This window comes from Neolamprologus brichardi, chromosome 19 (genome assembly GCF_056152115.1).
Source record: "Neolamprologus brichardi isolate AB-2024 chromosome 19, ASM5615211v1, whole genome shotgun sequence".
In the NCBI taxonomy this organism is placed as follows: Eukaryota; Metazoa; Chordata; class Actinopteri; order Cichliformes; family Cichlidae; genus Neolamprologus; species Neolamprologus brichardi.
In genome coordinates, this window is record NC_142122.1 from 14,500,296 (window position 1) to 14,785,072 (window position 284,777).

General features: G+C 40.6%; 17 protein-coding genes across 40 annotated transcripts; 10 read left to right on the top strand and 7 right to left on the bottom strand.

Annotated features, from left to right (window-relative positions):
- The first annotated feature begins 28,250 nt into the window (after window positions 1-28,250).
- On the top strand, window positions 28,251-30,818 carry LOC102798057 (uncharacterized). The gene is made up of 3 exons (XM_006798460.3): window positions 28,251-29,010; window positions 29,170-29,237; window positions 29,605-30,818. Exons 1-3 carry the CDS (start codon window positions 28,501-28,503, stop codon window positions 29,705-29,707), a joined length of 681 nt encoding a protein of 226 aa, XP_006798523.1. The 5' UTR covers window positions 28,251-28,500; the 3' UTR covers window positions 29,708-30,818.
- Window positions 30,681-39,226, bottom strand: LOC102798359 (kelch domain-containing protein 1). Of its 4 annotated transcripts, none has more exons than XM_006798463.3 (14): window positions 39,113-39,226; window positions 38,700-38,816; window positions 38,242-38,312; window positions 37,887-38,004; window positions 37,113-37,225; window positions 36,370-36,457; window positions 36,170-36,253; window positions 34,448-34,528; window positions 34,299-34,357; window positions 34,074-34,183; window positions 33,896-33,968; window positions 33,711-33,795; window positions 31,557-31,609; window positions 30,681-30,963 (listed from the first exon to the last, which is right to left on the bottom strand). In XM_006798463.3, exons 2-14 carry the CDS (start codon window positions 38,805-38,807, stop codon window positions 30,819-30,821), a joined length of 1,188 nt encoding a protein of 395 aa, XP_006798526.1. In that variant the 5' UTR covers window positions 38,808-38,816; window positions 39,113-39,226; the 3' UTR covers window positions 30,681-30,818. The 4 variants fall into 4 exon arrangements, with proteins under 4 accessions (XP_006798526.1, XP_035766918.2, XP_087689064.1 ...); XM_035911025.2 differs by lacking the exon at window positions 30,681-30,963 and adding an exon at window positions 30,972-31,469 and having other exon boundaries at window positions 38,700-38,813; XM_087832938.1 differs by lacking the exon at window positions 30,681-30,963 and adding an exon at window positions 30,972-31,469.
- A 1,351-nt stretch (window positions 39,227-40,577) lies between these two features.
- On the top strand, window positions 40,578-46,443 carry pole2 (polymerase (DNA directed), epsilon 2). The gene is made up of 19 exons (XM_006798465.3): window positions 40,578-40,701; window positions 41,022-41,122; window positions 41,212-41,287; window positions 41,553-41,630; window positions 41,785-41,878; window positions 41,973-42,047; window positions 42,172-42,255; window positions 42,407-42,463; window positions 42,549-42,597; window positions 42,693-42,765; window positions 43,349-43,521; window positions 43,603-43,692; window positions 45,034-45,088; window positions 45,177-45,236; window positions 45,327-45,404; window positions 45,554-45,662; window positions 45,829-46,005; window positions 46,104-46,171; window positions 46,292-46,443. Exons 1-19 carry the CDS (start codon window positions 40,631-40,633, stop codon window positions 46,308-46,310), a joined length of 1,587 nt encoding a protein of 528 aa, XP_006798528.1. The 5' UTR covers window positions 40,578-40,630; the 3' UTR covers window positions 46,311-46,443.
- A 558-nt stretch (window positions 46,444-47,001) lies between these two features.
- Window positions 47,002-53,110, top strand: klhdc2 (kelch domain containing 2). 2 transcript variants are annotated; one of them, XM_006798472.3, is made up of 15 exons: window positions 47,002-47,250; window positions 47,863-48,144; window positions 48,239-48,318; window positions 48,418-48,535; window positions 48,677-48,789; window positions 49,920-50,004; window positions 50,195-50,278; window positions 50,438-50,518; window positions 50,669-50,727; window positions 50,949-51,058; window positions 51,148-51,220; window positions 51,314-51,401; window positions 51,488-51,540; window positions 51,619-51,715; window positions 52,791-53,110. In XM_006798472.3, the coding sequence occupies exons 2-15, from the start codon at window positions 47,881-47,883 to the stop codon at window positions 52,812-52,814; spliced, it is 1,329 nt and encodes a 442-aa protein (XP_006798535.1). In that variant the 5' UTR covers window positions 47,002-47,250; window positions 47,863-47,880; the 3' UTR covers window positions 52,815-53,110. The 2 variants fall into 2 exon arrangements, with proteins under 2 accessions (XP_006798535.1, XP_006798534.1); XM_006798471.3 differs by lacking the exon at window positions 52,791-53,110 and having other exon boundaries at window positions 47,003-47,250; window positions 51,619-52,654.
- nemf (nuclear export mediator factor) lies at window positions 52,215-63,041 on the bottom strand. Its single transcript, XM_006798470.3, has 32 exons — window positions 62,274-63,041; window positions 62,094-62,162; window positions 61,004-61,106; window positions 60,572-60,697; window positions 60,306-60,454; window positions 60,120-60,187; window positions 59,935-60,024; window positions 59,774-59,847; window positions 59,632-59,702; window positions 59,463-59,538; window positions 59,228-59,368; window positions 58,904-59,112; window positions 58,637-58,810; window positions 58,494-58,557; window positions 57,488-57,576; window positions 57,299-57,402; window positions 57,156-57,218; window positions 56,932-57,044; window positions 55,975-56,032; window positions 55,830-55,888; window positions 55,624-55,744; window positions 55,290-55,542; window positions 55,157-55,199; window positions 55,020-55,069; window positions 54,766-54,913; window positions 54,509-54,586; window positions 54,177-54,398; window positions 53,908-53,943; window positions 53,674-53,780; window positions 53,554-53,597; window positions 53,389-53,468; window positions 52,215-52,969 (listed from the first exon to the last, which is right to left on the bottom strand). Exons 1-32 carry the CDS (start codon window positions 62,330-62,332, stop codon window positions 52,892-52,894), a joined length of 3,219 nt encoding a protein of 1,072 aa, XP_006798533.2. The 5' UTR covers window positions 62,333-63,041; the 3' UTR covers window positions 52,215-52,891.
- mok (MOK protein kinase) lies at window positions 62,512-67,643 on the top strand. 4 transcript variants are annotated; one of them, XM_006798466.3, is made up of 12 exons: window positions 62,512-62,849; window positions 64,567-64,681; window positions 65,031-65,120; window positions 65,195-65,265; window positions 65,354-65,432; window positions 65,517-65,565; window positions 65,663-65,841; window positions 66,071-66,172; window positions 66,563-66,736; window positions 66,885-67,044; window positions 67,117-67,314; window positions 67,508-67,643. In XM_006798466.3, exons 1-12 carry the CDS (start codon window positions 62,666-62,668, stop codon window positions 67,583-67,585), a joined length of 1,479 nt encoding a protein of 492 aa, XP_006798529.1. In that variant the 5' UTR covers window positions 62,512-62,665; the 3' UTR covers window positions 67,586-67,643. The 4 variants fall into 4 exon arrangements, with proteins under 4 accessions (XP_006798529.1, XP_087689222.1, XP_006798531.1 ...); XM_006798468.3 differs by lacking the exon at window positions 62,512-62,849 and adding an exon at window positions 63,022-63,290; XM_006798467.3 differs by lacking the exon at window positions 62,512-62,849 and adding an exon at window positions 63,022-63,252.
- Window positions 67,644-68,557: 914 nt separating this feature from the next.
- On the bottom strand, window positions 68,558-75,503 carry wdr20a (WD repeat domain 20a). The gene is made up of 4 exons (XM_006798473.2): window positions 75,178-75,503; window positions 73,033-73,215; window positions 71,260-72,603; window positions 68,558-69,684 (listed from the first exon to the last, which is right to left on the bottom strand). The coding sequence occupies exons 1-4, from the start codon at window positions 75,439-75,441 to the stop codon at window positions 69,631-69,633; spliced, it is 1,845 nt and encodes a 614-aa protein (XP_006798536.2). The 5' UTR covers window positions 75,442-75,503; the 3' UTR covers window positions 68,558-69,630.
- A 47-nt stretch (window positions 75,504-75,550) lies between these two features.
- LOC102777193 (uncharacterized) lies at window positions 75,551-79,007 on the top strand. 6 transcript variants are annotated; one of them, XM_035910982.2, is made up of 6 exons: window positions 75,551-76,317; window positions 76,521-76,576; window positions 76,674-76,748; window positions 76,963-77,055; window positions 77,145-77,232; window positions 77,317-79,007. In XM_035910982.2, the coding sequence occupies exons 1-6, from the start codon at window positions 76,278-76,280 to the stop codon at window positions 77,784-77,786; spliced, it is 822 nt and encodes a 273-aa protein (XP_035766875.1). In that variant the 5' UTR covers window positions 75,551-76,277; the 3' UTR covers window positions 77,787-79,007. The 6 variants fall into 6 exon arrangements, with proteins under 6 accessions (XP_035766875.1, XP_006798539.1, XP_035766872.1 ...); XM_006798476.3 differs by having other exon boundaries at window positions 75,551-75,652; window positions 76,180-76,317; window positions 77,145-79,007; XM_035910979.2 differs by having other exon boundaries at window positions 77,145-79,007.
- On the bottom strand, window positions 78,961-105,314 carry dync1h1 (dynein, cytoplasmic 1, heavy chain 1). Of its 2 annotated transcripts, none has more exons than XM_035910978.2 (78): window positions 104,930-105,314; window positions 103,755-103,842; window positions 103,480-103,653; window positions 103,105-103,360; window positions 102,768-102,954; window positions 102,386-102,657; window positions 102,004-102,231; window positions 101,262-101,915; window positions 100,710-101,132; window positions 100,422-100,601; window positions 100,132-100,281; window positions 99,853-99,999; window positions 99,534-99,674; window positions 99,190-99,366; window positions 98,914-99,024; window positions 98,696-98,815; window positions 98,367-98,606; window positions 98,037-98,192; window positions 97,764-97,877; window positions 97,548-97,658; window positions 97,244-97,453; window positions 96,993-97,139; window positions 96,703-96,869; window positions 96,292-96,465; window positions 95,791-96,145; window positions 95,495-95,689; window positions 95,109-95,391; window positions 94,919-95,019; window positions 94,643-94,802; window positions 94,170-94,410; window positions 93,907-94,090; window positions 93,572-93,784; window positions 93,224-93,462; window positions 92,963-93,119; window positions 92,630-92,854; window positions 92,311-92,541; window positions 92,054-92,194; window positions 91,726-91,959; window positions 91,376-91,582; window positions 91,149-91,270; window positions 90,879-91,044; window positions 90,619-90,782; window positions 90,378-90,507; window positions 90,112-90,245; window positions 89,886-90,000; window positions 89,645-89,806; window positions 89,266-89,480; window positions 88,966-89,170; window positions 88,658-88,831; window positions 88,429-88,548; window positions 88,185-88,305; window positions 87,396-87,591; window positions 86,942-87,059; window positions 86,639-86,854; window positions 86,316-86,528; window positions 86,030-86,157; window positions 85,788-85,941; window positions 85,460-85,606; window positions 85,181-85,331; window positions 84,817-85,070; window positions 84,548-84,682; window positions 84,364-84,458; window positions 84,095-84,269; window positions 83,934-84,009; window positions 83,657-83,817; window positions 83,454-83,565; window positions 83,285-83,345; window positions 83,077-83,200; window positions 82,862-82,975; window positions 82,598-82,768; window positions 82,229-82,446; window positions 82,042-82,145; window positions 80,860-81,068; window positions 80,444-80,597; window positions 80,210-80,352; window positions 79,915-80,083; window positions 79,503-79,627; window positions 78,961-79,393 (listed from the first exon to the last, which is right to left on the bottom strand). In XM_035910978.2, exons 1-78 carry the CDS (start codon window positions 105,177-105,179, stop codon window positions 79,265-79,267), a joined length of 13,923 nt encoding a protein of 4,640 aa, XP_035766871.1. In that variant the 5' UTR covers window positions 105,180-105,314; the 3' UTR covers window positions 78,961-79,264. The 2 variants fall into 2 exon arrangements, with proteins under 2 accessions (XP_035766871.1, XP_006798538.1); XM_006798475.3 differs by lacking the exon at window positions 87,396-87,591 and adding an exon at window positions 87,768-87,963.
- A 2,159-nt stretch (window positions 105,315-107,473) lies between these two features.
- Window positions 107,474-111,919, bottom strand: tmem30b (transmembrane protein 30B). Its single transcript, XM_035911019.2, has 8 exons — window positions 111,810-111,919; window positions 111,223-111,421; window positions 109,913-110,020; window positions 109,684-109,791; window positions 109,436-109,526; window positions 109,217-109,354; window positions 108,895-109,104; window positions 107,474-108,278 (listed from the first exon to the last, which is right to left on the bottom strand). Exons 2-8 carry the CDS (start codon window positions 111,409-111,411, stop codon window positions 108,100-108,102), a joined length of 1,023 nt encoding a protein of 340 aa, XP_035766912.1. The 5' UTR covers window positions 111,412-111,421; window positions 111,810-111,919; the 3' UTR covers window positions 107,474-108,099.
- A 701-nt stretch (window positions 111,920-112,620) lies between these two features.
- kdm1a (lysine (K)-specific demethylase 1a) lies at window positions 112,621-126,235 on the top strand. Of its 6 annotated transcripts, XM_035911009.2 has the most exons (23): window positions 112,644-112,697; window positions 113,204-113,275; window positions 113,375-113,426; window positions 113,997-114,281; window positions 114,609-114,777; window positions 114,945-115,078; window positions 115,156-115,234; window positions 115,328-115,420; window positions 115,540-115,646; window positions 115,788-115,869; window positions 116,175-116,269; window positions 117,839-117,856; window positions 118,694-118,836; window positions 118,918-119,008; window positions 119,100-119,234; window positions 120,645-120,718; window positions 121,655-121,766; window positions 121,941-122,073; window positions 122,177-122,364; window positions 123,331-123,445; window positions 123,622-123,749; window positions 124,172-124,318; window positions 124,706-126,235. In XM_035911009.2, exons 3-23 carry the CDS (start codon window positions 113,382-113,384, stop codon window positions 124,904-124,906), a joined length of 2,574 nt encoding a protein of 857 aa, XP_035766902.1. In that variant the 5' UTR covers window positions 112,644-112,697; window positions 113,204-113,275; window positions 113,375-113,381; the 3' UTR covers window positions 124,907-126,235. The 6 variants fall into 6 exon arrangements, with proteins under 6 accessions (XP_006798547.1, XP_087689057.1, XP_006798548.1 ...); XM_006798484.3 differs by lacking the exon at window positions 113,204-113,275 and having other exon boundaries at window positions 112,621-112,697; window positions 113,375-113,411; XM_087832931.1 differs by lacking the exon at window positions 113,204-113,275 and having other exon boundaries at window positions 112,621-112,697; window positions 113,375-113,411; window positions 114,612-114,777.
- A 2,929-nt stretch (window positions 126,236-129,164) lies between these two features.
- Window positions 129,165-179,910, bottom strand: luzp1 (leucine zipper protein 1). 3 transcript variants are annotated; one of them, XM_006798487.3, is made up of 8 exons: window positions 179,582-179,910; window positions 160,884-160,940; window positions 145,114-145,468; window positions 142,770-144,996; window positions 141,413-142,002; window positions 141,202-141,321; window positions 135,594-135,865; window positions 129,165-134,948 (listed from the first exon to the last, which is right to left on the bottom strand). In XM_006798487.3, exons 3-7 carry the CDS (start codon window positions 145,243-145,245, stop codon window positions 135,629-135,631), a joined length of 3,306 nt encoding a protein of 1,101 aa, XP_006798550.1. In that variant the 5' UTR covers window positions 145,246-145,468; window positions 160,884-160,940; window positions 179,582-179,910; the 3' UTR covers window positions 129,165-134,948; window positions 135,594-135,628. The 3 variants fall into 3 exon arrangements, with proteins under 3 accessions (XP_006798550.1, XP_087688931.1, XP_006798549.1); XM_087832805.1 differs by lacking the exon at window positions 179,582-179,910 and adding an exon at window positions 173,308-173,370; XM_006798486.3 differs by lacking the exon at window positions 160,884-160,940.
- Window positions 179,911-191,752: 11,842 nt separating this feature from the next.
- Window positions 191,753-192,943, top strand: LOC102799436 (platelet-activating factor receptor-like). Its single transcript, XM_087833108.1, has one exon. The coding sequence runs from the start codon at window positions 191,753-191,755 to the stop codon at window positions 192,941-192,943; it is 1,191 nt and encodes a 396-aa protein (XP_087689234.1).
- A 6,640-nt stretch (window positions 192,944-199,583) lies between these two features.
- LOC102780045 (platelet-activating factor receptor-like) lies at window positions 199,584-200,705 on the top strand. The gene has a single exon (XM_035910973.2). The coding sequence runs from the start codon at window positions 199,584-199,586 to the stop codon at window positions 200,703-200,705; it is 1,122 nt and encodes a 373-aa protein (XP_035766866.2).
- Window positions 200,706-207,160: 6,455 nt separating this feature from the next.
- On the top strand, window positions 207,161-218,598 carry LOC102799715 (platelet-activating factor receptor-like). Of its 4 annotated transcripts, XM_035910959.2 has the most exons (3): window positions 207,170-207,253; window positions 208,764-208,810; window positions 216,527-218,598. In XM_035910959.2, the coding sequence occupies exon 3, from the start codon at window positions 216,533-216,535 to the stop codon at window positions 217,757-217,759; it is 1,227 nt and encodes a 408-aa protein (XP_035766852.2). In that variant the 5' UTR covers window positions 207,170-207,253; window positions 208,764-208,810; window positions 216,527-216,532; the 3' UTR covers window positions 217,760-218,598. The 4 variants fall into 4 exon arrangements, with proteins under 4 accessions (XP_035766853.2, XP_035766852.2, XP_035766851.2 ...); XM_035910960.2 differs by lacking the exon at window positions 208,764-208,810 and having other exon boundaries at window positions 207,161-207,253; XM_035910958.2 differs by lacking the exons at window positions 207,170-207,253; window positions 208,764-208,810 and adding an exon at window positions 208,966-209,493.
- A 5,841-nt stretch (window positions 218,599-224,439) lies between these two features.
- On the top strand, window positions 224,440-228,136 carry LOC118454760 (platelet-activating factor receptor-like). Its single transcript, XM_035911017.2, has 2 exons — window positions 224,440-224,536; window positions 226,121-228,136. The coding sequence occupies exon 2, from the start codon at window positions 226,127-226,129 to the stop codon at window positions 227,249-227,251; it is 1,125 nt and encodes a 374-aa protein (XP_035766910.1). The 5' UTR covers window positions 224,440-224,536; window positions 226,121-226,126; the 3' UTR covers window positions 227,252-228,136.
- A 163-nt stretch (window positions 228,137-228,299) lies between these two features.
- LOC102780328 (uncharacterized) lies at window positions 228,300-230,379 on the bottom strand. The gene is made up of 6 exons (XM_087833072.1): window positions 230,334-230,379; window positions 230,182-230,229; window positions 229,268-229,540; window positions 228,689-228,829; window positions 228,548-228,575; window positions 228,300-228,455 (listed from the first exon to the last, which is right to left on the bottom strand). The coding sequence occupies exons 1-6, from the start codon at window positions 230,377-230,379 to the stop codon at window positions 228,341-228,343; spliced, it is 651 nt and encodes a 216-aa protein (XP_087689198.1). The 3' UTR covers window positions 228,300-228,340.
- Window positions 230,380-284,777: the final 54,398 nt, after the last annotated feature.

Consider the following 284,777-nt stretch of genomic DNA (forward strand, 5'->3'; position numbering starts at 1 on the left):
CATCAACTCATCTGGATAGACCGAGAACAACACAGTTCATTCAGCAACGTCAGTGCTGTATGTTTACTCGGGATGCATCTGTTTACTTATAAATGGATGCACCACAGCAGTAACTCAAAACAGAAGGGATCAAGATGGATAAACATGTTGTGTTTGGGGATTTTCAAGGTTTAACAAACAAGTATTTATTTATTTATGTGCTTATTTATGATGCACCTATGACTCGAGCACATAGACCAGAGATGTCAAAGTCATTGTACATTGTAGACCACATACTGTACACTTTGATCTTAAGTGGGCTAGACCCTAACCCTTTATGTCAGTGTAAAGAAGCTTAACTACACATTTAATCTCTTAAAAGTGTTAATGTGAGGAAAAGAGATGTAATTTCTACAGTCAGTCTCAGTTTTTCAACATGAAATATTCATGTTTTGTTGGGTGAGGATCGACCGTGATGACTTGTAGTGACTCATAAGCCTCTTTTCCATTATTACCTCCTCGGTTCGACTCGCCACGACTCGACTCGGATCGACTGGTTTTCCATTAATTCAATTCAATTCAATTCAATTCAATTCAATTTTATTTATATAGCGCCAAATCACAACAAATGTCGCCTCAAGGCGCTTCATTACAATTTAGTACCTCCTAATGTGCGTGGTTGTTGTCATAGCAACACGTCCGAGCTTCCCAGGTGGACGTCGAGGCAAAAATATACCTGCTGCTCGGTCTGTGGCTTTTTGTCAGACTCAGGAACCACAACGTCATTTTTTGTAGCCATTTCCCTCAATGCCGGGTTTCAAAAAGGGCGGTTTTGATTTTCGTGAATGAAACACTCTCATGACTCATCGAGACTGACCAGCCAATAGGTGGCATGCAGTCTGATGACGTCATATTTTAGTACCTGTTCTGATCATTTTGAACCCTGGCCGACCAGGTACTAAAAAAGTACCTGGTACCAGTTACTGTGACATAATGGTCAAAGTAAACTGTAGCACGATTTGAATGGTTTACATCATTTCTCTTTGAAGAAGTCTCCACTAGTTTGAAAGCTGCCCAGCTATCATCGTGGACTTTAAAACTTAAATCTGTTTGATGTTTTGTTTTTGTTGTTTCAGTGTTCTTTCATTATGCAGAGGTTGAATGCGTTCCCTTAAAAATGTACAACAGTCAGTTGAAAGACATCAGAAGCCTGAAACAAAAGACAGAAACTATCTAATCAGCTAAATGGCAAATTACCAACTAAAACAGGTAATTTCAATAAATATCTGATGGAGGATTTGCCCATTAGGCCCTTTAACTGTTACAGACAGCACCCATCTACTTCTGACTTGTTCATTTCTGACATGGAAGAGGTGGAGCGTGACATTGCAATTAGATACAGTGCGAAAGACTTCAAAGACACTAACAGTTTTCACTCAATTTTCACAGCATCCCTGCTCAGTGTCATCAAAACTGAGATTGGCATCAAACCATAAAGAAAATGAAAAGTCTTCAGTATCGAGTTTTTCAGGTATACAACTGATCAGTCACTATCAACACATGTTGAGCTGTTTGTCAGTCAGATATCGGTTTCCAAAGAAAACTAGGTTGCTGACAAGTGATTTTTAAGAAGACATTAACGGCATACTGGAGACAGTTGCTGTTACATTTTAATCATTCTCGCTTCAAACCTTCTACTAACATCAAAGATAGCGTGTGAGGCAGAAGTCAGACGGATATCCACAGATTAGAAGAGCGCTGGAGCTGATTTACAGGAGCAATATTCCTGCCGAATGGTAATTTGCTGTCTCATTTCTATATTGGCGGTGACCTCCTGCCTCTTGTGCTTTTGAAATGTTCATCTGAAAGCGAAGGTGATGCTCAAAGAAGGAAATATAGACTGCGAGTTCTCCAAACACATATAGGATTATACATGCTTCCTGTTTCATCAGCAAATGAGTGGGCCTGCGGTATAGCGTGGTCTCCAGTGGTTTTGTTTTCGGCTTTGTGTTTTTTTTAGCACATCTCTTTAAGCAATTTAGTTCAGACTGTGCAGTTTTCTCAGTTTCACGCTGGTCATCGGCATCAGCTCCTTCTCATCTTGCTTTATCACGTTGTTTACTTAAAAGAAAATGTTTGCAACATTTTTAAAAAATTCAGACTTTGAGGAATTTGTAATAAAGTACACTGCTGAGTATGCAAACATCAGTTACATTAACACACTTCACCGGACAAATCTAAACAAAGCAAACATCAGCGGCTGTCCTTGGGCTTGGTTCAGGCTGGGCAGAGGGGTAACCTAAAGACTCAGAAAGTGTGTAATGAGGATTTTACTGCTCGTGGGGACTAGAGGAAAACAGTAGCCTGCTGCCCTGGTGGCTTGTGCCGGGGATCAATGGTCATTAATCTTTCTAAAGAGACTCTGGCTGCACTTTTTAGGGGGTAGAAGGATTGCTGACCCAAGTACAGGACGTCTTTCTGGGTCCAACAAGCAAGGTTTTCTCTGTTTGGATGCCACAGCACTTCTCACCTGTTTTGCCTAGCTCAAAGCAGAGCTTAAGGTGGAGACAAAGAATTAAAGCCAGGACACAACGTGAAGTTATTGACACTTTCTCTTTTTTTCATTCAAATATTTTTCTGCAATTAATCAGGTCGTAGAGCAGTTTACTGTCACTGCCATTCCTTTTTTGTTTTCAGCTATTTTAGAGGTTAAATAATATAATAAAACCTTCTTGCCCACATGATAATATAATTTCCCCTTTCTCAGAAGATCAGTAGCTATAAGGTTGCCTACCATGGGTTATGGGTGATAGTATGTTTGGACCAAAAAGCACTAGTATCACTATTATACTCACCCTTAGGAAAGGTTTTTAGAGTGCTGCAAAAAGCAATAACCTGGCAACTCATGCAAGGTTACTAGAACTAGGTGTCTTGGTTTCTATCTTCTTATCACACCATTTTAGGTTTAGGCAGCACAATTATCAGTCTGTCCTTTATATATGTGTCCTTTATGTCTACATCACCAGAGAGGCCTCTGTAGCATCAACATAACACAGCAGTCTACTGCAGCTCAATTGGTGCAGAGCTGGATGCCTGCGGCTCCTTATGGAATAGGTCATTGCAACTCCCTAGGTACCCACAGTCCGCCTCAAGCTGGGCAATCCATAGCCAACAGTGTGCTGCCTTGCCACAATCCAGGAACTGACAGCATGTTGCCTCTCCAGCTCTACTCATCAACAGGACTAAATGTCTTAATCGGTCCTCATGAAATTCTGACTTCCTCTACAGAAGTGGAGCACAATCACAAGACCAAAGTTAAGTGGTGATCAACACCTGGTCAAAATGTTGGGATGATTTTGGCTTTGGGAGAATTAAGATGACTGGGAAACTGCTGGTGGAGCTTTCGCTGTGGTCACTGGAAACACTCTGGATTCAACCACTAGCACTAGCATTAAGTAATTGTTAAAAGGAGCTCCAGGATACTAATTATCAAGCTCACAGTAAGCTAACAGACTGCTGAATTTGACACAAATCACTTCTCAGAATGCAATAAGCCAGAACACGCTTACTACATAAGTGTCCTCCAGACCCATCCAAATATGGGATTACTTTAGGTATGTGCTTCCATGTCTACCTTTAGCAAGAAGATTCAGCCAACAGAAGTGACCTCAATTAGGAGAAGAGAAAAACTCTGTCTGCATAATATGCTTGCACTAATGACTAACCCTGCATGGCATCCTAAGTAAACTTCAGCGGCATGCCAGGCGATGCACCACTGGCTATTAGTTCAGGCTCTGCCCCCAGATACAGATCGCAGCTGACATAGGCATCACCAGTGGATGTATCATGGAGTCAAGTAGGCAGTGGGTCTGTCACAGAGGAATACTGATCCTTTCAATTTTGCTTTAGGAAATTATTGCACTACTCCAAGTGAGGAGTACACGAACATGGTCATTGAACATGTCTTCAGTGACAGTAACTGCCTGCCTATGTTCCAAGAGCTGACTAGAGACCCGACATTTGTTTAAGCTTAGTAACATCCCAGGCTTTTTTTCTTGGGAAAATCACATGGGAAAGCCAGGAGCCCTTATTAAGACCCTTCACAGGATCAGATGTCTACTAGACAACTTAACACCATCAAGTCCATTAATGACAACATGTCTAAACTGACATGTGTGTGCAAAATTGCAAGCTGGCATACCCCAGTTTACATTGTTAGCAGCACTGAGTCCCAAACTCCACAAAGACAAATACCAAATGTTTTTTGCAAGCACTGCCTCTAAAGCAGGGGTGTCGAACTCCAGGCCTCGAGGGCCGGTGTCCTGCAGGTTTCAGATCTCACCCTGGGTCAACACACCTGAATCACATCATGAGTTCATTATCAGGCCTCTGGAGAACTTCAAGACATGCTGAGGAGGTCATTTAGCCATTTAAATCAGCTGTGTTGGATCAAGGACACACATAAAACCTGCAAGACACCGGCCCTCGAGGCCTGGAGTTCGACACCTGTGCTCTAAAGCAACCATAATCACCACATACCTTTGCATTGCAAAAATGCTAAACATCACCATACTGGAGAGAACTGGTACATGCAAGTAAAACAGAGATGGGGAATTCTGACTTTTTCTCTGAATTCTGACTTTTTTTCTCAGGAATCTGACTTTAATCACAGAATCCTGAAAAAAAGGCATCCCCAATTTTTTTTTCTGCATATGTCCAAACTATCTCCGCCTTGCCAGTCTGTCTCCAATTGCCTCAACCTGGACTGTCTCTCTTATGTACTCATTTTCCTATTTTCGATCTCATCCATCTTGGTCACTTCCAATGAGAACCTAAACATCTTCAACTCTGTCAGCCTCAGCTCCAGGTCTCACTAACTTTTCCACACTGAAGAACAACTCGAAGACAAACCCCAAATTACTTAAAACATATGAGTAAGAAATAGTTGAAGGTTTTGAGTGCTGTCCTGAACTCCAGGGCTGAAGCTGTAGCCAGAAATGTATCAGTTTTAAGATGAATAAAACTCACACCGATAGACGGCAAGGATGAGTCTAGAAGGGCGGCATGGGGTGCACACCCGCTGACAATGCAAGTGTGACACTGTTTTCTGCATATTTCAAAACGTGTCCCTTTTTCAAACAGCAGAGTCACAACTCAACTGCAGATCACATGTTTCTTTTTGGCATACAAAGTTAGTTAATAAAGTTCTAAAGATGTGAAATCAATTTTTTTTTCCTTGTTGCAAAGTAATATGCATAAAACTACTTTCACATTCACAATGGCTTCCAAAGCTATGTGACCTAATACTGATTTTAAAACTTGTGGCTGTACCTTTGCTGTATGTGATGGGCTTGCTTCATTTTTGATTTATAGCCTCCTAACTGTTATTAGGTTAAATCTGTCTGTTTTTATGTAAAGCTCATGGTTTCAAAAATCAAAGTAACTGGATTTCAAAATCTATACATTAAAGCAGAGAACAACATCAAGTGAAGAGCACAGACTTCAGTGTTTGTTACAATTATATACTGTTAAATTAATGACCCCACCCCCCAGCACAAACACCGTCTCATCTCAGCTTCACATGTGCTGTAGTTTTTAATAAAATGTTAAGTACTATAATTCCTCTGGTCTTTAGCAATATAACTACAGTATAATAGCGGAGCAGAAACACTCACAGGCGATCACGTAATGCATAAAATTACTGATAAACACTTGGGAGGGGAACAAAACAGACCTCCCCACCGCTGTGAAATATATTTGAAGAGTACTTTTCACTCTCGAGTTTAATGACATGAAAGTAGTGTTTAATAGTTTAATGAACTTGCTCATACAATATAATGCCTGTGTGATTTAGCCACCCACACACGACTTTCACAGAGCAGCTAATGTGACATTATAAAGAATTATAAGCAGTCGTGTGTAAAATAGAGCCGTCATCACAGAAAGACATAGTAACTATATTTTACACACTCTCTTGCCAATATTACTGTAATACAGCACTGGGTATTATACTGCATATGACATTGTACCATTAATGTAACCATGCAGACTATTTCAGTTCACATTCTGTTGAATATTCTACCATAGTCTGCTCAGTAAGTACAAAAATGTACAATATTATAAGGAGTTGTTTTGCAGATAAGCAAGGGACTCGCTGACCTCAGATGAATAACTAAACATCTGTCAAATTAGTTTTTTATTTGATCTTTTCAGTACTGTACAAAGCTGCATTTTAGAGAGGGAGACTGTAAATACAACCCAGACATCGCCAACAGGCGCGGCACTGTTTGACTGGAGTCAAGGGCACTTAGTAACATGATACTAATAGGGGTTGGCACTGAAACATAAAAAATACAAACACATTTAGTTAAGAGGGCTTCAAGGATCTCATAGGGCAAAGCTATAACTCTTTAGGCTACAACCAAATAATAGCACCGTTGCTTTTGTGGAATGATAAATATAAGGTTTTATCTTATAAGCCAACATAAAAAATGAGAGATTTCTCTAAATGATGCAAGCTTTCCACCAAATGATGGAAAGAGACATGCAGTAGTTCCCTGGTTCCATTAATTGCATGTAGTATGAACTACATAGTAGTTTTTCATAACATAAGGTTAAATACAAATACAAAATCATCACATAGTTATGATTACTTATTGTCAAACTGAATATTAATGAAACACTTCAACTTCTACTAAACATTACATTACATAACTCTCTCAAACTGACCATATTTAATATGCATTTTATCTGCATTATTGCATCATCTTCCCAATATTATTATAATACTGCATGGAGTATTTTATTCTGTATATTATACTGACTATGTTAGAACACGTGTTTTTGTTATAAAAGGGTGTGACTTACGTAATTGCAATCATTTATGAGAGATTTCACCGCCTATATTCCCAGTAATTGATAACTTTTATCCTCTGGTTACAGTGAATGTCGGTTTAAATTTGTATCCATCGAACAGTGAGGTATTTCAGTGAGGCCTAATGTGCTGGAACTAAAGATTTAATTAAAAATCAGTGCATGACTAAAGTTGTATTTTTAGACATTTTGTCTTGCATCATGTTCATATGTTTATGCGTCTTTTTCTACTTTTATTGAAATGACATTAAATCCGATGCAGATCACGGTGAACAGCTTCTTTGATTTTATTTATGCACAGTGGCAGATGGCATCCCTAGTCAAAGAGCAAAGCGGGCTTTATTGAGACATGTTATAGGCAGACGTAGGAGCAGGCAAAAGCCCATAATTTAGACGAAATGCTGGGTTTATATAAGCCTTCAACTTTTTTGCTGGCTTCCTCACGACACTCTACTTTTTTTTTTTTCCTTTGGTCAGTATCACAATGGCACCAAGGAAATATTTTATACATTCAGCTCATTATTCACTATGTCTAATTAATGCTACACTAGAAATAAGGAAAGTGCAATTTAGCATCTCTTGCTTGTCCCTGCAGGGGAATCCATTTAGGTGCAATGTAAAATCCTCTTTGATGTAGAAATCTATTTTCATTGGTATCCAGAACGGTTGATGCACAGCACAACAGCAAACTTTCTATTTTATATCCCGGAAGGAATTTATTTTGCCGCACCCCCTGTAGCTATTTATACTTTAATTTCAAGTTCATAATATTTTTCTGAGGTTTAATTGAGTGTATTCGCCTCCGTTCTGTCCTGCATTCACTGCCTCTTGTACTTGTCATCCATGTTGAAGGAATAAAGACTGGAGGAACGTTACAAGCATACTGAGCTATAAGTTGCTGAAAATCAAACTTTCAATATTAATCTGTTTTTTTAATTAAACTGTTTGATGAACAATAAAGCTATTATTACAAGTAGCTTCCTCTTCTTGTTCTTCCTTATTTTTTAACCTTCCTAGTTATTCCTTTTCTTTTCCCCCAGTTTTAGACATTTTTTTTACCCTCTTTTTCCCGCTTTCTGGTTTAAAAAACACACTTTTTCATTCAGACGAAAAATTGTGCTAAACAGCTTTGGTACTACTGTGTAGTTTTTGCTATTTTAAATGGAATATTCTTATTTATTATCATTTTATAGGTTTCCACATAGGGTCCACAGATGTAGACCAGTCACTTATTAAACAATTACTAAACATTAATAAGCATTATTTATATATTTTTTTCTTTCCATTGCTAGTATAGTTTCCATCAAACAACACATGAAGTGGTTTTTTTAAAGTGCCCCCTGTCATTGTCTATGTCGTTGTAGATTAAGAGTTACAATAGTTGTCTTCTGGAAATAAAGCTGAATAAAGTGTAAAGTAAGTAAGAATGTGCACTTTTACCTCAAAGTAGCACTTGATTAAATGTATTCAGTTTCTCTGACACGTCATTGTTGCAAGCGTGAAGGATGACTGACAGACTCAGTTCATTCAGTGTCCGCCTTTGTCTCGATGAGTTTGATCAAAAAATAATAGTAATAACAGAAAAAAATGAGGCTCCCCACTGAAAGATGAGGGTACGTAAAAAGGCTTTTTGTTACTGCATGAACTGAGTTTTGCCCTGCAGCATGCTGCGGTGGTTTAATATTTAATTTTGTTCTCCAACTCCAACAGCAAACCTTGGCTAACTCAACCTGTAAATAACCCCCAAATATACCATATTTATCAATGTAACGTCAATTGAAGACAGACTTTTAAAACAGCGTCTCATACGGGAAGTACGTCTGGCAAGGTCGACAGCTGTTTCACTTTCAAATTACAAATAGTGGGTCTGTTTGAGTTTGAGGTCTGTTTCTTGGCCCTCGGCCATTCGGTAAAAGGTCCAGATGACCTGGATCAGCTGAGTTGAGCAGAAAGCATAGAATCGCTGTGGATCTCATCTGGTCTTCGATGTGGACACATGAAGGACCGCAGCTGGATCTGAGTTTGCCACAGCATGCAATCACAGTAGAGCCAAATATGCTAATTAGTTACATAAAGAGTTGCTTTCCCAAAGTAGGTATCAACCATTATATAAAGCACTGTTAACCCTTTTTAAATGATTGCTGGATCACTGTGACGGCTAATAGCCCGCGCATTTTCTGTGGTTGTGCATGAAGCAGAAGACACAGGGAAATGTGTGTCTGTCTATATGCAAATTTGGTTGCATGTAAATGGTGTTTGTGTGTGTTAGTCTTTGAGACTGTGTATATACATCAGAGTGAATTAGCATGTCTTAGGCTTTACAGTCGCCTATAAAATAGAGCTGATTTGTTGTCAGAATAAATATGTTACATCTGCATTTTCTTGTATAAACTGTCATTTTAAAAAGCTGAGAATCCTATTAAATCTCTCTCGCCGTTCTTTATGTTAATCTTTGCTCCATACTGCAGGTCCTGCCCTAAATTCCTGACAGGCACTATTCCCAGTAATTAGGCTGACGCCAGCTCCCGGTAATGCTCCAGCTTCGAGATTCCCTGTGACAGAACCGCGAGAAAGTGTCAGGTATAAATTATATTTACAATAAACTCAGCCAGTGGGCCGTATTCCTAAAGCAAGCCAGACCTTCAAATGACATCATTTAGTCTTTTCTGTCACACAGGCTAGCATTAGCAAGGAAACAGATTTTTATTAGGTGGTTTTTGGCCCACATATCTCGACTTGAGCTTGAGCTGGACATTTATCGAATTATACTGTCTGTACCTCTACCTCATTTTGCTTTATGTATTATACGGACACTTCCATTCTTGTCTTTTGATCCTGCGTCTGTTTTTGTTTAAATTAATCCATCACTGGTACTTTGCAAAGTGAACAAAAGGAAAGTCCTTTTGTAGGAATCTATCATTATTTTTGGACTGATAAACACTATACAAGTGAAACAATAACCTTCCTGCTTCGTGTTGCCTCTGGATGAATTCAGCATTGTCACAAAAAGTAAAAAGAAATTGTGTTATGTGGACTGAGGCCAGAGAGAGCGGTTGTCTTTCAAAACATTTGTCATCCGAGGTAATCAAGTAGAGGCAGCTACATTCATTAACTCGCCTCAGTTCATGCTCACTTGTCTGCAGACTTCAAGCTCCATTATTGTTATGGGGTAGCTCGGTGACATTTTGCTACTGCTCTGAATATTCATAATACTCAGAGTGCGCCGTGAATGATCAGCAGTCCTGACATGCCGAATGTACAAACACTATAGTGACTGTGCTCAGAATTTGTGAATGAATTCCAGTGAATGAATGAATCATATGGGATCTGCTCTTTGAAGCTGTTTACAGTGATGACTACTTCCCTTAAGTCATGTTTTGTTCGGTTTTTTTAGTGGACAGTTTGCCCCCAAATTACATCTGCATACAGTACTGTCTAAGTCTTGAGCCATCCCTTGTTTCTTTATATTTTCCTTCCTGACTTTGTTCTTTAGAGTTGTCTTTAGCAATAGTTCTCCAGGTCTTTCAAAGTCTTGTTTTGTTTTTTGTTTGCTTCAAAGTTACTTAACACTGAGCTATAAATTATTAAATTGTAAAAATAGATGAACCAGTGTTGTGTCTACACATAAGAGACAACTTAGCAAAGGACCAACTTCAAATTGTATCTTCAGGCACCTCTGAAATAGACAACTGGAAGGAGATGGATGGATGGATGGATGGATGGATGGATGGATGGATGGATGGATGGATCTACAATGTTACTGGCCTTGCAGATCAGTTTATCATTATTGTTTATGTTCCCATGGGTGGTCTAGTACCATCTCTGTGTTTTGTCTTCTGTGCATCTCGTCTGTCTACAAGTCTGTGTTTAGTAACTTCCTGTTTTATTTTATTAGTCTTTGTCCTGTGTGCGCCATATTTAATTTTGCTTCCTTTGTCTTGTCTGCCTTGATTATCATCAGCTGTGATCCCGCCTGTTTCCATCCTCTCTTTATTAAGTGAGTATTTACTCTTTGCATCACCCTGTTTATTGTCACGACAGGTGTTCTCTACTAATGGGGGGTGGGGGGGTTTGCTCTATTCTGCTTCACAGTCCTGGGTTCTGCATTTGTGTCCGCAACCTGCCTGTTACACAGCACTGCATAACACATATCTGGATAGAAAAACACACAGTGGAAGACACAGTCATGAATTGGCCCCCCAAAGTCTGGACCACAATATTATTGAAGCACAGTGAGATCATCTTGACAGAGGATGAAACAAATGGCAGCCAAGATCTAAAGAAAAGGTTTTAATGTCCTTCAAGAAGCCTGAAGAACTATTCCTGAAGATTGTTTAAAGAACTACAAGAAAACTAAAAAGGGAGCTCAGGCTGTGTTGAAGAAAAAAGTGATCATAAGACTTTCAAGCTTGTTAGAAGTCTACAAATTCTGTTTTTGCCTTATTTACCATATTTCCATGTATGTTCGCACATGTTTCAACAAATCATCGCACCTATTTCCCATTTTTTTGGTGTACTGGAAAAGAAATGAAGGGTGGTTTTAAAACTTTGGCACAGTACTGTATTTTTCTCTGACTCCTGCTATTTATGCACCTATATGGTTTTGTTGTGAGTTTCCCAGTTTTTTTTTCAGATATTGGCTGTAGAAACGTCGGCCTCCCTCTTGAATTTAATGGAACTAAATGGACTTGTGGTGCTCCAAGCACCGAAAACAAAAAAAAAGAAAAACATTTTTAAAGCTCAGTAGCAATCACTCTCTCCAGAAATAATGACCCAGTTACTGAAAGAAAAGAATTCACAAACTTTGTTGTGAGTAGTTTCATTTAGGGGTTATATTTCTTCGAAACGACATCTGCCAACTGCAGAAGGAAACCTGCGTCTACCTGTGATGAGAACTTGTTACACTGCCACAGGATGTAAACATTAATGGCATCCCTCTCAGCTGAAGTCTAATGTTAGCTAGCTAGCTTCACATTTCTTTGAGTTAGCCGGTGTAGCTCATTAGAAGGACCGAAGACGCAATACTTTAATTAAGTGTGAAATTGTACTTTTAAGCGCTTGGAAAACTAATCATATTATCAAATTTTATTTTATTTTGCCTTCATTGATGTTATTTGTTCTCCAAGCCCCCATCTTGAACAGCATCCCGCTGCGTAGTTTAGGGATTTAGCAGGAGACGTAAACTTAAAGCTAAAACCTGGCTTGTGAGCGTTTTTTGCCATGAGTAAAATGAAAAGATTACATCTTTACATCATAGAATCATGACCTTAATGTCAGCTTATTTAATGCCAATGCTGATTTTTATCCACACACGTTCAAATGCATGACTTTTTGGTGCAATCAGGGCATAAAGCTGTAGCTCCCATTTTCCAAAAACAAAAGTAGAGAGGAGGTGCTTGTCAGTCCAGACGTCTCTCAGCGGAGGACCTGCTAAACACAGCAGAAATTCAGAGGTGGGTGGGATGCTGGTAAACAACAAGTCTCCTTCTCCTCTTGTAGTGAAGATGAAAGTAAGTGTCTCTGTCAAAATAAGGGAAGACAGTCTTACGATTTTCTTAGTAATGATAACTGCAGGCAAGATGTAAAAGATTAATGAGTAGATCCTGTCAGGAGCGAATCAGTCAAGTAAAGCTCATCACAGGCACAATCAGTCTCTTGCCTTCTTTCTTTCCTGCTTTTTTAAAAAACATGCTAACTTGTCTTTCTTTCAGTCTGTCATTAATAGACTCAACACTGAAGGTGAACTGTGTGGCTAACATAAAGATACGGAAGCGTAGAGCTGCCACCCAGGCAAAAGAAAAATACAAGTGTATCACGTTATAACGTGAAAAGTTTATTGTTCTAACAAGATACTTTTCCTGTTTGTACAATATACTATCATGTTTGTACAATATACTTTTCACGTTTGAACAACATAATATCACGTTATTACAATATACATAATTATCACGTTCGTACAATATAATTATCACGTTCGTACAATATAATTATCACGTTCGTACAATATAAATATCACGTTCGTACAATATAATTATCACGTTCGTACAATATAATTATCACGTTCGTACAATATAAATATTACGTTCGTACAATATAATTATCACGTTCGTACAATATAATTATCACGTTCGTACAATATAAATATATTGTACGAACGTGATAATTATGTATATTGTAATAACGTGATATTATGTTGTTCAAACGTGAAAAGTATATTGTATAAACATGATAGTATATTGTACAAACAGGAAAAGTATCTTGTTAGAACAATAAACTTTTCACGTTATAACGTGATACACTTGTATTTTTCTTTTGCCTGGGTGGCAGCTCTACGCTTCCGTATAAAGAAGCTACTTTTTGCTGCTCCTTTATTTACAAGGGGTCACCACAGCAGATAGCTTAGCATGTTTGATTTGGCGGATTTTTTACACAGGATCCCCTTCCTGATGCAACCTCAAAGAGGTTTGGTGTCTCCTCCTGAGACCAAACCAGGGAACCTTTATTTGTGATGTAAATATGTAAACCACTACACCATGGATACCATGCAAAATATAGCCAAGGTTTCATTATGTAACCTTACATGCAATCGGAGTGATTGGTGTTATCCTGCAAAGTGACAGACAGTGAAAGGTCAAGCACAAAAAGTCCTAGACAGCATGTGGTAGTAAAAAGCTGCCATGACCTTCAGAATTCTGGGAAGAGGAGCGCAGCGTTATGATGTGGAGGTAATTGAAACATGGGGCCATGATTAGTGGAAGTATTTATTCCTGGCTTCATGGCAGTGAAAGGTCGCCAAAAAAGCCAGGGTTATTCATTTAGATCTTAGGCCTTGCAAGGCTACAATGTAATGTATAACCTGTATCACAGGTAGATAAGACTGCAAAAAGTGAAAGATTTTAAGATTTAGATTTTAGAAATTAAAGATATAGTTGAATTAAAGTGTTAAACATCCCGTAACTTGTCCTGGGAAATTGTTTTTGACCTTATATGGAACTAAAGTTTATATGATCAATAGTTCACAGCTTGCTTCTTATCAAGAGATAGTCAAATGCCTGAATTGCCTGGGCTCCTAATGTTTTTTAATGTATTCACTCCTCCGGAGGCATAGCCTTAAGTCAGGGTTAAGTAAGGTTATTCTACAGTGAGTCTATTTTTTTAGCTGGGATAAAAAACTTTTCTCACGTCTGAGAAGGGCAAACATAAAACCATGAAAAACTAAATTATTTAAACTTTTTATTTTTATTTTTTACATATTAATGTTGTGTTTTCTTATACATTTATTTATTTTAATTATGTTTAATGTTGGAGTTTTTTGTTTTTTCTTCCCATGAAGAATAGAAATTTGTGCAAACAGCTCGCCCCTTTTTGCACATGCTAGCAAAGTACATATACAAAAAAAAGAAGAAATGTATATTTTTTGGTATGATGCTGAAAAAGCAGTAGATACAGCTAAATTGTTCATTTTTTAGCCTAAAAATACAACAAAAATTATTTTATTTTATGTTCAACAAGAGAAATCTATGTACAAATCAAAGACTAGATGAGCTGAACTACAACAGAAGGCTGTTGCTTGCTCTATTGCTGCTGACACCGGGGTAATTGCCCTGCTCCACTGCTGAAATGTCATGGCTGCTTTTATCCCAGGTGGGCTATTCCATCAACCAATAAATGCCAATGCCCCTCTCTCAGCACCAAAGCACCATAACATACTCTGACACAACAAATCAGTGAATGACACACACCTCAGAGGAGATGTAATTACTTATCAAGCACTTAGCACTTAAAAAAAGCTCTAATTTACTGACTGCTAATATGGGGACTAAGTTGAAAGTGACTGGTCTTTCAGTGGGATTGACAGTTTACCAGCGTTAATGTTGCCATTTAATGGTTAATATTTTAGAATAGAAACATATTTATGTAAATATTCTGACAAGATGCTTTACGTAGTACAGTAGATTTCTATATGTTTCAACAAATAGCTGCAGAATAAAGAGCGGTAATCTAGGAGTCACTTTACTGTAAAGCATCACGATTTCCTCCCATGCAGACAAACTGTCTCCACAGCCGGTCATTTCGCTTTAATTTCAGCCGGCAATTACCACAGACCTTATCTCATTTATATGGTAATAACACCTTTTGATGTGAGCTCTGGCAGCACAGATCAGAGCTAAGCAGGGCTGGCCTTTTGCGGCTGGGGCTCGTTCACTTCATTCCCCCAGCTGGCTGCACTGACCGGCAAAGAGGGGTCAGTGTCTGAGGGGGCTCAAGCAGCAGCTCCGGCCTTCGTGGATCGGAAATTTAATTTAGTGTGACATATTGTTGGTTGCACTTGAAGAGGTAACATGTCGTCCTTTGTTTTGAGACGTGAGCACAAGGGGTAGTTTGACCTTCAGCTGTGTTTATTAGCAGCAGAGGTGTTGCTGTTCATTATGCCGTCAACCTGCATTGGCAATTGCAGAATAACAATACACATGAATGGCATTAGCAAAACATGCTAGTTGCAATGCCAGCCAACTAATCAGTCCTCTCCTAAAATGTTGTTCTTCTTTAATTCTCAATTTAAACTGTGTGTCAAGCCATGCGTTTGTGCACTTACATTATAAATTTTGTCTACATATACTTTAATGGTTTTGTTTTGGAAAGCACATTGGGTTGAGTCTTGTTGGTCTTATATAAATAAACATACATCACTAGAGTAAAACTAATGGGCCTCATGACAGTCTAAACCCAGGTCACTCACATTCCCTTTTAGTGGGTGAACAATCTAACTGTCATGGTCCCGGTGAGTGTTGGCTTGGCACAGCACCAGTGATTTCCACCTCTGGGCGTAGTCGCCGCATCATCACTGACAGGCTGCACCTGGAAGTAATTTGGCTGCCGGCTTTTAAGACCAGCGCTCACAATCATTCTTCACCAGAGTGTCTGCTAACCTCAGTTAGTTTAGGCCATCATCGCTCATGTTTAAGACTCCTTTGTGTAGTTTAAGTTACACTATTGCTCAATCACTAATTGTAAATAAAGTGTTGCTTTCACCCATTCTCCATGCTTCCGTGTGCTGTCTGCATTTGAGTCCATACTCCTGGTGGCCATTGGGCCGTAACACTAATGCTTGGTGAATTCTGCTTCACAGCAAGAGGTGACATCAAAAACTGGGTTTGCTAGTCGATTATCCTTGTGATAACTTTTCTGACACCTCCTACTTAAAGCTAGGTTAGCCCTGAGAGGTCAAACACACTGCAACTTAAGAAAACACCAATGAATCAAAAATGCTGCAAAAGCACACAAAGCTTGAATAAAAGTAGTAGAATAAAAACAAAATTATTTTTGGGGCAACAATAACGTAACAGAACAGCTGGGACACCCTTTAAAGAAGCCGATGATTCATCGGTGTTGTGAGGCCCAAAAAGATGCAGGAACTGTGTGTTTCAATCACATCATTAATGTTAGCTTGTTACTGTTAACCTGTCACTTCTGCAGTTGTTCCATCACATTATTGTGTCACCAAAACACTTCTGTTTTGTGAATTGTTGTGTTTTTAGTTTTTTTTCCATTCTGTTTTATTGAACTTCTGTTGTGTTTTTGTTCTGTTGTGTTTTTGTGCAGCTTTTTTCTATTTGCTAGCGTCTTCTTACGTTACAGTAGGTTTGACTTCTCAGGGAAAAACCCCAGAAGTCAGAAGGCTCACGAGGCCCTACTTTATAAAGCTAGTATAAAAGGTAACATTTGGTTATGTGAATCTAATCAACACCATCATCTTAACATTTGGTTGTCTGCTAGCTTTGATGTAACCTAATACTGACTGTGAATACCACATCCTGTCCAAAAGCCTGTGCAGTACAGGAAACGTAATCACAATACGGGAAACTAACCAGTTAAGCCTTCACCAAACTGTACAAGCTGCCTAGCTCATTTTAATAAAACCTTTGACTAACACAAAATTAATATCCTTCAGTTTGGTTCTAAGAAGGCGTTTTACAAAAGCATAATTCAGCAACATTATGTAGATATAATATCTAAATTAAAATCTCTAAAATAAATCAGGACATTACGTGTATGATTTAAATTTACATTTATAAAACTTTACTTGGTGAACATCCCTTATCTTTGAAAATTATCTTTCATATAAACTCTCTGAAACAGTAACCCTGATGAGGATCACACTGTGCCATCCCCACAGTACAAGGTCATAGTTTTCCTAGCTTCCTGCTATCCCTTTTATCATTATTTCTATTTCTTTTTCATTAATATTGTCATTTATCTTCATTTATTTATTTTATTTTCTGTTCTTCTGGTTATTAAGAAGTAGTAATAGTAGCTGTGGTGGTGGTATTATTACTAATGATATTATTAGTAATAACAACAATAATATGTTGTTGAATAGTGTCTAATCTATAATATCTGTATACTTACATAATAACATTTGTGTGTTTTTATGTAGTTATTGTTATTTGTGTGTGTGTGTGTGTGTGTGTGTGCGTGTGTGTGTGTGTGTGTGGGTGTGTGTGTGTGTGTGTGTGTGTGTGTGTGTGTGTGTGTGTGTGTGTGTGTGTGTTTTGGCAAATAGTGGGAAAGACTTCATTTTTGCCCAGAATAGATTAGCAGACACTTGGCAGGATAGACCGCTTCACCACATTCAAGATGTGATTTGAATATTAACCTGAAGTGTGATATCAGTGTCACACTGTGAGAGCTGCTGGTAACGGGAGGTCAGCCAGAGGTTAAAAGAAAGTGTGAGCCATGCCATGAAATATGGGATGTGAGAGTAATGACGTTTCCAAATGTCTCCAAAAACTAAACATAGTTTGTGGAAAGTCTGAAGTTAAAGGAGCGCATTAAATGGAGAAAATATAAATTATGTCCCCAACTGCTGTTTTTGTAACAACAGACCTTTTTTTTTTCCCTTTCCTGGCCTGAAGTGGCTGCCAGGTGTTCTGGTACAAACTGGCTGCACTGGGTTTGAGCTTTTTCCTTCAGTGAATCTGACCCGCCTTGTACACAGCAGTATGAGGACAATAATGAGAAGCACAGTATTGATTTTCTATGAAAACACTACACTACTTTGTTGCATTTCCTTAACCTTGGCTTCCCTGAACTCAGAGCTGCCCAATTCAATTTTACTCTGTTGCATTCTCATGTCTCTCTCTCTCGCTCTCTCTCTCTCTAGGGAAAATTTCATTAACTCTTTTTTTTTTTTTCCAGTGGTTGGCATCTGCGGTCCTGCCCGCAGTTTAGTTAGGGGCAAAAAAGAAAACACGGCTAAAGTCAACATCGTTTTCCCAAACGGCACTCTGTCAGTACTCAGAGGGATGTGAGAAGGTTAAATTTACATGTGCAGTTCTGACAACTTCCAAAATATGACTTTTTACGTGACAGATCTGCACTGTCACTTCTCAAACACTCATGAATCCAGAGCTCGCGGAGAGCAGCCTCCCGCTCGCAGACGAGCGTCGACAGCCTGTGTTTCACGCTGCGTTTTAAGCTCATTTGGGCTCAACAGTCTTGGCAGGTCAAAGCAGAGCTGTAAGCACCATCAGACTTGTCACTGAGCAGAGCTTTTGGGATGTTGGTGGTCTGTTTAACAGGCGTAACATGTATCCTCTGTCAGCCTGGCAGGTGGTTGAACCAACACTGTGCCTCTGGATGGAGCTCAAAGTCAAGTCCTGCAACCTATTTGCCTTTTGTCACCATGAGCGCTATTGTTATATCAACTATGATGGATACGTTTAGGAATCTTCAGTGTTCCACGGATATGACACGTTCAATAAAATTGAATTCTACATTCTAGCTGAAAAAAGGCTGACAGAAGAGAGCGGTGAATGCAGGAGTTTCTTCCTTATAGTCCAGACTACAGAGCTGCAAGTGTTCAGCCCCCTGCCCAGTGTGTAAACTCCTGATGTAAACTAGGTCGGTGCAGAGAGAGAGCGCGAGCGAGAGAGATGCTGCTGGGAGCGTTGAATAATTCAGCCAAGTCCACTGAGCTCTGATAACACGAGCAGAACAACAGCAGTGTACGGGCTCTGTGCAGCCGGAGAAGTGAATCGCTTCATATGGACAATGCATTGCACCCTGTGTGCAGTCAGTTAGCTTCACTTGTGTTTTCAAATCAAAAAAATGTGTGTGCAAAGGCTCAAAGTGAGCAAAAATAAAGACAATACTTAGATCTGTATGTTACAGCCTGATTAGAGTGGTATTAAAATCCTTCCTCCTAATTTTTAAAAGAGCAAAGGGCAAAAAAAAAGCTTAAATGTCCTCCTCGTCTACACCCCACCGTAAGGCTTTGATCAGCATAACCTGCCATATGTCAGAGTATGTTTACTGCACTCCTATTATATGCAGAGGTTGTTAACTTTTACAACCTCTTTTGAATGATGGGGGAAGTGCACACGTCTTCACAAAAAACTGTTGAGGAAATCTCCTTTTTTTTTCCTTCATTGCTGACTTTCTGCCGTGTCTGCCAGATCCAAGTGAATTAGATGTGGATGCAGACGTGCTCATAAATCTTACAAACACTGAGGTAACGTGTTTCAGACTTGCTTACCAGGTGTAATTTGTCAAGAATGGGTAACTCTATTCTACACAGAGCGTGCACCCTTCCACCTCAGTGGCGTGCTACAGCCGATAGGGCTCAATGTTCAGTGTGGCATCACTACATCAGGCCATGGTAGAGATGTCATCGAGACCAAGACAAGACAGTCCAGGCTTTTCTTCTGTATTTTCAGCTGTGATAAGTTGTTGTTGTTGTTTTTTTTTTGTTTGTTCGGTGTGGTTTTTTGTATTTTAACAATTCAGTTTTGCAGATAATATTTACTTGAGTAGCATTTTGCAGATTTCTGTATGTTAAAATGTGGCATTGCAACACGTGCAAGACAGTCTATGATAACTTCCTGCGCTGCTGCCCTCCAAAGGACTGCAAATACCAAGATTCAAATAAAAGGCTGATAATATGCGTAACTGTGTGTGAATTGTCAAGTATTCTTTGCAGAATGAGCCAATCAGGGAGTCAGTCAGGAGGTAAATCATCCCTATTATCTTCACAAAACACTAACTGTAGGGAAAACATCTTCAGGGCTTAGGGATGCTGCAGTGACAGTAAGGTCTTATCACTGACTTTAACTGCATGCTAATTAAGGGAAACTTTCAGCCAACAATGCTGCTCTAATCTTAAGTAGATTCCCTTCAAGGAGTCTGATCTGTAAGCACAACACAGCTGAGGGAGCAGAGAAGACTGTCACTCTGATAAACAAGGAATTACCTCGACATATCTGCACGCTGCTACCTGATGGTGACGATTTACTGTATGTATGATGATGTCAGAAAACATTGCAGAGAAATGACTTTCTCTTTTACTTTCTTTGCAGAGAAATGACCATAAGGTAAAATGATGAGGTTCTAGCTTGAATCACAGATCAGATTTGCCAAGTTTACCTTTCTTCTTCTCCTCCTTCTTCTTCTTCTTCTTCTTCTTTTTTCTTTTTGTATCTTACATCTCTGCTCCTGTGTTTTTTGTACTTTGAGAAAGGCTGAAATGGCAATACACATACACAATTCACTGTCCAGTTTGCGTTTTGGAAAGTTCAATGTCAGTATTACTAGCTGAAAATTCAGTAACTGTCTGAATTGCTTTATTCAGATGTGATTAATGCCTGAAGTGGCCTAGGCACACAACGCAGCTGCAGGACCATGGTTCAGCTGATGCTAAACTCTGACAGGTGGAGGAAGTTTCACAAGGTTTAGGCATAATAAAAAACGCTTTACTTGTTTAATCAAGAGGGGGGGGGGGACTTCTTCATTAGTTGTAGACGTAGATGAAACTAAGAGAAAAAGAAGCTGAATGAGAAAATTTGCTTTTTGGGGGCTTTAAAAGCAAAGATTGTAATATTTCATTTTCTTCTTCCTTTAATTTGTGAAACTTTTCTTAGATGTTCAAATTTAATTGAATTCCTCTCTCAATATCTGTGAGAGTAGTATTAGTTTTTAATACGCTTTATTGGAATAATACCTTTAAGGACTATAAAATTAAACTGCACAAGGCTGTTTATGCAGCGTAGTGTTGCAATAGATGAATCACAGTTTGAAGAAATTTGCTGCAGATGGGTGAAAGTTTCTTTGCAGGTGGCCCTTGCAGGGATATCTGAAGTGTGCATGATAATGGAGCTGAGTTACCTCCGCCGCCTCCACACCTCCACCGCTACTCTCTCTGTGGCTCTCTGCTCAACACACTCCCACACGCTACCTCCCGCTCCCTTTATACTCAAGTCTGAATCTTTTCTCCTCGCTCGTCCTCTCTGTCACATCGGCTCTGGACTGTCACAGAAACGGCTTGTGATCCAAACCCTTCTCCTGTTCTCTTCACTTACATAAATGCCACATACTGTTGGAACCCTGAACCATATTTTTAGACTGGCATAGACAGGGCCGATAATGATGCCAGCCATCAACAGTCCTATTATGTAACATGGACAGGGAGAGGCGGTTGCACATGCGTGACACTTTTTTTCCCCCAAAACCACACTATATTTTTTCTATATCTGGCAGGTTTGTTTGAGGACAAGTACAAGCCTTCACATGCACAGTAAACACTGAGCTGTGTGTTTGTGTACTGCGTCCACACTACAGTGCTAAAAGCGATCTTTCAGCAACCCACCGCATGTTGTCTGGCAACTCTGCAGCAAAGCCCAACATGGATGTTACTTTAGTGTTCAGTCACCTGTGAATGTTTTTTTTATGCCATATCAGTTAAAAACCAAGAGTTTGTTTCATAAAAACTTTCAAAAGGCAAGACGATCTGTCAAATATACAATGCACATACATTTTAAAGGATTTAGGGATCCAGGAAGGTCTGTGAAGAAGGCCTGTGGGCTTTTCCTAAGGCATGAAAGATGTGACATACGTAGCTGTCTGGGTTTTTATCAATTAAAGGGTACTTTCAGGACCATGGACAGCATCAAATTGGTGTTGCTTCCTCTACTGGGCATTCTGTACTTTTTCTGTACCTTCAAAAAGTTCTTGGAAGTGAAATACCTGGGGATGGAATCAGATCAACTTTCACATTCTCTCTGTTGTTTTGTCAGAGAGTAAAAGAGAAAAGGCAGGAAATCACTGACAGAAACGTTTCAGGGTCCTGTTCAGCAGGGTGGAAACAGTATCACAGCAACAGAGGCTCTTTCTGTATTGAAAATGTAGTTACATTTACCATTTAAAGAATTATTTAAAGCATTGATGAAGCAGGCAAATGCTGATGAAACACACAGGAGATAAGCAAAATATGAAGCAAAACTGAAATGTTTAAGAATCTGTCATTATTCCGCTGTTATCTGTAGTTCACCGAAAGCTGGATGAATTAAGTACCAGTTCAATGAATAGAACTATTTGAGAAAATTAAACTTGAATAAAAGTCTACATGATCAAGGACCTTCAAGACTTTATTTCTCCACAGCTATGTGGAGAAATGTGTAGTAACACATTTGGAGTAACCAAAGGCTGATTTGATTTTGTCAACCTATAAATAATAACTTCAGCATTTATAATTACATGTATAAATATTACATTAATATTACAAGACAGTATAAAACATGCCCATGGCTTTGCTCAGGACCAAGTACCCGATCTGTATGAAATAGAATCATAGCAAGAAAAGGTAAATGGACTGGCACTTGTGTACTTGTGCTTTTCTCTCAACTGGAGCCTTCCAGCTAACATTCTGACACTTTTGCCCTAATGAATGCATCTGGGACAACTTTAGGTGTCCAAGGATACTTCAACATGCAGACTGGAGGAGCTCGGGATCAAACCTCTGACTTTCCGATTAGTAGGGGTGGGTGTGGCTCAGTGGTTCGGTTCCCCATCTGCTCATACACATGCATACCTCAAATTGCTCCAAACTGCTCTTCAGCAAGTTATGAATGTGTGAGAATGTTAGTTGGTTTATACCATTTTTATCATTCATAGCTTAGCATATTAGCATAGCATATCACTAAAATGTCTTGATGCATGTTCAAAAATCCAGGTACGTCCAGATGAACAGAATCAACTTTTTGGGAATTCCCTAAAATCACTGTAGTCTTTATGCCCAGCTGCGAAGAAGCCCCAGGATATATCCAAAACCCAATGGAGAGATTATATTTCTTATCTGGTCTGGTCTGGGAACACCTCACCCAGCAGGAAGTGGAAAGTCTGGCTGATGAGAAATTTGTCTGGAATATCTTGATTAGTTTGCTGTCACTGCAACATGACCTTGGATAAGTGGAAGAGGATGGATGCTGTGTCTTTCCACGAAAGATGTCTGCAGTTAAGTTATTAGCAGTCCATAAAAGATTGCAAAGATTTTTTTAAGAATTTACCTCCTAATTCCCACCATTATGGGCTTGATTTTTAGCCTTGACTGTTTCCAGCATGCTAGAACATGACGACAGTGAGGCAGTGGTGAGGTGTGTGGTATGAGTTACAGATAGGCTCAAGGTGGGCATACGGTTACATTAGGGATCATCTCTGAGCTCAGGGATGAATTTCCATGGAAATTTCCACGCAGATGAAATTGCGAATCTGTAGTGAGAGTAATGAGCAGGTGGAAGAGAACCTGGAGAGGTGGAGGTATGCTCTGGAGAGAAGAAGAATGAAAGTCAGTAGGAGCAAGACAGAACACATGTGTGAATAATAGAAAGAAAGGTGTAACAGTGAAGCTGCAAGGAGTAGATGTAGTGAAGTTAGATGCGTTTAAATACCTGGGGTCAACCATATAAAGCAACAGTCAGTGCACAAGAGAGGTGAGGAAAAGAGTGCAGGCAAAGTAGAGCAGGTGGAGACAAGTGTCAGGGGTGATTTGTGACAGAAGGATAGTAGCAAGAGTGAAAGGGGAGATTTATAAGATGCTGATAAGACCTGCTATGATGTATTCTTTGGAGATGGTGTCACTAACAAAACAACAGGAGGTCGAGTTGAAGATGCTAAGATCTTCACTGGGAGTGACCAGAATGTACAAGATTAGAAACGAGTAAATCAGAGTGAAGTCTGGCTGAGATGAATAAATAGTGGAGACAAAGGAAGTTGACACAGAAAATGCTCATGGATGTAGTGAAGGAGGACATAGAGAGGGTTGGTGTGACAGAAGAGGACGATAGGGTGAGATGAAGGAAGACGACCCACTGTGGGGAGTCCTAAAAGGAACAGTGGAAAGAAGAAGAAGACTGTTTTCAGCATACTTTCAAATGCACAAAGACATGCAATGGGACCATTAAAAACAAGAGTGGGTGTTCAGGGTGACACATTCTTTCCACAAAATAGGCAATCTTTTGTAGAAAGTAGAAATTTAGAGAAGACAGAGGGAAAAAAGCACTAAACAAAGGATACACTTTTAAAACCCATGCTCCAGGGGGAAAAGGTTAGCACTAGCCTGGGAGCAAAAGAGTGAGTCAAAGGAGGGGACCGTAATATAAACATGAACAAGAGGCACATTTAAAAGGTAATTAACAGCAATAAATACAAGATCCAATAAACAGAATGTAGGTCAAGCAGAAGTTAATCAAACAAAACTGAAATGAACAGAGGTTTCAGCGTGACACTTCAGGATGCTGACAAACAAACCAAGTTTAATGCAGGGATTGATTGCCGTGTGTTTCTCTCCAAATGAAGCTTCTTACCGAGCAGGTAATTAGGAAGTGAGCAGATGCTAGTATTGAGCGCTCCGAGCGCCTGAGAGAGAGGCAGTAATTGTTTTCTGTTGATTACATGGCCTTTTGACAGAAAAATGGGTCACTGCAGCGGTGACCACTGGCTTGCCTGAGAAGACCTTCCAGGACACAGTTATAACAGTTAATAGTGGGGAAGTGAGAGGATCTCCAAAGCTGATTTCACATCCACATGTAGAACACGTGGCTGTATAAAGTGCCAACATGCTTTGCTTTTAACATGAAGTAGCATTTATGCAACTTATATACTTTTTCATATTTATTAAAGTCATGCTTTTTGCTGTTATTTGCTCTCATATGACCAATAGTTTGGTATTTATAATAATCTGACAGGTTACTTGTGTCACTGTTACACTCACATACTTTCACTTTAAACTATAGAGTTCTTTTTTTGTCCTTTCCTTTCTTTTTTGTCTATTTCCTTGTGTCGGCTTCAGCATTTCAGTGGTAAAATTTGGTTTTTTGTTTAAAATAGTGTGAAATGCATTGTTTTTCTTAAATAACTACTATTACTAAAGGTATCATTTTATGAAATCCCATAGAAGGAGCTCTAAGCTTTTCTTTTTGTTATTTTTAAAAAAAAATGCATTTAGCTCATGAAGAGTAACAACTTGTCCTGTGCATGGATCGGCATGGAAGACACCCTAATTTGCTTTTGTTGAATACTAGCTCCATCTGCTGGTTACAGTTTCACCACTTCTAGATATCAGCAGGCAGTCCTCCCTTACAGCGACCTGCCAGACTCTTATGTTAAGTAGAATTCGTTAACTTTAAAGGTTTGCAGGCTTGTCTGTGACGTACTTTTACCGCCATCACAAAAGCAAACACTTTAATTTATGCTTGGTAATGTAGCAGATTAAGAGCTCAAAGATAAATACAGACGCTCCTTGTTCTTTTACTGCACTTCAACTCCTCTTGGTTGCACTGACTGTTGCCCTGACAACCTTATGTCACCATGTGAAAGTTACAATATCCCTCTGTTTCAGCTCCGCTCATCTGCTCAGCTGATTACGTCTACAGTATGTGACCCTGAACGGCCCTTTTATCTGACTGTAAAGGATCCAACTTGGCTTCCTTTCCCTGTAGAAAATCTGTAATTTATCCATGACTTCAGAGGCATTATATGGCCTTGAATTCATTTCCTGCAGACTTACTCTAATCTAGGGAACTACTACATCCCTAACCTTAACCTTAAGGCATGCCTTCACCTTTAAATTTAAGGATTTATGTTATAGCGACTTGTTTATGTTCATGAAAGGAAGCCATGTGCCCAGAATGTAACAATGTAAACAAAATGAGGTCCCCACAACATGAGTAAGACCTGCTCACCACACACATACACACACATTTTCTTGTCTATCTTTGTGAGAACATTCAGCAGTGTGATATATTTTCTAGCCCCTTAACCAAGTCTTCGGCATCCAACTAAGAAGTGTGTTTGGTTCACTTGTTTAGGCTATACTTTAAACCTATTAAATTTACTTCTAAAACAGTAAAAGCATAACAGTGCCTCTCAGTATTTTGCTTATGTTGGAAATGTTGGCATAAGATCCCATATACACATGTGGATTTTTCTGTTACTGAAGGAAGTCTGGATCTGATTATTGTCAGGCAAAATCTGAAGTTATATAAAAAAGAGGATTTTTTTTTTTATATCGTGATGATGAATCAATTTATATGACGTGGTCTTGCCAAAGACGGGTGTGGTCTTTTGTGAGGCTGTAGGGAAATATTTATATAGTCATATTTTTTCTATTAAAGAAAAGGGTCTGATTCAATGTGGTCCCCATTAAGAGATCATTTAGGCTATGAAAAAATAAGAAGGAATAAATTGCTTTACAATGTTGTGGTGTGTAGATCCTGTTGACCCTGTCCTATTAATGCTTGTCTACTGAGGAAAGAGGTCCAGGCAGTTTTACTGGAATGCCTATCAGCGGGCAGCTGGCTTGTTAAATACTCTCCAGAGATTTGGTTTTGGGGTTGTTGTTTTTTTTACAAACATATGGCAGTTTCTTTCCCTTTTTACTCAAACACAACAACAATGCTTTTATTTGTTGTCCTCCAAATGGAGCAGCTGAGTCATAATAATTAACATTTTTCACATATGCTGTTCTGTTGTTGGGAGGGAACAAAGGACGTTTGTATCCACAGCACTGCAAAAACAACTCACATGTCTGCTGATTCAGAGTTTGCATAGGATATGATGTACAAAGCTAAACCAAATCCAAGGTCAGCGTTTCATAAATGCTTTTCCCAGTCTTTCAAACTTCATCCATACTGGAGGAATATTCTTGAATCTGGAAGAAGTAAGAAAAACCACAGTTATGTAGCGAGCTGGGCCGTGGCTTCTATTTTGTGGCAGATCCTCCCCCTCGTCTGGAAGCTGTTGAATTTTTCTCCAGATGTGGCGGCACGATCACTTTAATGATACACCAGAGTGCAGTGCAGGCGGAGAGTTAACAGAAGTAGAGGTTGAAAATAACATAAACGAGACTGCTCGAGAAGCAGGGCTGGAAAGTAAGCTTGTTGTATAAGTTTTATGTTTGACTACTGTCGAAAAACGAGACTTATTTTCATTTAAGGAGATTTAATTTACATTTGGGAGAGAGAGGCAACATCTGCAGTATACATGCAATTTATTCCACAATCGGGAAGATGTCTCAGTTTTCCAGCTTAGCTCTGAATCTCCATTTTTCCCCTAAAAGGCAATCTCTGAGATTATCCAATCTTTGGACAGCATCACTGAAATGGAGAGAGTCAGTAGTAGGAGGTTTTCATACTAAATGTGATCAGGATGCCACACAGGCTCTTCCGTCATGATGAGATGTAGCTAACTGCAGCTCAGAGTGTATGGAAGAAGAGCTATTTTTATATTTCAGTATCATTTTACTTTTAAAAGTTTGCAGGTTAAGTAAGATTTGCCGACATGCTGCGTGTGTTCTCTAATAATCAATCATTTCGTCAATGAGACATTTGAGACCTGCAGGCCGACTTGCTTTTTTTCTACTCTCACATTGCCAATTTCCTAAACGACAGGTGTCTTTGACTTGGTCAGCCTCCAGAGAGAACAGGTTGCACAGCTGTCTGGCACACACTTGCATGCGCACACACACAAGTAAGAAAAGAGAGAGAGAAAATGAGGCACTTAATGAAAGATGGCAAACAAGTTTTTTTTCTTTGCTTTGGTGCACTCTGGGTTTTTGTTGGACGGCTTTGGCACTGAGGTGCTTCTGTCATGTCTTTTGTATGTGCAAGTGGACCAAACAAAAGCTTATTGAGGAATCTCTGGGAAGCCTGAGCTGTTGGAAAGGAATGCCCTCTCTCATGGTCCAGCACTTTAATCTTAATCATTCACTGGAGGAGGGGGGCTCCTGCATCAGGGTGACAGGAATTCACTCACTGTTGGCCCCAATAAAATCTATTAGGTGAAGAAGGAAAATAGGCTGGTCATGTTTCTGATACAGACCAATTGGACTAATTGTTCCTGTTAGCCTTTCAAAATGACTCCCTATCATTAAAGGGAACACGTAAATATTTACGTATATATCCCTTTTTTGGGGATTGGTTGCTTAAATCCATGGGAATACACAGGCAGATGTTTTTTTTTTTAGCAGTAGACACAATGGAGGATGTGTGTTTCCCCCTATAAGAAGGCGGAGTTTCCTCCCTGGGGTCCTGAGCCAAACTTGGTTATGTAAGGGATACACAGTTTCTCATCTTGATTTGGAGTTACTCGAAAGTTTACTGCCGTTTATTTTAACAACCTGTCTGTAGAAACATTTCAAAGAAAAGCTTAGTTTTTTTGCCAAAGAACTGCCTTCCTATCGTAAAACTAATTGAAGACTGACCTTACCCACTGCCAAGGACCACGCTTTTGTTGGTTAATATTCAACTGCAAAAGCGCTTGGCGTGCCTCAGGAGCAATTTGGAAATGAGACTACACTAGCAGCCCAGACACACGGACATGGGCTCGGGTACAAGCCGAGGAAAAAGAGTCGCACCTGCTTGTGTCAGCGAGGTAAACGTGACCAAAACGGGGACCGATGTCGCTTCACCTCAAAAGGACAGCCGTCTGTTCAAGCCTCTTAAAATTCATTCAGTTTTGCGCAATGTGCGTAACCGTGCGCAACCTGACTGCCACAGCGAAGGGCAGGATTCGGACTTTTCTGGGAATGAGGAGGATATTGATGGAGAACTGGACACAGTTATGGCAGATTACACAGAAAGAGAGAACACTTCGGTAAAGAAGCCCCCTCCGAAGAAGACGTTCATCAGATCCAAAACATACGGACTGTGTCATTTCAGCCAGGAGGACGCTGAAGACGACTTCAGCTCTGCTCCGAGGCTCCGAGCGTCAGGAAGAGACCAAGAGCCACGTGTCGCACACAGTGTGTCAAGAGATGTAAACAAGAAGGGCAACTCTGCCTTCGCACACGTTAAAAAGCACACATCTGGGTGTCCCACCGAGCACAATGTAAGGACTTTTAAGTTTCTACTTTTAAGTACTTTTGCCAGACTGTAATCCAGTTTATCAGAGCAAGAGAACAAAAGTATGCTTTTAAAGTCCAATAACCGCGAGTTATTATTGAATGAAGCACATAATCTCCATCCTTCCCTCTCTGATTTATGTCAGTCCTCCTCACAGGGCTGTTTGACAACAGAGGCTTTGTCAGAAGACGTTCCCACATCAGAACAACAACCGTAAGTAGGCAACTTAAATAAATTATTAATTCCTGAGCTCAGTGGAGGAAAAATGCGCAGAGCCAGATCAAATTCACCTTAAAGGGATCGAAATACCAAATCCATTATTATCAGAGCATATCAGATACGCCAGATGTTTGCAAGCCGGGGAGAAACAGACGAGTGTCTATTGTTGAAGAATGCCAAAAAGAAAAACATTCATATTTCCAACTTTATTCCAACTTTCTCACAGCGCCATTTTTGTTTTGTTAGTTTTGTTTTGTTTGGGCCTCTACACGCTGAGCGTTGGGTTAACTGTTTAAATATGTGTCACACATTTTCTGTTTGTAATCTTCACCTTCCTGATGTGGGTCTCTACATTTCCCAGGACGTTTGATAGCTGCCATGGCTCTTCTCTCACCACGCCAGTCATCCTGTACGATGGATCCGAAGAGGAGCTGATGGATACCATTGAAAGAGAGTTTAGTTGACCCTCCGAGCTAAGAAAGCTCTTTTAGCAAGCTCTCATGACAGGAAACCGTTTGTATTCAAAGAAAGGGAACCAGGGTTTATTCTGACAAATTTCCTGCTTGCAGGAAAGGCTGCACAATCTGTATTTATGCAGGGTTGCCAGGAAAAAAATAATGAACACAGTTTGTGTTGAACTTAAAACAGCATCACTCCCAGTCTGTGCATTTAGCCAAGTCGTATTTAACAAGATGAAGCAGTAATTGCAGAGTTAAAACACCAGCTTGAATAGGTGCCAGAAAGCTCTCCTCACACTCACAAGGGTTGGGTTTCTGAAGCAGGTAGGGTGTTACTGTCCAGCTCGACTCCTACTGAGCACTCATTTGCTACCTATTACTAACATGGTTTAACATGTCTGTTTAATGAGACAACACAGACCCTTTCTGCCAGTTCTGTAAATGTCAGCAGGAGAGGTACACGCTTTTGATCTTTTAGCAGTAAAGATAGACTTTCCACCAGCAGTTTTGTGGGAGCATAAAGTGTTCAGGGCTTTAGTTTCTCATGTAGCAAACCCTGCCAAGGTATGAGCAGAGAATGTTTACCTAACATTTCCTTCCTGACCACAGCTCCTGCACTTTCTCCACCCTGCGAGAATGTGGCTACAGAGAGACTTTTAGTTGGGCAAAGTCTCTGTTTCTGCTGACACAATTCAGCCATTGAAACACTTCAAAATAAAAGCCTGCTGCCACTTAGTGGCAGAATGCAGAAGTTGTGTGCATGAATACAAACGTGAAATTTTATCAAACTTTTTAGAGGAAATTTCCAATATGAAAATTTGGAAGCAGAGTTTTAAATTTTTTGTGTGTGTTTGAAATAAAAAAGGAGAAAATGTGGAGTTGTTGGTCATGTGACTACTCTGGGAGAAACATGTCTGTAGCTGCTCTGTTCTGCTGACTGAGAGTTATCTGTGTATTGTAATAATCTGCATCAGGCAAATCAAAGTGTCAATCTGTCATTTATTCAGCACAGTCATCGCAGGGACTGTAGGCAGACTGTACAAAATAAAATATTAATTTGTAAAACAATAAAGGAGAAATATAGCACTTTAAACATACATTGGCATTCAAGGTCTTTTTAGCTAGTCATTTGCTTCTTCGAAGGCCTGTAGAAAGAGATCCTTCTCTGTAAGAGCTTCAGTAGCTTGCGAGGCAGGAGAGGAAGTTGATTTCGGAGCACCTCGTTGTTCCTCACATTCTTTGCAATGTAATCCTCACAAATCCTGCCAGGACGAAAAAAAAAGCCTGTCAATTCTCATTTCTATTTTGGGAGACGAATGCATATTTAAAGTAACGTGCCCTACAAAGCAGCAGATACTTAGGACAGCAGATATTTTTACTTGTCTCTAACGGAGCTGCTGCAGGACAAACTTGTTTGTAGCAATAAAGTGAGAATAACGGTAGGTCAGGCAAGGCTGATGGCGCCTGTGAAAACCCGCCTCCATCCCACTTTACATCCTATTCATTTTGCATCGGACTTAATAAGTGCTGCAATGCTCTGTGCCGTACAAGGGATCTCGCTTTTACTTTTCTTGCCTTAGCTTTTTCATGCAAGTTCCCAAAATTGGGCCATGCTCCCCCTTCTTCTTCAGTTGCTGCATGTCCCCCTTCACTACATCCATCAAACATATGGGTCAAACTCAAATTACTGCAGATGGAAACAAACATCCTTTGACCTCGGTGGTCCTTCCTGAAGTCATTTATTTCACTTTTCTTCAAGTCAGAATATCTGCAGTGCAAAATTGTTAGTATTTACTTTTTTTGTAAATAAAATGACATCTTGCTGGTAAAGGTATCACATAGAATTTTTTTTTACCTAAACAGGGGATACGGTTGCGTCTGAAAAACAAGTGCATCATTGCAGTGACCCTGAAAAGAAATGCACAAGGTTTACATAGGTTCACATCCATAGACATATTCGCAAAACTATGTTCATTAGATCAGTTCCTTTAGCAAACATTCTCTGTAGGTTTTTTAATGCTTCATTGTCAGGTGTAGACTGGTCTGTAGAGAGAAGGAGACCTGATGCCTTACAAAGTAAGATTAAGGGCTTAGACAGTTAACTTCATGGTTAACGCTGGGTTTTCAGTGTTAGAAAGGCAGTTCACTTCATGTTAGGGTACACTGCCACGGTAACTTGTACTTCAGACCTAAGGGGAGTACTACAAATCAGGATTAATGGGTTAATTTGCTAAGTCTCGAAATGGACTGACTTTTTTAGTAATCTATGTTGAAAACACCCAGACAGGAACACGTTCGGTTTGAAATCATCACAAAGTTCCATTTTTTTCCCTATTCTATTAATTCAGTTTGCTTCAGTTTTATTTATATAAAGTACTTAGTGTACTAGAAACAATCCCACAACACTCTATGAGCAAGTACGTGGCGACAGTCGGAAAGAAAAACTCCCTTTTAAGAAGAAGAAATCTCAGACAGACACCAGGCGTAGGGAGGGGTGACCCTTCCACCATGACCAGTAGGGGGAGAGGGGAAATTTAGAAGGGAGCCAATATAGGGCAGCTCATAAGGGAGAAATATGGTCTCTCTTTCAAGTCCCTGTCAGTACACTGTCTGCACCACTTTGGATCAATTGGCTTTTCAGGGAGCTTTTGGGGTGACCTGATAATAATGAATTAAAATACACGAGCCTCAAAGTAATAAAGCATTAAATGAAATGTAAATTCTAGTGATTCTGAAATTTTACAAATATTTTATACTCGATTTTAATCAGTTGCTAATACTCGTTTACACATCTGGAATTGCAGCTACGAGAACACAGATCAGAAACTGTTCAGGCTTTTTATAACCAGGAACACTTATTCAATCAATAAAACCTGCTTCACTTTGATCTGCAGACAAACTAACGTGATTTTCATGATTGTCCTTTATTTGGCTATGGGACATTAACCCTTAATGTTTAAATATGTCCAGTTTAAAGATTCCAAGCTGTAATGTGCAACTATCACCAAGAAAGCACTTCGAAATGTTTAATTCAGCATTAATTTCTTGTCTTACTTGCAGTGTTGTATTGTATTGTGCTGTTATGTATTTTTTAAGTTCTTTATAGTTTTTTATCACCATTATATCGTCATCATTTGTCTCTGATTGGAGTAGGTACACTCACAGGGATCATTTTGTGCAGAAGGAAGGTCATGTGATGCGTGAGACACCCCATTTTATGTGAAAGCACACGCTGCCTGAGGCAGAAACTGCTTCTCAACAGAGGTGGATAACCACAAACCCATTACCTCTGATATAGCTGTGTTGAACTTGCTTCCTCATATAGCACTCTGACCTGCTCTGCAGGTTATGTTTCAGTTAAGAGATAAACAGTACAAAAATACCACCTGATCACAAATCAATTCTCTGGAAAACAGTGTCACCATTCCTGGAAGAGCCCATGTAAAGGCAGATCTATAGTTTAAAAAGACTGTTTAAAGTCTATGTTTTTTGTTATAAGCATTAATAAAAAACATAGATCGTCAAAAACAAGCTCTAATTTGCATTGGCTGCAGACATTCAAACCAACTTACACAGTGCTGCTTCGGCTGCATTTGTGTCACCGATATTATATGTTCAGATTTTTCATATTTTCCTAATATGAAGAAAAAGTTTACCCTTTCTTTCTGAAATATGCAACTGTTCTACCAGCAGACTTGTCCATGTCTACGATTGTTGTCTTTCATGTCATAGCTTGGAAGCGCAGGGTTGACTTAGTTAATTACCACCTTTGTTTGTGTCAGTGGAAGTGAAGCCAGATAAGCAAACGATAACTGTGCACGTTGAACTTGCTTTGAAGTACAACCCCCTGCAGTATAGAGTAAACCCTGTTTAAATTTTACATAACATACATGTAAACAAAAACATAGTTTTCATGTTGCACCTGTGTCATGATTTCCAAAGACGTGGAAAATTAAACTAACTTCACCTTTGTTTTTAGCTTCTACATGCGTCTCCCTCTGATACTTACAGTGTCGACAAGCAAGATGTAGTCACAACTTCCACCAAACACAATCACATCAGCATCTTTGCCTGGATTAGCTGTGTGCCACAACCTTAAACAGGAGAAGGTACCACTTAAAATCTGATCACAGTTTATAACGTTTGTTATAACGTTTGTTCAGAGTAATAAATATTACATTCATAAGTTGTTACCTTGGCTTATTCTTAAAGGGATGCTCTAACTCTTTCCACTTCTTTGTTTCGACATCAAGCAACCACCCATCACCTAATCGAGCAAGGTTTGTTTTACTAAGAAGAAAACAACTAGAGGACATAAAAGGACCAAAGCAGCAAAGGAAATAAACTTGAACAAGAGGATGCATTTTCTTACTCATTGGTTTGCAGTCAACACTGAGACCTCCAAACAGGAACAAGGTGTTGTCTGATACTGCTGTGAGTGTGTGCCATGATCTCCCCACCGGAGTTGGGGACAACGGGATTCTGGAAAACCGATTTGGCATGATCCACACAGTTAACTTAAAAACTCATTGTGAGCTCAGGTTCTGCATACACCACGTGAAAAGGTACAGTATAGCAATGACACATGGCTACATACATTTCTGACCATGTCCATGATTCAAGGTTTAAGCAATGGATGTCATTTGTCCTGGTTTCCTGCATTTAAAAAACAGCGCAAGTAACTTTCTCTGATCAACACAACATGCATCCATAAACACTACACTGAAAACCAACTGGGACTCTTACCATAACTCTACCTCCACAAATGTATCCTCTGCATCCGAGCGCAGCACTGCCATGGGCTGCCCTTGGAGCAGGAGCTCGGCCCTGCAAGCAAAAACAGTGTATAGTACTGTGCAAAAGTCTCAAGCTACCCCAACATTTCTTTATTTTTTTGCTTCCAGGGACCCAGATGTTCTTGGAATTGTTTTTAAAGTTCTTGATGAGGAGTTCTCCAGACTTTCTGAAAGTCAAAGTTACATTTTCTGTACAACATTGAGTGTCTAAGAGCATTTCAACCAATGGTGTTTTCAAATAGATAGCATTATGAACACAGAAATGTACCACCAGATTTTGTTTCATTTACTTATTTTTTAGCCATTCAGAGATAAACTTTCTAATGTGATCATTGTCCCTGCTGCATAACCCAAGTATGCTTGAGCTTCGGTGCACAAAACTGATGATCTGACATTTTCTACTCAATCTGCTCTCCATTAATTTCGGTAAGTCATCCCAGTCCCCAGACCATCACACTACCACCACCATTTTTGACTGTTGGTATGTTCTTTATTGAAATGCTGTGTTCGTTTTATGCCAGATGTGAAGGAATTCAAACCTTCCAAAAAGTTAAACTTTTGTCTCATCAGTCCACAGAATATTTTACCAAACATCTTTGAGCTCATCAAGTTTCTCCTTGGTGGTCTCCCATGAATGCTGTTTTTGCCCAGTTTCTTTCTTATTGTTGAATTATGAACTCCTAACTGAGGCTAGTGAGGCTGGCCTCTCTCTCTAGATCTCTAGATGTTTTTGTGGCTTCTGTTCTAACCTCCTGGATGAGTCATCAATGAGCTCCTAGAGTAACTTTGGTCAGCCGCCCACTTCTGGGAAGGTTCACCACTGTTCCGAGTTTTCTCCGTTTGTGTATAATGGCTCTCATCGTGGGTCACTGGATTCCCAAAGCCTTATAAATGGCTTTTCAACCCTTTCTAGACTGACATATGTCAATAATTTGATTTTTCAGTTGTTTCTGTAGCTTTTTGAGATCTTTTAGCCTACTTCACTTTGTTAGACAGACTCTATTTCAGTGATTTCTTGAGCCAACAGGTCTAAAGGTAATCAGTCTTGGGGTTGGATAGTGAAATTGAACTCAGATTGTGGTTTATCACAGTTAATTCCTTTTTAAAAAGGGGAAAATTCTGTTTTTCAGGTAGGTTTGGATAGCTTTTTTCCCTTAATAAATGGAATCATAATTTAAAAACTGCCATTTGCGTTTACATTGGTTATCTTTGTTTTGATGATCTGTAATGACGATCATGTAATATGAAACTAAATCAAATATGCAAAAAAATCAGCAAAAGGGCAAACCCTTTTTCACACTGTACATGGTAGCATTTCTTACAGATTGCACTGGATAAGAACAACACACATAGGTGATGATGAAATATTGCATCAGCTGTTTCTGTTCAGCTGTGTAAGCATGCCCTGCAGGAGCTGCAGTCAAAGATGTTCCACATTTCTTATACACTGTCTCATCAAAGTGTTGTATAAAGATTGCATGTGCTCGATTTTGGAACATTTTGTGAGCAACAGTCAAACAAGCCTAGCCTTAGGTCTTAATAATAATCTTTTATTTATATTTCCACTTGTGAAGTTACTAATTAAAGTTTTATAGCATCAGGGGAAAAATCCCACACATGAAATTCCTGACTTCAGTCAATACCAGCATGAATTAATCTCAAACTGACTCACGTGGGTCCGCGGTTCACTCCAGCTGGACTGCATGGGGTCAAATATGTGAACTTCATTGTTCCATCCCCAAAAGACATCTCCCACCTGGCAATAACAAAAGAGCTAAGCAGGTGTAAAGAAGCTAACTTTTCTAACAAAAACCTTTTAAAAAATCTCACAGAGACAGCTAAAAGACTTGTAGTGAGTAACAAAAAAACTACCCATGAAGTTTCATCCACAATAAAGCTTCCACTCCTCCGGTCGAGATCACTCAGTAGTTTGTGACCATAACCACCAAAGTAGGCGAGCCTGGAAAAATATCACACAAAAAGATAATTCCCAATTAACATAAAATTATACATCCAATCAAGAACAGACGTAACGCTGAATAGTTTTCAAAACTCAACACAGGTTGTGTTTTTGTTCGGATGATGACTTTAAGATAAAGAATGCTAAAAAGATGTTGAAAGCCTGACAAAACCTGGATTTAACGTCAAATCCAAAAACAGTAAAACCAAGATTACAAGATTAACTTATAAGCTTATAATTATCGGGGGATAAAAAGAGAGTAACCGCAAAACATTGGATATAAAGTTAAAGACAAAAAATGTTGATTGTGTGGACATCCAAATCTGCTCGGAAATTGGTGCAGGAAACAAAGACACATGGATAGCCTCTTCACTTCATGTATCAAAGTAAGATCAAACACCCAGCATTCAATTAAAAAAATGAAAAGGACATGGAAACCTAATTTATCTATTTATCTGTCCATTTTCTTTCACTTTTCCAAACCAGCGTCATGCGGGGAAAATTCAGTATCTAGTCCTCAAAATTTCTTTAGTACCAGTTTTTGACAAGTAATATTAAAAATAGATTTTAGTTTACAACTACTGATTGCCTGTAGTGATTTATGTGGTAACAAAATGCTGAAAATTAAACTTGATTAAAATTTCACTGTGCTCACCGTCCGTTATAAACCCAGCAGGACAATTTGTCTCGGGGAGAGGGGGCTGAGCCAAACTCATGCATTATCCTCTTCCATGTATATTTCCCATCTTCCAGGTTGACGCCGTACATCTGTAGGATGAGAAACACTGATCAAATCTTCATTCCTTTATCTCTGTGCTGCATTTATTTATCAACATTTAACATTTGGACAGTCTCGGTCGTTGTGTCCTTGGGCAAGACACTTCACCCGTTGCCTACTGGTGGTGGTCAGAGGGCCCGGTGGCGCCAGTGTCCGGCAGCCTCGCCTCTGTCAGTGTGCCCCAGGGTGGCTGTGGCTACAATGTAGCTTGCCATCACCAGTGTGTGAATGGGTGGATGACTGGATATGTAAAGCACTTTGGGGTCCTTAGGGACTAGTAAAGCGCTATATAAATACAGGCCATTTACCATTTACCATTTTCTTTCAGCGTCTTTCCGGTCTTTCCACCTTAAGTTCAGGCCCATAGATACTTCTGTTTCGCACAACATTAAAAGGTTTATGTGGAGTTTTTGACCACAAGAGGCACTACAGAGTAATCTTTAAATGATCAAGACTTCCAGCTACTGATCATGGACACAGCAAACATAAAATGTACATTATTTTTAAAACACTATCTCTGCAAATGTTACATAAGGAAAGAAAGCATCGGGAGTGCTTGCTAAACCTTAAGCATTCACACAATGTAAACATAACTACGTTTACAAAAAAACACGTGTCATTAACGGTCACTTCCTCAAATATCAGTCAAACCTGATTGGTCTGTCCATTGTCATCACAACCTCCAAATATGTACATGTGTCCATTCATGTAGCAGCTGCAGGTCCCAGACATGGGGGGAGGGACGTCCCCATCCATGTGAAACACCTTCCTTCAGAAAAATGGAAAAAGAAAAGAAAAATGCAGAAAAACTGCTTATATTCACTCACAACTCAGAAGTCAAACAGCCCCAGGAGAGTGCTTGTAAGTCCAAACATAGCTGAAATGTCATATGACTCCAACACAATTTCCTCGAGTTGAAAAACAGAGTAAAAGTCAGGGCTTAACGGGCATTGGTATTTTTTGTTTTGCAAACAGAAGCAAGCAGGAATTTGTTCAGTCTTCTTACCAAATACCTGCATCTAGTTCATACACCCAGATTTCATCATTAGGTAAGAAGACTTCTTCCTCAGCAACAGACTGGAAAGAACAAAATAATTAAATAAATTAAGCACTTTAGCATAACGTCTCATTTCATTTTTATATTTTCATCTGTCTCCAGAGAAGTGTCAGGTGTTTGAGTCAGAAATGAAAAACAAAACGAGGTGCAGGTGCAGGCGGTGGAGTTAGGTCATGTGGTTTGGGAAATGAAAGCAAAAAAAAAAAAGCAAGAACCTGTTACATATAATAATGCACAGCAGTCCTCTTTTATTTATGAATGTATTTTTATTTTTAATTTTATTAGGTATAAATTGGCATATACAGTTAATGCCACCATTTAAATATCATATGTTTAATACAGTACTGGAGAAATCTCCCTTCTCTTCCTTGTCATTTGTGTCTTTTATGTTTCAGTGTTTTCCTCACCATATAGCCTCCCCACACATACAGGAGATTGTCATGCAACACAGCAGTATGTCCGCTTCGTTCCCGGGCGACCAGCTCCGAGCAGTGCCTCTCAAAGGCGGAATCCATAACTGACTGCTATTTAAACACAGAGACGTAAAGGCATGCACTTGAACCTAAAAATCACACAAAAAAGAAAAAAATTCGTCTAAATATCTCACCTATGCTCAACTATATGTATTTACGAGAACAAAGGCCACAGCTAACTGTGAGCAGAAACTCGAACCATCCTACTGTCTTCGGTTTATGCTAAATATTATTTGGGTATGCGAAAAGAAAAAAAAAGGTAGTCTACTAATTCAACCGACAAAAGCTCGGAACAGGTTAATACATAACCACAGTACAAAAACACTGAAAACTTAGTGCATACTCACGGGACGCAGCACGCTGTTAGCTGTCGGATATTATTTCTTCATGTTTTTAAACCTACATATTTTGGACAAGAATGCCTCGGTGCTAAATACTGTAAACAAAGCTACAAAATAAAATACTACTTCCGGTGAACCTCTTCCAGCATAAAATTTCTATTTGTTTTTTTTTTTTTATCTCACAATTTCAACGTTATAACACAATTAAGACTATCTCAAATGTTTGATGTACCACATTACCTAACTCGGAATTTTGAAGTTATTGAGTCAAAATTTCGAGATATTAAGCAAAGAATTTTACTCTCGGACAGCATTTTGTCTTGTTATTTATTTATTTATTTATTTATTTATTTATTTATTTATTTTTGTATAGATTTTTGTTTAGTTTTGTTTGTTTTAGAAAGCTTCCATAGGGTAAAGTTTGCTGTTGTATAATTATATTTAAATATTTATCTCCCTTTTACATAATCTAACACTGGATCTCCAAATGGGAGACTGGAATTGGTGAAAATCACTTGAGAAATAATCCCAAAAAATATAGATATATTATATATAGAAGTTATAATTGTTAAAGGGAAATTAGTGCATAATTACAGGGACCCTGAAAAAAGCAAGCGAAAACATGTGTGGAGGTTTTCAGGACTCAAAGCCAAAAATCTCCCACTATTAACAGGAGAGTGCAAAGTATGCCAGCTTTGATTTAAACACACATCTGTCAGTCAGGAACATCCCAAAAAAGTAGACCCAGAAAGGCACAGTTGTTCACCTTGTACAACATGGACAGTTTCTCTGTCCATCCATTCATAAGCACTAATAACCAGTACTTATGACTAATTACCCTATATATTCAGTAATATATTCAAAATGATTTTTTTTATAAACTTGAATTAAGGCCAAACAAACAAATATTTTCCAAAATCAATTTCGAAATCAAAAAATACCATGAGACAAATCTACAGTTTTGGAGCAGAATCGTTTGTGTCATCGATACAGTTAATTTGTGGCAATAAACAATTACTAACGTATGGTTCACTATGGTAGCTTACTGAGAAATAATGAAACTACTATGTTTTATATAATTATCACAGTCTATAAATGGCAGTAAAATATAAGGTGACACGTGATAGAGTAAATGTATTCTGTTTTGTCAAATCACTATTAACATGCTAAGAAATATACAATATAAACAATGTAACACCTTTTGCGCTTCGTTTTGATAACTTCTGTTACTATTGCTATTATTTTTGTTCTTCTTAAATAATTTATCCTTAAAAAGCTAGGTGATGTTTTATGCATCTTTAGCCTGTATTAAAAAACACAAGAATGGAAATTAGAATACACTTAAAAGAGAAACTCACAGTCAAAAAAAACATAATTTTGTGAAAATGATTCGGCAGATTTGTTTTCAAGCTCGCTTTTTTTTAATGAAATAGAGGCGGCCCCTAAGACGGAAGTGACGACACTTGCGGAAGTTTGTGGAAGTTGACATTTAGCGCCAAAGCTTGAGTCGGAGCAGAAATAATCATGGATGTTGCACGCAGAATAAAGACGAAAGTGTCTTCTGGCTTCAAGATGAGAGGACTTATACTGCGCCCGTATGTATTATTGTGTAGATAAAAATGTTTTTTTTTCTGCTTTGAAAACTTTCGAAAACACAACGACGTCTTTTGTTTCATCTTGAAGTTACGAACAGGCAGCTCGCTGTGCAAGCCTTCTGTATTTTGCCTTATTAAATACAGAAAAAATGTTTTTAAAAACGAACAAAGAAAGATTTTTACACTTTTGTTAGATTTCATTTTTATTGGATGTGCACATATAATTAGATGTAGTTGGACCGTGTTTAGTCATGTAGTTGTTATCTTATTGTTGTTATTTGTTATTTATTTGTTGATTGGTTTCTTGTTCTGCGCTCCAGTGAGGCCAGCAGGTACCTTGTAGAGGTGCTGGAGTCCGTCAGTCATTCTGAACTTGATGATGTTATTGAAAGGGTCTTGGATGCAGTGGAAAAACAGCCATGTGAGTGCAGTACAGCTTGTTGTGTGCTCCTATGTTTGTGCTCCCATGTGAGTTTTTTCAGACTGTGACTGTACTGTTTTTTCGCGCAGTGTCCTCCAGCATGATCGAGCTGTCCGTGGTGGAAAGTGCCGTGCAGGATTGCACTCAAACTTGTGACGAAACAATGTAAGTTTTAAAAAAAATAGCATTGTTCTAATATTTTTTGAAGGACTCGGGGTGTCCTTTGTACATCGACTGAAATGAAATATCCACTGGACTTATTACTCATGTGGAAGCTGACACAGTATGCTTAATTAATTGATCATAAAGCATTTTAATATAATGAATGCCGGTAAAAACTAAATGCTGGGACAGAAGTCATTCAGTTGCAGGTTTTTTGTAGAGTAAGGTTGGGATTAACTTGTTTACTTATATGAGCTGTCCCTTCCAGAGATAATGTTTTCAACATAATTGGAGCCTTTGATGTGCCCAGATACATTTACAGTGTGGAGAGGAAGAAATTTGTACCGTGAGTAAAACAACTGTATGGTTGTTTTTTTCTCTTTTCTTTTAAAGTTAATGTAAATTATTGTTTAAATAAAAACGTTTCTGCTGTTTTGCAGACCGCAGTGTGTTTGGCAAAGATTGTAAAGCTTTTATTTTGACTTTTGACTTCCATCCAGCATCAGTATGACCAGTCATCCAGCCCCCAGTCTGTGTGGCCTGGCCAGAGAAAAAGCTGAACTCTTCAGGGAGCGCTATACAATCCTTCAGCAAGTCAGTAAAATCTGTCTCATGATTCCAGGCTGACCTGCTGTCTTTGCTGCCATTTTTAATACGTATAGTGTGCATGTCCTATTCATTTCTGCAGCGAACACATCGTCATGAACTCTTCACCCCGCCAGCGATAGGAGCTGCTGTTGAAGAGGGTCAAAACAAATTTCAGGTATCACATCTAAGCTACTGTAATGGACACTGTGTTAAACGTGTATTACCTCATGTCAGCTATTTAAAAAATAAATAAATAAAAATTTTAACTAACCATTTTTAGCATTATTTGTGTTTCCTAGCTCAAGACGGTTGAAGCATTGCTTGGTAGCACAGCTAAACTGGGAGAGGTGATTGTACTTGGTATGATCACACAACTGAAAGAGGTTAGTGATCCAGATAAATATAAGAGATTATGTTTTGTTTTGTTTTCCATTTCACTGAATGCGATGAAAATTGTGACTTTCTGTTCAGTTTGAGGATTTTGTTGTTGTTGTTTAATCTGGTTCGTTTAACATTTGAAACCATTCTTTCCAGGGTAAATTTTACCTGGAGGACCCAAGTGGAACAATACAGCTGGACTTGTCCAAAGCAATATCCTTTGATGTTAATAAAAGTCTTTCATATTATGCAAAATCACGTGGAATATAAAAGATAAATTCCTTAGCTCCGCTCTCACCAGTTTCATAATGGCCTCTACACAGAATCCTGCTTTGTACTGGCAGAAGGTAAGATAATTACTCTAGTAAAAATGGCAAAATGTGGATTTTATACACACATCCAAGCCTATTTGTGAATTTGCAACTCACGGTTTGTCTTCTAGGTTGGTACGAGGACTCTGTGTTCCATGTCAATGGTTTTGGGTTCCCACCAACAGAGCCTTCATCAGCCACAAGGTCAGAGGAAGAGTAGTTGTACTGCAAAATATACATTTTGACATTACATTCTAGTATAAAGTATGAGTTTCTGTGTGTGTGAGATCATGTTCAGACTAAAAGTTAAGGAGCTTCCAGTGAAGTGAAGTCAGTTTAACTTGTCTTCCTTGTTAATTAGTGAAAATGTCACTGAATTAATATGAAGGCAAATACTCTTTAAGTTAGAGATCATCGTCATTATAAGCTACACAGACATGCCAAGATCACACTTCTCAACAGCAGACTATAAAGACTGAATACAGTCACAGTATGTTACAGGAGTGCTTAGTTCCCCAGCCTTATTGTAGTCAGAATGCAGGACTTAAAAATGTTTTTTTTAGGAAACTTTTAAAGTGTATAATTTTAATTCAGTTACCATTAGAGGATTGTTAAGAAACAGCATCTTATGAGAACACGATGAGCAATTGTGGATTTGGGCTGTCCTGCTTGGGTCCACAGTATTATTTCATGTTTTACTTGAATTCCTTGATAACTATGGCTCTATTATATGAGGTCCCCAGAAAATGATTCTGATTCCTTGGTGTAATTGTTATATTATTTCCAGAGCATACTACGGAAACATTAACTTTTTTGGAGGTCCATCTGCCACTTCAGTGAAAACGTCCGCAAAGTTGAAGCAGCTGGAAGAGGAGAATGAAGACGCCATGTTTGTTATCGTCTCCGATGTCTGGCTGGACAGTGTGGAAGTGATGGAAAAGCTCAACATCATGTTCTCAGGTCTGATAGTGAACTTTACAAGTCAACAGTACACTTCTGCGTGACACCAGTAACATTTTTGATGTCATTTCTAAATTGCAGGATATGCCGCCATGCCCCCCACCTGCTTCATTTTCTGTGGAAACTTCTCTTCTGCCCCGTATGGGAAGACACAGCTCAAATCACTCAAAGGTAAAGTCTCATAACACACTGAACATCTTGAAATCTCTGCTTGTGAGTTTTGACAGATGCTCTAAAATTTTATTGACATAGTTTTTTGTGTAAACACTGTACGGATCAATTGACTGACCGTGATATGGAGCTCACGCTGAACATAAGCACAGAGATTTCCTGTCACGTATGTCCTGTGACAATTCCAGGAATGTTTATTTAAACAAGACAGCTGTGAAACGACGTGTCCTCTGCTGTCCGCTATTATTTTGGTGTCTGAATCCTGTTGTGCGTCCTCAAAAAATTCCTCCGTGGAATGAAAACATTAGTGCCCCTGACATACTGCATACTCTGACCATCTCATACTTCAGTGCACGTTATCTATGGAGCAAATATGGCTGCTGTGCAAGTCATTAACTGTTATAGGAAACAGAGAGTGAATGAAGAGCCACAAGCCAGTGTTATTTGTTTAAAAAGATAAGAAGAATAACAAGCTGCTGGAAACACTCCTCAGAGATTCTGGTCCATATTGACATGATAATATCACACACTTGCTGTAGATTTGTTGACTGGACATCCATAATGTGGATCTCCCATTCAACCACATCCCAAAGGTGCTCTATTGAATTGAGGCTTGGTGACTGTGGAGGTCATGTGAGTACAGTAAACTCACTTTCATAGTCATATCTTGTTGGAAGCGGTCATCAGAATATGGATACCCTGTGGACATGATCAGCAATGATATTCAGGTAGGCTGTGGCATTTAAAGTTGATGCCACAGCAGAAATCGAGACTCAACAGACCAGGCAACATTTTTCTAATCTTCTGTTATACAATTTTAATGAGCTGGTTCCATTGTAGCCTCAGTTCACTGTTTTTAGGTGACAGGAGTAGCAATCAGAGAGATCTTCTGCTGCTGTAGCCTGTCTGCTTTAAGGTTTGACATGTTGTGCATTCAGAGATGCTCTTAAGGATACAGGGTTGTAACAAGTGGTTATTTGAGTTACTGTTGACTGCCCATCAGGAAACAAGCCAGTTTTGTCCAGAGTTGGTTATGTGGGAAAATCCCAGTGGATCAGCAGTTTCTGACCAGCTTTTTTGGCACCAACAATCACATCTGCTTAAATCACCTTTCTTCCCTATTCTGTTGTATGGTTTAAGTCTTAACTGCTTCCACATGCATAAACGCATTCAGTTGCTATCATGTGATTGGCTGATTAGATGGATATTTTGAATAGCTATACATATAATCGGTCAATGCTAAAATCTGTAGAAAATCTGAACAATTTAATAAAGGGACAAAGGTTTTCAGAGGTTTTACTCAGTTTTTTATTATTATTAATTTTGTTTATTGTTTTTTAGAGTCACTGAAAGCCCTTGCTGATGCTATATGCTCATACCCCAGCATTCATAGCAGGTAAGCTCTAATAGATTTTTCACTCTGTTCTGCTATTGTTTTGTTTTCTACTTACTCATGTTTCAGTGTGTTCATCTTAAACCCGCAGTAGTCGCTTTGTGTTTGTTCCCGGTCCTGAAGACCCTGGTCCAGGCACCATCCTGCCACGGTAAACCTTAATAGACACTTAGATTTAAACTTTATTCTGTGAGATTTTGATTCAAGTGGTTTGAACAAATGTGGGTAAACTATGTTTCAGACCTCCCCTGGCAGACCACATCACAGAGGAGTTCAGACAGAGAGTGCCATTTTCTGTGTTCACAACTAATCCATGCAGGTGAAACAAACATGTGGCTCTTATTTGATGCACAAGTATCTGCTAGTGTGTTTAATTAAGCTTGGAGTACAGGTTTTAGATATGATTTTGAATAGTTTTAGTTAAAACCATGCAGACACATAATGTAATGATGCATATTTCTCTGACAGGATTCAGTACTGCAGCCAGGAGATTATCATTATCAGAGAGGACCTGGTCAACAAGATGTGTAGAAATTGTGTCCGATTGCCCAATAACAATCTTGACATTCCAAACCATGTGAGTTTCAACTTTTCTTAACAAACCTGTTCATACAGGAAGAATCATCACTTCAGCATTCATCATGTTGTCAGAGGTTTATAAGCCTTTGTTAATCAATATTCTTAAAGCAAAAAGTAGCTTTTAGTAGTGATAGTAGTATTTTTCTTTTTCTTTCTCTTCTCAGTTTGTTAGGACAATCCTATCCCAGGGTCACTTGACTCCACTGCCTCTGTATGTCAGTCCTGTATTCTGGGCCTATGACTTTTCCCTGCGAGTCTACCCGGTACCTGACGTCATAGTCTTCGCAGACAAATACGACCCCTTCAGCATCACTAACACAGACTGCCTCTGTGTCAACCCGGTATGAATGAATGACAGATTCTTTGTCAGAAAATCGTAGAGGATGCTTTCTTCTAATATAAGTAAGCAATATCTTTTTTAACCTGTTTACTTTGTCAGGGTTCCTTCCCAAAAAGTGGATTCAGTTTCAAGGTGTACTATCCATCCAACAGAACAGTTGAGGACAGGTGGGGTGTAGTCTTAAATTTTTTTCTCTCTCTTTGTTTTTGATGTATTTAACAGTGACAATGGTGGTTTTAATGGTGATTGTGCTCAAACTAAACAGTTTTCTTATTTCTTCTTCACAGCAAACTTCAAGGGCTGTGAAGAAAATCCCGGATTTACAATTTGACTGTACATTACTTTTGTATGATATTAGATGTTGAAAATTGACTGGTAATCAAATAATTTTATGGTCTTTGAGTCTTTGTTCTATGAGGAATAATAAAGTTTTTATGCTTTGTACTGAACTTTATGACCTTTTTGTGTCTATGCATTGAATTGCAACTTGAACCATCCTGTGTAGTCAGTAGCATTAAGTTAATAACATTATCAACTCCTATCTGTTTTACCCTCTAGAGTCACTATATTGTAGCTTTGTGAAATATGTTTTTCTAAAATTGTTTCAAAAGGACTGAAACATTTTTATATGTGCAACCAATTTTACTCAACTAATGTGCAAGGTAAATACTAAAGAGTGGCTCTTGTGATAGATGCATCCTGTCCCTGATACAGGCATATATGCTGTTGGATTCAGCACAGTCAGAGCTTTGAGTTCTGCTGTAGCCTCTCCCATTCAGCTTGGCAATTATTTTTTATAATTTTATCTTTATATAACGTCCATTTCATATGAAACTTTAACGAAACGAAAAGCGTTGTTGCGCTTTGTTTTGCGTTTGGTAGTCTTAAATTTTGGCGGTACTTTTCCACCCTACTATTAATGAGAACAATTAAATGTGGAGACTTTTATTTTGAAAAGAAAAACGTCTCTCCATTTGATTTTGACCTAATTGTGCGTACCTGTTTCTTATATGAGAGTTGTCCTGTAGCAGTAGTGACTTCTTCGTAGTAGTAATTATAACAATAATAATATAAATAATAAAACCTTTATACGACGTGGGACGGCCTAGCCCGTTAATTCCGACCTTATAAAGATGGTGGATTTAAAAAGTGTCATTTCCGGTCGTGCCCCCCAGAAGATTGTGATGACCTTACATAAATGGCGCATTGCTACTGAAATTTGCAAGGAACCCTAGTATCTGATAAGGTAAAGCGATGACAGGACTGGCTAGATTTTGTGTAGGATATTTGAATTCTGGTTAGTTTAGACATAAACGAGGTAGATATATCTGAGCGGTATTTAGCGCACAGTTTTCGGTGTGTTTTTCTTCTGCAGAGGGAAATAACTGTTTGGTGCTTGCTAGCACGAATTACAGCAAAGCAATTAAGAGGATTTTAGACAAATATATGAATTAACAGCATTTTGTTAAGCTGTTATTCGTTATAAGTGTTCCATGTAATATTAGAAATACGCTTAAATGCCAGCGTTGGGCTAGTAGCCTAAATAGTTAAGGTAGAAAAGTAGGTCAGCATTTGTCGTGCTACTTGCTAACATGATACAATCCGCTGCCATGGTAAATGATGATGTGACTTTGGCCTAGAAACAAGCAAATCTCTACTTGACACAGAGAGAGCATGTTCTATTTTTATGGCTAATTTTGCTCACCTCCACTGTTTTAAATGTGGGTCATTTCCTTGATTGTTTATGTTTTTGCTTGTTTTAAAGATTATTTTTGGCCCGGGATTAATGCGTTAATAGAATAATCCTATTGGCAATAACCTAGTCGATTTCTCAGTACCTTACTTCTTGCTTTGATAGGAAACAAAAGAGGCTGGCATGGCAGAGGGAAGGGCAGAGATGGAAGAAGACAGGGGAGATCTGCCCAACGGAGAGGATGACAACGACTCGGATAGAGATGAAGATAACAGATTAGTTGGTTGGATATTACATGAAGATATGGATGAGGACGAGGAAGATGAGGAAGTGGACGATGAGCAGTTATTAGACGCTGAAGCAGTTGAGCAGGATGCCCCAGCTGAGCGCAGTGGTCATATAGCAGTGGTTGACAGAAACATCATGTATGTGTGGGGTGGATACAAGGTATGCTCCTAAACTGCATTGCCATTATGTTTCTGTATCTTTCTGCCGTCTCCATAATTGTCTAAATTTCACTGTGTTCATCCTCCTGAACAAGAATGCTGAAAACCATGGATTCTTCGACTTGTATCTGCCGAGAAACGAGATCTGGACCTACAACATGGAGTCAGGAGTCTGGTGAGGACATCTTACTTGCAAGCCAATCATACCTCTACTTTGTAATTGTGTACAAAAATAAATATAAACATATATATATTTATTTTTTCCTATTTACAGGACAAAGCATATAGCTGGAGGTAGCCTCCACACATCGATGTCAGGCAGCTGTGGGGTGTGTGTTGATGGAGTTCTCTACCTTTTCGGGGGGCATCACGCCCGGGGAAACACAAACAAGGTAGGGTGTGACTAGGGTTAGACTAAATTTCCTATCTGCTTCTGGTGTTTTCTAAATAGGTGCTTGCATCACATTACCTTAAAAACATATCAGCCAGCTGTGCGAGCGGACAGTCTTTACAAAACGCCTTTGCTCGTATAGATTTACCGCCTGCCCTTGAGAACTCCCAGCCTTGTGTGGGAGGAAATGAGGGATCTTAAAGGACTTCCGCCATCATCCAAGGACAAGCTGGGCTGCTGGGTTCAGAAAAACCGGTAACAGGATAAGGGTTTTTGTTTGTATGTTTGTTTTGGAGGTTTTTCTTAATGTAGTTACACATTGTGCTTGAGAAAATAAGGCTCAGTTTCACCAGTCCTTCATTTCTTTTGACAAACATGTTTTTAGATCAACTGTGAAATGTTTTTTTTCCTATAAAAAGAGTAAAAACAATAGATTGATCTTGAGTTTCCTTGAAAGTAAAATGGCATTAATTTTGACACAATGATGGTCGTTGTTTTAGAAGTTTTATTACTGTATAGTTTACATACTCTAATTGTAGAAATGAATGTTGTGGTAATTTTTGGCTTTTAATGATTTCTTTTTCCAGGATGGAATGATTGTACGGTAGACATCGTTAATGACTGAGTGCACAAGTTTGAATTTATTTTGGATTTCCTCTAATCCAAACAGGATCAAATACATACATACACCCCCGCTTAAAATTTGATAAACTCTCCCTTGACTAGATGCTGTTTCTAGCCATCAATACTTGCTTCATTGTGGACGGTGACACTAGCTCTCCAGCAGTTTCCAGTTCATGGCAGGCTTGAGCCTCGGTGGTTCCTGGGTTGTTCGTAAACATCCTAACCAATTTCCTCTTATCTGAAGGTGACAGTTTGGTTCTTCCTCTAGACACTGGACAAAGTGGTGACACATCTGAATGTGTGTGAATCTAAAATTTTCCTTCTTATATCTTCTTGATGTCCTTGAAGTTTCACATTGTTCTGAGTATTGGTCAATCCAATGACTGCTGTCAGGCAAATCCTTTTCAATGCTGCACATAGAAACTACCCGTTGTAGTCAATCACGATCACTAATGAGGCCTTTGCCTTCAGAGCCACTTATTAAAAGATTTAAGTGAGTTTATATATATGTTTGAGCTTGTATGGATACTTTTGACACTGTGTGGATTAGAGATGTGTTTGTTTTTTTAAGTCATTAAAGACACATGTACAATCCTTCCACGCTGGAAAAACAGTCCAAAGAAATCATTAAAAGTCCAGAGTTCATGCTCATGATGAATGTGTGGTCATTTCTGATCACAACACAATGAGAAATGCATAAGAGAGATAATTTCTGTAAGATTTTAAATATGTATGTAAGTAATTTGTCTGAATGATTGCAGAATTATCTACTTTGGGGGCTATGGCTACGCTGCACAGGGCACTCATCGTGGGACTTTTGAATATGATGAATCGTCTTCTCTTGTGGTCTGTAAAAACAAATCTTACGACAAATGATGCATTTAAACAAAACTACTATAACATTATGTCTTGAAATCCATTAGATGCTGTTTTTGCTAATTAAATGTACTTTTAACAGCTGGAGCTTCTTGGATAATTATGGCTTAATATCTAAATGTATCAATCTGCCTTGTCCTCTTTGTTTTCACCGCTACAGTGGGACAGCCCTGGGCGAGGCTGGAACAACCACATCCATATCCTGGATCTGGAGACGTCAACGTGGAGTCAGCCAATTACCACGGTAAAAACACAAATGCGTGTATCACATTGCCCTGCAGTAAAACTTGGAAACATCCTCTGTAATCAAACAGCCTCTCCCTTTTTCTTCTAATTAAAAAAAAAGAGATCTTAGTGATCTTTAAACCGTATTTTCAATTTGTCTTGGTTTGGCCTGATGCAGGGGGACACCCCTTCACCCAGAGCAGCTCATGCCTGCGCAACAGTTGGCAACAGAGGCTATGTGTTTGGTGGCCGATACAAGGTAAGCATGGGCAAAAAGTAAGATTTCAAATCAAAGCATCACTTTTCTTCTTTTTTTCCACTCCTAAATTATGTGCATAAGTGTGTGCGCTCATTTAAAGATAAAGAAAAGTTTTCAAAATAAACAAATGTACTTTTGTTTTGTTCACAGAACTACAGATTAAATGACCTGTACTATCTTGACCTGGACACGTGGGAGTGGCATGAAATGTAAGTGCTTCTTAATGTGCTGTGGTATGTAATCCACACTATAAAAGTTTTTATTAATCAGATCATACATATTATACGGATTATAGCAAGGTTTTGAATTGAATTTTTTTTTTTTTATAATATGACATTTCTAATTGCAAGACTATCTGATCGTGTGCACCGAGTTATCCACCTTTGCACTGCACGGTTATTCCCCTGTGACCCATTCTGCCTTGCTCTAGGAGCGTTCCCCAGCAGGGTCCAGTGGGCCGTTCCTGGCACTCCTTCACTCCTGTGTCACCAGACCACATCTTCCTATTTGGAGGTTTCACCACAGACAGGGAGACGTTGAGTGAGTCAGACACTCGACCTCAAGGAGCAAATAATCAGAGGTCTTAAAATAATACCTGATCTCAAAGAGATTATTTTTCTGTCTTTTAGGTGATGCTTGGCTGTACAGTGTGAGCAAAAATGAATGGAAGCCTTTCAAACACAGTCACACAGAGAGCCCCAGGTGACCATCTCACGTTACTGTGAACAGCTGGCAGTGCGCTGGCAGTTTTTCCTGAGCTAAAATGTGGACAATGTTTGACTTTGTGATTTTTAGGCTGTGGCACACAGCGTGCGCTGGTCCAGATGGCGAAGTGTTTGCGTTTGGAGGGTGTGCCAACAACCTGCTGTCGCACCACAGAGCTGTAAGATGGTCATCATATCTCAATTTAACCTGCAGTTAATGCAAATTTTCACTTGGTGAATTAGATTTTTTTCCTCCACTTCACAGGCACACAGCAATGACCTACTGGTTTTCAACGTTCAGCCCAAATCATTAGTTCGGTGAGTGCATACAGATTTGAAATCCATTTCGATTTATTTTGCCATCACGTCGTGTTCATCTAACTCTCCAATTTCCAGGTTCTGCATGGAGACCATCCTTCAGCACAGGGAGCGTTTGTCTAGCTACTGGGACTGTTTGCCTAAACACCTCCTGCACAGCCTCAAACAGAGAATGGCACGTGTCAACACACTGGGCTCTTAGTTTAAGAGGACAATTAGAGGACAATATGTATGCGTGGAAGGGATACATGCTTTCTGAAAGCAGGTAGTCCTTTTCATGTCAGTGGATACTTTCATACATAAAAACCTCTCCAGGGAATGCTGAACGGCTTCGGATTTGTTAGAAATGCGTCCCGCCTGACGCATGATGGTTCACAGGCCATCCTCAAAACTGTTAATCACCTTATAGATGTTGCCGGGACAACCATCATTGTTGAGTGGGGGTGATGCGATAGCACATAGGAGGAGAAACCTCTCACTACTTTTGGGATTAGCTTCTTTTTTTTTTCTCTAAACGTTCTTTGCCCATCTTAATTTTGATGAGTCGTTTCGACAGTGGTGATGAAAAGCTTAAATGACGGCGTCGTTTTCTGTCCAGATTAGATGCGTCTTATGACGACAAACGTGAACTAAAAACAAAACTTAAATTCATTAAGACAGTGATCAAACAACAAATTAAAAATAAGTTTGCTGTAATTATTACTATAATTTTTGAGAATATCTTGAATACAGTGTTTACTGATGTTGAATGATTTTCCTAAGTTCTCACAGACCTAAAACTCGTGCTTTATGCTACACATGACTATCTACTTTAAGGCACAGAAATGCTAACTTTAAGTTTTTATGTGTGTATATATGATTATTTATATAATTGTGAGGATGTGTGTGTGTGTGTGATTCTGTACTTTCAAAGAGGCTTTTAAAGCCTGAAATTGGAGAAAATTGTTGAAAGTGGCTACTGTAGCATACAAACTTAATTTAATCAATAACTCACTGCAAGTTTATTGGGGCCGCAGCTTTGTTTGGAATTGCCTGGTTTGCACAAAATTCCCTTGATTGATTTAGTTTTTTTTCTTTTTAAGTGTGGGATTAAAAAGACATATTATTACTACAATGCATAATTTGTACTCAGAAAATAAACACATGACATATTCAGCTTTGTTACATGTTGTGGTTCACCAAATACAATCTCAAGAATTCTGAAAAAAGGGCACACCACTGACAAATAACCACCCATGTCTGAAATATAGGTGAAGTCGGCAGAGTCTCAGTGACCCAGACTGAAGTGCAGTTCCGTGCTGAAGAAATGCTGTGAATTTCAAAAGTCTCTCCGGCTCGTGTCTTCTATCCTTCATTTTTTCTTGGCAGCCAGCAGGTTTGGAGCAGACACCTTGACTTTTCCCGGCATGTTTCTGGATAGGTCAGAATCCTGCAGCACAGCGTCGTGAGAAAAGGGACAGTTTGAATTGTAACACAAGGGAAAACTGCAACCATGCCATAACAGTTTCAGTTATAGAAAAGATTATTCTATTTTTACAGTTTGTTCGGTGGAAAATGTGAAGTAAAAAAAAAAAACAAACAAACCCTGAAACATCTGTTTGACCCTAAATGTAATCCAATAAAGATTCAGCAGCAGGTGAGATGACAGTGTGCTGAAGTTCATTCATTTTAATCTCATGAAATGGCTACAAGTGAGGTGACTTTATTAAAATGCTTATTTTGTGTAGCATTCCTTGATAAATGACTGGATTGTAGTTATTTACTAACTATATAAATTTAGCAATACAAATTAACAGAAAGCACTCTTTTTAAAGGCAAGAATAGTCTGGGGGTGGGGGGGTTTTGTACCTTGACGCTGCGGAACAGGTCTTTTTCTCTTGGTGACACCTCTTTGGCTTTCATGAAGCTGAACACTGCAGTGCGTGCGGCTGGTAGGAGCACAAACAAGAATTTACCATCAGCTTGAAAGAAACTATCTTTACAGTAATGTCAGTCAAAAGCTTTCTGAATTACCTTTGCCTTTTTTCTGAGAACCTGGTGTCAGTTTCACTTTGTGTCTGCAGAAGACAAACAAGCAGTTAGGCTTTGGTCTCTTCAATTTGACTAATACAAGGAAAAGCTGATAACACTCACTTGTAGTTGGAAAGAGCAGTGTACGGAGCGCAGACTGGCACTGCAAACAGCAACACATCCTCCGGATGCGGCTGGCCTGTTAAAGAGGTGAGCAGATTCTCTGCTTCCTAAAGTAACAGACAAAAAAAATCCTTTAAAATAAAGCTATTCTTTTTAGTAGTATTTTTAAAGGGCATACAGATTTCTTTTTTAGGATTAATAATCCATATTTAAATATTTATACTGCAAATTTACCTCTGCTCCAGGATTGTCCTGGTCCGCCTCATCTTCCTGAAAGAGAAGAAAGCATCGTTGAACCTTTCCAGCTACCAGTCTGTGGCCATGAGTCACCAAACAGCCACAGATAGGTTTATTCTAAATTCAGTATTGTGTAAAAGTCTTGAGCTACTCTTAATGTATTTATATGTTTCTCTAAGGAGGCAGACTTTGATTATTTTTTTATGCAGATAACTTTGTAAACATAATGAGATATTATACATACACTTACTGAATCCTTTCATTACCTTATCCTCCTGTTCTGCAGCACCTCCCTCCTCTCCGGGCTGCCTCTTCTCCTCTTCCTCCTCCTCCCCTCCACCCTGCTCTGCTTTCTTCCCAGCAGTCTCCACATTACGAGCTTTCTGATGTTGTTTCTGAGTGGCCGGTTTCCTGACGGGCTCCTCTTTCCCCTTCCCTTTCTTTCCTTTCTTCCCTTTATCTTTCTCCTCCTTCGTGGAACCAGCTGACTAAGGAAGCAAAGCAGCTGAAATGTTATTTACTGCGACACCATCGAGAACCACGTGCACTGCAAGTACTAGTGCCAGCTGCATGTAAGGGTTTTTCTATTCATTCTCACCCCAAGCAGCTGCATCATCAGCTCTCTGTCCTCTTCATCCTGATCTTTATACTTTTCTTTGATCTTCTTCAGTTTGTTCTGTAATGACAAAAGAGTGTGGCTGGTACCTTTAGCCCATTTTTTAAACTAAATGTAATCTTATAATCTTCTCATTTAGTAAAACTTCAGTTCTCAATTAAAAAAAAAATACTAAAAGGTTTTAAAACCTCTGATGCTTGCACAGCACAAAAAATGCTGACTTCATCCGTCCGTCTCACCTTTTGACCTCTCTTTAACGGCTGCTGAGAGGGTCCACTGCCACTTTTGGACCCCTGATCCCCCACCGGTCCACCAGATGACTTGTCAGGCTTCTCCTCAGTCTCACAGCCCTCCTGTTTCTGCTGCTGCTTCTTCTTCTTCTCTTCTCTAAGGGAGGAGGCAAAAACACAGCAACTGGTCACCTTTCTCTGCTCATGCTGTCATCATCCGCTTGTAATATAAAACTGGATTTTCATTTGGGTTATACGCTCACCTTCTCTGCTTGGCAGTCATGTGTTTTTTCCCCTGTGAATCGACGTCATCCTGAAAGTTAATGAATAAAAAATTGCTATTTATTGTACTTTAAATGAGATGGAAAAAACTTAAATGTCCAAAGATGGTAATATTTGCCTGAGCAGTTGTTTCTTTTTTGAAGCCGGCATTCTGGGAGCTCCTAGAAATAAGGAGAAATGTTATTAAAGTACTTTTAATTCTGCAAATACACATCTGTTTGGCTTTTCTTTTGCTTGGTTAGTGGTACTACCTGCTGGGTTGTAAATGAGAGAGGGTGATGGTCGTATCTGGAAAGCTGAATTCTTCACTCTCTTCTTTCTCTTTTTCCATACCACTGTCACTCCGCTCTGACACCTTCTCTCCTGCATCTGCTGCAGAGTCTACTTCTCCACTCGCGCCATCATCCTCCTCCTCTGTGTCGTCGTCCTTTTTCACCTCCACCTCCTTGGTCTCTCCATCGTCTGCTCTTTCTTCACCCTGATCTTCATTACTGCTGTCATCCCCTAGAAAGGCAGCAGAAATGGCTCAACAAATGCATATAGATAGATATAGACAGAATTACATCATTGATGGCTTCTTCCTACCTATGAGCTCCTCTCCCTCATCTAATAGCTCGGCAGTTCTGGATGTGGCCTCCTCCATGTCTTCCTCTACGGTTCTCACCTTCCTCTCCCCTTGGTGCCGAAACACACTCTGATCATCCACCTGTAAAAAGCAGAAGAAACATTAGTGAATTCTTTAAAAATGATAAAGGCTTGAAAATACACTCACAGCTAGTGATGGTACTCACCTTGAAGAGGAACCCAAAGCCCATAATTAAGTAAGAAGGTGGCAGAAAATTTTTCTTTCCTAAGGCAAAAAAAATTACAAAAATGAGTCCCATCTGATCTCTATGTAGTCTGTCTTTTGTGCATTCGAATTCTGCTTTTTGATACCTCTGATCATGAAGCTTCCAGTTGTCAAGTACTCGCCAGTGGGAGCGGTTTTAGACACCTAAGGGAGAAAAAACACATAATACCACTTATCAATAATAATAAACAATTATACTATAAAAAACACCACATGCCTGTAAGTTCAAAGGTCCCAGAGAGTGTTTAGACTTTAGTATGGAGCAATTTTGTACGTGTATCCCTGATTTAATTACTGCAGCCACAGGATGGCTGCTTTAAAACTAACATATCTGTGAGTAGCTTCTCATTTCTTAAACAGCCATGTCCAAAGACATATCAAAATATATCAAAAGACGTAATTATTGGCCTGCTTCAAGCAAAGGAAACAAGTAAGGAAACTACAGAAACTACAACAACCTGGAGAGATAGTGGTTAACCATCTCTTAGGAAGAGGGATTGTAATCAGTGATCGCATATCAAATCAGAAAAATACAACAGAAGAGCTCACAGATTTGATTAATAGTGAAAGTAAGAACATTTCCATGCGGACAATGCAAAAACAACTCGAGAGTAAAGAATTAAATTAGGAAAACCACTTATCAGTGTGGCTAATAGGGAAAGGAGGCTTCAGAGTGCTAGGGAACATAAAGATTGGACTCTGGAGTAATGAGGAAAAGGTCATGTGGTCTGATAAGGCCTGTCCTGAAGTGACGGGTGCGTCAGGGTAAGAAGCAAGGCGGATGAGGTGATCCACTCATCGTGCCCAGTACCACAGAAGCTTGTGGGAAAATGTTATGATCTGAGGCTGTTTCAGTTGGTCAGGTCTAGATTCACCAATGAGGCCAGCTGACTATCTAAATGCACTGAATCACCAGGTTTTTCCTTCTCTGATAGCGCCTGTATATTCCAAAATGATAACGTCATGATTCATTGGGATGAATCGTATCACTCTCCTCAATGATAATACATACATAAAAAACATGAAGAGTTTTCTAGACTCACCTGATGATGATGAACCCACCAAGCACTGGTGACAATCTTGGCATCCCAAGCAGCACTGTAGCACACAGCCATGGTGCCAGCTTCTGTCAGAGTACGGGGAGGGATGGGATTCCCTGGAGCAAGACATAAGCAAGTGGAGGGTGTAAGGAGAAACTAGTTTAACTCAGAGAAACCTAAACTAGTTTAGTGGGGAAAATGCATTGAAAGCTGCATTTTAAGTTTACCTGAGGGGTTTTTGATGACACAACTAGTTGCTCCATGGAGGTCAGCATGAACATAGATGTCACCTGAGAAAGTATAGAACAAGTGATAAACCAGATTTTGACGGTATTTATTTTCCAAGAGAAGTGTGTAGAAGCTTCCTTACCAGCCCGGAGGTACCGCTTAACGATCATCTCGTTCTGCTGCTGGTCCCTTCCTGCGATGACGAGATAGTTCTCGGAGCTGATGAACCACAAGAACTTTTCAAACCTGCCAAACGGGAACAGACAGTTAAAGCAGACTCAACAGATCAAGCACATTATAAAGTTTCCACACATACGCATCCATGTCTTACCAGTAGACTTTCCTGGCCTTCTGAATGGTGGTCACTGTCTGGACTTCTTTCAGGGTCTGCTGTGTTTTTTTCTCAGCTGATTTCATGGCCTTTAGTGACATTAAGTTAGAAAAATTATCAGTAAAATCGAAATTTAAGTATAAGAGTATAAAGTATGTTATTCTGTTATTTCACATTAACAGATGTAGCCTCAAGGCATTTTATTGTAGCGTAAAGACCCGGCAGTAGTAGAAAGAAACTCATACAATCAGTTGACCCCTTGTGAGCAAGCGCTGTTCACAGTGGGAAGGAAAAACTCCCTTTTAACAGGAAGAAACCGCCAACATAACCAGGTACAGGGAGGAGCAGCCATCTGTCGTGACTGGTTGGGGGTACGGGGGAAAAATAAAAAGAGCAAACAGAAAAAGGACAAGAGAGAAATTGTGAGAGAGAGCCCCAGAGTTTAGTGATAACTTGTGATTAAATACAGCAGTGGTGTACAAACACGTGGGAAGCAAAAAGAGATGAGTGAAAAAGAGATGAGTGAAGAAGAGCTGAAGGTGACGGCTAGTCGGCTTGAGTACATTCATTTCTCCACTGCAATTAGTTCCAGGTCATATGTCAGACAATGGTAGCATTTTATTCAGTGGTGGTCGCTTCAGTCGCCCCGTCTCAGAAGAGAGAAAAATGTATCTCACGCCTACCTCCCATCACCAGTGGTATCATGCACTTTGTACAGTCAGTGGTCGCTTCCAGTGTGGACAAAGCTTAGTTGATGGTTCAGGGTAACCTGATCCAGCCCTAACTATAAGCTTTACTAAAACAGGAAAGTTTTAAGTCTAATCTTAAAAACAGAGAAAGTGTCTCGGCTCCCCCGCATAAAAAAAACTGGGAGTTGGTTCCACAGGAGAGTTTTTTAATGCATAAGAAAACAACGTTCCTTAGAAGAACAGATCCGGATCTTGCTTCCTGCTGATCGTACAATCACATCATGGCATATGGAAAAATGAAAAGACAGTTTTCTTACTTTATCTGCTGCTTCAATGGTTTTCTGTTCCTTTTTTTCAGCGCTGCGTTTGGAGTCGTAGTACCTAAAAAAAACACAATAATAAAGTCTATCAACTTTCCCCACATAATACATTATTGTGTGCACATCACACATCAACCTACTTTTTGGCATTGGCATAAGCAGACAGCCCAAGATCGACATCCACCAACATGGGTTTGTTCCTCTGCAGCTTCTTGTTCTGTCCTTTGTCTTTATTTTTGTTTTTCTTCCCTTTCGTTTCCACAATTTCTTTCTTTTCTTCCTCTTCCTGATCATCCTCAGAAATATACGGATTCCTGGATGTGACACAACACAATGCCGCGTATATCAATCTGACTTCACATAAAAATTACGACATTTAAGTTCATTGCTTTTTGGGGTGATCTCACTTTAAAAGCATGGTGATGTGGTTGGTCTGCAGCTTGAGCTCTTTGATGGCACAGGCCACGGGGTCTCCAGCAGCTTGTGCTTCTTTAACAAGAACACCGATCTCAGTCCAGTCCACCTGATTGGCCAGTGCGCTGCGCACCACCTGCAGTGCCCTCTCCACCACAGGCAGGTTCATCTCCACTAGTTCACCCTTTATTCTGTCCACCTCCTGCAGCACACAAAACGAGATTTCAGCAAAGTCACGATCAGCTGAGTGGTTATTGTCCTCAACATCTCCTTGTGCGTACAAGCAAGAATTATTATGTAAAGCCTTTGCTGCTAACCTGTGCTTGGTGCAGGGCCTCCAACCTCTGCTCATGGTCCTTCTTAACATTTTCCAGCTTTTTCAGAGCCTGTTTCTCCTGCTGCAAGGCCTTCAAGTCAATTTTTTGACTCTCCATCTTGGAAAAAAACTCATCTACCGCCTGTGTCAGATTATTGTGGTGGATTAGTCTTTATTTTTCTTGAAAAAATAACTTAATTATTATCCCCCAGGTATGTAGCTGCGCTAACATGTACCTTGTCAAAGGTATCAAACTCCAAATAGGGGCTTTTTGCATGCTGGGCAAAAAGGAATGGATGGAATTCATCGTATCTGCAAGTAGACATCATACACATGAGCTAAACAATCCTTCACTTCACAACCAGATGAAAAAAGGTACTCCTTGATGTAAAAACAGAGTCATACGTAAGAAGCTCTTCACTGGGTTTGCCAGGAGTTAAACTTGGTTTCTTCTCAGTCTTTTGAATGATGTAACCCTTGTTATAATAAAGAGGAGTTAGTGAATTCAATCAGACTACTACACAATCTTAATCTAAAAACTGCTTACTTTGCCACTGAAGTTCTCAGTTTTTTCCATGTAAGTTTCTGCAATCTGCAGAGCCTCCAGGATTTTAGGAGCAACTGAAGAGAAAAGCAGGCAGACCAAATTTAGTTGGAGATTTATAGAAAAATATAACTTATATAGCTTTATATAAAATATAACTATACCTTGGGCAGAATCAACTTGACTGTCAATTTTGATAGAGCCCGACAGTCCTGCTTCTATCAAACTGTGCTCTATCAGAGTGGCTCCGTATGCTGTGGATGCGTTAGGAAAGGAAAAAAAGATTCATAGTCTTTCTACATGTTGAAACAAAAGAATAAACTCGTGTATCTTTTGCCTGGATACTTACGAAGGTGAGGATTCAGGACCCTTTTCACTTGCTCCCCATTTGGTGCTTTGCTAAGGATTTCAGTCAGCCTAAATAAAAAAACAACAATAAATCACTGATATAAGGTTCTGAGTTTTGTTTTGTTTTTTTTTAACTGAATTTTGAACCATGTTCAGTTTATCCAGAAACTAGTAAAGAGGTCCTTGCCGCTCCAAACTGATGAGAGGTTCGGGGGGTCTGGCGCTTTCCACAGGGTAGCGCTCTCTCACAGCAATCTTAACGTCTTCTGCCTCTGCTGTCCGAAACCGCAGCAGATTCAGGATGGTGTACTCATGATCTGCAAGGATGATGTTACCCTGAAAATGGAGATGAACACCCCGACAAACAGGCATAAACAGATATGCAGTTGCACGTAAGTAACAGGTTTTGAATATGAACATGAAATGTAAAAAGCATCTGAAATGTTTTCTGACCCTGTCATATAGTTCGATAATCAAGTGGTAGGCAGCTTCATCTGAGCCAAACTGGATGTCGACAATCCGGTCAATCCCAAGCTGCTTAATCTGGGTCAGTCGGCGTGTCTTCAGGTGTTTTCGACACTGAAAAAAACCTCTTTAACATCAGTTTCATCACAACAAGTGATCCAAAAACAAACAAACACAAATGTAGTATGTAAATAAATCACAACAACCACAAGTCATTGTAATGACATTTACATTTACTGTACAGATCCATCTATTAGGGACAGGCAAATCAATACAGTCACTGAATTTGTGCAAGTAAGGACACTAATTAAATTATTTATCCACAGTGAAGCCAATGGGACAATAAACTCATTACATCACAATAATTATCCTAAAATATCAACACAATTATATTATTTTATGTTTTTTAAATAGTCTTACTTTCATCGCAAACCCTGAAGGCATCATGTTCTTGGGCCATTCAAAGTCTGTGGAATGAATACGAGTCCCAGACTCGATCAGGAGAACAGCTTTGCTGTCAGGCCTGCGGATGCAACACTCTGTTATTCTCACTGATTCAAAGTGCTGGAAACAATCCAGTAAATTTACTGTTTAACTTTAAAGTACTTTACTTGAGTACTTCCATTTCCTGCTCTGGTAGGAAGGAAAATATCAGTAGTGTGCAAAAGTATTGAGCCATCCCTAATTTCTATATACTTTTCCAAGTATATCAGGCTTTACTGACTGACCTAAGGCTTTCTGGAGCTCTTTCAAAGTTTTCCTTGGAGAATGGTTGCCTTGTTATTTATTTTCAGTTCAGTCCCTGTACCTGACCATTTTCACAAGAATGTTGGTTTTTGTTGTTCTTTTTTTAGGCACTTGACACTGACCTAACAGGCCAACACATAACTCAAAGGATAAATGAGTGATGTGTCTAAAATCAATTTTAAATTGTATTTTTAACTCTGTTACTAGCAACCTGCCACAAAAGCACACATTTGTTCCCATTTCTGTAGCTGAAGCTATGCAAAATACAGACATCACAGTTTGACGGGCATAAAATTGTGTTTTTCCACTAACAAGGTGATTACTAAGGAACTATTATTAAAAGAAGAATTGACAAATCTAAAAAAAAAAAGCTATCTACAGCAGATGAACAGCAACTGAAAGAAATGAGGGCTGGCTCAGTACTTATGCACAGTACTGTAGATCTCGGCATGATTTCAGAGGGAAAACATGAGATAAGTCTTTTGACTTCGAAACATTTATCTGACAGCAGAAGATACTAAAAAGACTCAGACACATCTGTTGAAACAAACGTAGATTAGAATACTGAAGTTTACAAATATATCTTATGATTCACTGAAATGTGGCTACTTGTGTATGAATGCATCAACTGTCATTAGCATAAATTAAATGCAAAACCTAACAGTGTCATTCTGCTGCATAACTAGTTTTGTGATATTTCTGTTGTATTTACTAGCTTTATTCATTATAAAAGAGAAAAACTTTCAGAGGACAGTTTTCTTACTTTTGCAAACGGATGAGATACGTCTTGTTGTCGATGTCATACACATTATAGACTCTCATGCCAATGTAGCTGCGGAAGAAATAGGTAAAACTTCATGAATAACCAAAAGTGTGTGAATATGCAGTGGACAGCCAGTCAGACGAGAGTTAATTTTAGCTTAGCTTAACAACAAGCACCTACTTGGCATTGATCTCGGCAATAACGGCCCTGATATCCACAGTAGTAAATCGTGTTTTCATCGTGATTTTAATTCAGGGTACGGCAACAACAAAAAAAGAACTGTTTAAAGTAATAGGGAAAATATTCACATTTCTACAGCTAAATCGGCAAAGGAAACATGCAGGTAATTCCTGAACATGCGCACATATGGCAGTTTTACGGAAACTGGTAAGGCACAAAAATGATCAGGTCCACGCCTTTTGCGCACAGTGGTCGTGAGTGAATAGGACTCTTAACTGGTAACGTTATTCTTGTTATATGAATGTAGGTGAAGCGGCTGCTTTGCTCCAACGGGACCTGTTTCTGTATGCTTTTAAGCTAATGGTCTGGATTTTACCAATAAATGTGCACCAATGATGCACTACTCAAACTGGCTCATTGACGTGAAAAACAGGGCAAGCCTTCGAAATGAGTACAAATCACCACCTAACACCGACTGGATTAAGAGGGGGAATATTGCGGACATGCAGAACAACAACCCGCATCTTAACGAAAAAGCATCCGAACTAGCAGCTGCTATTCATCTCTTGAAAAAAGGTAAGAAATCGATTTGCAGCTATATATCTGGGCCTGCTGCGAATAATTCAGCTCGAGTGGCACTTTTCATACGTGGCAGGCCATATTTTGTTGTTTCTTTTAATTCAAACCATGTTCGGACTGATGTGAGGGAAGCAGCTAGAGTTTCCAGTTTCCTCCTTCAGGTCAAAGTGGAGGGCGAAGGCGTGCTTCGTTACCAGGGCGACGGTCAGCTAACAGGACTCACGCTAACGGCGCTAGGCTAGCACCCTCAATGCGACTTCAATGTCCTTTTGACGCAACAGTACGCTAAAAAATATAGACATATATATTTTTAAAACTTATGAGCGAAATGAAGCATCCACATATGCATGTTGTGGATAGTCGACGCATAAGTGGTGTCTAAAACTCAAAGGGATGCATCGTAAGTAACTAGTTAGGAGCTGAGCGGAGTGATGACAGGTCTGTCTGGGTTACACATCGATTACGTTTCTTTACAAATGTCTTTTATGTATTTGCTAACTATGAGCTGGTTTAACTGTAACTGACTAAGTAAATGTTATTGTTAGTTATATGTTTTTTTCCCCATACATTAAACCAGCATTATACCGATAATTGGTAACGTTAGAGTTGACCTACACGCCCGCCCGTATTTGCCATTTCTATTGCCAGACATATACAGCGAGACAGAAAGAGAGACTATAAACAGTAGTCAGTAATTAAAAGAAAAAAATAAAATAGACAGCCTATATATTAAAAAATACTTTTCTTATTAATTTAGGATAGTTAAGACATAAAAAAAAAAAGCTTTCTTAGCAAGAAAGAGCATTAAAAAGGATGTTATCTGGTTTGAATTTAGCTATACAGATTGTCAAAGCTGCAGTCACACAAAAGTAAATCTCCTTTATAGACGACACGAAATGATTTTGCTCTTGTGGGTTCTTTGTGTTCTTTCTTCGTGTATCTATTATGTGGGTGAATTAGAAAAAGACAGATACAAAAGGCGAGACTTCCACTTTTGACATTTCCATACTACAGACGTTACAGCTTTTGTTATACAAAATGAGTTGGTACAAAAGATGAGGATGCAAGGAGTAGAGGTAGTGAAGATAGATGAGTTGGGGTCAAGCGTTTAGGCAAGGAGCAGTGACCAAGAGGTGACCAAGAAAGTTCAGGCAGGGTGGAGTGGGTGGAGAGAAGTGATAGAAGGAGTAAAATAGTTATTATAAGTTAGTTAAAATCATTAAAATTAAAGCTACATTTATGAGTAACAAATTCTGAAAGACCCTAGTTTCTATATGAGTAATAGGTTGACCTCTGCATTCTTTGACTGTACACTGACTATCTTTGGGTTTTTGACTGTTGCATGTATGAAAAAAATGATTTTATGCCAACTTACATGTTTGATAAATTAATAGTCTTCATTGTTTTCTCACAGTTTGAAGACAAAATGTCTTCAATTGGATGTTGAGGGCTATTATTAGCCCTCAACATCCAACATTAGAGAATGACAGCTCCCTGTCTCCCACCAAAATTATCATGGGCTTTATTGTCCAATGGGGCGTGTTCTAGTTTTTACTGTCTGTGGAGCACAGGATTCCCCTCTAGATTAGGCAGACTTGTTTTTTTCCTGTGCAATTACACACACAGTTTAAATTGTTCATAATATTAATATGAGAAATAATGTATTCTTGTTTTTTGACAACCTTTTATATGTCTATTTTATGAATTGTTGCAGGCTACAAAATAATCAAGAAAATTGGGGAAGGCACATTTTCAGAGGTCCTGAAAACTCAGAGCTTAAAAGATGGGAAGTTTTATGCATGTAAAGCCATGAAGCAGACAATAAACAGGTATGTACTCTGGAACTAACTGTCAGTTAGTAATGTGCAGTTCCCCCATACTCTGCTTTGTAAGGGCAACTGATACATAAGTCAGCAGTTGAGTATTCTGTTCACAATAATGCACCAATTATGGCCATTAAATCTGGTAAGCCTGGTGTAGCTCACTGAATTAAGAAAGCAACCCATATATGTAGGGGTATCGCCCCAAGGCCATTTGCTGAGTGTCTTCCTCTGCACTCCCTCCCAGAGTTCCTGTATTATCGGAATAAAAGCTAAAAAAAAAAAAAAAAAAAGAAAAGAAAAAAAAAGTACATCCTCTGTCATATTAAATGTGCTAATGGTTTACTCTGTTGTTAAGTCTGGAGCAGGCCAACAATCTGCGGGAAGTCCAGGCAATGAAGAGACTGAGCCCTCATGCAAATATTGTCCAGCTACATGAACTGATTTTGTAAGTGTTGCCTGTCACGTAGTTAAACCTCTGCATGATATGGTACGTCATGTTAATTTAACAAAATGTTTCAGTGACAAGGAAACTGGAAGGGTATCTTTGATATGTGAGCTGATGGAAATGAATATCTATGAGTATATACAAGGTAAGTTTAAATCTGGCAGGGAGTCACTTTAACTTTTAGGCTCACTTTGTAGCTGTTTAAGAATCAAAACTGTTTTTATTCCTTGCAGGAAGAAAAACACCTCTGCCTGAACATACAGTAAAGCACTACATGTACCAGCTCTGCAAGTCGCTTGAACACATGCACAGGTAAAAAGGAAACACTCAAGTTCACATGAAATGATTAAATAAAGGCATTATTTGGGTATCCTGAGGCTGTGTTCTCTTTTATAGCTGTGGGATCTTTCACAGAGATGTAAAACCAGAAAACATTCTTATAAAGGTGAGATGCATCATTGCAGTAATCAGACTTACAAGAATGTAATAGTCGAACTTTTATTTTCAGTGTCATTTTTAACATTTATTTGTGCAACTCGCAGCAAAACATTTTGAAGCTTGGCGATTTTGGCTCGTGTCGGAGCGTGTACTCGAAGCCCCCACACACAGAGTACATCTCCACACGCTGGTACAGAGCCCCAGAGTGCCTGCTCACTGACGGGTATTACAGCCTCAAGATGGACATTTGGAGCGCCGGTTGTGTCTTCTTTGAAATCATGAGGTATCCTGTGCAGCACAGAATTCCACCTGTAATACTTGAAGTTTGGCTAGAAGGCATCGCATTTCAGTTAAACTTCATTCTTTGTACAACAGCATTGCCTTTGCCCTTCTTTGCATTCTCAGCTTTCTGTGTAATTCGACCTCCTGTCTTCCCACCCCCAGCATAAACAAATGTGAAATGAAACCTGTGTAAATGGCTTTGCTGTGTCAATAATACCTGTGTGTTTCAGCTTGAATCCTCTCTTCCCTGGAACTAACGAGTTGGACCAGATTGCCAAGATTCATGATATTTTGGGAACACCAGATCAAAGTCTGCTCCAAAAGTTCAAGCAGTAGGTGGTCATTATGTTAATTACAGTTCATTATGGTAATTACATGTGACCGAAAGCGGCACAAATAAATTGTGAATACAGGTCCTTCCATTAATACTTGAACTGTATAAATATTTTAGATTCAGCTTATTTTTTTTGTACAACTTTAAGAAATGTAATGAAGTACTCCAAGTACACTAGGGTGGGATCTAGGGCTGAAAATACATTTAAACTCTGTTACAAACTTCATCCAAATTACACACACAAATTTATACCCACTCCAATTATCACAAAATTCTGCATGGCTTCATTAAATATGCTAAGGTTATTACACAAAACAAAATCAGCTAATCAGCACAGAAGTTTAATGTGCTCAGCTATGCTTGTCCCGGTGTTGTAATGTCTGTGCAGGTCTAGAGCGATGCATTTCAACTTCCCTCCAAAAAAAGGCACTGGCATCTCACGGTTAATCCCCAGATGCCCAGCTCCAGCTCTGTCTCTCCTCTATCAGATGCTTGCCTATGACCCCGATGAACGAATCACTGCTGAAACAGCCCTAAGGCACACATACTTTAGGGAAATAAGGTGAAGTGCTTAATTGTATTTAAGTATCTTAACTGATAACTAATATTTTCCAGAAGTTAAATTATAGCCTTCCTTAGTATCAAAGTCACAGTTTGAGTGTATTGCTTAAGGGCTTTAAATCAATATGCTCTTGTGTTTCTTCTCCTAGGATGGCAGATAAGAAGGCCGAGAGTCTTCACAGAGTTTCTGGGACTATGGATGTAATCGGAAGTTGTGTGACACAAAACTCAGTTGACCATATCTGTCGACCAGCTCGAGTTGGGAAACAACTGAGAGGGAGACACACAAGACAAACACCTTTAATGAGTGTAAGCTCAAGCTCTAAAAGTTGGCTCCAATAAAATCCACCAAATTACATCTGATACTTTCTCTATTTCCAGCACAACATGAAGCATGTAGCAGACACCCTCATCCGACGGAACATCCCTCATTATCCAGCAGAGCTGCCCAAGCTCAACGTGGTTGTACCGGGACCGCAGATCTCCTTCCCAGTCTCCACTATGCCCGCATTTACCGTCACTCACAGAGGCACACTGCCAACTATCACATCCAAAAAGTGCCAGTCACAGTTGGCCAAGGTAAACACCAGTATGACACAGGGAATAACATCTACCAAGAGCATTACACAAATGCAGTAAAATAAAAAACAAAAGGCATATTAATGGTCACTAGAAAAAAAATGTGAAGAATCAAATTAATACCACTAACCAAGTGCCCCGATGATGCTTTTTGATATGGCCTTTCATTTGGCTGCATCTACTCTCTTCACAGCCCCGGGATGACTTACACCATGCAGCTTTCAAGACCTACTATATGCCACCTCTGGATAGAAAACATGGAGGCTGCTGAGAGCCAAAAAACAGGAAGTATTACATTAAGAAGAAAAAAAAAAAAAAGCCTTTTAATACTGGCTCCAGTTGGAGTGTGCACTACCTTACCTGGAAATCTTCACATTCCACACAGTAGCTTTGATTAATCTGCTGGGATTCAAAGTTGTAAAAAGTAATAAATGTGAAAAAATTCAGAGGTGGCGTTAATTTTTTTTTTTAGATTTCTAGAGATGTGATGGAAGTCCTTGAAATAAACAATTTTTTTAAAAAGCCCAGTCTTCCTGTACAAATGTCAAGAACAAGAACTTAAAACAGTCCTCAGCATCAGTGTTGTGTTTGGAAACAGATTTTGCACAGTTATGCTTAAAAACTGACTGCAGATTAGGTTTAAAAAGGATATTTGAATGTTTGTGGATGCAAAAATGTAGCTTGGCCAGTACCTCCATACCCCTTCGCTCGAGGGACTGTTGCTTTTCATTTCTCTCAGAGCTGTGAGCTCTTTAAATCAGACTGTGACTCAGTCTGCACATCATTGTGAAACATTACTGGAGTAAAAAGAAAAACTCATCAAGCACCATTTGTATAATGTTGTATTAACCTCTGCTCAAAGCTGGCATATTATCGACAAACTCCTGATGTGCTGACAGAATAAACTGATGAGAAAGTGGGTAATTTAAGCTCCATCAGCTTTCCATCTAATGCAGGGGTCACTTATGGCATTATTATCAGTGCATTAAAAATGCATAACTGTCAAATGGGAACGCCTCCTCCTTTGTTGTGTTTGTCTGTTTTTTGTCTTTCATTGGTTAAAATTTCAATCTGGAGAAAAATAATTAAATAAATTAAAAACAGCAGTTCTGAAGTTGAGCAGCATTAAGATTCAAGTATCTGCCAGACTTTCACTGGAAATTCCATACAACAGACATTACAGCTTTTTGTTATACCAAATGAATTAGGCGTGAGTGCAGGAATGAATGAAAACGGCAAACAGTGTATTCAAGATTATTTTAATATTATTAATATGTATACTTTAGGCTTTAGAAATATAACTATCAATGACAAAACTTCCACTGGAGTAATGGTAGTTTGCTTAGGCCCCCATCAAATCAATTAATTACAATATACACATTATGATACAGAGCAGATTTAAATCTGAAATAATATTAAAATAAATGCTCAATAGATAAAGGTTTTAATTGTATTTTTTATCATTTTCTTGACCTACTGTTAGCCATCTGTGAGTTCTGAGCACACCCAAAAAATGTAAAGCCATATTCTTCTATAAACTAATTTAAGTGCAAACCTTTTTTTTTTCTTTAAAAAGACTATGATTGCAGCATCCAGCTATATAGATTCAGAATTCAAGACTGAGGATGGTAAAGCCAAGTGGAACCAGGCAATCCTCAACTCTCTTTTTTTGTTCCATTAGAGAAGTTATAAAACAAAAAAAACGACAAAGTAGCTAACAAAAATCAGTGCAAAGTCATCAACGGGGAGATTCTATTCAAGAAAAGAGAAGTGGTGGGTGAATGTGGATGGATGCAAAAATTTCAGATGCTTACGCACTTGGTCATAAAAGGATAGTTCTTCTAAAGTTCATATTTTAGTCAGTAACCCTGAGTTGGGTTAAATGACAACATTAAAATAAAAAAAGATGATTATGAAAATTAAATGAACTATCCCTTTAGTCTCAAGCCACAGTTGTCTGGTTTGCATCTAACAAAGCCAAGCATTAATTCTAGAAAAGCCTAATGAGATTTGACACGCGCGCACACGCACGCAAACACACACGCACAAACAAACAAAAAAAGATTTTAAAAAAATTCTAAAATGTATTAAAACTCGAGAACAAAAGCACAATAGTCCACAATTGCACCACACCTTTTCCTGTTCCATTCCTTCTCTAGGTCAAGTGAGTGATAAAACAAAAAACAACAGAAAAGCCATTAACAAAACTGGGAGAGGGAGGGGTAGAAAAGAAAAGGAAAACTTGCAATGCTTGCAGGGTGAAGAGCAGCATCAGACTCTGGGTTGCAGGGTTCTTTAGCAGCAGAAATATTGTGGCTATACTACTGTTCCACTGGGAGAGCTGGCTTGGTTTTGGGATGACAATAAACCCTGAAAAAAGGAAAACAAGGAGATTTGCATTGGGAAAGTCCACATACTGAAGCAAAGAAAGGAAAAAAAAAAAAAAAAATCAAACAACAAACAGCTCATTAGAAAATGCGTCCCATCTTTCCATATTCCAACCGATGCAAGAAATGAAGAGCCTGTGCACAGCGGTTTAAATAAATGCTTGGTGTAATAACATCCGCGATCAAGGCACTTCACTTTATAACTAGCCTTATGACCCTCCTGATGGGACCTTTATGAACATTTGACATTTTATTACATTTCTAATGCACCTGGATCCTTAACACAGCACACTTCTCTGTAGCCATGGGTTTTGTATTAAAAAAATAACTTTTCCACAGCCTCAGCATTAAAGCATTTTTTAACCATATGTCTTTTCAATACAAAGTAGACTTTTAGTTATGCTGCATATTCCAGACTATATGTGCAATTCTGGATATGCAAGTGTGCACAAACATATTTTGCTGTAAGCGTGTGACGAAGTGCAGAGAGCCTGGGCAAATACAGAGCCATTAGCATAAAGGGTGAAATATGAGCAGGGTTGGGATTCAATAGCAGTTTATCAAATCCAAACAGTTTCAGTTTAGGTCTGCGATCAGCTGGCCTAAACTGGTCGCAGCTTTAATGAAGACTAACAATGATTAAGCCAACCTGTTCACAACCTGCCTCTCAAACCTGAAAATAAGATCTAATGTTGATAACTGATATCACAGCTCAAACATACCGACACCACAAAATTCACTTGCTCAAAATGTTAATTTGATAGATAATTGTCTTCTGGGCAACAAAAATCAACATAAATAGTGGTTGCAGAGTGATAATGTCTTCATCACAAAAAAGTCAGTGGACTGAAGAAAGCACATTAACCAAGAGACCACTTAAATGGAGCCTTTACAGAATTAACAATGTAAGTGTCACTAATGGCAGAAAATTAAGTCATTTTAACTGGAGAAATCAACAGTCAGCACTAGCTATAACTGAGAAGCTGCTTATATCACCTGCATGATTTGATCATTGCTTTGCTAATGGGAAATAAAAACTAAGAGATAAAAACAAAAACAAGTGTGCACGAGATTTGAGTGTCCGAGCTTGATGAAATTTGACCATCTTGTTGAACGGGAAATGCATCTGATGACAAGAACCCAACCATAACCCTCTGAATGTGACCACATATGCAAATGACTTGTTGGCTATGCATTGCGAGATCATTATGGCGAACCAATGAATACATCTTATGTCTTCCTTCATCTGACAGGTCCACAGAAAATTCTATCTTATTGGATTATATAACCACAAACTGTATTGTCATAGCATAGGATGTTTTTTTTTTTCTCCCCCTGAAACTTGGGCATTGGAAAGCAGGTGTACATTAAACCAAATCTTATAACTTATGTTTATTACTTCAGTGGCAATTTGACTATAAAAGCTATAAATCGTATTCCAAATATCCACAGTTTAACGTATGCGTTCAAAATAAGTTTAGTTTCTTAACTGCTTTATCGACTCATAAGCGCCATCATTTCAAATTTCCTCCCATTTCCTACATTAAAAAGAACTTACCACTTTGCCTGGCCTCGCCCATGTGCAAATAAATCCCTCCTGACAAGCAGTCACTAAACAGTCCTCTAAAAATATGAGTACAGTCAGTCTCTCGTGTGCTATTTTTTTACAGATGAGGGGCTCGAGGAGGGGCACGTCCTCCATGCGCGGGCACAGCAGAGTGCCCAGAGTCTTGGCAGGGTCTGTTTTGGTTTTTGTCAGCAGGTTGAGCTTGTCGCTACTCTTGCTGCTGATGTGACCCATGCTGTGGTTGCGTTTGTGGTCCTTCTCGTGGTGGCGCTCCTTCCGATCATGGAGTGACAGTGTAGCAAACTTACTCACACCTGTAGCGATGGCGCTGTCCATAATACCACTACTGATTCCACCGCCACTGCTGGCTTTGTTGGTATTGTTTGCCGTTGTTGTTGTGGTGCCAGCAGAATGGGGAAGGCTGTTGGAACGTGGTAAAGTAGTAGCGATGGAGTTAATGCCAGGAGTATTGGCACCACTGTTGTTTCCATTAGTAGTGTTACTAGAGGTGTTAGTGATTATTGTAGCACCTGCAGGAGGGCTGGTAGCATTCATCACATTAGTATGTGTCCGTGTCCGTGAGAGGGGAAGATGCGGGAAAAGGATGTCCTCAGTGAGGTCCCATAGGCACAGCTGAGTGTCCTGCCCCACTGAGCCAAACCGGTATGTAACACTAACAGGCCGGCTGTCTGTGGAGTTACGCTTAGAAAGTCGAGACTGTGTACTGTTGGCCCGGTCTCGTCCAAAGTGGATCATCTGATCCTGGAAGTCCTCATCGCTGCCACTGAACTCCATCGGGTCGCTCTCCTCCACACTTGTGGTGTAATGGTCAAAAGCCACCACACTCACCCACGACTTGTGGCCGTGACCTCGAGCAATGACCCTGCAGTCCAAGAACGACCACACAGTCACTAGATCGTCCTCCCCACCCGCAACTATATATTTTCCATCAGGGCTCCAGCACACACACAACAAACCACCAAAATAGCTCTTCATGGTGCCGTGAAGCTCAACAGCATCAAAGTTGAACACCCGTAGGAAGCCGTCTTGGCTTACACAGGCGAGGAACTTCCCATCTGGAGAGAAGGCAAACTCATTCAGAGCTCCCTCTCCTACAGTCCATTTAAGGAGAGGGTTCCTCGTGGATTTACTCTTGCAAGTGTGCACAGAGTAATTCTCTCCCTGTTTGAGTAGCTGGTAGTGTGGCGCTGTGGTGCCGCAGGTATGCTCCACATTGTACAGGTACATATTCCCACTGGCATGAGACACTAGAAACAGACTCTCTGAGCCTGGCACCCATTTCACACATGTTACTCTGGACTTGTCTATTAATCTCTGTCAGGAGAAAAATTAGGTTGAGGTTTGAGAGGCAGGAGAGAGCAGAAGAGAAGGGGAAGACAAAAAATAATAATTTTAATACAGTAAAATTGACATTGGTATGCTCAACAAGCTTTAAGTTTTTAATACAACAAGCTTTGGGCCATTTGGTAATGTCAAGTAAAAATTACTAATAATTTTTTTTTCATTAAGATGCATTAAATACATAAGAATATCAATGCATTCAACACAAAAAATCTTATCAGTTGTAAATTAATTGTGGAGTAGAAGATAATCAATTCTGTGGGATTGGATGACATGCAAGCACCATATTGTCACTTCCTGGTTCCTAAAGAAAATATGTACGGTGACGGTAAGGTGCAACCTTAAACAGTACTACAAAAATAGTACATAGATGTTATTCCAACCTGTGTCTTTTAGACTTACCTCCTCATTGAAGAGCTTGCTTGTCTCCTTCTTGATAGGGTCAATGAGCTGTACCTGTCCTGCTGAGAAACCCACCAGCAAGGACACGCTCTCTGCTGTAGCTGTGAGGTGGTTGAAGTCATGACACGTGGGCTGCGTTCCCTTGTAAATGCGCTTGTCTATGGGCTTGCTCAAGTCAGCGGCCTGAAAACAGAGACCGAGATTGCAAGGGGGGAATGAATGCATACAGATTGCAGCAACCTTCAAATATCTAAAATGCCCAACTACTCTACTGCATGGCAAAGTCTATACTTAGTCACACTACCAGTAATAAACCATAGCAGCTGCTAGTGCCGTGTTTTATATCAAACTGAAAAAAGCCAATCACCTCTGCCTTTAAGACTGAGCCAGTGCGTTTTAAATCAAGCATCTTGAACCAAGCGTATAAGACAAGTGACTGGAAGCAAAATACTAAACATTGAAAAACACACAGAAGAGCATAAAGAGCATGAAGAGCAAGGGCATGCCTTTTCTCTATAGAGAAACTGATCAAAAAGCAGTTGTTTTAGCCATTTTAAGGAAACAGCATTATACTACTGTGAAGAAGCTGCAGTACATACATTGCAGACAGTTAATATAACACAACAGTTAAATTTGTTAATGATTAACAGTTTGAACAACTGGTAGAATGGAAAATTCTTTTCAGGGTAAGGTGATGACTCAGGGGTTCCTCCATTTCCATGACATGCGCCTTTGACTGTTTTTGTCTTGCCTCAAAGAGCAAACGTGTCAATGGAGGTCTTGATCAAGAGTCCACTAAAAAGTACAAAATCACAAGACTTCTGCCTCACAATGGCAGAAACAAAGGCTGAAAGAAAACTTTATCATGTTACAATACAACTAAACATACCTGCTGTATTACACATTGGCTTGAGGGCTGAAATGCAGATGTTTTCCAAAAACCAGTATGTGCCAACAGTGATGGAAGTAAGACTTTACAACTCTAGCTACTGTACATTTCTAGTTTGTTTGTGTTTTTTTTTGTTTTCAAAAGTATGTCTGCTACACTGTATCAGAATACATTTCTTACTTACCAATCCTTCCAAAATATATGACTTGAAGTAATTGCCAACTGTGTAGTAACCTGGCATTTAACATTTTCTAACTATGTTAACTTGCACATATTAAAAACCCTGAGGTCACACGAGTTTTTTCCTTTTCCCAGTTGCTTCAAACAGCTCAAATATATGCCAGACCTTCAACCAGGATACAACTATTTCCCTCTGAAAAAAAATGGCTACACATGACATGTTTGTGTGTAAATTTGGAAAATGCTTTTATACGCAGGTTCAATTGAACAAAGAGCTCATTCAATCTGTGATGTCAAATCAGGTATCCGTTAATAACCACATTAAGGTGCGACAACATGTTTTTTATCAACAGTAACGTGGACAGTTAATTTTGATACTGAATGACAGCGGAGACCTGTATTCATATTAATTGCTATGTGATTTCCACATTATGCTCAACTATGGGGTAGCAGATCACAATAACAGTATGTGCCCATTGATTGTTATTAAATACCAAAAATATACCAAATCAGCTCAGTTTGATTAGCTCAGACTCTCAATGAGAATTCTTAAGCCAAAATCAGAGTGCCATTACGGCAGCAGTTAGCCACATGAATGCGCATCACCGTGATTGTCGATATCTGTCAGTCAAAAGGTCTTCTACAGGTGTCAAGGGTGGCAACGTAAATCTGCCAATGCTGACACTGACAGTTTTATCACAAACCAAGCCCGTTATAAACGCAATTTAAGCTCTGTCAACTTGAACCGTTACAGTAGGTCAACTTCACCAACATGATATTAGCAAAACTACAAAAACCTGCCATCAAGTGTAAACAGAGTGACGGATAGGAGACGGGAGTTTTAGCCCCTGGCCTCGGGGTAGCTACTGGCTTGCTAACGTTAGCCAGTTACGCTGGCTAGCTAACTAATAGGCTAGCTTTGAGCTAAGTAGCTAGCTGCCAGCTAATTTCAAAGTCAAGCACCTGTCAGAGTGACTTGACACGCCTAAACTCCTGCAACACCTCACACAGCAGTGTGGCATTTTAACTTGCAGCATAGCGAATTTCCTCAGGCATAAGCCACATTAGCATGCTACCTTTCTAACGCCTTTGTAGATGTAGAAGTAGAGTTCACGGCCCACATTGAAACAGATCCTGTCGCCGTTGCCTGACTGGTCGTTGACGTTCACGAAAGACACCTTGACGGGGTTGGAGCCTTGTGAATTGAAAGGCACCCTATTAGGACGGCTGTATTCGGAGTGAGTGAGGAGTTTGTAGACGCCTTCCCGAGTGGTGAACTGAGTTTTAATTTCGTTCATCTCCTTCCCTCCTCCCTCCGCCGCCATCTTTGAAATTAACATTCATCCCTTTCCCCCAGGCCGGATCTTACGCACGGATGTGAGCGGCCGTTCCGACTCTCCCGTTCCCCCCAACGGCTCACGGTGGAACTAGTGGAAGGGATGCGACTGGTTTCAACAAGTTGTGACAGCTTTATCTAAGACCTCGCATTATCAACTTAACACAGAAGTTTGATTCAGCCACAGATTTTAATTTTGATTTTATTTTTCGCCCGTGAGTGAACATTTACATATCTCGAAATTTCAAATACTCAGGAATAAGTTTATTTATTTATGTTATTTATTTATTTTTGTTGTTTTTAGTTTTTTCAGAGACGGAAACAAGCTCACATAAACTAGGCTTGATTGTATTTAAATAAATAAATAAATACATTTTGAAAAATAAAAAATACAAGTTTTAGATATTTGCACTGCTTATATATAAATATATAGTAAGTTACTACTCAATCAACCCCACGTTTAAGCTTATTATCAAGTTGCTGTTTTTGTTTTCTTAAAGTACAGTTTACAATATATATTTCATACAAAAAAATATATGTTTACATTTTAGTTAGAATAAGCTTTAAAACTTAAAAAAACGCAGGACCGGTACACGTTTTATTTTGAAAAAGCAACTACCGGACGTATTATTTTGTCACAATCTTGAAATTAGCCAAGTCTGTGGTGTTTAAAACTTGTGACAGTGCAGTTGTGTAGACTGCTCACCTGACTTTCGCCACACTTGGCTGTTTCTTATTCAAGGCACCTGCTCTTTAATTAAGCTGCCAGCATTCCTGACCATCTTATCTCGACATATTTGCGTTATTTCCAAAGAAAATTTCTTTCACGCGCCAAATGTCATGGCACACAGAAGAAGAAGAAGACAACGTCCACTTCCAGGTATCAGTGATTACTATTTAATTTTTTTCCTCCTTGGACGTGGTATTTTCCTAGTTAATTCATTTTCATTTGTGGTGTCAACGTAACATGTGCACAATCTTTTCCAATAAAAAGAAATAAATAAATCACCCGTTTATGTTATTGTCTGTCTTTTGATTTAATCATTATTGCATTGTAACCTACATATAGTTTTCTACATTCAGACAGCACTGATAGACAAGCACCCAGCAGTATGGACCAGCTTACTTTAAATTACATGGTAAGAATACTTACCCAATGCCCATCTGCAGGTGCTCTGCATTCTTCTTAGACCACTTGCATACTTTTGGACTGGTATGACCTTTGTTTTTTGTTAGGAGATGTGCAACATGGAGTCCAGCACAGATTCTGACTCTGAAATCAGTCCAAGATGGTCCGACACCAGTACCATGGTGCTGCTTGAATTCATCAATTGGGCAATACATGCACACAGACACTGACATAATAAGCACATTTGGAAGTATATAGTATAGTTTAAGCATTTTTCAAATAGTAGGGGAAAAAACAGTTTCAGTGATCATTTAACATATAAAGCCAGACATGCACCAATCTTTGTAAAAATAACTGCCAACTTGTTGATGTTGAACCTCTGGTGGTTGTGTTTAGGGATGTGTGAGCAGTGCACCAGAGAGTGGTGCCTCAAGGAGGGCGTTGCCATTAACGCTTAAGCCTGCAGAAAGGCATGGCTGTTATTCTTTGGTATGCACTCTCCTCTCATTCATCCATTTGTGTTGAAAAAGCACATTGCTGATCATGAATTAAAATGTGTGCGCTTGTTATGATTGTAGGATTTGGACCCGTACGATGGGAGCTCTGAGGATTCTGACGAGTCAAATGTCAATGTCTCCAGCAGGCAATCGAGGCAGCAGGCAAAAGGTGGTGGACAAGGAGGATGTCGACTCTCGGGCCGAAGCAAGCGATATATCTTTAATCACTCTGCTTCTGTTGCCCTCAGAGAAGGAGCGAAAAATGACAAGAGAGACTGTCTGAGAGAACAGTCGAATCTTCTGGATGTCCAGATGAAATGTGGAAGTGACTCTGACCGGTTGGTCTGCGAACTGGACACTCTTCCCTCTAACAGTGACAGGGATGCTTGTAAAAATCTTCCAGAAGAAAGGGTAACTGATTCAATTACACACAGACAAACCTCGGATATGGAATTGCAGCTTGATGATTCAGGCTTGCGTATTACAAGATCCTCCACACTTCACCCACCTAAACCTCAAAGCTCAGTGGAGGGGAGTTCATCTCACATGCTGGGTTGCTCCTCTGAGAGATCTCCCTGCTTGTGTAACCTTGGATCTCTGTACAAGAGAAAGCTGAGTCTCCCTGGAACAGACATGATTGAGTTGGGACACAGGAAGAAGCAGTGTGTCTTCAACATGGACGATGAACAAGAAGGAAACGATTCTGCATCTGAACCATGTTAGAGTTCTTTAACAGTTGAGATTTAAGGTGGACTGAAATACTGTAAATAGTTATTTGGAATTGCACTCTGTTTATTCATGAATAGTTAACTTTGAGCACCTTCTGATTGTTAAGATGGCATTTGGTTACCACTTGCTTAAAATTTAGTCACAGGTGACTCATCAAAACCTAATTTTTGTTCAAATGAGCTGCTCAAATCCAAATGAATGAATAAAGTAAAATATTTAAGTCTCCAGTGGTTCATGGAGGTTCATGTGTTAATTTTCCCCATATGTCTGCAGACTGCAGGTTTATTTTGTGCAGCCTATTCAGAAACTGGAAAGTCTTTTTGGAAATGAGTGTCTGCAGTTAGGTCAGTAAGCATTTGAACAATGTAATGTTACCTCAAACAGTTAATGTGATTTTAAGTGCAAACCTTTAGCTTTACTTAAAGGGTTTTAGCAAAACATGGCCTTTTGGTGTTGTGCTGGTCTGTGCATTCCTTCCTATTAACCAGATGGTTCTGTTGATTTGGCCACTCCTTAGGTTTTTGAGTAACAGGGAAACTAGGCTCACCTGGCCTTGTCAGTCTATTGTCTTCTACTTTGGACCTTCTAGAAGTGAGTGAGTGTATAAAAATGGTTGTGCCAAACAGTTATTTCTGTAACAGATATTTTATGCATATTGTCATGAAACTCTACGGCTCATTCTCTTTTGTGTTTAGTATATTTGGTAATATACTTACCCCTCCAACCAGCAGGTGGCAGTAATGGACAATTATATAGTTTTGCCTGGCAGCTCAGTGAAGGTTTCATTAACATTTTGGATCATTAAAAAAAAAAAAAAAAAGTAACTAAGAGGACTGTGACAGAGGGCAAAAAATAAGTTTACATTTGTTATTTCTTGGTGAACTTTGCTTTTGTGTCATGTTCACAGTCCAGATGTCTTTACGTAATTTGGAAAAAATCATTCAGGAAAAAACTGTCTAAAGTTACAATGCTGATATTCCATTTGGGACAATCTATATCAACTTCACAAGAAAGAACATTATGTCACTGATGTTTCCTTTGGCATGTGCGTGATTCACTTAAACATTTCCTTTAGAATACTTCCCAGTCTGAACAGGCTCCTAAGAAGAAAAGCGCTCCATAGCAACAACCATGTACGACATTAATTAAAAACACAAAGACCAAGCAGTTCATTCCAATGAGCTTTATTCCATCTAAATACAACAACGTGCTGGTTCTTCCATTAAAACATCTTTTTTCCCAACTTTCCTTTCCAAATTTCATTTTCTTTTCATTAACTATCAGACAACGTCTCCTCAACCTTCCAAAACACTTTCTAAGAACACTAAGAACTGTTACATGTTCACTGCAGTTCCACAAACATCTCTAACCAGGTTTCATATTGGAATGCAACAGACTACAACTACTATTATGGGGTAATGAATGTAAGTGATTAAATGTGGTTTGATTATAATCAAGACGTCTCGTTTCAATTACTCTGTGCACAGGATGGCAACTCCACGCTCGTAGAAGCTGTGAGGATCTTCCTTGGTGGCGATGTCGAAGTCGACGGTGAAGATTAGGTCAGACCGGGTGAAGTTCAGGTACACGGGTAGAGTGACCTGCAGTGAAAGAAAAACACAAAAGGTGAAAAGGACAACTCCATAGCTATATTTCAAAATCTAGCTTTTTAGATCCCAATGGGGCTGTTTTTTGGCGGGGGTTTTTTACCATGTGTCTCTTCTCAGCATTACTCTGCTTGATCCAGCGGAGCTGAGTGAGAGGCAGCTCAGTGGAGATGGAGGTGGACAGAGACAGCTTGTTGTTGGCACAAGTAGCTCCCTGAAGCTTCAGACCTGAGGGTGCAGCAAGCAAGATTGGAATGAGAAAAAGAAATTCATGTCTTTACAACTCACTACATTAGACCACAAATACAGTTAGTAGCATGTTTTAGAGTCCTGCGAACACTTTTTTAGGTTAGATTTCAGTCCATATTAAACAAACAAATAAAAAAAACATGTTAAATTCATATGGATATGATTTAATTACAACACTGTCTGTTCAGTCTAAAGGCCACATTGTTATCTGATTTGTGCAGTGCTTTTGCCGCCAACTAGATCAGATGATATGTCTTAAGTCTAACCTTTGATGCCGAAGCTGCAGGCATCCAGTGAGGCGCCCTGAGCAGTGGTGACGTTAACCTCGAGACACAGCTCTTCCAGGGACCAGCTGTTTGCCTGTGCCACATACTGGCGGGTGGCGGTAATGTAGGCCTCTGGCACAAACAGGCTGCCCAAGCACACATGGATGTTCTGGAAATGATGAGAGGAAGAGACAAGGAAGTAGAAATAAAAAGAAAATGAAAACACATTTTGTTTTCATTTTTAACCAAACTATTTAAGAACCAAAGCTTGTTTGAATGTGTGCACAAACAGTACCTTCAGTTCCTTTGCACCCCCGCTGGCAGCTGCCTGGGAGATCTGCTGCAGCTGTTTGATACGCTCACTGAAGTCTGACACCCACTGGATTACAGTCATGGAAACGGGGACTGTGTACCGACACCAGCTGCGAGGGAGGATTCCTGAACAGACCGGTGTATACCACAGGTATATAAAGTATTCAAACAAATAAACAAATTCATTAAAGTACATCAAAAAGTCTGAGTGAAGAACCTTTGACAAGGTCACTGATGAGTGTTCGCAGGTAGTTGGTCTGCTTCTTCTTGCCCTCGCACACTTGCACCACATCGGACAGATCCTGACGGACCTCCTGAAGCATCTTACCTCCCATTTTCACTTCACGCTCAAAGAACCTGAACAGGGGGTCCTGGTATTTGGACAAAGATAATATTAATGCCAAAACAAAACCATAAAATAGAAGCCAGACAGATGTGCTTTGGTGAAACTGAAAAAGAAAAATGTTCATTTACTGAAAATCAAACTTTTTAAAGTCAGTTATACCCGATTACCTCACATTTCAGGCACAAAGATTTAAAATCACCCGACAGTAAAACAATACCTTGGTTATAAATGAAAGAAGATATTGTCAGCACAAGCCTGCTTGCCAGCCCTCTATTCTCTGTCATTACCTTGATGTTCTCCACTGTGCGTTTGAGAGGATTAACCGTTTGCGGCATGAGCTGCAGCCAGTTGCAGGCGGTGGTGTGGAGGGTCCTCATCCAGGCTGGCTGGGTGTCAGATGTGGATGAAGTGCGCTCCTTCTTCTCAGTCTCGTAGGCAAGGTCATCCTCATCCTCCAACATCTGCATTTTCAGCATCTTACCCATCATGTCAGTGCCTGCGCAGCCCGGCAGAGGGAGTGATTGGGCAAGGAGGGAGGTGGAAGACAAGGCCATGGTGGGATGTAGGAAGGGGAGAAGAAATTAATCACAGAAAAGAAACAAACACCTTACCTCAAGGATGGGTTAATAAAGGGTTTGTTTTATCAAAAATAAAAAAATAAAAATAGAACTACACTGGGTCAGACAAAATACACAAGGCTTCAGGCAATAATTCCAACACATGTAACCTTAAACGAAATTGCCAAGTGGATAACGATCCACATTTCTGAATGACTGGATCTGTAAAAGAAATCAGCAAAACCCCAAAAAAAGAAATACAAAAATAAAAGGGGGCGGGTTTTAAGGGAGAAAGTTTGGGGTGGAGTGGGGATGAAGGAAGGGGAGACTGGACCATGTGCTCAAGGGATGGATGCTTTGGCAGCCATGACCGTGGAGGTCAGACAGGAGGAGTGAAAGGATGAGAAGCAGGGACGGTAGGATGTTTGAAGTCCTAATCAGCAGGTGGGACAAGATAACATCTAAGCAAAGCAACATGATGGCTGTGAAATACAGCTGCTGAAGGGTGAGGAGACCCACACCCATCCTTTGGGAAGAAATCTTTTTAAAGTAAAATGGCTATGACTACAGCTATGCTGCACATTATAGCTATGCTACAGAAGGCTGCTTCTGAAAACTAACTGGTAAAGAGGGGAGAGAACTAAGGATGAGAGATGAGGAAAAGGAATGTTTTTAACATGTTTTTTGACACCCGGCACACAGTGTTCTGTCAAAAGTAGACGCAAAAAACAACAAAATCTAAGATTTTGACCTCTCACTGCACGACGACAGCCTGCCAAAGTACGAGTTATGACACTAGAATAGAGAGAGAGTTGGTTAATGAGCTACCCAGTGAGAATCTCAACTGGTTAAGTATAATTGGAACACAGATGAAAAACAAGCTGTCGTTCAGTAACAGCAACAGCAGCATACCCTGAGTGGTAAGCAGGACCTTCTCTGCATTGCTCGGTAATCCGAGCCAAGATGGCGTCTGAGTGTCAGGAAGCATCTCTACCCAGTGCATGAACTCTTCACGTCTGTAACAAATCAAAATGATCAGACGCTTAACAGAGAATGTTTTTCAGAGAACAACAAAAGCTAAAACTTATCAGATACTGACCGAATGCCGTCGGGCATCTTGATGTCCTTGTGTCCGTCAACTTTAAGAGCCAGTTTGAACTCGCTGTCAAAGCTTCCCTTGGTGAAGATGCGGTCCAGGAAGGTGTTGAGCAGCCGCTGGTCAAACTCGTTGTCGATCCGACCTCCATAGATTGACTGGGCCATCAAGGTTTTCAGAGCTGCCCAGGGGATCTTGTCTGGAGCGATGTTCTGACGACCCTGTGTGTGCGCATGAGTGTAACAATTGGAGTGGAGCAAGGTCATATTATTTAAAACTGACCATTATCTAATAGTTTTAGGCAACAGCTACAAGGAGGAAAGGATTAGTCATACAAAAACTAGAAAACATTTAAAGTGTTAATTCTCCAACCTTAGCAGTGTCATCCAGCCAGGTGTCAACCGTGTCACAAGCAGAACGGAGGTCAGACTCTCCAAACTCGTATTTCTTGGACCAGCCCAGTGGTGCGTAACGCAGGCGCTCCTGGATGACTGCATGGAACCAAGCAAGCAGGAAGTAGAGACGCGCACGTTCGTTGGGGGCCTGCGTGGATATGGGAAAACATGATTTACATGGAGAATGTTTGGACAGCACTGATCGTTTATTCTTCACATTTGTGTGTGTCCATTATGTTACCTTGCACATGCGAGCCACTGGGATGCTGCTGAAAGTTCTCAGCATGTTAGCCTTGACGCCGGGAGGAGGCTCAAACACAAAGATACGGCCAGCACGAAGCAGATTCACTGGCACCTGGTGGTAAAACACAGCGGCATGAAAAACAGGAACTAGTGAAAACTGACAATGAATGAATCCAAGTCTAAATGACAAATCTAATGAATGATGTGATATACCTTGGGGTTGATCTCCATTGTGAGGAACAGCCTGAAGCTGGAATGAGGCTGCATAGAGTGAAGCTTTTTCTCCAGCTGCATCAGCCACCCAGGGGCCAGATGGACGTTCTCCAGCATCACCCACCTGCAGGACAAGGAACAGTCAGGACATCAGTACAAGAACACAAACTGTACAGCCTCACAAACACAAGGAAACCACATTAGTCACCTGCCAGACTTGACAGCAGTATTGATGTCTCTGTCAGCCTTATTGAAACCTTCAGCAGAACCTGTGGAAAACATCAGTAAGCAGTTATTTACAATATCCTCAAAATTTCTCATTAAGCACTTGATCTACATTATTGGTAAACCAAAAGTTACGTTTATTTCCTTCTTACCGATAGAAATTGAGGTGATTTGTTTGTTCTGCTCAGCAGCCAGATCTCTGACAAGCCCACTGGCATCATAACCTGGCACAGAACACATCAGCACTGGAGTGCTGGGCTTCACCTACAGACACAAAAAAATAAGAATTATCAGCAAAATGTGCAAGAGTGACAATGAGAAGGTCGTTGATCTGAAATAAATAAGTGATCATTACCTCACTGTCGATGATATTAGCTAGATCAAGAGGCTGCTCAATGATGCTCATGAATGTGTCTCCCAGCACCTTTGATACAAAAATGTGTGACATGGCCAGGAGACGGTCGGGACGGAAGGCCTGAATCAGCAGGAGCTGGTGCAGAGCTTGGCCAATGGTAGCTGAACATACAATGGACAGTTCAGGGCAGATATGATTTATACAAAAATATACACTGTAGTTTGTTTGTTTTGGTTTTTTCTTGGCCTTAATGTTTGTACACAATGTATATACTCACTCGACTGCTTCTCTTCTGACCACAGGTATGGAACAGCCAGCTCTGGAGTGTTGCTCTCAATCCACATGAAGAATTGCTGAAGTAACAAGCAAAACAAATGATTACTAATAGAGTTTCTAAGAGTCAAACTACAAACTACCCATCGGCCTACCATTACTCACCTCGTCAGCCTCGACTTTTTCAACCAAGTCTTTGAAAGCTGGCAGGCGGCTGAGTCGAACCATGGCCTCACTCTGCTCAGCGGTCAGACCCTTCACCTTGGGAAGTAGTGTGCCTGTCAGTACGATCTCCTTACCACGTAAGAAGTGCTGGAACTCTGGATCATATGGCAGCTCACTGGAAAAAAGGAGAAAATAAATAAGTAACGGTGCTTCATGCAGTATGCCATGACTGCTTGTGCTCCATTAGTGTAACTCAGGTGTTCTCTTACCTGGTCATGCCCTTTATGCTGATCTTAGCCAGCAGCATGGCAAATGTAATGTGGTCCTGGTGCAGCATACCTCTGGCAACCCTGTTGAACGCCACCTAATGCCACACAAATCACATATAAAGTGCATGACTCTTACATTCACCCCCCCAAAACAACCCTTATCCACAGGAGTTATGTTATAAACCTGGAAAAGATCCTTGGTGATGACAGCAAGCCTCTGTGAATGATCACTAATGTTCTTGAGGTTGGCGTTCTCATACAGCACTGTGTGATACGTGTCCAAGAAGAAGTGAAGAGAGTACTGGTAGAGGAAGTGCATCTGAAGGGAGAACATTTGCTCAGTTTAATTCTGAGTTCCTATCTCTGTGTGCATTGAGGTGACAGCAATTTTGAGAAAAGAAGACAATACTACCAACAGTACTAGTTTAAAGAGCAAATGAGATGTGCCCAGACCTGGTTCAGAGCCTCCATAGTGAAGTAGATGCTGCTGCAGGCAGAGGACAGAGACAGGTACTGCTGTGACACGGCCTCCACCTCAGCCATGATGATATCAGTCTCCTCCACCTTCCTAGTCACCTCAGCTGCCTCCTTCTTCAGATTCTCCAGTGTGGTGATGATGGTGTCATCGTCAAGGATGCGACCCTTAACCTCATTGAGGGCCTGCAGCAGAGATTTCTCCAGCTGGCGCAGACGCAGCTGGAACTCGCCTGAAAGACAGTCATAATATAAGAGTTGAGTCATTAAAATTTCACCAATCTCTTTTCCCACCACCTGTGTCTTATCATTTTATCACAGAATCTTAATGTTTCTGTCTCACCCTGTAGTTTAAGGAGGTCTGAGCGTTTCTCATCCACGTCAGGTCTCTCAGCCTTTAGGACCTCGTTGAGACACTGGCTCTGAAGGCTGCTGCGTGTCACAGTGAAGTTGACAAAGGTAACACGAGAGCACAAGTCTGGTGGGAACTCAACCTGCAGACACAAGAGACCATAACAATGCAGATAAACTCTTTTGTATAACTGTTTTGTTTTGTACTTTTTAAACAAAGCAAATAACAATGTTAGTTGATCAATACTGATACAATAAACAGTGCCCTTACCGTTGGGTCTCGGGTGGAGAGGAAGATGACAAACGAAGGTGACAGATCAATGTCCTGGTCTCCAAGGGTGATGAGAACACGCCCTCCAGTCCTGCGGACCTCTCTGTTCAGCACTGGGTTTAGGATGGGGTCGTAGCTTTCTACGTCCTTTGGAAATAAATATTTCAAATTTAATCTCCCTTGAGATTAAAATCTATTTTCCAAGTTGTTTTTTATTACACCCCCCAACTCTAAACAAACTAGTCCTTTGATTATGGCAGCTTTTAGAAAATTATCAAGCAGCAAGCACACAAGGAAAACACTGGCAGTTGGAGAAGGTAGCTCTTACCTGAACCAGCAGTGGGTTTCCAAAACGCAGAGCACTCTCCAAGTTCTTCCTAAAGGCATCATCCAGGAAGCTGGTTCTTGTGATCTTGCGGTCTTTGTACTCATTCATGATGAACTCTGTGGCTTGGCCTGATGGATCGATTATTAGTGGGTACCTAATAAGAGATAAAGAAAGATCAAAGATGTTTAGAAGTAAGTTCAACTGAACACACAGCCTAAAGGAGATAGGTGAGGTTTGCGGACCTGTTGAACCGTTTGAGCATGATGGCATTTTCAGTACAGAGGTCATCAGCTGGGAGAGAGTTTGCTTGCCAGCGGAGCCTCTCATCTGCATTGGACAGGTACTCAGTTCTAGCAATATCTGTGCGGAACTGTGGGAGAAAATCAAGTCGGTGAGCACCTTGAAATTTGATCTATTGACAGCACTCTTGCTGGTGACTATGGTTTATATTAGTAATCACAATGAGGCTGACATTTGGAGACGTGTTGATCAAAAATGACTGGACATGTGGATTGGAGTAGGAAATACCTGAATGTTGGCCTGCTGCAGGTGATGAGACCATGTAGTGAACAGGTTCTGCCTCATCTGTTGTTCAAAGTAGCCGGCATACGTGATGAATGCTGCAGAAAGCAGACAGTCACCTGCGATGGTGGACATCTGGTTCTTGAACGTCTCACTGGTTTTCTCCCACCGGTCTCTCTCTGCTGACAGACTCTTCAGCAGGGCTGTGCTGCGGTTCACCTTGGAGTAAAGAACATAATAAATGAGATTTTTTTTTTCCTCCAAGAAACTTCAGTTTAGTCCTGAACAGATGATCTGAACAGAGCCAGGCATGTTTTATGGACAATTACCTTTGCCTCGACTGCTGCCAGATCAGCCTTGATGGCCTGGGCCTCAGAGATGAGGACAGCGTATTCCTCCTTGTACCGAGCAATGCTGGCCTCCAAGTCTCTGATCATCTGCTCCACCTCTTCTGCCTTCGTCTTATTGTCCGTGGCATCATCCTCAAGCTTCTGCAGCTCATTACGCAGAGGCTCCACTCGCTTCAGCATGTCAGCATAATTAAGCTAGAGGAGTGGTAGAAGTGTACATTAGACGAAAACCCTCATTACCCAGTTATAGTCCTTATTTTCATATTGTTCAGGCTTCTCTACCTGAGCAATCGCCCATTTCACCATGGGTCCACAGGCCAATGATGCCCTATTCACTTGGTCATAGTTGTAGCTTGGGTTGGAGAGATAGTTCTTCTTCATCTTCTCACGGATGGAGTCGCTGGAAATAGTTGAAATAGTCCAAGGAGTTACAATACAGCAGCACTCTGTGCAGTCAATAATCATTGAGAAAATCAAACTTGTGGAACAGTGTGGAGGATTATTTTGAATTGGGTTTGGAGTTGGGGATGGGAACAATTTCTACCAATTTCTGGCTGCAAGAAATCACAAGCACAGTAGTTTTTACCATCAGCTTATTCTTAGATTTAAAACCAGCCAATTACACTTTGTTCCAGTAGATTAACACTGATTGCTAATCACAGGTGCCACTTGTACTGATTAAATGGCATTTGTGCTTCCATTAGAAAACAAAAACAAAACACACTGACACATATACCTCATTTCCTCAGAGGAAAAGTTGACTATGCTGCTGATGAAATTATCCCTGATAATAACTTGTCTGATTTTTTTCCAGTCATTGGTCTCCTCGCCCAGCATAAGGCAGATAGACTCCAGGGCCAGTTTGACTGCAGCTGGGGGGTTGGTCATAGCCCGTACTTCTACTAGGTGCTGCCGCTTAATAGAACTCACGGCTAGTTAAGTGAAAGGAGGAATGTGTTTGCAAGATACAAATAGTAGTGTTTGGGGGGAAGAATTTGGAAAGAGGTTCAGGGGGGCATAGACAGAAAAACATGAAGGAGGGGGAGAGAGGGAGACAGAAGGGGAAATTTTTAGTAAACAATTACAAACAAAGATTCTCTCATGTCACCTGATCTCTTCAGCAGAGAAGTTAACAATGGTGGGGATGAAGTTCTCCCTCATGATGATGGAACGGATCTGCTTCCAGTCCGTTGTGCTCTCTCCCAGGAGCAAACAAATAGACTCCAGAGCAAGCTTCACCGCTGCGGGTGGATTGGCCATGGAACGCACCTCCACCAGGTGCTGCTTCTTAATGGACTTAACAGCTATCAACATCAGGTGAGCAAGGATGAGATTTTATGATGAGGGAAGGGGGCATGATGATGGGAGGATGTAAGCAGAAGATGTTAACAAAGTCTAGATAACAATCCAAGTGCTGCTGCACTGGCTCTGCTGGTTTTATGACATCAAATGACTGAAAGAATAATCTTAAATTTAATTTTTTTTTAAAAGACACTGATGAATAAATGAACAAGAATCACTGTACCATTCTGAGCCTCAATAACAGCTGGCTCCACTTGGTCCAAATCCTGTTTGACACTCAGCTGTTTGTCCTTAATCACCTCCTGCTGCTTGTACACAGCTTCCTGAATCTCCTGGCTCATCACCTTGAATCACAATGACAGAGTAAATAAATTAAAATCTTAAACACTTAAAGACGTAATTGCAGGCCTAAGCAACAATGTCTAAAGCCTTTAAAAACTAGTCATTTCAAAGTTCAGCCTTCCTACCTTTTTCTTCTCGGCCTCCTGCTGGTCTTTCACCATCTTCTTCAGCTTGTCATTGGCAGCAGCATTCTTTGCCTCCAACTCCTGGCTCTTAATTCTCAGGTCACGACGAAGTTCCTCCACCTGTGAAAGGAGACAAACACAAGCACTTCTAACAAGCTGACAAAATTTTCATTGGGGAAACTAATCTGATGGCTTTTTAAGATTTCATGAAACGAAAAGGCTACTTCACCTGATCCACAGTCTCCTTGATCTTGCGGAGACCAACGTTGAGGTGCATCTGCTGCTCCTCCAACTCGCTGCGTTTCTCATTAAACAGGTTGGCATACTGATTGATGAAGTCAAGGTAGTGACGAGGAGTAATGGCCATTGTGTGACCGCCACGCTTGGCCAGACGGTTGTTTGCCTGAAAGAAGTTAAAAGTATTATTTATGTACGTCTCAGAAAATTTTACAATCATTTGTATCTAAGAACATTTGCAAATTTGCAACTGCTGTTGAAATAACAATAAAGTAGCTCATTTGCTGGAAACAGCTCTACCTGATGAAGAGTCTGATGTACAAACACACAGCCATTGACGATAGCTTCTCGGTGAGATGGTGGCTGGGGCAGTTTGTCGTAGACGATGGGCATGTAGTCTGGCACTTTGTAGTTGGGCTTCTCCAGATCCATCTTACTGGTGAACTCCTTACCCACCTGATATAGGGCCTCTGTGGACCAGTCTCCAAACCAGTTCAACACACACCTGACGCAGAAGAATGTTTTCAGTGAACACGGAAACTCAGTGCAGTTTTCTTTTTCCTCACATTTATTACAATCATCCACTCTAAGTGTCTGTACCTGTTGAACAGGGCAGGAGATGTGGCAGCTCTGTCCTTCAGGCCCTCTGATGAGGGGTTCATGGTGAAAACCACGTGAAGGTTTCTGATAACCTGGCTGGTGAACCACTTGTACAGCTCCTCATGTGTGTCAAGCATCAGACCCTCTTTCTGGGCTCCTTCCTTACACTGAGTCATCAAGGTGGCATACTCATCTCCCTCAAACAGCCCAGGAACCTATTAAAAAAAAAAAAGAAGAAGGAAAAAAGAAGGGTAACATTAACACAATAAAAGCCAGAAAACAATGGACATACATTAACCTCAGAAAACTAGGGGCGGTGTTGTCTTTTTTACACTCAAATGAGCAAAGCACCACAAATAGGAAACTAGCTACAAGTTACCTCTCCATTGGCCAGAAGTGTGTTCATTCTCTCAAGGAAACCAGAATCCAGCACATTGGACTCATCCATGATGAAGGCGATCTTCTCGTTCTTACAACCTGAGCGACGCAGCACAGTACGCAGGTCTTCATCAAAGTCCTCCCCAGTGTATTTCCTGTGTACCTGAAAACACAAAAACACGCTCAACAATCCATGTAAAAGGCAGGGAAATGTTCTATGACTACAAATCACTTGTATCTACCTTAATCTGGTAGACGCTCAATCCGTTCATCCAGGCTACAAAGCGGGACAACGTGGTCTTTCCTGCTCCACTCACACCAATTAACAGTAGATGTCCCTGAGGCTGACGGAAGATTCTAACAAAGGATAAAGATTTTAAAAATGTAATCCAAAATTAATATTTATTTTTGTCATTTTTTATAATTAAAGTAACACTGAGATGACAACGCTCAGAAGCCTTTACTCACCGGTCAATTCTGAGGACGTGGTCCAGAACCTCATTAAAGAGCACCAGAGGAACATCCAGCTCCTCCTCATAGAAGACCTTCAGACGGGCCTTCACGTAGTCTCTCAGTTCCTCCTGTTCCACTGGGATGTAATCCTACATACACAAAAACACAAACAACTCAGTAAAATTCTTACTAGAGCCATTAATGATGAAGTCAATTCTTACAACTCTTTAGTAATTTAACAGCAGCAGGATCAGAGTTTGGCCATCATATTTCTAATGTACCTTGGAGAGCCAGTTACTGTAGAGGATAGGCCTGTTGAGAGCCTTCTCCTTATCAATGTTGGGGAAGTGTTTGAGAGCGACCGTGTCAATGTTTTCATCTGTCCACCTTCTCTCTTCATCACCTACAAGCCTGAATGACACAATCAGATATGATCACATTTTAAATGTTACTATCAAAAATGTTACACTTTATAGCTGATGCAGAGCAAGCACAATTAGCCTCACATCAGGGAGCACCCACCTATCCTGGAAGAGACGAAGGGCTTCGTGGGCCCAGATGCGGATGAGCCCTTCTACAGGAAGAGTCTCAAGTGGCCGCAGGGCCTCGAAGATACCCCTTACCCAGCGGGTCATCTCTCTGGGAGAGTAGATGTAGTGGGGTTGTGTGTCCTGGGTGAAGCGCTCCTGAAGTGGAAAAAAGAATAATATTCAATATTTTATTTATATGAAAAAAAGTCTCCAATAAAACATGCATATTAAGAGAAATGTAATTATCTTTACCTGAGACATGGTGTAGAACTCAACCATAGCGGCTGTAAGAGGTTCAGCGTAGGTTCGCAGAGAGGGGATAAGGCGCAGCATGGCACGGTTAAAGGTTCCATAAATCTGGGTAAGGGAGGCTGGGCCTGGATAGTCCACATACACCACAGGGACATGGCGCAGGAACCTAGAAAGATTATGTGGTAATATGACCACTGTTAGAGCCTGCCTTTTGCATTAAACATTAATTATACTACAGTTCTAATCAGATGTTCGGTCTGAGTGCTGTACCTGTGTGTGAGAGGCTTTCTGCCAGGGTCAGTGGGAGGATTACAGGCTCCAACAAATTGAATCCTCTCCAGTTTGACCCAAGTCTGGTCTGAGGTGCGGTAGAAGCCTCCATGTTCCACCATCTACACAGACATAGGATCCCAATTTGATGCAGCAATGACTTAAATAAAGTGCTTAGACATACTTAAAAATACTAAGGGCTTAACACAGAATTCATTTTGTCATACCTGTCTGATGAAAGAGATAACTCTCTGTGTGCCGTACTTGTCCATGTCTGGCAGATTGATCTCGTCGCAGAACAACACCAGCCACTTCCCCAGCTGGACAGGGGCGAGGACCACACCATTTGGAGTCCGCCGGTACTCGCAGTAGTGGTCAAACGTCTTCAGCAGCAGTTCTGGGGTGGTGGCACTGGAGAAGTTCAAACCAACAACCTGGTAGAAAGCAGCAGTAGACATTTTGGCTATTAGAGGGGAACAGCGTAGTTACAACAATAATGCCAATATCTGATTAGAACTGATTGTGAATATTTCAAAGATCAGGCAATTAATGTGAAAATGATTTCACAGCCCAGTACCTCCATATCAGGCAAAGCCCTGAGGGCACTGAACAGGGTCATGGTCTTTCCAGAGCCAGGTGGTCCACACAGCACCAGTGGTTTGTGCTCGGCCAGCCATGTGTAAAGCAAAGCTTCATGACGAACAGTGTCCAGGGTAGGAACAACAACATCTGGGGATGCCACCTTGTGGGTTTCCACTTCAATCTGGGGCACTTTGCCCTGCCAGGATTGCCACTCCCCTGAGATGCACACCTAAACACAAATAAAAACATAATAATTAATCTTTTAAAAAGTGGATATAGGGAATTAATAGCAGCAGCAACTCTTTGACAAAGAAAGGATGTACCTCATAATCAATGATGGGAACATTGGGTGCAGTGGGTAGTGGCACAGTAGTGATGCGACGGATATACTCCCCAAGCTCTGCCCTCATCTTCAACCTTCCATCACCAGAGAAGGACCAGAGCACAGCGTAGATCAAATACCTCTGCAAAGAAATTCCATGAAAACAATTAGTTTTAGGAAAGCACAGTAATCATGTTGATGCAACACCTCAGCATTTATACTTCTTTCATTACAGAGCAAGAAAAAGGAGAACATTACCTGCATGTACTTCTCCAGCTGATCAATGGGCATGGGGAAGTCAGGGTGGTTGTTGTTGTACAGAGCCACATTACGGCAGGCCTGGTGCAACATTGAGAACAGTGAGCCCAAACATCGCATGCGAGTGAAATCCATGATGTGTTCCATCTTCGAGGCATGCTCCAAGGCCTTGATCACGAGGCCAGTGGAGGTAAAGTACGGCTGAAGGACCGATGCAGCATCTCTCTGGATCTAGTTTAAAGCAGAAAGTGGGGACAGCATTAGAGTGTTTTTTATTTGTTTGTTTTTAAATACAGCATATGTTCTTCTCTAGATTTACCTGCAGCATTGGTGAAGCAGCCTCGTCCTCATCCTCTGTGCCTATCCTCTTCCGCTGAGCTTCATCCTCTCCCTCGTCCAATGGGATGCTGCGAATGCGAGCCAGGAAGTTGTTGAAGATCATGTCAGTGCTGAGAACATCCTCACTGAACCAGACCATACCACACCGGGACACAGTGGCTAGGGTGGCATACTTCAGATCCTGCACTTCGAACATCACACGCACCTGGACAGAAAAAGAATAATTTGGGTTGAATACTTAATGAAGTCTCCAGGACAGACTTCATTAAGAAAAGAGAAAAAGACATTTGTGTATAAACTGCCATGCTCTTACATTTGGTGGCAAGCTGAGACGCTCTCCATTGGGCAGGGTGAGCAGCTTGTTGTCATCCAGAACAGAGTTCAGATTTTCAACCCACTCTGGGTCAACGTCGCCATCAAAGATGATCCACTGACGCTTCTGTAGTTCACCTCGGACATTGTCAATGATCCTGAAATTGAAAGAAATCGTTCATTTAAAGATTAAAAAGAAATTAATTACAACAATTAGACTAGCTTGGAAGATGTGTAATTACTCTATTATTACAGAACTCACTTCCTGAGGATGTGTGTGAACAAGCCATCAGTCCATTCACGAGTGTTGGGGTCCAGGGTTCCGTACAGGTGGTCTTTGCTGATGGCCTTGGGATCGATAATGTGGGCCACGCCCTCCACACCCTCCAACCTTTCCAGGGCCTTGAGCAGCACCCTCCATGCCATGGTCTTCCCACTTCCTGAAGGTCCCACCATCATCAACCCGTGGTTGATCTGTGTGATCTGGTACAGCTGGAGCACCTGGAAAAGATTGAACGACAAGTTAAATATCAGTATATGTGAATCTTATAACAGGAAAATGTTTAAAGCCCATTGAACTAAAGTATATCAGTTCCATTCAGCTTCATACCTTCTCTACCCACATGCTGCCTACATCGTCCCCATCTCCATAAGTGAGGTACATCTCTCCGCAGACCTTCTTCAGCTCCTCCCTCAGAGCAGTCATCTCTCCCCTATGGTACTGAACTCCAGGGAAGACGTCCGACAGCAGGCTGAACAGCAGAGGGATGTCTTCTGCCACCAGCTTGGGAACCATGGTCTCACACACACTCTGGATCAGGATCTAAAAAAAATGAGAGACAGACTGAGTAAAACAACTCATTTTCTAAAATAAGTTTGTTATACTTGCAAAAACTCTGCCCTGAATATACGTGACCTCCATGTCCAAGAGTCTACTTTACATACCTCCTGTTCTGGAAGGTTCTCTGCAATTTCATTCTCATCAACATCCTCTCCACGCTCAAGCTTCTCTCGCTTGATTTTCTGGATTCGCTCACGCTTGACATTGCCAGCACTGATCAGCACGCTCTTGAGTGCTCGGAGACCGAAGTCGTAATGGCTCTGGGAGGAGAGCTGCTCGTCGCACAGTCTTTAAAGAAGCAAAAGATTAAGTTGTCATACCTCTGACTTAAAGTCCTGTCAAAGTTACTAACTAAAACAATACATACTTGAAGAAGGGCACAATCTTTTTGGCAAGGGTCTCAGCTGTTCGGAAACCTTGAGAGTAGAGCATGACCTGTGCAATGAGCTGGCGGTCAGGCTTGGTCATGGCCAAGCTACGGAAGAGCTTCTTCAGATTGTCAGGCAGGTTGGAACGGCCAGCATAGCCAGGGTTCATGGTGATGAAGATGGCCATGTCTGGGCTCACCTTGACCTGCTTGTTCAGGAGCTCTGTAGTGACAGGTACGCCTAGGAAAGTGACCAAAAGGAAAAAAGAAGGAAAAAAGACTTACTTATAATACACTCCCCTGGAAAAACCTAATCACTGGTGATGAATATAGTGGCATATTCTGGTGATTTTTTCCTCAGCAGCATGAAGTGTTGAAGAATATTTGTTTTGCTGTGTTTTATTCTCACAAATGTCTAAGTCTGGATATTTCTCATTAAAAGGACAGCCATCTTTCACAAATATTATGCATACTTCTGTCTCTGTTGGGGTTGCTGTGCTCCCTCAAGGCGACCTGGATGTACTGGACCTGCTGGGAGACGGCCGACAGCATTCTCTCTTCCAGACGGTTGAACTCGTCGAAGCAGCCCCAGGCTCCTACCTGGCACAGACCCACGAAGATACGGCCCATGGCCTGAAGAAGAAAACGAAAAATGATCACTGAATTAATAAGCAATAACAGAGCACAGTGTTTAATCTCTGACGGTATGCTGGTGTCTTGTCATAAAATTGCTAAAATGATAAATTTACCTGGAAGTCAAAAGTCTCGTCACAGTTGAAGACCAGGACAAAGCGTCCAAGCTGGTGACCGAGGGCTTTCACTGATTCAGTCTTCCCAGTGCCAGCAGGACCTAGATAAAGGACAAATTCAGTTAAGGTTGGGGGGTCGTTTCCCTCTTTGCCATGTTGTAAAACAAAAAGTTAAATAGTAGTTCCATACCAAATGGAGATCCACCAAGGCGAGCCTCCAGGGCCTGGGTCATGGTGAGATAGCAACGGTCAGTCAGTGGGGTCTGAACAAGTTTGTCCTGGACACCCAGGTACTCAAAGCCATAGTTGAACTTGGCATTAGCCATCTGAATGGACAGCTGCTGCAGGACATCTGTCTGCTTGGGATCAAAGTAGAAGCGCATCTGGCTGAGCCACTCAAAGGACTTGGGGTTGTCGATCTTGTTCTTGATCAGAGTCCTGGTCACATCACGCTGGTGCACCAGCTCTGTGATCTAAGAATGGAGAGTGAAATGGATTTTAGACAATTTTTATCCAACAACAATTTTTCACAAATATCTAAAAAAAAAAAAAAAAAAAAAAAATGTCCAAACTCACCAGGTGCTCCAGTTTCCTCCTGCGGATTGGAGGCTGCTCCATCAGCACAGTGTCAGCCAACACGTTGAGTGTAGCTTCCACATTTGACAGAACTCCCTGCAGTGGCGTCATGTCCCCTCCACCAGAGATGGTGGTCAAGGCAGACTCGATGTTCTCAGACCAGGCAATCTGGGCGGACAGGACCACCAGCTGGGCCTGTGAAACGAGAATAAAGATAAGGCAACATTAACACAGTTCCAGATTTCAAGAGTGTTTCGAAATTAAAACAGTATGGAATTAATTATTTAAATCCAAACCTGGTAGCGATCAATCCAGTTGATGTATTGGCTCAGGTCAATGGCTGTGCCCTTGTTAAAAGTAGTGACCTCTGTGACAGACTCTGCCAGCAGTTTGGCCAAGGTCACCCTCATCTCCTTCTCCACCAGTGTCAGCCACTCATTTATCTTCGGGTGCTCTGTGATGGAGACTGGTGTCTTGTAGATAATCTCTTCACCCTCACGTGATGAGATTCCCAGCACCTCAGTGTTGTCCTCATTGAGGAGGATGCTAGAGACACCAGCAAACATCTTTTTGAAGTGCTTCTGGAGTTTGGCCACGTTCTTGCTGTTGCCAATTATCTCAAGCAGGTCCTCGTCTCCCACAAAGTAGAACCTGCCAACAACAAAGTAATTGATCAAATCATTGTATTAATAAATGCATTCAAAATATCCGATACACTCTTTCACTTTTAAAATGCATTTGAAGACATGTTACACATTCCTCCTTCTGTTTGCTCAGCTTTAGTATGCCCTTCATACCTGGGGAATGAGGATCTTTCTCTCTCCAGGTATTCGCCAAGGGCTTTCTGGATTTTTCCAAGAAGATCAGCCAGTCGCTCCAGGGACCTCTGCACTCCCTGTATGTTCAGGACATCCATCACCAGAGGAGACTTTGTCACCTTCTTCATCAGTGCCAAGAACTCAGTGCTGATACTGGAAAAAGACAGACAGATTACACAGGAAGTTAGTAGAAAATATTTTTATGGAAGGAAATGGGGACTAAACATGAGTGCGCCAAATAAATCAGGTTATGATTCTTAAAGCATATATATATATATATATATATATATATATATATATATATATATATATATATATATATATATATATATATATATATAAATATTTTTAAAATGCTGACACGATTTGGCAGCATTTAGAAAGACTTACCTCTGGAATCTCTGAGTTTCTACAGGCAGAAGATGTTTGATGTCAGCACTGCCTGTAAAGATACCTTCCAGATAGACCCAGCGTCGCTGCACATCAATCCAGACATCAAACAGAGCCATGATTCGATTCAGCTTGTCTTCCCAGCTCAGGGCATCTTCTTCAAACACCTGGGAGAAAACGGAAAGAAAAACATGGTACTGATGTATGCCATCCTGACTGGCTGAAATATAAAGGAAAAAAAAAAAAGCTCAACTGCCACCTTAATAAACTAAACGTATAGTTCTGTTTACCTTGTAGTAAGGAGACAACTTCATGGCGGACACACTGTTGATATGTTCTTTGACCTTGTTGAAGAGGTCATCCCAACCTCTAATCAGACGGCACTTGTTCTGGTAGTTCACCAGGTCAAGCTCGTAGGAGTTCCACACTTCACGGATCTGAAAACCAAAAGAAGCATAAGTACAATTATAGCATAACAAACCACAGAGCTATTTCTAATGATGTAGGCTATAACTGCCCATCTCTCGCAAATCTTCTTTACCTGTTTCAGGAACTCCTCCAAAGCCATTTCTCCCTGGGCTACCAGAAGAACATCCTTCACCACCATCTCATTCTTCTGCAAATCCACATCCCAAATCTGTCCAAGAGTCAGCTCTGACAGGACCCAGTTCACATGCAAGCGCTTCATCAGCTGCTTCCAGTGGCGGTCCTTCAGAGCCTCTGATTTAAGCTCAATCACCAACATGTTGACCTGGAGTGAAAAGGAAACCACAGGAAATGTAAAATGCAAATTTGTCGTGTAAGTTAGAACTTTTGATTAGTTTGAGTGAAACTAGTTTACTGACCTTCAAGTAACCTTTAAGCATCCTCTGTACGTACTCGTATGAAGCATACTGCCTCAGCCTTGCTTGGAAGTTCTTCAGCTGGTTCAGAAGTGCATCAAGACTCTGACGGAGCTACATGTACAAATAAATAAACTAATGTTATATTCTGTGAAGAATTTAAGGATCATACAGAATGGCACAGGGATTTAATCTAAATGTTTGCTCTGCTTTTGGTACCTTGCGTGGTTGTACAGAAACCCATGGCTGCTCTTTCATTTGGTCAATCTGCTCCCAGATCTTCGACAGTTCAGACCACACCTCTTTCAGGTCATGCAGCTCCTCCAGCGCCACCTACAGGTCACCACAAAGACAGAAATGGTTCAAAATGTTCAGTTAATGGTTTAATTTTTAGTTTATGGATAATGAAATACAGCCAGAAAACAGAATGAATGAATTTTACATTTATCATTTTGTAATTTAACCATTTATGTAAATGTGCGCTGGCATTACCTGCACTCTCTCCTCACTGCCACTGAGCAGACCAGTATCAGTAAGCTCCAGGGCCTCTTTGGCACGGGCACACTTCTCCCTTTCAACCTTCAGACGACCAAAGTTGCCTTCATAGATGGTCAGAGACTGAAGGGCCTCTTCAGGACGCAGGTTACCCTAAGGGAACAGATCAGACATTTAAAAAAAAAAAATAAAAATTAAGTCAGATTTATCTGCCATTTCTTTATAACTAAGGTATCATTAAGTTATGCATCTAAAAATATTAACCACATCTAGCATTAAATGTGCTATAAATAGAAAACTAAATTTATTAAGATAAATATTTCTTACAGCAACTGGTTTGGTCTTCTCCCAGTCATTAAGCAAGTCAGTGGTGCGGTTTTCCACAGCTTTGTCCTCTTGGACAATCTTCATCTGCAGGTTGGCCACTTGCTGCTGGATAGCGGTGTCCTTGCGCTTCATTATGTCACTGAACGCACCCCATTCGCCTTCAATGTTGTCAATGTAGAGCCAAGAAGGAGGGAACTGAAATCTCTGCTTCTCCAGCAAACGCTGTCCGTTACGGAATAACTACGGGTAAAAAGGAGGGAGATTGTGATTAGAAAATGATTTTATTTTAACTGATTTTAAAAACAAAAAACATAGTTTGGAGTACTTACATCCACATTTTTCTCAAACTGTTTGATCTTTCGCTTCAGAGTCTGGACATATGTTATGAAGTTGACAGCATCTGAAGTACTAGCCGTGTCCACAGAATGTTGTTCGAGATCTTGACGGGACTGATGAGGAACAGCAAAGCATGAGTCATCTGTCCTGAATAACTATTACCCTGTGTGTAAGTGATCCATGCAACTATGTTGGTAAAACCATACGTTACCTTGGAGATCTGAGCATGGAAGTCCTGCATGTTCTGTCCCAGCATCTGACCAAACTTGCTGAGAACCTCCTTGTGCCAGGAGTCATACTTCAAGTTCACCTTAGACTGGACCTGTTATCAGATAGAAATATGAAAATTTAATGTATACCAACACATGGGGGTTCTGGATTGTCAAAAATACAACTGCACGAAACAAATAAGGAAAGTTTTAATGTGGAAATGTATTTCTCCTCCTCCTACTTGAACACAACACCACGAACCATCAGTCATTACTACCTTGCCATAGTCGATGACCACTGGTCCAAACTCTTTTCGAGTCTCAGCATTGTCAAAGGTTCCCCTAGCTTTGCGGATCTGGACCAGCAGGGCTTGCCACTTTGTGAGGTCTTCACCAAGACGGTTGTAAATGTTTTCAGCTTGCATGTCCCACAAGCACTGGTACTGCAGCCAAACCTGAACAGCAGTAACAAAAATAAAGCATATGAACAGTCAAATAACCACAAATGTATATCCTGTATGTCCAAAGAGTCATAAAAGCTAAAGACAAACAATAAAAAATAAATAATCAATAGCTATCAATTTGTAAGGTAATGTTTTATTTTAAAATAGGTGCCCCTTACCTTAACATACTGCTCCACCTCATTGACGATGTCTTCCACAGCATTGTAGGCCTCCTCTAAGGCCGCAGGTCCATCAGGCATCCGTGTGAGGGCATTACGGTAGAACTTTTCCTCCTCTGAAAGCTCGTAGTGAACACCCACCTAACAAGGAGGGACAGAGTGGCTTAAAAACAGTACAAAGTACAATAGGCCAAACCATCAAATATCATTCCTGCCTGAGTAAAATAAAGACATTTTGTCTAAAAAGTGGTTTTACACTACGTGATCACCTACACCAGATATTCACCAGTGCAAACAACAACTGTTTTAAGATGGCTACCTGGTATCTCTGACTCTGGATCCTGGGCAGATAAAGTATAACCATCTTCCAAGCAAACATCTCCTGGTAGAGCTTGTAGCGACAGTCTTCAATTGGTGGGTTCAAGTAGATCACCTGGTTAGTGATCCTCAGCTCATGGACCACATTCTAAGAATAAAGAAATAATAATAAAACAGCAAGCTGTGCTTAGATATTCATGGTTTTCCAAGATGTTAAAAGAAGTGTATCAACATTTGAAAAGCGTGACAAAGCAACACAGTACCACTTCACAACTCTCACCTTGATTTTGGGCTCCCCTCCTGGTTTGTGGCTGACTTGTGGAGCCTCTGTGTCCATGTCCACATCAGCTTTGTCTTCTACCTGGCCACGGAGGACCTGAGTCCAAGCCTTAAGACCAGCCTGAAGACGCACTCCCAGGATACGCTCAATCTAAAAGAACATCCATTTTAATAACATAGCAACAAGCACCCTATAAAACAAAACAAAGGTTCAACTATACACCAAAACATTCCAAGTATTTCTATTACTTTATATTAGTTACAGAACAATATGTAACTTTCAGTACAGACCTCAATGTCAAGTTTGTTGACCCAGATGGGCAAATTGGAATAAGAATGGAGGTTAAGGTCATCCACGGCTTTCTGCACACGGTTCAGGATGTCGGAGAAGGTCTTGTTGTCAAACATGCAGGTCTCCAGAGAACGAACCTCCAAGTCAATCTTCTCTTCAATCAGTAAGAGGTCGTCCACCTGAAAAACAATAGGACAAAATTGTTTAATACAACTTGTCATTTAAAAGTTAAATGACATTTTGGAGTCTGTGTTCGTGCATATCTGTAACATCTACTTCACACAGACCTTCTCCTGGAAGTTGAAGACCGTCTCAGCTAGTCTCTGAACATAGGGATCTAGCTTGTAAGACTCCCAGACGAGAGTAATGCCCTCAGTTATGAGAACCTGAACCTCTTTCTTAAGCCCAGCAACCAGCAGGGAGATGGAGGACCGCTCCTCTACTTTCTCACAAGTACGCTCGTAGGTGCGAACGCTCTCGATCAAAGAGATGGCAAATGGGTACAGCTGATTAGCTTGGTGGGCCTTGTTGACAATGGCCAAAGGAACACGGAAACTCAGCCACTTGAGGTTGCGGACCTCTTTGGAGAGGGTGATGATCTCAGGAAGAAAGTTGACTTTAAGCTTAAGCATGTTTCCTCCCCTTCCACGGGCCCGGGTACTTTCAATGGTGAAGATCCGACCAGACACACCAAGGTTACGCTGCTGAACCTGATTTAGAAAAGAAAGGGATAACAAATATTTTGAATTTGCAATTAGCCCAAAACAAAGGAAGCAATATGTAAGAATTACAATCTATAATATTCTTCCAAATGTCTGAACCGGTGTTGAATAAAATACCTTCCGGGCCCAGTCATCAAATATCTCTTGAGTGTTGAGTTTAGCCCGGAAACTATCTCCATCCTGCTTCAGCTTCAGCCCTTCCACATGGTTCTCCCAGCCTTTTCCCAGAACATCCTCAACCCTCTTCATGTACGCAGTCAGCTGACGGTCTATCTGCTTGGCCCAGATGATGGAGCCAGACACCGGAGGCAGGTCCCGGACATGACTCATCTTACAGGCCTGGCTCTGAGGATACTGCACTTTGAACTTGTCGTGCAGTGATTCGATGTCATCTTTCACACGCTGGATGAGCTGTGTCTGATACTCCCGGATGGCACCACGGATGTGGGGGCGCACGAAGAGAGCATTGAAGCGGGAGAAGATGCGGAACATCTCATTGGCATTCTTGGCAGTACCCAGCTGATCACGCAGGCGGGCCGTGATACGGGTCTCCACACGGTCAATGCGCTCATCATAACGTTTCATGGCGGCTTCCCAGGCCTCCGTGCCCTCCTTGGACACATCCAGGCCATCAACCTCTTTCACATTCTCATATGCCAGGTTGACCTCCTCAATAGCATTGGCATCAGCAGCATCGAAGAGAACTCCAGCCACCTTCATATCTTGAGGCTCAACTGTCTCTCCAGGGGCATGCTGAGGCACTGCAGATACCTTAAAAAACAACAACAGAAGAATAACATTAAATCTCTTAGTCAATATATGATTTAAAACAAAAACAAAACACCATTTAAAGGTTTACCTGAGGCCTTAGCACACGGACGATGACAGCCCTCAGCTGCTCATGCTGCCTTCTGAAACGCCTCATGTGGTCCAGTCGGGACTGAAGTTTCCTATGAGCAGGGCTCAAACGCCACACCATCTTCAGGTTCTCCTCTCTCTTCCTCTTCACAATGTCCCTCAGAAGCACCTGCAGTTTCTCATACTCATCCTCCCAAGTCTGGAACACCTCGAAGCAAGCCACCATCACCTGCACAGACGAGCATAAGGGCATTCAGGAAAATGTATAATACTGTGAGTGGCTAAGGTGTGTGTGTTTGTGTGTAATTGTGGGTGTTATTTTATGCTGGAGACGACAAAAAAAAAAAAAAAAAAAAAAAAAAAAAAAACAAACACACACCAACCTTTTCAAATTCCTCATAGGCTACATGCATGAGCTTCCTGGTACCCAACACCTTGAGCAGCTGGGAGCTCAGGTCCCTGGAGATGGCCTCTACTAGGCGTAGTGCTCTCTGGATGGGATACTTTGTGTTCCTGATCTTTTTCAGGTGAGTAAATATGGCCATTAGAGCCTGGCGGATCTTATCAAGCTCTGAGGCAGAAAGCAGGTCATTAAGAGGGAAGTCTTTCATCAGAGGATTGTAGTCATTGACGGTTTCCACTGCCTGTTTCAAACCTGCAGGAAGAAGTAGAGGAGAAGTGAACATTTACTCGCGCTTCTCTAAATGCAAACATGTGTTGAGCCAGCCAAGTAAAAACAGCAAAGTTATAACTTGTGTCACTTACCGGTGTCTGTATCAAAACTGACAGTAGCATGGAAACGTTTCCCATGTTTCAGGATGTCCAGAGTGAGAAGAACCTCTGGGCTCTCTCTCTTCTCTTGGATCCTGTTAAGGGCTCTCTCCAGATTCAGCCAGAAACTAATTTCCTGCAAGGCTGTGCCCGAGGCCGGGTCACGATCGAGCTTAGTCACCTAGAAGGGCGCGAGCAATGATGATAGCAACCATAAATCAAGTGTTTTTTATTAGAGAGGTTTTGTTTTTTCCAAAGACTGGTTTTGCTTTGTTATATACTTCCATCGTGGACTTTTAAATTGGGACAAATATATAGAAATTCCTCTTACCTTTTGGATCTCCCTGATCCAGCGGTTAACTCCAGATTGCAGCTGGTTCAGGAAAGTAGGATCTTCCACCTTGTCACCAAAGTCAGTGACTTTGGGCTTCTCCCCACGCTCATAGCACTGCTTGGCAATATTTGTGATGATGGGGTGGATGAGCAGGCTGATTTCAGGAATCTCAATATTTTGCTGCAGGTGGAGAAGGCCCATCTCCAGCTCAGCAATCTTCTTCTCAACAGAGGGAGCCATTTTATCCCCATCTCTAGAAAGTTGTAACAGATAACAGTGTTACAATGTTTTTTTTCCTTCCATTACATTTGTAATTCAATGCCAAGTTCAGGATTTAGTTTATTTAAGGAAGGCTTTGCAAAGTAACATTACCTGTCGGCTTTCCCAGACTCACGAATGTAGGACTTGAAGAAAGGCGCGACAGCATTGCTGATGAAAGAGTGAAGCGTCTCGTAGGGAGAATCCTCGCTCAAAGTCAGCACTCGCACCTGGGTTGATATCGGTTTGTCTGCATCAATGACGCCCGTCCTCTTGATCAAAGCCAAGCTACAGGGTAAAGAAAAGGTGAATGTATTCATCTAGAATAGCCAGAATTTAAATAACTGAAGGATCATATGCAGTATTACTTTTTCTAGTGCATTATTTACCTGTTGGACTTGATCCCATAGTGGATGTCAATGCTAACATTATAAGTGATGCACTCTTTCTCCTCCTCACTTTCATCTCCGACCTCCTCTGTGAGGAAACAAATACATATATTAATTTAATAACTAAACAGATGACCCATCATTGAATGTGTGCATCAGGTTCTTCATACTAGGTGTTAAACAAGGTCAAAGTAGCACATTAATACCTTGTCAATGTCAATATGAGGACACCACAGTGCAAATAGTCTTGCTTTATTACATTTCCATTTGCCTCATGTACAATAAGGTAGGGCATGTGACTGCTTTTATTTTTAAATTATTTCAAACTATTTAAAGACATGCATGATTGACTCCTTAAGGCCAGTGAAGTTGCAATGCAGCTAAAAAAGAATTAAACTATTTGGACTCTAGATAGATGTGCACAATGAGAAATGCTGCAGCAGATGATAGTGCAGCTATTCATGTCCACACCCTCCCTTACAAGTGATGAGTGGGCTGCATTGCAGTATCAGTATTATTAATGCAAAACCGCGAATAGGCCGGGGAAGTGACTCTTTGGGCTGGGAATCCAAAACCTCCAGGCTAAGACTGGTCATGTGTGGTATCAAAGGATCAAGATTCAGCACAGATATAGTAGGAAAGCAGCTCAGAAGCTGAGGATTAATTTGCCTAGGGAAACTTAAGATAGTGTTTATTGACACAATCTGGTTCACATGATAAAATGACTTGCAGCTATGACAAAGGAGCCATTCTCTTTGAATTCCTATAAATATGCTTCATGTTTTTATTATGACTGTGTATCTGTCTCGTTATTTGTGCACCAGGCCTCAACGTGATATGCATATATAATAGCATTATATAAATGCAGAAGGAACACAAAAATAACGGAGTTACGTCAACATACAGCTCCATTTTTTTATTGTTGTAATAGATTGTTTTATCGTCCCCACCCAGTGTGGCGCAGTTATCTTAGTAAGTAGATGGACAGCTTTAGCGACATCGGTTAATATCGTTGTAAAAGCAGCAGTTAACGATGAGTTTCCAAACGATTTGGCAGGTGGTTAACAAGAAAAGCTAATTTGCAAAGACGCCGACTTTATTCTAAAGTAACTGGGTGAACAAACAGTGTTGCTATTAAAATCATATTTATGAGCTAGTCGAGTTCTCTGACGTACCTTTCAGAGCGCTTCTCTCGACCAGGATGGTGTGAATCTGGGGATCGGCCAGGAATTTTCTCATCTGCTCCACGGAGCTTTTCTCTTCCAGGGCGGTTTCCAGCGAGGCCGGGGCCTCTCCGCCATCTTCCAAGAGCAGCGGTACCAGCTTCCGAATGTGCTTCTGCAGCACCGAGGTATCAGCCACCGTCTGAACGGCCGACACCTCCATAGTGCCGGAGTTTTCCTCCGTCCCCCCGCCGTCGGACATCCTTCTAAGAGCGTCAACGACGACTAGTTGTTGTGTGAAAGTGAACAAAGAAAAAAGGATGACGGTAACAAGCTGACTGCAGCTTCTACCAGCGGGTCATAGGTTGACTGACTGCCGCTGTCAAAACGTCGCAACCGACGCAATCTGTTTTATATGCGCAAATGATTCTGGTATTTGTCGTTCCTTATATGGGGAGTTCACCGAGCTGTGGTCGTCAAAGACTACAATACCCATAATGCAGTTGAATTAATCAGTTTTTTTCTGTCCTTTTGTTAGTACCATGTGCGACAAATAGGGGGAGCAAGGGAGTTGTCTAGAATGATGCAGCTGAAATAGCTTTTAAAATACAAACTTTGATTTGTGCTATTGTTAATTTAATAATAATGTAATTTTAAGAAATCAAAGGCATTAAGCATGTTGAGGCCCATGTGCTATTGGGGACTACGAGTACCAAAATAAATTTGATAAATAGATAATTAATGAATTAAATGTACCATTAATAAATTATAATTGGAAAAAAAAATAAATAAACAAAATAAATAAATTTATCGAATGTTTTAAAGAAATTAATTGACATTAATTCATTATTTACTCATTTAGTTGATTAACTATTTCCTATTTTAATTACACACTTTAATATTAATTTAATTATGCATTTATTTAATTCCCTTTGGCACTCTGGAAGGCCAAAGCAAATTTGTTCCTTGAGATCATAACACAGACGAACAAAAATATTAAACAGACCTATAAAAGGACCTATTAACTCTTGGGAAAAGAGAACTGAAAAGTGTACCCATAAATGGGACAATACAAAATGTTATAAATGTAAAAAAGTATATATAACCTCATATTAATTTGTTTTTAGAGCTTAGTGCTAGTCCTCCAGAAATGCAGTCCCAGATTGGTTTTAACTAGCACAAATATTTTGACTTTTAAGCACACAGATGATGTGAAAATGAATCAGATTCTCTCAACGCTATCAAACTCAAAAGCGAGAAAAATATATTCCCTGGCACATGAAAGTTGTTGTGGTAATTCCATAAATAAGGTGACAGACAGGAAATCTGAATGCAATGAATCTTTCTTACTCTCATTTCTGCATGTCATGCTGCTCACAGGTGAATAAGACTAACTTAAAGTTCATCAGATCACTTTACAAACACATTCTAACTACTATTGTATTCAGATATACATCTGAATACAATACGAGATTTATCCAGCCTGTTCTGGGCAAATGAGTAGAGCAACAAGGTCCGCCATGTAGGCGTGCCTAAGCAATGCATCATTTTTGCGCAGTCAGCTCTCTCCTAATAAGCAATTAATGACTGGAATATATTTCCCCAAAATTTGAAAACTTGTATAGATTTTGATCTTTAGTCATGATATATATTTAAAAAATGATTTTGAGGTCTTGTGAGCATTAATTTCATTATGACTGCTTAATTTTTTATGTAATTCTGTATATATGTGATTAAAATTGTGTGTGTGTGTGTGTGTGTATGTGTGCCCCTGTTGATAGATTATAACTTTATATACTTTTTTAACTGCAGATACAAGTTGGCTAAACTTTCTTTCCTTTTGTGTGTAGATTTGTATCTAAAGTTCTGTAAAATAATAACTAAAGCTTTAAAATAAATGTTATGGAGTACAAGGTACAGCATGTGCATTCAAAATGGAGCAGAAAAAGAAAGTAGCCTAGCATATTTTTAACTATATGAAAAGTGTGTTTGAGTAAAGTACCCTTTCCATCCCATTGTTAGACAGTAATAGTGGCATGGTGGGAATGGGGCCTCTGGACATGTGCTCTATCGGCACTCCATGGGATCGCATTTAAATCAAGTGTCATGAGTGGGCCCCACCCCGGCAGGACAATGTGAGAAGTATCGCCCCAAAAAGTTTTCAGAAACTGCTGGAAGAACAGGACAAAGAGCCGGAACAAGTCGCTTCTACAGAGACCCCACCCACAAACCCACAGGACAAAAAAAAGATCACATCTCAATCTCCCTTTGCCAGGATATTATTAGAAATCATCTGTCAATGCCCCAGTGGATCAGAGCTGCTTTGTATACATTCAGCATGAATTTTTCAAATAGTACTTATTACTTACATTTTAAAAAAAGTACATATAGCCAAAGGTTGATCAATAAAAGTGTTAATGGATGTTGCATTTCATCAAGAAGGCAGACCCACCAGCACTCGATATTACACATTTGATAATAAAATAAAATGTGATGTACTAAATTGAGCTTTTTGAGTATGATTATATATGCAGAATAAGAAGTAGGACACAATCGTTCTGGTCATGTTTATTTAAATAAATACCAACATAAAGTAAAGCATCAGTTTCAAAGAGTAAACAGTTCAAACTGGAACAAGTTAAGAGAAAATATAATTAGGGGCTTAGCCTATACACCGCATCCCTGAGTAACAGCAACATTTGCAACTTCTATTACACACCCCACAGAGTAAATAGCTTTTCAATGATTTATGGCTTTAATATTGTTACTGAGTTAAAGTGAGAATGCAGCTCAGTTTTTGATGAGAAAAGCATGTTTTTAAGAGGTCTGCTCGCAATGACTATTTGTTGGCTAGACAAGTAAAGGATTAGTTTACAGATGTGCCGGTGGACAACTACATATACCAACATTTAAAAAAAATAAAATAAATTATGCTAGCTCACTAGTTGCATGGAATCAATACAGTAATATCAGCATCAAGTCCTTTGAAAGTTAAAAACAGACTTTGTCTGCACCTCCGGAGATAAATCTTCATACCCAGGATAAAATACGTAATTTGAGCATTTCACATGAGGACTAAACCGCACCTTGATCACCTCATCGAATGAAGGCCAAAAAGACAGAAAAGATAATTGGAAGCGTCGATCGAGTCGATACATCCGCTGAAGTCCATGACAGGATGCTCATTCCTCATCGGGGAACTTGAATTTAGCATAGACGATGAGCATAACCACGGACATCACGACACACAGGGAACCAATCACGAGGTAGGCAATGCCGAGGAATTCATTCCTTCCACCCATCCAGGACACATTGCTGAACACAATCTTCTTCACCCCATTAAAAGCCCGAACAGGATAGTCTGGGGCACAAGTGTTAAGGAGATACACTGAGAATAGATACAAATGAATACCAGTTGTGGAAAACAATAACACTAAAGCAGAAAAGAAGGTTATATCAAAAAGTACATTTTTCATTTTTCATTCCATAAAAATCTGTCTTGCTTGCATTGCAAACAAACAAATATATTTAAATGTTGTATTGAAAGTATTCAAACTTACAGCCCTTTTTTCTAAAGTGGGTGATATGGAGAGCTTTACATAAGTCCTGCCTTGGTACACGACAATCAAAAGCTATTTGCCTAGCTTGTTTACCTATGTCAGAAAATTTGCCTGTTTTTTGGTCACCTTAAAGAACTCCTGAGTCATTGTGCTCAAGCCAGTGCTCTGGTGAACAGAGACACACCCAACCTGTTGAACAGGTTACGAATACACTGCTGTGGCTGTAACACGACACTGGAGCCTCGTAAATCTTTAAATCTGTGGATTTTTTTTTTTTTTTTTAAACATCAGGCTATTTTGTAAGTGTTAAATATCATTGGTTTCATAGCATCATTTATACATGTGTATAAATACATATATTATAAATATGCATCAACCTTTAAATCATTGTATATTGTGTAATGAGTACAAGGATACTGTAGGTGATGTCAACCGTGTAGTTTCCAGCTGGGAGACCGTTTTTATAATCCCCGCTTGCATCGATTCGTCGATACAGCTTTCTGAAATTTGGCAGTGCTGCCCTCCTCATCCACACCAGGAAATCTTGATTCACAAACCCGTTGTTACTAGGGTCTGATGCATCCAACTCATAAGCAGGCTTGGCCCAATTTATGGGTTTCACAGTACCTGCAAGTCAAAGAAGGCCAACATTTACCAAAGTATGTTAAGTTCCTGGAATGTGCACTTTATTACCCTCTATTAAACACAACTTAAGATAAAATTAGACTAAAGGTACTACCATTGAAGGCATTCTTCAGAGGTGTAACGTTTGGATTTCTGTATTTGACGTTGTAGTCTGTCCACCATGCTATTCCTTTTCCATCCAAGGACACGTTATTTGTTTTCCCATTGACGGTCCAAGTCAGCGTGAAAGTGTCTTTAAAAGAAAAAAAAAATTAACACTTCCTTTTATAGAAGATACTTTAATCTCCACAATTACTAGAGATCCCATACAAACCATTGAACATGCTGTTTGCTATTGATCCGCATGGCACAATTGGTTTTTTGCTGCTGTCGTAGTCATAGGGGGAACAGGAACTACTGGGGCTCTTCAAAAGATACAGACATTTTTTTTAATTCATGGTCTGTAAGATTTACATGAATTACAGAACTGTAAAAGTAAATTCAGCACAGCTTTAGAAACTGCACATTTTTACACATCCAAGTCTGTGCATGTCTGTGAAATACTGTGTGTTCTTAACTCACTGTAAAGTAACTCAGGTCTCCATATAGCTGGTTATCGTCTTTGGATGCCCCATATCTTCTGTAGTTTTGGAAGTAGTTTGACAATCCGTAATAAAAGAACACAGGGCCCTGGATTAAGGAAAACAAAACCCACATAAAAAAAGGCAATAACCAAAAAACCCCACTGGATTGAGATGCAGGAGTACAGTTATGCTGGCATAAATTATATAAAATAAGGATCCATCCCAACCTGAAGCAGAGTAGTGAGGGTGAAGTTCAGTGAACACTTGCAGTTTGCTACAACTGACTGGGCGCAGCTAGAACATGGTGATTCGTTGCTATACCCAGTGTAGTCAAACTGTGTGGGAAAGAACATCAAAGTATGAATTCTTACTTCTAAAAAAAACACCTATTTTCATTCTTGTATTCAAGTCTGTAAGCAGACAGCATGGTCAGTAACTGTTTATAAGAATGATCCCATATATAAATTTTAATGTTTAAAGACTGTTTAATAACAGGGGCGGTACTAAAGAAATTTTCTTAGGGTGGAATGAGGGTGGCAGAGAAATCAAATGGGGTGGCAAAATCAAAGCCTTTTTTTTCAAACACATATGCAGGTGATGACATATGGTTAAAATGATTCAAATGCAGTAAATATACATGCTTTTCATGTAAATATTGTCTAACTTAATTATTTTCTGTAGCCCACATAATTAAACATGTTAGTTTCACAGAAAATCCACATAAAACACGTGAATTTTGATTCTATGTACTCTAGAGCCAGTTTAATAAATAAATATATAGCACAATATGTATAAAATTCAGAAAGCTACACAACATGGAGCGGTGTTGTTCGAAATGTGCTCTGGCACAATCATAGGCATGGCTTGCTGCTGAAAACAAGAAAAAAGCTGGTCCTGCTATGGGCTGGACCATTTGTTAATGGTGTAGGGCAGCGGTCCCCAACCCCCGGGCATCGGACCGGTACCGGTCCGTGAGTCGTTTGGTACCGGGCCGCGAGAGTTGAGGCTCAGGTGTGAAATGTATGGTTTTCAGGGTTTTTATGGGTTTTCAGCGTTATTTTGTTATCGTTTTTTAACGTTAACTCAGTTTTCCTGGGTCTTTTCACGTGTGTTATCTTCTTTTTTTCTGTACCGGTACTAGTTTTATTTTGTTGTATTTATCCGCGACACCTTAAAGGCCGGTCCGTGAAAATATTGTTGGGCATAAACCGGTCCGTGGTGCAAAAAAGGTTGGGGACCGCTGGTGTAGGGGGCTAACACTATACAATAAATTCATTTGTAGAATTTATATTCATTGTTAACCATAACTGCACTCAAAGTTAATGGTATCTTATTTTAATAAACAACACTGTCATATGCAAAACTAGGGTGACACTTGGGGTGGCAAGAGATCATTTTAGGGTGGCACATGCCACCATTCTAGATCCGCCCCTGTTTAATAATTATAATTATTTAAAAAAAAAAAAAAATACTGGCTGCATGCAGTTGTCATTTGATTGTTCATCCTAGGCATATGCTTTCAGTGTGGAGGTCATACCTCTAACTCCTGGATGCTCTTGGAAGTGACAAAGAGAGCGACTCCAATGCCGATGAAGGCCAGCCCAATGAGGACAAATCCTGGGATTACAATTCCAGCAGAAAGTATAGGCTGCCATGCCGGAAGCCTTTGCTGGGTGAAGGCGGTGTTGTCTGGCCGGTTGGCTGACTCTGACTCTTGTTTCACCATTTTCTCGCTTCTATTGGATTGAATCATTATAGGTTTACAAGTATGATCCAGTTTATAGCATTGCAAATGTGTCTATCACATCCACGGCAATGTATGAACCCCCTACTAAAAGTATACTAGTTTATTTGTTCACCAAAGATTTATACAGGTGTGTTGACAACTGGCGTCACAAAACACTGTAGCACAGCTCGACATAAAACACAGCGAAAACCTTTGTAATACTGTACACACGAAATCTAAAACCCCGACCCCAGCGGTACACAGATTGTTAAAAGTACACCACTGAGTTTTCGCTCACTTTTAAATGGGTTTGTTCAGATACATAGTTTACCCCAAACAAAATGCTTTATCATTATATTCACGCCTAACACTTGGGTATTATATGTTTAGCCACTTACGTGCAATCAGCTCTAAAACGAAGACACAAAAGCCTCAAAAACAGAACATCGATATGCTTCCCTGAGTCGTGAGCCCGACGGAGCGGAACACCTTTACCTGCTTACTGCTTACCCCGCCTACTCTGCCACACCTGCTCTTTTCTTTTCTTGGGATGACGTCAGTTGTTTGCAGGGTCGGGGTTTTGCGGACAGAAAGTAGGACGGAAACGCGGAACATGCAGGCTTGTTTCGGCCACTAAAAAAATAAATAAAAAGCCGTGATACTGGGTTGAACTGTGTCACCTAGGCCTATTCAAATTTGAAACTCCAAGGGTATCATATTTGAGATTTGTGATTTTATAACCCCCCCCCCCCCAATAAACTCCACAAAAAATGCCGGAAGTAACAAAAATTATGCAAATTAAAACCGAAATGGGCAAACTGATATTAATTTACTTTTATTCAACAAATATATTTTTTTGAATCAGGCTTTACAAGGCAAACTTAATTAAAAAAATTTGATAAACTGACTTGTAATTTTGACTCAGTATAACATATGCTGTAATTTAGTAATAAATTATTATTTTTCTTTAAAACGCTCTTTCCGTGCTGGATTCAGAAGCTGTTCCAGAGCACCATATCTAGTGTTCATATCTAAAGGTAAATAATATTTCATCCATTGCAGTAGTTATGAGCCATTTAACCACGAAAAGCGCCCTCGAGTAATGGCAGTAACAGTAGGAGCTATTCAAAGGCTCGGCATTGTTTTAGATTGGCAGTTATCTCAACCATTAACTACACAGGGCGGCAATTGCGTAACGTTTTCCATTCACCAATCACAGAGAAGTTCGTTGTGCAAGGTCTAATAGTGTGGAGTCTTTGTGTTGACATCTTCTGGGGGATTGAGAGGTATTATTAATATTTCCAGTATTTTATAATTTCCGGTTACCTTAAAACAGTAGCAGTGTAGTGCAGAGTAGTGTGAGAACGTTTGCAAACGATTTCGCGAACAGTGTATCAATACGCATTAATTTCCAAACAAACCGGCGTACGTGTTCTTATGCTACCATTGGTGCTAGCCGGAGCTTATTGTTAGCATTGGCTAACCTAGCATGGTCGCCAATGAGAAATTAGAAAGGAATATATTCAATTCAGTTAAATCTATATTGCTGCAGTACATTGCGTGTTGAGCAGTCGCGTTAAATGGTTACGATATGAAATTCATGTGGTGCATTTAAGGCTCTAGACAGAAGAAAACCTGCTGTTGGCAAATGATTGCTAAGCTAGTTTTGTCGTTAGCTTGCTAGCTGAAACAATTCAGAGAAAGACGGTTCCTGACTAACGGGATTGGGCATATTTAATCAGAAAGTAGGATACAGACGGGCAAACGGCAAGCCATTTCCTGTTTTCTTCAGGAGATATCTCGACTTGATCGACAGACATTGTGAAAGACCTTCGTCCCACGCAGGGTCTCAGTATTTTACGAAGTAATTTAGCTAGTTAAAATCCATTCAAAATTGCACAAAAGGCCGATATCAAACAGTCCTGTTCGTAACCATATTTCTGGTTCTGTCTTTATTTCTTAGTGTTTGAATGGATATTACCAGGTGCACGGAGAAATGGGTAAAACAAGACAAGGTTACTGTACCTTGGTGCCCTCATTTCATAAAGTCATGACATCCATGCACACGCAACATTGTTTAAATCATCCAGTTATAGAGATTTAAAAACGAATTAATGTCTTTATTTTGGGATGATGTATTTTCAAACACCAGGCAGTATTTTGCAGTTCTTGCTTCAAATGGCAGGAGGATGTTCAAATGTTTATGATGAAAAGTAATTGTTAACCAAACCTTCAATTACTGAGAATTACACTTACAAGGGCTTTTGGACTGACAGTGCAAAGGCTTGCAGGCCCTTCTGCATTGTTTCTTATCCCTATGGATTTTGTACTTTTTATATGTTGCTGTAAAGTAAATCTTTAATTTTCATATATTTTGCACCTTAAAGTGCAGTAATGTGTGCACACAGTTATTTACCCAGTGCTCAAAACCACATCATCATGTTCATCCAATATTTTTTTTTAATTATTATTATTATTATTGGTTACACTATTGCGAACATCTAAATTTCAACCATTTCACTTTTTGTTGTTGTAAGCATCATCATTAAGGAGTACATCTCATTCCTGTTCCCTTTTTTGTTTAGGAGAGGCCTCCAACATCCTCCATAATGCTGTCTAGCAAGAAATCAGATGCGGGTTCCTCCTCCTCTTCTTCGTCTTCTGCAGCGGGAGGTGATAGGGCCCCGGGTTCTGACATCCAGACGGGATCTGCAGCCTCAGTGGCTGGAGCTATGGATTCAAAGAAAAAGGACAGGTCTTCCCCTAGTGGGGAACATGGAGGAGCCTCTTTGTCACACCAGTCAGGCCCCGGAGGGGCAGATCAGGACTCTGCTGAAGTCCGTAGGACGAGTCGACGCAAGCGAGCAAAAGTAAATATTTAAGGTTTATAGATGCTCACGAGGGAAGGAAAGGAAATAAGTTTATTGTGGCATCATGAAAATTGATTATATTCTGTGCTTCAGGAGCATTCATTATCTGAGGAGTGTTCATTATCCCAAGATACAGGTATTTTTCTGCGTCTGCACCTCCGTGAAAAGTTAGAAGTGGCAGTTGTTTCCCAGTGTTTACAGTGTGATATTTCTGGCAGTTGTTGGTTATGCCTGAGAAATGTTTCAGCACTTCTAAGAGAAGTGGGAGTAAATGAACGATTTACGCGAACGCCGGTTTTAATGATGCTTTTATTGTGCCTACTGTTGCAGGTGGAGTACCGCGAGATGGACGAAAGCCTGGCTAATCTTTCGGAGGATGAATACTACTCAGAGGAGGAGAGGAATGCCAAAGCAGAGAAAGAAAGGAAGCAGGTCATCCCTCCTCCACCCCCACCAGTGGAGGAAGAGAATGACAGTGAACCAGATGAACCGTCTGGTGTGTGAAACACTTGCATGTTAGAGCAGTAAAAGAAGACATGTTCTTATTGAACATTGTGTATAATCATTTACCTGCTAATTGGTTGCAATTCTTAACTCAGTGGCGTGTTAAACTGATCTTAGACTTCATTTCAACAGAAAAGAAATATGCGTGTTTATTTTTAGGTTTGGAAGGTGCTGCTTTCCAGAGCCGTCTTCCTCATGACCGTATGACATCCCAGGAAGCAGCCTGCTTCCCTGACATCATCAGCGGTCCCCAACAGACTCAGAAGGTCTTTCTGTACATTCGCAACCGCACGGTATGTATTCATATAAATGGATTAATTTGAGTTTCTAGATAAAGGGCAGTACTGTAATTCATGTTATTCTCATCCAGCTCCAACTGTGGCTAGACAACCCTAAAATACAGCTGACCTTTGAGGCCACAGCGCAGCAGCTTGAAGCTCCATATAACAGTGAGGAATTAAATAAAAAATTTTTTCCCCATTATTTTTATTTTTGTCCTCATACAGAAAGAGAAATTTGATGTCCATTTGTTCTCTTTGTAGGTGATGCTGTGTTGGTCCACAGGATACACAGTTACTTGGAAAGGCATGGTCTCATTAACTTTGGTATTTACAAGAGGGTCAAGCCTTTACCCAGTAAGTTCATCCAGTTATTCTACTGCTGAAATAGCACTAGCAATTAACCTAATTTTGGTACATTTTATGTTTTCTACATGACTTTGAGTTGAAAAACAAAATACTGCCTTGTCCTGCAGCAAAGAAGACTGGAAAGGTTATAGTCATTGGTGGAGGTGTGTCTGGCCTGGCCGCAGCCCGGCAGCTGCAGAGCTTTGGGATGGATGTTACTGTGCTGGAAGCCAGGGTACATTACTAACAGTATTTCTGTTAATCAGATGTTGGTATAAGTCATTTGAGATTGTAAAATGCTCACTATAATAAGCCTCTAAATTCTATTCATGTATACTTTTAAATTGCTTTTTGAAATGTTAATCTTTCCATGCAGGACCGTGTTGGAGGCAGAGTGGCCACATTCAGGAAGGGCAACTATGTTGCAGATCTTGGAGCCATGGTAGTGACGGGGCTGGGTAAGAATCAGATTGTTTTTGTTGAGATGCTGAAGTTAATCATTTTTACCATTTAGTAAGTTTTTTGTGCTATAGAGGTGCATATATTTTAGTATACAATTCCTAATACTCCAAAACTCAGAAGCGTCATGTGTTCAAGATGCAAATAATTTTTAGTGTCACATGATCTGAGATCACAGTGTTAAGAGAGCTAATTTTTAATTATAGTTTTATATTGGTTTAGTTTTACTTTGATTAACCTGTAGAGGGTGATAACAGCCTGTGTAATGTCATTGTATTTTGGGTCTGTGTGTGCACTTGTTCAGGAGGAAATCCTATGGCAGTTGTCAGTAAGCAGGTTAACATGGAGCTAGCCAAGATCAAACAGAAGTGTCCACTATATGAAGCCAATGGACAGGCTGTAAGTACAATGAATGATCTTAATAATACTGAGGTGCCTCTTGTCTATTATCCTGTTGCAGCAAAACTCAATGGGGCTCCTAAGATATTTGTAAATATATATTTGATTTAATTTTAATAACAAACTTTTTGTGTGTGTTTGTTGTTTTTTTTTTTTTTTGTAAAAATCCAAATTTTGTTACAAAACGATGATGTGGCAATAGGCTAACAGCAATAGAGGCATGCATGCTGATGTGTGAAAAATGTCTGCTTGCTTCAACCATGCTGCTGTTCATACTGACACACACATTAAACATTCCCAGTGATGGTAACAGAACTATGTGAACCATTTGATTTAATAACGCATATAACCTCCATGCACAACTTATGTTTGCCCTAGCTCCAGACCAGACCCACACAATGTTCAGTAGACATGTTAAAGTCTGTGTTTTCTGCTTCACCTCATCTGTCTTGTGAAGATGTTTCCAATGAATGCCTTTCTTGGGGTCATTTCACATGATTTCTGTTGGGTTACCTAACTCTTAAGAGATGATTTTGTAATCGTTTGCAGCTTTAATCATTTAGTAATTGATGTGGAAATGTGGTTAAAGTTGGCAAATGTATCTCGTGAAAACAAACACGTGGGAAGCCATCATTTTTATCAGTTACTAACATAAGGGTTCAAATCACAAAGTAGCTTCACCGTACATCACAGGGTCAATTTATTATGTTTTTTTCTCACCTGGCTGTTCCCCATCATCCCCCACAGTTTGATAACCACTGCTCAAAACCCACCTCCATGCTGGTTTATTTATTTGATTTCTGTTCCTGATTGTGGGTCTGGTGGTTCACATGGTTTCTCTGTCACTCTGAATGTTTGAATGAGTCTTTTTATTATGTCCAACAACAAGTCAGTGGTTTCTGAGTTTGTTGAAATTGATTGTGTGTTTGCACTTGTAACTTAAACGAGGGTATGGCCATGCTTTTAGACACATTCATGCATAAATGTCGGAAGCGCCACAGAGTCTGCTTTTAACATGTACAGATGTGTAAACCACAACATTCTGTTAGGATTTTCTTTTCTTTTCTTTTTTTGATGCTTGCAGAAAAGATGAACTCTTGGCATTAAAGTGCTGTGTTTGCGTTCCTAGCTGGTACTTGTCCTTTTTATGGCTTTCAAAGATTCACCGAAACATGGTGGTAGAGTTCTTAACTACATACTGTTGCGTCTGATCAACAACAGCTCTAGTTCCTCTAGGAACTGAACAGCCTAGAAACGGATATAGCCTAATGTCATTAAATTGTTTTTTTCCCCCTTTAGTTTGTGTTCTGCCCATTAAACTGCAGCAACATTAGTAGGATGTTTAGGATCCTTTTCAAGGCTCTATTTTGAAATCTTTTGAAGCAGCCACATTAGGTGTAACTAATTCACCCCCCTGCAGGAAAAGGCAAATTAAGTGTACATGATTTACTTTTGTGCAAAACTGTTTGACTTTGAAAATGTTTACTTAATATGTTGTCTCTCTCTTCCCCTCTCCCCTTTTGTCTTTTCAACCCCTGCCATGTTCATCTTTTTGGTGAACTACTAAAGGGTGAACGGTGCACAAGTGTATGTATCTGTTTATTTGCATACTATTTCTCTTACTTCCTTTTTAACCAGTTTTAGAACTAAATATTGCTGCTCATCCATTTGAACTTCATATCATGTAACCTTTTTAAATCCCTGTAGTAGTTAAAGAGAACAGCAAATAAGCAAAGTGTCATTAACGTTTGTGTTTGAATAAAAAATGACAAAACACTATATTTAGCTTTTTTTTAAAGTAGTGAGTTGATAAGAAATCAGTTTAAATGTTTCTGGTTTCAATTTGTGAAAAAGTAACTTTGGTTAAAGCAAAAAACGCATTACAAACACAATATTTTAGCTCATTTTAATAGCAATGCTATGCAGAAAATCTAGTTATATCATTGGCTATATTTCTACTAAATTGCAGTAGACGAGGCTGGCTGTGAAAAATATTCAATGATAAATAAAAATAAAGAAAGCTCCATTCTTTGATAAATGTACAGCATCCTCATGTGTTTCACCCCAATCATAATGCGTAATGTGTTCTACTAATGCTTAGCCATAGAGCTAACTCTTTTCTTGCATTGTCTGTGTTCTGTGATTTTGAAACACGTCATAAATCTCTTTCTGCATGTTTATCAAGGCATCAAATACTGTAATATTTCTAAGTATTTTTTAAGGAGACATGAATAACTTTTATTAGTGAATCAAAGTTTTTTTTTTTTGTCAGTATTGATTCCATTATCCCTAAACATCAAAAGAGTTAAGTGTAGTTTTGTTTATTTGACTAGTGCCATGTCTCATGTGCCTGTAGTTTTATTATGCTGTCTTTTAAATGCCACCAATGAGAAATTTTCCTCATGCGATTGCTTGGGTGTCCAGGTACCAAAAGAAAAAGATGAGATGGTGGAGCAAGAGTTCAACCGACTGCTGGAGGCCACCTCTTACCTCAGCCACCAGCTGGACTTTAACTTTCTCAATAACAAACCAGTGTCTCTGGGTCAGGCTTTGGAGGTGGTCATACAGTGAGTAAAAGAATCTGGTATCAGTATCAAAGATGCTTATTGGTACTTGAATACACCTCTAATGTGTCTGTATGTGTGTAGGCTGCAGGAGAAGCATGTAAAAGATGAGCAGATAGAACACTGGAAGAAGATTGTGAAGACTCAGGAAGAGCTCAGGGATCTTCTTAATAAGGTGAGCATAAATTACTTTATGAATTTTCTTAGCTGCCACTTTCTTCCCCTCGCTCTGCTTACCTACCTCAACTCTTTTCTCCACCTTTCAGATGGTATCCACTAAGGAACGTGTTAAGGAGCTCCATCAGCAGTATAAAGAAGCAAGTGAAGTAAAACCCCCCAGAGATATCACAGCTGAATTCCTGGTGAAGAGCAAGCACAGAGACCTCACCGCACTCTGCAAAGTAAGTTTGATGTATTTTTTGAGAAATGGAAAATAGACACTGGACAGATCGCCAGTCTAACACTAATTCAGATCAAAAGCAAATGTATTTCACATGGGATAAGGGGAAGAGGATGGACAGTTGGATATGATCCAAAAATCACTAATCAGTGTCATAGAAGAGCATTATAGCTACAACTCCTTACACTATCCTACACTTTTGTTAGTGTCACATAGTGTCTGTGTTTTGTTTTTATTTGCTGTAGGTTGAGCTACTATGAGGCAGTATTAGACATTCTAGGTTTATTATAAGGTTCATTCATTGGTCGGGAAGTTGACCCACCACAGTGTGTAGGAAAGAACTTTCAATATTTAACAAGTGATTTTAAGAGTATTATAGTGCTAAAGAAGTACTATCATCTGAAGGGGATATTTTATGGACCACTAGTTCAGGGTGGATGCCTCGCAGAATTTTAATGCTGTGCTGTCTAAGTAAACCAGACAGGCTGTGTTTAAGTGGTTTAATGCCTCAGTTGGACGTAATATTAGAGTGAGTGCCGCTGTTTTATTTTTGGTGAGGATAAATCACCTCCACTACTGCTGTGTGTGTATTTAAGGGGGAAGATTTAGTTTAAACACAGCTGGTATCTGAACTGGATTTGTCTGCGACCCATCCGCTGTCTGAGAGACCACTTCAAGGGTTTGAATCACTGTCTTACAGTCTTTCTGTCTGCACATGTGTATACATACACTTTTAGCAAGACAGACTTGGCTTTTAAGAGTGTGTGTGTGTGTGTGTGTGTGTTTATGCACATTATATTATTTTATGACTGCACTGTAGAACAAGATTTTAAAGCCAGTGAAATTCTTTTTGTTGAGAGATTCTGTGGTAGTCTTGCCACTTTTTGTGTTTCCTCAGGTCAGCTAGTTTATAGGCGAGGGATCCTTAAGACTTAATGTAGCTTTGCCTGGAGCTTCGACTGCTACGTGGTAATACCAGACTTTGCACTGTCCTAGTTTTTACTCTTGTGGTGAACTGAACAGGTTAAGTCAGCTCTTTCTGTCAAAGCTGCGTGTCCTTTCTGCATGACCTGAAACCCTCAGGGTGTGTACCGTGTACACACATGTACATGCATGTGAAACTCAATCTCCAAAAGTCTGTTGTTTGACATAAGTACTGGTGTATTGCTAATTTTGGGTCCTGAAGTGCATACTAAATGCAAGCTGAAGTAAAAAATTATTAAGATAGTGAACGAGGCCAGACTATAAAAACACTTTTAAAAATCATGTATTTGTGATAATATTCCCAGTATCTGGAAGCATAAGAAGTTTCCTACACTGTGATTGTGATCCCTTGTGACACTGCTAAACGTCTAGGCTGTATGTACACTGAATGAAATCTACATTACATGACTGTGCTGTTTGTTTGTAGGAGTATGATGAGTTGGTGGAGATGCAAGTCAAACTTGAAGAGAAACTCCAAGAGCTGGAAGCAAATCCACCCAGGTAAGACCCCACCCTCCATCCCAAAGAACCCCAACAGGATTTGGGTTTTTTGGGGGGTTATAAAAACAATTCTAAAGAAATCTTATTTTTTCATTGAGATGTTGTTTTTACATTTGAGTTCTGAGCTAGAACAAATACCCAGAGTTGGCTGTACTTTGTACCACTTTGGTGTTTAGTGGCAAAGTAAATCCTGTTTCCAGGTTTACAGTGGTGATTTATTATTAAGGAATTGTTTTTTGGTCCTTTAATGAAAGTCACAGTTGGGTTTGCAACACTAACCTGCGATGTCATTACTGATGTAAATCTTCAGGGGCTTTCACAGGTAAAAATACTGGACTGATTATGTTGAAGCATCATTTGCTAAATATAGATTGAGTGAAATTTGTTGGTTAAATAAACAACACTGACTGTTTTTAAAGAAAAAAATTTAAAATACAAACCCAGTCACGAAAAAAAAGTATGAGATGCTTTCCAAGACATAAATAAAAAGTGGTTACACTGATTTGCATTTTATGAAGCAGTATTTATAAGAGAAAGGGCAACAAAAGGTGGGAAAAGTAAGTGTTACTAAAAAGAAAACGAATTGGGTTACCTGGCGACAGGTCAGTAACATGACTGGGTATAAAAAGAGCTTTTTAAAGAGGCAGAGTTAGAAAAGTAAAAATGAGCACCTCAAGGTTCAGCAGTTTCCAAAACTTCTTTGCACGCATGGGACAAGCCCAAAAATCAATGGACACGGTGGTAGAAAGGGCTCTATCTGTTATCAGTTTATCAGATAACGGGTTTGTGTTTTTAGTTATATTTTTGTGTGTTTAGTTGTATTTTAAACAGCATCCCAACTCTTTCAGAATTTCATTTGAAAGAGCAGCCTGAGTTGAGTTAGCGTGAGCTGTCAGTGTACCTCACTTCTCGTTGCCTCCCCCTTCTTTCCCACAGTGATGTTTACCTGTCATCCAGGGATCGGCAGATCCTAGACTGGCACTTTGCCAACTTGGAGTTTGCCAACGCTACACCCCTCTCCACCCTTTCTCTCAAGCACTGGGATCAGGTATGTACACGAACACATTTTGAAAAGACTTAACTGTGCAATGCAAGACTGCGGTTGGTTTTAATGAAGACAGTCGAGGTTCTTGGCTTTTTCATATGCTCAATAAGCTATTGTTGCTTTGAAATACTTTTGGGTATTGTGCTGAGATAAAATGTTAAATTAATGTTTCCACAGGATGATGATTTTGAGTTCACTGGCAGCCACTTAACAGTAAGAAATGGTTACTCGTGTGTTCCTGTGGCCTTGGCTGAGGGCCTGGACATCAAACTAAACACAGCGGTGCGGCAGGTCCGATATACAGCATCTGGTATGTGTCTTATGTCATTTGGCAAAAGTGGAACTGAAGTCATTCAGTATTGCAGTTCATATAAATGCAGAATGTTTAAGGAGCACTCTTGTTGATTCTGCAGGCTGTGAGGTTATAGCTGTGAACACTCGCTCCACGACTCAGACATTCATCTACAAGTGTGACGCTGTGCTGTGCACGCTACCCCTCGGGGTGCTGAAGCAGCAGCCCCCTGCAGTCCAATTTGTTCCCCCACTGCCAGAGTGGAAGACATCAGCTATACAGAGGATGGGTTTCGGCAACCTCAACAAGGTTGGATTTAAATATATGGATAAGCATTTTTTTTAAGTGAAAAGGATACACTCTGCATTGTTTAGGTTCTACTCATAAAAACAGAGTCGCATTTTTATACTGGTTTTAAACTCATTCACAGCGGGGTAACACATGGAAGTGATGTGCCCAACTTTTGCCTGACTCCTAACACATGTTGTCATGTTCAGCTTCAGCGCTCAAGCTATTTTAAATCATGTAGCGTGTTTTCAGCAGGACTGAGGAGCTTGTTTCTCAGGAAGATGACCCTCTGTTTTTGCTGCAGCATAATTATGCTGAGAACCTGACCTTCAGCTGCTGGAGGGATATTGCATTTAAAGCAAAATCATTATTCAGGATTTATTGATTGTAGTCCTGAGGGGTTTGCTATTCTGCGCTCAAATTGCTAAGCTTGCACTTCTGCTGTATTGAGCTGATTTCTTTAGTGTATTTTTTATTTATTTTTTTATTTCATAAATCAGTGTAGGATTCCAATTTTCTCTATATATGTCTATGCTATTGTTGTTCTATTCCTCATGTTAGTTTGGAAGATGATGAGTGGTGACTAGAGGAGAGCCATGTATGTGTAGGTGGAACAAAGCTGGATGGCGTGCACACCAAAGATGCTTTTTGCCCCGTGTTAGTAATCCGATCAGTGCTCATTCTGCGTCACTCCTGACCCCCACCAGCTCCTCTACTCTGTTGTCGTGCATCATCCGCAGCAGAGTACTTTATTTTCTAATTCTGCTGCATCACAGAGGAGAGTACTGCATTATTATGCAATCTGAGCTGCTACTAGCGTGGTTACTCCAGCAGGAGGAGCTCTATCATTCACATGGCCCTACCTATTTTGAGCTGTCAATGTTCTGAGCATTAGATGTACTTCACAAATTATTGAGTTTTGTCTTAAATAAGCTGCCTGATTGTTAGGTGACTGTTCTTAATTTATCACCCTCCCTGTTTCTGAAGGTGGTGCTGTGTTTTGACCGCGTGTTCTGGGATCCAAGCGTTAACCTGTTCGGTCACGTCGGCTCCACCACTGCAAGTCGGGGCGAACTATTCCTTTTCTGGAACCTCTACAAAGGTGGTGTACACATCACATATTTCTAGCCGTTGATGCTATTACTGCTTCAGTACTTTCTTAAGGGCTTTTACTTTTACTTAAGAGCTGACATATGAGTAATTTGTTTCTTTAAAAACAAACCAAAAAACCCCAACCATATTTTGGTCTAAATAACAAATTGTGACTCTTTCTTTTAGCCCCGATCCTGCTCGCTCTGATGGCTGGCGAGGCTGCTGGCATTATGGAGAACATCAGTGATGACGTTATAGTTGGACGTTGCCTGGCCATCCTTAAAGGAATATTTGGAAGTAGCGCTGTGCCACAGGTAGAGCCTTTTGTGTGTCGTCTTGTGTTCTGTCCCCTAGTTTTGATCAGACACATCTTAATATTATGTTTGAAGCCTCCAGTGAAGTAGTGGTTGGGGCTATTTTCAAGCTCAAACATTGGGGTTTTCTCAGTTTTCCAATACTTTAAGTGGAATGTCAAATTCATTCCTGAATTGACCCCCATAACCAGCAAAACTTAACAGAGCGAGCATATGTGAAAGCGCCCGCAATGGGGGGGAGTCGCATCCAAACCACCCTTCATTATAAATCATTTGCTTATGGTTTCAAATGGGATAAAATCACATGCATGCATGCCAGCGTTGGAGCTGTGCACCATCCAGCTGTTTACAGGTCCCTCTAATATCATCATGGAAAATTCTTACAAAGCGTGTGTTGTTTTTGTTGTGTGTTGTCATGGCAGCCGAAGGAAACTGTGGTCACCCGCTGGCGTGCCGACCCCTGGGCGAGAGGATCCTACTCGTATGTAGCAGCAGGTTCTTCAGGCAATGACTATGACCTGATGGCGCAGCCCATCACGCCTGGCCCAGCAATACCAGGAGCCTCCCAGGTAAGTGCTCAGCAGACGGCTGCTTATTATTCAGGAGTGTGTGTGTGTGTGTGTGTGTGTGTGTGTGTGTGTGTGTGTGTGTGTGTGTGTGTGTGTGTGTGTGTGTGTGTGTGTGTGTGTGTGAGTGAGAGCGAGAAAGTAATGAGGAAAAGTTGCCCACAATATTCAACCAAACCAAAGCGGAGCGGTTCATTCCCAGCACAGATGTTTTTGGGCTGTTTTGATGTTGGCGTGCTGATTTGATGTGAACAAGTTGCATGTATGTGTTGACTGATGAGCCACAACAATTTACTACCACCCCCACCCTCCCAGTCCCGTCTACTTTTAACCGACTCTAACGGTGGAACATTTTAAAGCTTATCTCAAAGCGTTTTTTTTCTTTTGCAGCCTGTCCCTCGTCTCTTCTTCGCTGGTGAGCACACCATCAGAAACTATCCTGCTACAGTTCACGGGGCACTCCTCAGTGGTCTTCGAGAGGCCGGCCGCATCGCAGATCAGTTCCTCGGTGCCATGTACACACTTCCCAGACAAGCCACTCCCACTGGCACCAGCAACCCTCAGCAAACTCCGCCCACCGCCACCGTTTGAAAAACTTCTCTTGAGCTCCTCCCTACTCAGGACTGGATCTACTAAGACAATTGGTGATTAAAACGTAAAAACAAAACAAGGTTTAACCCATAAACTGGTGACATTTCTGGATTGGTCTTTTTACACACAAACTCTGGACAGCATCTAGTCACACACAGCAGGGACGGATGCATTCTCACTACAGGAAATGTTGTTTTTGGTGAGGGGTGGTGTCTGGGTAGAGCATCCAGCAGGCAGGACAGGTGACACCCACCTGCTGTGAATTCTCCCTTCACACTCTAGATAAATCTCTTGGTCAAAGCTCTGTAAGGTCTAAAGTCCCATTTAGACATGGATTGATAAATAACGATGGCATTCAAACTTAGGGCAAACCTTAATGTTCCTCACAGCTTCATTCAGGCAAAACCTACCAGGGTGATAGTGATTTGTGTCTGTGCCTGTCCACACAGACAGAAATGTCTTTTCTGTATTTGGAAATTGTGAAATTCCTTCAATTGCATTAGAAACAGCGTTAGGTACATGGTCATTATGTACATGCTATTTCTTTGTGGGATAGTCTCCACTGAGCTGATAAAATCACAAAGATGCAGGAGACACTTTCCCAGTAAGGATCTATCATAATAATCTTTCAGACTTAGTGAGATAGATGTCTATGACAGAGTTTTACAGAAAAGTGACCAGACATGTGCAGATGCCATCAGATTGATAGAAAGTAGTGGATAAAATAAAAGGGGGCTCATGAAAAACAATTAAATCCCCCAATAATTTTTGCTATTAGAATAAAATAATGAGACTTCTAGAGTTTTCTGGACATGCGTTTAATTAAGATTTTTTTGCCTTAGAGCATTTCTTCAGACATAGTTTGGCTCTTAAGAGGTCCCAGAAAAATGTGAAAATATGCAGATAGTACAACTACAAACTACTACCAGAATAGGACATGACCTACTACATAGACTGGGTTGCTAGGGAACCGTGAGGGAATTTTTTGTTGTTGTTGTTGTTTTAGATTTGCCGGCATGGAATTACTTTCGGTACTTGGAGTGATTCGATGTGGAACTATCAGAGCCGAATGTCTTATTTATGTGTTCTTTTGTTCCTCCAGAAGACTTTTGTTTTTGTCTTGTCGTCTTAAAGCTTAACATGTTACTATATACTGTAACTGTGTGCCTGTTAAATTTCATTTGTTTAGGCTGGAAAGTGTATTGAAAAAGACTTGTATTACAAGTTAAAGAGAGCTATTCAAAGAATTAACTTTTTTGTTTATTGTGATCAACACTTTTTTTGTATTGTCAGTTTCTTTTATTAAAAGAAGAAAAGACGTATATTAAAGTCTTTTTTTTTTTTTGGAAAATCTGAAATTTAAATGTGTAAATTGTCAGATTTCAGGATTCATCCCCCCTTTTCTTGAGCTGCAACTACCTGCAACTGTCGTGATTGCGCTTTTACATTCATTTGCATATAACATGGCTGCATCTGCTTTGACCCTTCGGTGACCCTCCTCCATTGCAGGTCTGGCTGCCTCCCAGGGTCTGTGGTACTGTTTGTGTTTTTGAGAGAGAGATGAGGGTCCCTGGCAGCAGCTCCACATAGTGGGGGATCTGATGAATGAAGGGGGAGATTAAAATGGTCAGCCTTGAGCTATGAGGTTTTTTTCTGAAGTTTCAGGGCTCGGTGCCCCTCTGTTTCCATGCACTCTTGAGCGTCATGGGCCTTTTTTTTCCCCCTCCTCAGAGCTGTGGTTATTATTATCGTGACCAAAGGAGATGTTTGATGTAACGACAGTAATTTGAGCTGGGGTTTTGGACTGCTGCACTCAGATATTTTCACCTCCCTGGTAAACCATAGACTCAGAGCAGTGTGTAACTGTTGACTGGTGAGGTTATTTTTTATAATAGCCTGTAGCCCACATCAACTGATTGGTTTATAGAGAGGCAGAAAGTATTATAAAAGTCTGCAAGTAACTACAGCTCCATAGCCGCTGGGTGGAATGTGTGCTAATGCAGGTACAAAACCTCCCACGTGTTGTTCATCACATCTCTCCTTTAGTCTACTTTTATGACTAAATACCAATACAACAAATTATCTTCCCATCACTCATGGTTGTCTAAATTAAGTACAAAAGATAAATAAATAAAAATCACTCTAGTGCCACTTCTAAAACTTATATAATTCTGCACAATTGACCTCTGACCCTTTGCATGTTCACTCAGTAAACATCCCACTCGGTTTTCTTTTCACACCTGCTGTAATGTGTGATCTCTATCCTGCTTCACTCCTCCGCTCGCCTGAAGAGCCACTGAGTCATTTCTACGGCTGACTTCACAGCACTAATTCAGGTCAGCCATCAGAGCTGAGGCTCAGAAGTACCAGGGTCCAAACAGGCACCGCGGTGCTGCAGCACCTCCCATCCATCTGAATGTGGGGCAGATTAAAACCACAACAGCAGGTTAACCCATGACAACGAGTTTGATTCCTGCGGGTTTGCTAGATGTGAAACAGCTATTTGTCTCTTTATTCACATTGCAGAAGCAAAACCACAGGTGTGACTGACAATAGCAGTGACTCTATAACACTAGGACTATGAAACTGAATGGAAATAAGCAACTGTTACTATATTTTTTCAACTGTGACATGTCAAACATTTTAAAATATCTTCACGATTAACACCTACTCATTGGACACGTAAGGTACATCTCACCAGTACTTAACTGGTCCCCCTTTTTGATTTACTGGATGCACAGTCACCACATCCCAAAGGTGCATCTGAGTACAGTGAACTCATCAACACCTTCATGGTACATTATCCTGTTGGAAGCAGTCATCAGAAGATGTGTGCACTCTGGTCAGAGCTGGTAGGGCAGATTCCGATCCTATCATCTGTTTTTCCATGTAAACTGTAACCTCAGTTTTTTATTGTTAGCTGACAGGAATAGTAACCAGTGTGGTCCTCTGCATGCCCTTGTTGTAACGAGTAGCTGTAGAGTTACTGTTGCTTTCCCATCAGCTCAAAGATGTTTAACAACCCTCCTGTGTCATGTGATGCTACCATGTCAGCTGATGTTTGCATTACTAAGCAACTAAACCCAATGATGTGGCTGACAGAACAATTGAACCTTAAAGCAATATTACATAATCACCATCTATACAAATTGATGGGGTGTCAAACATAAGGCCAGGGTGCCAGAAATGGCCCCGCACACTCGATGGCTTTGGAAAATGTGAAGGAGGGCATAAATTTGGAACTTAACTGCACTTTCATAAACGTTCACAGCTTTTCCTCCCAATTAAAGGGATGCCCCATACACATTCATACTACACTAATGAGCATAATGAATAAATAAGCAATTATAAGAGAGAAAAAGTCCAGTTTTCACTATCTACTATAAAAGTGTATTTTTTTAAATTGAATTATATTATTATATATATATTATATTAATTCTTTAATACGGCAGCATATCATTGTCAGGTAGAAAAACTGAGATAATTGTTGAAATCACACTTTTTCTTCTTTTGCTAACATATTCTTATGCAGGGATTAAATGTGTAGTCACTTCTTTACATTGACAGAAATGGGACTTTCATTTATCTGAAGTGGGCTGTATGTGTACTGTGACGTAAAAGGAGTTTGATATCCCTGGTCTATGGTACATTATATGAGACATCTTTAGTTCAGTCCTGCACCTGAAAGCCTGGCAGCTCGACTGAACGTGTTGAGGCTTGTACTCTGGAGGTGCACAAAACTGGCACCATGCAGCTCAAGCTGGAAAAGGAATAGGAATTACAACTCCTCTGGGATTCAGCCAGTGTTACCCATGATTTCCAAAATAACTGAGACTCGGTCTTTTTATGGTAATCATCATAAAAAGAGTGACTTACTGAGTAAGACGGGGCTATTTCAAAGTAACCTACAGCTGCAGGAAAAGAAATGCTGGCTTTCACAAAGCAAGGCGTAGCTGTTTAAGAGAAAGATGTGTGTGCTGACTTTGCATTCCACAGCAGCCTGCGGTTTTCCCCCCTTTGTACCTGACCAATTTTGCCTCATTTGTCTCCCTGCTTATTTTGCATACCATCAGCTGCTGTTCTCTCCACTCCGTCTAAACCAAGATTCTCTCTTGCACACACACACACACCACGCACGCACAAAATAGGTGTACCGCTATGAAATCAAAACTTGCTGAGCTTGTTGGACAAAGAACATAAAACGAAATTAACATACACGTTTGCATTTTTACACAGGTTCCAACACGGAGACGCTTTACAAACAGGTCGGTTTTTATTTTTATTGGAATACATATGGTCTGCTGTACAGCTTCAAGAGACCTACATGCAGAGTGCGCCAGCCACAGAAAGGTTAAAACATGCACAATGTATTAAGTTTAAATCGAAAAGAAAAAAAAAAAAAAAAAGCCTCCCCACACAGTACGCCTGGCATTGCTGACACAGAGAAGCAGTAATCAATCATAAAACAATTTTGATCTGATTTTAATTACATATACACGTCTGTGTTTGACACCTCTGTCTGTCAGTCTCCTTGTTCTGCACACACATTTATATACACTCATCTATTAATAAAACCCAAATAAACAAACAAATAAACGCCTCATTTGTACAGTTCAGAAATTCTTAGATGTGGATGAATCAGCGTTAAGAGAGTGAGAACATCCAGTTAAACAAATGTATTCTTTTAATTTGTTATCCGATTGTTCCTGTTAAGATTGTGTGTTTTCAATATATACACATGTCTGGGGACCTGCACCCTTCTTTCTTTGGCAGCACTTTCAAACATACAGCACAGAAGATGTACAAACCCTGAATTTATGAGCGAGAGGCTGGAGCAGTGAATGGTCCCCGATTTAAAAAGAAAACACGAAACAAAAAAAGAGAAAAGGGGTCGACACGTGTTGAACCGCTCAACACCGGAGACCTGCTCAGCTCTGATAAAACGCACGTGACTCTCACTCTTCAAAGACCATCGCTCGACGCTGGCTTCTCGCTTTCTCTTTTTCCTCATCCACGGTGCGTCATCATGTCTCCAAGTTGTGAGAAACGTCTTGCATTAAAACTACCAAGCACAAAATACATGAAGAAGAACTCTCCAGGAGTGTGACAGAGAAAAAGGAGATACATTACCTCGAAAAACAAAAAAGTCTTTAAATCAAGATGGACAAATACTTTATATATTTCAGTAATAAGGCCCACTTTACAAAATTAGTTTTTCCTTAAATAAAATCTATCCAATATAGATTCCAAAATAAGACATCTTTTGTTTAACAAAGAGAAAAAAAAATACATAAGAAGAGAGATGACAGAGAAAAGACAAACCTCACTTATATTTCCCCTTTATTTCAGAACCTTAAGAGACACCGTGTCCTCCTGGCGAAACTCTTGCACCATCTCTGTAAACTGTAAATACTGTGGAATGATTTTGGCACATTGTTAAAAGGCTGAGACGCAAACATGAGTTTTCACTGAGTGCATGCCAATTTCCTTTACCTGCTGAGATGATTCTTGAAAAGAAACAAATAATAAACCCTACATAACCAGCTGTGGTACATTCAGCAAACAGCTACGGACAATTTTGGGGGCACAGAAGAGAAAACGTCTTAACAATGGGGGACTTGAAGGGGGCATTAGTTGTTTAAGTGCTGGTTAAGTGCAGATTACAACCTGTGACACCCCAATGACACCATAACCCTGGCTTCACAATTGAGGCATTTGAGGACAAGGGCCTGCTAACATTCCTCAGATCTCCACTAAGTACGTTCTAGTCTACTTTTAAAAAAGGAAAAACAAAATAACGGATGTTTATAGATATACCAACACATCTAAAGAGGATTTCTATTAACTCCTTAGCTGGTATCCTAGCAGGAAAGCAGAAGCAGCCTCTTTTTGTTTTTAAACAGCAGCTATTACACCATTGCTGTAATTCAGTCCACATTCAACCATCAATCACAAATCAGAGGAGACATCAGGAAAAGAAAACAGCCCCGGAATCCTTAAAACCTGTGAAATTATCACTGCAGCTCCCCCAAAAACCAATTAGTACATTCCACCATATTAACACTGCACCAACTTTCATCGAAGCATTGAGTAAGACCTGTCGCCTGTGAGCAGTTGCATTTTGCACAATCACATAAGCGCACACAGATGCCACAGGTGGTCTTCATGCTGGCACAGAGTCCAGCTGAGTCTCACTGGATGGAGTGGATGTTCGATCGGGTTTAGCAGTAGCGTTTGGGAACATTGGGGCCTTAGAAGGAAGAAAGGTGGATCGCAGAGTTTCAACTTTGGCCTTTACCCAGCCCGGCTTGCTTTGAACCCGACCTTGAGGAGGGGAAACCTGCCATGCATCGTAAAACCTACAGTTTCTGACAGCTGGGACACCCCCACCCCAAACTCAAACACTCTTTAGGGAAAGAAAGGACGAGAAAGATTCAAAAGAAACAACTCACAGGTAGAGAAATGCTTCACAGTGGTGCTGCTTAGGGATCGGTGGTGGAGTATCACGTTGGATTGGAGGAAAACAGTAACAAGAACTTTATGGGCCATGAGGCAGGATAATGGGCAGTGGCTCAGGTGCTTGCATCACCATCCTGACCCACAAACGCCCTCCAGCCAACTCAGGGCTCTGCAGATGCCACTTGAGCTTTAAATGAGAACCCTCGCTGACATATCAACAACAGCAACAAACACACTAAGAGAAGAGCACGTGTATATCTGGGAGAAACGGACACTCGATACCCCCCCTGGATGTTTTAATCATCATCAAGTGCACGTCACTGCCAAGCTGGCCATTTTTGATGCTCCTGTATTTAGAAGCGCTGAATCAAGATGTAGAGACAGGATTAGACCCAGACCTGACCTTTCACCTTTCAGCTACTCAGGGAACTGCCCATCATTTTCTGGTGACAGGCCTTAAATAAAACGAGCCTTTGCACAAGTAGCACACATCACTGCTGTTTAGGGCAAAGGTTTTCCTTTTAGGAAGTGAGAATCTAAGGAAAATACAGAGAAACAGAGGGAGGAGGAAGGGACACTTGATTTTTAGCAAAATCTTAAAAGGAAAGTTAAAATTGGTCGAAAAGATGAGAGACTGGGGACGAGAGGGCATTCTCTCTTGGTAAATGAGAAGTAGAACAATAACAGAGGGAGCACAGGAGGACTACATGATCATCATGTCTTGGCTTGTGCACTGAGAGCTCTAAATAGTGCATCTGGTCCGTTTTTGCGCCATCATAAAGCCGGCGGAGGCGGCTAGCCACAAAGCAAGCCTTTCAGGGGCAGAGCTGCACCCTGTGACTCTGACAGTCAAATCCACACAGCGGCGTGGCTCGTGTCCTTTAACAGGGTGCTTTGGAGGTGGGTTAGAAAAGAAGTTTTGGCGTTTTGTGCGGGAATCTTATTTCATCTTCGTTCAGGGAGGATTTCCCCTAAAAATAATTTTACAATGTCAACCAAAACTATTCTCAAATAAAAGAAAAATGCAATTAAATGCAAACGGAACAAATCAAAACCTTACATGTTTGTATTGCATGTTATTTATGTTTACTGCAAGTGTAAGGAAATGGTGCGTAGATGTGATTGCTGTAGATATTACTGCAAGAAGGTAAACATAATGGAAAGACAGACTGGTGAAAATGTGCATTCCTAAAGGTAAACTTTTAGTTTTAACCTAGCAAACTTCTCACTTACACAGTCATCACCTCTTTTTGTACATGTCTGAAATGGTTACAGATATTGCAGTGGGGGTGGGGGGGACAGTTTAATTGCATATAATCTCCTGCTTGCATAAACTGTAAAGTGACAAAGTGGCAACAGACAGAGGTCCTGCCATTAGGCAGATCTTTTCACAATAAAAGAATCTGCACATATGTGGAGACTAATAAATATTACAGCTTGATGGCGGCTGGTAGAATACAGGAGACCAAAAAACAAACAAACAAAAAAAATAAGTGAACCAGATCATCCCCAGCAGGGTCCGACAACACAGCATTAAAATCCACAACAGCAGAGGAGCCAGATGGAGAGCAGGCTTTTAAAAAGTCCCAAGTTCTTTCACAGATCCAGAACTTGGTCCAGAGTTGTCACAGTTATGGTTCTGTTTTTCTCTCTTTTTCCCCCCTCGTCTACAGTTTAACAGATGCGAGAGACAAAGAATGCAGTCGTGTTGGATCGGAGCATTAAGCCATCGAGCAATTGGTCATTCTCAGCTGCATTCCTCCTGAGCAACATTCATAAATTTTGTTCTAGGATTAAAAGTTTACATAGCCTGTCATTCTGCAGTCAATCTTCTGCAACAGTCTCAAGAACCTGCCGATGCCTGTTGATAGACTTTATGGAGAAACTTGAATACGTCAGCAGGGTTTCTGATGACCTCAGCAAAAAACCAAAAAAAAAAAAAAACCCACCTCATTTTATTACTGGCCGGTGGCTAAATTGAATTCTACTGCACAGTCTCCGCCGTAGTGGCCCCTGCCAATGAGTGATTGCTCCAACATACCAACCCACCAGGTGTTGTTTATCGTCGTAACAAAATAATACACCTCTATAGAAATAAGAAAGAGAGACACTAGCACGATTCGCACGGCGAACCAAGTCACGTACAAGCAGGACTGTCACTTCCTGGTTAGAAGGCCAACGCCCTTGGGTCGTTCCTATGACTGGTGTGTACACAGTACTTATGGCAGCACTAAAAAAAAAAAAAAAAGTCCACCCTGCCAGGCCACAGTTGCTGGTAATCGAAAGTCCAAAGTTCAGTTCAAACAGAAACTCCATTTTTGCTATGGCTCTTTCAAAACACATGGATGAGGACAGTTGCAACAGCTGTAAAATACTGAACCATAGAAACTGTGTCATGGTTTGAGGTTATAAACAATGCCACCCCCCCATCCTCTTGTTTTTTATTTATTTATTTTTTCTTCTTGCATGTGCATTCCATTTCATTGCGTGCAGTCCACTTTCTTTTTTCAAATGACACGGTTGAGAAGAAAGCGAAAGGATGATGCAGAACAGGAAGCGAATTACAAAAGAATCAAAATAACAGAAAAACATAAACAAGGTCCTGGCCTGTGAAGACAAAAGAAAAAAGAAAAATGTGTCTGTGTGTACGTCTGTATTTGTATTTGTGTGTGTGTGCGTGCACCAAAAATCCAGCCAACCGGCAACCCTTTAAGCATGCTGAGTCACAATCTTTCAAGTGTTCTTCATTTATTACTTAGAAACATGCAAATCTTCATTCAGCATCTAAGACCTCAAATTAAATCCAGTTTGAGGTTACCGCGTGCTGGAAAGTCGGGATATGAGCTGAAATTAAACCGAAAGTTAAAAATGTGGATGTGTTTGCTTCTTGTTTTGTGGATACGTTTGCATGGCTTGTGTTTGGTGAAGGGGGGAAGGGATGGGATTGGATGAAGGTTTTCAGAAGGAAAAATGAGTCTGAAACAAGACCGAGGGTAATTCGCTTCCTGTTTTTGGTCACATTTAAAGTAGCGATTGTTTCGTTTTTATAGAGAATCCTACGGGAAAATCCAGCCCTGTGAGAGAGAAAGATGCACTGCTGTTGACTGAGGATTGGGTTTGTCTTTTCAGTGATGAAGAAAAGTTGAAATTCTGAAGCACAAGTGACATTTCCAGCTACTCTGAGGTTACTGTAACAAACTCTCTTGAGTCTATTTTCCTCCAACTCTGGCGCACAGGAAAATCTCCAGCCCTGCGCAGCGTGCCAGCCTCTCCCTTGTCAAGTTTCAGGATTACACTATAATACATCCAACACAAGAAGCAGAAGATAATACACTGGCCGGTGAGGAAACCTCCAAAAACACTGTACAGGCGCTGACCTTCCATGCACGGCTTTTTCTGGAACAGTTTTGAATAGGAAGAAGCGTCCATGTCTCAGCATACACTCATCATCAGGTCGGTGGTTTGTTGTTCAGTGTGGTTGCAAAACTGTTGTCTGCTGGAGGTGGTGGTGATCTATGTAGCCATGATTTGATGGGAAACTAGCGCTTGGCCCTTATTTTGCAGTTGAGAGCTTAATGGAGTGCTGTTATGGGAGGGGGAAAAAATGAATAGAAAAGAGACATTTAATCCTTCATTTTTAACAAATGTTATCGTAACTATTCATCTTTGTTAGAAACATGACTGGTCTGTAATTTCCTTATAATTTTGTGGAAAGTTTGCCAGAAAGAACAAGATAATTTGCAAGCAATTATTGGGGAAAAATATTGAGACCGAGCTCATTGGTACACTTCCAATTTAAATCACAATTTTTAATTTCCAGTCTTTTAGTCTTTTACGGCAAATCAACTGTACATGTAAAATGTGAATATCATTAGTATGATGGAAGAATGAGGTCTCCAATCCTAAATGAAGTTACTGTATGCTTATCCGGGTTCAAAGTGAGCTTTTCTCTCATTTTCCATAATTTATCCCTAATTATGCAAGTCTTTCCAGAGGAAGTCACCAAAAAAAGCATATTTAAACTTGACTGCTTGAGAATTTTGCTGCAGCACAGTTTGTAAACTGCCTTGTGCAAAGATTTCATCACTGTCGCTATGACGATAATATATAAATAGGAGGAGAAAGCCCCTTTAGAGATGAGACGCTGTTCCAAAAGGGGTAATTAATAATTGTATATTTTAATTAACTATCAGGAGTTAAAAGAAAAGAAAATCCAGCCACCTCCTACCTGCCCACTTGCTTCAATCCTCCTCCTCACTTGGTCTAATGTTGCTCTGACTGACGCTGGCTCCACGGTCTGCCTCCCGCTCCGCTCCTCCCCTCAGCTCTGGCCCCTAAGCCTTGCCCCCGACTGGACCAGGGCTCCCCTCCTCTAGAGGAGGCTCCGGGTGTCCTGCTTATCCGATCGTAAGAGGTCCCCAGATCACTACTGGGTATCTGTCGTCTCCAAGAGGCTGGACTGTGACTTGGGTTTGGACTGGGGTCCAAGTTATCAGAAGCCTGGAAGAAAGAAATTACATTTAAAAACTGGCTGTTGTATTAACTGGCATCTGAAATAAGCGCTTTTCCAAGTTTAAGAGGAATAATTTGGATTTCTTTGCTGAAATTTAATGCCAAACTCTGGAGTTTGTCTATAGGAGCTCTGGGCATTTTGTGGGGCCTTGTTCGGACCTTTGTCTTATGCGGGCATTGACTACATGCCGTTAATGTTAACTGGTGTGTGACAAGTAAAGTCTGCCATGTGGATTTCTGCCAGGGGAAAAATCCCCAACCAAAAACCCCAAACATACCCCAAGCTGAGAGATTTATAATTTGGCGGGCTCACTAGAAAACAAACCCCAAGTTTCTAGTTTGTGGTGGATACAATGGCACGTCCCCTCTCATAACCTCAGTAACCCTTCTCTAAGAAAGCGAGAGTTGGATGACGATGCAGTTCTTAAAACACACAGAAACAGCACCCCACTCCTGTAATTTCAGTTTTTAAAAAAGCACCATAATTAGTGACATTTGGTGGGCTGGAGTTGGCTTCTGGTGCAGTTTTAGAAAGCATTCTTGCTAATTGGCTTTAATGGAGCCCTGCTGGTCTGCCTTTCACAGTCTCCTGGGGGAGACAGGAAATCAGTCACCAGTGAAGGCTGCCAAAGTGGGTGTGCTCAGTGTGGTCACTTCCTGCTACAGTCACTGTGGGAGGAAACCGTCAAGTGGCATATTCTCCTTCTATGGTAAGTTAATGCTCCAAGACTGGGAGTTTTCACGAACTTTCCTCGAAATGGATGTAGAGTTCCTCCTACACCCAACAGGAGGTTTGTACCGTACAACATATGGCAGTGGAATTAAAATAATGCTCGGTTAAATAAAACCCCCAACAAAACCCCCCAAATACACACACATTGCACAAAAGTGCTGCTCTTTAACCAGCTTTTATATGTCAAATGAACAAGCCACATACTCTAAGATATTAAGAAAATTAGTTTGGCTTTTGGGAAATAGTCTAATGTTTCACATATCTATGAAAAATATGAAGCCAGACTAAAAAAAAATAATGTTGAAACAGGTTTTTCTGGAGTCTTTGTCCACATCAAATTACACTTTTTGTACAGACTAAACCAGGAAATGTTGCAGTATTTTTGTGAGTTTTACGTTCCCAGGATTATTTATTTATTTCACCTTTTTCCACCCAGTAAATCCATCGAGATTTAATCAAAATTTCAAGGGAGAACTGGCCAGGAATGTCCTCATAACAAAGCCAGCATAGCTGTTTAACCTGCTTCAGCTTTTATCTGGGGCACTGACATGAGAATGGCTTCTCTCCCCGCTTCCAATTGAAGGAGCATCTTGGCCAAAATACTGAAATATGACTAATTGTGTCTGACTTTATAAATCCCTATGCAGCTCATCCATGTTGGAATTTCAAGAGAAAACAAGGAGGAAGAATTTTGCTCTTTGATGAACTTATGGCCAACAGATTTGTGAAATAAATACAATAGTGCATTCGAGTTCTTCCAGATCAGCTTTTTCTATTTGTGGGTGCTTGTTTGCTGATGATTTGTTTCACAAGAGGTGGAACTTCTGACAATCTCACTGGTAATGATTTTAAAAATCAGGAGGACAGTTAACAGTGGATCAACTCTTGACTCCACACTTTACTGCCAGTAGAATATGTTCTGGTACCTTGCTCCTTGGCCAAACGTAAATTCACAGCTCATTCGAGTGCAGGCTGAAGTTTCCTACTGCTACAATGGGGTGGAAGTACTACAAAGACATTCTGTTCTTGCAGTCTAAGGTGTGGAGTGACTGCCACAGAAAACAAGCAACCCCTATTTAAATGCCGGCCTATTAGGCAATTCAAATCAAGTGTGCTTGGAATGCAATGCAAGTGGCTGTGTATGTGTGAACGTGTGTGGTGGAGCTGTGGCACACACACAGCTTTCCCTGCTAGCATGCTTATTGTTAGCAGCAATGCTAACCATCAAGCCATCTGCTCATACTTGTAGAACAAAGGGTAACTGATGCCACTGCACAAATTTGAACATTATAGAAGCTCTAAAAGGATAAAAGATTGAATGAGTCTCGATAAATGCCATAACTACAAGCCAAAGCAGTTGATAGTTTAGCCACGTTGCTAAAGTGTTGGTTCAGATAAACTAGATATGACCATGACCTTTCACTGGAGGAAAAGATGTCCGTCTGTCTCTATTATAAATAACCTCTAGATAATTTATACATGAGGTTCAAAAGTGAAAGCTAATCAATAAGCTATCAGTCTGCCCAGGGTGCTAAGGGTACTTATAGGAATTGGGAGTGTTTTCTCCTCCTTAATGCCTATTGATCAATATGTCCTCACTGGTCCACAGAAAGCTGATTTTCAGTCTGCTCTCCTTCCATCACTGGGGCATGAAAGATAGTCACAAAAATCTGATGTTTAAATCTCTAGAAGAAAAACAAGATTTTTTTAAATGTTCTTCATTCATCATTTTAAGGTTCAAAGACAATTTTACAAGGAGCAAACATGTCAAACAAAAACAAACGCAGACTTTGATGAATCAAGAGGAACACAGATGCCCACCCAGCTGAATAACAACTGATGGGGTGTCAGTTAATGATGTTGAGAGCGGCTCCGTCTGCAACCTTGTAATAACACAACCCTCTTTTATCAACCTCTGACACTGCAAACACAGACTAATCCCAACCTTCCACTGTCCTAAGTACAGCTGTATTTATCCAAGCCTCTTGGGAACGGACACAGTTCAGACCGCTGAAATATTCTACAAATCCAAACCAAAGACGATCGGCTTTGCTCCAAGACACACTTCAAAGCCCAGTTTTGTTTTTGAACAAACTTATTTTTTATTGCACTGGGGTAATTTCTGCACATAATTGCTATCCAAATCGAGTGACCAGTTCATGCATGAAATGTCATGATGAACAAGGTTCTACCGCAGAGTCGAATGAGTGGATTCGGGAAATACCCACAATAAAATTAAAAAGTGCACGAGTGCCAAAAAAATGAACAGGGGGACGGTGGTTTAACAGTTCACAGCTGATCTTAAACAACGAAGACGGGACTTGTTCGATGGTTCCGGGTTCCCGGACCACAAAGCATCAGTGATGTGGGACAGGAGGCTTATCTTAAGTAGTTGTGGTTGTGAAATTGCAGAGCTAAGGTCGAGGCCGAGTGGCACTGAGTGGGCACTGCCTGATCGGAGCATTAAAAAATATAAAACTCAAGGTTATTTTGTTAATGCCAGGGTTTTATGATAAAGAAAGAGAGCAAGGCCCTTCACACTTTTTCTACCGGTCTGCTAAATATCACTGATAAAAGGGGGCATTTGAGGGTTGGAGCTCAGTGTTGGGTAGATTTCATTAAGCCCATTGATGATAATGACTGGGGAGGAGTCCTGCAGGCAATTATAGCTCCAAGGCCATGCTAGCTGTATTGTTTTTATACCACGCTTGATTCAGAGGAGAGACTCCAGCTTAATGTTCCAGTGTCTGAGCCTGCTTTCCCTGCTTTGAATAAAGTTAACCTATATACTATAGTATGTGTATGTAGTAGTGCGGATATGTAAGTAAAGACTAAGATTCGAGCCACTGCAGGCTCATTTTCCTACAAAAGAAATTAAGACATGTTGATAAACAATCAGCTGTTTGAGATCTAAAACTGCAAAAATGCTTGGATAAGACAGGGAATGCCATGTCCCAGAGAATGTTACCCATGCTACACTCTGAGAAGACAAGGCTCAGGTCAGACTCTATCAAACGAGCACCAAAATCAAGGGATTTGTGGAGACGTGCCGAAGTTGTGCCTAGCGACCTAGTTGTGACGCAATTTGGGCGATCGTGGCTCAAGAGTTGGGCGTTCGCCTTGTAATCGGAAGGTTGCCGGTTCGAGCCCCGGCTTGGACAGTCTCGGTCGTTGTGTCCTTGGGCAAGACACTTCACCCGTTGCCTACTGGTGGTGGTCAGAGGGCCCGGTGGCGCCAGTGTCCGGCAGCCTCGCCTCTGTCAGTGCGCCCCAGGGTGGCTGTGGCTACAATGTAGCTTGCCATCACCAGTGTGTGAATGTGTGTGTGAATGGGTGGATGACTGGATATGTAAAGCGCTTTGGGGTCCTTAGGGACTAGTAAAGCGCTATATAAATACAGGCCATTTACCATTTACCAATTACAGCGGTCTGTCTCTCTACTGAGCACTGACAAGGATAGGAGTGAATTGAATGACAAAGGAGGGAGAAATACGCTGTATCCACAGAAAAAGCCACTAGAAGAGGAGTTGAAGAGGGGAGATCCTTGGCTTGCTCCAGGGATTCATGCTGATCAACCCCAGCTAGATGGTTATGATGCTAAAAGACCCAAAACCCCAGATTTCCCCTGACACGTTACTGAAAATGAATGACAGCGATCCATGACGATGTATTTATAAATCGCAGCATCACTACATACAAAATACACATGTTAACACTGTGACCCAGTGATAGGTTTTTACGTCATTCTTCGATGTGTGAAATATTCACACTCCATTTTTTATGATCTCACATACATGATATCACAATATAATCACAATGGCCCACATATCAAAATGTAATATGTGAGGCTAACAGTGGAAAAGTTTGCCACACCTAAATTTTTTTTTAAATTAAGCTCTTATAAACAGTGACAACATACTATGTACAAAATAAAGTCATAAAATAACGTCGCAGACCTTAACAGACACCTTTGCTTATTACATGGTGTCTTCCAGAATAGCAAACCGAGTCTCTCACTGATGTGGTAGCACATTCACATAGGAGAAAGCTATTTTCTTCTCCTTGAGGTTTTTCTAACCTACTTTTCCCCCTGTTGAGGTCTTTTTCATTTCCATCCTCACTACTTTCTGTCCCACCCTTTTCTCTTTGTGCTTACTGGGGCAGCAGGAGTGGGGCCTGCAGAACTGCTGTGCTAAGCTTGAAGTCACGGAGCCTGGCGTCAGGGAAAAATACCAGCTGAGCTCTAATGCAAAGTTGACACACCAGGAGCTAAGGCCTGCAGCTGCACTTTGTGTGGAGTCTTTATCTTCATGCTAAAACTATTTGCAGAGAACAATACTCTAAGCGCAATACCAACTTTATTAATCGAGTATCACCAATTCATTTTTTTAAAATTTGCAAATGCTTGAGAAATGTACCAAGAAAACAGACTCAAGGAACATTAAGCATATTTCAAAGCAGAACAAAAATGAAAATAAAGTTGCATCCAATAGCCACGTGTGTTTTATATCATATCTGATAAAAACAAAAGCCTATAAAAACTGAATCTACTACAGGAAAGTGTTAACAACCTGAAGTCAGTTTCCCTTACCGGTGGCTGCTGTGAATATGATCGGCTCCAGGACTGAGAGGTAACGGGTGCATGGGGTATGGCCCTTCCCAACCCTCCTGTTTCCATAGGGGGAGACTGAGAGATCTTACGCATGTACACCTGGGACAAAGAGAAAATTCCCTCTATTATTTTTTTCCTTTTCTGTTTTGTGTGTGAAATTACTTTGATATACACTTATTACTTCCCCCACCTCAGCAGGGGACGGCTTGGCTCCCTTCTGTGCTGCAGCATTTCCGCCGCCTCCGTTTCCACTGTTTACAGAGTCCTCTGTGTCAAAGGTGGTTGCCCTGTAAGCCCTCCACGTTGTTGCAGTTTCGGTTTCATCTTCAGACCCGCCATCTGTCATTGCTCTTGTACTCCTTCCTCGACTTCCCTCGTCCACAGACATGGCGCTTTTGTTCCTCCAGGGGCTTCTCACGGTCACATTCTTCATATCTGGCAAACTGTCTTCGTGTGACGGTTGGCTTTGCCGTTGGCTTCTCCAGCTGGTGACGGTGGTCGTGCTGCTGCTGCTGCTGCTCTCAAATCCTGATTCTGTGTCGTTGAAGTCTGAAGAAGTGACGTCCGGGGACTGGAGGCTAAAGTTGCTGCGCTGGCAGCACAGGTGGCTGGTGGTGGTCTCCACCCTGGAAGAGTTGTGGAGTTTAGACCTTGATGATGAACCACTGTGGCTGTGTGGCCCACAGTCCTGGTCCTGGCATGGCCGCAAAGTGATCTCACTCTTAGGTATGGAGATCTCATATGGGACGGAAATACTGCCATGATGGTCAGTGTTTGGGCCTGGCAATATAAATACAATGATACATTTATACAGATGCAACAAGTTGACAGTAATGCAATGTGCTTTAAAATATCAGTTTTTGAGGGGGTGCAAAATTAATCTCGGTTTGGCTCAGGACAAAAACAAATGACATCCTATCAGCTTAAGTTTGTGTTTAATGCTTGTTAGCAAATATTAAATGGTAAACGGTAAATATTACCCTGTCACTAGGCTCTCTTTTCTTTCCCCTCATCTGTAACCAGTCAAGGCAGGTGGCTGCCTATTCCTGAGCCTTGTGGCTCAGGGGGTGGGGGGGATTGTTGGGATTTTCTGAGTTGAACTGAATAAAGATGATCATCTCAGGGAACACAATTTCATTCTGCGGAGAGACAGATGGTTCTGCCGCCAACACGACTAGGGGTTAATTACATTAAAACACCCAACCTTACAGAAGACAAAAGCACATTTACAGACTGCTACAAAAAAACCCTTTACTGAGGTTTAATGTTGGGGAAGCAGATGCTGATGACTGATAGGTGTTCACCATGCACCACTTTCTGGACATATAATAATGGGGCTTGTAGCATGTTTAATTACCCTAACAGCCTGTCCAAAAAGTGTGCTACAGTTTTGTGAGTGCTGCAAGTTGTGAGCACTAATTAGAAGGTTTCTAGTGACAACAAATAAAATGTTGTCTCTACTGTACTATTTAGAATTAGTATCTAGATCCTGTCCTGAAAAATGCAGTATAAGTTTAACTAGATCGTTCTAAATTGTTGACACGTACCTATAACGATGTTACTGGTAGATGTGTGGCGTTCTTTAATAGGCGCAGGTTCACTGGACACACTGCTGCTGCGACTGCTGGTTCTGGAAGAGCTTGGATCATTTGGGTAGATGGTTATACTACTGGTGATTTTATTGGTAGTAGTCACTATTGGTTTGGTCGAGATCTTGGGTTTCCCATTTGTAGGCAAGGGTTCTGAAATCATTACTTCCTTTCTGTCAATTTCCACAATAGCAGGCTTGATCACAGCTCTTGACCTCAGTGCCTCTCTAGGACTGCATACTCGTTGGATTTCAATCCCTGCTGGAGTATGCATGGATCCCTGGTGACCTCCCTCAGCTCCCTGTGACCGGCTGTGCAGCTCCTCATCAAAAGAGCTCCTGGAGGAGGAACCCTCTGAATGCGAGTCTTGGACTTGAGGGTATCTAGAATACCTGGAGGTTACAGTCCTACTGCTTACAGCTGTGCTAGTTGCCTCAGCTGCTTCAGCTGTAGGGTCCAGCTCAGATGGCCTTGATCCAGTAGATTCTGTTTCTGAGGCAGAAGAATGACCCTCTGACCCCTGGTCATTGGGCAGCAAGGGATTGATGTGAGATCTGTAGGCTGTGTATGAGCCATTGGCTTTGGATATAGTAGAAATAGAAGAAGATACAGATTCCTGAATCTGGTCTGTTGATTCCTGATCGGAGACAGGCACCGTTTCCTTCTCTAGAGCAGAGATGCTGTTCATGGTACTGGAGGTACTGTCAGGCACGACATCAGAGCTGTTAGATTCACTGTCACTACCTACGTACAGTTTTGAGAACTTTTCTCTGCTCTTCTTGATGTCATCTGTATGCTTGTGAGCTGTCCTTAGTGGCTTCTGGTCATTAGCTGCTGGAGGGTATCGACTAAGGACGGACACCTTCTTGGTATCACTAGAAGTTGTATTCACAGAGCTGTATGTGGCTCCTCTTGGCTTTTCCTCAGCTCCTCGCACTGTATCTCGTATTCCATTATCAGATGAATTTGTGGTAGCTGTAGTTCTGGGTGTCCTTCTCTTTTGGGCAGGACTCAGGGCTCTTCTCATTGACTTGGGAGAACCCTTCTCAGAGTTGCTGAAATCTTTGTTCCAAGATTTATGCTGAGGAGATAAATCTTTGTTCCTATGTTTTGGGGAACTTGGCTCTGGGACAGTTGCTGCACTTCTATATTTAGGCTTTTCTTGTCTAAACCCTCCCTTCAGGATAGTCTCTTCATTTTCAACTTTGCCATTTTCAATGACCTTAGCAGTGCTGCTTCCATTGCCGTGTTTATCCAAGTTACCAATTCCATTTCCTCCGATTCCGCCTTTTCCACACAATTGCATCCTGAGGTGTTCCACCTGCTCATTTAACTTTCGAACTCGGTCCCTTTCTATCTGGAACTTTTCGTGAAGCTCACCATTTTTGGACTCAGAGTTCTTCAAATCCTCTTCCACAATCTCCAACTGCTTAAGGCGGTTCTTCAGTCGTTCTACCTCCTGTGTCAACTCCTTTACTTTGTTGTCCTCCTGCGAGCCTTCAAGACCGCTGTTTTTCTCATTCTCAGACAACTTTGAGTAGTCAAGGCTCTTCTTCCGTCCAGCCAGCTTACTTGTTAAGAGCGCTGTGGATGTTAGCTCATCTTCAATTCTTGAGCTCATGAAATCTGCTCTGCCAGAATCCGTTGACAGGCCAAAGCGATTCTTCTGGTGCGCCAGCTTTTCTTCCAACTTCAGAATGGTCTTCTCATCCTCTCTTTGTTTCTCTAGCAGCCTCTTACGCTCATTCACAAAGGTTTGGGTGAATCCCTTGAGCTTTTCAAGCTCCATAGCCAAGGCCTGCTCCGTTCTCTCCAGCTTTGTCTCAGACCCCTCCACCTCTTTCAAACGGGCTTTTAGTGTCTCCAACTCAGATGAGAGCTTCTTGGTTAAGTTCTTCTCCTCATTGAGGCTAAGGCAGAGCTGGCTGCAGTCAGACTTGCTTTTCCCAAAAGCTTCTTCCAGTTTCTCGAGTTCAGCCATCCGTCGCTGAAGACGTTCTATTTCTGCCTTTAGCTCTTTCGTAAGGTTTTCCTCCTCTTCCAGTTTCTCTCTGACTGTGCGGCAAAGATCCTCAGCTTTACGTACCTCCTCATCTTTCCCCTGAATCTTCAAGAGACGTTTTCTCAGGGCTTCCACATCACCAAGCAGGGACGAGTTACTTCCCTCTGCCTGGATAATTTTGTCCTGCAGAGGAGAGAGTACAACAGTTCTTTTCATGTACTGCGTTTCTTTTTCACTTCAGTCATTCTTTTGAGATGCACAAACACACACAACCCTCCCCACACTGTCACAACAACTTACCTGTAGGTCAAGAAGCTCATCCTCAGACTTCTGTAGCTTGTTTGTTGCTTCTTCCAGTTCATCAAGTCTTCGGCCAAGACTCTGCAGCTTGTGCTTCAGGTGGCGATGGGTCATGTCTTTATGATCTGACATGGTTCCAGATTTCTTTCTATTGTATCGACCAAGTTTCTATGTTGTCCAGATTATCTGATGAAAATCTGTTGGGGAGTCCACATCTGTGCCGTTGTGCTACCAAGTTCTTTAGGCTGTCAAGGAAAAGCTCCTTTTTCTTGTTAGGCTGTTCTGATTCGTTTTGCCACCGTCTCTTTAAGACTTCAAAATTCCCTCAGTGGTTTTCAGCAGACAAATCTGTCATCTGTAGGAGGCACAGAGAGAACACTTAGTCATCTATAATTTCACAATGACAACCATTTGTATTCTCAAAAGTAACACAGTAAGTACAGGAAGTAAGTCAGAGAACATAGAAATTAGCTCACTGAACCATGTGCCACACGCACACGGAGACCATATAAGGACAGGCCACACACAAGTCATGTATCACACACACACACACACACACACACACACACACACACACACACACACACACACACACACACACACACACACACACACACACACACACACACACACACACACACACACACACACACACACACACACAGTTTTTTTCTGAAAAACCATACAGTCAGCTGATCTTTTCATATTTGAAAAAAATGTGTCAAAAATACACTTCCTTACTTTGATAATCAAACATAATCCATAACTATGCCTCCCTTCCCTTTTGCCACTAAACTGCCATACAGTTCATCTTGCCCATAATTTAAATAATGCGAGTGGATGACAAGGTTTTCAGTACATCTCCACATGCTCCCACATCCACACAAACAATGCTGAGTCCCTGCTCTTGATCCTATATCGATTCTTGCCTGCTTGCTTTTGCTGACAGTGGCATATCTCAATAACACCAGCGTCCTCCACTACATTACCGGTCTGTCTCAACACTACACCATTCATAGTCCATTCAGACAGTAACGATTAAAAAGAGAACACTGTGACAAGGAGGTTTTAATTATCTCCAACATAAGTGCAGATTAGACAATTAAGAATTACTGTAATTCTTGCCAATAGGGATATTTACGTCACTGTGTCTTTCTGTTGCTAGTACAAAGATGTAAAAATAGAGTGGGAGTCCTAACTGCAAGCTCAGCATGGCTCAGTGCGATGAGAACACAGAATATTAGCACATTACAGTCTGACTGTAGGCAGAGTCTTGGTTAATCTAACTGTCAACACACTTAAGTCAATCATGACACAAGCAGTGAGTTCTCCTGCTTGTGCTTCTAGACCCTATTACGTCCCTTCCCCCCAATGATTCTGACCAGGGCAAAAAGAAAAAAGAAAATCGACCTAAGGGCAGGGCACAACATCATCATTTATTAATCCCCTGACAATCAGCAGTCTCTCTTCCTTACCCCGGATTCAGCTCAGGCAGCCCGTCTGAAGCTACACACCACTACATAAAAAGACTACTGCAGTTTGCTTTTGAAGCAGATAACTTTTACTGCTGCAAAACATCAACCGGTGCAGTAAATTCACCAAACACATTTCACCTCTTTGAACCATGTATGTGGATGGTATACAGTATGGTAAAACATGTCGTAGTGGTTTGCGCCAAGACAGAATAATATATTTTCTATAGTTTCAGATGGTGTAAAAAACCCAAACCGCTCAGCCCGCAGTTCATAAAATGTCTTGTTGAACATAAACTAAAGCAGTAAGCTTTGAAAGTCAGTATAGCAAAAATTACTTAATGACAAAGCACAATGTGGACTCAAAGGCTTTGGCTGTAGGGTTTTAATTATTTTTCACTTTCATCAGGTCTAGTGGTTTGGTAATCTTCTCTCTGGAGTGTAAGACACTGAGGACATAAAGAACATGGGCTTAGTATGAAGGAAGACAAATGGAAGAATTTGGAGCGAAAACTGCTTGCCTAGCTGTCTATTTGAATGCCAAAACACCTTACTCTATAAGTCACTTTTGATGCGCTGCCATTGCTCAGCTGTGGCTTGTTAAGTGAGCTGTAGACCAATTTATCTCTCTTGTCTAGAGCTAGTCGCTCTATTCCAAAGCTGTGCTGACTGATCCCCTTCCAGCAGAGTAAAATTACAGAGAAATTCCCATCGATCTATTAAAAACAAAGAGCAGACACTCTGACAAAAATATTTGGGTTCAAGACAACTCTGTAGACTTCAGCACAAAGCAGGAAAGATAAACCTAGCTAAAAACAAAAAGTCCAGTAAATGACAATTTCTGTGCCTCAGGCTCTAGACAGCAAAACTAGGTAGAAATATGACCAGTTTGGTGAAGCTATGATCTTGACCAACAATCCAACACATTTATTTATTTATTTATTTTAAATGATTTTATCTTTAACTTTATCTTTAACATAATCCCAAATCCTGACTTAGTGTCCAAATCTGGTCCCGAAAAGCAGCTCCAGTTAAGCCCTGTCCTGCTTAATAAACGTGTTTTGCTAGATCCAGACACTCCTGTCTTGGCAGGCTGCCTAGCTCTCCTCTCATTCACTCTTTATTTGGTTGCCAGTTCTCTACCTCCCTCTCTCCCTCATGTCTCCCCTTCATCTCTCTCTAACACGCACACCAGCACGGCCAACAGAACGCTTTCAAGGGGTGGCAGTGCGTGCAAAGTGACTCTGGCAAGGGCCTGCTTCTGCCAAACCAATCAACATACATGATTCACTTATGGCAGGCCTGGGGCCTCATTATCCATGTTCAGGACAAGACAAGAGGGAAAGAAAAGGCTAGTGGGTGAAAGGCGGAGAGCAGAAACAAGATGAGGAAGAGAGGGGAAGCCAAAAATGAGCACTAAAGAAATTACTGTATGAATGAATGAAAAAGAAGAATCCAAGCAGTATTTAGTTAAAGACCATGCATTCCTTCTTTTGCAATCCAAGATCCAGATCAGATAAGCACTTTTAAAACTCCGTTTATGTCTCTATATTCCTTTGTTTTTCCAGAACTGGCTACTCATAAGTCAGTGGGATATTCTGTACAGCCAAGAACATGAAAACATGCTAAAGGGAGGATAAAGAGGGAAGGAAGTAGGGCAGGAGTGGGGCTGCTGAGGTATTCTGAACTCAGCTCCAAGTTTCATTCCCCTGTTCTGTGCTTTGTTTGACAATTATGGAAAACCTAGATGGGGGCAGGAGCTTTGAGGCAGGGAAACTGACCCGTTTCATGTAGACGCATTCCTAATGATGGACTAACCAGGGCACTGGCGGTCCCTCATGCTACCTTGTCTGCTCCTATCCGGGACACTGACAAGCTGTCCTTGGCCAGTTCTCTCTTTTCGCAGAAGTGTATTCCTAAGTTGAACACGGTTTATAAATTACGGCCCAGCCACAGAGAGTATATTTAAAAGCCCGTCTGCTCAGATGATCAGGTCAATCGGAACAATTGGTAACCAGATATTTCAGTCATTGGTTTCTGAACACATTCCTCCCATTCATTTCCTTTCGCAATGGTGGCATTGTTCTGACTACGTGACAAACCTGGGTAACTCCTGCAACTATCTGACCCAATTCTGATACAGGACTGTATATGAGGAGAGCGCTCAACCCGTCGCTATATGATGCCGGCCTCTTCCACTTCCCTGAAACGTGGACAGGATGTCCACTACTTGACCTTCATGCTCTATTTTGCTGTTGTTACAAAAATGAGGGCACGGAAACTGTTGATTGCAACACGAGTTCAGCGAGTACCGTAAACGCCATCTGAATAAGTCACTGAGGTTCTTTAGAAATAAAGGGAAGTCAGAGAGTTAGTGTTAAAATGGACAAGAATGAATGGAAGGTGGTTCCAGTGAAATGGGGATAGCTGTTGAAAAGCAAGGAATAATAAACCAGGAACATGTGAAGGTAAAAACCCAAGGTCACAGTGTTACTGATACCAAGGCATGACTGAATTACCAATCAGTTCAAGCAGGCAGTTACCTTCAGCCCTCAGGGTATATGGGATTCAAGTGAAACACCGTACTCCAGTTAGTTTTGTAATTAAAATAAAAATGATAAAGAGAATTTAAACATTTTAAGGATTTTAATGAATTTATTATGCCCTGTGATTTTAGCAGGTAACATTCAGTAATCAAGAACAAATTCCACTTAAAGCCTAGTTAAAACTGTCCAATGCACTGCAAACATAGGCCTACAAGCTGATCAATTCCCTTTCTTAATGCCAGCATGTTTTCTGACAGCTCTGAAGCTACACAGGACATTTTTTTTCATTCTGAAAACTGGTCAGGTTTTAACAACGTAAACTGACAAAGAATTTGACAAGGAAGTGAAATGGTCAAGGCATTGTTATCAATACACATGAATTAACAACACGTAATGCACGCACAACTGTAGCAGAGACCAGTCTTTTTTAAAGCCATTGCAGGCTTTAAACCTGTGCCTTCAATGGGCAAGAAAGGTCATAACTGTAAGTTGCAGAATTAAATGTGCCAATTTCTGCAATCAAATGGCAAGAAGTTGAACAGCTTCTTTTATCCTAACAATTCAGCCACCTGCAGGGAATACAGCTAAAAAAAAAAAAAAAAGCATAATTTTTATATTACACAAGGGGAACAAAGAGAAAAATTGGTCAATTGTAAAAATTATTAGTAACTATTTATTTCCTCGCCTAGGTTCGCACCAGCGTATTAGTAACCCAGCAGCCCAGCAGGCCTAAGCTGCATCTGCATCTGATGATGATCAATTTCTGAGCAACAAGGAAGAGAAAATAAGAATCAGTCCAGTTCAACAGACGAATGAAGATGCAATGGAAGGGCCGAACAGTGACGTACGAGAGAAGAGGGTGAGAAAAAGAAGAGGTGAAAGCAGAGGGGCCTCCCAGGACTACTGTTGTTCTGAGGAGTCACAGAACAGCAGAAGGATACAGAAGTAAAGCTTTGTAGAAGAGGTCCACACACACACACACACACACACACACACACACACACACACACACACACACACACACACACACACACACACACACACACACACACACACACACACACACACACACACACACCAAGGTTACAATCATACACCATATCATTAAGGCTTTAGCCACTCTCTTCCTGCCTGCCTGCTGCCTTCAGTACATTCTGTTCTCTCCATGAAAAAGAGAAGGAAGGAAAGAAAGAAAAAAAAAAAATCACCTCTCTGTTGCACTTGACATTGGGTTGGAACTTATGGGCCTGAAGCTTCTCTGCCTCATACACGGTAGTTAAAGAAGGGCTCCAGTCCAATCAAAATGCCTCAACCACATCTTCATGTAGGGGGGTTGTTGCCAGTTTGAATATTTAAATGTGTGACATGTATCGTGTATTTTGTGTGTCCAGTGAGTGAGTGAAAGGACAACTGCAGTGGAAGGATGCTGGCGCAGGAGTGGAAGCCACAAGATGGTGGAGAGACCTGATGCTTGGCCTGCATTTTTCCGTTTTTCCAAGAAAGAGAAAACCGGCATCCCATAATGTTTGGTTTCCTGTGCTGTCATGTTGCTTTTTCTCCATTTCTTTCACCCTTTCAGTGTTGCACCACTTCTGGAAAAATGGTAAAGAAGTGAAAGGCAGTGTTGCTCTTCAGCAGAAAAACGGATAAGGAGCTAAGGTCGGTGTAGCTTGTTCAATAGAAAAAGCTGAAGTGGGATGGGAATAGCAAGTTGGATTTTTCCTTAAGCGCCAGAGTGAAATGGCAATTCACAGTATAAGTACTGAAATGTGGTGAAATAGTGGGTAAAGAGAACGTCGTCTCTAGTAGAAAAATAGATATGTTTATGTAAGGGGACATGGCAGTTAACCACAACCATAAAAACAAAGCAGATGCTGTCTGTGTGTCAGGAGAACATCACTCAATGTTAAAACACATCTTAGTGATGATTTTGTGTCCCCTTAAAACAAGGTAAGGTGATACGTCAGGTTTTTTTTTTTAATTCTTCCAAAGATTGGTAGGTGATGGAATTACTCAGCAACTGTATAAATGTATTTTTTCTTAAGATGTAAAATTAACTTCAACTTCAAGTTGCACAGACTTTGGATAGTGTGAAAAACCAACATTTGTTAGTTAGATGGAGAGCAACAAAAAAGGAAAAGACAGAAGAAGAAAAATGCATAATCTGTCATCTGTCACACTATAAAAAGGTTATAGCGATATCGCCAGAACAGATACTTATGTTACCTTTTGATACCAAAATTCATAAAATGGGATGGTATTACTTTTGTCCCCCAGTAGTACAGGTACGATAGACTGCATGTGTACAGAGTAGGATAATTAGAAAAATTAATTGTCTGATACTAATTAATAATAATAATAAAAAATGCTATCAGACTAGAAGCATCTTTAAGACTCACACCCTGGCATTTATAAGGCCTTTCGAGAGGTCAGTAAAGCTCCCATTTCAACAAGACTGAAATATTAAACTGTTGTCATAACTGTTAATGTGGCCAGCAAACAGATTAATGCTAGCCATGTAATGATTAGCAATTACCCACAATAAATCTATTAGGTCATCATCAGTGGCTTTGGCTGGTAATAAAACAATGTTAATATTGAAGCTAAACAGAAAATGCTATCAGTCACAACAGATTGTTATTTTAACAGAATAACACAATCATTTGTTTGTAAAAAGTGTTATGTTTCAGTTAAAGCGCCAGATTGAAGCTGAGGAAAGTTTACTGGCAACTAGACAGAAACAGGAAATAAACAACACTGTAGCAGCTATAACATTTGTATGGACAATTGTTGTTCAAATCTTTGTTTAATCAACCCCCCACCCCCATTACTTAATTTTATCCCCCTTGGTATCAAAAATTGCATCGAGTATTTTTCTGAGTATCAGTATCAGGTCTGTCCAGCTGAAAGGTGGTCAAAGGTTATGCTTAAGGTAAGTAAAAGTTCTGCTTGTGACCAGTCTATGGTTGTGACCCACATTTCTCAGTCCGTCAGTTTTAGCTTGAAAGCTTTGGTGAAAATTAACCATCCTCTTCCCTGTGAGCCTAGTAACCCATACCCATTTCTAGGTCTCTTATCCCCTCCCCTCCCCTGTCTGTCTACATCAAGGGCCTTGTTGCTGGGGCTTAAACCACCACTACACTTGTGAGGATGGGCATGATAAGTAGATGAGAGGGAGGGGAAAGAGGGAGGATGTGGATGAGAAAGCCCACAAGAGGTGGAAGAGAGGGTAAGACAGATGTGGCAGGGTGAGTGAAAAAAAGCAAGAGGAGTTGTCAGATTTGTTGGAAGAGTATTGCTGTTCCAAACATGTACTACATTTTTGGCTTCTCTGGTTATGACCTGATTGAAGATGTGCCTTTGAATTCAACTCAAAGCTCCCAGAGCTTTTTTTCTTTCGGCTCTGCTCCTAATCTTTATGGCCAAACAGTTAATTGTAGCATGTTTTCCAACAGAAATCAGGATTACATCCACAAGTCACTGTTGCTGCAACACAGAAGGAGAGAAGCAGGGGAAGCAGGGGAAGTATATTTGATGCTCTATTTAAAACTCAGCACCCGAAAATACTAGCCAGTCAGTAGCTAACTTGTCCTCGGGCAGATCTGCAGCCAAGGAGATCTGGAGCAACTTAAATCTAGTCAGTTCAACAGAAACACAAAATATCTCAAAAATGCATGGATTCTTTGATCCCCAAGAGCACACAGATATTAAAAACACAGAGCTGTCTCTTTACTTGCTATAAATCAGTGTCAGTGCTGACAAATTAGAAGAATCAGGCCTACTCTGATCAGGCAGCTTCTAATAAAAAAAAGGCCACAATGATACATCTGCCAACTGGCTGACTGGCTTCTCCAAAACTACTGGTCAGTTTATACTTCAATTCTGGGATGTGGTTTCAGTTCATACCTCGGTTTTTCTTTAGAGGGGAAGAATAAAAACAGGGAAAAAAAATCTCTTTACCGCAGACCTGATAAATTGATCATAATCAGATTAAAACAAAAAATATATTTTCCGTTCACTCGTTACGTGAATGATCTTCAGGAGGCACTTTTTGTAAATAATAGTTTTTATAAAAAAAAAGTCTGTAACCTTCTTAACTCAAGCTAACCACTAGTATGACTTTATGTCCACTGTGTAATGTACTGTAAGGATATCAACTGAAGCTGAACTAGAATCGGGCGGTGCTTTCATTTCAATACCACACTATGCCACAAGACAATCAATGTAACCTTTATTTAACCGGACAAGCCATTATTTTCGATGGTGACCTGCTAAAAAGGCAGAGGTCGGTGGGGAAATTGAGGTACAGTTATAAAAGAAGTATCAAAAGTTACATTTCAAAACGCCCATTGGCAAAACGCTACCCCAACTGATGAATGTTGTCATTATAAACTAAAGAAGGTAACTGCGATAGATAGCTTTGAACATTACAGCTTTTACCATGCTAGCCTGCTTTAGCCAGGCACATGCAGGTCCACATGGGTATTAAGATCCAGGAAAGCTAAACTGAGGATGTTTGGATCCCATTTCTGTCTCAGATTCAGTATGTTGAAGAATTGCTCAAAGTATTTAGTCCTTCACAAAAAGCATTCAGAAAATGAGCATTAAAGTTAACTGCTTTGTGTGCATCAACTCATATCCATAACCTGCCTATTCGTCAATGAGCTTAATATCCTTAAGATCCTTATCAACTCTATAAACTTTGCTCATGTGGTACATTCTTATCATGAAGAAAAAATAAAGTGTGGCATACTTGTTCCCAGTCCAACTTTTTGATTTGTAAAGTCCTTTGATACTAAAGACTAACTTTCAGACACTCCGGTAGACATCTGTATAACCCAACATATTTCTTTGTCTTGCTCAATCATCCAGGTAAGTAAATCCCAAAAAGTTCATCTGGACGTAGCATTTTCAGTGGGAGATACGTTAGCTGAAACTAGCCCACTGAACGAACAATGGGCAGTGAGGTCAGTTCCTTGATCATTAATATGCAAATTGTCATGACCACTGATCAACAACCACTGATCAATACCCATGAGCACTATTAAACACAATGCCAGCTGAAGAGAACATATACTTAATGTTTTCCAAAGTTAGAAAGTGCCTTAAATCACTGACATATGTAAATAGCTGTGTGTATGGACACTTGTATTTAAGACAAAGGCAAGCTTAGAAAAACCTTCATTTTGATGTTCTGGTTAAAGTTTTGTCCAATTTGAGTTGCCACATAGTTCCAGAGAAATATTTTCCTACTTCTAATGAATCATGCCCTTAGCATGTTAGCCTCCATGCTTGGGTTCAGAGGTCACCAACCCTTCCAAATAGCACTGCTATGTGATCCAGTGTCTTTTATGGAGTAGGCATTGTTATGAAGAGAGTGGATTCTGCTGCTGCTGATTTGTCTGTGATATTACACATTAAACACGACATAAATAAAAATAAGTAAAGAAGAGATGGCAGAAACACCCTTCAGCCATGTTATGAGCATTGACGTTACATAGTTTGTCCACCAGAGGGCATTTGACAATGTCACTGTTGGAAACACAAACATCTAGAACACCACAAACACAACTACTAGTTGATGTGAGCAGTGTTGGGGAGAATGTAAATAAATAACAACGCATAACAAATCTTAAGAAATGCATTTACATCTCGTGTGTCTTAAAGAAACAAATCAGCAGATAAATCTGTTTTCAAAATAATGATAATAAAAAATAAAAATAAAAAAAAAACTGGTGACAATATCTGTCCCACAAATCCTATATAGGTCGGACTCCAAACTAAACTGCCGACGACGTAGAAAATCAAAGTCTACGTTAGTTGACAAACAGTGCGGTTGTTGTGGAGCTAACAAATTACAATAAGGAAGCATAATAAAATCCAATTACAAAACAGTGACTCAGACACATGGAAACGGAGCTGTGCACACCTGAGTCATAAAATGTGTTTAAATCCAGTTATAATACACCATTCAAGTTAATTCAGTGCTATTAAACCACTATAATGTAGTTTAAATGGTGAATATCAAATACTCAACATATCCATTCTCTCTCTCTCTCACAAAGGCCACCAGTCTGAAACGTTAGCATGTTGTCGACTTTTTCCTGAAGTTTTGTGTAACACATTTAACAGCTTTTAATTAAGATAATAACAGCATGTTTTAATTCTGAAATCCATAATAGGAATCCACATGCTCAGAAATGAATTGAGGAATAGCACCGATGACTGCTTTATATCAGTTAAATCGATTAATAGCCATCCCCAAGCAACATGAGTAATGATTAAGAGTCAAGTGTCCATAAAAGGCAAGTTCAAATCTTAGTAAAGCATTCACTATGTGGTAATGAAAAAAAAGAGGAATACAAAATATTTGTCATGCTCATGAACTTTGACCTGAAGCATTTTTAGATTTTATGGGTCAGTCTGTATTGGTGTGTGGGTGTGCCGCTCGTAGGAAAATGAAACCTCAGAAAGTCCCACTTGTAAAGTGACGGGAAGACTTTTGCCACTGTGAAACCATACCATGAAATTAGTATAAGCTGTGATTAGATGATTAGAGAACAGAAAGAGACAGAGAAAGAAAGAGGAGCTTTCTCAATAAGCTTGCATAGCATGAATAGACATCTAATAGGCAAACCTATTCATGGGCTTTTTTGAAACCAGTTCCGATTCTCAAGTCGCTTTAGTTTCACAACTTTCTCTCGGTGTTTGTTCAGTCTTTAAATTGCAACGGGTCATCCACACAGTTGGTTGATAGCATACATGACCTGAGAGCAAGGGGGCTAAAGGTCATAGCAGCATTAAAGCATCAGCCTCGAGTATAATGAGCTGAACTGCAGTTTTGTGGTAGAATAACAGCTGTTCAAACAATTTCAGCACGCACAGGTGAAATCCTCATGTTGCAATGAGCGTGTGCGAATACGCAAAGATGTGTGTGACGATGAACTGCTGCTAAAGGAATGCGTTTGTGTCAGCGTTTAACACTGATAAGAGAACGTGAAAACATCACAACATGATGACACTTGTTAAGAGACAACACTATGTGAACAAGTGTGAGCAATGCAGAAAAGGAATGAGGTGAGGCAGACAGAAGTTAGGCGAGAGCTAGAGTCATGAATACCATTTCTTCTTTCCATATTTAGACTTTTTGAAGTTTTAAGTATTTTCTCCCTCATCTGCTGATACAGAACTGAATCCATCTGCTTACTGAACATTTGGAGAATCGAGCAGTGTTATTTGGTGTATGCTCTGTATTACTCTGTTTTCGTCTGCCTCATATATGAGCCATTATATATGCAGACCAGCAATGAGCATATATATCGATCAGGCTCTATTTCACATAGAGAAGAAGAAGAAGGATACAATCTCAACTAACTGCATGACTTAAAAGATCAACATCAAGATTGAAATTAAGGTTGAGTAACTTTAAAATCTAAAATACTATCCTTGTGTGGTGTTATTCTGAAATACACATTACCACTGTGTTTGGAGACAGCTGGGCTGACTTCTTGAGTATCAGCTGACAAGTTTCCCTAACCTTAAAAACAGAACAATTGCATAATGACTGAAACTAGCACCATTTCCTAACAATGACCCACAAGCTCAGTTTCAACATCATTGAGATGCAAATTGTCATCAGTATTTACCAATGGCCATCAGTACTTTTCACAGAAAAATGGGGAATGACTGGAATCACAGCATTGTAAGTAGGTAAAGATGTACTCCTAGGCTTCGCTCCTGGGTTCAAGTGGTCGTTCCATTTCTCACATAAATTGCCTATGAACTGCAAACCTGCAATCCTTCATGCCCAGCATGTACAAATCCTCATCAGTTGAAAGAATGGCCACTGGCCTGTAGGTGTAAATAGACTGAGGAGTCCAGTCTGACAATGTAGCTCATCCGTTTAGCCAGTGATTGTTTAATTTCCCAGATGTATAATTCCCTGCAATTCTATTGGCACTTAAATTCATTTACTGTATTGCTCTGTTTGTACCAAGGGACCCATTCCTTGGGGTTGGTAAGCCACTGAGATGCATGTCTTGGTTGTTCTGACCCTCCGATCAGCTCACTTTTCACTATTGGACCATCGCGTGATTGCAGCCTATCCCCAATTCTCTGAAAACAGCACTCGTGGCCGCTGATTAAGGGTCAAAACAATTTGCATATCAATGATTATGAAACTCCAAAAGTTGATTCTGTTCATCTGGATGTAGCGTATTCTGGGAGAAACGTTTCGTCACTCATCCAAGTGACTTCTTCAGTCTCAGCTGACTGCAGGAAGGAAATGATTATGAAACTGATCTCGTGGCTCAGTGTTATACAGTGCTGCTGGTTTTGATTGTTATGCAGCTGTACTGTTCATAAGGCTGAGGAAACCTGAAGTCTGCTGTGACTGAAGGAATCAGAATGGTGATGAAACGTTTCTCCCACTGAAAACGTTGCGTCCAGATGAACAGAAATCAACCTTACTAATTCATTTCTGAGGATGTCTCAACACAGTCTGTGTCCTATCAGCAAAACATATTGTTAACATTTTAAATGCCAGTAATTGATGTTTATGCTGAAGTACAAGAGATAATTATTCAACCATATTAACTCTTACTGGTTTCGGCACAGACTGGTCTCGTGCCCTCCCTAGCTCACACACTTAAATATTTACATAGCAATTAATGCTCTGCAGTGTCTCTGGGAGGAAAGTGTCTTTAGACAAACTGAGCAACGCGTAACTCTGCACCACGTGTTACAGGGAGGGGCACAAAAATGCATTTCCATTTAAGATTTGTGGTGTAAACACTCACATAAAGGAATAACACAATAAAGAAATCATGTATTCATCTCAAAGTGATTGACAATTACTAATGAAACTAATGAAGAATTATATGAATAGAACTAATCTACAGAGGCAGCAATTGTCCTTTCTCCAAAAAGGCCAAGGACATCAATAATAATTGATTACTATACATTATTTTCTTTCATCACCCCAGCTATTGTTCTCCTTTGTCATCAGTCTCTGCCACCATCATCTGCTTTCATGTGACCTCTAAATGTCCCACCCCAGCCGCCCATTTCTGTCACTGCTTTCCTTCAATTTCCTTCCCTTCACCTTCACTGTATTACTCCTGCTTTCCTGCTGCACTTCTGTTTCCTTCCCCTTGCACGGATAAGAGGAGGAAATGACAGCTGATCCTCAAAGTCTCCTGCGATTATGAATTGGAAATTTTCTGAGCGTAAGCCTCGCGGTAGCTAATAGACAACCACGGTCAATTCATTCAGACACATCAATAGCTCTTAACATACAGCCGTTCCACCTTCTGCCTGGCTGCTCCGCATCCTGTTCATTCACCGTTTTCCCATCCTAACACAGGCCGCGCACACACAGAGTTTGCTTGGCAGAGCTTGGCAGTGCTTCATCAGCCTGAGCCTTGGCATTAGAAGCCCGCTGCGGCTGAATGGAGACCTCAGTGGCTCTGTGATGAGAAGGGGGAGAAAGAAGAAAAAGAAAGATACAGGGAGAAGAGACACAGCAGAGGAGCTCAGACGAAATAAATGTGCAGAGTGAAACGTGTGCAATAATGGAAGAGAAGCAATGACAGAGCGACAGAGAAAAAGCAGATTAAGACGAGAGAGAGGGAGAGAAACAAGGGGAGTGACTGTATAGAATGCAGAGCAGGTAGATGACAGAGTGGATTACTGCAGCAGGAATGCAGCAGTGGCTGCAGGAAGAGGGGAGAGAAAGAGGGAGAAGAGGAGATGTAGCAGAAGGTAAAATGATGACGTGTTTCAGAGGAGATGTGTGTCCCCGTGGAATGATGCGGTACTTACAGAACGTCTCGCTCTAACTAAGAGCAGCGTGTAACTGCAGATTGCAAAAGTACATCAAGGAAAAAACAAAAACAAATGATAAACTAAACTGAGTGTAAAAGCATAAATCATTCATAAATTAAAAGAATCATGCTCCTGTAAGTGAGAGATGTAAATAGGATGGGGAAGTGCCTTCAGAGTTTCCTGTTTTAATGTTGGTTTTAATGGTCAGTTTTAGGATTACCATTCAGAATAATAAACATGTTTAATGGCAGCTCGGTTTAGACACACAGAACACGCCCTGGCCACATATTGACCTTACACACTTGTGGGAGCAGACAGGAGAGGAGATGTGATAAGACAGTGATACACACTGTCTGCTGACTAATCTGACGTAAGAACGCAGACACCCACACACGCCCACTGAGCACTGAATGAAGTTTGAAGATAAAGTTTGCGAATCCTTTGGGCTGTCTGCTATGACTCATAATAAAATGTGACCTGATCTTCATTGAAGTTATTGAGTTACTCACACAGCCTCCTTTATATATTTTCTGCAGCTTCTTATGAGAATTGCACAACAGCGAGGAGGAACTCTGGAACATCCTTCCTTACGAGGCCGTTTCAGTTCAGCAGGATTTCTGGGATGCCTTGAGGTCACAACAAACGTACATTTCCAACTAAACTGTGGACAGACCTCTCAACCACTTCAGGAAAAAGGACTGCTGCCTTGAAGTTGTCCTCTAAAAAATATTTAAAACAAATTTGAGTTTAGGTCCAGGCTCTGAGTCAGCAGAGCAGCCCCAAACTTTGATGTCCCCTTCAGCATTCTTCATCTTGTTTTGGTGCTCATACAGGTCCCGCTTCCTGTGAGCATTGCATTGTGCACTGTGTTTGATCTTTTTAATTTCAAACTTGACTCACAGTAGCTTTTGAAGATTTAGAGGTTCACTTACGTTGAGTGATCCCTCTGTGTGCTTGTGTGTTATTAGTCACACCATTTGTCCTTTCCTCTGCCCTCAGTGAATATCAAACCGTATTTTACTGGAAATTGCATTTTTTTTTTTTGCAACTGTACATGTATGTACCACTCCTGTGTTACTTTAGGCTATAGGGAAGGAAATGCGGCGCCGGCATTTGTGCCCAACAGGAAACAGACTCACAAAAGAGTAGAGGAGGGGTTGAGGAGGCGAGGAGGCAAAGAGGAGGGGGAAAGGAAGGGAAGAAAAGTAGGCAAGACTGGAGGATGAGGAGAAGAAGTGAAGGGAAAGATGTGAGTGTTTAACCAGACTAGCCTGAAACTGAGAAGCTGTCTAACACGGTTAGTGACCTAATGCATTTAAATACCAACTGCAATACTCTGGTAGGTTTTGACTCAACTTCAAACTTAACTAATAAACTAAGCTTCTGTCCCCGGAGCTGCTGAGAACGCGAGAAAACAGCAAGCCTGACAATCTCAGAAGAGGTTGATTTGGCACAACTCAATGTTGCACTCAACTAATGGTGCTATCCATCCACTATAATGTCAGTTGGTAATTATGTGTCAAAGAAGAAGTGCTGCCGTATGAGCTGTAAACTGGAAAGGGCTGAAGAGAAACACCAAATAGTTTATTTTCCACTTTAGACATGAAAAGGAATGAACTAGAGGACGAGAAGGCGAGCACGAAATCACAGTTGACTTTATTCACACAAGTGGAGACGTATCAGCCTTACAGATAAAACTGTATGGGGTCATAACATCTGCCTGGTCACTCAATGCTTATTTGTGTAAAATAGTTAACAAGAACAGTGGGTTAAGAGGCTATATTAGACAACTTCCTGATTGCAGATTATGTCTTTAAAAAAAAATCGGCTTAGATTGGCAGGAGTGTAAGTGCAGGCCTGCTGGGCTGCAGGGCTTGTACACACTGGCAGAAATCCTAAAAATCACAAAGAACTTCCCACAACTTACTTAATTTAAGATGCATCCTTTCCTCTAAAGCAAATCAAGCTCCACAGACTCTCCATCCTGTGGTTAAAACACACAGAGAGGGCGTGAGGTTAGTAAAAATGGAAGCACTGGTCATCATTATATCAACACACACACTCATGCCATCTTTCGCCATTGTTATCTTTGGCACTTGACAAAGCCCGGGGCCGGCGGCCGGGCTGACAAAGCAGTCACTGTAAGGGAGATCGTTCACAGTCAAGCTAAGAGGCTAAGAATGAGCTAACTGCTCAGATATGGGGCACATTCTGAGGCTTTGCAATAGACTCATGCATGAGCAGACAAGCAATGTTTGGCCACGACAACAGAAGGCCCTATTCAGTTCTCTGGGGAGGCACTGGTAAACACACACACACACACACACGCACCATTATCATAATCATCATCATCCTAGAAGCTCTCATCTGCTTCAAAACATGTGCAAACACACACACACACTCACACAGAAACAACCCAGACTTGAAGCATTCCACTACAGTAGCATTCCATATGTTTGGTTAAGCGCAGAGAATCCAGATTTAAGACCCGAGTCTGGACTGAATTTAAAGGATGAGAAGGAAAGGCTGAGAAATGAAGTAGAGGTCTGGGCCGAAAGAGAAAGGGAACACTGCTGGAAACTGTAAGCAGCAGCAGGACGCTCACTTTTGTAACTGTACATCAGAGAGGGAACATTATTTACGACATAACAAGGTTGAGTTTTGAGACATGGAAAATGAAGAACAATGTAAAGTCTGAGAATCTAATTCACAAATGCCATCCTGATGAAGACAGAGCAGGCTCATAAACAAGAAAGCAAGCTCTGATTTGTAACTGTTTTGCCCACAAAAAGGGAAATGGAAAATACTTGTGGAGTTGACACTAGTTTTTATGAATGATTAAAAAGAACAACACAAATCCTCTAAAATCTGTGGTTCTCAGACTTTGTTAAGCATGAACCACCCCAGAAGCACAAAAATAAGTTTACACCCGCTCAATATTTCTTTTCATTTCCTGGATGTCTGTTCTAGCAAGCAAATGATCCCACACTTCAAAAAAAAAAATCTACCCTCTGTTGTCTAATGGATCAAAGAAAATGAGCTACAACATGCTGATGTGGGAGCTTCAAGGCCATGGCTGAGCGAGGTTCATTTTTTTTAATATATATATTTTAGCAACTGGTGTATCTGCGATATCATCAGTATCCTTACATGACAAAGGTTCAAAAGCATCACAATATCAATGATACAGACACAATACTTTTATGCTTGTTAGCATGTACTACAACAACAACAACAAGACAAGGCCAGGCATGTCTGAGACCGAGAGCCACGTGTCAGCTTCTGATGATGCTGATGAGCACCTGAAAAAAAGAGCTACTTCAACAACCAGCAGAGTAGTTGGCAAAATATGCAAAAAAAAAAACTGTTTCTGGAATGGTGGAAACAAACTTGTTTCACCACTTTAAGGGGAAACACGCCAATGTGTGCAACAGGGGTAAGAAGGTATGTAAAGAGGAGATACGAGCAGCTGCCGACACGCGACCCAAATGTAAACAAGTGACTCAGAGCACTCCGTATGACAGGAAGAGCAAACGGTGGATGGAAATTACTGATGCAGGTACATGGCGGAAAGGCAGCTGGTTAAGATAAAGTATGATAAACTATCCAAGGCAGGAAAAAGTTTTCGGTTTTGATTTAACTATCAAAGTGCGACAGGTGCCATCATTGGAAAAAAACAAAATCAAAAAAGACTACTTCTCCTACCACTTTATATAAGAGACTGTAAAGCAGTTTCCCTTTATTTAACCTAGGCTGAACTAAGGAAGGGTGGCAAGTGATGTACTCAAATACTGTTTGATCATGTAAGCACCTTCTGACAGACACAGAGCACTTGCCTTTTACTTGATCCTGCCACTCTCAACCCCTTTCCATGAGTCTATTTGTTCTTTCACATCTTTACTCCGGAGGAAGGAGATAACCCAGCAGCTCTGCGCTCAGCCATGTCATGTTCGACTGATGAAAGCAGCCGTATAACACGGGTTTTGCTGAATCATCTGACATTCTCACGATTCATGACATTACAGCACTGCCGTAAACCAAATGTGTAATTCTGCTGAGCATAACAAAACGAGAGTGTGTGATTAATGAAATTGATTATAATTGAAACGTATGACTTCACTGATCAGATTTGACACATTTTTTATGGTCCCAAAGAAATTATAAACCCATGTTTGTCTGCTTTTGTGTTTGCTGTTGAGTTGCGTATTTGTGTGCGTGTGTGTGAAGGAAGTTCAGATGGTTAGCCAGCCCATAACCAAGGAAAACTAAAAACAGCTGTCTCCTGCTCATCCCTCACACCCACTTGCTTCCCTTTATACACACAGGTTGTGGAGAATTCATCATTCTACTCAGCAGAATTAAGTGAAATAGTGTGAGGTGGAGCTTCCTTCAGAATGCGTGTTGGCGACTTACCCATCAGACACCTGAGGGCTCTACTACAAAGAAGTTTTAGGGGTTTAGCAAGGTAACGCCGGGGTTTTTAGTGTCAGTTCACCCTAAAATAGTGAATTCATTCCTTCGATGGCCCATGGACCTCACTGTGCATGTAGTAATAGGGTCTAGATGTCTTTTTTGGCTTTCGCTGAGGAGCATTAATCAAGAAATACATTTTTAGGAGCCATCTATGTGATTTTTCTTCCCTCCATTTGGAGCAAGTAATCGTAAAACAAGTGCCTATATTGTTCTATAAGCAGTAATATAGTGTTATCATCTGTAAACAGTTATCCAGATAAGTAAAGCCAGATAAGGAAAAGATATCCTTGGTATACTAAACTTGGTTCCTAATACAAACCCCAGTTCAGTTTTTTTTCTTTCCCTTACATCAAGTTTAATTTGCATTAAAAGAAACATTTTAGGAGCATCTTTACTCCTTGATTTTTGAATTGTTTGCTGCAAATAATGTTAAAACAACTTCTTATATTGTTCTTTAAGCTGTAATATATTGTTATGATCTTAAACAGTGGGATTATTAACATTATCTGGAGTAAAGCCAGATAGGGAAAAGATATTCTTTGTGTACTGAACTTGCTTCCTAATACAGTTTTCCCCCTTCCTTACATCATGTGTCATTTACACAAGTTTAAACTGACTTTTTACTTTTTATGTATCAGGAAAATGTCTTATAAATGTCTGACTTGTATTTAAAAAAAAAAAAAGTACACCTAGCTCTACTGCAATGCAGTAAATGCAGTCTACTGCAAAAATCCCTGCAATAAACTCAGCTTTCGTGCAGCCACTGAAATTTATGGCATTATGGAAACTTGCTTTTATGGGATGGACAAAATATTAGAAAAATCTCTCAGTTAAACAAGACACGATTCAGCGGCACCGTAAGCATGAGCCTCTAAAATGACTAATGTTGAGCACACAGAAACACCACTGAACAAGAAAGAATGCCTCTAAAGACTAAAGTGGAAAGTGAGGATACATTTGTATTAAATTAGCTTTAATGTTACCTTATCTGCTTTTTCAGACCAAGTTTATTTATTTTCCCCCATATTATAATAGTAAAAGCATGTATTTAGTTTTCATTACATGCACAGTGTGTTAACACAGCATTAACTATGTGAAACAGGGCAGAAATCCCTGTTAAGGGGTTTTCCTCCAATAAATTCCTCATAAACACACAATGTGTCATTTACTGTGCCTTTATCATCCTTTTATGATTTATGCAGTATCTCTTAATGTTTTTTTCAGAACTTCGGCTTTCACTTTCACATGCAGTATGCCAAAGTTTATTTTTCAACACCCGAACTTACGACACGTTGTTGTTGTTTCACTCCAATGTTAACGTCATGGACGACATGACCAACACACAGATAAACTGAATAAAATAAATGAAACAAGGCAGAACCAAAGAAGGACAAAGAGAACTCAGGTTCTGTTTCTTCCACGAGAGAACATTTCAAGTGCTCAAACGCCATCCTGGGTTCCAGGCGCTCCTTGTTTGCACGGGAGCCCATTTCCTGTGTGTGATTAGAAAAAGGGTGTGTGTGTGTAGACGTCTATGTATATGTGTGTGCACACTGGGGCTTGCAGTTCAGTTAGGTCCGAGGTTGTTTTGTCTGCTAAGGGGGAAAGGAATGCCCAAATCAAACATGGTGAATAAGATGCCTAGAAAGAGACACAAAGAGAAAAGAACCAGGAGTGAGGAGAAAGATGGAGAACGGTAGGGAAACAGCAAAGCAGCAGACAGAAGGAGCGAGCAAGAGAAAGGAGGAGGGAACAGCAGTGAAGAGCAGAAAAAGAGGCTGTTTTTCCATTTGCTGCCAACAGCGTTCCTGCTGCTATTATAGTGGAGCAGGAAGGTGGAGCAAGAATTTTGTTAACAGGCTGATGAGCTGTCATATGGAAAATCATCCACCTCTTTAACTTCGCCGTGAACCTGCAGAACCTGCCCTAATATCTAATGACTTACAGCCTTGCAGCCCTCCCTGCTCCGCAAATAACAGCTGAGGCATTCACAGCTACTTCTCACTAGAAGGGCAGATTATTTTGTACCATTAATCATTATCCAACAACAGTAATATGACAGCTAGCAATGTCACAGAACGACTTTACTGGCTTCACGCCACCACTCAAGAGGACAGGAACTTCCTGACATGATAACTTGGCAAAATATGGGGAGGTCATTAAAGGTCAAATTGACTGGTTAGAATAAACTCCTGCTATAGGAATCAGAAAAATTATACTGCAGGGAATTAATTTTATGAACCGATTCAGTGTACTCATCCTTTTAATTACTTTAAACCATCACACTTTTAAACAACAGCCACTTAAACCTCAAAATTTATTTAACAAATGTTAGTCGGAACAAAGGAATCCCTGACATCCTTGTTTTTACGGTTACTTTCATTCTCAGCTCAGTCATACATGACAAATTATAGCTTGTATCAATGCAAAATATTAATAATAAAATAAATTATTAAACTTAACAATTTCTCCCAAACTGCAGTGAAAATAAAGTGTAATGCTGATAAAAAAGGACTAATAATTAGGTGTACATACATTCTTATATATATTAAAATATATCAATATAATAATATTATATTATAGGTATTAAAAAACAAATTTAATGAACTTATATCATTTACTGTACTGTTTATAATCATATAACAGAAAATCAAACCTTTTCTCTTTTTCGCTTGTCTCAAGAATTTTCCATGTAGCTGCTTGGATCCTTTGATTGCTCATACCGAGGCTCTTAACGAAATAAAATATCTATGTTCAGGTAGGTGAAGGTGATTTTTGGCACAGATTTTAATATGAAGATGCAAACTGAAATTTTATCTAAACATTATCTGTTCAGGCACACAAGCACTGTCACTTTCATTTAAAATCTAAATTTTGCTTTTTAAAATAGCAAACTCATTTCGGACCAACTCAAAATCCTGGTATTAGAAGATTCCCATTTGCAGTCTGGGTAATGCCGAGCGGTTGTTTTTGAGCAGGTTTTGATTGTATGCAGGTAAACAGTGTGCATGAAGAGTAAAAGAGAAATGTGCTTGCTGAAAGGCGATTGTCTGGTAATGACGTAGCATTCAATTGCATTTTACTGTACATTTTATCTGCATTCATGGGCTGTAAGCAATGAACAGAACAGGAAGCCTGCATCAGGATATGTGCTGGAAGCCCCGAAACACTGACTGCTGCCCTGAGAGATTACAACACAAACAACAAAGCAAACAAACTAAAAAAAAAAATTTGTGACATGATGTGAGTAAGCATTTTGGATTCACCATAACAGGTTGTGAACAAAGGTAAGCCTCCGACAAAAACATTACTAGCTACGTGGGTGGAGTTAGTCATAGTAAACTAATTCTGTAGTCCTAGTCAAACGTTATATTTTCAACAAGCACACACTGAGAACGCTAAACAAGAAAGACTTATACACTCACTTTATAAACTAAAAGGAAAACTCTTTGCTGAGTGCACTGTGACTCTCCTACTTCCCAGTTCCAAAGTTCAGTTTCCAAACACTTCCTTGTGTTGCGCACACGAGGTGGACCCTGCCTTTGCACGAATGAGCCACTGCTTGACTGGCAGAGCAGAATTGATAGGCTGCTATTGTTTCCTTTTAAGGTCAATTGTGTCTCAAATGCTTGGCATGTCTGAGAGTACAGCTGGCTGGCAGGAGAGATAAAATACTAATTTTACTACATTCTTCTGCGCAGTCCACACCTAGGGAGAAAGGGGGAGGCAGAGACAGAGAGAGTATTTAAAACAAGTAGGGATATGAAAGATTTGAGCTGGTTTGGAAAGAGAAAAGAAGAAAAAAAAAAAGTATAGTTATGGTTAAAGAATGAAAACAAGGTGAAGACTACAGGTTTGGCCAAGTGGGTGAGCACTTTGACAGGGGCATCAAGCTTTGCTGTGCCCTTATTTGACTGGGCAGTCAAAACACGTCACCACAGTGGGTAAACACGCACATATATACATGGATGCCTACCCACACAGAGAACTAAACATCTCCCAGGATGACAGACCAAATCGCATTTCATTGCCTCAGATTCGCATGTTTGACTCCTTAGCTTAAAATGCAGCGTTTAAATATTCTGCTCCAGAGTGATGGAGACTGTGAGGTGGGGTGGGGGTGGGGACAGCCAAACCAGCTTAGTATTGCAAATAAACCAGACGCTGTGAGAAAGCGTGGCAGCCGGCTGAAGGTTGGATCATAAATTATGCCTGGTATTCCACAATGTTCCACAGTGCACAAATGATCCACTCAGGGACTCGGGAATGATATTATGGGATTCCTGTGTGGCTTCAGTGTCTGAACGTGTCCACATGTACACACACACGGCACACACAAAAACCTCAGCCAAGGACGAGCCACATGCTCAAGTCTAAAAGTGTATCGTGCAACAATGAGCGTATGCTGACAAATAAAACAACCAAAATTAAATCAGAACAAACAGGTTACTTGTGTTTTTTGATAGTTCTGATAGTAATCCAAATGTTGACTTAGAGGGAAGGGACCACCGGAGAAGAGCTGATGACTCGGGCATGGCCAGACTGGCTGTGCGTGTCTGCTTTAGTTAAGCAGATGGGCGAGTATGTGTGTAATGACCGTATTATCTGAAACACGTTGAACTGGTCTGAGAATGTCCCACTGAACTCGACACAGCCGTAGTCCTTAAGTGATTTGCACATTAAGGCCTCAGTCACACAGACCAGTCAGCGACCCACTGGAAACCTCTGTTCATTAGGGAAAAACGCATATTCCTTGAATGCTTGGCAAGTGGTTGCTGGCTGTTGCTAAGTGACAATGGTCAATGAATGCTTGGATTGCTAACAGAATCCCACAGTCACCCGTAATGTGCATGGAGGACACCAACGTGTCTGCAAATACTTGCCATTTATTCGAGCTCTAAATTGAAAAAGTGTGACTGTAAATGAAGAATGTAAAAGTTGTTCCTCTTAAAATGTGCTTGTTACAGTGAAAAGGCACCTCTTTTACTTTGATGCAACTTTACTTTTCACAGTTTCACTGCCACTTGGCGAGTAGTTTTTGAGTCTCTGCAGACAAGTCAGCATCTTCGACGTAAACTGCTTATGACCGCGGCAACCTGGTAAGGAGGTTTTTGGTGCATCCTTCTTTGCAACTGCCGGGAAACTCCCATAATCACTTGCAAACAAGTCAGGGGAAACACTGGTGGTTACCAGGGAGTCACTGAATGGTCTCTAGGCCCGTGTGAATCAATTGCACCAACTACTCATGTCCACTTAGGGAATACACATTTTTGCACCAGTGGTTGCTAGAAGGTCACTGACTGGCACCCAATTAAATTATCAGAGAATTTCTTGACTGGTTTGTTGATTTGATGGCATCATCATCGGCTTTTATGTTGGCATTTTTCAACTAATCATCCATTTAATCATGTAAAATAACCTTTAAATGGGACTTATTATGCTTTCATTTCAAGTCTATGAATTTGTTAGAGTAGCTCTGCACAATTTACAGTTCAAATCCTTAATCTTACACTGGAGCCACGGTGCAACTCATTTCATCCATCGTCTGCAATACTGACAATGCCGATATACGATTCAAACAGCGGGTCGTTGGGGCTGTTGTGTGCCTGAGACAACCATGTTAGCAAATCTGCTCTCACTAACATCATAGAGAGCCAAATGCAGAAGCGCTATCACTTTACATCATTTTACAAGTATAATTCAATTAGATATAGCTAAAAGCAAGCAGATAAAGTCTGTTCTGGTTCTGGTTAAGAGACCATAAGGGTATATTGCTTACTGTTTTGAATTTGTACAAACCCTCAGACATGAAAGGAAATGGAGACAGTCATACATTACTGGTGTAACTCCAGAACACAAGCTGGTGTTTAAGTGACAGTGGTGCAAGCACTAACCTTGGAAATGTTCACATCCTTCAAAACAAATATCCAAATTACTTCCAACAGTCTCCCAGCCTGACTTGGTTGCATGTCACACACTCCTCTTGTTTCCTGTCTAGATCGACTGTTCTAATGGGGGAATAAACACCCCAAAATAAGTTTTAGTTGTAGCTCTCCTTGGCCAAAATTCTTCTTTTTCCTACTCCCACTTACTACATAAAACTGACATAAAAGCATTTCATGGCTCTTGAAGTAAAAGCTGCACTTTAGCAAGTCTATTTTTATGGCTTCACCATAGCAGCATTGTGCTGCTTCACTTCCCCTGGTCAGGGCAGCTAGCATGAGAAGGAGCTCCAAAAGCAACGTTGGCATGGAGGAGAAAACCAGCAAACCCGGCCCTCAGCGGCCCTTAACAAAAGGCAGCAGTGTAGAGATCCCCTCAAAAGTAAAAGCCAACCAGGGAAGAAGAGGGGAAAGGGCAGAAAGGAGGGGGAAAAGGCTGAAAATAGTCCAGCAGTCTGAGTCTGCATGCATCAATGCCACAATGACGAAAGCTCCAAAAAGAAGCAGACTTGTTAATAGATGGATGGCTGGAAGAATATGAGGAGGGATGCCTTGAGGGGAAGAAACACATCTTAGCAGTTTTAAATATTGTGGGTGAAAGCAAAAGAACAAACTCAGGAGGAACGTCATGTCAAGCAAGGGAAGCAAAGGTCATACACATCAAATTGTGACAACTTAATTACCTTTTCCATTCAGCAACTTATTTCAGAACTTTCTAAAGGCACAAAAAAGTATCTAAACATCTAAAAACAAGACAAAATAGCAAAGGATAGGAGAGGGTAGGAGACACAGAAGAGGGGATAAGTATGTAACAACCCGCCTGTCTGTCTGAACATTCCTCTCTCGGAGAACATGTATATTTTCTGATCACAAGAAAAATAATCCGCAAGAGGAATTTTATTTTGAGAGCCGCCCCGTAGATCCAAGGCCTACAGCAGGCCAGGGAGTAGTGTGTGAAAGCGAGTGTGATGGCGAGACTGTACATGTTCCCCTCACACGCTCAGTCACGATTTAAGTGTTAAATAGTGAAAACACCACATGTATCACCGGGCAGATCGCTTGCAAAGGAAGAACATTTGAGGATCCACACTGCTCAAGTCACACATGATCAAATGAACAAAACTTCACAACCTCCCCCGACACACATACACACAAGATATATGAGGTTACACTTCAGCCAAAATTGATTTCTGAGTTCTTCTTTTGAAGACGTTGATACCGCTATCACGCATCCAAAGTCCATTTGTTTTAACCGCAGTCATCTCATGTGCGACTGTAAGGAATCTGACACTAAAATATAGTTGGCAAGCAAAAGCAGGCAGCTACATAGTTTAAACTAGACTGCGAAGCATTTAAGTAGTTTTACATTTTAATAATTACGCAATTTTGCACTTTAGCTAAAAAAAAGTAGATCGATACCAATCTAATGTATCTTTAAGCCTACAGCTGCTAGCCAATCAGAGCTGGGGTAGCACAAAGGCTGGAAACAGGAGGAAACAGCTGACCTGGCTTTGCCCAAATGTGACAAAATTACTAATTAACAAGTGATATCTTGTTTGTTCAATCTGTAGTGAAACAAAAAGGTAGAGAGCGAGATACAGGGAGTGGTTCCATTTCAAACTGTTAGGTCCAAATTAGAGAAAAGGGGATATTGTAAGCAGCAAAGTGCAGTATTATAGGCAATCATCTGTGAATACCCCAGAGTAAAGTAAAAGTAAAAGCATAACTGATGAAGTCTGATTATGATGCAGAGCAACCAATGAACCTTGGTACAGATTCTTCAGCTTGCTGGGACTCTAAAGCTGGAAGGATGTTAACACCTTTCCTCTCAAGAACATTTTCCCCACATTTGTGTTAGCACACATTCGACTGGGTTCATATCTAACAATAAAAACAACAAATTTCGCATTTTTCACACTGAAAACGAACACTTTGTTCTGAACGTTTATTCGTGTTTTTCCTTCATCACATTTCTGCCGTGGAGGTTCCCAATTCCAGATTTAACGACTGAGATCAAAACAAAAGACACCCGGCACATCAAAGACAAACGACAAGACGGCACACGCATTCGTTAGTGTCTCTCAGGGCCTCGCCCTAATGTGGCGGCACCTGTATGAGGACAAATAATTACTGGATATTACAAGTTATTCACTCTCTTGTGAGTTTAATCCACAGTCCTTAGCTTGTGTGAAGAGGAGTTATTATGAACTGAGAAAAAGATTTAATCATCTAAAAGTATTACCAAGTGGACATTTTGGCAACCGCAAATTAAATTCAATAAAAGCTGCAGGTTAAGAATAAAGCTGTACACTCTTGACTCGTGACCTCACCATGAACTGGACCGGTATCGCCATAGCAAAAGCCTACCAACCACTGTCACGTCAGTCAGCGGCCATTGACTGCAAATAACAGACTAAAATATTATGATTTCTGTAACTATAAGGCCACAGACAAGAGGTTGAAAGAGACATATTGCAGCTTTAAGCACATAAACACTTATTAAATTGTAGAGATGGTACCCAAAGCATACAAACCATACTGCTGGGTGAAGGACTTTGGTTCAACATTTAGCCTTTTATGGACATTGAGGTTACAGCGATGCTGGTTACTTAGACATCTGTGTTTGGTGTGTAGGTGGCATGAGGTGGTGTTTGCCCATCTTTTTTTACCACCTGCGTTGGTGGCTTTTAACCTTTAACTTGATCATTGCAAGGCAGTGTGCACCATCTTCCACCAGAAGCATCACGAGACTGAAACAGAGCATGATGTTCACCTTTCTTCTGTCCAGAGCTCTAGGAAGAAGAACATGTCTCGAATCCAGACTGCAATGGCTCCTGAAATATGCCAAATATGCCCCTGAACACCCCCCCCCCCCCCCTTTTCCTGAGGACGTAAGCCTGTTTCATAGTCCACCCTCCTTCCCTGCTCGGCCCCCAACCCACAGCATTCCTGCGTTTTACAGAGCTCCGAACGCACACATTCTTATAATCACAGATGACCCACTCGCATAAAAAATGTTAAGGACATTAATAACACAAGTTTCCACCCAGCTGACCCAGACATGCCTTTTAAGGGTAAGCGGTTCAGATTTCTCTTTTCATTAACTTCCAAAAATACTCCTGGACCAGGCAGGGCAAGAAGGGGTAGGGGGGGAATGAGAGGGAAAAAAATAGGTAAGTAGGGGGTTCTCTCCCCTCTTCAGGAAAAGGAGAAGGAGAGAGTGAGACAAGATAACAATCAGAAGGAAAGTCAAAATATTGGCCAGTTAACGAGGAGAACAACTGAAAAAAATAAAAGTGCGTCTGAGGAATTTACTAGTTATGTCTTAACTTTAGCTCTCCCCTGTTAAAACGCCTCAGTCCCTTCCTCCAACTCCCTCCCTCCGCTTTGCTGTGCTTCCTACACGCTTTTGAAGTCTGTTTCCTTTGCACTTCTTCCCTCTTTTCTTCCAGCACTGACAGGATAGCCATTTTTTTGAGGAGCCTGTACAGTGCAGGAACAGAACAGGCTCACAGGGGACTTTCTGTAAAAGAGCTTGTTGGAGGCAGAAACTGGAACGTAATCCCACGCAGGAACCAGTAGGAAAAAGTAAAAATTACCCAGAGGCAAACCTCTTCCCTGTCAGGTCAACCTGAAAGCATGTAAAAGGCAAAAACAGCAGCAGCACCACCACCACCACAGTGACCCACATTATCAGTGAATGTGGTCCAAACTCCAAGCCATGTGGGGCAGCCGGCTGATTAAACATTAGAGGACTTATCAAAAGGCAGATATCAAGATACATGAAATGCCACCGCTCCTCTTCATGAACTAAAATGCCATCATCCATGCATCTGCTAATCTTTCTCTGTCCTTTCGATGGTTGCAGGGGTGGAGTCTACTCCCAAAATGCAGATATAGAACCACCCTTGCTCGCACACACTTACACCCATTTACCTAAAGATGCCTTCGGATGCTGGAGTAAGCCGGAGTATGCAGAGATAACTCGTGCAGACACAGCACAGAATGAAAACATGCCCGATCCATAGCTGGAGCAACACGCCAGGTCCCAAAATCTTCTTGCTGTGAGGCAACTGTGCTCACCAATACGTCAAAAAAAAAAAAAAAAAAAAAAAAAAAAAAAAATAGCCATTACAACACAACTTATCTTCAGTGTACCTGTGATAAGCAGCAACAAGATTTATTGGTATTGTTTGCAAAAGATAGACAAGGAGCGAGATAGGAGACTTTAAAAAGCTGGCTTGCATTAGAAACCCGGCTCTGTTAAATCTGAAGACTAAACAAACTGCAGATTACCAAACGACTGTGGCCCTGGGAACAAAGGCCAAATGTAAAAATTTGTGAATCAGCATGAAGTTAACCACAAATAGATTACATTCCAGTTTGCAGTTATGGACTGGATGCTACATGCATCTTCTCATTTGGCGGACGGTTGAGAATCTTAAATGAGGACCAGATGAGGATTTGTGTTTCCCCTCCGTGGTTGCATGTGAAGAACGCTCACATGGTCAACATCAGGGCCGCTACTTGGTTTTGGGGATGAGCGTGAATGAATTAGGACACCTGAAATATGGCAGTGCGATTTAAAACTTGCGGATAATTCTTAAGAAAAAGTCTTTGAGTTTGTCAGAATAATGCATTTGTTATTGAGATTATACTGATCACAACCACACCTTTTTGGTTGGTTAATATCCCAGTTAGCATAGCAAGTTTTACTAAGGTGACTCTAGAAACTAGGTCAAAAAGGACTTACAAGCATTATGGTGCAGCTCTCCAATAAGAGTGGAAAACAAGGAAATAGAAACGTGCCCTGCAAACTCAGACTTCGGGTTCAGCAAATGTTTGAAAAACTCCCCTTTTCCCCTCAAACTCGACAAATCACAGTTCTCTGGCAGCACTCACTGATGCATACATTTTATCTGGTTTAGCATTACACCTGCTCAATCTGGCACATTTTCCCTTTCTTAACCCCCTGTTGTTGGAAAAACTTTCATAACCACCAAGTAATGCAACACAATCTTTTACAGGTCACTAAATACTTGATATGCTCCTTTGACCAATGGGTTAAATGAGTGGCAGAGCTAGATAATATTTGCTACAATGGATGGGAATCCCATAGCAGCTCCAAATTTTCCAGCTCTTTGGAACTGTATGTCTTGAAGCTTATCACTTCTATCTATAAATGCTTGCATGCTTCTTTGACATTTGCACGACCATACAGCTTCTGCACACCCGATTCACATCCAAGCCTTTGTCTACTGTTTCTACACTGTGGTCCGACGCGGTGATAAAAAAAAAAAATGTTTGTGCTGAGTCTGAATACCTGTACGGGCCTACTACTCATAATTCTGTTAAATAAAACGAGTTATGAGTAAAGAAATGGCCAAAAGTTGTTGTTTTCAGTTGTGATCAGACAAAGGATGGATAAATCCAAAGCATGAAAATAAAAGTAAAGCAGTTTTATTTTGAAATTAAAAATTCCGAACCAATTTCGACATTCCACAAACAAATTCGTGCAAGATTGGTGGAGATTTTAATGTAAATCGTGACAAAATACAATCAAGATTTTAACCTTTAAATCGTGCATTAGCATGAAATTGTACTGCAGATGCTCCACAGTCACATACGCCTACAGCTACAAACAAATGAGATAAGTGCAATATTGAAACCTCCGTAAGTGGCCATTCAACTACACGATAAAAAAGCCCTCGAGAGGAGTTGCGAGGCTGTTTGGCACACTATGAAAGACTAACAATGGAGATTCGTTTACACTTACACACACACTAGAAGGGATATCAGCAGAATCCATTCTTGTCTTGACATTCTTACAGAGTGAGAGCATGTATTAGTGTGTCAGCGTATGAGTTATTATCAAGTTGTGTGAACACTCAGGGCTAAAATGTACCTCTGGCTACTGCTCGCTGAGTGACTGACACTCTCAGCCTCTAGGATCTGATGACAGCACTAAGCAAAAGTACCTTCAAATGCAGAAATACCTGCGTAGGCTCACATAAAATGAGCCCATGAATAAACAGAGAGTTCAAAAAGTTTGAACTCCAGCTGGAATCACAGAGCTCTGCCCTGTTTCAGGCCCGTCACTGCTGATCAAAATCAACTGAAAATCAAAAAAAGCAAACCAAGACCAAAATAATTCAGCACCTGGAAAAAGACAAGTTATGTTTGGTTTATAACTTCTGCTTTTAGTTCATTGTTTTCATTTTTCCAATTTCTCCCCCTATTCATTCACTGTTCAAACAGTTAAAGACAGAACTGCACACAGAAACGTGTGTAAACACCTGCGGTATCAGCATCTTGTTTTTTTATTTTTATAAGTAAATAATAATTTAAGACTGAAACCTTTCAGTTAATGAATTCTTAATGTGCACTCTGATGTTTATGATCATAAAAGGGGAATAAACAACACAGGTTTTCCACAAAGGAAATCCTGGAAGCTGAGCGTGTTTTATCATTTATGCTTTAAAAATAAATGACACCGTCAACTGTCAGATTAGCTTCATGTTGATGTTCTCAGATGACTAACTAACTGATTGATTCACTACTCCTTTCAGCTCTTTCTACTTTAAACACATAAACACGCGACATGTACAATACGTCCAGTCAAAGCCTCACGCTCCCGTCATCGTGGCACTAAGCCATCTTCCTACAAGTCTGCTTATACACAGACAGCAGCTCCAGCTGGCTTGCATGTTATCAGCAGCAGCCCTTGTCCCGGATCCGGAGTCATTTATTGCATTATCACAAAACACACACATTCATAAAATGTTATGCGCTCACAGGATGAGTGTGGGCTTCAACAGAAGGCGCTCAGAGATCATGATTCATTTCCACTACTTCAATTAGGCCCCTGGTAGGTTCGTAACAACATCACTTTGCATCCTGCGCTGCTCTATTCCTGGGTGAGAGGGTTACTGAGGGTGAAAGAGAGAGTCTACCTCTAAGAATAACCAACACCATCCGGCCCCAATTCTAGACGAGCTATCTATTACAGCATATTAGGATGTATAGGTTATGCTGCTCGTGTGGGTGCTGACTCTCCCATTTATACCTTTGAGGACTCCTAGAAATGCACCGCTTTCCATTAATCTGATCATATCAGGTTCACACAACTTTGCAAAGCTTCAGACCGCAATCTGACCAGGTCAGACTAATGTAGCTGCACGTGTCCGACCTGCAAGTAATCTGTGGCTCCCTCTGTGTCTGAATGAAGCCACGAGGAACATTAATGTTAAAAAGCGACCTACTCAATTAATGCAGTGCTATAATCTGCTATAATGCTAATTGTGACACACAGAGATGGGCGAGAGTCTGGGTGATGAGAGAGAGACCACAGAGCAGAGAATGATCTAACCTACGATAATATGCAGTTACTGAATAGAAATTATGATTCTATAGGTTTTAGAGCTGTTTCTTATGTGTATAACAGGGAATAGCAACAAGAGGTGTTTTTGTCCCCTCCATTTTTTGATATCATAGGAAAAGGACTGACAGCTATAGTACGGTAGTTCCTTCAATCAATCACAGCAATGACAATATGCGTTCTTATTTCTTTGCACTTGCAACGCATGACGTCAGTGCCAATGTCGTGTAATTCCACACTGATGTGTGATCGCGCAACACTCACAGGAGGGAGTGTGTATAAACCCTGATGTCCGGAGTGGCAGTAATATTACCGTCGACAGGCTTGGGTTTGACATTCCCGGTGGTTTGATTTTCCCAGGCAGAAAACCTCAATATTTTAATTTAATCCCCAGAGCATTTATTTAGCCACTCCGTAATCCACAGGTCCAGTGCTTAGTCTGATAATTACCCTTATTGGACACCCATAATGATTAGTTTTTGGTTTCACCCAAAGCAGTGCAGGCAGTTTCATAGGGCGGTCGCAGCGCTTTGCGGAGTGGAAAACCAATCATGCGTGCTATAGCTCAGGTCATAAAAGAGGAGAAAGAGGTATGATTATTACTGCGAATGGCAGGCGACAACCCCCGGAGGGGAAAAAAAAAAAAGTGCTGCAAACTCTTTGTGCAACTTTCACTTCTTGGCATTCATTGTAAAGATCGCAGAACAGGTGCTAGTAGTGCTGACACTTCTGCTGTGTCAACATTAACAACTATCATTGTGTTGAGCAGTGGTGTCAAAGAAAGAAGGTCAAAGAGGGCATCTGCTGTGAAATATCCCCCCCCCCCCCCGCAAGAGCCAACTGAACCAAACCAAACTTTGAGCGCATTTTCCGGGGAATGGACGCGCCAGAGATCAGACATTAATCAGGGGAAATTTAGACATCTTACTCCTCACTTCGCTGTTACTCTCATTTGATTTTCCCCTTTACATTTCCACCCCAACATTTCCAAACTGACAGCATAAACTGCCAACATTCCCTCCACATGCGGTTTAATAATCCCACCCAGAAATACCAAAATAAGCCCTTTTTGCGCATCTACCACTGTGACAAGCTTCCCTGCAAGTGCCTGTCCGAGCTGGTAGCTCAGCTGGTATGTTCTACAGCTGGCTGGGAGGACGAGCCTTACTGGAAATTCATCAGGGATTTTTTTTTTGTCTCCTTCATGTCTCAAACAGGTCAAGGCAGGTCCCCTCCATCTCCTCCCTTCCCCTCGGTGCTCTTTATGAGCCCCACCTGGCAGATTAGTATTCCACCACCACAAGTACCTTTTCTGCTGTTTACACATGCGCACACATTCATCTGTCACCATTCTGGTGAAGGAATACAGGACACACACTGTTCAGACTACGCCCCTACCACCACCAGCACCACATTGTTTTCACACGTGTAGGCCGATACTCAAACAGAATAAGGATGTATTGTCATGTTAGTACCTTTAACAAAACATCCAAGGGCAGCAGGACATTGCAGTTGTTTTAGTTGTCCTTTAACGTGGCAATTTCAGTTATATTAGTTGATGGAAATGCCTGATTTTGTATTTGCATTCCAGTCTAAGAATGGCCCAGACAATTGGGTAAAAACTATTATCAGTCAGTATTGGTCTTGTTGAGTAATACTAGATAGTTTTGCCAAAAAACAGGCATGTATATATTCATATTTTTATGTTTCCCTGAGACAAAAAGAGAAAAGACACTCAGATTGGACCAGAATTTCAAGCAAATGTCTATAATTTAAATAGGTTATATGTTTCTTATAGGCTAGATTGTCCACTGTTTAAACAGCTGTGAAATGGATCAATTAACTCTATTCTAACAAGGGAGTTCAAACTTTCCTTACCAACTTGAAAATAAGCTCATTCAGTAGGTGGTCTGTGTGCACCATAGGCTGGTCTGTATGTATGTGGCCCAAGGATGGCTTTGAGCCCAGTTTGTGGTTTTTTTAGTATGTAGCTTACAACTGAGCGTAGGCAATATATATATTGTTTGCGTGGCACTCTACAATCACATATCATCATATTGTTCAGTATAAAAACCTTCCGATATGGCAGCAGAGTCCAGACCATCGTATATTCACAGCACTGTGTAGCAGAGTACTCACAGCTGAGCAGACTGCCATGCAAAGTTAAGACATGTTTTCGGCTATGTATTTCACAACTAGTTTGTGTAATGCATTGTTTCAAAGATAATAAACAATGACCACATCACATCCCCTTGTCAACACAACTCCAACACGGGGCAGTGTTTATATCACAATTATTTACTCCCTACACTCTGAAAAGTCTAAGTACATGCAACACACACACACACACACACACACACACACACACACACACACACACACACACACACACACACACAACAAATGTCAAGAACACGTCCAAGCAGCCTCCACACTTCTACTCCATGTTCCTACAGCCCGGGCAGTCAGTCTGAAAGGACTGACGTTACTATGTGCGTAAAGCAGTAAAAAAAAAACGTATCGAGTGCAGAAGCAGATAAACGCAACCTCATAACAAAAATGCCAAGTGTTACCAAAAGAAGATATGAACGGTTTATGTGCGGCAACATTTTAACCACCTGAGGTTTCCCTGCAGAGCTGGATGCTTCAATTTGGCTTAAGAACGACGACGAGAAGGAGGAGGAGGAGGAGGAGGAGGGCTGAAAAACTTGCCGCAGTTCAGACTTCTGCAGTCCGGACTCCTCGAGTCTCAACAAGCCGCTGTGTGAATCCCCAAATATACACTCCGCTTCTTCCTCCAACCCCAAACACAGAATAAAGACTCAAATTTACCTCAGCAGTTCCACCGCCGGGTCCGGAAAACGCAACGGTAAATCCACAACTTCACGCGGGTTGAGCTCGTGCGGACGGTAGGGCTCGCTGCAGCCGACACGGCCGGGACAAGTTCATCCACATATTCTCAGTCAAGACCAGAGAGTTGGAGGCGATAGGGGGGAACCGCTTTCTGCTTTCCCCCTTTCCCTCAGTCGCTTTCGCTGGTCCTTTCCTCTCGGATATTCCCCTCCCTGGTCCTTTTGAGATCAAACCATCACATTCCACCGCGTCCTTAACAATGAAAAAAGGTGGGTTTTCCTTTTCTGTTGCCGGAGGACCCACCCCTCGGGATGACTCTGCCCGGTCTGACCGCAAAGAGAACGCCCTTCCCGGCGTCAAGGTCCCGCCTCTCTCTTTCTCCCACAGAACATACACAAGCCAGGCCGGTGAGGAGGAATGAATCCGAGCTGGATCCTGCATAGATGCAGGCTACTGCCTGTCTCTGAGCAAACGTATCATAAAAACCAGTTGTCTGTGAACGCTGCATGAACTATTGTTTTATGGCATTTATACCATTTGCTGGGCTCAGCAGCACCTGTAGCATCCCACAACACGTTCAAAGATCATATCCATATTATTAGGATCCCCCCAAGAAAGTACTGATTACCACAAAAAATATTGGGGCTATAATATAGATGAAATGTCCAAACACTATAAGCTTGTTGGGTTCTATCAAATGTCTCTAAATATGTATGGACTAACCATTATACAAAACCAGTGAAGACCACAGTCTTCCCTTACGGGAATAATTAGTATGAGTTCACCTCTCTATTCCCTCTCTTTAAGCTCTCAAAATGTGGTTGTTTAATACGCTGGTGCCACTTGAATGAATACTATAGCATTGTTGTTTGTTGTGCTTTCTTTTTCCCCATGTGTAACTGTTTGCCAATAGTAATGACTTGTCACAGCCGTCTAGACAAATACACACAAACTAGTCCTGGTTTTCCCCAGAAAGTTTTGGAACAGAGGTGTATTGTTCGCTCTGTTTCTGCAGCACGGCCACGAATTCTCCACTGGGTGTTTATTCTGTTTTAGTTGCATGACACTGGAAGTCTGCAAGATGATAAAATATGAATAAAATGTGATAGGCAGCCAGCCAATTAGGTGACGTCATGCCCACACAAACACTCACTCACATTAAGTTTTTGTGTTCCTTAAACAGTTTTGCATAATTCCCAAGAAGCGTAGCTTTATTTGACAGCACGTGATAACACTATTAAAACAAAACCCACACTTCTTTCGTTGGTTGTGCTGTTTCCCACTCGTTTAACATACCTCTGTCTCAGAAGTCATTCTAGTCATGTAACTTGACACAATGGGCTAAGAGAGATATAAATAATGTTTTCACTCTTGGCTGGTGGGGAAAGATACCAGAGATACCAAGGAATCAAAGAGAAATTAAATCCTTTCAGGTGATGCTGAAATCCAGAAGCATAGCTGGGCATGCCTGAATGCCACTGCATGAGAAGCCAACCACAGGTGTACCTGAATATGCATGAGCGCCTATGCATTTTTTATACACTTGATAGGTGTTTGCATATATATATATATATATATATATATATATATATATATATATACTTGTCTTCTTCAAAGACAAATAACACAGTATGATAAAAACCTGTAGGATATGGTTTTATTTCTGACTTTCAAGAGCTACTGCTCTGCTGTGCGCATTAAAATAACCATTGATCTTTAAAAAAAATCCATCAAGGCAATAGAAACTGAGATGACATGTAAGTAAATGGAAAACGGCTTGTTTTATAAGCATGAGTATCGGTCATGTTTCATCCATCTTGAGAGGGTTGGCTCATGCACAGACAAGCTTCTGTCATTTTGGGAATTTGCCTTAATATATCAAGTGATATAAATGTGAATGCATTGCACAGACTGCGATCTAATGCATAAGGACAGGGTTACAGGGGAATGTAATCCCCTACACCGCATGACTCTAGCACGCAGACACAAGCTGATTCAGGAAGAGCAGGTTTCTAGCCAACATCCTTCCTAAACACAAACACCCTTCAACAGCCAGAAACTTTTTTGTTCCAGTAAGAAGTTGTGGGTGAACAGCAAAATTTGAAATCGAGTCAAGTAAAGAAAACAAAAAACTAAAGAAAAAGGTTCCCAAGCAGACGCCGGCATTGTTTTGCTGTTTGTGATTTCCATGTTAGGCATTTTATCTTAACTAGAGTAGCTTGCAGCAGTTGCAACAGCAGATAATCTCTGATAATCCCATGTAGCACACTAAAAATTGCAAGCAACCAGTAGCAAGGAGTGTGAGGGTTAGGCCAATAGTCGACCCATGATATGCATTTGACTACAAAACAAGCATGAAAGAAATTAAATGAGAGCAAAGTGGAATCTCCTGCCTAAGCAAATATGGCTTATGGTGGAGCTTTCCTGCTTTATATCCTTTTTATAGTGAGGATAAGGATTAATGTGCTTAATTCACTGTCCTCTCAGGGTGGGTTATAGCCAGTATAAACAGATGTAACCCTGATGGATCAAAATGTGGGGCAGCTTGTCATGTAGAAAAACACTTATCGACTGCCATCAAGCAACCGTTGTGTTTGAAGGGGCCATATTCAAGACGGCATTCCCTCATTGTAATAATAATAATAATAATAATAATAATAATAATAATAATAATAATAATAATAATAATAATGTGTGGCTTGCAGTTGCTTAAACAGTCTTTTCCACTTAAAGCAATAAGAGTTAACATCTAACGGCTCTTATTAAGTTCTGATATTTGAAGTCTTAATTTGGAAATACTCAGAATGTCTCATGGGAGAGGAGCGAGAGGGCGAGCGCTCCAAATCCTTTGATACTTAAAAAAAATCATGTCCTACTGTCAGGTCTTATATCATCTGGAAGTACAGATGCCTCAGTCTGTCTTGTTCACCCTCCCATGGCCCTCTCTTTCTCACTGCAGGGGGACATTCCTCAATCCTCAGCCTCTGGCATGCAGTAAATCTGCCTGAGAGAGACCTACTCTCTCAAGCCTGCCAAAAACAATCTGCTAGGAAAGACATGCGGCTATTTATCAAAACCCAACCTCATGTTTGCCTTTTGTTCTCCTGATGAGCACGCAGAGCCATCGGGAATAAAATATCTTGTGTAAAATAGAAGTCTTTCTTGTCTGCCAGAGGAGAACTACCTCAAGGTTGAGCTGTGGTGACGGAGCCACTGTGAAAAAAGGTGTTAATGGGACAAGAGGAGCCTCACACAGGCTGCGCCCTCCTTTATTTAAAACCGACTTTTGAGTGCATAGATCTTACAGGTGGAAAGTAGCCGTAGCTGGCAGCGTTGTCTTTGCACACCTGGATCTTGGGATGAAGGATTCCTTAGACTGACCTGTGCAGTAGTGCAGAACATCAGGGGTCACCTGCATGAATCTGTGTTGGACTCTTTTTGATTTTTCCTGGCTGTTTAAAGGCCGTGCAGAGAACGCTATATGAGAAAAGGAATCAGGGCCTGGAGGTAACGGACAGTGTAAAGTCTGTGAAATAATTTGTGAACTTTTGTAGGACATGGGCATGAACCATGCCACACCCAGCATTTACCTCCTAAGCTAGTGTGCACATGCAATGTACAGTATATTCATGAATTAGGAAACACAAAAGCCAAATACAGTAAAAACAAAGAAAGGCAACATGGAACAGTGCACGCACTACTGTGTACTGAAGTGCCATAAAACAAGAGGCAGCAGATTATTCATGAAAGTTTGAGTTTAAAATGATCCAAAACGGGGTTCCGGGTTCATTTGTGTAAGTAAGGAATTCCACATGTCGACGCTCCGAACAGAAATTACGATTTCCACAATGGCACCCGTAGATGCTGCACATGTTACTGAGATTTATACAAAAAGCTTTAAGAGGAAGCTCACTGCACACCCGGGGAGCCAAATTGTGCAAACATTTATATTATATTTTTATGCTACTAAATATAATAAAATGACCAAAACTAAACACTGTCGTTGTGTGACCTTACTGACTTATTGTCCATAATTCTAATTGCCCATCTTTATAAGGGGCCCGATTTTTGCGGATGCTGCTTCCGACCAAGAAATAAAACAATAACTGAGAAGAAATGCAGTTAGCACCATTGTCTCACAGCAAGAAGCTTGGGGGCTAGTTCAAAGACATCCACATTTCAGCAATATTTGGCTCTAAATTGGCAACAGGTGTGAATGCTAGCGTGGATGGCTGCCTCTCTGTGTTAGCTCTGTGAAAGCCTGGCGACCTGTCCAGGGTGTACTCCGCCTCTCACCCTATAACAGCTGGGATCCAACTTAACCACAACCCTAAATTGGATGGATGGATGGATGGATGGATGGATGGCGAAATCATATTATCATCTAGTTTGCCTTTGCAACCTTACTCAGCTTTTCGACTTGTTTCTCAAATCTTAAGATGGGAATCTAAAATAATAAATGGATATTAAACCTCTGAATTCTGTTCCATCCATTGTCCATTAATCTTTAGATCTGACTTACTGGCTTAGTTTGAGAACTGAGCTCTGGAAGAAAAACAAACTAACACCATTTTCTTATTGTTGAGCATGTTTTCATACCATGCGCTGCCATGGACTGTAAATGATGGAGACATCTTTTATGTATTTTACTGGACTCCATTGTCCCAGTGCACTGTTACTGACAATAGTGTACTGTGACTGTGGAGTCGATCTCTGCAGGACAAAGCCTTCAATATCACATTCACATAAATGCAACTCAGAGCTGCCACTTAACCCAGCCTGCATCATGTGTTTGGACTCTGGGAAGAAATCAGAGAACTCAAAGCAAATCAACACAGGCAAGGGGACAGGATGAAATTCAACACACTGAAAGGACCTCACTGGCTATTGTTTAAAATATATTCAAGAACATCACTTATGCAGGACCACACTTTGAACCAAACCACATCTCATATAAGCTGCTCTCCGTTTCATGACCGATACAAATCTCAGTGACTTACTGTGGAATCTTTTTGAATCCACACCCAAACCATGAGCAACAAGTTGCATGTGAAAAGATTTTTACAGTTTCTATCCTGCAATGGCACAGCATGTCTGGCAGTCATGAAGGGCACAACCACCAAAAAGCTCTGCTGTCTTGTTCCACTGCCAAGCCATAATTACAGCAATAAGGTTGGAGAGGCTCGTTAACCTTAATCTAGGAATTATACTGTGGCACCAGGGAAAGGAGGACGTGTTGTGTTGTGTGCTTGTACATAGGACCTGGAATTAGACATTTACCACAGAGGGGGGCTGGTGCTGCTTTGAACTACACCGAGTGAGAGTTGTGGTTCATGCAGTTCACAGAGCGCCGTATAGATCCTGCTTGAAACTCTTACCTACTGTGCACTGTTTGAAATGGAGGGAAAGTCCTTTTTTTAGTCTCTACCTCCATCGTGTGGTTTAAATGTAGCATTGCTCACTTATCTTATATACAATGTTTTGTTCATTACGCCCCACTGACCTATGAATATCTCAAGGATAAAAATGGCAGCTAGCTGAAGGGAAGAACAAGTGTTGTTTCTACACATAATAGACAACTTAGCAAAAAACAATTTTAGCAGCCAGTCGCAAAGACATAAATTGTTACCATTTCTTTTGTTGAATATATGCACCAACAAGGTGATTCCCACAGAGATGTTAGCTGAAAACTTTCAGCAGGCAGTCCTTGGAAAATTGGAGAAAACTAGACAAGTGGGGAACAAAAACAAAGAAGAAGAAGAAGAAGAAGAAGAAGAAGGAGCTAAAACAAAGCAATTTACAGCAGCTGAATTAGAGCGTGGGCCTGAACATTATCGAAGCAGTGTGGGATTATTATCTCATCTTAACAGAGAAAAGAACAAAAGGCCTCATTTCTCCAGGTCCAAGAGTTCCTTTCTATGAGGCCTCAGTGCTTTACAATACCAGATGATGTGATGGAGAAATTAGGTTGTGTCCCTTTTCACTCACTCTTAACTTTTTGTTTTCACTTTCTCTAACTGATTTGTTTATGCACTAAAACTACTGTAATAGTTTTAGAAAAAAGATGTTTTTTTTAGGGTTCAATTTTGACAATAATTATAATAAATATTTCAGGAAGCATATTTTATGGCACAAACTTCAATAACAGACATAAACATTACATCATTAGTACTATTCTAAGTGTTGTTAACCACACCTTAGTTGATCATCATTAAAAAAAAGCTATTTTGCAAAGGTTAACTGACTATCATTTGACCATTTATTACTTGTAGTTGTTCTAAAGCTAAGGATTAAAGGCATGGATGGAGAGGTTGGTGTTGAAAATTGAGAAGTTTATCTTTTGTGCTTTCCAACTTTTAACATGATTCTGAGATGATTCAGCACAATTATCAGTTTGCACGACAATCCGAATATTCTAAAGAAATACACACAAGGAAAACTAACTTTGGCTTCTCCCTTCTTCACAACAAATAGGCATTTTTGAGTTGGCACCAAAACGTAATAACTTTGATTTTGCTCATACACAATAAAATATGTGACATATCATTTCATGTGTCATATCAGCATATCTCAGTCAAATGTTTACATACAGAAGAAGATTAAATAACAGAAGCAGTTCCCTCTCGTATTACATGACATCGAGAGGCTATTACAACAGGCCAATTTACTGCTAATTCTATGAATTGCCAAAAAGTTAGTAAAATGTTGCAGCAAAGTAGACGTTTCTCTTCATGTTATTCTCAGGTGCATGAAACTGTGTAGGCAAATGTTACGTATCTTACAGGTCTTTCCTAAGAAGACCAAAATTTGCTTCCTTAGAACTGTTTGTGGTACAATTGCTGATCTAATCAAAGCCATTCATTGCCTGCTCAAGACTGCAAATATGTTGCAAACCTCTTGCAAACTGCAGAAGGCTATTTGGTCATCGCTTGTTCAGAAGAGACCATTAAACAGGTTCAAACGTGTCTTAGCTGTCACAGTCAGGTCAGCACTGAAATATATAAACAGATCTGTGTAAGACAGACACATGTTTCTACAAACCTTGAAGGACATGAAAGAAAAATATATGGCACATACCTAGAAAAAAATGTCATTAGTTACATCTTTTCACACAGGTTGATTTCACAAACTGGGATTGTTTAGCAGCACTAATGCGTCAGGTAAATAAACAACTTCTCAAAACTCATTTACTATAAGACTTAGATTTCTTTATTGTAAGTGGAAGGTATGTTTGTTTACCATAGTGCAGTAGTTAACACATTCGCCCAAACAAGGAGAAGACTGTGTAACTGCACAGGCAGATTCTGCTTAAGTGTCTGTAGGTGTTTAGAGTTTGCACCAACATTCGGTAGCAGGTTGTTTAAAGCAGGTTATAGTCTAAGAACCGCATGTCTCTTAAACCACTTGCATACTTTTTAGTTCAATTGTTTTAATGAATTCAGGTCAAGTGATAAAGATCAGTATCAGTACCTACACAACTTTGGTTTCAACTTTTGAACTTATCTTTCGCAACCATTTTATCTTCAGTAGCAACCTTAACAGTCACAAAGCCCACCCCAGTCAGTCTCTCTTGGTCTGTGACTGACTGTGACTTCTTTTTTGTATTTGCTTCTGAGAATTAGATTAGAAAATTGGTAATAGGAAGGCTATGGCAGACACCAGAGTCCTAGTGCGCCTTTTATACAGAAAAACACTAAAAAATACTACAAAAATACAACGAGATCGAAAGATCAGTGACGGACATTTTAGATCAACTGTTAAACTGACACGCAGTTGTTCGCACTAAAGGAAAACACCACATCGCCGCAAGCTGCAAGGCTGGAGCTGAACAACAACAAATTCTCTCCCTGATAACAGGACTGTGTTTATCTCCCATCTCCAACACCTGGTCTGCTATCTTCCAAGGCCGATGTTTAGACGGCGGGTCCAGCTCAGCGCCCTCCGATGGCAGCAGATGCGGATAGCTGTGTCTACATAGGCCTACTTCTCGCCCCTTACCCACCCCTGTTGCTTGTCATGTGCTTCATAGTGTTGTAATGTGATAATTTCTGCGCTCTCCTCAGAGTCCAGCAGGAATAGAGGTCTCTTTTTTTCCTCCTCCACTTGCCCATTGTACTGTACTTTCTGTGTTTTTCCATAATACTACCGGTATTTCACCGGAGGGTAACCTTTGTGTGACAAATAAAGGTTTTCTGAACATACTAAGAACTAAAATTAAACTGAAACAACAAAATCCAATTCTCCAGGACAAAGAAGTCAGATCCATGGAGGCCCCACCTTACAACTTACAGGACTTCAAAGATCTGTTACTGTCTTGGTGCCAGATACACACCTCCAGAAGTCTAGTGGACTCCATGCCTGGATGGTTCAGGGCTGTTTTAAAAGCAAAAGGGGGAGGAACACAACATTAGGCAGGTGGCATAATGTTATGCATAATCGGTGTTTACATTAATACATCTGAAATTAATTAAATGGCTCAAAAGGTGTTAAAAGTGACACAATATTTGGCTGGTCGTACAAACAAAAACTGATAGACAACTTGGTCCTTGGAATAGGAACAATTTTATTAAACCTATTGTAGTCATTTACTGTTGTTTTATTTATTACTTTTATTTATCTTACCTACCTTCAATGGAAGGACAACAAAAAGTTATTCTCAAAGGCTTTTCCCTCCATTGTACGCTACCTTTGTCATCTGCATCAAAACTCTGCTCATCTGTCATAGGACACTGTATTGATGATAATGTATTTTGTTTCCCACAGACAAAGATGACACAATCAGTTACTATGACAACAATGAGTAGTGCGGAGCCCACAAGCATTAATTCCACTGAAAGCCTAGGGAGATTGCCCAATTCTTGCCATTGCAATAGACGTCACCACTGCAATAAGAAAACCAAGTAACTGTTGCACTCCTTCTGTAGGTTTATGCTTATGTATGTGATGCAGAAAGGATGGCACAGCGACACATGGCCTGCACCTACTCTGGTTTCCGTTTTATTTTAGGGTGATTAAAATCATTGGTAGCACATTTTGCTGCATTTTTAGAAAATTAAATTCAACTTAAATCTGTGAATAGTGGCAGTGACTTTTCATACACAGACTAACAATTATAACTCCCCAATTTTATGTCTCATATCAGCATGTCCCAGTCTGTCTCCTTTTCAGGACTAGTTTTCCTGGGTAAGCAGCTAATTTCTTTACTTGGTAACATCATTTGTCACGGTGGTGTTTTGAAAACAATTCGATGAATCGCTAAAAAGTTAGTAAAATGTTGCAGCAAAGTAGACGTTTCTCTTCATGTTATTCTCAGGTGCATGAAATTGTGTAGGCGAATCTTCCGTGTCTTGGACCTTTCAGGTTTTTCCTATGAAGACTGAAGCGACACCTCCTCTGTCTAGACCTGAGAGAGCACTCCCACTCACACAGTCAGACACATAAATGTCCTCTCTGTCAGAGAAGTCGTGCTGCTGCTGAACTGAAGCTGTGAATTCATTCAAAGTGTTATTACATACAGAAGACGATTAAACAACAGAAGGAGCAGTCGGGTAAGTGTACGGTGTACAGTAACGCTGTCATTTGTTTTTTTTATATGACAAATAGAGGTTATTAAGAGATGCAGATAAGAGTCTAATGTAAAGTGTGAAGCTGTATGTAGTGGCTGCAGTGTCTTACACTCACTAATAATAATTAGAATAATTACTTAGTGTCAGGACTGACATTAGACAATGACCCACCTCCCCCTTCAAAAATATTTTTAAAATAAATAAATAAAATCAACAAATCCTTTATTTCAAATTAACAACACTAAATAAAATTACCAAAGCAAGTAACAAAACATGTTACTCAGTAGGTTAGTAGAGTGAAATGTGATGTGGTGAGTGAAATGTTGACAATTTATGGTTTAAGCGCTTCCTTTATCAATTTCTTAGTATGATATTTGTATAAGATTAATATTTTGGGGAAGGTAATGTCTTTCTCATAATGTTATAATTTTAACTCCAAATTATTATTATTAATTATAGCATAACATGCATCATTAACAGGATTAGTACATTTTGACTAACCTGTAATAAAGCGATTACATTTGATATTATCAGTAGTTGAAATCAAAATTGTAAAATCTCTAACTTGGTTTCTTAGGACTGTTTGTGGTGTAGCTGCTGATCTAATTAAAACCATTCATTGCATGCTCAAAACTGGAAACATGTTGCAAACCTCTTGCAAACTGCAGCAGGCTGTTTGGTCATTGCTCGTTCAAAAAAGTCCATTTGCACCAACATTCGGTAGCAGGTTGTTTATAGCAGGTTATAGTCTAAGAACCACATGCTGGTTAAACCACTTGCATACTTTTGTAGTTCAATCTTTTTGATGAATTCAGGTCATATGCTAAAGATCACTATCAGTACTTAACCAACTTTAGTTTCAATAACGTCTCTTACGTAACCATTTTGTCTTCAGTGGCAACTGATTGTGTGTACCAATAGCTAAGGTTCGACTGCCAGAGCAAAGTGGATGACTAATGACACGCTCAGACAACTTGGTTTGATAAACTTGTATTCACAAATGAATAATCACATATATATACAATGAAAAAATAGCATTGTAGAGCGGAAGTTGTATTTACCTCTCCAGCACTTATTGAGCACTAAGGGCATTTCTTATCACTGCTATGCAGATGATATTCAGTTATATATCTCCTTTAAGCCTCAAGATGTTTCCAAGCTACAGATTTTGCATAGATGCATAGACTCCATTGGAGGTTGGATGGCTACCGTATTCAATTCAAAATCCTGCTGCTCACCTTTAGAACTATTAACAATTAAGCGCCAAGTTACCTCATTGAACTACTTAGATTATACACCCCTGCTAGAGTACTAAGATCATCTTCCCAGTCACTTTTGGTACAGCCGTGATCCCGGCTGAAGACTAGAGGTGACCGCGTGTTTGCCTTGGCTGCACCCGATCTGTGGAATAACCTCCCCATTGCTATCCGTGAGTCTGATTCCATTCAATCCTTCAAATCGCAGTTAAAAACCTGTTCATTCAGCCTCGCCTTCTCTACCAGTCAATGCTTGTTTGTTAAGTTAGTTTAATGCTTGGTGCAATTATCGTTCTATTCTTAACTATTTTAAACTTTTTCTTGACTCCTTTATCTTTTACACATATTGTTCTATTATGCTTTTATATGTATTTCTTTTGTTTCTGTGTTTTTAATGCCATTAACCTGCTAGCATGTTTGGTACTTTGCCATGGCTTTCATCTTTCTCTATTACTTACTTCTGACACTTTTGTATGTTAAGCACTATTATACCACTGGTTTTTACAAGGACAATCAACAACATATATCAGTGAATTTTTACATCCATACATTCCCAGCAGGTCCCTGAGGTCATCTGATCAGGGCTTGCTAGTTGTCCAACACACGAGGCTGAAAACAAAAGGTGACAGAGCTTTGTAACTGTGGCCCCTAGACTGTGGAACTCTCTCCCTTTGAGCCTGAGATCTGTGGACTCAGTGGTCACTTTTAAAAAACAGCTAAAAACTGATCTTTTTAAACTTGCTTTTGGTTGATTTTTATCTTTGTTTCAGCTTCTGTGAAGCACTTTGTGATTTTTATCTTAAAAGGTGCTATATAAATAAAATTTTACTTTACTTTTACTTACATGAAAGAAAAATGGGGCTCAAATCATGAAAAATAATAAACAAAACACGCCCTGTGGGAATTTGACTCAGTCTCTCTCGTGTCAGCCCACACCCTTAAGTGTGAGTCCAATAAGGGTTCTCTTTGCAGGATGTGCAAAGGAGCAATGAGGTTCAATTCTGTTCTACCACTTAAGTAGAATTTGAACAGTTCAAGGCTCGTCCAAAGAATTTAACTTTCTTCTCAGAACAATCATATCAAGGACTCCTGGACGGGTAGCTCGCCATCTTTCGACTGGATCGTCAATGAACCGTACACCCTGACCTGTATAATACAGTCAGAGTAACATTCAAAAATATACATTTAGTCATTCATACATATATTCTTTCCCTTTCTTTCTTTTCAATCCATTGTACACTAACTTTGTCATCTGCATCAAAACGGAGTAAAACTCTGTCACAGGACATTGTACTGATGATAATATATTTTGTCTCCCACAGACAAAGATGACTCAATCAGTTACTATGACAACAATGAGTAGTATGGTGTCCACAACCATTAATCCGTTCCTGGACTCTCAGTTTCGTTATGTGCTCATCCCGGTTTTCTACATCGTCTTCTTCATCCTGGGCTTCATCTCTAACCTCTACGTGCTGTTTGTCCTGCGCTGTCTTTGTCAAGCCAAGGCCATGGGAGAAATTCACATCTACATGACCAACTTGACCATCGCTGATCTTCTGTTTGTGTGTGCTCTTCCCTTTTGGATTGACTACTATATGCGTGAGGGAGACTGGGTTTATGGAGACGTCATGTGCCGGCTGACAGGCACCTTCTTTTTCATCAACACCTATGGCACCATCCTCTTCCTTTCAGCCATCAGCATCAACAGATACTGGGCGGTGACCCGGCCTCTGGACGCAGCCTCGTCAAACCGCAGAATTCGTGGAATCATTGTTTGTATTTGTATCTGGGTGTTTGTTCTGACGATGTCTCTTCCTTTTCTGGTGAGTCCAGGGATCAACGTGCACTCTAAAAACAACACCGACATACGTCGCTGTTTTGAGGGATACCAGGGAGGAACTAATGACAAGAAGAAAAAAGTGGCTGTCACTCATTTTCTAATAATTGGATCGTTTTTTGTTGTCTTTTTACTCATTGTGATGTGCAATTTCCTTATTGCTCAAAGTTTAATTTCTAAAAATTCTCCTCAGTCGGAAAGTCAGTCTTCAGGAACACAGTCTAAAAAGCCCACTGTGACATTCATATTTAAACGGCCGACAGGGGTAAAACGGAGGGCTCTCCAGATGTTGCTGGCAGTGGTGGGAGTGTTTGTCCTGTGTTTCCTGCCACACCACATAGTTCAAGGCCCTTGGGTTTTGGCAGTGCTGGAGATCGAAGACGGCTTTGGCCACGTGAAATACAGCGAGACCACTCGTCAGTTGCTGAACGACGCTCATCAGATCACCCTGGTTCTTATGGGCCTCAACTGCATTTTGGATCCTGTAGTTTATTATTTTGCCACCGGGAAGTTTAGAGGAGAAATCAAGGCCCACATTAAAAAATTAATCCCATGCACCCAAACTCGGAGCTACCACTGGACTCTGGGAGGAAATCAGAGGCCTCATAGGAAACCCACAAAAGCTGGGGGGCAGGATCAAACTTATTACACTGAAAGGAGCTCTGTGGTTATTTTATAAAGTATTTTCAAAAATCTAACTTATCCAGCATTTTTAACCAAACCACATCTCAGATAAGATTCTCTCCATTTTATGACTGTGGAATAATTCTGAATCCTCAATTACATTATTAAAGAGGACATGAAACACTACACATTTGAAGGCTAATTAGCACAGTGGAGCCCTGTTGTAAAAAAACAAACAAACAAACTGTAATTGAGGTAATATGGATTTAGGAAATAATTGTTTTAGGTTAAAGTTTTTAGAGCAAGTCTATGGTTTGGTTGGTTTCTGCTGATGGACTTACATTAGGTTATGTTAGTTAACTAGTGACAGAACCAACAACTCAGGGGAAAACAAAGAGACTAAAATTAAAAAGCAGCCTAAGGGAATCACATTTGTACTGCCCCTGGCTGCAGCAGTGAGTTTGATGATAATAAACCAAGGAGGTACTGTCTACTTTCACTCTGTCAATTTAGCAGTAAGTCATATTTTTCTTCAAAATATAAGGAAATGAGGGGTAGCTCAAGACTTCCACAGTGTTGTACCTTTGGCCTATACCTCTAACTGGTTTTAATATAAATACAAGAGATTTGTGATTTATGACACATCACCTTGTGGAAGTTAATCTCTGTTTTTGTTATCTTGTGACATTATTACAACATTCTCTTAGACATGATGGATTGTTTAATGGAAGTTGATTCATGGAAGATAAATTGTTAAACAATATGCAAAACCCAATTTGTATGTACTGAAAACTCTTTCTCTGTCATTCTTCTTTACCATCTTTTCCCCTCTCACCTACCTCACATGTTTTTATTCTTATTTCCTCATCAGTGAGGATCTCATTGTTATGGTAACCCACTGGTCAAACCTTTTTTTTTAAATGAAAGGACTTTTCTCACCTTTTTACATTCGCAGGGTTCCCTCTGAAATGTATATGCGTTTTTGTAAATAAAAACATGAAATCAAATTTGATCAGAGGATCTCTGCCTTTATTAATTCCTTGCATTCTGATTGAATGCCTACAATGATAGCACATGATGACAACTGAGGGCCAGTTAAGTAAGTATAGCAATTTTAAATATGATGATGTCAACTGTGGTGGCAGTAGCAATACAAAGATACTCTTCTAAAAATCAGGTGCAGGAGTGTTACAGATGTGCCACTCTGCCACACATGCCTGTGTAGATCTTTGATGTGTTTTTTTAGGAGCAATGAAAGGGTTAACCCAATAATGTTACATCAGAGGACACCAAAATCATTTTAGCTTATATCTCACAAGTGTATAACATAACAGCTAGCATTACCAACATGAACCAACCACATAGTGAACAGATTAATAAACATTACACTTCTACATAAGTGGATTCTCTAAATGTATTTCTTTCACATTTTATTCGACAGTGCTCAGTTACATTTATAAAAACAGGTCATCATTTCAGATGAAACATTATAAACTCTCATTCTCGTGAAAAACTACAGATGTTGTTGGACGGAGAGAAGCTCAATGTTTGGCAGACACACCTGTTCACGGTAAAGTTTTTTACACCATTTCTGATAAATATACTGCAACAAGAAAGCCAAGTGACTGTTGCACTCCTTTCGGTTTGTGCTATGTATATGATGCAGAGAGGATGGCACAGTGTCACAGGACTTGCATTTACTCTGGTTCCCGTTTTATTTTAGGATAATTAACCCCCAAATTTTATGTCTCATATCAGCATGTCCCAGTCATTCTCCTTTTAAGGAACAGTTTTCCTGTGTAAGCAGTTCTTTCTTTACTTCATAACATCATTTCTTTGTTGTAGTTTTTGGAGTTTCATGTTATTATCAGGTGCATGAAATCGTGGAGGTCAACACGTATTTTGGACCATTCGGGGCTTTCCTAAGAAGACTGAAGCAACACCTCCTCCGTCTAGACCTGGGAGAACACTCCCACTCACACAGACACGTAAATTCCCTCTCTGTCAGAGAAGTCACTCTGTTGCTGAACTGAAGCTGTGAGCTGAGCTCACTAGAACTGAAGAAGCTTCTCGGATGAGAGGTGAAACGTCTTCAAGCAACTTGAAGTCCAGACACTTTTCTTTCCAAGCTCCTTAGACTACAGAGAGGTGGTGGTACAGGGTGAATTTGTGTATTTTGCTATATCATTTTTATGTTTTGTCAACATTAAATGAAAGAAAAGAAACAAAAACTGTCCCACAAAATGCCTGTGGACATCAATGACGTGTTATATTAGGAGTGATGAAAATATGCTAATGAAATCAAACAAAACATCAATCAGATCTTTATTTAAACCATCATTCTGACCAATACCTCCAATTATGACTCACTGATGAGACAGAAACTTGTTAAATTAGATAGCTGGCAGCTTGTAAATTAATCACAGACATTAATGAAATGCATGCGACACAAGATTTAAAAAAAAAAAAAAACAGAAAAAAAAACAACTTCTCAGAAACTTCAAGCGACTCTGGTTTTAATTTGGGGCAAATTAAAAATGTTCTTGTGACCTGCTTTATCCTGGAAGAAAGTAAGAGACTTAGTAAGAGACAGTATATCCGGTTTCTCAACATAAAAGTCAGAGCCAGTACAGACTGCTTGTTAGTTTTAGTCCCCTTTCCACTGAGTTATCGGTTCTGTTACTAGTTAGCAAACATTAAATTCTAAAAAGTCCATTAATCTCAACCAAACCAACTAAACCAGTGACATCACCTTCACTTGGTGTGTGATGTTCTGTACTAGTCCAAGATGGCGCTAAACATGTTCTAAAAATGTTAATTTTAAGCACTTATTTCTTAAATCCGGCCTCACAGACAGTGTTGGATCTATATTTATGTAAAATGTGGCAACTATAAGATTGGTTGCAGTGGCTCAGCATGGGGGAAAGAATCACAATATGTTTGTTATATTGTATAAGTATATAACGAAAACACTTGAGACCATTTGTTCCAGAACAGAGATTTATATAAATAAGAGCATTTTTTTTTCATTTTCCCACTATTACATCATAACAACGTGATTGGTCAGTTGCAGTGTTGATCATGGAGCAACAGTATTTTGATGATGCAACTAAAACATCAACACGGAGATATCTGATAAATCACCTCTGACCATGGATGTGTAACGAGCTAACCTGTTTATCCTTCACAACACTGCCTTGTATTTTCATGCAACCAATGAATAACACAAATTTAGTGTACTTCCATTTGTTTTACAGGACCTTTCACAATACAAAATATAGTATAGAAAAACACAACTTTAAAGCTTTAAATTTCCAGTTTATCATAATAATCTAAAATGATTGCCAGATATTGAAAGCTGAGGTTATTCTGAAAAAAGGGCAAGGGCATTCACTTACAGTATGATCTCTGACCCTTTTACAGCCAAAATTACCAAATGAGTTCAGGAGGTATGATGCTTGGTAAATAAAGGGACACTTTCCTGTGATTATTTTCATGTTGGCTTGAAACAAAATATCAAAACTTTGCCTCTCTAAAATGTGAAATAGACACGGTGAACTGGCTTGATTTCACGATTTGACGTGATATTAGGTTGGATAAACCCCAGTGATTGAGGCTACATCAGTAACATTGCCATTTATGCATTCTTATTCCCTCAATTTAGGCCCAAATCGATTTGATGTTTGAAGGCACACAGTGCTGGGAAATAAAAACTTTCCTCAAATGTGTTAAACTTAAAGTAATGAGTCTATTTTGAAGATGTAAGGAGTAGAAAATACAGATATTTGTGGTTAAATGTAACAAGTAAATATAAAAAATTGTCAGAAAAATAAATACTCAGGTACAATATAGATATCTGAAACTTCTACTTAAACACTGTAACAAAGTATTTGGACCTTGATACTTCCAGCTCTGAGCACAATAAAGGGTGTCCGTGGAGAGCTGTACAGAGTGCATCTTGAGTGTGCATCACAATACAAAACAGTCGCAATCAATAGTGTGTAACATTCTTTGCCCTTGTACAGCAAAGTAAAGCTGTGAATGTGAGAACTATTAGATTCTCTTTTCTAAAGAAATTCATGAAAGAAACAATGCCAAATAAAGAAGAGGGCTGCATATTTGTCAAACACTACCAAATAAAGTCATGCAGAACTGCAGATTTGCAGGGTTTGCAGTGGAATAACTATTGTTAGTAAACATTAGTAAACATTTGGAGCACTCAGGCTGTGTCTTCTTCTTCCACTCAATATTTCATTGTTTCACTAGCATCAAAACAACTAGACAGTTCTGTTTGTGCTGTGGTATTCACACACAACAATGCTGAAGGACATCTCGTGTCCATCTTTGGGGAAGCCAGTGATTTTGAGATAGATAAAAGCAACTGCAAGACACAAGACGCACAAACTCCCTCTCTCTCAGAGAAGTCGCGCTGTTGCTGAACCGAAACTGCAAATCCATTCGAAGTGTTTACGCGCATCAGGAGATTGAAAACAGAAGAAGCAGTTGTGTAAGTGTACAGTTCTCCTCGTTATTTCTTGTTTTATGTATTAAGACAGGCAGTCTTAATATCCTCACTCACTAATAATCATCAGTCTAATAATGTGTTTTAGTCAAGAAGAGAAGACAGTAAAGCTAAAAGCATCCTTATTTTCACAAATATTTCAGTTATTTTGCTGTAAACTGTGAGTTTATTATTTAATCAAATTGCATTTTTCTGTTTCTGCTGTGCCTCCTTTATTCATTTCTTAGCTTCATATCTGTGTAAAATTAAGATTTTACAGGAGGCAGTGTTTTGCTCAAAATGTTTAACTTAACTATTAATTACAGCACATCATCCGATATTAACTGGATCAGTAAATATTGACTAGCCATTATAGTGCAATTAACTAACTTGATGACGTCAGTAATTGAAAAAAAAAAATAATTGTAATCTCTGAAACAGAGTACCTTACAGCTGTTTGTAATTTAACTGCTGCTCTACTCAAATCTATTAATGGATTTTTTTTTTGTCCACAGTCTTTACAATGCTGTGATTAATTTAATCAATATTTAACAGATCTGCATAAGACAGATCCAAACAGGTTATAAAATAAACCCCTGTGGCAATTATTCAGAAAAAAGGGCAGAAAAAATGGTACTCAGTTAAACTTGTTCACAAGCTGATATTATTTAGCAGCATCAGTTATTTCCCAGTAACAGGGGTGTGTCAGTTTATCAAACAGCTTCACAGCTCATTTACTGTTGGACTACTGTTCTTTATTGTAAGTGGGTGTCAAGCTTGTTGTCTGTAATTTGTAATTTCACCTCCGAGAGCCTGCATTTGGGTCCTATCCTGCCTGCTCCACATGACACATTGTTCACTGACAGATTCTCCTCGAACATCTTTAGGTGTTTAGAGTTTTCACCGTTTCAGTGTCAGCTCCTTTACAGTAGTTTATAGTCAGAGAACAACAGCTTGGTTAAACCTTTGACTTTTTTGCACTACTTTCTGTTTTAATTGTGGTGCTAGTTTACTTCTAGAAGGGAGATGCGTCCTGCAAGACACGTCGCCGCGGATCTCATGATGGTGGTGTGCCCCTAACAGTTTTATTACAGAAGGTCTCTCATTCTAGTCTAAACAACAGTGTCTCAGTAACTTTGCACTAGAGATGGTCCCCTCTTATCTACATTTTCCCCAGGCAAGCGTGAGTGAGAGTCTGCAGCTTTCTACTCCCGAAGGACACATGGTCTCATGCCTTTATTTTTCAGGGCTGTGTCCACTTAATACTACACTATATAACTTTATAACACTTATTAATAAAAAGCATAGCATTATTGAGCCACTGCAAATTATTCAATCCCAACAGTAGCTTCAAGTTCTATAACCATTTTAGTCTTAGTGGCAAAACCGAAGATAAAATGAACATAAAACAGTCACAAATCCAACCTCAGTCTGTCCACTCACTCTGCAACTGAGTTTTCAGTTACTGCAAGATGCAGATTAATGAGTCTAGCTATAAAGTATTTGACTGAGAGTTAGATCTTAGATGAGTAATAAGAAGTCTATGGCAGATAAAGTCCTAACAGGCCCTTTTATACAGAGTGTTGAGATATTTGTTTGGAGACAGATTATATTACTATGATAAAACTACAGCTGTGCAAAACACGGCCACAAAACTTCACATGAAGCGTATGTTCAAATATGGGTGCGGTCCAGCAACTCAGTGATTTCATGCTTCCGTTGTTTCTCTTGGAAGATGGTCTCCAGTTTAAAACTTATCATACTTCTGTGCCATTACATCAATTTGGAACATATGATTCATAGTACAAAGAAATGTTAAGACTTCTCAGACTGTTAAGAATTATCTGACAATTTTAGAAGATGTGCTCAGATAACCACAAGAAATTAATTAATACAATAAATGTATGGAATGGCTAATAATTTATCTGGTAAATACATTTGTGCCAATAAAAGTTGATAGATAACTTAGTCCTTGCAGGAGAAAAATGTCCTCTTTCTTTATTTTAAATCTTTCTCATTTACTTTTTTTGTTTTTTCTCTATTTATTTTACCTGAAATTAAAATATTACAAAAAAAAAAAGTTGTTCTCAAAGATTCCACTTTCTAATATACCCTACCTTTGTCATCTGCATCACAAGTCTGAGTAAACCATTGTACTGATGATAATATATTTTGTCTCCCACAGACAAACATAATGGAAATCACTCAATCAGTTACTATGACAACAATGAGTAGTGTGGAGTCCACAACCATTAATCCGTTCCTGGACTCTCAGTTTCGTTATGTGCTCATCCCGGTTTTCTACATCGTCTTCTTCATCCTGGGCTTCATCTCTAATCTCTATGTGCTGTTTGTCCTGTGCTGCCTTCATCAAGCCAAGGCCATGGGAGAAATTCACATCTACATGACCAACTTGACCATCGCTGATCTTCTGTTTGTGTGTGCTCTTCCCTTTTGGATTGACTACTATATGCGTGAGGGAGACTGGGTTTATGGAGACTTCATGTGCCAGGTGACAGGCACCTTCTTTTTCATCAACACTTACGGCACCATCCTCTTCCTTTCAGCCATCAGCATCAACAGATGCTGGGCGGTGACTCGGCCTCTGGACGCAGCCTTGTCCGACAGCAGACTTCGTGGAATTATTGTTTGTTTTTTTAACTGGGTGTTTGTTCTGGCAATGTCTGTTCCTGTTTTGGTGGGTGAAGTGCACCAGAAAAATGAAAATGGACGAAAAAATGTCACACGCTGTTTTGAGGGATACCAGGGTGGAACTAACAAGAAAAAGCAAATATTGGCTGTCACTCATTTTTTAATAATCGGATTGTTTTTTGTTGTCTTCTCACTCATTGTGATATGCAATATCCTTATCGCTCGAGTCTTAATTTATAAAAACTCTTCTCAGTCGAAAATTCAGTCTTCAGAAACACAGTCTAAAACGCCCAATGTAATGTCCACATTTAAACAGCTGACAGGGGTAAAACGGAGGGCTCTCCAGATGTTGCCGGCAGTGGTGGGAGTGTTTGTTTTGTGTTTCCTGCCACACCACATAGTTCAAGGCCCCTGGACTCTGGCAGTGCTGGAGATCGAAGACGGCTTTGGCCACGTGAAATACAGCGAGACCACTCGTCAGTTGCTGAACGACACTCATCAGATCACCCTGGTTCTTATGGGCCTCAACTGCATTTTAGATCCTGTAGTTTATTATTTTGCCACAGGGAAGTTTAGAGGACTCATCAAGGCCCACATTAAAAAATTAATCACATTCACCCAAACTCAGAACTACCACTTAAACCAGCCTGCATCACCTGTTTGAACTCGAGGAGTAAATCAGAGGCCTCATAGGAAAGGCCGGGGGGCAGGATGAAACTCAACACATCGAAAGGAGCTCAGTGGTCATTGTATAAAGTATTTTCAGAAATCTCACTTATCCAGCATTTTGAAACAAACCCCATCTCAGATAAGATTCTCTCTATTTTATGACTTAGATGAATCTCAGTGACTAACTGTGGAATAATTTTGAATGCTCAGTTACATTATTAAGGTGGCCATGAAACACCACATGTATTACAGTTTTTCTCAATTGCTTAAACATTATAAACAATCTTTTGAGCTAAAATTTCAAAACCATAATACTATTTTTCAAAAAGCACACCCATTTCCCTGAACTATAAACACTATTCCCCTGCGTTAACACATGAGTGAGATTTGGCGAACTGTTACTGCAAAACTCTGCACACAAGTCCCTACATTTTTCACTGCTTACTCCATGTGGTAAAGCACTAGCATTCAATAATGTTAACTTAAGTCAGCACAGCTTTAGCTCAGTTAGTACACAATTAACCAAGTGGAAACACTAGGAGTCAAAATGTATCACACACCAATCAGAAACTTTAATGGATAGATAAAAGGGCAAATGTCAGCTCATTCAGGTTTGAAACAATGGATCCAAACACATGCAAAGGAAGAGGTTGAGGAGGAGGAGGAACATAATTGGCCATCGGGCTATTGTAAATGTCCTTGGTCAGCGTGGAAGGAATGTCACTATGTGCACAGCCATCAGCCAACGAGGGGTACTCCACCGCCATGCCAATCTAGGACCGTATAACACTATGGTTCTCCTTGCTTTTCTTGATGGTCTAAGACAACATATGTTCCAGGCGGACTACAGGGAACCAGCACAGCCAGAGCAGCCTCACTATGTTGTTGTTTGGGACAACATCAGCTTCCATCGCGCTGCTCTGGTTCATGACTGGTTTACCAATAACCCAAGGTTTTCTAACCTTGGGTTTCTGCCTGCATACTCTCCCTTTCTAAACCCGATAAAGGAGTTATTTTCAGCGTGGTGGTGGAAAGTGTACAACAGGGAACCTTATGTCTGTGTTCACCTCCTCCAGGCCACTGAAGAAGCCTTCCTGGACATATCAGTAGATGCATGCCAGGGTTGGATCAGGCATGCAAGAGGATTTTACACCCTGCTGCCTGGCTAGGGCCAATATAGCCTCTGATGTGGATGAGATTTCCTGGCCTGACCCAGACCAAAGACAGGATGCTGAGGTGGAATAATGTTTTTGGCGTGTGTTGTACTGCATGGCACATGAATAAAAATTGTGCTACCGTATGTACATTGATCGCATCTTGTGTTCATCATGTGAAAAGGTATTTGAGGGGACGAACCACAAGCAACATAACTTGCCAGTTTTGGAAATATTGTTTTTAATTTATTGCACCAATGTGTAACACTATCTTGTAGTGTCTGTATTTTTGAGGCCTTGAGTGTGCTGTCTCTGGGAAAAGTTTGATTTTTCAGGAAGAGTGAATGGTTTTGGGTGTAGAACTTTATTTTGAGCTGAAAATACAATGTTTGGGAAAGTGGGTGAGATGTTATGGAATTTGTTGTTTACTGTGTTTGAGAATACGAGGCATAGTTTCAAGAAATGTGTTTAAGCAATTGAGAAAAACTGTAATGCAGTGGAGCCCTATTCTAAAAACAACAACAATGAGGTAGCAAGTCTGTGAAGCTGGATTTAGGAAATAATAGTTTAAAGTTAAATTTTGTAGAGCATGTTTACAGGTAGGTTGGTTGCCGCTAACAGACTTGTATTAGGTTATGTTAGCTAACTAGTGACAGAACCAATAACTCAGAGGAAAACAAAGAGACTAAAATCAAAAAGCAGTCAAAGGGAATCACATTTGTACTGCCCCTGGCTCCAGCAGTGAGTCTGATGATAATAAACGAAGGAAGTACTTTCTACTTTCACTCTGTCAATTTAGCAGTAGTTGTTTTCATTGGTAGCTAGCTGTTAGCTGTTAGTTTGTAGACCACTTTATAAATGAGGACTGTGTGAAGGAGAGCCTGTTATAGTCAGGTGCACTGGTGGTTCACTGAAACGACAAGCTAGAGTCAGACACTGTTTGATTTTCTCTTGTCGGGTTGGGTGTACCGAACGGTGCAATCAGATAGAAGCGCAGATGTGTGCTAGATGCAATAAGCACTATTTTATGCAATAAAATAATCTTTTTCTCAATTACATCCAAACAGTTTACAACATAACAGGTTAGTATATTTGTGTCATTCCACAAACATAACTAAGTTTCTTATCGATGCATGATCGGGAATCCTAAAATTCATCAGCATGTCCATAGGGGGAATTAATTGATGTCAGTGTTGGACAAAAGCAATGAAGAACAACTTACCGCTAAAGAGACAGAAAAAATAGACAGTACATCCCTGGTTTTTCCAAGCCTGGTGAAAAGCTGGTGTGTTGGATTCCAGCTTGTCTTTCTGGTGACTCAGACAGGCTGTCCTCTACACTGTTCACATCTGCAACCAACCAACCCAGTGATGTCATGTTCTTTACTGGTACAAGGTGGCACTAAACATGCTTTAAAACCTTCAACCTTTAAGAAATATCCAGCTCCATAGACAGAGTTAAATATATGACAGTTGTTTAGAGTAGTGCTCCATGGTGTAAATTTGCCTTTATACATGTAGTGTTTCATATCCACATTAGAGGTTGGAGAGGTTAATCTAGGAATTATACTTTGCAATCAGGGAGAGACGAAAGGAGCATTCATTGTGTTGTGTGCTTGTACATGCAGATGGAATTAAACATTTACCACAGAGGGACGCTGGTGAAGCTTAAAACGACAGTGAGTGAGAGCGGTGGTTCACACAGCTCACAGTGCGCTGTATAGAGCTTGCTTGAAAGACTCCCCCATTGTGCTTTTATTTTTTATTAGTCTCTGCCTCCATCACGTGGTTTAAATGCAGTATTGCTCACTTATCTCAGTGGCTGTAAAGAAAGCAGTGTGATCTTCAGACTGCACTAACATCCTGTAAAGATGTGGGATCATTCTGAGAGTTCATTCTGAGAGAAAGTTTTGAATGGCCTACAAGAAACCTGGAAAACTATTCCTGAAGATTACTTAGAGTATTCAAGGTGTATTGAAGAATAAATGTGGTATTGTAAAATATTAACTTTTACTGTTGTTAGAATTATGGCACTCTATTTTTGCCTTTTATAATGTATTTTCACGCATATTTGCACACGCTTTTTCTGTCATTCTTCTTTGCCATTTCTTCCCTTTCACCTGCCTCACATGTTTATTATTTTAATATTTCCTCATCACTGAGGATCTTATTGTCATGGTCACCCATTGGTGAAACCTTTTTTTAAAGAAAGGACTTCTTTTTTCTCACCTTTTAACATTTGCAGGGTTCCCTCTGAAATGTATATAAGTTTTTGTAAATAAAAACATGAAATCAAATTTGATCAGAGGATCTCTGCCTTCATAAATCCCTTGTATTCTGTTTGAACAGTGATAGCACATGATGATAACTGAGGGCCAGTTGAGTAAGTATAGTAATATTCTGAAAGATAAAATGAATGGAGGAATGTGGTTGGTGTTGATAAATGAGAAGATGTGCTGTATCCTTTGTGCTTTCCCACTTTTAACATTTTTTATGCTGACATGATTCATATTCTAGTATTATCAGATTCCTTCTCATTTTTAATATTCTAAGAAGCACACATGGAGAACTTCTTTTCACTGCTCGCTTATTCACAAGTACAGATGTTTGTACACACTGCCCTTGTGACACCCCTGCCCCGGGGTTTGCATTTCCCCTGTAAACCAGGAACGTAATGCATGTTAGTGGGACTAAAAGCCACTGTAAAACTGTGCATGCTCAATCATCCAGATAAGGAAATCCCAAAAAAGTTGTTTCTGTTCATCTGGATGGGAGATGTAAATACACCCAATAATCATAGATCACAGAACACCAAAATCATTTTAGATTACAGCTTAGAAGAGTGTAACATAACAGCTAGCCTTACCAGCATGAACCAGTCACACAGTGAACAGAATATTAAACATTCTTCTACATAAGCTGATTTCCTAAATGACATAAAAGGCTCAAGACTGTCCTTTCCAGGCAGGAATCAAACACTTCTTTAGCTACGCACACAACTCACACCATGCCTAGATATCCACTGTTGAGTCAGTTTGAAAGGTGGCTCTTGCTATGAGTTAGCTTAACCTCAGTGCTCTGGAGTCCAGAGCACATGGGCACATGGTCCAGACTCTGGACACATGGTCCAGAGTCTGGACCATGTGCCCAAAAGCGCAACTGCGCTCTCTTGCCAGAAGGGGGCTCTCACACACAGTCGACAGCCTTTCCAACAGAGAGATGAAGAAAGAGACGAAGAGATGAACCTGACCTCATAACCCATTGCTTGCCACTGGTACTAGTCTCAGTCATTATGCAAATGTAAAGTTTAAAAGGTTGGGGAAACCTGCAAGATGAGTGACAAAACATTGCTCCCACTGAAAACGGTACGTGTAAATCAACAGAATTAACTTTTCTATATTTTGGGTTCAGCTTAGGGAGATTTCCCAGTTCTTGCCATTGCAATTTTTGCATTGTTTGAACTGATAGACATCCAATGGTCAATGGTAACTTTACTGTCTCCAATTAGAAATTGATTTACAGTATGTCCACACATCAAGCAACGCATACATTAAAAAAAAATAAAATATGAACAGCCCAGGTTTTTCAGTAGAATCAACAAAGTCCAATGTGTAGTAGTGATGGCAACAACGCTAATGGTTTAGCAGGTATAAAAGACGCTCTATGTCTCTTGGTCTTCACTGGTGGCGCTTTATACTGACGACCTGATGGAAGCAGCTGGAAATCTCTAAAGAGAGGATTGTCTGAACATAACATGACAGAGGTTGCCTTCCAAGTCTGGTCTAAAGACAAATATCGGTACCAAGCAATGATACAAAACATCAAATCAATAAAACTTTCATAAAAAAGGGTCATCATTGCAGATGAAACATTAAAAACTCTCAATCTCCTTAAAAAAATACAGTCGTTGTTGGACATTTTTTTTCAATGTAGCAGCAAAATGTGACTCAAAGGACGGAGCAGTAACAAGAATAACCCACAAATACTTATAGCTATCCACCAGTTCAATGGCTGCACCATTTACTACTGTCATTGCAGGATGAGGGGATGGCTTCCTGAATTCAATTACCATGTCCTTAGTTTTCAAGGTGTTGAAATTTAAAAACGACTGATAATACCAAGAAACAAACTCATATCTCCTTTGTAATTTTTTTTTTTTGTTACCTTAGAGATATTCCCTTCAATAAAAGCTGACTTTCTTTCATGAATCAGCCTCGAAGACCATGGTTTGTTATTTGGGAAAACAATGCACAACTTTTAAAGGAATAATCATATCTCTACAAAAGCTGCAGATAACGTCAGTCAGTTCATTAATGTTTTCGGATGACTCACACCGGCCAGTCAGTGCAAGCAAAGCAGCCCTGCAGGGCTAAAGAGACATCGTTATCATACCTCTGTGGGGTGTTTCCTTGCCTTCTCTCTCCGTAGCACAGTCTTATAAACAGGCAGGAGATGCACCGTGTTTTGGTCAGAGGATCTGAGAGCGGGGCCTGCCACAGATGTATACGCACCTTTAATGAAACCATAACAAAGATCCAGAAGCGTGTAGGAGAGTTCACATATTTATAGAAAGTGCCCAGTGTTTTCTTCAAATTACAGTAATTAAAGTCCAACAGAATAATATTAGGGGCCTCGGGACAGAGAGATTGGAGCGAGTACACGGGGGTGTCAGTCGCAATCTTCAGATTTGCTTTCAGATGGATGTAATTAACGGTGACGTTGATCTGCGGGAATTCCCTCGGCAGGTAACGGCCTGATAGACAAGAGAAGCTCGGTGTTTGGCAGTTACACCTGTTCACGGTAAAGTTTTTACACTATTTCTAAATAATATATTCCTCCTTCTTTCTGTAAGTTTATGCTTATGTATATGATGGAAGAAGGTTGACACAGCGACACAGGGCCTGCTCCTACTCTATTTTAGGGTGATTTTAAAAGAATCTGTAGCACATTTTGCAGCATTTTATTTTTTTTTAAGAAAATTACATGTAACCAAGATCTGTGAATAGTGGCAGTAACTTTTCATACACAGACTAACAACCATAACCCCCACATTTCTATGTCTCGTATCAGCATGTGCTAGACATTCTCCTTTTAAGGACCAGTTTTCCTGTGTAAGCAGCTCATTTCTTTACTTGGTAACATCATTTCTTTGTTGTTGTTGTTCTTGGTGCTTGTTATTGTCAGGTGTATGAAATTGTGGAGGTGAACTTTACGTATTTTGGACCATTTGGGGCTTTCCTAAGAAGACTGAAACGACACCTCCTCCGTCTTGCCCCGAGAGAACACTCCCACTCACACAGTCTGATGCATAAATTCCCTCTCTGTCAGAGAAGTCATGCTGTTGCTGAACTGAAGCTGTAAAAATCATTAAACAACAGAAGAAGCAGACGGTAAGTGTACTGTTCTTTCTGTAATTTAAAAAAAAAAATGACACAGAGGATATATTATCACAGCAGGTCATGCAAAATCAACTAACCATTGATAAAGCAATTACAGTTACGCTTGATAATTTCAGTGTGGCACATATTCAGAAAAAAATACAGTAAAACTAACAACAAACAGAGATTATTATCTACTTATTTACTGTTGGACTGTTGTTCTTTATCGTAAGTGGGTTTCAAGCTTGTTCAGTGACAGATTCTCCTTGTATGTATTTAGGTTGTTAGAGTTTGCACTGTGATTCAGTGTCAGCTGTTTTACAGCAGTTCATAGTCTGAGAACCACTTCCTGGTTCAACCTTTGACCCTTTTTGCACTACTTTGTTTTAATTCTGACGCTTATCTTTGACTGAATTCAAGCCACGTGAGAGAGATCTCTACTTCTGTAATCACTTTAGCGTAAGTAATAAAATGAACATAAACAAGTCAGAAATCCAACCCCAGTCTTTCCCTCATGGTCTACAACTGAGGCTTCATGATGTATAGTGTTATTATAAGATGCAGATTAATGAGTCTGTGTGTCTACCTGTAAAGTGTTTGACTGAGAGTTAATTGATTCAGTAATAAAAATGCTATGGCAGATACCTAACAGTCTTGACAGTCTCTTTTATAAAGAGTGTTGAGATGTTTGTTTGGAGACAGATTACATAAACGTGATAAAACACGGTCACAACACTTCACAAAGCCTTTGTTCGAATATGGGTGTGGCCCGAGAATCCAATTGCAGGATGGTCTCCAGAAAATTTGCTCAAATAGCATTTTATTACATTATTTAAGATAATGGAAGAAGGGAGAACAGAAATGTTTTTAAAAAGGAAATAAAAGAAGTGAAAATGAGAAGGAGAGAATAAAGTGGAAATATACACAGATCAGACATTATTGTCATGATTATCTGTTCCTCATGGCACAAAGTAGTGGGTGTGATACATGAAGGAGCGAATGATCATTTTGTCCTCAAAGTTGATGTGTTAGAAGCAGGAAAAATGGGCAAATGTAAGGATTTAAACAAGTGATGACCTTTTATGGTTATTCAACTGAGTTAGAACTGCAGCTCTTATGTACAGCTGTCAGTATTATAATTATCTGTGAAAAAAAAAACCCTTTTGAAAACTTTTGAAAAAAAAAGTAAACTAACTGAAACATTTTGTTGAACTTGGAAAAGTAACTAAAATAAAATACAAATATAGAGGAAACACTTGGATACTTGTACTGCTTTTCCTAAGACCTTCCTCTGACATATGAACTCCATACAATAATGACTAAAAACAGTAAAAACCAAAATCCACTATAGAAACTAATGGAAAATAGAGTGAATTTAAAGCAAAAAGCCAAAATGAATTAAAAATAAAAACTAATTAGAAACTAGAAGACTAAACAGTGCTGAGCTACTGTAGTTTAAATTATGTTAGTGCTGGTTCTAATAGAAAAGTGTCAATTTGTTGTGTATCCTCTGAATGCACAGGTGTCAGAGCTGGACCACTGAGCAATGGAAGAAGGTGCCCTGGACTGGTTAGTCACATTTTCTTTTACATCCCATGAATGGCTGGATAAGTTTATATCTTTACCTGAGGATGAACTGGAAGAAGCTGGCGGTAGCAGTGTAATGGTTAGATATGCAATGTTCTGCTGGGCACTGCTATTCATGTGGATGTTGATACCAAGATGGCGCCAGTGTGTGTGGCTCGCCGTCTGGCTCTTCCTCTGTTGTGTTTGCTTATGTTGTTTTTTATTGCTAGAGTCAACTCTCTTTTAATGTACAATCGCCAAAAACTGTTGGACCTCCGACTAGTTGCCAGTGATCTTACCAATGCAACTTATAATGGACATAAGGCGTTACCTCCATTCCTGTCTGGGATACCAGCTAACCTTTGTCGGACCCTGGCCCCAGCCTCACGGCGAAAGCGTTTCAGATGCCGGGGCAAACGTAGCGGTCTACTCGTGAAACTTAAGGCGTACTTGGTGCGCTCCTCCCCGGCTTCTTGGAACGAACGTGGATCTGTACCTTGTCATGCCTTTTCTCCGTGCTCTCTGGAGCCCATCGATGCCTGACTGGTGCCCGTTGTTGGCTCGGATCAGATGTCCCAGCCGCGAAAGATTTTCCCTCATCTTCGTCGGCGCGGTGCGAACCTACAGAACTTGCGGCCGCTGCGTCGGGTCTCGCTGTCAGCCACGAACACGCTGACCTCCACCAGGTTTGGATTGGTGAACACTAGATCGCTGAGTAATAAAACTTTTAGTTTAAGGGATTTATTTATGACCCAAGGGCTGGATTTCCTCTGTATAACAGACATGGCTGAGGGCCGGTGTTCCAGATCTACTGGCGTTTAGATCAACTGGCGTTGGTCGAACAGATGTGTGGCAGTCTTGCGTTTCAGGAGCTGCTACCGACAAACCAGCAAAAAAACACCAAATGTGTCATCTGTGACACTTGTGAGGTTATCCCAAACACACTCCGTCAGTCTGGATGCCGTTGAACAACAAAATGTTTACAAATGTTTCGAGTTTACCTGGTGATATCCTCATGCGCGACGCGATCGCGAAAACAGCAAACAATTAACAACAGCCAGATCAACCTGTGACACACATCTGCACCACGTTTGAATTCGTTTCATGCACAACACATTTGTACCTTTCAATTGTCTCTGTCTGTGCGTCATGCAAATAAACCTTTGAAAAGAACAAAATGATATCATGTATGTACTATCAGGCTACATTTGTACAAAATGCCAAATTATATACACAAAGTCATAAGAATCAACACCCCTGTTCATCATGATATCAATACTTTTGCCCATAAGAAAAATGTCGTGAACAAATATAGACACACTAATATTTCACCAGTGTTGTAACATCACATGTCGTTAGCATGGGTAAGATAACGAAATCAATACCTCAGATGGAAGCACCTTGACTGGGTTACTTCAACATCACTGGGTGACATGTCACTTTGATGCACCGACAGTGGAATTATAGTTCAGGTGACCTGCATGCCTTTGCACTTTAAAGACACTAGAGCACCTAAAGGACTCATGGAAACATCAAGTGATACATAGATAAGACTGTTGCACAGAAATATGCAGTATCTGCACACTGTAACATGTTTAGTTGCTTTACTCAAGAGCCTGACTTCAGATGAATGGCTCTGACAATCTAATTTTACTTGCAGATTGAATGCACCTTCTATGGGAAGTGGTACCACACGGTGTGTGTGGGCTTCCCCTCTGCAGAAGGCGACTACAAATGTTGTGGTTGCTAAATAAACAGAAAAAATTTATCCCTGTTGTCTTCGCTTACTGATTGTTTTTAGTGTTGACAATCCACATTGCTGGGATTGCATCTTTCAACATGTTTGTGGGTAGATGTGGATGTACCAGGGCTAAGTGCAGCCACTCAGCCTCTACTCAATGTGATCATAGCAGCAGGTGCAGATGTGTCACAAGTTAATCTAGTAGTAGGCTGTGGTATTTGGCCACAGGTGGCAGCAGTGGACTGACCTCCATTGGAGACTGCTCTAGCTGCTATGTGATAGTGGATCTGCTACAAATTGAAGATCACATGCAAGTGTTGGAAATTAACCCTTGTATTATGTTGAAAAACAAAAAAGTGACATTGATTTTGTTGCGGGTCATTTTTACCCGTACTGTGTAAATCCACTCAGGATTGTCAAGAAACTGCAATAAAACAATAGCAACTTTATTTCCCATCAGATAAACACGTAGAACACAGACATACAACAGTTAGACTTTCCATAACTATTTTAGGAACAATTTGGTTTTTCGTTCTTAAAAACACATTTCTTTTGAACTTGCCCAACGTTCTCAGTTTTTCAATGCTCAACATTTTCGATTTTGTTCACATGATGGACAGAATGTAACTGTGTGCTTTCTGCAGATGTACGTCTTGCATTTCTCACACAAAATGCTTGTTTTACAACAGGAATCTTCCTAACTAAGATTTAAAACAATAGATTTCTACGTCTCCTCCAGTCCCAAAAAAAGATGACAAACCAATCGCCACACCTGAGTCACTGACTTTCTTAAATCCACTCACTCTCACTGGCTCTGTTTATTACTATTCACTGTGTAACTGCTGTGAATTCACAGTAACTGCCATCTCCTTACAAATGTTCATTAGATTGACCACACTTATACAGACTGTATATAACTACTCCAGCCATGTTGATGGATTGCCTATATTGGCTGGAAATATTCATTTCCAGTGAAAAGACACAGACAGACTCTGCTTACAGGATGTGATGTGACAACACTGATGAAATATTGATGTGTCATATTTGTCCAAGGCGTATTTCATTGTTATGGAAAAAGAGAATATTAAAATCATGATGAACAGGGGTGGTGATTCCTATGACTTTGTGTATATAATTTGGCATTTTGTACAAATGTAGGCCAATAATAAATATATGATACCATTTCGTTCTTTTCAACGGTTTATTTGCATGATGCACAGACAGAGACAATTGAAAGGTACAAATGTGTTGTGCATGAAACGAATTCAAACGTGGTGCAGATGTGTGTCACAAGTTGATCTGGCTGTAGGCTGTGGCACTTGGCCAGAGGTGGCGCTGGTTGACTCGACTCCACGTTAGTGCACAAAGTAAACTGCTCGCTTTAGTTGTGAAGCAAAAACGCTGAAACCGGAGAAATAAAACGTGCGAGGGGAACGATAACGACGACAAGAGTCTCCCGATCGTTTACTCTTGCTGTCCTGTGAACAACACCCGCGTGGTGTTAATTGTTTGCTGTTTTCGCGATCGCGTCGCGCATGAGGATATCACCAGGTAAACTCGAAACATTTGTAAACATTTTGTTGTTCAACAGCATCAAGACTGACGGAGTGTGTTCGAGATAACCTCACAAGTGTCACAGATGACACATTTGGCGTTTTTTTGCTGGTTTGTCGGTAGCAGCTCCTGAAACGCAAGACTGCCACACATCTGTTCGACCAACGCCAGTTGATCTAAACGCCAGTAGATCTGGAACACCGGTGAGTCCAGCGTTTTCACAGATCTCTTACCTGATGGCTGCTGCTTTTTAAACTCTCCTCGAATATCAGGCAGAGGAGGAGGACTAGCGGTTGTTTTTAAGAAGCAGTATAACTGTAAACCACTGCCATTATCAACCTCACCTAGTAGCTTTGAACTGAGTATGTTTGAGCTAGGTCGCTCTCACACAGTGCTTTGTGCTGTGGTTTACAGACCCCCAAAATACAATAAGGACTTCTTAAATGACTTTTCTGATCTGTTGGCTGAAATTATGCCAAAATATGAACATGTCCTTATTATTGGGGACTTCAATATTCACGTGTGCTGCCCTGACAAGCCAATGGCAAAGGACTTTTTAAATCTTATTGACTCTTTTGATCTTGTGCAATCTGTGTCTGTGCCTACACAAAAATATGGGCACACGTTGGATCTTGTTTTAACTCACAATTTACCTGTCTCTAACTTAGAGGTTTGTGATATTGTATGGTCAGACCATAGGCCTGTCTTGTTTGAGGTTTTCCTTCCTTGTACCAAAGTTAATCTTCCTCCTGTTGCTGCTAGGTGCTGTCGTATTTTTAACCCTTCCTCTGCTGGACAGTTCTCTATTGTTTTAAATCAGAGCGGCGGCCTTCCTGATTTCATATGCAATGATACAGAAGAGCTGAGTACGTGGTTTTGCTCTGTCTGCCAAACTGTTCTAGATTCAGTGGCCCCCTTTAAGCTTAGGCAAGTAAAAGCCAAATCTGAACCCTGGCTGAATGAAGACACCCGTGCTGCCAGAAGAAAGTGTAGGAGAGCTGAACGTAAATGGAAGAAGGATCAACTTCAGGTGTCATACCAAATGTTACAAGATTACTGGAATTCTTACCAGAAAACTGTAAAAGATGCTAAGAGGAAACATTTTGCTGCTATTATTCAGGCAAATTGTCGTAAGCCTCATGTCTTATTTAAGACTATTGACATGGTCCTTCATGCTCCACAGACTGTTGGTATCGAGTCCTCTCAGGAAATTTGTGAAAACTTCCTACACTTTTTTATTGATAAAGTGTTATCTGTCAAAGCGCAGACTTCCCAGTCCGTTCTTGACCCTTCTACCCCTGTCCCTAGTTCTGCTGTCTTTGACAGGTTCGAGCCAGTTTCCTTGCTCTGCCTGCAGGAGTTGGTTGCTCACATGAAGCCCTCAGGTTCCCTTTATGATGCTCTCCCTCCTCGATTTTTCAAAGAGGTTTTTCTCACTATAGCATCAGCTGTACAATCCATTGTATATAGTCTGTCCTCTGGTGTGGTACCTGTCAATCTCAAACATGCAGTGATTCAGCCTCTACTCAAGAAACCTGCTCTTGATCCTGATATTATTGCGAATTACAGACCTATTTCCAAACTGCCTTTTATCTCAAAGATTCTTGAAAAGGTAGTTTATAAGCAATTAATGTCCTTCCTAGAAGAACACGGTATTTTAGAAGTTTTCCAATCTGGTTTTAAAGCTTTACATAGTACCGAATCTGCCCTTTTAAGAGTTTTTAATGATGTGTTTTTGGCAAATGACTCAGGTGACTGTGTTATTATCGTGCTGTTAGATTTAACTGCTGCTTTTGATACAGTGGATCATAATATTTTAATTTCCCGTTTAGAGCAGTTGGTGGGTATTAGGAGTACCGCACTGCAGTGGTTCAGATCCTATTTGGCAGAGCGAACTTTCTCTGTGAAACTCGGGGAGTTTGTATCCTCTGCTGCTTCTCTTCAATGTGGGGTCCCACAGGGTTCAGTTTTAGGCCCGCTTCTTTTCTCTCTATATCTCCTACCCCTTGGGTCTATTTTCAGGAAACATGGGATTTCTTTCCACTGCTATGCCGATGACTCCCAGATTTATTTCCCACTTAAAAAGATAAATGGCTTCTCAGTAGACCCGCTGCTCAGATGCCTTGATGAAATAAGGGCCTGGATGGCTTTGAACTTTTTACATTTTAATGAACAGAAAACAGAAGTGATGGTTTTTGGTGGCGCTTCTGAGGCCACTATTATAGATCTTGGTTCGCTGGTACAGTATGTTAAACCAGTCATCACTAATCTGGGAGTTAAAATAGAGGCAAATCTTAAATTTGAAAGCCAGGTCAGAGCTGTTGTAAGATCTAGCTTTTTTCATTTGAGGAAATTAGCCAAAATAAAGACTATCTTATCGAAACAGCAGTTTGAGACAGTAATCCATGCCTTTGTTACTTCTAGGCTGGATTATTGTAATGCACTTTATTTTGGGGTTAGTGATGTGTCCATTTGGCGCCTGCAGGTTGTGCAAAATGCTGCAGCACGTCTTTTAACTGGAACAAAAAAGTCTGAGCACATTACCCCAATTTTAATTTCACTCCACTGGCTACCTGTACATTTTAGGATTGTTTTTAAAATTCTCTTATTTGCTTATCTCTTAATGGCCTGGCCCCCCCCCCCCCCCCCCCCCCACCTCTCGGAGCTACTACAACCATATAAACCTGCCCGTTCCCTTAGGTCCGCCAATCAGCAGCTCCTTAAGGTACCGAAAACTAAGTATAAATTTAAAGGTGATCGTGCTTTTGCTGTAGTTGCTCCAAAGTTGTGGAATGATCTACCTTTGCATGTTAGGCAGGCCTCTTCTCTTTCTGAATTTAAAAGTCTTCTTAAAACATATTTATTCGCTGAAGCCTTTGGCATTGATTAGAGGGGTTGACTCTATTTGTTTTAACATGTTTCAATTTATTTTAGTTTTTTATTTTATCTTATCTCATTTTAATTTTTATTTACTTATGCTATTAGCATGTACAGCACTTTGTGAACTCTGGTTTTATGTTAAAGTGCTTTATAAATAAAGGTGGTATGGTATGGTATGGTATGTTACTTTGACATGCACCACCTACCTAAACATTGTTGCAGACCATGTAGACCTTTCACAGAAACAGAAAAATCGGCAAAATCTCAAAGTGCCTGACCGTTTCTCACATTCTTATAGCTAAGCATTCACATTCTTTCTCTCTCTCAGTGAGCCTAAGTTACAACCTTGGCTTCTTGTGCAGTATGTATTGTTCTTCCTAATCAGAGAAATAAGGTCATGATTCTACACAAACAGCATTTCTTATAAATCAGTAGTAGAATGCATCATAAAACAGTGTAATATCCCATTCCTGTTTTTCTCAAAATAAACAATCAATAAATTTTATTACATGTACCTGGGGATTTTCATAGCTCAGCCTCCAACCTCAAAATATACTGGGGCAGTCCCAGCAGCACATTGACACACATAAATCAACAACCTTTCTCAAAACTAGGTGCCTGCTGGTCCCTCTCTAGTCTGAACAACAGTGTCTCAGTAACTTTCCACTAGAAGATGGTCCCCGTTATGTACTCTCTCCCAGCCAAGCGTGAGCAAGAGTCTACAGCATTCTACCCCCCAAGGACACGTAGTCTAATGCCTTTATTTTCAGGGCTGTGTCCACTTAATACCACACTATATGGTTATATGGCATTTTAGTTAATATAAAGCATAGAACCGAGGCACTTCAAATAATTCCATCCCAACACAGGATAACGCGCCCTGCCACAAAACAAAAATGGTTCAGCAGTGGTTTGAGAGGCACAACAACAAGTTTGAAGTATTGGCTTGGCTTCAAAATTAACCAGATCTCAATCCAGTCATGCATCTTGTGAGTTCTCCAGGACAAACAAGTCAGATCCATGACTTCATCCAGGACTTCAAAGATCTGTTACTGTCTTGGTGCCAGATACACACCTCTGGGGGTCTAGTGGACTCCATGCCTGGATGGTTCATGGCTGTTTTAGAAGCAAAAGGGGGAGGAACACAACATTAGGCAGGTGGCATAATGTTATGCCTGATTGGCGTATACATTAATACATCTGAAATTACTTAAATGGCTAAAAAGGTGATGAAAGGGACACAATATTTGACTGGTAAATACATTTTTACAAATAAATACTGATACACAACTTAGTCCTTGAAGCAGGAAAAATGTTGTTACTTGTTACTTTCATTATTTTAAACCTATTGTAGTCATTTACTGTTGTTTTTATTTATTTGTTGCTTTTATTTATTATACCTGCCTTCAATGGAAGGACAACAAAAATAAGTTATTCTCAAAGGCTTTTCCCTCCATTGTACGCTACCTTTGTCATCTGCATCAAAACTCTGCTCATCTGTCACAGGACACTGTACTGATGATAATATATTTTCTCTCCCACAGACAAAGATGACTCAATCAGTTACTGTGACAACAATGAGTAGTGTGGAGTCCACAACCATTAATACCACTGAGAGTCTGTTCCTGGACTCCCCGTTTCGTTATGTGCTCATCCCGGTTTTCTACATCATCTTCTTCATCCTGGGCTTCATCTCTAACCTCTACGTGCTGTTTGTCCTGCGCTGTCTTCGTCAAGCCAAGGCCATGGGAGAAATTCACATCTACATGACCAACTTGACCATCGCTGATCTTCTGTTTGTGTGTGCTCTTCCCTTTTGGATTTACTACTATATGCGTGAGGGAGACTGGGTTTATGGAGACGTCATGTGCCGGGTGACAGGCACCTTCTTTTTCATCAACACCTACGGCACCATCCTCTTCCTTTCAGCCATCAGCATCAACAGATGCTGGGCGGTGACTCGGCCTCTGGACGCAGCCTCGTCAAACCACAGAATTCGTGGAATCATTGTTTGTATTTGTATCTGGGTGTTTGTTGTGGCAATGTCTGTTCCTTTTCTGGTGAGTCCAGGGATCAACGTGCACCGTAAAAACAACACTGACATACGTCGCTGTTTTGAGGGATACCAGGGAGAAACTAATGACAAGAAGAAAAAAGTGGCTGTCACTCATTTTCTAATAATTGGATTGTTTTTTGTTGTCTTTTTACTCATTGTGATGTGCAATTTCCTTATTGCTCGAATTCTAGTTTGTAAAAATTCTCCTCAGTCGGAAAGTCAGTCTTCAGGAACACAGTCTAAAAAGCCCACTGTGACATCCATATTCAAACGGCCCACAGGAGTAAAACGGAGGGCTCTCCAGATGTTGCTGGCAGTGGTGGGAGTGTTTGTTCTGTGTTTCCTGCCACACCACATAGTTCAAGGCCCCTGGGTTCTGGCAGTGCTGGAGATCGAAGACGGCTTCGGCCACGTGAAATACAGCAAGACCACTCGTCAGTTGCTGAACGACGCTCATCAGATCACTCTGGTTCTTATGGGCCTCAACTGCATTTTGGATCCTGTAGTTTATTATTTTGCCACAGAGAAGTTTAGAGGACTCATCAAGGCCCACATTAAAAAATTAATCACATTTACCCAACCTTGGAGCTACCACTTCAACCAGCCTGCATCACCTGTTTGGACTCCGGTAGCAAATCAGAGGCCTCATAGGAAACCCACAAAGGCTGGGGTGGAGGACCAAAGTCAACATGGTGGGAGGAACTCAGTGGTTATTTTATAAAGTATTTTCAAAAATCTTGAACCAAACCACATCTCAGATAAGATTCTCTCCATTTCATGACAGAGATGAAATGGAGAGCATGTCCACATTAAAGGTTGGAGAGGCTTGTTAGCCTTATTCTAGGAATTATACTCCGGAATCAGGGAGAGGAGGATATATGGTGTTGTGTGCTTATACACGTGGAATTAACCATTTACCACAGACGGAGGCTGGTGCTGCTTAAAACTACAGTGAGTCAGAGCGGTGGTTCACGCAGTTCACAATCCACTGTATAGAGCCTTCATGAAAGACTCCCCTACTGTGCTTTTATTAGTCTCTACCTCCATCATGTGGTTTACATGCAGTATTACTCACTTATCTCAGTGGCTGTAAAGAAAGCAGTGTGATCTTCAGACTGCACTAACATCCCGTAGAGATGTGGGATCATTCTGAGAGTCAACATCCAAAGAAGTTTTGAAGAAACATGGAAACTATTCCTGAAGATTACTTAAAGAGTATTTAAGGTGTATTAAAGAATAATTGTGGTATTGTAAAATATTAACTTTTGCTGTTGTTAGAATTATGGACACTCGTGTTTTGCCTTTTATGCTGTATTTTCATGCATATTTGCACATACTTCAATTAACCTCTGCCCTTGTCCATCTTCTTTTTCAAAATATAAGGAAACAAGGGGTAGCTCAAGACTTTTCCACAGTGTTGTACCTATTGACCTATACCTCTAACTGACCTGTACCAATAACTGGTTTTAATATAAATACAATAAATTTGTCATTTATGACACATCATCTTGTGGAAGTTGTTCTCTCTGAAATTTTTGTAAATAAAAACATGAAATCAAATTTGATCAGATGACCTCGGCCTTTATTAATTTCTTCCATTCTGATTGAATGCCTACAATGAGGGTTAACCTTTTCTTCACTTAATAGAGGAGGGGTGGGGAACTTGTGCAGACGCCTGGTAATGAACTAATCATTTGATTCAGGTGTGTTGACCCAGGGTGATATCTAAAACCTGCAGGACATCGGACCTTGAGGCCTGGAGTTCCCAACCCGTGTAAAAGAGTTACTTGAAGGAACTGAATGCGTGTGGTAATTTGTGGAAACACTCCTTGTTAGAAGGATAAAGCATTACCCTCACAGTGTGAAGGGTTGACTAAGACATAGGAGTGTGAAATGTTGAAAGTGAAACTGTTAAACGCTTACAAGCTGTGTGTGGGTGTATGATAACATCCTGTTCCAGTAGTGATGATAGTTGTTGGTAAAGCTGACGTCTGCATGGAAATGAAACTACAGTAACAATAACAACTGTAGAGTAGGGAGGAGTCACACAGGACAGGATCCCTGACTGGAGGTCTAAGACCATTGCCATGAGGAAGGACTACTAGGAGAACAAATCAGGGAGCCTAAACCAGGGCCTTTCCCCACAAATATTTTCTGTTTCAATGTGTCTAATATATGCTTTGAATTACGAATTGTTCTCCACTTCTCTGTGTCCTGACACTGAGAGCTCCACGGTTGTGCATCCTGAATCTCTAAATTGTTACCTAAAATAATGTGAACTGATAAATTGTCTCCTGAACTTCTCTCAGTAAAAAAGATGTACAGGTACAGGGTGAATTTGTGTATTTTGCTATATCATTTTTATGTTTTGTCAACATTAAATGAAGGCAAAGAAACAAAAACTGTCGCACAAAATGCCCGTGGACATCTTTGATGTGTTATATTTGGAGTGATGAAAATATGCTAATGAAATCAAACAAAACATCAATCAGATCTTTATTTAAACCATCATTCTGACCAATACCTCCAATTATGACTCACTGATGAGACAGAAACCTGTGAAATTAGATGCCTGGCAGCTTGTAAATTAATCACAGACATTAATAAAATGTATGATGCAGAAGATTAAAAAAACAGCAAAAAAAAAAAAAAACCCTCTCAGAAAGTTAAAGCGACTCTGGTTTTAATTTGGGGCAAATTAAAGACCTGCTTTATCTTGAAAGAAAGTAAGAGACTTAGTAAGAGACAGTATATCCTAAATTTCTTAACGTAAAACTAATGGTGTCAGGGCCAGTACAGAGTGCTTGTTAGTTTTAGTCCCCTTGTTTTCCACTGAGTTATCGGTTCTATCACTAGTTAGCAAAGTTTATGTAAGTTCATTAACCTCAACCAACCTTCACTCGGTGATGTGATGTTCTGTACTAGCACAAGATGGCGCTAAACATATTCTAAAAATGTTAATTTTAAGCACCTATTTCTTAAATCCGGCCTCACAGACAGTGTTGCATCTATAGCTATGCAAAGTTTGGCAACTCTAAGATTGGTTGCAGTGGCTCAGCATGAGGGAAAGAATCACAATATGTTTGTTATATTGCATAAGTATATAAAGAAAACACTTGAGATGCTTACCATTTGTTTTCAGAAAGAGAGTTTTATATAAACAAGAGCATTTTTTTCTTTTTCCCCTATTACATCACAACAACTTGATTGGTCAGTTGCGGTGTTGATCCTGGAGCAACATTATTTTGATGATACAAGTACAACATCAACACGGAGATATCTGTTAATCAACTCTGACCATGGCTGTGCAACAGTCACAAAACACAATGCATTATTGCATATTCACCACAGAACAGCAAACTAACCTGTTTATCCTTCACAACACTGCCTTGTATTTTCATGCAACTGTTGAACAACACAAATTTAGCATACCTCAGTTTGTTTTACAGGACCTTTTCACAATACAAAAATATTCATCAAAACACAGCTTTAAATTTCCAGTTTATCAAATGCTACTGAGCAGTCCTTGCTTTTAAATATAACCTCTCTTCTTCCTCTCCTGACTTTCTTACATCTCTCTCCATCTCTGAGTTATCGCTCACTCTTTTCTCACTTTGAATTACAGCAGCTTTACTTTTAGCTATCAGACAAACTAGGAGATTAACTGCATAGAACCAGTTTGTGTGTTTGCTCTTATTTGTTAATCTCACAGAAATATTGCATCTAAAATGGGCTCCTACTTAAAAAGCTGTACTCCCTTTATTCCTGCTCCTCTTCAGAGCTAGCTAGCTATAGAAGTAGCACGATCAAACTTACGGATAAATTTATGAAGTACATACATACAAGTACATAATAGCCAGAAACAATTAAGCTAGGTGGCTAATATAACTATTAATATAACTCTTTATTTACCACGGACTTGCCGGCAGGCCCATTTTACAAGCGCTGTTTAAATGACTGTAACTCCATCATGTGGCACGGCATCCAGGCCATCACCAACTACAGGAAGACGACAACTGCCTATGAGGGTGACGCCTCCCTACCAGATGCGCTGAACAACTTCTATGAACAGTTTGACACTCAGAATGGCGTGTTGTTGTGTCAGGTTCTGTGTCTCTTTGCAGAGTTAACTCTCAGAAAGCTGCTGGTCCAGATAACATCCCTGGGTGAGCGCTTCATTGAGCACTGCTGTTGTCCCAACTTGCTTCAAGGCCACCACGCTCTTTCCTATGCCAAAGAAGTCCCCAGTGTCCTGCCTCAATGACTGCCGTCTTATTTTACTGATTCCCATCATGATGTAGTGCTTTGAGAGGCTCGTCATGACTCACATTAAGACCAGGTTGCCACCCACGCTGGACCCACAGCAGTTTGCATATCGCCCAAACCAGTCAACAGATGATGCCATCGCCACCACCCTACATCTTGCTGTCACCCACCTGGACAATAAAGACACATATATACGAATGCTATTCATAGACTTCAGTTCAGCATTCAGCACAATCATTCCTCAGCACCTGATTGGAAAACTGAGCTTGCTGGGCCTGAACACCTCCCAGATCGGTAACAACATCTCCAACACCACCACACTGAGCACTGGAGCCCCTCAGGGCTGTGTGCTCAGCCTACTGCTGTTCACTCTGCTAACTCACGACTGCGCAGCAATGCACAGTTCAAACCACATTATCAAGTTCGCCGATGACACGACTGTGGTGGGTCTCATCAGTAAGAACGATGAGTCAGCATACAGAGAGGAGGTGCAACAGCTAACGGACCTGTGTAGAGTCAACAATCTGTCTCTGAACATGGACAAAACAAAATAGATGGTTGTTGGCTTCAGGAGAGAATGGAGAGATCACTGTCCACTTAACATCAATGGATCCTCTGTGGAAGTCGTCAAGAGCACCAAATTCCTTGATGTTCACTTGGCGGAGAACCTCTCCCGGTCCCTCAGCACCAGCTGCATAATTAAGAAGGCCCAACAGCGTCTCTACTTCTTGCGGAAGCTGAGAAAAGCCCATCTCCCACCACCCATTCTCACCCCCTTCTACAGAGTGACTATCGAGAGCATTCTAAGCAGTTGCATCACTGTCTGATATGGTAACTGCAGCGTATCAAACCACAATACCCCACAACAAATGGTGAGATCAGCAGAGAAGATTATTGAAGCCATCACAGACACCTATCACACTCGCTGCATCCGCAAAGCCACCAGCAATGTGGAGGATCCCACACACCCCTCTCACGCACTCTTCACCCTGCTGGCTTCTGGCAAGAGGTACCGGAGTATCCGGGCCCTCACTGCCAGACTGTGAAACAGCTTCTTCCCCCAGGCCGTCAGACTGCTGAACACTCAGTGACGGGAATGACAAAAACACACGCATACCTTCATACACGTCACTACCAAGAATCTTATACACACACACACACACACACACACACACACACACACACACACACACACACACACACCTACACACACACACACACACACACACACACACACACACACACATTCATACAACTAGTTACTTTTTGCACAATACTCAGTCTTTTGCACATTTTATTGCACTGTTGTGTCTGTATCATTCTGTTCTGTTTGGTGTTGCACTGCCTTACATTTTGTTTATGTTGAATATCAGTTTCCACTTAACTATAAATCTGAAAAAACAGTCAGTTTTTTGCCACTTTAAACTGTTGTTCCATTGTCATAATATTACATTAATGTAAAATGACTGCCGGATATTGAAAGCTGAGGTTATTCTGAACGGCCTGTATGATACTTGGTAAATAAAGGGACACTTTCCCGTGATTGTTTTCATGTTGACTTGAAACAAAATATGCCTCTCTAAAACATGAAATCGACACAGTGGACTTCATGATTTGACGTGATATTGGATTGGATAAAAAGCAGTGATTGAGGCTACATCAGTAACATTGCCATTTATGCATTCTTATTCCCTCAATTTAGGCCCAAATCGATTTGATGTTTGAAGGCACACAGTGCTGGGAAATAAAAACTTCCCTCAAATGTGTTAAACTTAAAGTAATGAGCCTATTTTGAAGATGTAAGGAGTAGAAAATACAGATATTTGTGGTAAAATGTAGGGAATAAATATAAAAAACTGTCAGAAAAATAAATACTCAAGTACAATATTGATACCTGAAAATTCTACTAAAATTCTACTAAAAGTATTTGAACTTTGATATTTCCAACTCTGAGCACTGAGTACGAAACAATCACAATCCCCAGTGTGTAACATTTTTTGCCCTTGTACAGCAGAGTGAGGCTTGTGGCTGTGAATGTGACAACTATTAGATTCTCTTTTCTAAAGAAATTTGTAAAAGAAACAATGCCAAATAGAGGAGAAGGCTGCAAATTTCTCAAACACCACCAAATAAAGACATTCACAGGATTTGCAGGGGGATAACTATTCTTAGTAAAGTGATGCTGAACTAAACATGGAGAAATCAGGCTTCCACTCAGTATTTCGTTGTTTCACTCTAGCTAGTGGGACATGCTTAGGCACCAAAACTACTAGACAGGTCTAGTCTTGCTGTGGTTTTCACACTGAACACTGCTGAAGGACATCTCATGTCCATGTTTGGGGATGCCAGTGATTTTGATAAATGAAAGCAAATGCAAAACCTTTTTAACAAAATAAATAATGTTTCAACCACATTTTGTGACCCAAACTAATTGAAAAACGGTAGTAGCTATGTACAAAATGTTCAAGATAAAATGGATGGGTGTAGATGGAGGAATCTAGTGTGTGTTGAAAATGTGGAACAAGATTCTAGTATTATCAGTTCACTTTGCATTTTTAATATTCTAAATAAATACACAAAAAGGCAACTTCTTTTGTCTGCTCACTTGTTCACATCAGATTGGTGTGCCCCCTCTCCCTTCTTTGTGAAGGGAGAGGGGGCACATTTAAAGCATTTCAAAACCACAACAAGATAAACTATCCATTGAATGCAGCATCAGCCTACGGCGACTTCCCAGTTCGTGATTCTTGAAATTGGAATTGTTGCATTGTTTGAACGGATACATGAGTAAAATGTAAGTTTTCATACGCAGACTTTCATACGCAGAAATTCCTCTGCAGTTCATTTCTATAACTCAGAAAAATCTTTTCTTTCTCTGCTGATTTTAATTAGCCCCTAGGACATAGTTTCCCGATTCCTTTACTCATATCGCACACGTGATGTTTCTATGGAAAAAAAATCCAGCATTGCATTATAGTTCCTATTCCTTTTCACGGGAATCGTGAAATCGTATAGCTTAATGTTCCTTGTATTGCGCCACTCGGGTCTTTCCTAAGAAGACTGAAACGACACCTCCTCCGCTCTGTCCAGAGAGAACACTCCCACTCACACGCTCACAAGACGCACAAACTCCCTCTCTCTCAGAGAAGTCGCACTGTTGCTGAACTGAAGCTGTAAATTCATTCGAAGTGTTTCCGCGCATCAGGAGATTGAAAACAGAAGAAGCAGTTGTGTAAGTGTACAGTTCTCCTCGTTATTTCTCGTTTTACGTGACAAAGTGAGTGAGGATATTAATCATCAGTCTTATAATATGTTTTAGTCAAGAAGAGAAGACAGTAAAGCTAAAAGCATCCTTATTTTCACAAATCGTTCAGTTTTTATTTTGCTTGAAAAAATCGTCAGTTTATCAGTCACACTCCTGGACTGGTTATGAGGTCATTGGTTGTTCAGAGGAAACCATTAAACAGTTTTCAACATGTCTCTAAACAGATCTGCACAAGACAGATCCAAACAGGTTATAAAATAAACACCTGTGGGACTTATTCAGAAAAAAGTGCAGTAAAAATGGTACTCAGCTAAGTTTGTTTACAAGCTGATAGTATTTAGCAGTGTCAGTTATTTCCCAGTAACAGGGGTGTGTCAGTTTATCAAGCAGCTTCACAGCTCATTTACTGTTGGACTACTGTTCTTTATTTTAAGTGGGTGTCAAGCTTGTTGTCTGTAATTTGTTGTTCACACATTCGCCCCACCGAGTGAAATCCCATTGTTCAGTGACAGATTCTCCTCGAACATCTTTAGGTGTTTAGAGTTTGCACCTCCAATCAGTGTCAGCTCCTTTACAGCAGATTAAAGTCTGAGAACCACATCTTTTTTCAACTTTTGACCTTTTTACACTACTTTCAGTTTTAATTCTGATGCTTGTCTTTGAATGAATTCAAGTCATGCCAGAGTGATCACTATCAGCAGCTTTAAGTTCTATAACCATTTTAGTCTTAGTGGCAAAACCAAAGATAAAATGAACATAAAACAGCCACAAATCCAACCTCAATCTTTCCCTCGTGGTCTGCAACTGAGTTTTCAAAGGCTTCATGATGTACAGTGTTACTGCAAGATTAATGAGTCTACCTATAAAGACTTTGACTGAGAGTTAGATCTTAGATGAGTAATAAGAAGTCTATGGCAGATAAAATCTTAACAGGCCCTTTTATACAGAGTGTTGAGACGTTTTTTTGGAGACAGATTATATTACTATGATAAAACTACAGCTGTGCAAAACACAGCCACAAAACTTCACATGAAGCGTATGTTCACATATGGGTGCGGTCCAGCAACTCAGTGATTTCATGCTTCTGTTGTTCCCCTTGGAAGATGGTCTCCAGTTTAAAACTTATCATACTTCTGTGCCCTTACATCAATTTGGAACATATGATTCATTGTACAAAGAAATGTTAAGACTTCTCAGACTGTTTAGAATTACCTGACAATTTCAGAAGATGTGCTCAGATAACAACAAGAAATTAATTAATACAATAAATGTATGGAATGGCTAATAATTTATCTGGTAAATACATTTGTGCCAATAAAAGTTGATAGATAACTTAGTCCTTGCAGCAAGGAAAGTGCCCTCTTTCTTTATTTTAAATCTTTCTCATTTCCTTTTTTTGTTTTTTCTCTATTTATTTTAACTGAAATTGAAATATCACAAAAAGTAGTTGTTCTCAAAGATTCCACTTTCTAATATACCCTACCTCTGTCATCTGCATCAAAAGTCTGAGTAAACCATTGTACTGAGGACAATATATTTTGTCTCCCACAGACAAAGATGAATGAAACTATAGGGAATACCAATGAATCCACTTTCCTGGACTCTCAGTTTCGTTATGTGTTCAACCCGGTTTTCTACATCGTCTTCTTCATCCTGGGCTTCATCTCTAACCTCTACGTGCTGTTTGTCCTGCGCTGTCTTCGTCAAGCCAAGGCCATGGGAGAAATCCGCATCTACATGACCAACTTGACCATCGCTGATCTTCTGTTTGTGTGTGCTCTTCCCTTTTGGACTGACTACTATATCCGTGAAGGAGACTGGGTTTATGGAGACTTCATGTGCCGGGTGACAGGCACCTTCTTTTTCATCAACACTTATGGCACCATCCTCTTCCTTTCAGCCATCAGCATCAACAGATACTGGGCGGTGACTCGGCCTCTGGACGCAGCCTCTTCGGACCACAGAATTCGTGGAATCATCGTCTGTGTTTTTATCTGGGCATTTGTTCTGGCGATGTCTGTCCCTTATCTGGTGATTCCAGGAACCAACGAGCACTTTAAAAACAACACGAAGATCCTTCGCTGCTTTGAGGGATACCAGCGTAAAACTGATTATGAGAAGAAAAAAGTGGCTGTCACTCATTTTTTAATAATTGGATTGTTCTTTGGTATCTTTTTGCTTGTTGTGATATGCAATTTCCTTATTGCTCGAGTCTTAATTTTTCAAAGGCCTCCAGAATCAGAAATTCGGTCCTCAGCAGCTCTTTCTAAAAAGTCCACTGCATCCTCGACTTTAAAAAGGCCCAGAGGGGTGAAACGGAGGGCTCTCCAGATGTTGTGGGCAGTGGTGGGAGTGTTTGTCCTGTGTTTCCTGCCACACCACATAGTTCAAGGCCCCTGGGTTCTGGCAGTGCTGGAGATCGAAGACGGCTTTGGCCACGTGAAGTACAGCGAGACCACTCGTCAGTTGCTAAACGACGCTCATCAGATCACCCTGGTTCTTATGGGCCTCAACTGCATTTTGGATCCTGTAGTTTATTATTTTGCCACAGGGAAGTTTAGAAGGTTCATCACAGCCCACCTTAAAAAATTAGCAAAGGGAGAGGGATGCTCTCAACTGCTCACCACACAGATTTCCATGGATAGCAGGATTCCAAGTCAGAGACTCCCAAGCGAGCACTAGCTGACCAGAGATGAGTGATTCATACAAGTTCAATGCATGTCTAAAATCTGACTATCAAACTCGTGTGACTCTCTCATGCTGATGGCAAAGATTACATACAATAAGGCGTTGAGGCATGCACATCTGGGACAATAAACTGTTTAACTTCATGTGATCTCGAAAACATGTCGCCTTCTGAGTTGCCCCAGAATTTCTACACTTCCTGTGTGAAGAACAAACCGAAAAGCAGAAGTTTTGCAAGCAGCCAAAACTTTATGTATCTTTAAAGAACAATAGCATCACTCGATGATGACACAAGACATCTTCTCACACAAATCCTGTGGCGATGTTTGACACAAGATTAGGACACAAAAGCAGGAGAAAATAACAGAATAACATACATGTGTGGGTACACCTCATCTCTACACGTCTGATGTCAGCAACATATGTTGTAATCGCACTGTCTGTCCTCTCTGAGAACAACTTTAATTTCTTTTTCGTCAGGCAAGTTAAATCAGGTATTGTGACACCAAGGAACAAAAGCAGTAATGCCTGGGGTACGTTTCCTCTCTGGTGTTCAGTGTTGGGACATTTCATTTATGTCTTGTGTTGAAATCACTGAAACAGACAGAAGTAGCGTACGTATGTGTATTTAATGTGTATCTGTGGAAATGAATTGTTTCTAATGTGAGACTTTTTGTTGTCGGAAATTTTGTATTTTCTATTAACTTGAACCTTTTTGTTATTATATATTGTAAAAAACAACAAACAAACAAAAATACTCCCTAAAATTTGAAAATCTTTTGTAGTATTTTTTGTTGTATTTTGTATGTTTTTCAGTTTTGCAACGTCACGATTAAAAGGAGAAGAAAAACAAGAAGCTTCCAGTTAATATATAAACGTACAAATGCTATCGCCTGCGTAGATGCACTCAGCTTCTCTGGGTTTTAACCACATTTATGGTGTGATAGCTTCTGCGCAACAGATAAAATCTGATAAGTCAGGAAGTAAACTCACTGGCAATTTTCGTATAACTAACCCAGAGATAGAGTTAAAAAAAACAGGCTTGTTTTAATCAGTCCACTTTCCACTGCATGTCTCGATCTCCTTTCACGAGAGACTTGAGTACACACCCTCCCAGGTCACATTGGCGGGTTCCACATCGGCGTAGCCTTGGCTAGTGTAGTTTATGTACACGTCTGTGTCAGGCTGTGGAAGATCTCCCCTAGTGTAAACAGAAATATTATCTGTGAATAGCTTGTAGCAAGAGTTAAAGTGCATGACTGAAGTGTGCATGATTCTTCTCTCAAGACTTACGTTGGTGTGATTTCAGGTCCAGGAACATCTTAAAGAAAAAAGAAAAAAAAAAGAGTCACAAAACATTTTAATTCGTACTGATTATGGCACTCATTGCCCTCCATACTTGTAGCCCTCTATACAGGAAGAGCTCAGTGATACCTTTAACTGCTGGAGTGCTGGAGGTGGTCACTGTTCCACTGGTCTTTTGGAAGCCCAGCCAGAAAAAAATAACAGCAGCGATGATGATGATCAAGATCAGAAGAGAAAAGACGAAGGCTGTTATTCCTAAATTCTCTCCCACTGTTGGGAGTTGAGGAAAGAGAAAAGAGACATTAAGACTTGTAACTTCACAGCCAGATGACGCACACAGCATAATTAAAAGATTAATGAATCCAGTCAGTTATGATTGCTATCCATTGTATGATAATCATTTTACAGTTCGATATTTCAGTTTAAAAGTGAAAGCCTTAAAGATTTTTTCCAGGTTTTTATGGAATACATATAAATTACTCAAAACACAAGTAAATACACCTAAAATGTATTAACATTAATAAATTGTCGAGTATTTAATTAAATGTACCATTCAAATTATTATTTTTTATTCATTTATTTATCTACATAAATATATATTTATGTCCTATTTAGGCAATTCTAATATTTCTTATTTATTTTTTAAATAAGCAGATTCGATCATCCTTATTTTAGTAAGTTTAGGGTGTGAACAAACACATAACCAACCTGTGGTTTGTGTTGAAATGATGTAAACTGTGTGGGTTTGGTTTGCGCAGTTGACAACTGAAGAACAGCAGCGGTACTCCCCACTTTGCTCTGGCTTGGTCAGGATCAGTTCCCTACTGTTTCCCTCTTTTCCCCAGGTCTGATTTCGCAGGCGTTCCCATGACCAAGTCCCAGTCCCTGATATTATGGAACTGCTGCAGTATAGGCTTACTTTTTGTCCTGCTGCAACTGGGTAGTCCGGCGTGGCCACCACCCATAGAGGAGGAAATGTTTCTGTGCAGAAATAACAGGAAGTTGAAGTGAACTTTGATGTTATTTTTTTCCTTTTTGTGCCACTGTACAAACTCTTCTTCTTCATAAGAGGTAAAGCAAGCCATGGTGATGAAGACGAAGTCTTAACTGCTTTAGTGATCTTCTAGCTTTTAATGTGGTGCCATTTGTAAAGCATTGCTGTTGACCAAACTCAGTAAAATATGTCAGTAATATCTGGTAAAATGAATGGCAAGTCAACTGCACACGATCACATAGGATTTATTCCAGTAACTTAGGTGATCCTCCTGGATTTTCCCTTTGTTGTTTATATTTAAATATGTGAAAAACTGTTAAGCAGTTTATTTACATTTAGTTTGGATATCCATGCCTAACACAGGAGGATCTTTAATAACTTTCCATTGTCATCATAAAATGTTTGTCTTGTCAAATATTTTGGGTCAGGTTTAATAACCTTCAATGCCAAAGATAGTTCAGATCCTCTGCTCCACTTAATGTTTAGCTTTAATTATCAAATGTTAAATCATAAGAAGGGTGTAACATGTTATTGAACAGCTCAAAATAGTGCAGTACACAGCAGCCACCAGCTTAGTTTCAATCATTTGATTCGATCTATCCTTCCAAAAGTTCAGAGTCTGTATTACCTTTGTGAGTCACTGGAGCTGTCGAGGAACTCAGAGTCTGGTTTTGGGCTATAAGTGCAGACAAAATAAGAGGCAAAAAATATTCATGACAAAGCATTAGAAGTCCACTTTCTAGATTCTGTTTTCAAATTAAATGGAAGAAATGTGCTTACCTGTGCCCTCAAACGAAATAAAAAGGAGAAAAAGGACAGGCAGCATGTTGTTTGTGATAAACAAGAAGCAAATACTGCAGTTACCTCTGGCTAACAGGTAGAAAAATGAATCACTGTGGCACTCTAAAATATAGGTGAAAGTGGGGGGGAAGTAAAAGACTGGCAAACTGAGAGAAGGGAAGTTTAAAGTTCCTTTATACAAATAATCAACAAAAAGAGAGAAATAATAATTGGACTCTTTAATCTTCCATACAGGGGAAACTGTGTGCAGTGTTTCCACATAAACACAAATGAGAAGAGTGATAAACAAAATGGACTGAAGCTTGAGCTTCCAATCAGAAATGTGGACTGGAGAATTCAGGAATCCACTGCCTTTCTGACTGCCAGATGACCCACTCTACCACCTGAGCCGCAGCCACTGATTAAAAAATCCCAGGTCTCACCCACGACAGCCTTAAATCCATATAAAGAGCAGCTGCAGCCCCCTGCTCGAGACCGCAACATCAATCTTTTCCTGACTGAATGTGAAGTTACATTAATCCAGCTTTTTGAGTACTTGTGATTTTTAAGACATTGCACTTGGTAAACCTGGTAAACCTGGAGACTGGAATATTGGAGGACAAAAGAAAACGTTTCAGACCTAAAAACTATTTACAGAAGATGAACACTTTCTAGAAGTCATGTTCTTAAGAAACAACAAAAAATCCAGCAAAGAGTTGATACAGGAACTGAAAGCGAAATGTTTTCAGTGGAAGGGTCGCTGAGGATCTTAAGGAAGGGAAACAGTGAGAAAAGTCTGAGGTCTAATGGAGTGATCAATCCAAATTTTTAATTTCTGGTCTGAGTTGTCGGAGAAGATCAGGAAAGAGAGTTTGAACAGTGAATGTCTACAGCCATCTGTGAAACACGGTGTAGGCCGTGTCAGTGGTGTTTGCGATATTTTCAAAATATCTGTAAATAAGATTTGAAACCAGCACGCAATGAGATCTGGAAAATGTGTGATTCACAACATCTTTGCTTTCAGCATGAAAATGATCCCGAACACACTGACAATGTGACAGTGTGTCAGAAAAATCACACGGTGGAAAGAAGAGCTTGTTCATGAAGTCTGAAGAAAATATATTACAAGAAAGCTTGCCTAAGAGACCTCAGACGAAATAAAGAATAATATAGAATATGAAGAAAGAGAATACAGAGATGAAGAACAAAGGCAGTCATACCAAATGCTGTTTTTGCCTCATATACTGTATTTATTTTGTATGCTTGCACCTGTTTCAATAAATCACACCTATTTCCTTGCAAAATACAACAAGAGATGACCAAAGACATCACTTACTTATGACTTACACCTTCAAAAATGCTGCTTATATTTTTATCCATGACTTATAATACCATAATAATGAGTCACATGAGCTATTTTCTAAATGTATTTTGAAGCATTTCAATCTGGGTACTGCTGTTTTTGTACCTTCAATGGCCCACATCCATTATCTCATCACTGGTTGTTGATCTTTGTCCCTACTGGTAGTGTAGTTCTACACACAAAGTGCTGTAGAAATTAGCTGACTGTCAGGTTCATGTATATGCATTGTTTTTGCAAAGTGAAGCTTCTGAAATAGGAAGTGGTTACTCTTGCATACTTTATCTGTTGCTAAAACAAAGCAAGAGCTTCAGATCATTTCTGCACAACAAAAACATCGAAAGAGCCAGATGGAGTATTTTTAAAATCCACGTCAGTGGAAAGAATGACTTAATAATTCTAAATTCATAAAGCTACCCCAGCTTTCTTTGGGTGAGAGCCTGGGTACACCATGGACAGGTTGCCAGTCTGTCGCAGGGCTAATACATAAGCTATGTCCCAATTCAGGGGCTGCATTTGAAGCCAGGCACAGCCAAGTGATGAAGGCTGTTCCAATTCGGCTGCACCAAATGCGGCCAACAAATTCATTTCCTTGAATTTAAAGCATGGGTAGGGTGTATCCTTCGTGTCTCAACCTATCCCAGAATTCATAGCCAATTCCAGTTTCCAACAAGTGGCGGCTAGGGATGGGTATCGAAAACCGGTTCTTGTTGAGAACCGGTTCCCACTGTTTTAATTCCTTGGAATTGTTTGCCATTTTTGCAAACGATTCCCTTATCGATTCCAGTCGCCCCGAATGACGTCACCACGTTGCGGAGCGTCATTTACCTGGCAGGAAACATGGCGCGTAAGCGGCTCAAACGCTCAAAACTTTGGTTATACTTTACGAGAACGGATGACAACAGGGCAACTTGCAATACTTGCAAAGTAGATATTTCATTTAAGGGAGGAAACACTACGAATATGCAAAAGCATTTGCTCACAAAACACGCGATAACCTTAAATGAATGTCGTGTTTTTAATTCCCCTCCGGACTCGTGAATCTCAACCCAGCAGCAGCGGTAACGTTTGCACGTCCTCTCCCGTTAATGCGGCAGGTAAATAATCAACTAACAGGGCATATTATGTTAGCGCGATCTGCCTTATTACAAAACCTGCCATTACTGTGCGTTTAGGTGACCATGATGAGAGAGACAGACAGAGTCTGGCTCAGATGCTGGCAGTTCTCGCTGCAGTCTACCGGTAGCGTCTCCTTTCAGGCCAGGATAGACGAATGTCACCGAGCAGTGACTAAGTTTGTGGTCAAAGGCTTGAACCCATTTGCCACAGCAGATGATTTTCAGTAAGTGAATGTGTTTAATTGTAGGCAGGGACATTACTGGATATTCTTGTGTAATTGCTACTGAATAATTTATGTTATACTTTGTTATTGCTACAGAAGAATATTTATTTTATTATTTTACATTTACAATTTTTTTTTCCTGGGGACCCAGTGACACCCCATTGAAGAGCTGTAGGCTGTGGATCTCTTAAGATCTCACTGTTGGGTTTGTAAGGCCATGTTACTCCTAAATTTCTATCTTGTTCAAAGAGAAGACATAAAACAAAGTTCTAAGCTAATCGAACTTAATGTTCTCCTTTTTTAAAAAAAAGAATCGATAAGAGAATCGATAAAGAATTGAATCGTTAAACAGAATCGAAAATGGAATCGGAATCGTGAAAATCTTATCAATACCCATCCCTAGTGGCAGCAGCTACTTAGTTGTAATATTACTCTTATTACTCTTTTCAATACTTTATTAATTAAATTATTATTTAGAATTTGTCCCAGTGTCCTGTTATATTTTAGATAGCAAGGGGCTGAGTTTATTAAAGTCCACCGAGACAGCTGGTGACGCAAATCTGAAGGTTAGACCGTCCCATTTCACAGCCTTGCACTTCGGGTCTTCTCGGTCTTCGGAGGCTCTGGCCAACGTACAGGATGCAGACCTGTACCTGAATTGGGACACAGCTAGAGACAACCATTCGCACTCACATTCACACCTATGGGCAGTTTAGTGTTTCCAATGAACCTAATCCCACTAACTGCATGTCTTTGGACTTTGGGAGGATGCAAAAGCATGCAAAAGACCTAGCCTGATGGTGGAATTGAACTCGGGACTGCCTTGCTGGGAGGCAACAGTGCTAACCACCGTGCCACCTGGAAAATGAATGAAAAAGTTAATTTAAATGAAAATAAATACATGAATAGGACATATCGGGAGGCATGTGGTAAATAAAGAGAGAGGAAATGTGCCTGAAATGTTACTTTATTCAAAATAGACAACTTTTACTTAAAACTTTTTTTTGTGTGCGTAATCGTTGGCATTGTTTTGGTTAGCTCTGGTGTCATCTAGAGGATTTCCTGCAGTTTTAAGTGGGAGGAAGTGCAGTTGCAAATTAAGTGTTGCTAAAACCAAAAAAAACAGCTGTAGTTTGTTCAAGTCATCTCATGCTGTCTCAGCTGGGTTCTGACTAGGGATGCTAGTTAATCTGATGGATGATCTGATGAGCTGACCAGAACCATGTGATCATCTGAAGATGCGTTTAGGGTGCCTAATCTGCTGTAAGACAAATAATGGCCCCACTAAGCACAAAACAGCTTGGGTGGTGTGTAACTGCTAAATGTTGTGAATGTTGATGGATCAAGTGCGTTTTGTTCTCTGAGTAAAGCTTCGCATAGTTGCAAGAATGGGGAGGGGGGCGTCAGTTCTCGGCTGGGGTTCTTCATTATTACAATATGGAAATCATTTGCGGTTAAATTGTGAATTTTATCAGAGGCGTATTTCTCAGAAGTTCATAGTGAGCTTTGCAATAAAAACAGAGCACTTTTGAAAGCAGCTGACTCAATTCTCACTAATCAAGTATACTGACGTGGGTTGTGCAAGCGCAGTGATAAAGACTGAAACCTGTCCTCTAGGAAATTACATTACATTACAATAGAAACGCAGATATTTCCCTTGATACTGATTTTTTGTTTTTATAAAAGTGTAAGTTTTATTTTCATTTCTGCTAACTAAAATATTTTCTCACCTCACGCCACCCCACCACCTCCTACTAACGTCAGAGGGGAAACCACATGTAGATTATCAGTTCTTCTTCTCTGCACCTCAGACAGTCACAGGAAATAAAAAAAAGTCCACTCCTTTGATGTTTCTTGCCAAAGTAGTTGCTGCTTTTAAACTCCTCTTCATATTAGTCTCTGTCAATAGAGATTACTTTGAAGGTCGATTTAGCCTGAACTGCTAATGCTAACATGTGTCTTCTTATTAAACTCTCCCAAGCATTGATGCCTTTAAGTACCTTTAATATGCCAGTTACTGGTAACTTTAATAAATGTATGCTCTGTGGTAAAAGTGACTTATTAAAGTTTTATAATGGAATTCAAATATTTTGCAGACGAATAAACTTTTCAAGTTGTTGAAATTTTGAAATTTCCCACAGTTACATTTTTAAAAGAAACACCTATAAACTTAGGAAGTGTGTCCAAAGGTTTGACTGATGCATATACAAATTACGGTCCTGGGTCATTTTGACCCAGCATTTTCAGTTCTTATATTCCTTTGTATTATGGTTTGTATTCTGATCCTTTTGTCATGCTTTGTTTATTAGTATTATTCTATGTTTCAGTTATTCTTTTTTTTTTTTTTTTTTTTTTTTTGCCTGTCCCATTTGGTTCTTTAGCCGTCAGAATTGTTGTCTGAAGACCAACAAGGATACCCAATGGATTTATTTTGCCAAATGGATCATCATGGCATTGCCGTATTGGTCCATTTGATCGACCTTTGTTTTTATTATTTATTTTATTTTCAGTTGTTACAGACGGGACAGACATGAGTGAGGGATAGGAAAGGGAGAAAGAAAGAGGAAGGAAAAGAAAAACAGAAGGGGAGAGGGACATTGAGAAAGGGGGGAAAAAAAAATATCTCCGGGATCACCTGTTGAGAGAAAAAGAATAGAAAACAAGCAAAAAAAAACAAAACAAAACAAAGCAACATACTATACACAACACCATCGCATTAATCTACCTAAGTGTAAACAGCAGTAAATACTAAATATTGAATGTTGTTGTGCAGCACGCAGGACAGACAGCGCACAATGTGCTTTGAAGTAGCAGCCAAGAAAGGTGTGATTTAAGTCTACAAACAGTGAACACCTGTGTGCACACCTGTGTGGATCGGCGCGCTTGTATTCAAATGGTTTCCCCATGTAATGGTCTGCAAGAGGATGTAGAGAGCCATAGCCCTGTCCCTCAGGGCATGAAGCAGGCATGGAGGAGATCCAGGCCCCAGACATCCAGAGGTCCCAGAGTGCAAGAGCCCAAGGAGGACCACTGGAGGGGCATCCGTGCCACCTTCATGGGAAGGGCTGAGGATACCCAGACGAGGGGTCACCCAGTAGCCACCGGGCAGAAACTAGAGGGGGCTGCACCGGCGTGCCCGCCGGCTCCGCCGGCAGCCAGCTGTGCCAGAGTGAACCGAGCCGCAGGCACAGAGGCCGGAGGCCCGAGGGCCCTCCGCGCCCCGGAAGAGGCCTGACTGAGCAGCAGGCGCCAGGCCCCGCCAAGTAGCCACCGGGAGTGAGCTGGCACATGACCTGAGCGCCCAGCCCCGGACACCAAGAACCAACAATGCACCGACCCCTGAGGGCATCAGTCACCGGCAGGGAGTGTGGTGAGGGGAGATAGGCCTCCACACTTGGAGGGCCTGGGAGTTCCCAGAGAGGTGGAGTCTAAGACCCGACCTGACATATAGACACAGACAAACAGGCACACACAGACACAGACATGCATTCCCACCCTCATGCACACATATACAAACACTCAGCACTCACCCAACGTAGGAATAAACGTAAATGGACATGTACACACAATCACACTCCCCAAACATACTCTATACCCCGGGTCCAGGTATCCTCGCCCCCAGAGGGGGAAACGGCACCCAGACCCAAGAGATATTACCCTTCCCTCCGGGGTGGAGGCTAGCAGACCGCCCCAGGCTCCGCAGCAGCAGGGAGGCCAATCGGACAGCCAGCATCTCTTCCCAGCCCCCCCGCCCCGATGGCTAGCAGAGAACGGGGGTGTGTTAAGACCCCATACCCTCCTCCTCCCGCTCAAGTGTAGTGTTGCTGCGTGTTGCTCTAAAGTGTGTTTAAAACAAGGGAGAGCATGGTGCTGCTGCCAGAGAGCAGCAGGTGTTAGCACGGCCCCTCCCGAGAACCCTCAATGTCTACATGGATTTAAAATTGAGAGGTGGGCACCGGCGCCAGAGGTAGGTTTGAATACACAGACCGTCTACTGGACGCCGTTAACGTGCCCACCCTCAAGGCCCTATATATATATATATATATATATATATATATATATATATATATATATATATATATATATATATATATATACACATACACATACACATATACACATATATATATATATATACATATATATATATACATATATATATATATGTGTGTGTGTGTTATGAGAGTGTAAGTAATGTGGATGTCTAAGTTGTGAGATAAAATTGAGGCACAGGTGGCCAGAAGAGGACAGAGGGGGGGGGAATGTCTCCCCTGCACCCTGGTGACACACCCGCACCCCAAAGCCCTACCTGTGTGGGTGGGTGTGGTGGAGCGGGAAGAGGGAGGCAGCCGGGGATGGGGAGGAAAAGAAGGGAGGGGAGGGTGTCCCTCCCTAGGGCCAGCTCCCCCGCTGACCCCAATAGGCACCCCCGTCCTCTGGTATCCACCAAGGCAAGGGAGCCCAGGCCCATCCAGACCGGGGCCTACGGCAGCAGCACAGCCAAGCCCCACAGGACCCGGGGCAGCCCACCCTACCCCACCGCAGAGGAAACTGTACCCACCCCAACATTCAATCATCTCCCAGACTACACAAGACACAGACACCCAGGTTAAGTTTATTCTCCACCTCTCCTATGTCTCTCCCCCACCTGCAGAGTGGACTCCTGCAAAGATGGAACAACCTCCCTGCCAGTTGAAGAGCCCCCCGGTTAGGCCGATGCACAAGAGGCCCCCTGCGCCAGGGCTGAGCCCCCGTGCACCCACCCGCCCACAACCTCGGCGACACACCGACGAGGACCGAAGCCCCCAAGGCCCAGCCAGAGCCCCAGCACGGAGGCGAAGCACCCCCGAACCCCAAACCCCGACGCCCGCCCCGGATCCACTCAGGGGCAGCCAGGCCACCAGGCCAGTAACCTATGTCCGCCAGCACAGACCATCCTCCAGCCCCGCTGCACGCGGCCACGAGGAGAACAACCTCTGAGAGCGACCAGAGCCACTAACCAGGTTATGAACACAACCCCCGGGTTAAGCCCTCCAGGGATAACGTCTCTAGGGGTCCTCCAGGTGCCCTAAGCCCATCCCAACCTCCACATCAACCACAATAGCCAAGGCGGGACCAAACCACGACCCCCCAACCCCGCTAGGTGATGGAGCCGATCAAAGGAGCCCAGAGGGATTGATCTAATGTGGTGGCAGAGGCTATATCGAGGCTAATGTGATCTATTAGATAGTTTCTATATTGGCTAGAATTAAGATTATTTTTATTTTTCCAGTTCATGAGGACCGTTTTCTTGGCGATGCATAGGGCAGTAAAAACCATGTGGACTGTATTAGTTTCAGTTATTCTTTGTGAGGGATTAGTTCTTAGGTCGTGTCTCTCGTTTAGTATAAGTTCAGTTCAGTGTCAAGTCTGTGTCTGTTTCTTGTTTCCCGTTTTATTGTGAAAGGTTGTGCCTCATCTCATTGTGTCTAGCTTTGCTCCCCGTGTCTCGTTAGCCCAAACCCTCCCAGCTGTGTCTCCCTCCTGTTTTCCATTCCCTGATTACTCCCCTGTGTATATAAGCCCTGTGTTCCCTGTCGTGTTGTACCCTCAACTAGCTGTGTGTTCTGCCTCCATGTTTCTAGTGTTTAGTGCGCTTTAAGTTTCACTTCTGTGTCTGAGTCCTGCATTTTGGGTCCACCACTCCTGCTTGCCTGCCTGACACACAGCCTATCATGGTTTAAATGTGGAGAATGAAACAATTTCAAAGTAGAAGGATTAGGACAGACAGAGAAAGGGTAGAAACCAAAGTCAAACATTGACAAAGCAGCAGTTTGGGTTGATAGCCTCAAGGGGTGGGGGGTTTGGACAACCACTCCATATTTCCTTAAAGAGTCAGGAGCTCACAAGTCTCAGCCAAACACTCTCTGTGGATTCACAGACGTACCTGCTCCTCACCTGCCTGCCAACTCCCCATCAGTGGTCTTCCACTTGTCATGGTTCTACCAAGAGTCTGGACTTGAGGACACTAGTTATTTACAAAAACACTTAACTTGGAGGGAAGCTGGGAGTGAGGAGTGGTCGGCTGGCAGAGCAAGGGTAGATAGAGGGCACAATTGAAAACCACGTGGAAAACAGGTAAACAAGAACACATAGGAAAAAAAAGAGAGCAAGAGCAGGGGAAGGACCACACAGGAGGACTTTGGGGCAATGACGCTGCTCACCTTAAATCGCCACCTCCTAAACCACACCCCCTCCCAAGCTCTGCTCCAATGCACAGAATACTTGAGTTGTGACTGAAACCCGCCCCTTGTCCTAACTGTCTGTCACTGAGCTTTCTGTAAACAAACCTTTTAAGGCTATTAATTATGGATGGAGTCTACTCCTTGGATCAGAAAAATGTGAAAAAAGTAACATCCAAAATCAAATCTTTAATACTGGCAGGGGCCTGGGCACAGAAAAGCATTCAGTAAAGTGAAACAATTTAGGCACTGAAACTTCCAAGAACAGGCAAAGAGTCTACAAACTGAATAGGAGAAAATGCAAAAATACACAAATCTTAAGCAATATGAGGAATGTATGCAAGTAAAGTAATTATGAGAAGAATAGCACAAAAATTGAGAAAATTAGGGTACAAAGTGAAAAAAGAACAAGAAGTAAAACTAGAAAGAGGAAAACAACCCATTAGTGAAACAGGAAGTAACCATAATATAAATAACATTAAGACACAGAGACCACACTAAACATGGAGGGAACATGAGGGGACTGGAGCATTAAAGGGTAGACAGAACAGAGGGAGGCTAAATGGGAACATAAAGAGGGAACTAAAAGCACAAGAAAAAAACAAACCTCAAACAGGAACAGGAGCCAAACTTAATAAACTCACTTTGTGGTGCGTTCGTATTCCTTTCTATAAGGTTCAAGAAAAGCGGATTACTAGAAATAATTGATAGATGTTGGGTAACAGATAAAAAAAAGCAGTCTTTGATAAGATGTGGTGCACAATACTTCCCCCTGAATTCTACTGAAGAAGTACAGACTCAAAGAAAATAGAAGTCGATGCTGATTAGATGTGCTTTCTAATTTATTGTCATGCCACTTGTTTGAGTCAAGCTTCATGTTTCAAGAGAAGACTCATAGCTTAAAATGTTATAACTCTGAGTGTGCATTCACTTAATTCTGAGTGATTTTTAAACTGTGCATTACTTAACAGCCCCGCATGCTCAAATGCCATGCCAATGGAGGAGTCCAATGCAGTGCTATTTTTAATAGAGGTTAAACCAAGTTGACTTAAACACTATTTTTCTGTTTCTAATGTAACAAAAGACCGGATGTGTGATTGTGATCCACTTGTGCCCTTTGGCCAGCTACAACTTCCTCTTAATGAAGCTGAACTGCTGTCTCTCTCTGAAAAAAAGGCAAACGGTGATACTGAAATGATCTGTCCTCATGTGTGCACCTATTAGTTTGTGTTTGTTTGTTTTTTTCCCTCAAAGCCATTATCTTCATTATTCTTCTATTATTTATCACACATTCATTATTCTGGCTGCAGTCATTACCTTTTGGTTCTCACTTCAGCCATAAATGTAGTCTTCTTGTCACAGGATAGCGATAAAATATTGTAGTGAAGCATGTGTGATTTGCGCTAATGCAAACCATAGTTTGTTTTCTTTTTATCTTCGTGGACATAAAAAAACTAAGATTTAAACACTTCATTATGCTGCTTTCACTGATCTGCAGAGGGCAGCATCTGCCCAGTGGTTGACGAAGCTGGTTACTGTGTGTCACGTGAATCTCTGGAAGATTGAATGAGTCATCTTCTCTGAATAGGAAAAGCATTTACATGTCTCTGCTTTGGGTGTACAGAAAACAAAAATTGAGAGATCCATTAAGAAAAGCAGAATTTTAAAGCCAGTCCATGTACACTATGGCCACTTTGTTAGGTACACTGATTCACCTGCTTGCAAATATCTGTACAGTTAGTCACATGGCAGCAAGTAATTTAGGCATGTTGACAAGATTAAGACAACCTGCTCAAGTTCAACCTAGGTCAACCTTGAATAGATAAACTAAAGCAACAGAAGAACGCGAAACTGAAGCTACAATTTACACAAGCTCATCAAAACTAAAACTGGAATAACAGAAGACCCCGAGACTCTACTTTAAAGAAGGTGGCAAGCTCTCCGATTATGTTTTAGCCCTGCTAATCATTCTACAAACACAAAACAGTTTGACACCTCTGTGCCATGGCCAGAACCAGACCAGTCCCAGGGATCGGGACATGAAGCACTTTGGAAGTCAAACCAAAGTCTCCAGTGAGCTCTATTTATCCCATCTCAGAGTGTAGGTGAAAAGCTAGTTCACCCGTTCACTACCTCTCGGCAGAACTATTGTAATTATTTATTCAGGTTGTTCCAAATTGTTCCTAAAAAGTCTCCCTGTAGTCTACAACGCTGCAGCGACAGTGCCAAAGGGAAGAGAAAAAGAGAACATATTTCTTCCACATTGGCTTCTTTTGATTGTCTCCCCGTTAACTCCAGAATTGAATTTAAAATTCTTCTCCACACATTCAAAATCTTGAGTAACAAGACCCCATCTTATCTTAAAGACCTCATAGTACCAGATCACCTCAAAGGAGCACTTACTTATGCTTTTAGAGTATCTAAAAGTAAAATGGGAGGCAGAGCCTTCAGCTTTCAGGCCGCTCTACTGTGGCACCTACTCCCATTTTGGACTTGGGAGGCAACGCCCTCTCTACTTTTTCGAAATTGGGTTAAAATGTTCCCTGTTGCTAAAGCTTACATTTAGGGCTGGATCAAGTTACCCCGAACCCTTATACTGCTATAGGCTCAAACTGCTGTGAGATTTATTGTAATACACTGTGATGCACTGAGCACTTTCTGTTCATATATCACTCTAGCATGTCATTAAATCTTGTCTTTCTTGCTGTGCTCTGGTTTCTTTTCTCTTTCCCTTCACCCACCAACCGCTCACAGCTGATGGCTGCCGCTCCCTGAACCTGTTGAAGATATCTTTTTATTAAAAGGGAGTTTTTTTTTCCCAACAAACCATTGCAAAGTGCTTACTCACAGCATGATTATATATTTCCTAGAATATTACTGTTACTCTTATCTTAATGACCTTGTAGTACCATATCACCCTATTAGAGCACTTCGCTCCCACTCTGCAGGCCTACTTGTTGTTCCTAGAGTATTTAAAAGTAGAATGGGAGGCAGAGCCTTCAGTTTTCAGGCCCCTCTTCTGTGGAACCAGCTTCCAGTTTGGATTCGGGAGACAGACACTATCTCTACTTTTAAGATTAGGCTTAAAACTTTCCTTTTTGCTAAAGCATATAGTTAGGGCTGGACCAGGTGACCCTGAATCCTCCCTTAGTTATGCTGCAATAGACGTAGGCTGCCGGGGGATTCCCATGATGCATTGAGTTTTTCCTTTCCAGTCACCCTTGTCGCTCACTATGTATTAACAGACCTCTCTGTATTGAATCATATCTGTTATTAACCTCTGTCTCTCTTCCACAGCATGTCTTTTATCCTGTCTTCCTTCTCTCACCCCAACCGGTCGCAGCAGATGGCCCCGCCCCTCCCTGAGCCTGGTTCTGCCGGAGGTTTCTTCCTGTTAAAAGGGAGTTTTTCCTTCCCACTGTTGCCAAAGTGCTTGCTCATAGGGGGTCATATGATTGTTGGGTTTTTCTCTGTATCTATGAAGCGCCTTGAGGCGACTTTTGTTGTGATTTGGCGCTATATAAATAAAATTGAATTGAATTGAATTGAATTACTGTGAAGTTTTTACCATACAGTATATATCACCTTGAGGAGACTGTTGTTGTGATTTGGCCCTATATAAGTAAACTGAATTTCACTTTTTCATATTCAGATTAATGGCAGACGTCACACAGTCTGAACTTAAACCTGTAACATGTGGGTATAATAATCTTTGGCCACTTGGTGGCGGCAGAGTCGAGTAGTAACAAAATTAAATGATGAATTTCTCACCTATTATTATTTCACCTTATTTATGTTTATGTTACAGGTTTCAATTGGCAAGATGCAAAAATCTGTCTTTATTTCTGGTCTTTTAATTAATAATTTAAATTATCCATCCATCCATTTTCTTCCGCTTATCCGGGGCCGGGTCGCAGGGGCAGCAGCCTAAGCAGAGAAGCCCAGACCTCCCTCTCTCTTTTTCCAGCTTATCCGGGGGAACACCAAGGCGTTCCCAGGCCAGCCGAGAGATATAAAATTATAATTTTCTTAATTTTTATTTGTAAAAGATTTTGTTGGTTATAACCTCCTAATACCCGAACTCTTCCACGGCCTGCATTTTTAATTTCTCTTTGATATTTGCTCATATTGGGGCCTGATGAATGTAAAAACAAAGAATTACCAAATTTTTTTTAACCTTATTTTTGTTTTTAAGAAAAATAAGAGCCAAATATGAGGATATTCGTTTAAACTTTTGATAAAACAGTAGCAGGATAATGTCCTCGTAAGTGGATATCAGGCCCTTGTAGAGCAAAATTCAGTATTTTGGTCTAAATAAGTCAAAATGTGATGTCCACATATGTGGACGCCAGGTCCTAGGAGGTTAATGAGTCTTAATTAATTCGTACTTCTTTTATGGGTTAAACTTGTATTGGATGGATTAAAAATTGTGTTATTTCTTTATTTTGTTTTTTTGGTTTGCTTTTTATGAGAGATTACTGTTTCTTAATTGTTCTGTTAATTCACCGACTTGTCTGTTAGTGGATTTAGCCGTGCATTATATGTTATGCTGCACTCTGTGGAATGAAATGTGCTATGTAAATACAGTTTTGCGTGCTACAAAATAATGGATTAGAGCAGCTTTAAGAGTAAAGCAGAGTGTACGGCTACAAAACACTAAACCCTTGAGACCCTTTTATAATTAAGTGCCTTCATGCATTATGTTTTCCAGTTTCCTTGTGCAGCTCAAGTCTCTCAGTGAGTGCTAAACACACATGCTTCCACTGGATGGTGCTCAATGCTCAGGGTTTATACACCTTGTTTGTACATGTATTAAAGCCTCAGCAAAAAACCTCCTCATGTGATTTTTTTTATTTTTCACATACTGGCAGGCAGGTTTTCCAACTATAAGGAAGACTGCAACAACACAAGAATCTTTTTGTATGGCAGTGTGGCAGTAATCAAATTGTAACCATGCAGTTTTATCAGTAAAAAAAAATCCAAATGTATAAAGCAGCTGTTTTTAAGCTTTTAGGTTAATTTCCTTCAAATGAATTCATGCCAGAATGAATTGTCTCTGGCTTTGGGTGTTTTTAGCTTGCACTTGAATTAATGCTTCCCCCCACTTGTCTTTGTGTTCTGAACATTTGCCCGATGGGGGGGTTACAGTCACTTTATTAGCAGGGAAATACATTACTGTATTGTTGAGTGGAGAAAGCACGAGATTCAGTCAGAGATTTCCTCTCGGAGACAGTTGCTCTTGATGACCCAAATGAAATATGAAAGCATTATGTGTGTGTTCATGTGTGCGTGTACGTGCAGAAAGCTCGATCAGTGCACTCATCCCTGCATCATTCTTTGATGGATAAGTTTCCTCCCTCCTCTCGTCACGCGTTGGTTGTCACAGTGATGACGAGTTGCTTCCTTCTGCTTTTCTGGCGGGTGGTGGGTGGGATGTGACAGTCATATGGGGCAGCTGCCAGCCAGCGTCTCACTGCTCTTCAGCCCCCCGGTACACATGATAAACACCCTACCTTTTGTCCATTTCTCCATCTAATCTTTGGCAGAGCATCTTAAATCATGAGAACGATATCCTCTCACGTGTCTTTGTAAGCTGGCCTGCATGTTGCTTCAGTAATAATAATAATAAACAGTATTAAAAACACCAGCAGAAGTGAGAAGAGCCATTACAGCAACATGCAACACAACAACAGAGTACATCTAGCGCTCAACTCCAGATGGGCTCTTCCTGTGCCAGGCAGAAAATGCAACTAGGCACCCTCACCATCATATTTCATCTCAGCAGAGAACATCACTTCATCTCCGAAACATCCGACGGCTGAGCTGTAAATTTATTCCAGTTTTTTTGTTTTCCTTCTCTGCATGGATTCTGCTCAAGTTGTTGTCAACATCGGCGAGGAGCGGCGGACTTTCAAACGTGAATATTAGCCTCGGAACCTTTCCCCTGCCTGCTGCGGCTTCTCTCTGAACGGAGAGGGAACGAGTTTACCGTCAGAGCACACACAGATGTGCACAGTGGCAGGGCTATCATGCAAACACACTCATCTGCATACACATGGGTGCAACATGAATGATCTGCAAGCATTCTTGCAAATATTATATTTAAAAAAAGGAAAAAGAAAAAGATTTCAAGTAAACATGTAATTTAACGAGCAGTTCACTATTTTTATGCCTAAAGAAATGTTTTCTGCAGGTGCGGAGGAGCTTTTTATGTTAGCAAGTACTGTCAGCTCGAGCTTTAACAGGAAAATAAAAGCTGTAAAACAGGTGAAGTCACTCTCTCGTCTCCCCCTGCTTCAGAGAGGCTTCTTGCTGGTTTTAGCAGACAACATTACATCACCTCAGTCTGGCCCCTTTCCATGGCTTCTTGATTGTTTAAGAATTGATTTGAATAATTTACTGATCAGTTTTTGGCTTTGTCCAAGGTTTACCCCGCCTCTTACCCTGTGACGGGTGAAATAGGCTCCAGCTCACCTGTGATCCTGAATTAGATAAGCATCAGGATGGATAGATGGATGATTGCTTTTAAAGTACTTCTGGGGGGGTTAAATATGGAAAGTGAAATGATGAACTTTGATCTTCAGACAAGACTTTAACTCCTGACTATCATGCCTTTGCTTATCTTTTTGCAATCTCTGCCTTTCAAGGCAGATGCATATATGAAGCTACTGTATTATAATTTACCAAATAGGTAGGGGCTAAAAATGGTGCAGAGGTATATCTTGTTTAGGCATGGAGTTTTAAAGATTATGGACTTTAATGGTTGCCAAACAAGTGAAAGATCCCCGGTTTGATTCCGGGAGGAGATATAGCTCCCTTTGGGGGTTGAGTCAGAAAGATACCTGCAGCCGAAAGTAGCTTCATGCAGGCAGAAAGGTTATGATGAAGGATGTTTTTTAGCTGTATTTTGGGAGATATAGGATTCAGTAGGTTTAAAAAATAAAAGTGTATAAAAGTCTGGCCTCGGCTGATTTTATTTTGAGCCTTTTACTGAAATATCTTTTGCACATCAACATTCTCTTTTGAATCTCTTCTAGTCTGTAGACATCTGTAAGTGTAATAGTAAATTAAATGTTGCTGCACAGCAAGAAGGTCCTGAGTTCAATTACACCATTCAGCCGGGGGCTTTCTGTGTGGTTTGCATGTTCTCCCTGTGTTCGCGTGGGTTCCCACCGGACTCCATTGCCCCCCGCGACCCTGAGAAAGATAAGCGGATGGATGACTAAATTTATGCTCAAATCTAATCTGTGTAATGTCATTTGACCTTCATTTAGCCAGCAGGGTCTTGAGTTTTAAAAGAACCAAAAACCAGCCAACCAACAAAAACTATATATGTATATATTTTTTTTAAAGAGGAGAGCAAATGGCAGTCTAATTATCTTTCGTTAACCAAATCACATTTATTCAGTTTTTTTCTTGATGTTTCCTAGAATCACAAGTATATGATTAAATGTCCCTAAATGATATTCTGAACACACACACACACACACACACACACACACACACACGCACACATTCAATTCAATAATCCCTTTTTATCTATTTTGGCTTTTCTTTTTCATCCTTAATTGGAATAAGGAAGAAAAGAGAGGACAGATCAGGTTCCAGTAAATATCCTAGTAGACAGAAGTAGTAGACACTAATTCACACAACGAGAATCGAGCAAAGCAAAGAGGGGGAAAAACATTAAAAAGGTCTTGCAACACCTGTGAAACACTCCAGTTTTTGTTGAGTTCATGTGCTTCTGCACTGATATATGTTGGGTAGGTGTGTGTTTGTGTGTGTGTGAGACTGCATTATCCCTGCGCTGCACAGTGTAGATGATATGCTCAGTTCTGCTGTGTAGGCCCTGTGTTGAACAGATGTCACGGACGCTGATACTGTCCCCATGCTGAGCAGGAACAAATTACAGGCAGATACACAAACACACACACACACACACACACACACACACACACACACGCAGCAAATATAACCTTCAGATTACAGATGGCCCCTATCAGAGGCTGCTGGCTGGATTTGGAAGATGTAAATACTGAGAGGGTAATCCAGCACAGGACAGAGGGGGGTCTGAACATGGGGCAGGACTGGCACCAGATGGTGGATGTGTGTGCATGATGTGTGTGTGTGTGCGTGTGTGTGCATTTTAGAGGGAATGTTAAGCAAGCTGAGGTTCTGACATTGGGATTATGGTTTTCTGTGTTTGATGTGCCACAGATGACCCTCTACTTTATTGTCCTCAGCACAAAACGCAGGTGGATAGTAGTGTTCAAATGAAACACCCAGATTCTCTTTCATTGTCTCCCTGTCCGTGCTGAACCAAGGCAAAGGGTTGTGAACTTCTCTTACTGGTAAACGAAGGCCGTCAATTAGCTCGACCTTGAGTAGCAGGCACAAGCAGAGTAAGTGAATGTGAGCATGAGCACAGCTCCACAGTAGTGAGGCAGGGAAGAAGAGGGACGGAGACTAACACAAAGAGAAAGCTTGTTGTCATACAAGTGAAGCCTTGTTTCATTGTTTGACTCGCAGAGGTCACAAGCCAATCGAGCTGGCGCATTACGATATGGTGTACCATCCTCAGGAACATTTTCTACCCCGCGCTCCTCCTCATTTCACCTCCTCTCCTCCTTCCTCCTCCAGCCCCCATCCCTTACACCCTTTTTGTCCTTGCCATAATTTCATCCCTTTGCACGTCATTAGCAAGCTGGCGCCTAATGAATTTCTTATCTCTCTGAATTCAGTGGCTGTTGTGATAACGTTTATTGTTTTCGGTTTTGCCATTCCCCACGCTGGCAGCGCTGCTGTGTATGCGAACGAGAGGGTGAGAGGGAAAGAAACAGGGAGAGAGACAGATGTTCAGACGCGAAGACAGAGGCAGAAGCGAGGGGAGCGCTCACAAGTGGCGGCGTTTTATAATCCGATATGGAAGTTTAAAATGTGCGAGGAAATGAAAGCGCCAGCAGTGTGTGCATGAGAGAGGCAAGAGTGGATGGCAGTAGCCTACAAAGGGACAACTCAACAAGAACAGGTGGTGCGAATGACAGAATGAGGAGAGCAGGAAATGTAAAAAGGGGACATAAAAAAGAAACAAAAAGCATGACTGGACCTTTTTCAAAAGACAGAAAAGAAACCTTGAAAGCAAAATGAAAACAAGAGGCGCTGACTGGAAAGCGATACAAGAAAGAGAAGCTGAGATGATTAAACAAGGGGAGAAGAAAGGATGGGAGGCAAATCCAAGGACTGCGCAGTGGCAGATGGGAGTGTTTTGGTCTGTTACTAATGTTCCTCGGAAGAATGGAAGTCCAGGAAGAGGTTAGGACAATCACACTAGCTCATATACGCACAATCACGCTGTCAGCTGAGTAGGTGTTACCGAGGGCCCCTGTAAACATCAGCAACCACCTACCGACTTTCCCTCGGCAGTATTTAGTGACTTAGTGACCCATGTAACCCCTCACACACCGGCGTCGGTCCCAGTAGTAACGCACGGTCGATCCAAAGTGTCACCTCGCTAAATATGGGCACGCACATATATACACACCGCTCGGTGGATGTGTTAAGCGCATTCCTCTGACACCTTTCCTGATAACAGAATGCATGCAGGGTGTGATGTGAGAAAGAGAGATTGGAGCTAATAGCAACTGTGTCTCGCCGTCAGAATTAGAGTAAAGTAGTGCCAGCACAAGGCCTCAGCTGAGCATTTGAGCTGTGTTTTAACGTGTGCCATAAATTGGCATTCTCTTGGCTTTGGAACTCCATTTCCACTGCAATAATATAGATTTTCTGTGACTAAATACTTTATGAAACTCACAACTGTTTTTAAGCCTCTTCTAATAAGCATGGCATCAAAGTTGTACATTAGATTTGAATATCTACTGAAACGTCCAGCCTGAGAGTCTTCCTTCTGTTCACTGCTCAGTTCTGAGCTTAAATCCCAAAGTGTTTGACTGAAGATGTTTGACAAATATAGTTCAGAATCAAAGTTTGTATGAGATAAAGATAATTGTTAAAGAAGAAAGAAAGAAGATGGAGACAGCGGATGAATTTCTAAGATGTTTTTAATGTCATAACTAAACATCAGAACTCAACTAAATAGAGCCCTCTTTGTCTCCTGTGGTGCTCACAGCAAAAATAACTTACTTAGAGGGACCCAATCATAAAGAGAAACCATACCTGACACACCTGTGACCTCCCAACCTTTGTTCTATGTGGATGTGCCCTATCGCATACAAATTCCCACAGACTGCAGTGAACGCTGAGACACCCTAGCACACCTCATGGATCTGAACAACATGATTTCAAATGTGCAACTTTCTCTGTGTTTTTGCACTTTGGGAACACAAGACATGAAATATATTGAAAAACTACAACAAACGATTATTGAACTTAAGTGCTTCACAAGTGTATATATATATATATATAGGACTGCTACTGTATACCAGGACTGCTACTAATACTATTAATGTGACTACATTCAAAAGTAAAAGCCTTGAACTCACCGTAAAGTCATGTCTGCAGCACCATGTGAATAAAACTAAATAGATTACACATGCAACCTGAACTCCCAAAAATTTTTCAAATCTCAGAATCCCATCGTTTATTTCTAGTGCACAATTTTAAGAAAAATATTTGCTCATTTTGAATATGACGGCAGCAATGTGTCTGACAGTTGGGACAGGGCCATGTGTAGCAGCCCTCTTCTTTAACAATAGTCTGCAAACATCTGGGAACTGAGGAGACCAGCTGTTCAACTTTTGGGAGACGAATATTGTCCCATTCTGGCCTGATATAAAATTCTAGCTGGGTCTTCTTTGTCATATGTTTTATTTAATAATGTGCCAAATGTTTTCATCTGGTGAAAGGTCTGACCTGCGGGCAAGCCAGTTCAGCACCTTCCACTACGGAGCCGTGCTTTTCTAATGGATGCAGTATGCACGATATCATTATCTTGCTGAAATATGCAAGGCCTTCGATGAAAAAGACGCTGCCTGGATGGGAGCATATGTTGTCCTATACCTTTCAGCACTGATGTAGCGGAAGCTGCCAGTCCATAGGCACTAATGTGCCCCACACCATCAGTCTATTTTAAAACTTTGGATAGTATTTCTGGATCATGTTCACATATGACTCCTTCTTTGCACGATGGGACGTTAATGTGGATTTGTGGATTGCATGGTGAACTGTGTTCCCACTGATTCCTGAACCGATGCAGTGATTTCATGAGATATTAATACCGGTTTTTAATGCAGTGCCATCTGAGGGCCTGAAGATCTCAGGCATCCACTACTGATTTTCTACCTTCTCCCTTGAGCGCGAAGATTTCTCCAGATTCTCTAAACATTTTGATGATATTATTTATTATGTGTGAAGTCTTCATAATTTTACATTAACCAACATCTGCTCTGTGAAAACAGAAATCTAAAATGCAAGCAATGTCATGTGACACCCTTAATAAGTCTCTAATACCTAATCTAAAGTCCTCCTAATCTAATACCAGTGTTCTCTTTAGACCGTCGAGTAAGTTAGCCCTTGTGCTCTGACCCCTCACAAAGAAAAAAAAAGAAAGAAAATGTAGCTCCTAGATCGATAAGTTGAAGGACAACAGGGAATGAGTGTGAAAAGAAGTGACACGTACGCACACGTGTGTAAAGCTCTCCTGAAGGAGAGGTCAGAAAGAGGTGAACCCTGTGTTTGAATGATTTTAACACAAGCTAAGGCTTTGAGGAAAGGAGAAGTCTCAGGAGCGGCTAACACTGGCTTTGATGCTTCCAACTGATGCTGATATACTACTTTGAGGCCATCGGACATATAGGGTATTAAAAAATATTTGAGGCTACTGAGGGCTAAGTTACTTAAAAGCACAATGTTATTACTACATATTGTGCATGCAATAATCAGTCAGGAGTCAGGCCATTTTAATTTGGCCTTCATAAAAACTCTCTGACAATTAGAATTTCAAATGATCCTAGTCTCTTGCAAGTGAAACCGTACAAACTTTCCATCCTGTTCTGCACCAGCAGCTCAGACAGCCATTGTACATGGGGTAGCGAGTCTACACAAGGACCCAGCAGCTTCATTATACTCCCAGTCTCATCACAGTACACCCAGCCAGAAAGCAGCCACCGTGCTGCTCGGCGCTGCAGAGCCTGCCAACCGTCCACATGTCCTGAGCACGGCTGAAGTGGGCGCGGCCTGCAGAGAGACGCTTTACTGCCTCCACAGGAACATCAGGAGTGCAGTTCTGCTTGCTGTCCCCACACATATGGCCTTGTTTTTCATTTTTTTGGGTGTACACAGCGGAGAGGAGATGGTGAAGCTAGTAAAGAGGAGAAAGCAACAGAAAGGAAGAAGGAGATAGAGATGACCAGACAAAGACAGACTGGAAGAAAAAGAGAAAGAGAGAGGAAGAAAGGCAGAGCGGCAAGAAATGAGTAATTGAGGGAGATAGAGAGAAAAGGGTTGAGAGGGTGTGAAATGCGAGAAGAGAGTTTGATTTGTTTTTCGGCAGTGTCGTGCTGTCACAGAAATGTGTTTACCAGCCCCTACTTTGCCATTAGTGACACTTGGGCGCTCCTGTAGAAGAAACCAAATAGGTTGATAACTGCCTCATGTATCCTCCAAATATCCCCATAGCTCTCCATCTGTTGGACTGTGTCTGTCCGTATGTCTCCTCTCCTCTCGTCATCAGTTCCCCCTCTCTCTGTCTCCCTTTTCTCGCCTTTTGTTTTTTTTCCCCTCTTGTTCCTGTCTGTTACCTACTCGTGCTCAACCTTCCTCCAGGTTTGAGTCACTGCTGAAGCCGAATCAAGGTTAGAGCAGCGAAGAGCATGCAAATTAGAGAGAGCAGGACGGACGCAGATGCTGTGTCCAATTTTAGGGATCACCTCCTTTGAGAGATGTGGCCTACTGAGGTCTAGCGTCCTAAAATAAGTCTGGCTGTAGAAGATTTCAAATAGAATCATTGTGAGTTTCTGCTGCAAAGAGTTTTGCAGGTTTTGTTGCAGTTATTAAAAATACTCTATCTGGTAGCCTACCTGACCACAAATACCTATTTAGGATGACAGTCCATCCTACATTTCCTGTTACAGACACGCCACTAGGATAGCTAACAGCTGGGGCTGAGGCTGATTCAATGAGCACATGATAAAGAAAAAGGTCAACTCTGTACAAAGATAATTTGCACTACTGACGTTTCACAGACGAGTGACCACTTACCACCTAACAGCACTGACTCATCCGCTATTTGGAACGAGTGATAATCATGGTGATGATGAAGGATCAAATGAATAAGGCCTCAGTGACACAGGCCTAGAGAGCAGTCTCCAACAATTTAGACAACTACCAGGCATGAGGGAAAAATCAGTACTCCAAACTCGTTGCGAGTGGTTGCTAGAGGTTTATGGCAATTGCTGGGTAAATGATCTCTAAAGCATCAATCAGAGGCCCAGACTGGCCAGTGACCTCCTTGGCAACTACTTGTCGCTAGGGAAAACTGGTTGGGAAAAATGTCCATGTGACTTCTATGGTTGACCACTGAAGCGACTGTGTTTTATACTGGAAAAGTGCATCTCTTTCAGAGACTGACCTTGATTTTGACTCTCTCAGAGCAAAATGTAAATACTACTATAAGCATCCAGCGCACACTATAGGCTGAAACAGGATTACAAGAACCCAAAAGACCACAACAAGGGGTGATCTTGCATTAACAGCTGCTGGCTGGCTATTACATAACTCCCGAGTCCCTATTAGCAATGCAAATGGAAATGGAAAAGAAAGAGAAAAAAAAGACGGTATATTGTTCCCAGAGGAACCCTCGCTAGTGGGTACTTACTCTGAAACAGTCCCCTGGAACTATTTTGTCCAAGCGCTGCTGTTTAGAGGTGGAAAACAACAAGAAAACTGGTGATAATCTAAAAGGATATCCACAGAACGTGGACTAAGAATGGGTTAGCTGTGTCCTTGAGATCTTTGCACTTTACCTATTGACATCTTTTCAATATGAAATACAATGCATACCTGTCAAACTTTTTCCATTTTACAAAACAGGTGCATGAAGCCATTTAATGCTTACTTTCTCATCTCCTCTGCCCTCTTTGTTCCTAATCTTTTTTTAATCTTTTTGAATCCCAAACCCCATACTCATAAAAATACAATTTCACACTGAACAAATAGCCCTTTCTTTTCTTTTCTTTCTTTTGGCTATTCACACGTCTTATGTCTTTTTTTGTCTATAACCTGCCAGTCACCTTCATACAGTTGTACCTCTGACTTCATAGCACTTTTGTCTTTCAACCTGGCTGCTTTTATCTCCATTGCCTGCATAATAGCCCGTGTATCCATCTTGCTGCCAATCTCTGCAGCCCCCTCTATTTTGCCCTTTAGCAGCCTGCAAGGTCTCTGTGTGTCTCCGCCAGACTGTCAGACTCACTTTCTCAGACTCAGCTCTTGCAGACTGCGTTGACTAACAGAAACTCCTCAATGCTCGAAGTGACATTATGTGAAGAGCTTAGAATAAGTCCCAAATAAGACATACTTATAACTGTCATGGTCATGGGTCATTTGACCCAGCGTTGTGTTTATTTTTTATTATTATTTTGTTGTTGTTATTATGATCCTTTGTTCTAGTTTATGTTGATTTGTTTATGTGTTTGGGTTTACACCCTTTGGTTCTTAAGAGGTTTGGTTTTGCGCTCCCTCTGTTTTGTGTCTGCCCATGTGTTCCCTCTGTTCTGTCTGTACCGCGTCTCAGAGTCCAGTCTGTGCATTTCCTGTTTTATTTTGAAAGTCTGTGTCTTTTGTCAGTGTGTTCTGTTTGTGCTCTCCCTGTCTCGTCAGTGTAATCAGTGTCAGCCGTGTCTCCCAGCTGTTTCCTCTTAGCTCTGTTCACCTCTTGTATTTGCGTCTTCCCCTGCTCATTGTCGCGTCGTAAAATCAACCTTCATTGTGTGATCCGTTAACCTGTTTGCCTGCCCGTTAGTTTATGTTTTTCCAGTATAGTTGTCTCCTGTTTAATCTGCAACTGGCAATAAAGCTGTTTGTTTTCAGTTTCACCCTTGCCTCCGTGAGTCCGCATTTTAGGTCCTTTTTCCTGCCTGCCTGCACGCAGACAAGACAATAACGAATCTGAGTGACGCCAACAACCCAAGCAAAAGACAACATTTAAAAAATTAACCTTGCTCTTATTTGACAATAGAAATCTGACCTTAATTGACAAAAAGATGCCAGTTTTGCTTTTATAGATAGATTATAAAATGCCATTCAGTCTTCCCTTCTCCTCCACTGCATTGAATAATCTTGCCAAAAGCAGGCTGGAGGTGAAAGGTGCGACTACACTGAGTCTCGCTGCGGCTGCTGCCAAATTCTTTAAAGGCGTAAGCCTCTTCTCATATTCTAGTGTCAGACCTGTCACAGAGCGGTGCTCAAAGAGCAAGATGGAAAATACCCTTTGTTAATATTTTACCGGCCCTAATGGTTAGAGATCAGACAGAGTGACAGGAGCAGGTAAAGCAGATTGAATCCAATGGTCAATACATAGAAGAGAACTGAGCCAAAGTAGTCTACTCTGAGGCTTTTTTTCTTTTCTTTTTTTTTGAGTCAACATTCGACATTGCAGTGTTGACTTAAAGCTGTTGACTTAAGGGATGGAAAAGTAATGGAGGAGAACAGAAAAAGATGATGGGAAAAAAGAGTATTAAATATAATGGAAAAATATCAAAGACAAAATCTGTTCTGTGGGTGTATGTCGCCATCTGCGTCTCTGTGTATGAGTTAGTGAAAGTCCGCTGAGCCTTGTGGCCGTGTGCGTGCGCATGTTTGTGTGCCATCTTGGGAGCAGCTTGTGAATGGGAGGATTTAAAGGGGAGAAGTTTGAGCAGAAAGCTGCTGGAGGTAATCTTGTGGCCTACAGCTGATAACAGCTTTCCACCTGGAGCCTCTTAACAAACGCCTGGACCACCATCAATCAACCAAATGTCCTTCAGAGAGAGAGAGAGAGTGAGAGAGAGAGAGAGAGAGAGACTGAAAGTGTTTGAAGTTTAGAGATTAAGAATGACGTGATGCAGTGCAGGACTATAAATTTAACCTTTTAAAGCCTAAACCATGAAATAAATGCCACAAAATTTTATTTAAAAAAAAAAAACAAGTGTTTTTTAACATTCTGAAAATGTTTTAACAATAAATTAGATCATAATATATATAATTTGCATTTATATTTGCTATATCTGGCAATATTGCAGTTTATTGCCTACAAATGTATTAAGCTATTTGATTTTTTTTTTTTCAAGGGAAAAAATCAATCAGGTTAAAAAAAAAAAAAAAAAAGGGAAAAAATCACAGTGGCGATTTAGAAATCGCAAAAACTCATGTATCAAATGGCATTACTGTGTCAAACATTTGAGGATGGAAATACATGCAGCTTTTTGGGGGTTTTGCTCATATTTACAATCATTTTCAAAGGGCTCTCCATCAATCTGCTCTTTAAGTCTGACAGCTGTTATCAGATCTAAACTCCTCTTCTGTTCCCAACGTCAAACAAACAGTGTGGCATCACTGAGAGTTAAAAACTGTCTAAATTCTTTCATCTTTAATAAAATGATCTGGCTGCTCTTCCAGGTGTAACAATAATATTTAACATCCAGACATCCATGAAAACAGGAATTGTGAAGATGAACAGAGTTAGAAGTTAGCAGGGAGTTAGCTCGCTAGTTCCCAACCAAAGATGATATACCATGTTCGGACTGAGGGATTTCTAAAAAATAAAAATGTACAGCTCTGCTATCACTTCGGACATAAATGAAGACAGAAAACAAAATATAAGTGATGTTTGCAGGGTTACTGAAGTTGCAGCAGCTAGCATATGATACATGGTTAGCTTACTATTTTCCATTCAATAAAAGGTAACATGAGGGTTCTTGATGGTTAGAGAGACAAATGCAATCGCATTACAGGAAAAAGATGCTTTAAACAGACCAAACTTCAGTTAGGAGAACAACTGAGATAATCCATCCACAATACGAGGTTAGTCATTATTATACTGCTGCATGGTTTGGATTACTCATTATGAAAAATTCCTGAAATCTCTTTTAGCCTCAGAGTGATTCTTTCCTGACGCGATCAAGTATTTGGTGTCTGGCAAACCATCAAACCATGAGCTGTTAGGCAGTAGTTACATCGTAAGGTTTTAAAAACTGAACTTTAAAACGTGCTACAGATGAATTGTGCTACTAAAAACCCAGAGAAGCCAACAGTGATCACTGAGTATTTTGTAGGGGCTTGTTCAGCTTTAATATATCAAGATATAAAGCATTAAAACACATTAAAAAGACAACACATTTAATGAATGCAGAGTAGTTTGGACCCATAAGCAGGGTTCATATGCCATCACTTAGCAACCGGTGACATAAAATTACTAGTTGCAGACATCCTATCAAAAAGGTCTTTTGTGATCCTGAATTGTGCTTTTTCAGGTCTAAGAAAATTATTTAAGGGTCATCTCATGGGTGACCTAGATTGGTCCTCAATAAAAGTCTTCATTTTAGCACAAACCATGTTACAAACCTGAAGTGTGGAGTAAAAGTAGCCCACCTCACAGTGTCAGTGCCAGTGAGGTCACTGTTTGGTGAGATTACAGGTGCACATTATCTGTGTTTTACCGGGTGAAAAACAACTGCAGCTCGAGATCGTAATGAGAAATATAGTCTGATATGAAGTTACTTTTCAAGTACCCAACCTGAACTCAAGCTGTTACAATAAATTGGTGTGGCAGTCTTTAAACTTCAGAAGTCTGCAACACGAGAAATGCATGGTGGAAAATCTTAAACTGTATCCCAGACGTGATTGGGATGCATGCGGTGGCACATCAAATGTGTGCGAGCGTGTGTGCGCACATCTGTCCGTCTGTCTGGTCCTGGCCTAATAGGGGCTCAGCCCACGAGTTGCTGACAGAAAATCAATGACCCACTCTGTAGGCCCAATACTTCTACCTCTATGTAGTGAGAGAGAGAGGAGGAGAGAGCGAGGTTGACCCACTGTAAACACTATGGATTCATGTCCAGGGCTTATGACAGAGTTGTCACACATCTCCTGTCACTGAATCTTGATTTCCATTGTGGACTCTAATCTTCCTGGGCTCTCATGCTTGCACGCAACCTTGACAGCACACAGATTAGTACACCAGATGCACAATACCATTTGCACTACTAAAAAAGCATTAAGCTAGAGACTTGCAGTCTAACGTTCCCCCACTGGGGTCAGGTTAATCAGATTACCCACAACTTTAGTCATTAAAGACGCTTCTTGGGCAACAGAACAGATGAGAAACAATAAAAGAAAATGGAAAGAAGAGTTCCATGGAGTTAAACAGTAAAAGTGCAGATTGTGTACTGTCTTGTCTGCATTCTGGCAGTCAACTGTGGTTCTTGCTGAGTCTGAGACAAGGCACGTGGGAGCTGTGTGAAAATCTGCAGTGAAGGTGTGAGGACTCAAAGTTAAATTAGAATTTTAAGATAAGATAAAATGAAATTTTAATGATCCCTATGGGGGAATTAGTTGGGTACAGCAGCAAAAGTAATATGATTCGACAGCAAAATTGGCTATACAGAACAAAGGAAAAAAGGAAAAAAAAAAACACACAATAGGGGATATCTTAACCCGAGTGGGGAGAGCCTCTGTACATGTATTGACTCACAATCATTGGAAACTTTATTAAATATCTAATCAGTCAATCACAGCAGCAACACAATGCATTTAGGTATGGAGACAAAACAAGCTCAAACAGAGCATCAGCATGTGGAAGAAAGATGAGTTATGTGACTTTGAATGTGGCATGGTTGTTGCTGCTGGTGTGAGTACTTCAGAACCTGCTGAACTACTGTGGCTTTCTCACACAACCATCTCTATACTTTTAGGGGAAGGACTGAAAAAGAGAAAATATCCAGATCCAAACGACAGTTCTCTGAGTGAGAAAACCGTGTTGATGACAGTTTCTGAGGAGAATAGCCAAACTGCTTTGAGCTCAAGAAGGCAGCGGTAACCCAGCTGACCAATCATTACAAATAAAGTATGCAGAAGTGCATCTCTTAATACAAGTACTCTGAAGCAGATGGGTTATAGCAGCAGAAGACCACAGCAGGTGGCACTCTCCCCAGCTGAAGCAGTTCTGAAAGCAAAAGGAAGTCCAGCCAGGTACTGGTAATGAAGTGGCTAGTGAGTGTACATCACATTGCTAATATGTGCTGAATACAGTATGCATATGTGAGATGAAATGTCTCTGAATCTCAGCTGTAATAAGAATTCCCTGCTGTGTTTGAAACTGGTCGAAACATCGTTACTTATTTTAAGAAAGGCCTCTTAAAATTATCACATTTTTACATGCAGGTCACAAAGCCTGAAATGATAAGGCTTATCTGCAGTACGGACAGGCAGAGTAGTGGCTTTGTTGCAGAGCCAAGACAGTTCACAGAGAAACACTTCATGGTGGCCGGACGGGTGAACAAATGTCGCACTGACATCGGAGATTGTGATGCTTGTTGGACTTTTCCTCCCTGAAGTTTTTCCTGTAACTATGATGCTCTCACTAAACCTCAAAGGACATGTCCGAGATATTAAAAAAAAAAAAAGCATGGATTTTGGCATTTTTGTAAGGCGTCACATGAGAAACTCATTATACGCTTTCATATCTGAGCATAAAGGTCTGGACGGCTGTTTGCCATCTTTGCAGGGCTTACATGCCACTTTCCAGTCTTTGTGCTAAGTTAAGTGAGCGGGAGGGTATCATTCTTATCAAATAACTCACTGCCACAAAGCAAATAAATGCATTTCCCTCTTTTTCTGCAGCGCTGATTTGTAATCATTTTGAAGGCTTTAAAGGCAATGACTTTCCGAACCAACTGGATCAGGCTGAATTGCGTTTGGTTTTCTGATTAATGGAATGAAAATGTAATATAACAGAAGAGAAGTGACCAGAACTGAACTAAACTGAGCATAATGAAATGGAACAGACTGGAGTGGATAGAGGCAGGAGAGCAGAATCAAAAGGGAAGGACCAAAACAGTATGTTGTCGAGCAGAACAGATCGCCATACAGCAGATTAAAACGGAGCAAAGCGAAATGGACTGAAATATACAAACAGGGATGCCACAGAAGAAAACAGAAAGCCAAGGACAGAATAAATAAATGTTAAGAATAAGTAAACACTAAACAAAGCCAGAGCCCGGCAGGGCAGGGCAGAAGAAATGGAATCAGGCGGCCTAGAGGAGGTCAGCCGACTCCCGCCGCAAGCTCTGTCTCCCGCTGTTGTGTGGGTTTCCCTGCGAAATACTGGATCACATGGTAATCTCAGTCTAATACACAAATCCCCAACCCCAATCCAATCAAACCTAATACTCCCACTGGGCCAAGCAAGAGCCACCCACCCGCCATCCCCCCCATCATCAAACACCAACATCGCTCGGCACTCCTGAGAGGTGGAATCTCCTCGTCAAAGCGGTGTAAGTGTATGAAAGGATTTACGTATTTGGCACTGGAGGGTGTAGCGCCCATGTCAAAAAGCTTTTGAGGAAATGTTTTGCTCTGTAAATAACAACTTTTTATTTGAGGTGTTTGGATGAAATGGGAGTGAAGGTTCAATACTACAAGACTCAGATCAAACGGCATATGTAGAGTCACAATATGTTTCATTTTAATTCACATAAATGCAGGAGAGAAATAGTGTGGACTTAAAACACACACAGGGATGTAGCATGTGTGTGTAACTGTGTGTCTGTGTGCATGTAATGCCCAGCCGGCAGTGTTTAATGCTGTCCCAGAGGGTTTTAATCCAGATTATCAGGAGTATAAAGTCACAGAGTCTCCCTCTCAGCTCAGCCTAGTCTAACGCTTAGCGTCCACACACAGACACACAAATCTCCTCAGTCTTGCTTTCCCTTTTTTTCAATCTGTCTCACACACGCTTGCACACACAAAAGGGGGGTTGGAGGATTGGGAAGGGGTGGGGGGTGGGCCTTGGTTGGATTATCCTCTAGGGGGTGCTGTGTATCCAGAAACAAAGCCTCATTCTAGTTGGTGTGTCTGAAGCAGACGATGTCTCCTCATGGCTGCGATTCAACACGCTGCGTGAAGACCTCAGATCAGCCGCATTCAGCTTGACCCATTTCAGCATATTCACAATGCTGCTGTTGACTCGTTTTACATTTCTATGATGCCTTCACCCTGCAAATCCTCTTTGTCTTACAAGAAATAAACATCTGATCCTGTGACATAACAACCGAGGCATATATATCCAAACGGTACCAGTTATCGATAGCCGTTTAGGTCATAAGCAAATGCCAGATTTCCCATCCACCTTTGAGGCAGCCGCTCCATCATTTACATACAGCAGTGTGATCTGCATATCGACCAGTTGGTCTGGATTCATTTCAGTGTGTTTAATCTGATAGTGGAGATTGATGCTTGCAGCAGGGTAGGCTGGTCCGTGTATGTTTCCTCATATTCCTTCGCTCACTCAGACGTTGCAGTGACAGGCAGTCTGATTGGATCACAACCAATCATTTTCCACTCAAATAGAGAGCAAATGAAATGTCTCTGCTACATGCAGTGCTGTGCATGGTTAGGATCCAGTAGGCACAAAGGCCCGTCCCTTATTTTCCTCTGTAAATACAGCGAATATCTGTATAGTTTCTTGCTATTCATTGTGCTCTTCGTCTTCTCTTTTGCTGTATTGTTGCTTTCCCCTCTGAGATCGCACTACCTCTAGGTTTTTCTCCCCCTCTTTCGCATTCTCGCTGCATGCATGTTTCCCGGTGCTCTGTAAATTAGGCTGAAAATGGAAGATTAACCTCTGGAGATGAGAAGCTTTCTTAATGCGCTCTGTTCCTCTCGCTCCTGGTCTCTTTTCAGTAAACCACTGCATTACAATATTATTTAATGGGAGCATCTAATTGGAATCAGCTGGAAAGCAGAGAAACTGGGTGGCCAAACCTTTTACTAGGCTGTTAGATTCAAACATGGAGGATTATGCTCATTAAAACACTCTAGTGCTCAATTTATTTTGTGTGCAAGTGTGTGTGTGTGTGTGTTTGTCAAGACAGATGAGGCGAGTGGGGAGTTTTCTGGGAATTTGCATGTGCATCATTCATGGTTGCAGGAGTTACTTGACCTCATTATTTCGCCTAATAATTGAAAATTGTTCCAAAAACTACATTTTTCCAGCACTAAACATTTGAATTATCAGTGGATTGTCATTCTATGTGCCTTTGTTGCATTTTGTAACTCTAAAAATGTTCCAGCTAACTTCCTGTATAGTTTACTGGCTTCAGCGTGGGTCCCTCTGCAATCAAAATGAGTAAATACACAGAGTCCTTGTTTGCCGCTCCTTTAAACAATTACAAAGGAAGCTTTTTTAGCAGATGTGGGCGGCCTTTTCTGGTTCTGTTCAGTGTGAACGTTGCATTGCAATCCTACAGTAGGTGTTGCAATGCCTAAATCACAGCATAAAACCTCTTTTTTTCCCTTCTATTGTATTTGTGTTAAAAAAGAGCACTGATTCATAAAACATGTAGAGAAAGCATGTAAGTTGTTTCGTTACTACACACAGCAGCAACGACTAAATATAAATAAAATAATGAATAAAAATGGGCCAAGTCACAGATGATTGTCAGCTGGTTTTGCTTTTACAGAGTCGTGCACCTTTTATTATTCAGTCTTTTCACCATTGCTTTGTGCAAAAATGCTATTAGCTTCAATTTTAATGTCAGTGTAATAGAACAACAAATCAAACAACTGTTTATACTGTGTGTGTGTGTGTGTGTGTGTGTGTGTGTGTCTCCTCCCCAGCATGAACTATTTTGGTTAAGTCAGACAACTACAGCTCATTCAGAACTCTGCTGCTCGAGTCCTCACTAAGACCAAAAAAGTGGACCACATCAGTCCAGCTCTGAGGTCTTTACTCTGGCTGCCTGTCCGTCAGAGGATAGACTTTAAAGTTCTGATGCTGGTCTATAAAGCTCTGAATGGTTTAGGACCAAAATACATCAGTGACCTCCTGACCCAGTATGAACCTTCCAGATCCCTCAGGTCATCTGGATCCGTTTTTTTTTTATCAGTTCCCAGAGTCAGAACCAGACACGGAGAAGCTGCATTCAGCTTTTATGCTCCTTATATCTGGAACAAACTCCCAGAAAGCCTCAGATCAGCTGAAACACTCAGTTTATTTAAATCCAGGTTGAAGACTCACCTGTTCTCAGCTGCATTTGAATAAAACACCAAATCCACACTGTTAAGCTTAAATTTCCAAACTTACATTTTAACTACTGATTTTATCTACTGTTCTGATTTTATCTACTGTTTTTTATTTATTTATTTATTTATTTTTATCAATTTTAAATCATACTTTTTATTTGTTTTTGTTTTTTAATGTCTCTGTAAAGCACTTTGAATCACCTTGTTGTTGAATTGTGCTATACAAATAAACTCGCCTTGCCTTGCTTGCCTTAAACTACTCCACGTAGCAGTGCCAGTAGATGAGCTGCTTAGGAACATCTTATCTCTTCAATTTAATGTTGTGTTTAGCAGAGTGGCTCCACTGAGAGGTAATATTGGCTGGTTGGTCTATTATTTTGGTCCAGGTCAAAAAATCTGAATTGCCATGACATTTTGTACACATTCATTGTCCCTGGACAATAAATTTAATTTGTGCTATCACAGGATTTTCCTTCACTGACATTTTTTTGGTTTATAGAGAAATGTCTCCACAAATTTTGGACATATAGGCATATCATTTACTGCTGCTATTCCTTGCAGGATGAATTCTAATGTCTTTGGTGGTTTGTTAACTCTCTACAAGAAGCCTACTTTTAATTTGTTCAGCGGACTTATGACCAATCATCTTGTCCTCAGCTTTGTAGTGCTAATCAACATGCAAATATGCTAAAACTAAGATTATGTTATCATGTGCATGTCAAAATATAAGACTTACAATCCTGTAAAAGACTGTAAACTGCATATAAAGAGTTAATATTCACCTTGCAGTCTCAACTCAACCAAGCGTTCTCCTCGAAAAAAAAAAGAAAAGTGAACACTCAAAATGATTACTTTTGCTTCACATATCAAATACTTTTCAAGATATGTTTTTGAAAAATGGTCCATTGACCCACTTTCAGGTCTTTTTTTTTTTTTTTTTTTTTTTTTAAATCTGGCAATATTTCAATACTGTATCTCAGAAACTATCAAAGATAAAATTTTGAAAGTTAAACCGATCTTTCTTACCATCAAAATGATTCAGTGTCTGTAATTTGGGACGCATTCATTAAGTATTGGCTGGTATTGAAAATTTTGAGCGCATATTAACCAAAACGGCAAACTGCCAAAGACAACTAGTGATGATTTTTGGATAGCTTATAGGTGAACTGCTATAAAACTGTAAAATAAAGCATGTAGGATCCTTTTAACCTAAAACTCTTAGTTGCAAAAGTTTAGCTTTCATGCTGGATAGAGCTAATATGACAAGCGGCACTACAAAAACATAAATAACAGGAGATTTCTGGAAACAAATTCTGGATTTTTCAGATTGAAATGAAACAGTCATCTTGTTAAAAAAATTTTCATTTTCAAGGCCTACCCTACCTACCTACCATTTGAAGCCAGGAAGAGTCTGATAATTTATGTAAAAATAAACTTAGAGGCAAACATGCATTTATTTAATAAATTATCTTCTCAGGTATGACTAGAATAGTTAAAATAACATTCAGTAGCTTCAGCAATCTCACAAGGATTCCAAGAATTCCCTGACATTTGTGAGTCTTTATACTGAGACTAAGATTATTATTTCTAAATTTGTTGTAATGGTTACTATGGTTACTATTCTCTTACTGATAAATGAAAAAACTACAGCGAAAAAGAAGCTTAAAATACGCAGGATAAATCGACCGCGCTGAACAGGTCGATCACAACAGTCGATGCTATGTGCAGTTACAGCTGCAGGGACGCGTGTATCAGGTTATGATGTAGGTGTTTGCGTGCCTACACCATAGTTTTATTCACCGAGCATCGAGAGGAAGCTTGTAGATGAGGTGCCATTTTTTTCCTCCCCTGGTTTTCCGTGGTTTGTTAGTGAGTTGATGTGTAAAATTATAACTTTTCTTTTGAGTAAGTTAGTCAGCTGAAGGATTTTTGTTTTAAGTCGCAGCTGTTTTGTTTGTAATGTTGGCCTTAGCTCTCCCTGAAGCTAATTTATTCTTCCTTTTTCAATATCCTGGCAACAAACTATTTCAAACTGACCCAAACAGTCTCCTGGTTTTCTCCATCTAGTACTGTGTTATTCTCTCTACCCATACACCAACCTGCAGAGGTAACAAACATATTGACCCTACAAGAATAGCTTCTGGATCCAAGCCTTGGCTGAGGTTTTTGAACACGCTGCAGTGCCTTGTCCCTGTTGTGGATGGTATTATCTCAAACACTCGTTTGGTTGCGCTTGTATTTGTCGCTTCTTTTTTTTAAGAAAACATAAAATCAAACTGCAAATGTTTCACAAAGGTATTGTAGTTTCTGCCAGGCTTGTAAAACTGCCAGAAATTCAAATTCTACTTCGGTACCCATCATTTCCTGGAAGTTTTCTATGAATATTACTTAACCTGAATTTCTGCAGAAATCTACAGTCCTTTGTACAGTTGAAAATAAATACAAGGCATAAACAGTTGTTGGTTTTTTAATTGGCCATATGCCAACTGGGACCTTTTATTGAAAATAATTTCACCTCCACGCTAAAGCTTCTAAGAACCATTGCCAGATCTGTGTGTTTACTAACTCTCCAAAACCTCCCAAATATTTGCTGCATCATTTAAATTATAGCATTTTAATTTCCCCCTATATAGCTTTACTGCTAACATCTAACTCTGTTGAACCTTGTAATCCTCTTGGTCACAGATGCCTTGATGCTGCGCTTGAGTGCAACACCTGGCAAAACAGCTACACTGATCACTCTGTTGGAGTTGAAGTCACGTGCACCAATTTTTACTCTTGGTATCTGCCTGCTTTTGGGATCTGAGTGTTAGAACCCAGAAACAGCAATTAGCTTAGACTTAACCAGTAAATTGTCATTATGAGTTGTGTTAGGGAGCCTAAAGCACTGCGGTGCATAAGTGAAACCTCACAGATCTTCAGCGAAACAGCAGCGATGTTTATCCTGTTCAGATTATTTCACTGCTTATCATTAGAGACCAGGCCCTGTGACATCCTTGTTTATGCTGAACCCTGCCTCTTGCCCAATGCTAGCGTGAATGAGTTTCAGCGGCCCATTGTGGGTTTCTATAGAATAAAGTTAATTAATTAAATGTACTAGGCATGTCAAACTCATTTTAGTTTGTGGTCCATGTTGGGCCCATTTTGAGCTCACGTGGGCCAGACCAGTGAAACTGCTCTTTCTGCCAGTGTAGAGAAATTAAATACATATTTAATCCCTGAGGCTATAACATTTATTAAAACACAATAAAAAGTCTTAGATTTCTGCGCTTTTTCACTTTTTTCCCCCATTTAATTTCATTTGGAGTCTTTCTAGGGCCAATTCTGGCCCCCGAGCCTCATGTTTGACACCCCTGGATTGGACAGATGACAGCAGAGATTGACAGGCAGCTGTTTTCTATGCTTATGTACTGATAGTATGCTTTCATTACAGATCATAATTTTGGCTTTAGTTGTTAATAGCAGTTAAACACTTAAAAGACAAGGTGAAGTGTTGCTCAAACAAACACACAAACCTCGACCCACACCCACCCACACACACACACAAACCGCTCTCAGGTTATTACAGGGTGTCATTATTTAATTCTTGCTCATTAAATGCTCCAGACAATGACAAAGCGCCTCAGTCTCTGACAGCCTCTTTGTTAACCCTCTCCCTCTTATCTCTTTCCGCCTCCTATTCTCGCCCCTCTCTGCTCCGCTTTGTGTCTATTGTATGACACTCAAGGACGATTTGACGGCATCCCCAGCCACCACTTAAACATCCCTATTCATCTCCAAGTAAAACCTGCGCGGGAGAGAGAAATACCAACTCAAACTGTCGAGAGAACAATTTGCGAAAGCCTTGGAATGTCAGATACCTCTTGCCACTTACTGGTAATATAAAACTCACGCTGATGGAGACAACGCTGATGGCATTGGCGGCGGAGACCGTGGTGATATAAGATGTCATAACCCTGTGTCCTTGCGCCGAGTGTTTCAGAAGCATCAATCTGTTTGACCTTTATCCGGGACTCAAGCCTGTCTACACTCAAATTTTTCCTCTCTATTTCTTTCACTCTCTCCTGGCCTGCCCTGACAATGATTGTTACAAAGAGTGCTGGGAGTCTACATGTGTGCCCGTGCGAGCGAGGGCGAGAAAGACCGAGAAAGGAGAGACAGAGAGAAGCTGCCCCTGAGTGCATTCGCGTAAGAACTGGGGGCCACCTGAGAGCAACCGAGCACAGAATAGCGAAGATGAGAGAAAATGAAGAGACAAAAGCACTTCCCTGGTGTAATTATGCTTTCATTTCATGGCCAAGTATCCACATGATGTGCCCTGCATGCAGAGACACTCATTAGGGTTATGGCACATCAGGAATATAACTGGCATCTGCCTGTTGAGAGCAAGCAAAAGTAGATGCACTGTCAGGGTGAGACTGCGAAAGCAGCGCCAGTAAAAGATGCAGGGGTTACAACTGTGCAGTGCGGCACAACGGCGAGCACATAAAGAGCACGCTCTCACATTTGCATGCATACAAACACGGTTTTTCTTTTTTTTCAGCAAACATAGCTGGTATTATGTTGCTAATAATGACGGTTCTAGTGGTTGTTTTGATGACTTTTAGGGCAAGTATTTTCCCCTCGTTTTTCATTTCGGGGAGTAAATATCTAATTTTTGGATGAGCACAGTCTCTCCTGTGATGCTCATGAAAGGAAAACACCAGAGCAAACAACAAACCCTCTCAAAGCATTACTACAAATACAAACAAAGCTCAGAGCGAATCCACAGAACTTACCCTGCATCAGAGTAGAATTCCCCCTGCGTCCCCTCTGCTAGTAAAGCAGTCGGTTCCTGATGCTTGGATCAATGTTGCAACAAATAACTCTAATATGTCTGACTGTGAGAGCTGTCATGCCCTACCTTATGCACCGCTGAAGAAGAATGGGATGTTAATGTGGTTAAATATGCGCTCTCATTACTGCTGGCAGGGACTCACTTCATTAACAGCCCCCTGCTAATGTGCCACTCTACTTTTTTTGTACTTTTTTTTTTGTGTGCGTTCGCCAGTCTGTGTGTGTCACTGGCTTGTGATACGCGAAGAGAGAGATGGAAAAGTTGTGTGATGGAAAAGTGCACGTCTGCGCTCCAAACACACTGTACTGGTGTTTGAATGCAGGAATGACGGAGGATGAAACAGACATCTGTGTGCCTGCAGTTCTGCAGTATTAACTAAATAAGCAAACTCCAAAGCTGTCAGATATTGATCAGTCTGCAATTTGTTCTGTCTTATGTAGTCCTCATCCACATATCCTCCTTTGTGAGTCATTGGGATTTAATAAGGGAAATCAATGAAAAAAAACAATGGCTTCCATGTAGATTCACCTCAACAGAATCAGGAGTACTGATATTTAGTATATTCTTATAGCAGTTTAGCACCAAAAGCATTACAATTCACCCAAACACATTTATTGTCAAAGTGCTTTCTATCTAACATTCATGCATCCCAGAGCATCTCCGGGTTAAGACTGGAATAAACCGCCAAACCTTCCAAGGAAGCAATGAGGTCCTGAAACACATAAAACCCCTCTTCTTGTCATATTTTATCACACGGTGTGTAACATCTTTGGGTCATTTTCAGAGACACAGTGATACCCCTTTAGGGTCGTTTTACTTTTTAGTAAACAACCAAGAACAAAGGAGTTCAAGTCCTGTACAAGGCCATGTTTTCTGCCCTTATTTTCCTTTTGTTTTTGACTTTAAATTTGAGAGTTAATGATGTAGCTATGGTTAGAAGACAGATAACGGGTTAAAATAGATTTGTTTGCAAAGTCAACGGTATGTTAAAAAGCAACCAAGAGCATCAAGGTTATCTTGCATTTCCTTTGTTGCCATGCTTGGGCGTCCATGGTTACCACAATTACATGTCACAATGAAAACATCTCACAACTCCTGATTTAGAGTTTTTGTGTGACTGCTAAGTTTACCTAACAAGCAGAAGATCCTTGGTTCAGTCCTGTGAGGGGGGAATCTGGTGTAAAAAGCTTTCTGTTGTGAATAAAGGGCTTTTATACAGTATGACCATGATGAATGAGACTAGGTTTGATTTTACAGAACAGTCATGGCCAAAGGTTTTTATACACTTTGCTGCTTCAATTTTTATTCAGATTGCTTTTTTTTGATGTTTTTTCTGCCTCTATGATACAATGAAAAGAAATTGTAAGCGTTTCATTAGTTTCAAAAACTTTTATTGGCAAATAAATCAAATTTACTCAAAGAGTCAGCCTTTACAGTCTTGACCCTTCTTCTTCATAACTCCGGCAGTTCTCTGTGACATGCTGGATATCGGTTTCTGGGCCAAATTCTGATTGATGGTGATCCATTTCTGCCTTATCAGTACTCAAAGCTGATCATAGTTTGTGGGCGCCCCTCTTTTTAAAGATTGACCTCTGATTCTTGATTGAATTAAGATCCGGGGAGTTTGACGATCTCCGAGAAAACTAGTTATCAGTTTTGCCTTGTGACACGGTGCTCCATCACCCTGGAAAATGCACGGATTGTCACCGCTATTGGCCCTGAATGGCTGTTTTTTATACCAGTCTTTGTACACGGCAGGGTTCTGGGGCAGAACTGTGAGTAAGGCATGGGTGTGTAGCAGCCCTACATATGAATAGTTTCAGAATGCTTTGCTGTTGGCACAACAGAGGATTCTTGTGATGCTCGTCACTTTTGGCCACATGAGTGCATTCATTTTTGTTTCCCTTACTTTGCCTGCATTCCACTGACCTACACATTGATTTAGGTTAATGCAGACTAACCCCTAAATACAACTCATGATTACAAAGATATTATCTTAGCCTCAACCTTATTCCAAGCATCAAACCAAACTTTACTGCTAAATGTGAGAATTTAGTCCTTTTAGTCTCCAAAGGATAGCTAGGTTCCCACATTTTGACTATGTAAAGAGATTTATGTCCCCACAACATGACTAATACGAGCTCACACTCTCAGGCACACACTCAGAAACACATGCACACATACCTCTCTCACCAGTGTCTGGGATTCTGGCAATTAATGGGGCGGCAAATGAGATTGTTACTGATGTGTGGTAGCGAGTTGAGCGAAGGTGTGGAGGTGATGGAGGGAGACAGGAGGAAGACAAAGAAGAGCCGAGGGGAGGCAAATGGCGTGAAGATGTTGTGATGCAAATTAGAAACTTTTGCATGTTTCAAATGTAGGTTGGGGTCCTGAAAATAGACTTCTGGGTAACTTTCATATTCCTGTAAAACAGGTGTGAAGCTAAAATAACACAGAGAGCAGCGACTTTAACTTAGAGACTCAAGTTTGCAGGTAAACTCGGATTATATTTTTTAATGATTCTGTGATATAATGATAAACAGTTGCAAGCATTTTAAAGTTTCAAAGGCTTTTGTTGGAAAATAAATGCATGCAGAGAGGCAGTATTTACAGTGTTGACCCTTCTTCTTCATAACTTCTGCAGCCAAATCCTGATTGATTGCAATCCATTTCTGTCTTATTGGTGCTCAAAGCTGATCACTGAGCTCAGCTTCAGCTTGGAGTTTTGCTCGTCCACTCGCTCAGTTGATCATAAATTCTTGATTGGATAAAGATCTGGGGAGTTTCCTGGCAATGGATCTAAAATGTTAATGTGATGGTCTCTCAGTCAGTTAGTTTTCATTTTTGCCCTGTGACATGCTCCATCAAGCTGGAAAATGCATAGATTATCATCACTGCGCCTGGATTTCTGAAAGAAGTCTTTGAAAACATTTTTTAAAACCATTTTACACATAAACGACAATTTTTAAGGACTTTAAAGGGAAAGTGTGCTCTAGCAGACTGTGTTTCTCCTGCTGTAGCGCTGCAGTCAGTCACTGTATGTCTGTGACTGCACAGATACCTCTTGCATGCATAAATAAATACAGGATGCATTGTTTCTCCACTTGAAATGAAACCCGAAAAAAGGCTGATTTAGTTTCATGACGATTCTGTATTACCTCCCTGCATTTTCCCATCACTCAGATGTATATTGTGACCCACGTCTTCTGCCAGGGTGACTCATCTTAATTGCTGATTGCCTCTTCTCCTCCATTTGTCTCTTCCCTCTCGTTGCTGATCCTCGGTTACTGTAACAGTGGCCACCGGAATAACGTTCCCCCCAAGAGGCTGGGTTAGGGGTTACAAGAGAGACTTGTCTGTGTGCAAAAACGTCTCCCTTGGGGGCCTCTATTTTCCTGCAGGTGGTGAATGAAGGGGAAGAGCTATCCATTTATATCACTTAATCCACAGGACACACTATTAGAGTGCTAGACAGGAGGGAAACTCACACGTCGTTGCCTACCACACACACCCACACTGTGCTTAAGTGTACTATTTCACGTGTATGTGCATTAATGCCTTCTAAATATACATTCTTGTGTTATTAGTGAAGTCATAGATTTGAATATCAATCACACCGATTTTTTATTTTGGAATTGTATTGACACATTAACTGTGTCCAAATTCACGATGCAGTTGTCAGAATCCATTAATCTTCCATAAGTCTTTCTTGTGTCAACATTTGTCTTTTCATTGTTTTTGTATGCACGGTTTAATGTTCACACTCATGTTAGTGAGTGCAATAGCATACATTACTGTGCAGCTGATTGTGTACTTTCTATTGACTGTGTAATATGACGTGACACACGGGCATTTCGTTTTTCTTTGTCATGACAGCAGCAACGCCTCCCACTCAGTCCTGAATGTATGGCTGACTGTGCTGGTTGTGGGTTTTTTTGTCATCGCTTCTCTCAGTAATCTGCGGGACTGCACATAACAAATGTCTTCAATCTGTTGTCTAATCATGGCTCAAACCAGGGGAACAATAACACGCCGACATCATACAGCAGATTACGGTGAATCTGCTCTGCTCTCGCAGGGCTTTGCCGAGCTGTTCCGCCGCACTTGGTGGAGGAAAGGAGTCGAAATTTAATAGAATATTCTCAGGTATCACTAATCTGGTTAGTTTCTCCGACAATTCCTCTTCCCTCCAAGTTAAGGAAATGCAAATTGTGCCACTCTAACTTTGAGAAACTAAAGCTTCATATTTTACAAATAGCAATTATAATAAGATGCAATTCAAGCAATGCAATTTAGGATGAAAAACAGCTATAAAGACGAGTCTCTGAATAATTTCTCCCACTGCTTTTGTCATTATTCGCAGAAAGATGACTGTGTTCGTTTGACGTTCCATTTACAACGGGCTCCTACTGTGGCTGAAAATACAGTTCATTTACATTTAGTTATCCAACTCAAACATGCACAAAATGAATGAGATCCATTCACGCGTAATACATTTAATATTAAAAACGACCGGCACCATATTTTATCTGTATGACCACGCCTTCGGCTTATAACAACCTTTCCAATCTCAGCCCTGCAGAGTCCAGATGTCACTCAGCTGCAGCACTATTACGAAAAATATCAAACAGGGAGTTGAATCAATTGGATGTGGTGTAATGATGTAATCAATATGCATCATGTTCTGTGTTTCTCATATGGCATTTAATCATACTAATGGCTGTTCTTTAAAGTGGTAAGTGAAGCATGATGACACATCTCAAATGCTACACTTGTCCTCTCGCTCTGGTTTAGCTTCAGCTGAACAAATTGACTGTATGCAGTGAGCGAGGCAGCGCCGTGACCTTTTCCCCAAACAGTTCTACAGTACAGCCCGCCTAGAGTTTGATATCTACTGTGTACAACTGAAAAAGATACTGGTTGAACTGACAGCCCACTCCTCTGTTTCTCCTGCAAATAAATCTGTACGTCCCCCATCCTGCCTCCCCCCCCCAACCGTACCTTTCTGAATCCACTTGTAGACCCCCAACCAATAAAACGTGATCTTCATAAGTCTTGAGGGGAGAGGTGGGCTAAGTTTGGGGAAATTGCTGCATGGAAAAGGCAATATATGGAATTAGAGATAAGAGAGAGCCGAGGGAACTAGCTGAGGATATTGCCTGCTTAAGGCTCTGATTTACACTCTGGATACGGGGACCGGAGAGGAAAGGGAAGCCCTGAGCCAACTGTTGGCTACAGACATTAGTATATATGGTTAGTAATTAAAATTTCCCACACTGTAATGATGTATTGGTAAGATTAAATTTAGCTGACTGGCAGATTGTGTTAGAAATATTACTGAAAAATGAAATGACAGCTCATTCAAGCGTGAGATTGCCACCAACCAGACACACCTTAGAGGTATAATTTCTTCATCTGCCAGCTTTTACTGTTCCTCCAACACTTACATCCTCCTGCGCATCTCACTGTTCAGCCATCCTGTCCCCCAGAATCCACAAATATTTGATCTGACATCCTACAAACATGCAGTGACGACCAAATGAGGGACAAAATGGGTTTTGTACTCCGTGGCGAGATTCGGTGCCACCTGATTTTAAGACAGGGTTGGCGAGGTGTCATGTTCACTTCTTCAGCGCTCAACCTGTTTCTCTCAATTTATCTCTCAGCAGTATATTGGATAATAAATGGCATGACATTCAATCAGCATATTTCTGCATCCCCACGGTGTGTGCTTTTGTGTGTGTGTGTTTGTGTGTGTGCGCGCGCTCTCTGTGTGCATATATTGTAAACTTGATTGATGGATGGATGACGACGGAGGTGTCACGCAAGGACTGCTGTGCATTTTTTTATTTGTCTTCTTGGAAAATGATGCATGCCTCAGATTCGTCCCTACTTAACCCACACACAGATCTATACTCGCACATGATGTGTATACCCACTAAGGAACACGAACACAGTTTTAGCACAGTCGCATCGTGCATATTGTGTGTTTTTACCCAGTAGCAGACAGGATAGGCCCATGATGAGGGAAACTGGGCTCTAGTCAGGATTCACTGGAAACCAGAGCGAGGGAGAGAGAATTGGGCAGAAACAAGAAGAGAAAGGGGAAGTGGGAGATGTATCGATCACCGAGCAACAGGCAATGTCACTGAAAAATACCTAATAGATACTACAAATAAAACACCCATTCCAAAGTTGGAACGCTGTGTAAAATGTAAATATAAACAGAATGCAACGATTTAGTAGCTCCGCAGTGTTTCCACATTTGCCTAACAAGTGAAAAATTGCTGGTTTGATCCCGGGAAATAACACACATCCCTTTGGGGTTGCATCAGAAAGGACATCCAGCGTACAAACTGCCCAATCTAACATGCAGAGCTTCCCGTTGCTGCAACACCTTGTGAGTAAGGAAGCAGCCGAAAGCAGCTTCTTTTTAATGATTTGCAAATCTCATAAAACCATATTTTATTTATAGTAGAACACGGAAGACAGAGAAAATGTTTAAACTGAGACATTTTAAAATTTTATGTGGCAACTCAAAAATGTTGGGACATTGGCAACAAACAGATTAAAAAGTATGTGGTAATAAAAAAGAAACAGCTGGAAGAATATTGTGCAACTAATTAGATTAAATGGCAACAGGTTGACATCTTAAAGGGGCAGAATTTCTCAGGAATAAATAAGGACAGAGGTTCACCAATCTGCAACAAACTGCATCTACAATTTGTGGCACAATTTCAGAAAAATGGTCATTAACATAAAATTATGAAGACTTGAATAGTTGAATCAGTATTTGACCCCTGTGAACTTTAATCCCTCAGGCAGCACTGCATTAAAAACAGGCTTGATTCTGTCATGGAAATCCCTGCAGGGGCTCAGGAAGACATATGTGAACGTGATCCTGAAACACTGCTGTCTTCTCCGGACCAAAGCTCATTTAAAATGTCCTGATGCAAAGTGGGAAACTGTTCTGTGGTCAGACAAATTCAAATTTGAAATATGTTTTCAAAACATGGACATCGAGAGGAAAAGAACCATCTGCCTTGTTATCAGTGTGTACCTAAAAAGCCTCCATCTCTGATAGTACAAGGATACATTAACGCCTATTGAGTTGGCACCTCGTGCACTTAAAAAAGTTCCATCAGTGATGAAAGGGTTATACAGATTTGGGAGCAACATATGCTCCCAAACAGATGAGATCATTTTCAGGGAAGTCCTTGCATATTTCAGCAAGACAATGCTAAACCACATACTATTACAACAGCATGGCTTCATAGTAGAAGTCCAGGTGCTGAACTGACCTGCCTGCAGCTCAGACCTTTCCATCACTGAAAGCATTTGGTGCATTATCACACAAAAAATATGACAAAGAAGTCCATGCATCCAGGATCCTACATCAAGCAAGAATGGGACAACATTCCTCTCCCAAAAGTCCAGCAGCCTGTCTATTAAGTTCCCAGATTTATATTAGATAAAATAAAAAGAATTGATATGGTTTATTGTGATTAAATATATGTTTATGAGGTTTGCAAATCATTGCATTCTTTTTTTATTTGCATTTTCAACCCATTTTGAAATTTGGGAGATGGAATTAACTTGACATTTTTAAGGATGTCAGGCTCTTAAATCATTGAAAATGACTTTAGGGTCTTATAGTTGGCAGCTTAATGTTCTTTGGGATGCATTGTTTGTGAAATTTTTATAGCCATAGTCAAGCTCCTCTTACTCAGATGGGAAATGAACAGTATCCAATTAAAGTGCAAGGGACAATTAGCAGTAAGAGAAAACCAAGAGAAAGTAGTCATATGTATGTATAAAATATCATCCTATGGGATTTTTGTTGAATGTTACCGGGCAGTTTCTGCAGTAATTTTGTAATTTGTACAAATCATCTGCGAATCCATTTTACCATCTACATCAGAAGCCTCAGCAATTTCTAAGAAAACTGCTCTTCGTGTGTAAAAAGAAAGAAGGATGGAGAGAAACAAAGAGCCTTTCTGTTTTCAAGCCCTAACTGGCAAGTAAACACAGGAGCCAATCACACTCCTGCTCGCTGCAGTCACATCACTGAGAAGCAATCTGGATCATCTCCACTCAGTCAGGGTGCGTGTGTGTTAAAGCACCCTGCTCAGAGAACTGTTTAGCTGTACGCGTTGTGGATCTCTGAAAACACATCAGCATCCCAGACACCTAATTTCAGCGATCTCCCTCTGCCCCCTCTCTTTTTTCTCCTTCTTCTCTACCTCACTCTGCCAGTCGCCATCTCTCTCCGTCTTTCCCCTGGTCTCCCTTGAGCACACACGCACAACACCCATACTCATTACAGTCATTCTCATTGTCCAGGAAGTGGAAGCGATAGCTTTTTCCTAGTTATTTCCATCACCCCTCGGCTTTGCCAGCTCTTAGCCTCCCCTAAGATAATACCCATTTATCCCACAGGGTGTTTACGCAAGCGATTCAGGTTAAGTGACTTTCTGAGAGGAATGACAGACAGCAGCTTTCCTTTATTCAAGGAAAATTGGATTCATCAGCCACTGCTTAATGGTTGCATTCAAGCTTTTGACTACACTCCATCTGACACATTAGTAGGTGTCTGTGGCGTATTTATCCGTGTTTTTGCTCACATGTATGCCTGTATAAATGTCCAAGCCTCATGATCTCAATAAGGGATAGAAAAATATGCTGTTGGTTTTTGCTATCAGCGGTTCAACAACCATAAAGCCCAAAGCTTTTACATCCGTGAGCCTTATAAAAAGCTTCCCCGCCATAAACTACAGCAATAAACAGCCTCACATTCACTATGCTAATTTGCAGGCTTTTTGCATGTTTCTGCCTATTTGCATGAAGTGTGTTTCTAATGTGTTTTACTGGGAAACACGGGGAACAGTAGCTGATCCCAAGGTCATTTCAAAATGTTATTTCGATTCAGCAGCTCTACAATAGCATGAGCACACACACACAAAAAACAAAACAACAAAAAAACACCTTTCACTGATTTTCTCCTTGATTCATAATTTTTTTATTCCCTTTGTTTTATATCTTCCTTTTTCTCTCTCTCCCTGTTTCCTTTGCGTTCAGGACAAATCTACTATATCTGCCTTGGCACTTGTTCAATTACATGTGAAATGCCCCATTACTTCTTTAGAATGACCTGTGGTCACCACAGAAGAGTAGGTTAAGTGCACTTTTAACACAGACCAACATTTGTCTGTTGCACATAAGGCTATAATAGAACAGAATAAAAGAAGGTTAAAAGCAATTCCGAATTCCTTTTTGTGCCATTTGAACCCTTTGTTTTAGTTTATTACACCCATTTCAGCTACTTATTCTAGCACAAAATGACTGTTTATCATGGAGGATGTTTTCCACTTGTACAACAATGATCTACTCCCTATTCAAACAAGCAGGATGCACATGTTTACACTTTGTGCTGAAAGGATCATTTTGCAAAATGGTTTACTTGTACCAACAAGGACTGCCACACTCTGAGGAACATATTCTTATAATGGATAAAAACATGAAAAAATACATTTTTTAAAATCAGCAAACGTAGATCATTTAGGCCTAGCAAGCAGAAACTGGGCCCTTTAACTGATTGTAGAAGAAGAAGATGGATGAATAGATTATAATTTATAAGATTTAAATGCTAAATTCATCACTTTAAAGTTCATGACAAAATAAGATGGTTTTAAAATGAGATAAATACAACTTCAGATGAACAACACGTGACATATTACACTGTGTCATTATTTATTCAACAAAAACTCATTCAAATTTCAGAAGCACCGTATGGAAAAACTGAGTACACCTTTATTGCTTCCACGGGAATTAGGAGTGTAAGTAGCAGCTGGGTGCTGCTCTTGATTGTCCTTGATTAATTAATCATCAGCAATCGTGAGCGTCTCTGTAAAAGCAGAAGTTTTGTCTGTTCGCTGGTCTGGAGTATTCAGCTATGTGTTAACGAAATGCAACAAGAGCAAAGATATCTGCAATGATTTTAACCCTGGAGAACCCATGGGGTCAGAGCCGACCCCAATGGTTTTCTAGGGAAACCATGGGGTCAAATTTGACCCCATGGGTTCTCCAGGGTTAAAGAAGCACCTGTTGTTGTCCATCAATGGTTATACAGCCATTTCTAAGCAATTTGAAGTCCATCATTCTAAAAAGAGAAACATTATTCACAAGTGGAAAATAGCCAAGATAGTTTGCGATCTTTCCGGGAGTGGATGTCAGAAGTCAGACTGTGCAACGCTCTGAGAAACTGCAGAAAACCCAAGAGCCACATCTCTGATCTCAAAGGGTTGCCAAAGGTTAAAGTTCATCACAGTATAAATAGATAAACTACTGCATGGGTCTTTTGGAAGGATTACTAGCATGGCTCAGGTTTGCAAAGTTGCATCTGAACAAACCACACGACTTCTGAAACAATGTGTTCTGGACAGATGAGACCAAAGTGGGCGTCTCTGACCATAATGCAAAGTGGCACCAGACACAACATATCAGCATAAAAGCCTCTAGTAAACACTTATACTAACGTCGAAGTACACTGGTGAAGGGGTGATGATTAGGGCTTGTTTTGCAGCCACAGGACTTGGGCAGTCAATGAGTCAACCATCAACTCCTCCGTATACCAAAGTATTATAGAGTAAAATGTGAGACCATATGTTGACCCATACAACAGGACAATGATCACAAACACAGCAGCAAATCTACAACAGATTCGCTGAAAAGAAAAGAATGAAGGTGTTGCAGTGACCTAGTCAAAGTCCAGACCTCAACCTGATTGAAATGTTGTGGCAGGACCTTCAGAGAGCTGCGCACGAACGAAGGCCCGGAAACCTCAACAAACTGAAGCAATGCTGTAAAGAGAAAAAGGCCAAAATTCTTCCACAATGAAGTGAGAGAGAGAATCTGTATCTGTATTGAAGTACAAATGCAGACACAGAGACATTCAGTTCAAGCAAACAAAAGTAACTTTAATAAATTTTTCTGTGAATAAAAGCTGGCAAACAAAAGGTGTCTGGGAGTTTTCTTTGTTCCCGACAAAGAACCATCCAAAAAAGAAAAAGGGGAAGGATGAAAAACACGTGGACACACAAGAAAGGTAAACAGCAAGTTTGATAAAGGACGGAGGAAGAAACACAACACTTTCAAAGAACAGGTGGAAGGATGTTGGACAGAGCAGACAAAGGCACAACTCTTTTTCAAATGTGAATAAGGTGTTTAGTAATAATTGAGCTCCATGTTCCATGTATCTACTTTAGTTAATATTTTTTTTAGTGTGAAATGTTAACAGATATGCTTGTACACTAACTTGAAGAAAAACAGAAAATTTAAGTGAAAATAAGAGAAAAATGTATCTGTAAAAAAAAAAAATTCATATTACATCTTGAGTCGTGCCTTTGTTTTACTGGCCCACCTTTCTAATGGATAGCAAGCTATTTCATTCCAGTTTGTTTCACTGGTGTAAGGGCTCTCTCATTGTAATTAATATCTGTGGAACAACAAACCGTTACGAGTGCGTGTCTTGTCTCTGATTTATGAAGCATTAAAAAGGTTGCAGGGGGGAAAAAAGACAAAAGGTTCCCAACTAAATGAAGCAGGCCTGAGCCAAGCTCTCACAGCCAATGTCAGAGAGAGAAAGGAGAGGAGAGGGACTGAGAGAGAATTCATGATTAACTTTCATTTCCTATGCCTTATTATTCCTTGCCCAAATGAAATTTCAGAGGAGGAGATAAATCTTCCGGCAGTGCCCGCTTTTTGTGCACCTAATGTCCAGGAATAGCTTCTGCTTGCCATTCCTCAGCTTATCGCTTTAAATTTGCAGCAAACTAGCTGTCTAGTTTGGCCTGGCAAACTATGAAAGTCTGCATCACGCTAGTTTGTGTGTGTGAGTGTGTGTTACTGTGAGGAAGACGAAACAATATCAGTCTGACCACCTCTGTTCTGATATTTATAGACATCTATATAAAAGGGTAAATTAGAAAATATCAAAGGATGATGCTAAACAATAACCAAAGGTAATGATAACACATAGTAACTGCAAAAGCTGTTATATTGCAACGATTTTGTTATGCTTTACGGGCATCATTGTGTGTCTGTCATGCACATGCAAATTCCAATAATTTTTATGCAGGAGCGTCAATAAAGGTGAACCCATGAAGCACACAAGCTTAATCACACTTTTCTTGGCTGATTTCTGAACGGATGCATGAATAAGTAAGTATCGATGTCGTGACTCAACTGTCCCTCCTGTTCATTATTCTATTTTAGTGGAAAAGCCAACTGCCTATTGATGCCTCTAACTGTCGTCTCGCCTGCTTTTTAGAGCAAAATGTGTAACAAGCTCTTTCCTGTTTCTCACTTATTCCAACCAGAGAGTTAGATGGCTGAAGAGAAGATTTGCAAGGTAAACAGACTCAAAATAGGATATGTGAGACTGCAAAATTTTTACTATCTAAGTTTAACTTTAATTCACTGAAAGCTGGAAAATGTGTTGTTTGACCTCCTGGACAAACAACAGAAACACACTTGCATCTTTTGAGGACTGACTGTCTCGCTCATGTCTCGCTTCCTTCTGTCTGTTTGGTCCTCTGCACATGCTCATTATAATCTCTCTTCCTGGCTCGGTTCATTTTCACCCACCAAACTCATTGACTTCTACTGTGAGACGACATCGAGCACACATCAACAGCTCTTTTGGAACCTTTTTGATGTGTTAATAATTTAACAAGTATTACTAAGAATATTGGTGGGAGTTTACAGAGCTCTTTTACAACGGTGCTCTGCGGTTACAGCTTCTTTTTTAATAGCAGATGTCTTTCCCTTTGTCACTGGGTTTTCCTAGCAGCACAGCAGCCATGCAGAGATGTTTTCTTGCCTCTAAATCCACCCACAGCCTTAACAAGAAGCTTTTGTCCTGAGTTACAGCAGGTTTCAGGGACAGTTGAGCTTGTACAGGTGCATTGTGGGTCATTAGCTTGTGTTTGGAACACCTTGTAGCGGTTGGTTCAAGCTGGAATGAACCAACCGCTCGGGTATCCTCAGGGTATCTTCAGGGCAAAATTAAGCTTATGATAATCAATAGTTAAATTGTGTAGTAACCTTGACTTGGAAAAAAATCACAACACACATTATCAGGTCCCAGCAAGTCCTTCAGCGAAAATATATTGGTTGTTTTGTTTCTACTTTATGATATTTACCCTTTAAGTATAACTGAAACGAAGTGTAATATAGTGCAACAATGTCCAGCTGCCCTAAAGCAGAACAGATTTTCAGCCAGATGTAAAAACATGTATGGGAGGAAGTTTTGCTCACTATTTGTTTGTCTTTGAGTCTGTTTTTTGCAGCCTTGCATTTGAGGTAAGCTTGATCGCGGGGCGATCGTGGCTCAAGAATTGGCAGTTCAGCTTGTAATCGGAAGGTTGCCGATTCGAGCCCCGGTTCTGACAGTCTCGGTTGGGCAAGACACTTCACCCGTTGCCTACTATCTATCTATCTATCTATCATAGATAGATAGATGTTTTAAATAGTGAAGTATGATAAGGTAATATTTGATATTTGTCTAAACTAGTACATAACTTATGCTTTGTGCTGTTCATCATCAACATTAACTCATATAAATTTATATTATATACTGGAAAATAATCTGATTTTACACAGGTAAAGCCAGTTTTGGTTGTGGCTCCTTACTCCTAGTCTACTAGACTGGTAAGTTTCATCCTGTGTTAAGATCACTGCACATTAAATATTGAAATATTCTCTCATTTGACATTGCTTAACTTTAAAATTCAACAGTAGGTTTCAGTGACAGGTTTTCCATTGTGCATAGAGGATAAACATGAAAGAAAGCTGGTGTTTTTTTTTCTTTTTCCATATCAGCCTTTAACTTCCTACATCTGCCGGTGGGATAACCTCTCAGAGAGTTTGCTCTCGCCTTGAAGAAAGAACAGCAACCACTTTTCCACATAGCTTTAAAATAAATTTGCAGATTTTCAGCAAAAACCTTAACAAAAGTTCCCGATCACATTGTCAATCTTCTAAGCAATGACTGAGACTACTAAAGCTAAATTATTTGTTTTGTCTTCTGAAGGAGGATATACTACAATCAGGCTGCAGTCAAGTGATTTAACATTTCAACATTTAAATCAATATAATATAACACAATTCAATTTTACTGAATCTCAGCAGGATGTTGATTACTTCTCTATATCTAGGCTTACCATAAACTCACATTTGATTAGGGCTCTGTCGTAAAGACTGTGAAAAATATAATTAAGACACACTGCAGAATGAAACGGGAAAAGTCATCATGAGCCTTGGGAAATTTTGTGATCCAGTTTATGGTTTGGAAGTGCCCAAGATTTGCTTGCCCAGCGCCTGCTTTGTCAGGACAGTCATATTTCCCATCGTTCATTGATATTCATGATGCCTGAGACTGAGCCATTTGTTCACTTTCTGTGCCAACTACGGTCCACCCACCAGTTATGAAAATTTATGGGCATGTTTGGAGACCGTGGAGACTCATTACAATATCAAGGAGAAACAGCGGACCAAGTATATGTCGTCTCCGAGCACCTTTGAATTATCTATCTTGCCTCATCCTCCAGCCTCGCCTGCACATACGGTGCACTATTTGTGTGCTCATACTGTACCGCTGCAGTGGGAGGATGGCTCACACCAACAGGCACTTCTGTCAAATATGTGAAAACGCATTCAGCTTGGCATAATCTCTCCATAATTATAGGTATGGAGGAGATCTGTACACTATCGGTGCTGCAGGTGGTAATTAAGCTCCTCATACATAAATGGACGTGATTGACAGACAACAATGGACATGTGAGATAAATATAGTAGCTCTGCCTCAATTACTCTTAATTTCTATCAGGTGGCTACGTCTAATGAGTGAGCATAATGATTGACTGCTTGTGTTTGTTAATTACCTCCTATTTTCAGTGTACTATAAAAAATATATGCATTTTACAATAACAAAATACATCAGTACATCAGATTTTGGTTTTCAGATAAACCTGATTTACCAGATTAGGATTGGTGGTTCAGGCTTTCAGTCCATAGGGGCTGGACCCTGGCGTGCTGCAGCACATAACTGGAGGGATGTTTTATTTCTTTCCCTGTGTGCATATATAATTTGCGTGTGGGTGTATGTGTTTTGCATATGGCCCCCTGTCATACTGTGGGCAGCAGAAACAGGGTCCCTGTGGCTCGCTGTATGTACTGTGTTTGCGTGAGTGTATGTTTGTGTCCCTATGCCACGACTGCTAATTCTGCCTGCAGTTATGTCTTTGCAAATCCCCCCATATTCGCAGACATTTGCAGCTCTCTTCTGTTTGACTTTCTTTGTCTTGGCTGCCAGTTCAGTCAAACAGGTATACACGAGCAGCGTATGCGCTGACACAAAAACAAGCGAACAAAACCAGAAAATGTCTCTGTGCACGCAGCGTCGGCAGATGCTTTTATGAGTGTGTTGGCAGTATCTGTGTGGGTGTGTAATTGCCATCAGACTTGGATCAAACAAATTCATAGATTTTGGGAAGACTGAACTTGTTGATGGTGTGTGCTGCCTGCAGCAGGCTCATCTGAACACGGATTTGAAACGCTGCTTAAATCTGGGAGAGAGGATGGCCAGGGCGCAGAGAAGGCCTTTAAGGGATGTATCACGTTCTCAGGCCATTAGCCTTCTGGGGTTTTTGTCTGCTGCTTCTTGGTTTCTGTTGGTGGCACGGTCAATAGTTAATTAAAGGCTGACACAAGAGAGGATCCTTCATACTCCTGGAGCGTGGAACGGTTCTTTTCTGATTTACTTCACTTTCTCTTTTTTTTACTTTATGGTAATTTCTGGTTTCATACAACTTATTAAAACTAGTATCTGCTCACCGATAATAATAATAATAACACTTCAGGGACTTAGCTACTCAGTTTACACCCAAAGCTGATGATTCATGTTTTACATCATTTGTAAAATTTCATTGACTTCGCCCTAATAGTTTAGCCTTCATGTCTCAAGGCAAATGGTAAGTCATGATGGAGGATGGGTGTGCATTCTGCATGTTTGACTGTTATTCGGGAGACTGGAATTAATGCCACAAACTTATAATTAAAGAAAAAAAACTGATTAAAAATACCAGGAAAAAACGTCGTACTGTCAGTGTTTGCAAAGAGAGCTGACTCTTTGTAACCAGCTGACCTTGTAGCTTATGTATTTCTGAGACTTACTTTCTCATGTTTTGCACACATTTACTGATCAAGAAGCACACTCTTCTACATAAATTTAGACTTTAGAGTTAATTTAACTAAAGAAAAGTAAAATCCACATCCTTTCCCTGTTACTACTGGTGTCCCCCAGGGATCTGTACTGAGCCCTCTTTTATTTCTCATCTATGTACTTCCCCTTGGTCATATCTTCCATAAATGCAATATCAGTTTTCATTATTATGCTGATGGCACCCATCTCTACCTGTGTATCAAGCCTACAAGTGCTCTACCACCCACTGCCCTCTTTGTTTGCCTCCAAGAAATCAAATTGTGATTCTCATGTAACCTTCTCAAATTAAACAGTGATCAAACCAAGGTCGTCCTCATTGGCACCTTGTATTAATGTAACAGTTGACAACTGTTCAATTTCTCCTTCCCCTCAGGTCAAGAGTCTAGGTGTCATCTTTGACAGGATGCACTCTTTTCAAGAGCATATCAGTAACATCACTGGGTCCTCATACTTCCATCTTCATAACATTAATCGCCTCTGTCCATCTTACGTTGATTGATTACTTTAACTCTCTTCTTTTTGGTCTTGCTCTCAAGTCTGTACATAAACTTCAACTGGTCCAGAACTTTGGTGCTTGCATCACGAGATCTTTTTCCATTAGTCACATTACGCCTGTCCTTCAGCAGCTCCATTGGCTTCCAGTTAACTATTGTGATGATTTCAAACTTCTGCTCCTCACCTTTATGGGAACCGATAACCTCACTCTGCAGTACCTCTCCAAAATGCCATTTATACAGTTTTTTTTTTCTCCTTCTTCTCTTCATCTCACCTACCTACATCTACTATGTGGTCTAGCCTTCAGTTGTTCTGCGTCTCCCCTCTGGAATTCCCTCCCACCAGATATTTCCAAATTCAATTTTAAAATTCTGTCTCAGAATGCACTTTTTTAAACTGGCTTATTCACTCTGATTGTCTTCCTCATGTAGCACGAATCTTCTGTTCGCAGTGCTTTTAAATAGTTTACATTTGTTTTTTTCATTTGATAGATATTTTTGTCTGTTCTTACTATTCATCACCCACATAATTATCCAGAAACAGACAATCTTGAGTTTATTGACGTTGTCACAAGCAGTTTACTGGGTTTCCAGTAAACTGGAAGTAGCCACTATATCGAGCAGACATGAGAATAACAATGAAATAAGTTAGAATTCTGAAGGTGTTATAATT

What these genes read in the sequence shown, in the direction of transcription:
- LOC102798057 (XM_006798460.3), top strand. Translation starts at nt 28,501, where the DNA reads ATGGGCTCGGGTACAAGCCGAGGAAAAAGAGTCGCACCTGCTTGTGTC. An exon ending in GGTGTCCCACCGAGCACAAT is followed by an intron (nt 29,011 to 29,169) that starts GTAAGGACTTTT and finishes GATTTATGTCAG; the next exon opens with TCCTCCTCACAGGGCTGTTT. An exon ending in CCCACATCAGAACAACAACC is followed by an intron (nt 29,238 to 29,604) that starts GTAAGTAGGCAA and finishes TACATTTCCCAG; the next exon opens with GACGTTTGATAGCTGCCATG.
- LOC102798359 (XM_035911025.2), bottom strand. Translation starts at nt 38,807, where the DNA reads ATGGATTCCGCCTTTGAGAGGCACTGCTCGGAGCTGGTCGCCCGGGAA. An exon ending in ACAATGGACAGACCAATCAG is followed by an intron (nt 37,226 to 37,886) that starts GTTTGACTGATA and finishes CTCATCCTACAG; the next exon opens with ATGTACGGCGTCAACCTGGA. An exon ending in TTTGTGGAGGTAGAGTTATG is followed by an intron (nt 34,358 to 34,447) that starts GTAAGAGTCCCA and finishes TTTTAAATGCAG; the next exon opens with GAAACCAGGACAAATGACAT.
- pole2 (XM_006798465.3), top strand. Translation starts at nt 40,631, where the DNA reads ATGGATGTTGCACGCAGAATAAAGACGAAAGTGTCTTCTGGCTTCAAG. An exon ending in GCTCAACATCATGTTCTCAG is followed by an intron (nt 43,522 to 43,602) that starts GTCTGATAGTGA and finishes TCTAAATTGCAG; the next exon opens with GATATGCCGCCATGCCCCCC. An exon ending in CCAGGCACCATCCTGCCACG is followed by an intron (nt 45,237 to 45,326) that starts GTAAACCTTAAT and finishes ACTATGTTTCAG; the next exon opens with ACCTCCCCTGGCAGACCACA.
- klhdc2 (XM_006798471.3), top strand. Translation starts at nt 47,881, where the DNA reads ATGGCAGAGGGAAGGGCAGAGATGGAAGAAGACAGGGGAGATCTGCCC. An exon ending in GGAGTCAGCCAATTACCACG is followed by an intron (nt 50,279 to 50,437) that starts GTAAAAACACAA and finishes GGCCTGATGCAG; the next exon opens with GGGGACACCCCTTCACCCAG. An exon ending in CAGCCCAAATCATTAGTTCG is followed by an intron (nt 51,541 to 51,618) that starts GTGAGTGCATAC and finishes TCCAATTTCCAG; the next exon opens with GTTCTGCATGGAGACCATCC.
- nemf (XM_006798470.3), bottom strand. Translation starts at nt 62,332, where the DNA reads ATGAAAACACGATTTACTACTGTGGATATCAGGGCCGTTATTGCCGAG. An exon ending in AGTTTGATACCTTTGACAAG is followed by an intron (nt 59,369 to 59,462) that starts GTACATGTTAGC and finishes AATCTGACACAG; the next exon opens with GCGGTAGATGAGTTTTTTTC. An exon ending in ATGACTGCCAAGCAGAGAAG is followed by an intron (nt 54,914 to 55,019) that starts GTGAGCGTATAA and finishes CTCCTCCCTTAG; the next exon opens with AGAAGAGAAGAAGAAGAAGC.
- mok (XM_006798466.3), top strand. Translation starts at nt 62,666, where the DNA reads ATGATGCACTACTCAAACTGGCTCATTGACGTGAAAAACAGGGCAAGC. An exon ending in CAGCTACATGAACTGATTTT is followed by an intron (nt 65,121 to 65,194) that starts GTAAGTGTTGCC and finishes AAAATGTTTCAG; the next exon opens with TGACAAGGAAACTGGAAGGG. An exon ending in TCGCTTGAACACATGCACAG is followed by an intron (nt 65,433 to 65,516) that starts GTAAAAAGGAAA and finishes TCTCTTTTATAG; the next exon opens with CTGTGGGATCTTTCACAGAG.
- wdr20a (XM_006798473.2), bottom strand. Translation starts at nt 75,441, where the DNA reads ATGTTAATTTCAAAGATGGCGGCGGAGGGAGGAGGGAAGGAGATGAAC. An exon ending in TCTACAAAGGCGTTAGAAAG is followed by an intron (nt 73,216 to 75,177) that starts GTAGCATGCTAA and finishes CTCTGTTTTCAG; the next exon opens with GCCGCTGACTTGAGCAAGCC. An exon ending in GGGCGAGGCCAGGCAAAGTG is followed by an intron (nt 69,685 to 71,259) that starts GTAAGTTCTTTT and finishes TCCTTTTTTCAG; the next exon opens with GGTTTATTGTCATCCCAAAA.
- LOC102777193 (XM_035910979.2), top strand. Translation starts at nt 76,278, where the DNA reads ATGGCACACAGAAGAAGAAGAAGACAACGTCCACTTCCAG. An exon ending in AGCTTACTTTAAATTACATG is followed by an intron (nt 76,577 to 76,673) that starts GTAAGAATACTT and finishes GTTTTTTGTTAG; the next exon opens with GAGATGTGCAACATGGAGTC. An exon ending in GGCATGGCTGTTATTCTTTG is followed by an intron (nt 77,056 to 77,144) that starts GTATGCACTCTC and finishes TTATGATTGTAG; the next exon opens with GATTTGGACCCGTACGATGG.
- dync1h1 (XM_035910978.2), bottom strand. Translation starts at nt 105,179, where the DNA reads ATGTCCGACGGCGGGGGGACGGAGGAAAACTCCGGCACTATGGAGGTG. An exon ending in CCTATGAGGAATTTGAAAAG is followed by an intron (nt 102,232 to 102,385) that starts GTTGGTGTGTGT and finishes TCGTCTGTGCAG; the next exon opens with GTGATGGTGGCTTGCTTCGA. An exon ending in ACGAGACTTTTGACTTCCAG is followed by an intron (nt 94,803 to 94,918) that starts GTAAATTTATCA and finishes TTTCTTCTTCAG; the next exon opens with GCCATGGGCCGTATCTTCGT.
- tmem30b (XM_035911019.2), bottom strand. Translation starts at nt 111,411, where the DNA reads ATGGTGAAACAAGAGTCAGAGTCAGCCAACCGGCCAGACAACACCGCC. An exon ending in CCCTCACTACTCTGCTTCAG is followed by an intron (nt 109,792 to 109,912) that starts GTTGGGATGGAT and finishes TCCTTAATCCAG; the next exon opens with GGCCCTGTGTTCTTTTATTA. An exon ending in CACGGTTGACATCACCTACA is followed by an intron (nt 108,279 to 108,894) that starts GTATCCTTGTAC and finishes CTTGTGCCCCAG; the next exon opens with ACTATCCTGTTCGGGCTTTT.
- kdm1a (XM_006798482.3), top strand. Translation starts at nt 113,382, where the DNA reads ATGGATATTACCAGGTGCACGGAGAAATGGGTAAAACAAGACAAG. An exon ending in GTCGACGCAAGCGAGCAAAA is followed by an intron (nt 114,282 to 114,608) that starts GTAAATATTTAA and finishes TGCCTACTGTTG; the next exon opens with CAGGTGGAGTACCGCGAGAT. An exon ending in GGTCCGATATACAGCATCTG is followed by an intron (nt 122,074 to 122,176) that starts GTATGTGTCTTA and finishes TTGATTCTGCAG; the next exon opens with GCTGTGAGGTTATAGCTGTG.
- luzp1 (XM_006798486.3), bottom strand. Translation starts at nt 145,245, where the DNA reads ATGTCAGATCATAAAGACATGACCCATCGCCACCTGAAGCACAAGCTG. An exon ending in ATGAGCTTCTTGACCTACAG is followed by an intron (nt 144,997 to 145,113) that starts GTAAGTTGTTGT and finishes TCTCCTCTGCAG; the next exon opens with GACAAAATTATCCAGGCAGA. An exon ending in TACCAGTAACATCGTTATAG is followed by an intron (nt 142,003 to 142,769) that starts GTACGTGTCAAC and finishes TTATATTGCCAG; the next exon opens with GCCCAAACACTGACCATCAT.
- LOC102799436 (XM_087833108.1), top strand. Translation starts at nt 191,753, where the DNA reads ATGACTCAATCAGTTACTATGACAACAATGAGTAGTATGGTGTCCACA.
- LOC102780045 (XM_035910973.2), top strand. Translation starts at nt 199,584, where the DNA reads ATGGAAATCACTCAATCAGTTACTATGACAACAATGAGTAGTGTGGAG.
- LOC102799715 (XM_035910960.2), top strand. Translation starts at nt 216,533, where the DNA reads ATGACTCAATCAGTTACTGTGACAACAATGAGTAGTGTGGAGTCCACA.
- LOC118454760 (XM_035911017.2), top strand. Translation starts at nt 226,127, where the DNA reads ATGAATGAAACTATAGGGAATACCAATGAATCCACTTTCCTGGACTCT.
- LOC102780328 (XM_087833072.1), bottom strand. Translation starts at nt 230,379, where the DNA reads ATGCTGCCTGTCCTTTTTCTCCTTTTTATTTCGTTTGAGGGCACAG. An exon ending in TATTTCGTTTGAGGGCACAG is followed by an intron (nt 230,230 to 230,333) that starts GTAAGCACATTT and finishes CTGCACTTATAG; the next exon opens with CCCAAAACCAGACTCTGAGT. An exon ending in CATTTCAACACAAACCACAG is followed by an intron (nt 228,830 to 229,267) that starts GTTGGTTATGTG and finishes AACTCCCAACAG; the next exon opens with TGGGAGAGAATTTAGGAATA.